At 37.5% G+C, this 288,358-nt stretch overlaps 2 protein-coding genes across 2 annotated transcripts; one reads left to right on the top strand and one right to left on the bottom strand.

Annotated features, from left to right (window-relative positions):
- Positions 1–61,078: 61,078 nt before the first annotated feature.
- DDX1 (DEAD-box helicase 1) lies at positions 61,079–81,393 on the bottom strand. Its single transcript, XM_056343377.1, has 26 exons — positions 81,273–81,393; positions 79,235–79,286; positions 78,195–78,258; positions 77,453–77,482; positions 77,093–77,189; positions 75,262–75,309; positions 75,060–75,143; positions 74,061–74,144; positions 73,559–73,635; positions 72,247–72,319; positions 72,058–72,134; positions 71,159–71,273; positions 70,511–70,649; positions 69,479–69,539; positions 68,209–68,307; positions 67,432–67,521; positions 66,645–66,833; positions 65,569–65,620; positions 64,967–65,113; positions 64,153–64,244; positions 63,540–63,612; positions 63,028–63,100; positions 62,867–62,909; positions 62,549–62,644; positions 61,711–61,831; positions 61,079–61,401 (listed from the first exon to the last, which is right to left on the bottom strand). Exons 1-26 carry the CDS (start codon positions 81,286–81,288, stop codon positions 61,271–61,273), a joined length of 2,223 nt encoding a protein of 740 aa, XP_056199352.1. The 5' UTR covers positions 81,289–81,393; the 3' UTR covers positions 61,079–61,270.
- A 3,207-nt stretch (positions 81,394–84,600) lies between these two features.
- NBAS (NBAS subunit of NRZ tethering complex) lies at positions 84,601–268,253 on the top strand. Its single transcript, XM_056342886.1, has 52 exons — positions 84,601–84,939; positions 89,992–90,046; positions 90,625–90,661; positions 92,379–92,456; positions 93,478–93,525; positions 94,664–94,707; positions 95,051–95,184; positions 95,949–96,082; positions 96,200–96,298; positions 104,042–104,180; positions 104,973–105,038; positions 108,477–108,605; positions 111,973–112,036; positions 113,473–113,666; positions 114,753–115,010; positions 115,791–115,916; positions 117,074–117,225; positions 118,061–118,195; positions 118,461–118,539; positions 119,253–119,357; positions 119,660–119,796; positions 133,614–133,697; positions 134,342–134,495; positions 135,899–136,084; positions 137,076–137,249; positions 138,247–138,380; positions 139,121–139,183; positions 139,738–139,860; positions 141,322–141,424; positions 143,966–144,189; positions 149,004–149,116; positions 152,736–152,849; positions 161,619–161,732; positions 162,630–162,787; positions 164,874–164,972; positions 172,130–172,297; positions 172,895–173,008; positions 173,253–173,376; positions 177,800–177,876; positions 178,433–178,570; positions 194,278–194,507; positions 200,768–200,878; positions 204,273–204,523; positions 206,325–206,659; positions 216,662–216,880; positions 217,130–217,332; positions 226,166–226,255; positions 228,598–228,793; positions 246,388–246,527; positions 253,019–253,163; positions 259,693–259,821; positions 267,446–268,253. Exons 1-52 carry the CDS (start codon positions 84,796–84,798, stop codon positions 267,719–267,721), a joined length of 7,146 nt encoding a protein of 2,381 aa, XP_056198861.1. The 5' UTR covers positions 84,601–84,795; the 3' UTR covers positions 267,722–268,253.
- Positions 268,254–288,358: the final 20,105 nt, after the last annotated feature.

The raw sequence follows: 288,358 nt of genomic DNA, 5'->3' as shown, positions 1-288,358 counted from the left end.
GACCTCTTTTGTTGCACATGTCAGAACAGGACTATTCCCACCAGTGAATATTTAATTCTCTGTCAGTCAATGAAGGAAAATGCGTGGGCCTGAATCCTTTTATTTAGTTTGAATAAAAGTGGTGGCATGCATTTTAAGCAAAAGTGGAGGCAGGCACAGATCTAGATAGGAGTGACATAGAGGAGAGAGAAGAGGGAGCAACTGCCCATCTGCAGTGGCCACTACCATGTCACTTGGACCTGAGGACAAACAACAAACCAACTGCTCTAGGAGGAGGTGCTGCAAGCTCCCAAGTTCCTCATCATCTCACTCTTTATTCAGTTCAATCTAACTAGACTCCTTTTTCCTCATCTGACAGTTTTTAAGAGTTAGATGTGTTCTAGTGGTTGATAGCTGTTGACTTTGCCCCTGCAGCTGACCGGTTTTAATCATAATCAGTCGACTCTAGCCTTTTGGACTTTTATTAGAAGAAATGAGGGATCATTGCTTTGCATACAGGAAATTCTGTTCTTTTTTTTTTTTTTTTTTTTTAATGTTTGTGCAAGCAACTCTTGCCCTTGTGCAAAAGGCTGCAATAAAGCCTATATACCGTTTACTCATAATTATATCCTGTTTGGAGGATATACATTGGATGGCCCACTTCATCATAACAAGAAAATATTTAAGTTCTGACTCCTCAAATAAATCTTTGTATCTGCTCCACTACATGGAATGTCATGCAGCAGTTCTTAGGGGCAGCTGTAACATGTGCTGACATATCAGCTACATTTTAAAAAATCTTTACACAATAGCAGATGTTATTTTGTTCCTGAATTGTTGAAATTACTTATGGAGAGTCACAGCTCTCACCACAGAGAAAGTTTCTTTCTCACCCCTGTTGAAAGTCTGAAAATCTCAAAATGAAATCTCTGTTAGATTTGAAAGTTGTCCTCGCAAGTATCTTTTAGCTACATTTCCCCACTAAGCAGTGTCAGAGCATAGGCACAGGCACTGGGACTCAGTCATCTGTACTATCTTTATTGCTAGAATAGTCCCTCACATAGTTTTGGTCAGCTGGAACTCTTCCAAATGATTCCCAGACACAGTTTGGGGTTACCACATGGTAAGGATCACTCCTGATAAGTGTTTTCGATGAAGCTTCCCTACTCTAAAAGCAGAGAGAGTTCAACACTATGCACACGACCAGAATATGCCAGCTGGCCTCAGCCCAGAGAATGGTCCTTAGAGCTCTTTAGTTGACCGCTTTTAGTAGATGTAGTTTCTGGGTCTCATATCTATGGATATACGTATATATCAAATAAAGGGCCATTGTTGTAAAATGGCTGCAAGACCTGGTGAAAAGACTATAACTTTTCAATGAAGAAAGTGCTAAAGCATTACAATGAAGTACTTAATGCAGACTACCAAAAGTGTATTTTGGACTAGCTTTCAGTTATCAACATGTCCTATTCGGCGTTGCTGTTCTCTGTTCTGTTTAATTGAATAGCCTAATTTAAAAAGTGACAAAAATAAAATTAAATCCAGAATGGCCACTTTGTTGGCAAACTGAATTTATTTTAATATATCACCTTTGTTAAAGTAGAGTTTAACTTTCATTTTGAAAAACAGGGTCAAATATGTCTTCCTGGAGAAAAAGACCATTCCACCAGGTCTAATAAATGACACTACATACTGCAGGAAGAGGTTAGATCCTATATTCATTGTTAGCCTACTGTGACTATACAAAACACTTTATAAGATGTAAAAGTGTAACTTCCTTAGTCCAAGGCTGCACAGAAGTGTCTTTAAAAAGTACAACCATAATATGAGTCTCTTAATGTGGCATCCTTTATACATTTTAGATACTTCATAATGTGGAATGAAATATAAGGCATATCTACATATGATGTTGAATTTTGGCCTTATGAAACAATACCGCTTGAGAATGTGACAAATGCATGATGCAGAAAAGAAAAAAAAAAAAAAAAGATCAAACTCTCAATGTAGTATAGTTCTACTCTATAGAAGAAGAAACAGGGCATATGCAGCCCACAGTCTTTTTCCCCTCTGAGTTAAACTGAGCCTGAATTTTCTATCAGGGTTGAACAAATGTTGGTGTTTCTGGTATGTTTCCTGAGCAAACTCTTGTGAAGCAGTAAATGCTAAGGAAGCCCAGGGTTCATTGTATCTCTGACGATGTTTAAGTTTTCCATGCTCACTCTGAGGTAGCTATCAAGATCTATTTTCAAGTTAAATTATTTAATTTTCTTCTCTAAATTTGTTTTCCAGGCAAAATACACTAGCTGCTTTGAAAGGGGGGGCAGGGGTGGGGCGTGGGGGGTGGGCCTTATTTTTTCTTGCCAGAGACCTTTCACTTCAATAGATTAGCCACTGACATCTCCGGTTAACCTATCTCAGCATAGTTCCTGATACTACGGGATTTGCAGGAAGCGAAATGAGCATTGTGACGGTTTCAGGTCAAATACTAATCTACCTGACAGTAGCATGTCTGGAGAGTTTCATCTTCAACATTCCAGTGATGCCTAAATCCTTCTTCCCACCAGCTGGGATGGCACTGATTCCCAAATTAGAAGAGAGTATAGAATTTAAAATTTGCATTTAAAAGTCTGTTTGAAGAAGGGGTTTTATTTGCTTCTTGTAACTTTGTATACTTATTAGTGAGCAAGGGCTGGAAACTGTTATTTTCTTTTTAAATGTTTCTTAGGTTTTGGTTTTTTTTTTTTCCTGCTTCAAAGCAAAAGCCGGGTCGCAGATGCAAAATTCTAAAGTCAGGAAAAGATCATCTCTCTGTTCAGTGGCCGGGAATGGGTAACACTCATTTAATCTATGTACATGGCATTTTTCTATACTGGTATAAAAGAAAGCAACAGTAGTTATACTGTTCCAAAAAGCAGTTCCTCTTTAACAAAAAATGAGGCAGAATATTATGCTGTTTCATAACAGGTGCACAGTGTCAAACAGGTAATATATTTCTGCCATTAAAAGCTTCCCATGCAAAGACCACTTTAAGACCTTTACCCACTTTACTTCTGGAAAATTCAAGGGAAGAGAAATAAAAATTATAATAAAAAATTTATTCATCGCTTCAGCACAAAAAGATAGGTATGATTAGCTCACAAAGCTGAAAAATGTTATGAGAAGTGGAAAAGACCATTTTCCTAGAACACAGAAATCCAGAACAGATGGACCACTAGTGAATACAGTATCAGCCATTTCAATAATGGTTGAAAAATGGATCAGCTACCAACTAGTTCCTGCAAGTATCATGGAACATATTGTATACGACTCCCATGCTCCATACACACAGGTATATGTGCAGTCTTGTCTATATCTCTTTCAGTCTGTTTTCTGTATTGTCTTGTCATCCTGTAAGAACATTGCAAAAATTTATCTCCAGAACGTCAGCCAGATCAAGTTCTAAAAACTGTGAAATCAGTATCTAAGAAGGTCTTAGCTTAATTTGATATATTTTTAAAATCCAATTTGCAATTATTTATTATCAAATTCATTCTACAACCTTTGAAAAACCACAGCTTTATTGTATACAAATCCTTAATTGTTATTCATAATTCCCAAAGTTCCTCTCATTTACTTGTAACTACATGGTACAACCTGATAATAAATTACTTGATAATTATCACGTAACATGCTATTATCAACAGAATAGCTAATCTGATCTGCTGCACCCATTTTATGTTAATGTAAATCTGTCAGTTTCAGGAGATTTACAAAATTCATTTATGAGTGAGGGTCTGTCTTCATCTCTTTCATCTTCATTGATTTGTAAATATCAGCTAATACTCTTGTTTTATATACTTACAGATATAAAACTATATATTATTAATATGTTAGTTGAATATATTCAACTAACTCAGTTGAGTTGTGTGCAAGGTCAGGCTATTCTACCTTTAAACCAAGGATAGAATTAATTGTGGAAATAACTATGTAGTCCATGATGACCTTGAATTTCTCCAGGATTTTTTTTGTAATCTTTGTCTCCAATAGCACCATTAACCAGTATTATAAAACTATATTTAAAGAATTGTTCTGGATTAATTTAGGAGACCATTCAGATTAGATGACTGAGATATCCTAGACATGTACAGTAAGAGTTATTTCCACTAGCTTTAAACATAAAACAGAGACATCTACACCTGATCTAGTTATTATCTTTGAGCTTGTAATTGGAGGGATGTAAGTGTATGACTCATCTGGTCTATTTTAAAGTCTCATTTACACTGAGATTAAACACAGTGAGTGTGCCAATTTCATCCCAGTGACTATGAAGGGAGTAAAGATGACTAGCTGAGACATAAATGTCTACATCCCAGATAACTAAAACTAGCTGCTACATCTCCCACACCAGATCTCAAACAATTACCCTTGTACTCAGGCAACAAAACCCCCCAAGTTTTCAGAATCTGTCTAAAATGAGGAAACAAACCTTTTGTACTGTGTAATACTTGAAATTATAATGGGTGAACGGAACACAGACATTGTTAGAAGAATTGAAGGTGAATAAAGCTGGACTGGCCAGAAAAGAAAGAAGTACTGGATAAAACTTTTGGGATGAAATGATTTGAAACATAGTTTCTCAGGGTTCCATTCTGTGGCTAATTTTATTTATTCTATATAGAAATAGTTTCTGTGAAACCCACAGATTTTTGTATGATGTGGTTCTTTAAGACACAACAAGGAGAAAATCTGTGTCACATGGGTCAGCTCAGTTACCAAAAGAACCTCCAACACTGAGGGCATGTTGATTGCTTGGATTACCTCAGGCATATGAGCAAGGGCCATCACTTCATGTCCATCCATCACCTCTGAAATTTCTGTCAGTCACCTCGGAAGGCCCAGAGAAGAACAAGAGGTGGGATATAATTTTATCATCAAAAGCTATGTTTTAAAAAGGCTTCTTCTATAAAATAAGTTTTCAATAACTTTAAATAGCAGAAGGCAAAAAAGACCTGAATATCCTTATTCAATCAAGTAGTGTCATGTGACTATAAGCAGGCAAAAATAATCCTAGTGCGCTTCAGGCGAAGTGATAGAAATAGAGATGTGTTGATGCCATTATATAAGGTGCTAGAAAATTCTCCTGTGAAATACTGGATCCAGTCCATGTTCAAGAACTGTGAATTTAAACTAGATCAAACTCAGAAAATAACCTTTATACAGATCTGTAAAATAAAATTGGAGACAATATATACAAAAAATAATAAATATCTGTAAGCACATATGGTGAAAACCATCAAGGGAAAAAAAAAAGAGTTATTAAGCTAAAGGATACTATTGGCACAGTAATAAAAAGGTGCAAAATGGTCATTAATATTTTTAAACTGGAAGCTAGAAGATTTCGAATATCAGGAACAGCTTTCAAGTAGAACCGTGAGTGAGGAATCTTAGCCCATTTGATAATGAGTCTTGCAGCATTTATAAACAGGTTTCAGTTGCCTATAACAACAGGGAACAGGGCTTTATGACCCACTAACTTTTCCCAGCCTTATGCCCAAAGACACAGAAGGCATGGGTAAAAGGCATGCTGCCCGTTCATGTTCATTTCAGAACAATGCTTGTTCATTTCAGAAAACTGTTATAAGTATGAACACTGGTAATATGTTTACTTTCATTATATTAAATGCATGTGCTCATTGGTCACTGTTATTCCGAAAGTCTGTTAATATACTTTAACATAATTTTTCATTTGTAACATTCCATTGTAACAGTAAAAGTACATTTATAGTTGGGCTATAGTGGGCTTGGATGTTGAGTGCAGCTTCTTCATATTTACATTTCAGCATAATAAAAAAGAGAAGGGAGAGATGCTTAGGTTGGTTTTGTTTGCTTTTTGTCTTGGCCCATATTTCTATTTATTGAAACAGTTTTATTCACTGGATGACAGTGTTCCATCTTTGTTTCTGAGAAAAGTAGTACTCAATCTCTTTAAAGTTGAATATGCTATGTTTCAAGTTTTAAACATCTGCAGTATGTCATGTAATTGATTTTATGTGTTTTGTTTAAGATAATTTTTGTCAACATTGTTTTGCTTATTTAAGTTTAATGAAGATCAAAGTTACTTTTTATAAAAATTAATGAACTCAGGAAACCCATGTCAGTCATTTATTACCGTAGAAACCATTTTAAGAGTGTCTTTTAACAAACAGTCACTTTAATAAAACATAAGTAAAGGTTCTTTCATTGCTACTGTCAGATAGTATGCTTTGCAGGTCTGGTCACAGGTGTTAAGAGTAATAGCCATGAAGTGCTATTAACAACTTCAATAGCAATGAAGATAATATAATAGTATCGATAAAAATAGTAATTAGTCATATGTATTAGAACAGCCTCATTGGTATCACTGCCTCCTACACCGATTTTCTCTTTTTTTTCTTTTCTTTTGTTATGCTTTGTTTCTCCAAGTAAGATTCTCCATTTCAGTCTATACATACAGTTGGCTTTAGGTCACAGAACCTAAATGGTGAACAAGCTGAAATCAGTGAAAGGGATACGAATTTCACTTATATTCATCTCACTGAGGACAAGGTGCTGAAAAAATGACATTGTTTCAGTAGTAATCTAGAAGACTGGGCTAGCAGTGGAGGTGGTGGATGGCACTAAAATTAGGATTTTAGTAAGCAGTGGTGCTTACTGCTGCATTTGAGCAGGAAAGCAGCACATATGACATCTGCTTTCTCAGATAACTCCTATCGTTCTTTCTCTGAAAGAATAAAGTGCACTGGAGACTTAAAAGCTGTGGAAAAGGCAAAAAGATATTATGTCACTTGGCACAAATCCCAGATTAAGTCAACCACTGCCCCTAGAAGAGAACTCTGAATTCCCAGCTTTCAAAGTGCCATGCCACTGGGAAGCATCATGTCTTCAAAGTTTGTTTAAAGCAAAGTAAGCAAGACAAAGAATCCAGGATTCCAGATTCCAGAAAGAAAAGCTTTACTTTGTCTTGTTAACCTGAGAAAGTGTGCTGCATTTTTTGTGTATTTCAGATATAATTCTAGTTCTTATGCATTGAATGTTACAATACTTTACTGATGATTGATTTTTACTGAAGCAAAAAGTGCTCACTTTTGGAAAAGGGTGAGTACTTTCTCATTACAGGATATCAAATTACTTTTACCAGTGTGTTGAAGTGTACATAAAAGCTGCAAGCAATCATGAAGAGCGTGTACAGGTGTGTACTACTCAAACAGGTATGCCCATAAGAAAGGTTGCCATATACTAGCCGACATCCAGCTGGTGATTACTGCATCTTTTGCAGAAGTTCTTACCCTCACATTAATTTGCTTGCAGGGTTGTTCACACAAGCACTTTGTATCTTCTAAAGTAAGGGGTGGTGAGCTGAAATATTTCGGATTATCCACCCATCCACATATGAGCAGCAACTGTATCCAGATCAGAAAGAAATAACTTGGTTGTCGTCTCCAAGGGATACATCTAAACAATGCAGTGTCACAGAGTATAATTCTTCACCAAATATGAATTAAAAATTTAGAAATTACAGATAGGAGAAGGCCTGCAGGAGACTTTAACAGGCCATCTCTTCCCTTCCTATGCACAAAGATAAGATAAAATATTTCTGTGTCATTCCTGAAAGGTTCTTGTCCAACTTGTTTTTTAATAACCTCCAGTGACGGAAACTTCACAACCTGTCCAGGCAATACATTCCAGCTTTATACTAACCTTTCCATTAGGAGGTTTTCCCTGTCACCTGATCTAATCTCCCTTGTGCAAATTAGAAATCCTTGTTGTAATCACAATACATTATTCAGTTGGTCCACACCCCTCTTGGACTGTACACAAAATCAGACATTAATACTCCAGCTGACACCTTACTAGTGCCAAATACAGCAAATATTTCAGCCAAATTAGAGATAACACTCTTATTTAATTTTTTCAGAAAATCTTAAAATTCTTGACCAGCTTGAGAGCCACAGTAACTCTCAGATCTTTTTGTTTAGCCAGACATTTTTCAGTTTGTATTTGCAGAGAAGAATTTTGTGTGTCCTTGTAGAACTGCATCTTTTTTCTCTATATAGATTTTAAAAGGCCCTGAGCTGCTTAATCGAGTGTTATAGTTAGCTCTGCAATAAGCCAGAGGCTGGACAGTCACCTTCTTAAACTCTTTTCAACTTGAATAATTTTATGATTCCCCTATTTTCTGAGATAATTTTAAACTTAAATTTTCTTCTACAGTGTACTTAAAGCTTTCTCAGTTTGTGTCATTTACAACTTTAATAAAATTACATTATTCTTTCCTTCTAATTATCACCAAAAGTTCACATGGTTTCTAATCCAGGACAGACCCTTTAGTCCCAAACTGAATACATTCTTCTCTTCCAGACTGGATATGACCACTGCTAAAATACTCAAGTATGGTAACTGCCATGTAATAGTAGCTTCATCACTTTCCCCATTCATCACGAGTCAGACATAAGACTGAAACCCTCCCAATGACACTATACATTCAGCAGTGGCTTCATCTTCAGGATACATCTGTGCTTTCCCCAGACTTTTACCCTCTCCCAGAAGGTCTAACCAAAATATCATTTGAGTTCAGCGCTTTCACCCTCCTTCCCAGAAGCAGATGATGACAACTCATCTATTCAGTATTATTTCTGGCACTATCATAAGTTCCTAATGGATGAGTAGCAGCATGAAGGAGTAGCCACTGGGCAGATGAGTCTCAGCAAGCTTTCCATACCATCTTAGACTTAGAGTACTGGCAGGGTATATACCGCATGGGATGTCAAATCCAGTAATCACATAGATCACTTCAGCTCTTTCAGGACCCAATTATAAATCATTCCATCTTTCGTTTCCTCTTTGGACTTCTGCACTGCATCTCATGGCCTCTTGCTCCTTTGCTGCTGGAATTATTATTCACTCCCTCTCAAGACAGCATGCTGGTATCAGATTGCAAGAGGACACTGCGTGGAGGTAGACCCTCTGCCTTAAATAGACACCATCAGGCTCTAAAGAGCAACCAGCTGTAGTCAGCTTCAAAAACTCCTTTCCTTTTTTCTTTTCCATCCCCTATAGCTTCCCAGGGAACCATGTTTCTTCTAATTAGATCTGGCAGCCAGTGATTGTATTATATCCATCCAGACTGGTATACTGCACATCCTGGTCCCTAAATCTCATTACAGAATCAATGAATGGAGTTTTACAAACAGTGGCCTGTTTTTTGTTTTTATTTTTCACGACTCAGCTGCTATGCATTCATGCAAGATCACCAGTTTCTAGGTTTCATGCCAAAATGATGGCACTGGTCCTCAAGGTGGATCAGTTCTTTGCTCCATGTATCCCGGCAGCAGAATTATAGAAAGTGATTTCAGAGAAAAAAGAAATCTCTGGTTTGGCTGGGAGATGAAGAGTTGAGAATTTGTCACAAAACATTACTTCTTAACAGATTTTACTTGACACTTGAAAAAATTCCTCATTAATGAATTTTCCCTCACCCAAAAGTCCATTTCTCCAGTTTGAACATGGTGTCTAAAATCTTTAGTAATTATTACACTATTTATATTTGTTTAAGTGCCAAAGTAATGGAAAACAACTCAGCTATATGGATGCATAGATATACAGTTGGTATAAAACAAAAATAAATATCATGTGAGGAAAATAGATGGAGAGGAAAAAAACTTTAAAGCTTTGTTACTGTGAGTAAGTCCAGTCCAAAGCTCTCTCAGACAAAATGAGAGAAGGAACAATAGTTTTTAACTGTGCCAGTGTCGCTTTGTAGCTACTGCTCAGGTGATGTACTAGGTATGTGTAATACTGGACTGAGAGGAGATGTACTAAAGGCATCTCACAGAATCCAACAGCTGAATGGGCACCTACTTGTACATGTAATTTCTTTTCTAGAGGAACTGATGGCTGGTTCAGGAAGCATGTAGCATTCAGGGAATGCTGATAATTTCTGTTTCTGCCATCAAAAAAAGACAAAACATCTCTGTGACAGATGTCTAAGATACTAAAAAGGAAAACCTACTTCCACTCTTATAGCACTCTCGTTAGCTATCTTGATATGAAAAAAGCCACATGATGGTACGGCTAGTGTTATCTTCTTTCCATCATCTGAAATGACTTTACATATGACATGAGATTGTCTCCATTGAAATTTGCTTAAGAAGTCAAAAGCAGGAAGAATTATTCAAAGATTATATTCTTCAAAATGTGAAGATCAATATCTTTTTGGACCCACATAATTACCTGTTATTTCCTCACAGTATGATTTGGGACATTTTGAGCCAAGTGTCCTCAAGAAAATTTGCAAAAGCTACTGTAAAACTTGATAATATTCAACTATGTGGGCATGGAGAACAATGTGTTTATTTGTTATGAGAAAATAAAATTTAAAAAATAATATTTTTTTAAAAAAGAATACTGTTGGCATTAGAAGGTCTTTAATTCCTGTTTTTCCTCTCTCCCTTCCTAAATCCTGGGATTAGCCAAACTTGTGTGTGTTTTTATCTAAACTGAGTGACCACATTGTAAACCTAACCTCGTCAACATGCTGTAAATGGTTTGAATTAATTAATTTCCTCTGGAAATCTGTTGTATCCTGTATCCTGCTTTAACCCCCTATGAAGAAGGCCCAACGTGGAAGTATCAGTTAGCACCATAAGCACAGCTCAGTGACAACTTTGTTGTTCATGAAAAATGGTTACTGTTCCATGCGGAAGCCTATTGATGTTAATATGTCCAATGTTCTTGTGGGCTAACATCTGGTCTGTGTTAGATGTTAATTGTAATTCTCAGTCAGTATTTTTGGACACAGCTACTGTTTGCAATTTCTTGATATTACCTGGGTGTTCTGCAAAGCTTTGTTTTGATGTATATAAAGTACATTTATTTTGCAATAATTCATTAGTATCACTTCCACTTATTTCATCATGTTGGTAGGGTTTGTAAAGGCACACATAATTAATACCTACTTTCTTGCTTAAGCCCCGTTTGATTCTCTTAAGCGTTCCCAGTTGAAGCCCACCATCACTATTTATATGTATGTTCAATGCCAATATCTGCCAAGATGTGGTAAAAGGAGTACATAAAAAGAAGACTTCCCCAGTCCCCCCAAAATTCTGAAAGTAAGCCTTAGTGGTCCACATCAGAGGAGCGCGGGGATTGGAAAGAGCAGAAATATCCACATTGTTGAAGTTTATAAATACTTGCCTGTAACGCCTGTATTTGGAAGGTAGTTCTGCTGACGGCTGATTGTTGCTAATTCTCCTGTCTTCTTCCTGCCCTGATAGATTTTGAATGTAAAATAAATAAGTTTTCTATTTATTAGATAGTAAGGAAGGAGCTGCCATCTACCAGACATTTGTAGATAAAACCATACTGGAATCCATGCTGGTGATATTATAAATGATAAAAATTTAATAAGAAAGTTCCAATATTTCAAGCAATAGTGAATTTAATTTATAAACCAGAACTGAACTGCTTAAGTGAAAAGAGGCCAGAGTGGAGAGTCTGTTAGAGCAAATGGGACAATTTGATAAATAGAGCAATGGGGGAAGACAGAACCCAGGTTAGGAGCAATTAGGCTAGAATAATTTTCCATCTGGACAATTGGAATTGAGTGGACAAAGAAGACATAGGAAGGCAAAAGACCTTATGAAGCCAGACAAAAGAAGGCAGAAAATGGGAGCAAGATTCAAGGAGTGGTGGGTGAGACAGAGAAAATTAAGACCAAACAAGGAGCTATAAAAGCAGTTAGATGAAGGGTAACATCTCAGTTAGACTTGGAGTGGAGAGGAGAAAGGAATAGGACCTGGCTTGAATCCCAGGCAGGGCTGGGAACTAGGTGAGAGATGGCTTGCAGCTGAGTTGAGCTTAGGTGGAGAGTTCATTAACAGAAAGCAAGAATGGGTGTATGCTGACCCTATGAGAAAGGCTGGACTGAAGGGATTCAAGAAAGGTACACTAAGGAGAGGGAATTCATGCTGATAGTTCAGATATAAAGATGGGACTGGTACTAAGAACATGGTGCCACTGAGGAGAGAGTAAAGGTGGGGAGAAAAAAAATTGAATGCCTCACTAAAAAGCCTTAATTACATACTTACTAATTTTAGAGGGCATTACTTTGCTTCTTTAGCATTTTAATGTGGGGGTGAAGTGTGCACTGTAAATGTAGTTCATTAGAATGAGGACTGTGGTTTGCAATACAATGTTAAGCAATGAGGAGATCTTAAACATCCTCTTTTATAAAGAATCCTTGGTTGCTATGGAGGCAGTTTCAAAAGACCTTTGTTAGAATATGTATTTTCTGCTAATAAAAAAAAGAGGTCACACATTTTTGGCTCAAAGATGATAACCCAGTAAGAAAAAAAAAAAAAATCACTGAAGGGGTGGAGAATTAGAAAGTCAGGCAAAAGCATGCTGCCCATAGGGAAAAGACAGTCTGTAACTAAGGAAAGAGGAGACAGGTAGGAAACAAAGAGTCTACATTTTATGAATAGTTTCCACTTTTTGCTGGTTATCTATTTGCAGAATTAGAACAAACTACATGGGGAAGGGAAGTGCACACCTGCTCTTGCAGCTAGAAAACCTGACTTATACAAGCAAACACAAACTGAAAGCTTCAGAATAATCCACCTATCTGTTCCAGTAGGCATCTTTCTTACACTGCTCAGAAAGATGTCTGAACAGTTTTCAAGCAAAGAGAAACAGGTGGTTCACTCAAGGTCTTTCTCTTTCCTCACCCCCCAGTAGCAAGGGACTCTGTTTAACATTAGTCTGATTCAAGGACTTGTGGCTTAAAGGAAAGGAGAGAGGAAAGTGTGGGATTGCTTTTTAAATTTTTCCTTAATGTGTTAGAAACCCCTAGTCATGGGATCACCAGTGAAAAATCTGCCTCAGCAGTTTTACACTGGATAAACTCCATTGCTTCTGAGGAGCGCTGCTATCACAGAAGGCCCTGCATAGTTGGCAGGAGCTGGAGAATCTATTGCTGAAGACCAGCTACGCTGGAACAGGGACAGTCTAGGCATATTCTCCAAGCCAGCTAAGGCCAACTTAAACCCACCGTACTTCTGTTAGTGCTACAGCCCCATTGTGTGTTTGCATCTGAGGCTCGGGAGGAGGGGCACGTACTGCTGCGAATGGGGCCCATGTGGGTGGACTGGGACTGGAGAGCATATGTGAAAAGCAGATGTGGTGTGTGTTCCTGAGCAGAGCTGAGTGTGACAGCAGGGGCTTGGGAAAGAAGTCTCTGTAATGACTGTGTTAAGATATTTTAATGAAGAAGTTACCTAGTGTAAATAAATCCATATGTTTTGTAATCCATAGTCCCATTCTGCTTCAGCATCTGGCAGTGTGGGGATTTAGCAGTGATAGAATTAATGGTATAGCTTCCTATTATATTTAATGGGGGGTGGAAAACAATTAATGACTTATTTTAAATGACAGTTTCAAGAATAGTCTTGATTAAGGAAGGCTCACAATTAAAGGAGATTATGCCTGCTGAAAGCCAGAAAGAATTACGCTAACCAACAAGAACAACACAGGCACAAGCAGTTTGTCATTATGTATGTGTTACAACTAGGAAGGCTCAAAACTTGTTATAGAAATGATTTGGGGGGAAAGGGAAATATTTTGACAAGATCTTGTTTTCTATGTAAAAGCTACCCATTTTATCTAACTTTTATTTAACTTTTGCCAGTCTTCTCCTGACCCCTTAATTCCCTTTTGCACAACCAAAAAGTGACATTGTAAAAAAAAGTAAGGGATGAATGTGGAACAGGTGGTGTTTCTTTACTAGAAAATACTGATGAAAAGGGTTTCTAATTTGCTTGCTTTAGGAGTGAATTTTTTCAGGAGAAATAAACAACCCTCTATATCTTCAGCCGTTATGAATGTACTGAGTCAAGTAGCTTGTATACAGACTTCTTGTCTACCTCTAGTTCTCACCCCATAAAATAGTGAACTTTTATTTCAAGAAAACAAGGCACAGTTTCTAGGTGAGCACTGTCAATCTATTGCTTCGTTTTTTAAAGTATATCATTCTTTAAAACACAGACTGAAGAGACCACAGGGGAGAAACTGGCTATTACTCTGTTTTCATCATTAGGAGTCTGACCATTAATATTCAGATACACTCTTTCCCCCCGACTTTTTTCTCACTTTGGAATTGCATTCACTAGTATTTATCATTTTCTTAATGTTGACTATGTCTTAGATTATGTGGAATGCCACTGAGAATGTTTGAAAGCATGCAAGTTCATAACAGTAATGGTAGTTGCAGTAGTATTTTAGTGTACTCAAGAAATCTTGCGACCTTTCTTCAGAAGGGATGGTACACTGCCGAAGGGATTTAAATAATGTTGTCCACAAAGCTGTTTATCATTTCTGTAGCTGTCTGAATGTTCTTGCTGATAAAAGCATTCTGTAATTTTCAGTCAGTTTGTTCCCAATCTCACAGATCTCTCACTTTCCTAAAGGGGAAAAACTACCTACAAATTTAATAAAAAATAAAAATGTGAAATGTGAATATTTGTAGGTTGGTAATCATCACTATAACAACAGTGTGTTCTGGGGAATTACAGTCACCAGAGGGACACAAAGCTGTTCAGCTATTTCCTACTGGTTTTGTCCCTTCAGGAAAAGGAGTGTCAGGACTTTCCTCTCCCCACTGGCTGGTTTGTAGGAGGGTGGGGTTAGGGAAATGATAAAAGGGAGTGAAAAGTTACCTTGTTTTTACAGTTTTGCTGCCAGTAGGTAGCCCTGGGGGAGACAGGCGTATTAGTAGTTAGAGCTTTCGCCTTGTAAGAGATCCCCGGATTTAAAGAAAAGCACTTATGCCTCACTCAGCCGGGTACCCCAGAGGCTTTGGTGGATACAAAACAAATGTGCTGCATGCTGCTACGAATCTTTGCATTCATGCCAGTTTGAATTTCCCCAGCAAAAAAAAAATGCAGTCCTGTGAGATTCCTAAAAAAAATAATGATTCCTGCTCCGCTGTACAAGATGAGGGATGGAGGACTGGGCTCTCCTCCTCTCCCTGCCCGAGGGCGGCCAGTGGAGGCAGTGGGATGGTGGTGCCAGCTTGGGGCAGCTCTCCCACGCTCGGTGTGAACTGGAGGGCCCAAGGGCGCTCAGGAGCAGCTGCCAGATGGATCAGAGCTGTGTAGGCTCCTTAATGGCCACCACCCCACTGGGAGATAAGTGTGGCAGAACACCACCATATGCCTCCCTGCCCCGACAAATCCCCTTCACTCCCCTGACACATGTACAACCCCTTTTCCCAAGCAACCCACGGGGCAAGAAAGCATCTGCCTTTGGGTTGGCTCCCCTAATGAGACCTGGGCTATCTGGTTTTTGCTGTATGCACAGGAGTCTGAAAACAGATTGGCTTGCTGTCACTTTATTTATACTCTCCTATTTCCATACTTCTGGCCTCTGCTGATCACCTGATTTGGCTTCAGAGATAGTGATGAGGGGTGTAAGGACATATTCACTGTCTCCCAAGATGCAGAAGATCAGACAGAGCTAGGCAGGTTGCTCTGGTGTCCCTGGAGCATTGCATTCTCTCCAGTGGTTAAGTTGTACAGGAAAATTTGTGTAACTTGCTTACATACTCAGATCACCAGATTTGGCCGGGTATTTGATTCCTTGGGTGATAATTAGAAAGGACAGCTGTGTGCTTGTTTATCCCTTCTCTGCAGGTCATGATTTCCTACCTAGGATCATCTAAAGGGTTTAATGAGTCCCAGCACCTTCTCAGTAAGTGGCAGTTTCCACTCAGTCTCCGCTTTCTGTGCCATTTTGTCATTGCAGCTTTTGCTCTCATACTGCAGATTTTTGGCATCTACAATAGGGTGCTGGCAAGGGGTTTGCAGAGGCATACAGAATAAGCCATCTCATGCATGGTTTCTTGTAGTTGTTAAGGTCTGGACTTGCTGACATAGATGATCTCTCCAGTCCTAGTGCAATAAAAGTAGAAAAACAGGGCCAAAACCTGAAATATTAGTGTTACTATTTAAGTTGTGGTACAGTAGCAGAATTATGCTATACAGAGAAACAACAAACTATACATTTGTTAATAGCTTTTAAGACACCTGCCCCTCAAACAGGATTCATCTCACCTGTGACCTCAGTTGCCCTGAAGTCATGATTGTCTTGTTCATCACTGATGACAAACAAAGCAAAAAGTGGCCATGATCTTAGTTTAGTTGTTTCAGTAAGGTGCTTGCATCCACATCTTTCTGCGTGCTAGTCCTGCCAGGCTTCTAATGAAGAGCCTTTCCCTCCAAGGAAGGTAACAAATGCACCGATGCCACGTCTATCCCTCCTAGGCAGAACTAAGCTATGTTCATCAAACACAGTTGCTGGAGTAATACTAAAATTTCAGTTTCTTTTTATGTGAACAGATTTGTCTAAAAAGAACAAAAAGACGCTTTCTACTGCTTCTTTATCTCGCTGCTGTAGGAAAAAGGAGACATGTCAAATTTGCTCTTTCTGTGCTGCTGATGCTTCTGCACAAATATATTTTCCTATAACGTTTTTACTGTTATGCCCCAGGGGAGGAGCATTAGCGGAATCCAAATATTTAGATGTTTATTAACCCCTGCACATGTATTTTCCATTAGCATTGATGGAATTCAAATGTGTGTGTAGGGAAAGGAAAGCAAACAGTTAATGAACTAAGTGAGAGAAAGGGAAACACAGGGCCTCCAGAAAACAAATTAGCTGCAGAGGGGAGGAAAATTATTTTCCTGAATTAATTATACATAATAGCAATGGAAAAGACCTGATGAACTTGGATCATCTCTCTGCCCTCTGCAGGAAAGGGTTTGTATCCATGTTTGCCTCTCATTCTTTGTACATCTACTCTTGGAGACCTTTAGTGACAGTGAATCAAATGCCTTCAGAGCCTTATCATTGCCCACTAATTACCATGACTGTCAAGAAATGTTTTCCTGGTGTGCAGCTTTACCAGAAAGAGATCTGCTTCCTCAGAATACGAAGAAAAACTTCTTTCCTTTGAGGGTGACAGAGCGCCAGCACAGGCTGCCCAGAGGGGCTGTGGAGTCTCCTGCTCTGGAGACATTCAAAACCCGCCTGGATGTGACTGTGCAATCTGCTGTAGCTGAGCCTGCTTTAGCAGGAGTGTGGATAAGATGATCTCCAGAGGTCATTTCCAACCTTGACCGTTCTGTGATTCTGTGAATTAATTAATCTGTCTGGTGACAGGGCTTTCCACAAAAGTGGAGGTGGAGAAGGTACGCATATCACTACATCCACCTTTGGGAAAGGTTGTTTCTTCTAGACAGACTTCTTTCTTTGCTTTGGAAGTGGTTGGTCAGGAACATAATCTGAGATGTGGTAAAAGCCAAGACAAGTTTCTCATACTGTAAATTTAGCTGAGCTCATACTACCTTGGAATTTTACTGCAGTGCCCAAGCAGACTGTTTCTCTCTTTTCGTTCAACTAACAGTAAAAATGTTAGGGGAACTTCCATGAAATAGCTAACTGACTGACTTCTGGAATAGTTGCTGACGTATATACTCAGAGGAGTAACAGCTTTGATGTCAGGTTAGGAATAGAACAGTGTGTTTATCTGTCTAAGCTCAGAAGGACAGGGAAAGCTGAGGGAGAGCCTTGGTGGATTAATACCATTAGGAATATTCATGGTGTGATAGCGACACTTTCATTAAAGGGTGAAAAGTGATGCTTTACTTTGGAAATCTAATTTTCCCAGATATTTTAACAGCTATATCTCTGGGATGATCATTATCCTTTATTCACTTTGTAAATTCATTATTATTTTTCCACAACGGAACCTACTGAGGTTTCCATATTAAATATCTAAATTGTTCTTGGAGGAATGAAGTCCAATACAGTCATTCAGAACAAATAAGAACTGATAATTAAAAATAAATACTTCAGTAATTACAGGGTAGTTCAATTAAAGTAACAAAGAGAACCAATTGTGATCGATCCATTCAAAGTCATAGTTTATTGTTACAAATTGGATTTGAATTCTGTCTAGTCGGGAACAGGCAAATGATCTCAAGGTTGCAAGCACCAGATAAAGAATCTGAATGATGAATTACTTGCATTCAACCTTTGCTTATTTTCAAGGGAGAATTGATGTTAGTGGACCAACTTTGCACCAGTGATTCCACTAAGATTTCAACAGCTTTTTTCTGGGATGTTTTTTTTTTTATTATTGTTGTTATTTGCAGTAGGTAATTTTATTGCCGAACAGTTAGACTCTATGCATAAATAAATGCAGTGAAGCAAGCAAAAATCTTACAAAGATGGAAACATGAGAAGGGAAAGAAATAAAAAGCCCCTGCTATTTCTATAGTTAGAAAACAGTTACAAGGAAGACTGATGGACATACACTGCTGTCAGAATTACAAAGCCTGGAGTACGGCAAAGCCCAGAGTACTGATTATCTCATTAATGATCCAACAGCTTCATAGAGCTTTTGTTCATAGATGATTTAATGTACTTCTTTCTACAGCTAAAATGTAATTCAAATAAAAGAAACTTAGAATGATATAAAGTAGATATTGCCTCATCTAATTTGTTATATTAAGGACACAGGACTAGATCCCTTCTTTGTATGATGACTGAGAGGAGTCACACACCTCATAAACCTCACACACTGAGAAAGAAGCTACTTAGAAATCTCAGTATCTGAAATTCCAACCTGCTTTGAGCTTTTTAGGCCAACTCCTAGAGACCTCTTGATGTATCTGAAACCAAAGACCAGGATTCTCTCTGGAGAAATACCAGATACCATCTAAGTAGCGGATCAGAGCTATAGCTTACCCTTTAAAACAGGACCAGAAGAGGTGTTGCTACTCAGTTTTTCTGTAACAAAAAGGTGATTATAGTATTCAGACAAGAGGAAGCACAAGGGCCAGATTCTGTTCTTCTTAGTCTGAGACGTTTTGAATTTACTGTTTCCACCTCAGTAGGCAGTTTGCTCCTGCAAAGGAACATTATTCTAACTCTTTACTTGGTAGAAACAATATTCTGCAATTTTCTCAGTGAAGATAGGGCATTGTCTAGGAAAGAAGGTAAGTTTAGCAGGTTTTTTTCCCCTTAGCAAAGTAAAAAAAGATCTGGAAATGAACATATGCAACAACATTGCTATGACATGATGTCAGAAAAAAAGAAAATATGTTAAAAAAATCCCAGTGTGAGGTATCACTTTCTCTCCCGCAAAGAACTTTCATTGTCTTCTGCTTATTAGGAGTAACTAACTGCCCTGTATAGTAATGCAGGAGGATAAAGTTCAATATGTTTGCCTGCTTCCTCATCTTTGTGAGATCATTACTACTAGCCTTTCAAAAATAATTACTGAAAATCAATTGTCCATAACTGAATTGGGAGAATGTACATGTAAAGGTATTTTGGGAAATGTAATAATTTGTGAGTTTAGCGTTATCGTAGCGTTCATGTTTGTCCAGTCAATAAAAGTTGAGGGTTTTTATACTACATCTTTACCTGCTAGTCTTTCTTTTTTAAGTCCATTTCTTCTTTCCTCAGAAAGGAAGCATGAGATAAAGTGATCAAACACAATTTTCAGATGCAGTTTTTGCAGGATGATTTGTCAGGTGCAATGAATGGAATATTTCATTTCATTAAGTGAATGGAATCTTAGTTGATACTTGAGAACAATTCCTTTGACAAGAAGAGGCTTTCACAAATTTCTCCTACCCTTGTCCTGAGCATTATTCAGTTTAGTGATACTAAATACCAGAATATAAACTAAGCTGTGTTTTCAGCTAGGTCTGAGGGAGTAATAATTTCTGTAAGAGTTACGTACTTTGTTAGATGTGTTTCAAAACAGAAACACAAAGGAAGCAACAGCTAATAGGGGAAAGTGTAGAAAATGTTAGACTGCTGATTTCTCTGCCTCCACCCTCCCACCACGCTTCAGAGTCCATCTGAATGATTTCAAATATACTATCGTCTTGTCTTCACTGTATACAACATGATAACCCACATATTTCATATCGTCTTTGTTTTTCAGATTTTTTCCCCCTTAATGGAGTTGTTTTATAGGTCTATATCTCTAGTAGTGTGAAGGAAAATTCTCATTATTTTAAAATTAATTTTCTTCTCACAATACAGCTGACATTGCCAAGTTATTTTAAACGAAAGAAATTAAAAATGCAAGACTTCAGAAGATGCCAAGAGATCATGTAGTCCATTCTGTTTTCTAGGAAGCATAAGAATATGTACACAATGATTAAAATGATTTAAAAACGTTGCTGATCATCCCAAAATCTTCCCCATAGCAGAAGTCAACTTTATGGGCATGTTGCTTCTACTAATTTCTTAGTGTCAGGAACCGAGTTAGCCATCTGTCCCTTTCTCTGGGGTCACTGCCATCCTTGGCAGGATTTCAAAACTCTTGCCAAGGTTTTTCTTATTCCTTCCCTCACTGCTTCCTCTTCAGACTTGAGGATGTAATTTGTGTAGGCCCGGAGGAGCTCTGTCCACTTAAAACAGCTATAATTGCCTTTCAATATTTTGCTCCTTTTGCCCTCAGGAAATGTCCTGTGGTTGTCTTTAGAACAGGAAAGGTCTCGCAGCAAGGTGACCTGCTGATGACAGTTCTCATTTTCAGTCTTGCCCTCTCATCCTTTGTTCGCACACACTCCATCCTATTTTAAGCAGGATTTCCGCAAAGCTCTCTTCCTAGCTTTCTTCCTTACCTGTCTCCCTCTTTCATCTGTCTCTGTGTTCCATAAAGGAAGTTTCAGGTGTTTAGTGGGAATACTTCTCTTTGTTGACAGCTTGTTTTGTCCTTTTTCACTGTGTCATCACAGTAACAGGACAGGTGGATGGGGGTGGCAGTAGCATTGCTCAGCTTGCTAAGCACTGCTTTCCTTATGTCATTAAGACTATTATCTACATTAGTTCTTTACTGGTAGAGAAAACAGGAAAAATATTTTCAAAAATATGAATGTGTACTTGTATACCTAAATCCTGTTGACTATCCTTTTTTGCCCTCCATTGTCTTTTGTTTCTGTTTTTAACATTAGATTGATCTAGACAGAACTGATTTTAATAATCTTAATTTTTATGTAAATGGAAATCTGTAACATTTTTTTTAATTAAAACAAGTAAACATCTGGCTAAAACAAGCTGCTATGATATATGAAATTAATGCTACTGCTCTATAGTATGAGACACCTTAAAGACCACTGACGTTAGGTCCTCAAGCCTATAGTATTATTTCCATTTCTCATTAACAGCTGCAGTGTAGAAATACCTGGTGAATCAATACAAAAAGCCAGCATAGTCTCCTCTTTACTATCTGTTTCTTCTTCAGGCACTTCTCACATACAATAATCCTGCCAAAATGCAGTGGGATGTAGAACTCCAAAAGCCTCAAGTTATCAAAAGGTCTTTTTCACCTGAGAATCTAGTTCAGTAGGAAGAAGTTCATCTGCCACCGCAACACCATCACCACCTGCAGTACTGTGCTGCAGCTACTCAGACTTACATATTGTTATAGGGCAGAGTGAGAAGAACTTTTTAACCAACTGCACTTAGAGACATTTTAGAGAGCTAGGACATATTTGCCTCATCTCAAACTTTACATGTTCATTACCAATAAAATGCTCAGGGTTAATTAATGATGAGACTCAGAGTTTTCATCATGTTGGTTGCACCATCAGCTGTCAATTAGCCCTATATGAATTATTTTTTGCTCAGTAAATTCTGTTATTCTTACATTGGGTGAAGATGCAAAGAACATACCCATTTCTGGTGCTCTCTGCATATCTATACAATCCTAGATACCTTCATGTTCAAATGTTTCATACACGGTATATAATTATCCCAATTTTACTGAGGAAGAAGAGATATTCAGAGATACACTCAAGCCGCACAGAATGTCAGTCAAAACCTAAAAGCTTAACTAAACTTTCCACAGTCCATAATCTGCCTTATCATAACATCTGTTGTAGCTACAGATACAAAAGTACAGAGAAGCTGCTATTATCACATACCTCTGTGTAGGTAGGAAGCGAGTTTTTTATTGGTAAGTTAAACCAATGAAGCACTTCATGGACTATTCATGCTATTCAAGTTCGCTCACCCTGCCCCAGAAATCTCAGGTTTTAATCAACTAGCTCACATAGCTCAATTTTTCTGACTGTGTAGTCTGTGTAGTCCTACGTGTATTAATACTGGATCCAAGTCCTTCCAAATCACCTGCAGTACAAATTCAGCTTGAATCGTGCGTCATCACAGAATCACCTCCCTGCTGAATTAGCCAGCATATATGATACGATGTTTATATTGATTTTATGTTAGGTATATGAAAACAGGTGATAGCTATCATGGCTGAAGTAAGGGGCAAGTGTAGATTGTACTTGACATGGGATTGATTCTACTGGAACAGTATACACACACACACAAAATTGTTCGGTTCAACACTTGTAGAGATTCTATTTCAAGTATTTCATATAGCTACAGCAGTCGCAAATCATGTCCCTTTTTCTCTTCCTCCTCTTCTCTTCTGAATTATGTCACAAATTTGGGCCCACTGAAGTTTGGCTGCCTACACAAACATTTAAGAGATGCTTGGCTCTATCCAATGTCCTTTTATGCTTCATATCACTACCTACTGCCATTGCAGTTGAACCTCTTTTACTTAAAAATCAGTAGAGTCCTTATCAGACCCATGTCATTCCCTGGCACTCTGCTTTTTGGAACTGATCTCATACTTGGGGTCATTTGGGGCACTTTCTCCCTTGGTTTCAAGGCTTCCTGACAGTGTACACAAAATGGACATTTTGACTGCAGAAATGAGGACAAGGTGCTTTGGAGGGGAAGGAGCTGGGCCAGGCCAGAAAGCTGGGAAGAACCCAGGCAATTTAAGCTTCCTACTCCCACAGCTTCTCTCTTGTTGCTGCAAAAACATGATCCCTTGCTTGGTGAGAGCACGGAAAGAGCAGAAGGCTGTGCAGGTAGGAGGCAGACTGGCTATTCAAGCAATACACTGCCTGTCCTCATCTGCCATCTCAGGCAGTCTGTCACTGTAGGCTACTGTTTACTTTGCCTGTGACTAAATAAGCTGTCGGTTGGGCTCAAACTATTATTCTTTCCAAATGGAAAGGCTCTGTGAAAATTACCACCTCCCTCACAAAGTTGCAGGTTTCACTGCTGAATGTTTCCTGTAAGTACTTCTAAACCGCTCTTAGGCATTTTAAAGACCTGTGGCATCGTATGAATACCTGAACAGGGTGGGTACAGCCCCGTGGCTGAGGATTGTTGAATCTAAAATAGGGAGAGCTTTTTAACGCAAATAATGGTAAAGTCTTACAAAATGCTTATGCAACCTTATTTTATTTGACTTTTACTGTCTTTTCACACAAATACCCTGGTTTGAATGGTTGGTTAATCATTACTGCTATAGTTCAGGAAAACTGCCACTTCAGGATAAAAAATATATTTGCAGCTCTTCTCTCTGAACACAGTGATATTCCACAGCATGCTAATACATGTACAAGAATTACACTGAAGCTATAAGCCCTGTTGCCAGGATACTTTTGCAAGACAGTTTTCTTTGACTGTCAGTTGAAAATGGTGTGAAATAGCTGTTATTTGAAGTATTTCAAACTACTGCTCACCCATAATGCTTTAAGTAGCACAATAGCTAGAAAGCATAAAGTGGAACATCAAAATCTATATGAACAATGCTTACTATTAATATTATACCCACAGGATGATTTCAAAACTCTCAGTGAGCTGAGAGCGGTATGACCCCCTGAAGTACAGTCCCTTTCAAAATCCCCATGCACTACTTCTGTCTCCCACCATCTGCTTTATAGGACTGCACTTTCATATAAAACAGAGTTTGAGACTTGTAAGATTACAAAGAAGAAATAGGACTCAGCTACAAGATCCATTATGTACCCATTATGTAAGGCAGGACTAGATTTTGCAAACCAGCTTTCCTCAAAAATCCATTTTTGAACAGAATTTCAAAATTTCTCAAGCATGCTTTGCACTAAGCTCTTCGGTGTGCTGACTGGAGTCACAGTGTTCAAGATCTCAAAAACTGTTTTATCATCATGAACCTCTGCTGCTATCTGATATTGTAAGTGTACTGGGTCTGACTGAGCCTCGCAGCCACCCTCACAGTGCTGTGCTTGCTCTGGCAGCTAGAAAGGTGGGGATAACACACTGGTGTTCGGCTGTTGCTGAGCAGCGCTCGCACAGCATCAAGGCTGTCTCTCCAACCTTCCCCCCACCTCACCAGTGGGCTGGGGGTGGGCAAGGTCTTGGTAGCGAACAGAGCCAGGGCAGCTGACCCAAAGTGACCAGTGGGATACTCCGTACCATATGGTGTCTGCTCAGATATAAAAGCTGGGGGAGTGTGGAGGGTTGGGAGGGTTGGTAGCATTCATTCCTTACAATGTTTGTCTTCTGGAGCAACTGCTGTGCGTACTGAAGCCCTGCTTCCCGGGATGTGACCAAACATCACCTGCTGATGGAAGGAGAGAATAACATCTTTTGTTTTCCTTCATTTCCATGACTTTTGCTATTGCTTCATTAAACTGCCTTTATCTTGACCCAAAAGAGGTCTTTTCTATCTTATTTCCTCCCCCACCCTGTTCTGCTGAGGAGGGGAGTGATAGGGTGGCTTGGTAGGCACCTGGCATCCAGCCAAGGTCAACCCACCAGACTTTTTTGGCACCCAACGTGGGCCTAAAGTACCAAGACAGAAATTAGACTTATATCACATAGAGCACAAAGTGCTCTGTGGAAGGGAGATCTATGGGGAAAGGCAGGAGATGGGCTGAATGCCTGATACTGAACATTGCTCTCCGGTGAATTGAGATACACAAATCCCACGGTAACTTGGCTGACAACAGTTGCAAGGTCTGAGATTTAGACAACAACAAAACCCAAGAGGATATAATTTCTCTGGCTAATTTATCTTCAGCACATAAGAGAGCAGTCCCTGCTGCATCGATCCCTCCCTAGTCACAGTCCTTTCTACCCTTACTGCAAGAACCTGAAAGGCTTGGATTATGACAGGAGAAACTGTTGGTTAAGGAGAGCATTTGGTGTTGTGTAACAGCTCAAACTGCTTTACACAGCTCTTAAACATAGCTACAAATGTGCTGTGTGAGCTACTACTGTCATTATCTGCAAAATCACATTTTAGGAGTCTAGCTCACCAAAAAGGTGTGTGGAATCTTTTTCATCCTCCTTGGTGGCCCCAAAAGTAAAGAGGATCAAAATTATGCACCTTTACCTTTTGTCTGGTAATTAAATTCCCATTCTGCTGGCATAAGCCAAGAGATCACAATTCAGTCTGCTGACATGGTGTAAAAGTGAATTGGAAAACTCTGTGTAAACAAGTTATCCTTGTGTATAATAGAAAATCTGGGGAGCTTGTGCACACAAGACAACTGTGTGAGCATTAATCCTCAAAATGATGACAAAAGGAAAAAAATTAAAGCAAAAGGTAAACACTGGATTAAATGGATTTTTTTAGTATTTATAACAGGATACAGAGTATAAGGATATGAATTATTGAAGTAACCCCAACACTGCCGACATTGCAATGATAGTTTTTCATGTGGATTCTCATCCCCAAGGGCCCTAAGGACTGGTGGATATTCAGTAGCTCTCAGTAGTTTTTCCTTAGTTGAAAAACACACTATGAAAGATAGGTCCTGCCTGCCTCTGTGCTGTTTCAGTTTTGAGCGTATAGGCTGAACCTCTTTTTCCTCTGAGACCTTGGTGACTTTCTGCCAGCAGTGAATGACCCTTACTTGTGCCAAAACATAGAGAATGTCAGGACTGGAGGAGGCAAAATCCAGCGAGATTATGTAAAGTATATCTGATTAACTGGAAAGATGATGCCATCCCTCTGTTCTGGATAGGGGTGGCCCTTGACATTGCAAGCAATTGGCAAAATTACCAAAGACACTGAGTTAAATTCCAGTTCATGAGCCCTTTTCTGTACAATATTCACTCCGCCTCTACTGGGATTTTGTATAAGGTAATGTAAAGAGATGAGTGCACATTGGTTTTGGAAGACACCAGACATTCATTGTTGCACTGATTTTCCTTTATTTCTTTCCAGATGAACCAATCCTAGGGATATAACTGCAACAAATTGATAAGACCAAGGAACTTCTTGGTAAAATGAAGCTTTGGCAGTGGGTTGGACTAGATGATCTCCAGAGGTCCCTTCCAACCCCAACCCTTCTGTGATTCTGTGATAAGGGAATGTGCATGTTTACACTTCATTTAGTGAGGACTTCATTCTATCAGTCAGTCTGTACAACACAGTGACAGTGAAAAATCTCCACTGCAAGTCAGCATACAGTTGCCATTTTTATTTAAGATGACATCATAATCTTGGTTGCAAACTTATTTGTAGAAAAATAGAGCATTCCTGAATCCTTGAATACAACAGGAACAATTAGCATTATAAAATTTAATCATTCAAAAAACCACAATTGCTTTCTTGATAGTCATGCTCCCTTCTGCCTGCTTTTCCCCAAGAAAAAACCTATTTAATGCTTGGATCCCTCATAGTCCTAGGTTCACTGTCATCTTCTCCTGCGGCACATGGCTCTGGTCACATCCTCTGTCACATGTGGTCATGCACAACTCCACCAATGCATGTCCAGGCCAGTGAAGCAATCAAGGTCAGCTCTTCTGTCCTCAGTTTTTTCCCAATCACAACTTCCCTTACAGTCTAATGCATATTTAATTGTTCTACGATTTATTCCCACCTAATGTGGTAAGCACACCCATTAACTCCAAAGATTTCTGTGATTGCCTATAGATCGTGAACACACTTTTAGGATGCTGTCAAAATATTTCAGCATCAGACTGTCATTGCAGACAGGATGGCTGGCATTTTGAAGTCATCTTTCATCTTTTTTTTTTTCTCTATGCCCATTGTACTTCCTTTCAAACTTGGTCTTTACAGTGTGTGTTTCTAATATTGTTTAAGGTTGTGATCTGTAGTGCAATGCTGAACTGGGGGCCAGTCACCAGTGGTGAGCCCCAAGGGACAATGCTGGGGTCAATATTGTTTAGTATCCTCGTTATTGACTTGGAGTTTTGGGACAGAGTTTTCAGATTATACAGAACTGGGACAAGTGGCTGATAACACCATGTGTATCCCAGCAGGCTGGAGAAATGGGCAAACAGGAATATAATGAAGGTCAACAAAGGGAAGTCCTGAGTCCTCTACCTGGGGAAGGATAATCGCATTCACCAAACTGGGGGCTGACTGGATGGAAAGCAAGTTTGCAGAGAAGGACCTGCGGCTCCTGGTGGACAGTAAGTTGGACATGAGCCAGCAATGTGCCCTTGCAGCAAAGAAGCCCAAGAGCATCCTGGGCTGCATGAGGAAAAGCATCAGCAGCAGGTTGAAGGAAGTAATCCTTCCCCTCTGCTCCACACTGGTGAGACGCATCTGGAACGCTGAGTCCAGTTCAGAGCTTCCCAATGCAAAAGAGACATGAACATAATGGAGAGACTCCAGTGAAGGGCCACTAAGATGATTAAGGGACTGGAGCATCTCTCCTATGAGTAAAGTCTGAGAGAGCTAGGACTGTTGAGCCTGGAGAAGAGAAAGCTCAGGGGGGATCTCATTGAGGTGTATGAATACTTGATGGGGGTAGTAAGAAGAAGGAGCCAAACTCTTCTGAGAGGTGCTCAGTGAAAGGACAAGCAACAGTGGGCACAAACTGTGTTATTTATGTTTAAACATGAGAAAAAACATTTTTACTATGCCGGTGGTCAAACACTGGAACAGCTTGTTGAAAGAGGTTATGAAATCTCAGTTCTTGGAGCTATTCAGGAGCCAACTGGACAGGGCTCTCAGCAAACTGCTCTAATTGACCTTGTTTTGAGCAGAGAGCTTGACCTTGATCTCCAGAAGTCTCTCCTAATTTCAATTCTTTTCAATGTCCTCCTACACTACCTATTGTGATGTTTACTACCAGAGGCTTCAGCTGATTTCCAGTTTTTCACTTTACCATTTTCAGTCACAGTTACCATTCAGTGCACCACAGATGCACTCCATACATAGTATGGTGCAGTTCAGGATTACACTTATAAAGCAGTGTACCAATGCAGAACATAAAGTCGCATCATTTTTAATGTCTTGTTTTAATAGAACCATGGAAGGAGAATTTATAAGTAAAAAAATTTACAGAGAAAAGAAAATTGTTTTATTGAAACAAGTAACTAACTATGGAAGCTGAAATCCAGAAGATTATTTAATATCCAAGCTCCTTCTTACCTTTTCTCCATCTTTTCAGCCTGACAGTCCTTATAAAAGGACAGTGATCTCTAACAAAAAAAAAAAAAAAAAAGGCTGCTGGTAATTGTTCACTAGTGTCCAAAGTTTCCATCCATTTAGCAGCAACATGCTTTCCAGGCAATTTATTTATTATATCATGGTTCTTCAATGAAACAGCTTCAACATGTTCAGAGCAACATAGCTTCAAGGCCTTAATCATGAACTGAGAGCTGCAGCAAGCTGTGGAGTTAGAGCCACTCCTACAAACACCGGTAAGCCAAAATATCAGAGGATCTAGATTTTGTTAAAGTGTTCTTAACCCATAAATTCACAAGTCTGCTTGGCTGGAGGATAATATCCATGTAAGCTATTAGATAGTAACTAAATACTTTTTTTTTCCCCCCCCTCACAGAAATAGTAATTGGCTGACCACTTTAAAGAATTCTTCCCATGCATATCCAGCCACTTATCCCCACATGCCTACAGCTCAAATAAACTGTCTGGTTGCACTTCAGTGGAGGTTTCTGTTTGCTTAGGTGGAAGGAAGAATAGCAGCTATTTCTCCATTTGTTTTTCTTGCAAAGCAAGACCAGCAGTTTCTGACTGCAACACTGTGCCTTGTAAAGCAAGATCAACAATCCTATTATTTAACTGAAGTTCATAAAAATCACAGGATTCTGGAAAATCCCAGAATTCCTCAGCCAGTAAGAAAATATCTTTATTTTAAGTATATAATAAATTGAATGACATGAAATTCTGATTCAAAAAGATCATGTGATTACATGGAAATCTCTAATCCTTTCTCCATAAAGATATTAGCAAAACAAATCATGTTTGACTAATCTTTAACACATGCCAGTGCTTGAAGAGTTAATTAGCAAACATAGTGCAAGGAAGAATGTTACATGGATTTAATACCACTTGGGGGGACTAACAGAGAAAATAAAACTATTCTGTCTGTTTAAGCAGACTGCATGCAACACAGGCAGAGCTCATATGGATTATTCAAACCCCATCAAAAATCACATTTAATACGCATACGCAAGTAATTTTTTAGGAAATAACAGTGCTGTGTTCTCTAACATATATATATTTCTGTCTTCTAAGGGTTTCTGCTTCTAATAACATCAAGTTGTTTGGTTTCAGCATAACTCTTTTCTGTAATTATCCAAAATGTCCAGGTGTTTATAATAACTATAAGAAGTTCGATGCAGGGTGAAGACAAATTGGTCAGGGAAACTGTTTATTTTATACTTTTAAAGTCCTTTCCCATCTGAGTCTCACACTTCTTGTTTTTTTATCTTTACCCCTCCACCTCTCCCTCCAACCTGTATGTGCTTCTTTCATGCCTCTACCATCATCTTAACTTTCACATCTACTGTCATTATCCATTGATCAGAGAATCTACACTTTAAGTCTCAAGGTATCACATAGCAGGGTTTTTTGATATTTTAAAGCTGTTGTTTTTTTCCTTTTCTTTCAAAATATGAAATAAACCACAGCTTTACTGAAAAACTGACCCTTTTTCTTAAATGTGTGCCTTTTTCATAATTTTTTCTTCTTAAAAGGAAGCAAAATGTTTGATTGACCAGGGTATAAAACCATAACCACAGGATTTTCATTGAAAAGGCATAGAATCATAGAATTGTTTAGGTTGGAAAAGACCCTTAAGATCATCGAGTCCAACCATTAACCCAGCACTGCCAAGTTCACCACTAAACCATGTCCCTGAGCAGCACATCTACACAACTTTTAAATACCTCCAGGGATGGTGGCTCAACCACTTCCCTGGGCAGCTGTTCCAATGCTTGACCACCCTTTCAGGGAAAAAACGTTTTCTAAGATCCAGTCTAAACCTCCCCTGGCACAACTTGAGGGCATTTCCTCTTGTCCTTAAATCTTTCAGAAGTCATTCTATAAATACCTTCAAAACTTGCTATTTCTTCTCAAATTAAGAAATTGAAACCACTAAATGTATGTTTTTGAAGAAAAAAAATCTTAACCTATCTCAACCAGTTCTAGTCTGTCATTCATATTGTGAAGTGGTCAAAATTGCTCATAATTAGTAGCAATATTTAAAAGAAGAAATTAAACCTAAATTTGGAAATTTTCTCCTTTAGAAGGCTATTCTAGAAGAAGAGGGAGAGAATTAGATAGACAAAAGCTAAAAAAAAAAATGACAGTGAGTGGTTAACATGCAGTAACAAAATGGAAAATAAAAAGATACAAATGCCATTTTGTAATTTTTTGTTTTTCACTTTACTTTGATTCAACTGTGTTACTGCAGTCACGACACCTGGTAATTTCCAAAATTGAGTACCACTTCTCCTTCCACTGTGTCAGAAGCCGGCATCTGGAAAATACTTTCCTTCCTGACTTTGAAGAGGTTGGAATGGAAGGAAGCCTCATTTTTAATAACCTTTACTTTTGAAAGATTTAGTTCAGTCTTTACTTGAAGGAGGCAATTCATGTTCAGTTTTAGTAATTCTATCAGTGATCCTGTCCTGTTAGATTGAAAATTCATAAACTACTCTCACAGAAGATCCTGATTGAATGTTCTAGGCAACCCCACAGCTTCCCAGATTTTTTTTCATTACTTTTTTACACTTAGGTTGGTATTTTCAGAAGCTATGACATGGTCTGGTTTTGCTCCTGTTAAGACTTCACCTATGCAAAATATCACTTCAGATTCTTTGTGTTCAAATCTAAAGGAAGTGGCAAATTGCTTGGCATGCACAATGGATGTAGAAAGCATGGCAGAAATTAAAAGGAATTTCAGTTTCCACTTCCACCAGATTGTGAGCTGTCTCATGAAAATTTTCCAAGCTTTTCATATTCATGTCAAAAGAATATCTTTTGTTCTGACTTTTGGGGTGCATATAGTAAACTTATTGTTGGCCCCTTACTATTCATTTTCTCATGCTGTCTTCATCCATTTCACCCTTGAATATACTCTTTGTGAATGACCTTTCATGTCTTGTTTCAGGAATATTAGACACTCTTCCTTCACAAAATTCTTAAATGATGGAATATTAAAACATTTAGATAAAAGTTCCTGTATGTTCTGAGTATGCAATCAAGGAAATAGCAGGCAAAAAATTAAGTCAATCAACTCTATAAAGCTCAAGAAAATTAACATTTCTATAAATAATCTTCATGGAAAGCTTAGGATTCATTTTCAACATCATAGTCAATTTATTCAAGGAAAGAGTAATGTCAGGTAAGTGCCTCCAAAATATCTTCAGAACATCACCTGTGTTATAAATGCTATTATAGAAATCAAATAGGTGTTTCAATGGAGCATGCATCTGGCCATAACATGAAATTTAAACAAATTCCAGTAGTACTGCTACCAAATAATTCACTCCAATGATGGGAGGAAATGACTCATAATCAAAGAGGGATCTGCCGGTAAAAATTCTTCAGATCCTGTTTCTGATACTGATATTCTGTGTCATCTTCTGGAAAGTCACTGAACTAGTTTTATTAATGATAAAGCAGAGATTATGATAGTTGCTTCACAGGGGAGTTGTGAGGGTGCTTATGAAGTGCCTTGTACCTGCAGGAAGAAAGTCTCTGCACAAGTAGAAAGTATCAAAAACTTCTTACTGTTTCTATTCTAAATAACCCATCTACTTGCTTATTTCTATAGGACAGATAATTACCCATTGCTCCTTTATGGGATATAGAGTAGTTGCTCTCTTAAACGACAGTAAAATGTAAATCTTAAAGTTATTTTGAAGTGTATCAATATGAAAACGGGGGGTGGGGGGGGGGGTGGGGGGTGGGGAGTAGCCTGCCCCCACCATCAAAGTATATCCTTTGCACATTCCTGGCACTACATCAAGGTTAAGTTAAAAGCAGCACTTGAAGGCAGTTGCATGTGGTAGATTGTACAACAAGGCTCATTAGCCAATGGTGAGTCTTACGTAAAGGCCTTTAATGTGGTACAATGGCATTTTTCAGCCTCTTTTAAAAGGGAAAAAGTTAATAATGTGAAAGTTTTATTACTTTTCTTCTTTTAAAGAAGTGCCTTTTTGTAGTGAAACATTGTAGCTAGTTATAGCAAAAGCTCAGGGAATTTCCTTCACTCTGGGAATGACTGTAATTATACAAGGGGAAGGGACCACAGCAGTAAACTGGCAACATACCAAGGTCTTAACCCCTGAGACAGGAGGTGAAGAAATAGGTGTTAGCAGTCTTACACAAGTCCTTAAAGCATAAACATATGGTAAATCCATTACCTAAACTACAAAGAATGGAACCTTGCTAATAAACCTATTTACTAGGTTAAATAAATACTGAAAGTGTTTAAAAAAGGCGAGCTGTGCGACTTTTTAAAATCAAACATTTTTCACTTGTCAGAATTTGTTGTTGGGAATCTGTGAAACATGATGGCCCTTCCAACCCCGTGAACACACACAGTCATGTTCTCCCCCCTCACCCCCAGCTCAGTGCTCACCACCACCACACAAAACCAACGGCATTTATTTGTGAACTGCCTGTGCCACTGTCTGCACCGACACTGCCCTCCACCACCCGACTCGGCTGCTGGCACTCACCATGAAAAATAAAATGTAGGTGGGATTCCAGCACATTTATCACCTTGTTGTCCAGCCCTGCACTCTGTGGCATGCTTCATTTTATCCAGCATAAATAAGGTCTAATTTCAGAAGCAATAATATTCAGTAGGAAAAAAATACAAATCTTCTAGTGTCTTTAGAAGTGGCATACTGCCAGTAGCCTTAGCAGCAGTTCCAGTGAATATTTTTGCACCACCCTTATTACAAAAATGTTATAAAACAGATAATAAAGGGCACCAAAGCTTAGGAGAACTGTGTTTCACAGAAGTAATACTAAACTGACAATTGCTTTGTCAAATAATTGCCCTTCTGCAAGATGCAGAATGGGATATCTGGCAATACATTTTAAAGCTGCTCATAGCGGTTTCATGGATTTGTAGCAAAGAGGTGGCACAGATCTAAAGCCAGCTGAAGTCAGCGGGCTGATTCCCTGCTTAAATCCCTGCCCTTTGAAACAAAGTGGTGTGGATATATATTTGAGATGGCAGTGTGGCAGTTTTATAATCAGGTGTCTCCTCGCTGGGGTGGCTGCTCAGTGCCCTCCCTCTCGCCTGCAGAATTCCCATGAATTTGCCTCTAATTTACCAGCCTGTGGAAGATACTCCTTTCCTGCTGCCAGCGAGTGGCATGCTTGTGATCCAATTTGTGTTGCATCAGGTTTAAATAAAGTATTATGCAGGAAAAAAAAAAAAAAAAAAGAAAAACATTTTTAACTGTCACGTGCTTATGGAAATTCAGTGATATGTGGTCATTAGCTTGACTGAAATCTCTCTAAATGTATACCCAAACACATGCCACTTGTTCTCAAGCAGTGTTTATGGTTAAGGAAGCAAGGTGGGAGATCTATTACTTTTGCCCATACTCCACATCAAACTGCCGTCTGTAAATACACAGTCAAACATTAATGATGACCCTCATCTGCTTCAGGTTCATTAGTGGAGATTCTTGTGCCTACGCGGAATGCCACTGACATCTAGTATGGAGCCCTGTTGCTAGCAGAGTGGAGAACATCAGATTTAAAAGCACTAATGTATTATAATTTAAAAACATGTTATTGCAGAAGATAGGTAACAAGCTGCAATTTAAAGAAAGTGCTTCAAATTATGTAATTATGATGGTTTTGTCTGAAAAAAAGAAAAAGGTCAGTATAAAGTTGCAGTTGTAATCATTAGTTACGTGGTTTTAAAGACTGACAATATATAAATAGTTGCCCTGTGGTAATTTTACATTAGGATTAATCTATTGTTTAACAAATGCCAAGGGAAAATTATTTGGTTTTGCAATAAAAAATATATCAAGGCACACAATCTATGTAGATTATAAGGGTCATTTTTTAAACAGTGCCATTACTTGTGATGAATTCTTATCCAGCTGCTGATGTGCCTTTCTGTATTAACTGACGGCATCAGTATTGCACTGCACCCAAACAGAAACAGGTAAATAGAGAAATCAAGTGAATGTTTTAACTAATGACACTCCAGAACCATTTAAATATTTTACACATATGCGTACACCAGGAGCATGACAGACACCAGATGATAGTGGACAAGATATTCATTTGCATTTTACAGTTATTTCAATACTACAGAACAGAATAACACATTTAGAGAAAACTTCGGAGCCATTCAAAGAAGATGTCTCAGAAAGCTCTTCATTGATTTTGCCTCCAATTTTATTTTTTGGCAACATTTGCCACCTTTCTAGCCATCATGATTCTTGATGCACACAAAAAGACCCTGGAACTGGATACAGAACAAGCCAGAGCTGTGAAGGGTGATCAGTGAGTATCAGGAGTTTAAAAGATACAGATGGCATCAAAGCTTCTAAACTAAAAATGTATTCTGCATATTTTTCATATAGTTTTCATAATAGTTGCAAATGTAATGATGTGGATCGTGCTAATACCTGGCTGGGAGCACAACACAGCCTTTACTGTTTTCAAATGATCCTGAGCATACATGTAGCATCTGAGGGTGTTGATGGAGAGAAAAGGGCATACAATGCCTTCTTTTTATCACCTCTCCCTCCAAATGCGCACGGGGTGATAGCAGTCATTTGCTCAGTCATCCTTTGCTCAGTAGTCATTTGAAGTTGTCACTTCAACTAGGCACAAAAGGGTGGGAACCCACTGGCCAAACATAGACATTTTCACCTGAGCTAGTCAGGTAATAAAATAGGGTGTGATTCACCCAGAGATTAGAAAGTGATGCTGGCTGGAAATGCCTGTGTCTGTGGACCATAAAAAGAGTCATTGTGGGTAGCGCAGAGGTAACCATCTGTATCATGAACTTCTAAAGGTGTCATGAATCTTGCCTGGAGCGTGGAACAGCAGACTGTGTTTCCATGAAGTCTCATGAGAGCCTGGCGGGTAAGAGTAATGAATCTCCGCTCTTCTCCCTCCCTCCCTCTCCCACAGACAATGCTTACAGCAAGCTGATGCAGCAGAATCCCCTGATTATCTCAAGCCATGGAAACAACCAGCAGAAGTAGCCCTGCTGCCTTCACACAGGGCTAGGGCTAGCAGCCCAGGAAAGCCCTGCTGGGACAAACAGCTGAGCAAAACATGGACATGCTAGTGCATTTAGTTTGGGAGTTGTCTGTAGATTATTACAACCATGCCTGAAACCACTGGTAGTATCTCTACAAGCTAAATATCCCATACAGAACTGTTAGGAAGGTCTTGTGATTAGGCACAGAAGCTGGAGCCAGATGTACCCTACAGCCACTCTCTTTCAGGTGCAGACTGTGAAACCTGAAAACAGCAGTTTAGATGAGTGATCCACAAAATCCCCACATAACCACTTAATTCCACAGGAACTTGCAAGGTACCTTAGCTGTCTATATTTTCCACATTAAGCAAGCATTGGACAAAAGCAGGAATACTAAGGGAATGACTGGAACCCCAAAACTTTCTTAATCTTTCTTCCCTCAGCAAAGTAACATAATCATTTGCTTGCAGCGCTAACCCACCTCTTGCATCTCCGCAGTTCCTTAAGATGTAAAGAGCCAGTCATCTTAGATACTCAGCAAGCTCTGTAGTCACTAAGCTCTTGTGTGGAAGCCATGCAGCTATGCTTCCCCTGGCTGTGCCCTAAAATATGTATAGAATATCTGCCTGCACTCTAAGAGATGTCTTATCTTAAGACTTACTTTGTTTTTTTCCAAATTTAACCTTCGGAGACATCCAAGTCACGGCTGCAGGTACTACCTAAGCCCAAGATGAAACACCAAACTTCACAGGCATCCCTCTTTTTTACATTTCTTGGATGCCTTCAGTTGTCAATAATTCCACTGCCAGCAGAACAGCTATTTCACAAGACTCTGTCCAGTTTGATGTGCTGGATGTTCAAACTGATCTTTTTCCTCCTGTTCACTGTACTTCGAACTATGATGTCTAAGTCAGGTTAGCAAATTGTACCCCTGCAGCGAGCACCAAGACATGAGGAGGGGCAGCAACAGGCAGTGGCATGCCTATGGGGTTTTGAAGGAATATTCTTAGGTTGATTACTCACTATCTCTTTTCTTTCTCAAAAGCAAAGGTTATTTTCCTTCACGAGACAACTGTGAGGCAAACTAACAGCAATAAACCTAATGCTCCCACAGACAGGGCTTTGGGGAACCCAAGTGGGTTGAGCAAATTCCTTTTCTTTTCACAGGGCCTGGCTGTGATGTGTCCCAGCCAACGCTCCAGTCTGCAGCAGGTTTGCACACTCATTCCACTGGGATGGGGGCTCCCAGCAGCACAGGGGGCTGCAGGAAAACCTCTTTCTTGATAGATATTATGCACAGCACTTCTGAGGTACTAAGCTACTCGAGTGTCCAGATGTAGATACTCAACTATTCTTGGTGTCTTGACAAAAGAGTGACTGGAGGCAAACATCACGTGCAACAGTCTAAATGAGTTTGAGGTTAACCTTAAACTATGCCTTGCAGTAGGTATTTGTTTATTTTCTTTTCAGATTGTTTTCACAAGCACTTTCTAGTTGGGTACCAGAGCCTCTTTTTTTTCCAGTTTCTCTACAAAAGCTCAAAGCTCTCATTTCTTGGAATGTCATGGTTCACAAATCGCTAGTGTCATCAGCCATTGCTGTGTGTAATTTTCTGGGAAAAAAAATATGGTTTTCTAGAATAAACACTTATGAAAGGATTATTTGTTTAAACAGTTCACATTTTTCAGAAGGAATTATGATACTCATAAATTCAAATATAGTTGTTTGTATGTTCTGAACAGTATATTGGCCTTTTCTCAAGGCACCTGTGCTGCTATATGTAATCATTTGCAGCGATACACAGCAGGTGCTAGTGAAGGAGAAATGTTACTTTACTGTGAACTGAAGCAAAATAGCATAAGCAGAAGATCAAATTGTATGTTAGATATTTCTGGTAGGTTTTAGGTTTTTAGGATTGCTTTTGTTTTCTGCAGTTACATCAGTTGATGTCTGATTACAAAGTAAATCCACACTCAATTTTCTTCCTTGTTTAACTCTCTTAACTCTGTTAGGGACAGTGAAGTTAATGCAGAGAATGTATTTATCTGAGCATTCTTATTATTCTGGTACAGATGCCTTAGGTGAAAAAAAATAATACATATAAACCACGAAGTCAGCTGAGGGAAAAGCAACCCTATTAGTACACATTTTAAACATTTAAAAAAAAAAAAAAAGAAGAAGAGCAGCAACTACGAGGTCTTTCTTGCTGCATTCCTTGCAAATACAAAACTCTTGCTGTTTTTGCTGGGTGTTTCAGATGTGTGAGGAATGTCCGACTGGATTCTTAAAATCAAAATTATAATCATGTCTTCAAATGCCATTTTAAAACAAGAAACCACACTGCATCAGTTGCAGGCGGTTAGAGGCACAGTCAATCTAAGGACATACAAGTTTTCCAGTGTAGGTGTTGGTTTTTAATGGGCAAACTTTACTGTTCAATTACATTATTACACAAGAGTGGCAAGCAGATTTAGCTGTTACTTTTCAAAACAAATGTACGTCTGCATTTTACACCTTAGTCTGTTCACGTGCTTGATTAGGCATGTTCAAAAATAGTTCCCTTCACCTTCCTTACCAGTGCTTTGAGTTCAGAGACAGCATCTGGCTCCTAGCACAGGTTGCTGAAATGAAACTGAGATGCAAAATTCAAGCAAAGATTCTGTAACACAGAAAATTCAGAGGAGCTGAGATCAGGAGTTTGGCTTTTAGGGTCATGGTTCCATTTTCTTACTCAAACACTGTACCAGACTGCTTAGTAATTCAGGCAGAAGAGTCTCTTGAGAATTATTTTGATTTTCTTTTATTTTACAGCCTTTCTGAGTATTTGCTGAAAACCACATTATGCTTCTAGGAGGAAATGAGTAGATGCTGTAGCAGGAACCAGTCTTAAGCTTTTAATTGGTATGAAAGAGCCACTAATAATGTGCACCACTCAACATAGTTTTCTAAGAAGAATGAAAGCCATCGCATCTTTGTTACCTTTTTACAAATTATCATCAATTAAAATAGCACTGATCAGACTTCCAGAGAAATTGCTGACTCCCAGATGAGAAGTTTATGTTGCAACTCTACCCGTTTCAGCTCTCCATTTATGGACACAGCATAAATTGCTCCTAAACATCCAGACTGATGGATTTGGCAACCAATTCTTTGGTGCCTCCATACTTCATTCAAACTAGAGATTTGGAAGAATCCACTTTCAGAGGTGCTGAACAGCTGCTGTCCCTACTCATACTAGTTTATTCAAGAAAGCCTTTTTGGATTCAATCAACAATGAGTGGTTTGTTCCCTTTCCTCAGGTGCAGCTCATGAGTGTGTCCACCTTCTACTTATGACCTGAAGAGCAGCGTATCATCCCTGCCTAACAGCCATGATTCTCCTTGACTTTTAGCATGAATGCTTCTCTTGCTGTTTCAGCGTGCTAAAACCAAGTTCAAGAACTGAATGTAATAAGATTAAGGCTGTAAAATAAATAGTACACTGCAGTTTTGTGACACAAAGCATTATTGCAAATATAATTTCCAGCAAGACATGGAATTTGATATTGCAAATGAATGTACAGTAAGATCTTTGTGCAAATTAGGACCTGTGTGCATTCTTTATAAAATGCCAGCAATTAAAATGAAAAGGCCACATGTATAGCAGCTTGATGGGTTTTTTTTCCTAGCAAGCCAGATTAAAAGGAGTAGAATATATTTGGCAAAGAAAATCTAACCAGCTTTAGGAGATTGTATAATCCAATTTCCAACAGATGATTTGTGATTGTTTTCTTGGCATTCCGTAAAATACATAAATGCCTTCCAGTGTAGGCTGAGTAAAGAGGGAAAGTAACATATATTACAGCAATACATGAAAAGCTACAAGATACTTTACAAAGCGACAAACCTCAGAACTACTCTATTATTACTGCGGCTAAACTTCCACACACTCCAGGATGAAGCTTTGACTCAGGATCACAGGATTTGACTCTAGAAAGAGATGGTAGGATTAGGATTTGCTATTGCACTGCTGTTAATTCAGTGGAAGGTTTCTCTTCCATCTGAAAGGTGTGCTGTAAAGTTCACATTTCTAAGTCCTTTTCCAATAAAAGCCCTGTAGAACTTCTGCCCTTGTAACAAGGAATGTTAAATCTGCTGGCGAGAAAAACCTACCACCTACTGTTACAGAAGAAAAGTGTGAGGGAGGGAATCTGGGGTGGCTGATGAAGAGAAGATAGGTGGACAGAGTTGATGTTCAGTGTCCTATTGCCACTGTCAGAAGCAGAGTATGAGGTCATGTTGGCCATTAGTCTGAACAGCATGAGATTTCTTAAATTCCTATGGAATATTTCAGATGTGATTGGTACATAGCAAGAGGGCTTAGCACAGGGACCATGTCAAGGATGAATGTGCAAAATTTAATATGCTATAGTACAAAGACAATTTGTTATTTCAAGCTTTGTATGGATCAATCTGTGCCTACAAAAACATACAGACTTTACAAAACAAGAATGCTGTATTTGAGATATGGAAGATTACTCTGCTGGACCACCTTCAATTTAAAACAGAGGTGAATTTTTGCTATTTCAGTCAGCTGAATGGATTATTTCATCACTCTTCTACCACAAGTCCCTGACTTCAGAAAATCCCAAGAATCCAGGAAAAACCAACGGCAAGAGCTCCTTTAGCCCTACATGCAGCAATTGCAAAGGAAACCAGAACTTTCCTCACCAGTCCCAGTTCCTTGACTATACCCTGACATTTCAACAAGCTCATAGTTGACTCACAGGCCCAACATGTCATCTCAGACTTAAGCCACAGCTCCTGGAAAGAACTGACGTTTCCCCTCAGCCAAGAAAAATTAACAAAATTGAAAAACTTTATCCTAAGGAGTAATTCAGAGCCACTAGATTATGATTTCAGTGGTTCCCTCACAGAGCTTGAAGCCATTATTTGAACAGAAGTCACAGAAGTCTTGAAAGCTCCTAAGCACTCTGATACAAGCCCTGACTGTGTCTGGTAGCAAACCAACCAGCCCCACAGTTTCTGAGGTCCCACTGTCTTCTCAAATTAATGCATTATCTGACTCAGAAGACACCTACACGTGTCTGAGCCAACAGACAAAAGCAGTTTATGTCCTTGTTTCCACTACCCCCTATTTTGACATGGTCATTAAGAAGACAGCAGCATTCATGTTCCTTCTCTGATGAACAGCCTTCTGCTGCCTGGGGTCGTGGGTGAGCCGTAGGGACCTTTCTCACAGGCTCAGTACTACATTTCAACATCGTCACATATTTTGTTCTGATAGTGCAGAAATAAATGAAGTCCTACTGCATCGGATGCGATGAAATCCTAAGAAATCACGGAGACACAGAGTTCTGGGGCAGCAGGGCTATTATTGTTCACTAGCAGTGCCTGAGATGATACAAAGTACCGGGACAGAAGCACCTTACACCTACATGCAACGTAGATTCCTTTATCATTTCTTGATAGCCTGTCTTAATTTTCTCATTGCAGATATCCCTATATCTGAAATTAATTGTTAGCAGCAACTGACATTTGCCTTAGTTTTTTTCTCCATTTGATCTCTGCTACTGGCATAGGGTAAAAAGTAGACAAAAGGAGGGCATTATAGGAACACCATTATGTGCAAAGGGTGAGATATTCTATATTTTATAGGTGATATGCATTCCAAGTATTAGATTTACATGGGACAGGACAGAATATAGATGTATATCTCTTACACTGACATGTGTTGGAGCCATCCACATACAGCCATATTCACAACAAAGTACATATCCTAATTGTACAATTACTTGTTCTTTCCATATCTATAAATTCCAAGAAATACATTGGAATTATATATTTAATATATTATATATATTCTGTATTTCAGAAATCTTTCCTACTAAAGTGAGTACACTACTAATCTGTAAAAGTAGTAGAAAAATTGAACATTTCTAAACAAGTATAAAAATTAATCAGTAACAGAGGTTAATGTCTGAGCATTTACATTCAGCTAAGCTAACATAATAAAATGTTCCTATTCTGGTATCTAGACCCAACCATGAATAATAGGTTTTAGCCAGTCCTTACCAGTTTTAGTCAGTGCTTAAAGTTTTAGTCTGTCTTTTTTGTAATAAATAGCTATCAAATATTTCTCTGTGATGCCTCGTTTTAGTTGTATTTATTAATTGTTTAGATAATTGCAATTGTAAATGGAATGCTTCACTGATTCTGTAATTAGGGAGTCTGAATTTGAAATAATTTATTAGGTCTTAATTTATGTGCTGTGAAATCTGTTAGATCATTTGCTAGGCAGTATGTTGTCTAGAATAAAGGCATTTCTACAAAGGGATTTTAGGGTGAGGGTCACCAGCATAATCAGAAACATACTCAGTCTGGCCTCCAGCTAAAGATTATATGCTTTTAAGTGTATTTCTGTTTTGCAAAATAGCCTTTTGAAGACAGCCATTTCAACAAAATTCCTTTTTTCTATATAAAAAGAGAAAAAGCAATTATTTTGCACTGTTGTTTGACTTACCACCATCACCCCCCTTTCCCCTGGATACAGATGACCCAGCTGATCAAGTGTGAGAAGTACATGGCCCTCCAGACTGATTTGTCTGAACCTCTGGAATGAAATCTTCAAAGTTAGATGCAGAAGTTGGCATTAAGACTAAGCAGGGATTTGATTAAAGATTTAGATTTACCCACAGAATAAATTGAGCCAAACCAATTCTTGTCTCATACAAAGGCACAATTATGTTTTCCATGGCATAGGGAAGGAAGTGACATTGGTTGGATTTCAGTTGTAATTTATTATATTCATCCATATGCTTATTATAACACAGAGGATTTGTCAGTGTGTCCATTATAAAAACAGAACTGGGGCTTTTTTGTTGCTAAGCTCAGCTGTTACAAGTAATATTTTGTTGAAGTCTCAAAACTTGTCTGCTTGTACATACCGCTCTGAAATCTTATACTTCAAATGTCTTTAGAAATTTGCAAGGGGTGGTGGGGTGGTGGGTGGTGGGTGTGTTAGGGAAAAAAGGTGGGTCTGCTGAATATATTGCTTTGGGTAGGGTTTGTCTGACCAAATATATAAACCTCTATATTAATATGGACGTCTGTAGATGTCTATATTGTACTTATATAGATGTCAGTTTTTTAGTTAATCACATGCTCTACACAACCAAAGGAAAAAAAAGAGTTGTGATTCATTTTAATCCAAAGACATCAGCTAAAGAGTGTGATAAATCATGCCATAGGCACATGTAAGATTATCTGTAAAAAGCAAATTAAAGGTGGCCAAGTTGTAGTCATCTATAGTGAAGTGAAATTAATTTCACCTCCACCAGTATAGTAGGCTGGCATGACCTAAGTTTAATGCTTTGAAAATACTTATTTTATCCTAATAATTACCTATTTGGGATTTTTTTCCCCATTGTTAATGCCTTTTATTTTACTAGTCAAGGAACTTTCTCTCTATTAACCTCATATACAAACATTCTCTCTCTGGACAAAGATGGAATTTAACATATTTGGATCTATGACCATGGTCTTGAAATGTGCATATTCAGCTTTATCGTCTTCAGTATAAATAATAAACTTAAAATACAGAGCAGGGGCAATAGTCTGAGCCTTTCACATTTTTTTTTCCTTTCTAAAACTAGCCCTTCACGTACTTACACTCATGACCCACTCAACCTTCCTTTACTCTATTAACATGTATTCAGGGGAAACTCCTAATGGACAACTATCCATGAATATCAATGCTTCAATAAGAAGCAGCGATCAGCAGATTGTTCTCTGTAAGGAGCCTTTTCCCTGAGCATGGAGAAAGCTAAAAATAATTGGAGTGGAACATTACAAAAAGAAAGAAAACGTGTGTAATAGTAACACAGTAGGGTAAAAAAGCAGAGGGAAAGACACAAATAATAAACATGTGAAGAATAATTTTAAGTGGGAAACAAAGAATATATAAAAACATTTAATTGAATTTTATTTGTGCAGTCATTTAAAATTTCCCTTGAATGCAATTGGTTATATTAATAGGTCCTACTGAAGCCAGCAAGATAATAATGAAGAGCAGAATTTCTCTCTCAAATCATATGAGACTGTTTTGGTCTTAGTGCAATCTGCAAGCAGTGAACTTTTCTTCTGTAGGAGCTCTAAGATTAGTTCCTTAAAGGATATCTGAGAAGGTAAGAACATGAGAGACATTAGTAACTGTTCTTCATGTCACCCAAAAGTCTACCTTATTAGAAGAAAAAAAAAAAAAAAAAAAAGAAAACCAGAAAAAACATGAATTGTGGGTAGCAGTTGCCAGAAGTGTCCCTGTGGAGCTTGAGGTTCACAGGTGAATTTTATTGCATAATTGCGTAAGCCATTCCTTAAAGAATCATGACTTATTCTTCTTTTGCCATTAGGTCACTTTTAACATTATCTTCCTTAAGAACATCTAAGCAAAGCTACCAGCACAACACTAAAAGTTGAAGCAACAGTATGAATTCCCTCAGGGCCAACAAGATGTTCACCAGAAGTCAGAAATCGTGATTATTTCTTTTACATGCTTTCTTTTATTCCCTACCAGACTTGCTGCTTTCTACCCTGTTACTATATTACCTGGATTCCCAGGAGTTTTCTAACTCTCAGCCAGTAATCCTTGCTGAGGAGGAGGAGGAGGGAGTGTTACAAGCCTGTGAGAATCTTTGCAGTTTGTTGCCACTGAGTGAATTGGAACAATTTAGCTTTGAGGAAGTGATTTATACACACACATCCATCACACAGAACCTGCTCTGCTCTGTTAACTCTCTGTTTGATCTCTGGAGGGTTGAGTAGATTAGGGAGGGTCTTCACACGGAGGTTTCATTAACAGCCGATCCGTTAACCTGGCATGACTCCTGCTTGTGCATTTGGATACTTTAAAGTGGAAAGAAAAGGAAAAAAACCCCTGTTAATTGGTATCATTATTTCCCAGTTCAGGAAACACCAATCATGCTGTTAGAGAGAATTTGCTTCTTATTTCCTTGATCTTTTTTTTTTTTTTTTTTTTTTTTAGCCAGTGTAGAAAACAGTATTGAGTGTTACAATTGAAGCCATTCAAAAATGCTGATCACAGTATGTGAATTCTGGCAGCATAAAGTACATCAGTAATCAAAACGAACATTAAATATCCAACCGTAAGCCATGAAAACTTGGATATTAACATCCAGTTTAATGAGATAAGGAATGCAGGCCAAGCAGTTGTACTTTTCAAATATAACAGATCAATGGGCCTCTGCTTAGTATTACCTGCTCAGAGGCAGGGGGAGGAATCTGATCACGTCCAATGCTTGATACTATTATAAAACAAAGTCAGAATCATAGAACAATATGACTATTATTGTTACCAACTTGAAATTTTGAGACTAGCAGCATACAGTTTTGGAAATGAATAATCAGAATTGCAGTGGTGGGTCCATGCGAGCACAGCACACTGTGTCTCTGTGGTCTACAGAACAGGGATATACTACTAAGGAAAGGATTAAGTTCAGTATTTCATGATATCCTTAGAAACTAAATGGCTGGTTTCAAACCAGAGAAGTGCTCACCATAGTTCCATGGTTAATAAAATGACGAAAGCACATGAAAATTGCTAGTTTCTCACTGGACTCAAGAACTTGGGAAAAAAAATAGATAAGTATTGGGGGAAATACATGGAAATAGTTAACAGAGGAACTGTGTGGGTTTATTAGTAGTAACTATGACAACAAGATGGAAAAATTAGGTAATGGTTATTAATATTTATTTAGATAACAGAACACAAAGGTCCTGATGCTACCTTCTATACAAGCTGTCAATCTTTGAATGTTTAAATATTTATCTGTTATTACTGAATAGCAATAGCCTACTGTATCTCAAACTCTGTCCAATCCATACCCCATACCCCACCCCCAGGTATCTAGAAAAACAGACATGCTCTGTAACATGCCCTGATACTTAAATGATAGCACACTATTCAGTACAAAGGTTTGGAAGTTTACTCTCTTTCATATTAAGGTTACAATTCAAGCCTTACTGGCATTTGCAAATGTGGTGATACACAAGAGAGACAGACTGCTGGAGGGGAAGACTAGATGTAGAGCTTCATGCACAAAAAGTAGCAACCTTAACTGTATACAGAATTTTACTGGTAGTCAGATGCTTTTCCTGCTGAATCGTTCCCTGTATTTCCTTTACCTTTTGTTACCTTTCTCTTTTAAGCCTTTGCAAGAAACATACAACAGTCCTATCATTAGCTTCCCAAAATGAGTACTCTCCTTTCCATGATAGCAAGAATATGAGCACAGCTACTGCCTTGTATGATGAAACTAGAGAATCATGTACTTCAATAGAAAACAAAAGTTTGTATCCATCACAATGCCTTCGTTATTGTTAACCATCAAATCCCTGTGTGCATGTTTATTACCCATATACAGACATCCTATACATCCATATACTCTTTATGATACTTTGAATTTTCCTTTTATTTTCCATGGTGATAAATTCCACAATGTCAGCAGCAACAGCTAGAATGCCCGGCTGCCATTAACACTGCTAATGTGCCACCACTGATCCTCTGATTTTTATCTGTCTTACATATTACCTGTTTTCTTCTAGTTACATCAAAACTCTTTGTACTTGGGGCTGACTCTGTTCTAGACGAGCACATTATCCAGGACAAGAAGCTTTGTCTGTTGGTAGGACACAGAATGACAAGATGTAAGTTCTTTTAATTTTCAGTGAAAATAATTTTATTCCTGTGTTAGAAGACATGGAAAGAAAAAGGTTGCAATCTCCGATTTCTATATTTAACTTACACACCTTTTGCAGATTTGTGTAGATTAAAAGGCATGCAAGCACTGGGAGTTTAAAATCTTAAAAAGTGATCGTAACAGTTTCATAAAAGGAGTGTATTTTCTCTCATAGGGTCTTTCTCTGACTTCATGAAAAACACTGTCTAAGCAATATTTGTTTGTTTGTTTCCTGTATTAAAATTGTGCTTTCTATAATGACTATCATGAAAAGAAGCTATGTAAGTATCACGTCTTTGGAGATTTTATTGCTAGAGTAACAAATGCCTCGTCTGAACTCTCCTAGCTTTAGCAGACTTTGGTTCTAGCCCCTTAGAAAACAGAAAGTATGTTGTCATGACATAATGGGGATTGTTTTCATTATGAAGTTACCAAAGTCAGATACCCTATGGTATGTATTTCTGGTAAAACCTGAACCTTGCGTTACCTTGTTAAAACCTCACATTTTATAGTGGTTTATACAAGATTACTATTAGATGTTGAGCAATAGGATGTTGGCTTCTTAGGTTTACCTTTAACTGAATGTGACTCCACAGTCTCAACAAAGAGAGACAGGGAAAAGACTGAAAAAAGCTGTTAATCCAGCTGGGCAGATGTAGCCAAAGAGAAAATTACCGCAACAAACAGAAAAAGGATGCGCATAATCTTCTGTCTGAAGCTAGGTGCACTCAGCACAGGCTTTTCCTTTTGAACTCAAAATAGATAGCATCCATTTTGTATAAAAGATAATCTAGGACTTTGCTTTTCTTATTTTGTTTGCTTTCACCTTCATCCACAGCCACCTCACACTGTGTTGAAGCAGGGATTGATGCAGAGATGGAAATGATCAAGTGAAGCAGCAAACACTGCAGCCAATTTCAAAAGCATTCCTTTTCCAGGCCATCAGCCACAGCGGCAGCACGAGAAGCCTTCCCTGATTTTACCACTACTGAGCAGCAGCTTGATAGTGTTTATGCATTGCAGGACCCCACTGGCAAGGAGACCTGCAGCTCTGGTGCACCAGAAATGACATGAAGAGAAATGGCTACGGTTGACAATGGAGCTGTTCAGAGCACTGAGGCCGCGAGCCCATGCGGCATCCCCTCTGTCACGTTTATTGCTCATTACTCAGTTTTAAAGAGGTTCTTTTATCCTGGAGAATTTGACTGAAATATTTGCTTTTCTGATATTTTATTTCTCTTAGTCAACAAATGAACATCAAGTTTGACAGACGTCAACAGGCCTAAGAGTTCCAGGGTTACATTTATCTTAAAACAGTGCTACAAGGCTTCTACAATGCTTCAGTGCAGGCTGTCAAACGTGTTTGTGTGTCGTGTCCCACCCCCCACCCCACCCCAAGTACACTGACTAAACCTCTTGTGTCATTGGGCTCTTTGTGCCCCCTTTTCAGCTCTGTTAGGGATCCCTTATCTTACACTTTGCATGTTATCTGATGCTGAAACCATGCAGAGACTTAAGCCTTATTTGTGGCATCCAGGTGAGCCTATAACACTGTAAATACAATGTTTACATCAAAACTTCATCCTTTTTCACTCTTGCCCTCTGACACTGCGGCTCTAGAGCTCAGCCTGGGATGTTACAGTGATTTCCATGACAAATGGTTGTCAAACACAGGAGCAGGGTTTTGCTTGATCCTGTAAGGAAACAAGACTGGGAATCAGAAAACCCTTACCAAAAGATTAAGAAAGATCCCCAACAGAAAAAAAGTTAGTAACAGTGGTGAAAAGGCAGAAACATTTCCCAGCTATTTCCAAAATACATTAATGAAAAAAATTCTCCTAGCATGTTCAGTTGATGATGAAAAAATACTATTTTAACAGTAGCTCAGAAAAATATAACAATAGCGCCTAAAAGCAGACATTTAAGTATAAATAACTTATATTTAAAGGTTTCAGAGACCGCTTGTAAAGGAACTGTTTGGGCCATCACATTTTCAATACAGTTTTCAGTTGTGGAACCCTAGAGACATTACAGAGAGCTGAATGTTGTGCCAATATTTTAAAAGGGCAAATAAGAGGACCCAGGTAATTATAGGCCTGTCACACTGACATTGATCCTAAGCAAAATAGCTGTCTGATACAGAACTCGATTAATAAATTAAAGGAGGGCAATATAATTAATGCCAATCAACAAGGATTTGCTTCAAGCTAAACTAGTATCTTTTATGATGAAATTACCAGTTTGGATAAAAAGGCAATAATGGAGAATTCATATATTTATACCTCTTTAAGGCAGCGATTTGGCACTCCGACTGATTTATTTATGAACTAAGAAACTCTGGTGACACAAATACAGCATAGCATATATCAGTGAAACTATGCGACTGTTTGGTCTCTGAACATAACTGCAAATGGACATGCATCACTGAGAACATAGGGTATTTTTTGGGTCCCTACAAGTAATTTTTATCAAAAATCTGAAAAAACTACTTTCTCTTTAAATATATACCTGATTCACATATGTATATAAACCCATCAGTCACTAACTCATGAAGAGAATGACGAAGTGGTAGAAACCACCTCATAACCTAACCGTAAACAAGTACTTTGATCCTACACATAGTCACATACATGTTAGTACCTCTAAGAATAATCACTACTTCTAGGCTACAATCTAAAACAGTCTCTGGAAGAAAAAAGGAGGGGGGAGACAGGGGAGAGCAAGAGAGAAGTGTCAGTGACTTCTCAGCTGAGCTCCAGTTTCCATCATGATTCCCTACTTCAAAGGGCAAATACAATCACTGGGTAAAGAAAGAGTATGTTCAAATAGGAAGGGAGGTTGCATTAACTCTGTGCTTGGAAATAGTGCTGCTCAATTTGGGGTACTGCCCAGTGCTGGTACCCAGAGATAGAGAACCATCCTGGGAAATTAGCTTGAGTAGAAGTCACAAGAATGATGTGAGGAATAGAAAATTTAGATCTTTTTGAGGTAGTTGAGAGCTCAGTTAAATAATTTATGGCAAAGACAGACAATCATACCATATTCTTTCCTTCTTGAAGTCCCTTATTAAAGGAACTTATTTTTTTATCAATTATTACTCCCTCATTTTTTAAGGAACAAAACTGAACAACAGAGGGCTTTCTAGTCCAGATGAAGATTTAACAGGCTCCCATTTCTATGACCTTAAGCTGGAAATGTTAGACTAGAATTACCTAAACTCCCCAAAAATAGAGTAATGTTGTTTGCAGTGTTCTTCCTTTCCTCTCTGGCCTCTCCCCCAGATCAACGAATCTTGAACTCTGTTCTGCACTGTTGTGCTGGAAGGTGAACATGTTCTCATGCAAAACTAGCCTAAAGCTGATTAGGTGGTGTCGTCTTTTGGGATAGAGTTAAGGATTTTAAGCCTTCTATATGGAAGGGAGGATGCGCTTTTCATTCGCCTGTACCTCGGCTAACGCTCTAAACACTCATCTGCAGGGCAAAAGCCATCACTGGTGATGCCACTTTTTGAAGAGAAAGCAAAGTATATTACTACATGTGATGTGGAACATAGTTCTCAGAGAAGAGCTGATAAGGATATTCTTGAAGAGCATCTACAAGCAATTTAGACAGAGAAAGGAGAAATATTTTGTTTCTGGCTCTTGAATATGCACTGGATAGTCTCCAGCTTATCCACTGGTCCTATAGATCCACTTTCAGTTGTTTTCTGGAAGACGACTTCAAGCTTCTTAGAGACCTTGCAATTTGGTAAGGAAAGTATTTGCAGAGATGAGACAACCTTGGACTTTACATCTGAAAAATATTTTTCAGGACATCAGGAACTTAAAAAGTAAATGGCACTTCACTGCTGTCCTGGATCTAGCCCAGAATCTCGTATGCTCTGTCATGGGTGTAATTCTTACCTTGTAGTTAATTCAGAACTGTACTTGGAAGCAAAGAAAATAAATAAAATTAACCCATGTCTTTTTAACAGAGGTTTGAACATTGTCTTCTCCAATAGGCATACAATTAAAAAAAAATATGCAGCACATAGTAAAATAAATGCACATTAACACCAAGTTCTATACTTTTGCCTTATTTTATAAATATACTTATATCCCATAGGCAGCTTCCTGTAACTATCAAAATGAAAATTTTAAATATCTATTTTCACTTTTCTGTTAAGAAGAAATCAAACTTCACAAATGGAACTTATATAGGGTTCTTCCTAGGTCAACACAAGCTTAGAAAAGGCAGCAGAGCCAGTAGCACTCAACAGTGGTCTTGAAAATCTTGAAGAATACCACAAAGACCTGAATTTCCTACCTGAGCTTTAAGTTTCTTTGCTTTCACATTTTAGTCCAACCCTTAACTTTATTTAGATGTGGTTTTTTATTTCATATATAAAATATTTAAGTTTTAATATATACAGCATCATTATCCTACATTGTGAGAAGCATAAGAGCATATGAAAGTAATAGCTTCTTTGACATACAAAAGGAATAACACCTATAAATTGAATTTTTCTGTATTCTATGAACTCACATTTCATATAGAGACCAAATATAGATAGGGAAAATCCCTCATTGAGTTTGAACTTTGTAGGAGCTTAACATAGAAACATGATGGATGTATGGTCCTAGTATCACCTTTGCAAATTAAATTTCAGGATGGAGATCATTGAAGAGTATTGCTTGCAGGAGTGATTTTCCTTTTTTTAATGCTAGAATTTAGTTTTTTAATTCTGAGTTTGGCCTTTTCTGTTTCAAAAAGCTGCAGTGTATGTTACAAAATAAAGCTTTCTAGATAGCCGTTTAGCAACACAGAAAACATTTTAAGTTAAATAATGTCCACATTTTGTTATCAGTATATTAGTATCTTCTAGACTTCTGCAACTTAAGCCTTCCACTAAAACGCACTCCTAAAGGCAAAAACATTTAAAATTAATTGTCATTACCATCTTTAAAAGCATCACCTGTATTGGTAGAAAAAAGAACACCACAAACCACCTGTACTACACAGTCCTTTTGGGGTACCTCCATGAAACTAGTACCACCTATCTACAAGGGGCAAAGGTACACAAAGACTTTTTAAAAGTGGTCACCCAGACCACGTCCCACTCTTTGAAATAGATTTTTGAATACTTATTTCAGAGTTTTTCTCCAGTGCTTACGTAGAAATGCAGCTGCATGCCGACAGTCATGTTGCTTTACTGCTCTCTTTCAGCAAGTCAGCAGGAGTAGGGTTTTGTTTGGCTACAGTTCCTTAAATAAGGAATCATTTAGCTCAAATAAAATGGCAGCAAGGTAATAAGGCCAACCAAACTGTTCAAAGACAATTTTTGAAATTTGCCATTTTGAAAACATTTGCAAATACATATTGGTATAATTAAAAGTCAAATCCAGTGCAACAGCAGAAAATGGTGCCTAGAGAAGAGCGGTGGCTATAATTCTTCATAGGGCTCCCTCTCATGAATAAGCTGCAGTGCCATTCCCAGCTGACAGATGGCCGCAGCCAAGCACATAATCTATCTGGGAGTCAGTGACAATAAAAACATGCTACATCCTCCTACTCCTTATGAGGACATAACAATGAGCACTTAGTTAATAAAAAAATCACCATTCCTTCAACTTCACCCCACCTGCCTAGGAAATTTTTTTTGTCCAGCATGAAGCACGATGAATCTGGTTTGGATCCATCCAGGCTGATCTCCTGTTCCTAATCTGTCAGTTTGGATACACCACAAAACACCACTTGCTCACTCTGCCCTCAGATATTTCTTTTGAACCAGAGATCAAGGAAAAAGGGAAAGCTGCAGGACTTTTTACAAAGGGCAGGTACTGATAGGACAAGGGGGAATGGCTCTAAACTGAAAGAGGGTAGATACAAGGAAGAAATTCTTCACTGCAAGGGTGGTGCGGCACTGGCACAGTTTGCCCAGAGCAGCTGTGGATGCCCCATCCCTGGCAGTGTTCAAGGCCAGGCTGGATGGGGCTTTGAGCAACCTGGTCAAGTGGAAGGTGTCCCTGCCCATGGCAGAGGGGGTAGAACTAGGTGATCTTCAACGTCCTTTCCAACCCAAACCGTTCTATGAATCTATGATTCTGTGAAAGTATGGAAAACAGTAAGTGTCAGTAATAATATTTACTAGAACAGTAGTACCATCAAAAACATGAGTCTAAAGCAATCAGGTTCTGAATGCAGTTGCCTGCAGCTTCTTGTTTTGATCTCTGCTTCAGCACTTGACCTGTTAATGAACTTCAGTTCACGGCTAAAGCACCTTATGAATCAAAAGTTGTTCTCAAAAATTTTATTTGGAGTTTGACCTTGAAAATATTCTTTTCCGTGGTACTTACACATGCACCTCATGACACCTGCATGTTATAATTAAGCCCTGGTCAAAGAAGAAAGGAACAGGGGGTAAAAAAAAAAAATCTAAAAATTTACCAACAGCAGTCATCCATTAAAAAAAAAAATCATAAGATTTCAAAAAAAAATTAAGGTGTGAAAATCTTTCAAAATAACATCTCATACTACTTGTGTTTACTACCAAACTTAGGAACACAAGTGATTTGGAGAAGAAAATAATAAATGAATAAATAAGTAGATCAACCTCACAACCTTTCTCTAGACCTTTACAATGTACAGATTGTGCAAATCTGACCTTTGCCAGAAGAGAAAACATACATCACAATACAGTCCTTGGCTGCGTGGCAGACCACTCCTCAGCACAAGAGAGAATTTAGCAAGTCTTCCAAACACAGTGCAACTTCCACTGGCTGCAGCCACACACAGCCAGCTAACCCCGCAATTTAGCTATTCCCATAAGTTCTTGTCAGTGTGCACAAGTAGTGTTATCAACTGTAATTGACTACAGGACTAAAATTATGCTGGTAAATTTAGCAATGATTATACATCTTTGCCACCATTCAAGGAATTACCTCTCAGGGCACAAAAATCTCTTTACACTCACTTCCAACAAATTCAAAGTTCAGTGTGTTTGCTCAGCTACACAGTTCATTTGACCATAACGATCTCATTTGTTAGGTGAAGCACTCCATGAAAAGCTATCTTGATCTACTCCTTGGTTTCTCAAAGAAACCAGTGTAGCTAAAGGACAGTTTGTTTGGCACTAAAACTTCTCTCTCCTTTGGACAGAACAGAAATTTCTCTCACACAATATAATTTCTACTAGCATAGGAAACTGATTTTGTGGTGGATAGAGTGGCTGCTCAGAGAAACCCAGGATCACCTTAAATTCCTTCCTTTCTTCATTATGCTCACTACTTGTCTACCTCAACCACCCTGCTTGTTCCTTTAAAATAATGTTTTTGAGCCTAAAAGCTCATATAATTCCCTCCTGGGAGAGACAGCAAGGAAAATGAGCCATTTCTGACCAGTGTCAGAAGGTATTACTTTGCTGTAGTAAAGCGCTACCACAGTGACAATACAAAAGTTTTAGAATAAAGTAAATAGACTGTCCATGTGATTCCCCAATTTCTCTGCTCCCATCAAATCCAGAATTATTTGCATCTGCTGCTCTTAAATCCCCCCCTCATTATTAGGTCTCACATTAGCAAGTTTCCTTGGAGGAATGCTGTCCTTAGTGCCCAGGCATCTTCCCTCCTCTGCATACACCCCTTGCGCCACAGGAAGGGGAGAGCAAAGCACAGCACCTGCCACGCACGGGTGAGCCAACAGCACGGCCCGTTATCCAAAGGGAATGTTGAAATAGCAGAACTCCATAGGCTAACATTAGAGGAAAAGGGAGTGCTTACATATACCACAGGGACTGCATAAACAGCACTCCAGGGAAAAAAACTATTTCACATCATGGCACTAGACTGAGCTGTAGCTGGGCTACCCTGGCCCACTGTTGTCCTGTCCTCCCCCCACCCCAGGATTTTTTCTCCCCTTAAAGGAGCAGACTAATTACTAAAACTGAAGCAAATTTGTGATACTGGTTCCACAAAATAATACACAAATAATACCTTTTGCTACAAAAACTTTGCAGAATAAATCCTTTTAAAGTCTACCTGGCAAACAAAACACGAGTGCTTGCTGCCGATAGAACAAGAAGCTTCTCACTACACAGGTAAGATAAGCAAGGAGCACGTGTAATACTGGAAATTGCTTTTCGTAGCAGCAGCACCTTTGGAAATAAACTCTTTCTTTTAGTTTCTTGTTCTGCATCAAACACTAGTTGGGAGTGCTGCAGCTGCTGTCTTAGGAAACAACCACCTCTGCAAGACCTAATTTCTCAGTGAAGGTTAATTAGTTTAATGCAGGAAATAGTCCAGAAGTTGGGGATTTCTTCTTCTTTAAATAAATGAGTTAGACACTTGAGTTTGGTAAATATGGCCTGAGAAAGCATGGCTTTTGGATGTAATGCTCTGAACAACCGAGCATCACTATATAAAAGGAGAGAGAATAACATCCCACAAGTTCTACCTGAGTTTGCAATTCATTAAGCTTCTTACTAAGTACTTACAAGAATTGGAATGGCCTCAGTTGGGGGGTGGAATTGCTTCCTGCTTGCTTTTGTTACACCGTATTTTGTTCAGTACAAACTTAATCTGAACCAGAACATAGCTGAGGTTGGGATTTGTGAATGAGCTGCACAGACTGACATCTTACTGAGATACAGATGCTTCAGTGAGAGGATTTTTCCTTATGGCATATCAAACCACATTAGTTTGCTCTAGACAATAGCAGAGTGCAGGACAGAGAATTTGCACTTGTTGCATACTGATTTGCATAGTCAAGATTACTAGATACATTTAAGATTGTAAGGCACTGATCTCTGAAGCTCATAACCTTAAAACCACATCTCGTTTGGGCATCACAAATTTAATTACCCCAAATCATGTCACTTATGGAAACATTCAGGAGATTATTTCCAAACTAGCAGTTTAGGTCTCAGACAGGATTTGATTTGCATTCCTTCTTTAATTTTAGGGAGCTCACATTTTTTTTCTCCATCTTACCCCAACACATTTTCTCCCCAGCCCCTGGTTCATTTCCAAGAGCTGCAAACTGACAATCACAATGCAAACAGTTCTGTTGGTAGAGAAGTTAACTCATTTTTCATCAGTAGGGTAACAGGAGAGGCAACTGGATACATGCATGGTCTGACAAGTAGAAAGGTCACTTTATTGGATGTCTTCTCAGACAAAAAAAACCCACAAAAACCACCAACCAACAACTTTTAAGGGAGTATTATGTAGGTTTGATGAAAACATTTCATATACAGACCTGTATTTCTGCTTGTTTCAGTAGCCTGTGTAGTGTTTACTTGGACAGTTTCCCAGGGATTTCCTGCTTTATTAAGGAGACTGCATCCTGGAGCATAGCATTTACATAAGTTACCTACACAATTAAATGAGGTAAATAAAATACATGGAGGAAGCCTCTGATACCACTGGCATTATACTGGAAAGAGACAAGTTCAATATGGAAAGGTTAACAACAAAACTTTTTCTTCATTTTGCTATAAAGACTGTTTTTAAGCCATCAGAATAAGTTGTTTGTATGTACGGACATACCAGAAAAGTTAAAGCTTAGTAAGAAAATACAGAAAGATTAGGTGTATTTACCATGTACTAAGAATTAACTGTGTTTTAAAAACTTGGACTAAATGAAGTCACTTAGTATAAAAGCACCATCTGGCAACAATGGCTGCTGGCAAAACTGCTAACCAGAGTTTGGGCTGCTGACAAAACTTCAGATGACTTCAGACCATTAATTTTTTTTTACTGAATTTAAAGTTCTGTTCTCATTGGTTTAGGACATTAAAAATACCACCAAAGATTAGTGCTTCCAGGTAAATAGACTTTTTTGCAAAGCTTACTACTTTTTAACCATTTCGGCCAAACCCTGTTTAAAATTCTCATTATAAAGAGTGAAGAGCAATTGAAGAATTTCTTCAAAAAAGGTTAAACCTCAATAAAAAAAGAACCAAACCATGCTCAAACCCATTATGGCATTTGGTACAGAGCTGCTTAAAGCGTAGTTGAATACTACTGTATGCTAATAAATTCTCTGCTTCCTATTTTGAAGCACTTAATTTAAAAATACCACTATTGTTCAGAGAAACTAAATTCTGTAACCAAAAAAGTATCAAAATTACAATAGAACATGTTGCTTAAAGCCTAAATAACAGATAGCCATACATAATACTGATAATACACCAGATATATTCAAATTGCTTTTGTTATTGTGACTAATTTCTATGTTTTGTTATCATTTCTGTTATTTTTCATAACTCATACAAGTCAATTGAACTAATTCCAACACAGTCATAGCTCTGGTTAAAAGGATGCTAGTTCTCAAAAACAGATCTATAGAAGGATGGCATAATTGATACACAAAACTCAATGGTTGATTTGGGTGGTATCACGGCAATTGGCAAATTGAAGAAAATCACCGCTGGACAATTCTGCAACATTTCAGTGCTTTCAAAAGACAGCAAAGAAAGCAAGACTGCAGCAGCAACAGTTTATTAAATAGGAGTACTATGACATTTCCATATGTGTTACAATTTTTAAATTAACCTTATATACATAGGATGGTTCAAGTCATCTAAACACAAGCTCTTGATTCTGCAGGCTACCTGAATTTTCTGTACAGCACTGGCAAGCGCAATGTGGCACCTACAGGCAGGAGACCTGCGTCTTTTTCGAGTGGCAGCATGCCCTGTCACCCATGATGCTATTCAGCTCAGCGTTAACTAGAAACAACTGAATTCCAGCAACCTGTTCTCCATGTACCAGTTAGCTGTTTGTCCTTTTAATTTTTCTGCCAAATCAGAAAATCCCTTTGGGACAAGAGGAATATTCTTCTCCACGCCTTAGACACTCCAGTAAGCAGCAGTGCTCAACTGACAGACACAGGATATGCTTCATGAATGTACTTTTTATGTTCTCCAATAGTAACAAACATGAAAGGCTATGTGTGGAGTATCATGAAAAAGCCTTTAATATATCATCGCTGCAAAGAAGTTATTGAAGTTCTTGACAGTTTCAGCTGACATTCAGCAGATTACTGCATCCCTTTACCTCAGTTTATCTGTGGATCCACCCACATTAGTAAGAAACTAAGAACCAGCACTGCAGGATGCAAAGTGTTTTTTGAAAATATCTTAAGTGATTAAGAGCTTGCTCATCATTCACAGAATGGGTTAGTATCTGCAACTATTAGCAGCTCTGCAAAGTAGCAGCTTTGCTTTCAAGCAATTTGTCAAAGAACTATTCTTAAGAAGATTCCTCACACAAGCCATAGGTTTCCCCTCCCTCACCCTTTGCATATCTTCATTTTCTCTCTTGGCAAGCATTGCTGTAATTGCTATTATAAAGGGTTTAAGTGTCCCTAGCTTTTATACTTTTCCTTATCTCCGAAAGGTGCAAGGCAGAAGGGTACACACTCCTTGGGAAAGATCACCCTTTGAACTCACCATCCCATTTTTCCCCTTTCTTACATTTATCTAATCTACTTGAGATGCAGTTATTTTGCTAACTAGCTTAAGCAGGAGCCCAGCTTATTGCATTACACGGATATTCACATATGGTAGTGACCACAGGCCAATTACCTCTTCAAATAGACCAGGCACATTTATTTGTATGTGTGATTCCATAAACATGAGAAGACTGGAGCGTAAGTTTGTCTTGCCAGCAGCAATTTTGCCTGCTTTCACAGTAGCAAAACAGAACCATACTTAAACCGTAAGAGACCAGTGAACTCCTGCCTTTGGAGTATACTAAAAGGGGGCCCCAGCTCAGCAGTTTGGACACTGAGTGGCAAACACCATCTGTATCCTTTTCCCTTCCATAAAAGGAACCTTTATAGAAGTGTAAAGGAAAACAAAGACAGATTACTACCAGTAGTTATAAATACTCAAATGAATAGTTAATCATCCAATAAGTATGCGAATTCTCTCAAGACATTGTACTAAAGCAACTTAGTTGAAAATACAAAACTATTGAACAAGGGTGCTCCAATAAGCAAACTCAAGCAGCTGAACAAAAATCTTCCCCTGCCCTAGCTATGCTGCTATTATTAAAATATAACTTAGGGAAAAGAGTTTAAAACAGGAGTTCTTATTTTCTTAATATTCCTTAAGATCTTCTTGAACTTCCCATATTTCCCCTTTTGGTCAAAGTGCAGCAAGCATGCCATGCCTATATGACATTTGCTTACAGAGATCTGTAGCCAGCGAATTGCAACAAACACTGCTGAGGGCACTTATTTATGAATGCTTTCCCCCACCCCCCCCACTGTTTTCAGTTAGCCAGCCCTAGAAATCAACACCGAGAAGAAAAATAAACACAGTTTTGACATGTACAGTAGCAAGAATTAGCGCTGTATCCAGACAAGGAACAAGCCATTTAAAACAGAAGTTAGTGGATTAACCATCCTAACAGCTTAAACTGCGTGTTTATTCAAGCTTCGGCAAGAAGTCAGCCAGTGAAGCAAGGGCCCTTCATTGTGAGTTTGTACTCCACACAAACAGTTCTAACAGCGCTAAGTTCTTTTTTGTTTAGGAGTTTGTTTGTTTCTAAGGAGAGGAAAAAAATTAGGGAAAATATAATTGACCCAGTTGGAAGCCGTAAGGCTGCTACCCCAACGGCCTTTCCAGCCACATGTGAAACATCAGCACCACCACGAGGCAGGCAATGGTTAGTCAGCTAACAGAGAATAGCAAAACGCAACATCCACCACCCCAGTCACATCCATGTCGTATACGTATATATAAATGCAGGCTGTTCTGTGTATGTATGTATAGAGACACAACTGCATACTTCATTTCAACGAGAAATTTTGTTTTGCATATCATTTGGAACATTCCCAATGACAAGATCACAACACCCGATCCTCAGAAATTCTACTCTTATGCATCTGTTGACTTTAAATTCCAGTGTGAAATCTTGACTGTGGATGTGAAAGCAAATCAGTGTTTGGTTCAAGAAAGGCAGATAAAACTTAATTGGAATCATGCCTATCTAGTTACATACAGCTTACCACTAGCTATTACTAGCTGTAAAGGCATGTGTGTTCTGAAATGAAAATAGTAGGAGACAGTGAACATCCAGGGACAATTTTCAGGGCTTAATTTGGTATAATTCCTTTTACTTTAAGGGGTTTCCTTTGTGTTTTTTTTTTTTTCCCCAAATAACCTTACTGGCTTTCTGAAGAAATGTGATGCTTTCCAGAAAGCTGCTCTCTCTAGCAGTAACTGACAGTAATATATAAAGACCCCAGACCAAATCCCTAAAACCAGTCACAAGCAGTTTATGTGCCATCTCACCTAAATATTTTCCTTAGATTACTCATTAGGGCTGATGGGATTTTCTGTTGTTTAGCACAAGACAGTTAAGCTCTTGACATCTGAGTCAACTCGGAGTTTCTCAGCCATAAACTTTCCCCCTGTACCTCCCTCATGTTGCAGCATTTGAAGGCACATCAGCCAAACCCTCCTCAAAACAAGTATACATCAGGCTGTTTTAGTAATTTCAGCTCCTACAACACCAAGGAAATACAAATTTTAAGTAGCAGCATGCTTAAGCTTATATCCCTAAAGCAACTTTTGTCTGCAGGAGTAAAGCCCTGATAAATAGTCTTTATTTGCTATCACTCACTGAAGTTTGGATGCCCAATAGCTAATCTTGAAAGGCATCATGACTTTGAACATGTGGCAGATTTAGAATCAAACTGTTACCAGCATTTATCTTTTTGTTAGTGTAACATTTATTCTATCTACCCACCATTGTCCCCCAGATTTAAAAATGATTCCCACTTAAATGTATAATATTTCCACTTTAAACTGATGAAACTGTTTTTACTCTCAGCTTCAATTTACAAACATGCATGATCTGTTTTCCCTGTACCCAAACCAATTTTAAGGCACTGAAATAAGTTATTGCCAAAAAAGAAGGACTTACCATCAATAGATTTCATTACTCATCTTGACAAGAGGAGACCAATAAAACAAATAGTAGAACTTCTCTTTCCAAGTTCTAATGAAAGGCATCCCACATGGCCTACCCTCCACACCATTTTAAAAGTATACAAAAGGTGTTAAAAGGAAGGATTCTATCATTACCAGTTCAAGATCAGGTAACACTGCACAGTCACAGTAAGTTTAATATTCACATTTGTTTAACTCTGAGAAATCCATGTATTTTATTATAATAGCTAGGAATCTCAGTCTATCCTCTCCAGGTAACTACAAAAAAGGTTTTTTTGCTCAGTTTGAGTTTAATCTGGTTTTCAGTGTCCTCTGCAAGCCTGGTGACTGGAAGTCTTCATGAGCAATGCAAAAGGTTACTTTCTGGGTTGTCACGCATTCCCAGTGATCTTTGATATTTTTAGGTGACAATCTGCAGGCAAAGTCATTGAAATAGATCTAAGTATCATTAGAGGAGTCACTCAAGGAAAAAAAAAAAGGAAGCTAAAAAAAATTCCGATCAGACTAAAGTAGATTCATCTGAACAAATTCAACCTGCCTGAAAGGTGCACAAGAGGCATACTTCAACCTATACTGCATGAAAAAGCTTTTCCCAAAGATTTATGAACTGCTTCAATACTAGCATGTTACTTTCCTATAAACTCAGAGTATTGTAGAATTCTTGCCACAAGAGCAATTTTAGAAATTTAAGACATCAACTTTGAAGAGTCTAGTATTATGGAATCAAAACAGTTATCAACTTGATTTAAGTTTTTAGGACAACCAAAAGCAGATACTTCAGGAAGTTTTTTTCTTCTTCAGTATCTTAAATATAAATAGCTGTCTGAATATGGATGCATCTTTAGAAAGCCCAGCATCAAAAGTTTCAGTACACAGCTAATTAAATCATTTTAACATATATTCTACAAAGAATCACACTCTCCTTCCAGATTTGCTTAACTTATATTTTCAATGACTCAAAAAGCTATGCAAAGAACAATTCCGCAAATTAATCCTCAAAGCAAGGCAAAAGAAAAGCAAAAGAAACCATTTCATCTTTGACTTGTTGTATTTTATCAATTCAACAGCTACCAGTTAATCTTCAACACACTCTTCATCATGCAAGAAGTACATTTAGTTTTAATCCTTTTTTAACTACTGCTACTCAGAGGCAGTATGGGATTTTTGTATTTGCAGGGCAGAGCATTTATTAACTCAAGCCTTGTCTCAATTGTGGCACAATCAGAATGTTCTGAACAGCTGGTTAGGAAGATAGCCAAGATGCAAGAAAGATGTCTGCGCTTCCTTTTCAAGGGCAGCCAACTCTTGTACTGTAGGAGCCAGAATATCCACATGGCCCTTATACAGTCCACCTGCCAAAAGAGACCCAATCTAAATGATGTATTCAAAGCCATTTTTCAGCAGAAATAATAATGCTCAACCAGTCATTCAGAAAGTTAAAGTAACTTCATTAACCTGTTAAACACAAAGCACAAACAAAAAAAACCCACAGGCATACATGCCCTTTGGTTGCTTGCAACCCATGGACTTCATGTAACATAGGCAGAAGACAGCAAAGAACTATCAGGTTTTTTTAATCTATCATTCTGTAGTTACACAGCAGACAACCAAGAAACTGAGTGTTGCATAACAAGGTAACTCAAGGGTAGTTCAATACTTACCACCCAGAGCTCTCTTCTGCCCATATGTAACCTTCCCATCAAAATCATCTACCGGTACTTTTATGTCTGGCTCAACTTGGGCAATAGTGCAGTTTAAGTGTTCTTCAATCTCTCCCAGCAACTTAAGAAAAACACCAAAAAACAAAGTCACAAAGTACTCCTATGGTCCAAGACTTCAGTCAGACTAGTGTTCCGAATAGTCACATTCAAGTAGTTTCAACAGGAGTTGTACACACAACAACTCTGTCACAGACACCATAGACTAACATTTTTTTCCTCAAATGGACTATACAAGTTCATTTCCAATTTCAGTATGTTTTTACCCTACCTAGAAACCTTTATTTTACATACTATCCTACTTATGTAAGTGGGGCTACTTTATTTTGAAGAGCTCACAGTCCAAGCTTATTTTGCCATGGATGACCTATCATTCGCCCCTCTTTAACGTAGAAAGAAGGGAAGCACTGTGAATTTAACAAGCATTCATACCTGACATACAAATCCCAATAAAAATGTGCTTGTGACACACTATTTCCAGGTTAGAGGAACAACAGTTTTAAGTTATAGTTTTGCAACAAACCACCTAAACAAAAATGTGTAACTTACATCCTGTAACTCTTAAAAGCATTTGATTATAATATTATAGAGAAGCTGACAGTGATAGAATTGACTGGAAGTATTAAAATAAGCTTTCATAATCAAAGATATAAGTATCACTTTCTAATTTCTTCTTCAAATGGAATCAGGAGGTTTTGTATTTCAATTACGCTGCTAAAACAAGAACTATATCCCAGTCTTCTAGAGGAATTGGAATATTCTGGTTAAGCAAAACATTTACCTGCATCTCATTGTACCATATGGTACAACCTCCTTCTTCCTTCAGTCTAGTATTGTAACACCCTTTTCCACGACTACTGCATACATGATACCAAACCTAAAAATAAAGGAAAACAACTAAGCTTTGTGAAATAGTTGAGTACATTCATTTTGATTAACTATAGATGTCTGAATTCTTTTTCATGCTATTTAAGTTCCCTTCCAATTAAACAAGAACGAACAAGCAGTTTTCCAATGAAGGATATTAAAAGGCTGACATCAGCTGTGGATAGAAGAGTAAAAAAAAATTCTGTTCAATTTTGCTTTGGAGTGTAATTACCTTTTCTTTTTCTTTTGCTACAAGAGAGATTGCCAAACCCATCCTGAAGTATTAGGGGAGAAGGGAGAGAGAAAAATGTATTTCAGTAACTATTGCCAAGTTACAAAACAACAACAACAAAAATTCAGAAAACATGGTGATTAGTCTGAACACATACATACCTCTCAGCTCTGCCTACTCTCCCAATTCGATGAACATAGTTCTGTTTTTCATCAGGAAGTGTGACGTTGATAACTAAGATACACACAATCCACAGAGAATACAAGATACATGAGCTAAGGTCACAGACTAGACACCTAAAATAAGCGATTTTGATTGCTGCAATGCTTCTCCTTAGCCCATGTACATACTTATATATTCTACTACAGCAGGTTACAGGTGTCATTAACTGCAATACCTACACTGAAGGCCTGCACTATAAAATTGCTTTCTCTATGATTACTTTTTGACAAGAGTGGAAAAAACGAAGAATCCCCAACAATGCAGAACACCATCGAGAATCTGAGAAGGTATGTTGAACAATCAAATTAAAAGTTGCCTAGTTCAAGCCTTTAACATATGCAACTCTTTAAAATGAAGCTTTAAGTCATATACCCGTCTTAACTAGTTGACAGAACTGCAAATACATTGAAGCCGTATGCAATTCAATAGCTTAGCTTAAGGTAAGTCTTACCATATGGAACACCATGAATATCAATTCCTCTAGCAGCAACATCCGTGCAGATCAAGAAACGGACATCTCCTCTCTACAAAAAACATAGTTGTAAAGAACTGTTGTGCTAAATAAGCCAAGCTAAATCCCAGGCAATGAAACAGTAGTCATTTGCATTTACTTCACCTTGGAAATGTTTCTGTACATTTTAAAACTCTTCCACAGTGCAACAGTGCTTTTTGAACATTAACAGCTTGATCGATTTACATCCTTATTTCTTTCCCCAACAGCCTAAGGCAAGTATACATCAATGAATGGCTTAAAATCAAACTGTCTAATATTTAAATAACTTTTTCTAATATTCAAAAACCAAAGACTAAAAAACAATGTAATCTGATATGGAGCTTAAATACAGGTTTTACTTAAAAGTAAGCTCAACAATCCTGTCAGTGACAGCTCAAAGGTCATATTGACCGACAGTACAGATTTCCACTTGTGCCTCCCAATTTTAGGAAGGGGGTCATAGGTCAATTGAACACAGTTTTCTTTAAATGGAGAACTAGCAACACAAATTAACATATGATTTCAGGTACCAGGAAGTGAGGAAAAAAGCTTCAAGAATCTGCTGCATCACCTTAAATCTTTCCAGGTTTTGCTTCCTTTCTTGAGGCTTTCTGTCACCATGCAGACAGACACATGAGAACTGATGTCCCTTCCTATCAGGGCCTGAAAGGGTTGTTATGCATTAATAACTTCATGTATAAGTTATGACACAACACCATACAGAACTGGAAAAAAGTACATTTTGTGAGCAGAAGTCTTGAGTACGGGTAATTTCACCTAATTTATTACCAATTAATACAGATTTCTAATTACTGACAGAAGCATTGGAGAAAAACAAAACAATTTAAAAAATACCTTCCCCGCCCCCCCCCCCCCCCCCAGGAGGTCTATGCAGGCATGTCTCCTTACTCCTTCCCTAATCTAAGCTTCCCTTGTTTCTCCAGACCTGTGTCTTCACCTTTCTCCCCACACATCCCCTTTCAGTGCCCCTGTGTTTTCTCTCACATTTCCCCTTATGTACTTACTTTTGTATGTACACGCACTTCTTCCCATGTCTCCTGCCCATAGCAACTACTACTTTCATATAAACAGTTAAGCAGAAACATATACTGCTCTCATTGGTTCAAATTTTGGTGCATGATGGATTTTTTCCAGTCATTTCAAAGCTGGCTGGAACAGGTACAATGCAGTTCATTGCCTCCTCCCACACGGGGCATCCCTGCAGCTGCCTGTTACCCAACCCTGAATTTTACACCCAGTCAGTATGTCAAAAACCTTAAGCACAATTTTATTTGTGTGAAGTCCAAATACCAGTGCCCTCTACCATAACATCTTGGCTTTGAAATAACATTGTGCTCACTTTCCTATTTTGTGAAAAATATTACCTCCGCCCTGTTGGATGAAGTACTGCTCCATATTATCACAGTCTATTTTAGTCCTACAGAAAATAATGGCTTGGTCCATCTTGTGTTCTTTGATTGCCCGAACGGTGTATTCTCCTTTTAGAATTTTAATAGCTTCAGACCACATTTCTAAGTAAAAGTAAAAAAGTTACTTCAGTCAAATTGTTTATGAGTATGAAGAGCCTTTGAATGGCATACATTTGAAGTTTTCTCTAGCCTTTCAGTAGACTAATAAAATTTTATTAGCAAAGAAAGTGAGCTAGACTTGCAATTTCCCCACACACACACTCCCATGTTCCCCTGCTCCAAGGTAGTATAATACAGAAAGGACAAAACTCCTCAGGAGTTTCAGGTTTATTTATGCACACCAAACGCCTGTTGTTTACATACCCACAAAAATGAATGTTCAAGTACTTTTCTCTCCTCCCTTATTACAGAAACACATTTCACAACTACGAAAGTGTAGAAATAAAAGTTTGGAGGAACAAGACTCAAGGCTGATATCTAGTATAATTTAGCTTTACTTTGTAACATTTACAAAGGATTACTTCACAAGCTATTATTTAACTAGTGTTGCTGATTACCTGGAGTGTTAGCGCCAGGTCGTGTATTGTCTTTTGCATGTACTTCATCAGTCTAGGAAAAAACACAAACAAATAACCGCCCCCGAAGTCAGTCCATACTTCAAAGGAAACACTGAACTCCATTAAGTTATAATTAGCAAGAAATTAAATTTAAAAGTCATCTCAGCATTCTGTTCTCCCACCAGATAAGCTAATCTACCTTTAGCTGAAGAAGTCTTGAGTTTAAGCACACAAAATTTTCATAAACAAAGGACAATAAAATTATTTATGTAGACACTGAATAGAAACCACCTTTGAACAAAGTGATGAATTAAAAGCCATACCACCAAACATGAAAAAAATGTACTATAAGCATGGCTAAATCATATACAGTGTTGCTCCTTATCTTTTCTCCCTATGCGAGGCTGAATCAGATACAAAACCCAAGAAAAATAAATTAATGCTAAGATTTAGGGAAAAGGCCCTAACAGACCTGACAAAGGGAGGTTCCAGAGAAAACAAGGTTAAGAAAAACCTATCAATTGTAACTGTGTAAGAGTTGCTGAGAAAGAAATAGTCCCAGGTTATTCAGAACTCAAAAACTAAGGACTTCAGTAACAACCACCACTTTCTCACATGAATAGATGTCAGGTTAATGTAGAAATTAAACTAGTCTCAAATATAGTCTAAGATTAAGTCCATTCCTCTAAAAATAGCTCATCTCTGAGACAAAAACCACTCAACAGAATGATCTATATCGGAAGGTTTACTTCTTCCTGATCAATTGGAAAACACAGGTGCTAGCTGCAGTTAGGCCACAGATTCATTAGCTGTGAAATGAGTGAAAAAGCAGTGCAGTGTCATTGTTCTCCAGTACAGACTGGAATGTTATTTTATCAAGATTTTCCTTAATCATGTCTGTAAGAATGTGCTGTTCAGAAACTATGTTACAACATCACCAATATCATAATGCTGACTACAATGGAACAAGCCATTTCGGATACTAAGTTATGCCAACAGCTGACAAAGGTCCTACAACATTTACTCTTCAGAACTGGAGCCTAATAAGTACACATGGGCAAACAGTTTTCACTTACTCTGATATGATTCTTGCCAAGCCTTTCCCAGAGTTTGTCAGCTTTTGGATTTACAAGCACAACTACATGGTGTACAGTTTCAGGGACAGAATCTTCTCCTTTCAAATCAACCCAGGTGGGAAAATGCATGATCTTTTCAGATAGTTTTTTCACATCAAAAGAATGTAGTGTTGCAGAGCACACGATCACCTAAGAAGAAAAAAGCCATGTAGATACCACTGAAGATCAGATTCTCCCAGCATGAAAGGTCAGACAAGAGCTGGAAGCAAGTTATGTAGTTGAATACCATAATGTAGCACAACAGAAAGTGTCCCTGACCAGCTTTCCTCATCACAGGAATGACCCAGCTGACAAGAGTCAAGACACAGAGTAACTTTAATTCTTCTCTTACAACACCCCAATCATTTAGGAGGAAGAAAGCAAAATTACTAAGAGCACATGAATCAAAACTACTAGAGCATTAGAAATCATAATGTATGTAGTCACTCATTTTTCAGATACATTTACATCTAAGTAACTCAAATACTGCTAAACACTTGGCTTCAAGATCTACGATGCTAATACATATTCACAAGCCATTACTGAACCTAATGAACAAGCATTAGTTTTGAACATGAGGTATAACAAACTACTTCAAAGCAGCAAGCTCCATGCCATGTAACGGTCAACAATTGAAAGCAGTGCACACCACAAAAAAACCCCAACAACATACACCCACCCCAAACAAAAAAACCCAAAACCTAAACCCATCACAAAAAAAACCCAAAACCACGAACAAATTTTATACCTGAAGTCTCTTCCCATCTGAAGTTATTTGAGGAATTTGACTGTGGATCCTATTTATGAAATCTGAGTAACCCTGGAGGAGAAGGCCATCCTACATGGGAATAAAAGAAATAAAGCTGCAATTTTTAGTTGTCATTTCTCTGTCTATACACTTAAGTTAAATAGGCAATACACTTGTAGGCTCAGAAGTTCTCTTTTGATTAGCTGGACAGGTCAATGTCAGGCTGAGATATTACTACTAAGGAGAAAAAAGTAAACATCTGGAATATTCCAAAGTACATCTGCTGTGCTTCACAAGAAACTGAACATCTGTCTCAGCAGCTTCTCCTAGCTAATAACCCAAGGCATTCCATCTTTGTGATTATTCAGTTGTACTATAACTGATTAGAGGCACTCATTTCACAGCATATTGACTACAACAGTCATTGCCTTCAAGACAACGCAGCAGGATAATAAAACACACTTATCTTGGTTTTGTCCTTTCAAGTTCCCTGTACAGTGACAGAAGCAGACTTTACGACCTTGTGACTACAGCCTGAAATACATTTCTGAATCAGAAATAACTCAAACAGCTTTACAAGTGAGGCTATAAGGGGAAAAATATGTAGATTGCTATGATTACAAAACAAGATAAACCCGGAATAGCCCACAGGTAGCTAGTTGCTGTTCCACTGAAGTACCAAATGCTATAGAACAATGATGCTTCACTTGACTCTTTTAGTGAATGACATACTGCATTTAAGAACAGAACTTAAGTATCACTTAGTTCTCTACGTACAGCTTCATCCAGAACCAGGAATCTGACTTGAGACAAATTAAGCTTTCCTGTTGAGACCAGGTCATCCAGTCTTCCAGGAGTTCCAACGACAATATCCACCTGTGAAACACAAAGAGTATGAACTGGTCCCATAACTAGAGGCATTACCAGCTTTATCTAAATTAAAGATTATGATACAATTATCAGTATGATGCCCTATCTTTTATTTATTACAACTTCATAGAATCCTAGAGCAATTTTGGTTGGAAGAATCTCTTAAGAGTCATGTGGCCTCCACTCCCACCATCACATGCAAATGAAGAACAGTTCCCAAGTTACTTTGGGTAGTTGCCCAATAAAATTTTCAGTATCTTCAAGGACAGACAAATCAACACCTCTCTGGGCAACCTGCATTTCTATTCTGGGGCTTTTTCATTAGAAGAATCTGCCCCATGTAAAAAACCTTCCCTTATTTTGAGAAGTGCTGTGCCTTCTCCCCTCCCCCACTTCCCAAGCTGTGTTAAACCTTGTTATCTGAAGCCAACAAACAGATCTGTTTTTAAATGGGTATAAAATAAATTCAACTTTTCTTACTGTGAAAGTATACATATCAAGTCTATCAGCTATAGAAATAACTTAAGATTTTGCCAGATGGAAGGGTTCACTGTCATGAATTTAGCATTCACATGAAAGTTTAGCAATCTTCCAGTTCAAGCCTGCTCAGGAGAAAAACATCTGCATTTTTTGCGGCTAGAGCCACTGGAAAATTTATCAGTTGTGATGGGGTCTCATTTCCAAAAGCAACTCTTAAATAAAATCATAATAATTAAAAAAGACTATGCTATCCCTACAGCATGAATGATTTGATTATACATCCCATGCTGCTGAAGCTAGACTGGCTCCTTCTATGTAAGACTGGTTCGTGGTGTAGGTCGACCCTGATAATAGCAGGCCAGTTTTGTTCACACAGACATGGAGCAGAAGTTAAGAGGAAAACTATCTCAGTCTTGTTGGTTAAGCACAAATGGCAAAAATCACGACTTTATTTTAAAATTTTCAGATCTACTCAGGCTTCAATAGAATTTGACCAAGTACTATAAGCATTTGTGTTGACAATTGCCATGGAAATAAAGCAACAAGTGCTAGCTCAGTGCAACATGAGCTTGCCATCAACTGCACAATTTCTTTTCATCAGGTTTACAGGAATTACAAGAAGCACCATTACTATTCTCTGGCAACATTATGAGTTACTCAGAATCCAAACTATTAAGTCACATTAACACAAACTTACTCCTTGTTCCAGTACAGAGAGTTGATCTCTTGCAGCAACCCCACCAATAATCAACAGTTCCCTGAAATTACATCAACGTATTTTGATACTTGCTTATTTATCATATTAAGATAGATTAAACATCTGGCTGAAAACTGATTCTTTTATTAGTAATTGACTATTACCAGATCTGAACAGTATTTTTAAGAACAAAAGAGCAGGATATTTTTTTTTAAGTTTGTCCATTCATATTAGTGTATTATATTTTAACTTAAGACATGAAAGTTGTGTTACCAAATTGTATTTGAATTTGACTAGTTTATCAGAGTTGTATTAAACACCTTAACTCCTTGACTTCATTTTAAAAAACAATCTGTTCCTTGAAAGCTAGAAATGTAAAGAGCAGATAACCAAACGAATCTTACATGATAGCTTGCCTCTCCCCATTGCTACTCCCTTGCAATTTTGGCAAAATACTCTTGTAAATTGACTACAGTTTAGAATATGGAGACGTTCATTTAAGTTTTATAATCACAGTCAGAAGAAAAACAACTTTAGACCAAAGCAGCTTGTAGAGGATGCATTTCAGAATTGCACCTCCATGCTAATCACCACAACAGCTGTCTTGCAAGCACACTAATATAAACTGAACACACCTTGTATGTAACTATTTGTTGGAGATGAAAAATAAATAAAACAAGGGCAGGGGGAGGTGGGGGGGCATAGGAAGATGGCTCAGAAGAGAAGGGCAATAAGCAGAACACGTGCTTTTCTTGATTAAAAACATTAAGTTACATACACCTTTGATAAAGTGCAGAAAAAACCAAATAATTTGTCATACCAGAAAGATGCACTACATAGACAAAACACATCTTGGTCTGATTATAGCTGAAAAGCCAGAAGGTTGGTTGGTAGCAGGTATTACTGAGGCTATTATCAGTAGCACTGCAGAGTAATGTCCACTTTGCTACAGAGTGGAACACCCCACATCCCCCCACAAATTCATGTCCATGGACAATACCATAAATACAATTATAATCGATCCACTGTTACCTTAATTTGGGATTATCAACATATTTTTTGAACTGCTTCACATTGTTCAAAGTTTGTTCTGCCAGCTCTCTTGATGGTTCTACAATCAATGCTTTTGGAGCATTTGGAAGGTTCTGTGTTTGAACCACTTGTGCATTTCCTAAGTGAGAAACACATGACATTTAAGACAAATTTAGTCCTATCCCAGAATTTTTTTACTAGAAACAAACCTGGATTTTCTACTAATAGTCTAAACCCTAATGATTCTAAATGCTCCATTAAATGATCATGTTACTGCTCACTCAATTATGAATACCTTCAGATTTATATTCAGAGATTACAAGTGAATCTTGCAATGATAGTGGGTATACTGGCCATGCAGCATGATTAGTTCTATTGCAGAGCTTAAACATACAGTTACTTGCAAGATGACACTTCAGTAACTTTGCTAACTTCTCTTTATCTGATGCATTTCTAAATTCAAAGTGTTAGATTATTTGTGGTTTAAGATGAAGATCTGGAATACTTTTTAAAAGCACTAATATTTCTACCAGTAACATAATTGTAAGACCTTGAATGCAGCAGTAATCAAGCAATTAAAGTGATCAAAAGATACTCTGTAACACAATCTGAATATAGAACTGAGAAAAGTGTAAATATATAACCTACCTGAGTGTTGTGATTTTACAATACTGCCATCAGGAGCCTTGCAAAGACCAATATAGCCATCTTTTGGTGGAAACTTGAAGTCTTCTTCACCAAAATTGAATTTCAGTTCAGCATTCTAGATTTCAAAAAAAGTTGTGTCATACAGATTCAAGAGATCCCATGAAGTGAGAAACACTTCCATGATTAATTTCCCCATGAGAAAGCATCTAGACCAGGAAGGGAAGGCAGCATTTTCTCCCATCTTACACATTTCCCTTCCTAACTTACCTAAAACCTGCCAGACATTTTATAAATGGTTCTAGCTCTTGAAACTCTTTTCTTCTACATCAGAAATATCCCCAGGTTTACATAATCAAGGAAACATTTTTTGAACTTCTATGCTCCATTCATTTTCAATGACAAAACAATTTAGTAAAAAAACCACTTTTGACTTGTACATTTCTCTGACCAAGAGAACATTCTGCTAAAACCTTTACTTGGTAAGAGATCATCCCAGATATACTAACTCCAGAAAGACATACTGCTACCCAACTGTAATGTTAGAGTTGAAAATAAAGGAAAACAGGAATTTTGGCACTTTCAATTTATTTGCTTGTATCTGTTTAATCACAGTATATCAGAGTTTAATACAGGCGAGGTAGCACTGGTATTACCAATTAGTTATAAATGTAAGGTTAGAATAGCATATAAGTATTTCAATTTGAATTTAAACATTAACAGTACTCAAAGCTAACACACTGGTGACCTCTCCAGGAGTGAAATAATAGTGGATCAAAAGCAGATAGTGTACAAGCACAACTACAGCAATTGTAGGTGGCTCTGAAATTTTATACATAAGTAGCTACCAAAACTAGACCAATTTTTGTGACCTTACACCATCTGTGATATTCCTAACTTACCTTCAGTACACAAGCTGCAAAAAGTGCTTGGTTCCTTACGTGTGGTGGGATTTCAAATGCAAGGCCAAGGTCCTTCCCTGAAAGCAGGGTTAGTTCAGTCAGACTTTGCAGGTGCGTTGCATTCCCCTCCCTGCCCCTCCTCCAATACAAGCAGCCCAATAAAATTCAAAAGTAGTGAATAAAACTTACCATTTTTGGAAAATTTTATTTGTCCTTTGTCTAGGTCTAGATAACATCCAATCGTATCATGCATAGTGAATTCCTATAAGAAAAAGTAGTTTGTGAAGCTAAGAAATGTTAGCTTCAGTGTATTAAGAAACTTGGTGCTTATATTCTGTCAACTTTTACAGTTTTCCCACTTCTCCCTACTAAATGCTGATTTTTTAGGAAGCAAGTTCAATTTATTCCAGTAATACCACTGTAAATAACATGTATATTTTTATTTTACTACAAATCTTCTGTAAGCTGCCCAATTTATCTTAGATATTTAAGCATTTATTGCTGCTTTAAATTTACTTTAAAACCACACACTTTGACAATGATAAATTTAAGTAATTTACCTGGAAGTATTATGCATTATGGAAAAGGGCATTAATCATGCATGTATTAGCCAATGCATATCTAAGCTTGAAGCACCAAGCACAGCAACAGAAACCTGTATTCTGACTATATAAAAAGACTAAGTCTTGGAGAAAGTATACATAACATGCATGCAGTACCTATGTAAGTCATTAAGTATCTTGAAATCTGTTCATTATGAAGGTATTCAAAACATTCTGCTTCTAATTCAACAGCTTAGAAGTCACTACTATAGAAAAAGCTACAAAACAGTCATAGAAGTTGCAGGTTTTAAGGCATTGAAAGTTCATTAATACCACAAAGATGCCAGAGTTTCTGCTATATTATTCATATTTTATATAAAATATGCTTAAACATCTAAACTTTTGACTGGCATGCTACACAAAACCCACCACAGATATTCCTGAAAGACAGTTTCAGAAGCACACATTAATGTAACAGTCTAATAGCAAACACAACTCAATAGCCAGCAAAAGAGCGTGAATAACTACATCTTATTACTATGTCAAAACACAGACTTAAATGCTAGAAAGTTTTGAGATTACTTCAGCTTTAACTACTAATAAACAGGATATGACATCCTCACTTAGACGCCAAATCCAAGCTAAGACTGACATAAGTCAAGAAATAAATCCAAGTGATCAGTCAGCCTCTAACCATAATACACAAAAAAGGTTTATCTTCTAAGTAAGAGTCAACATATTTGCACTCAAGCCACAATCATAAGCCTCAAGTTGATAACTGCTTTTGTTAAATCTGTTAAAAACGCTTTTATCAAAAAATGCTTCAATGTTTCATGGTGCTTTTGCCCAGTGATCTTCCCTTAAAAGTTAGTACTACTATGAAAGACAGTTGATTGTTACAGCACAGAATCAACATGCAAAACTTCTAATGTTTCTACCAATAAGCAATTCAAGCTTACCTCACCGTAGCTGTCAAATTGCTTGTTGTGAGATTTCTTACCAGTGCCACCAAAGCCAAAGCCAAATTTATCAGTGCCTAAAGACAAAAAGTATAGCTTTTCACCTTTTTGTTGACAGGTTATGTTTTTTCCTCTTTGTATCTGCAATTGAAGCCTAACTCTACCATGTAAAATAGTAATACACAGTGCTGAAGATTTCTAGCTTTGATGTATGTTAAAACAATAAATGTACTGCTATAAAAATATTGATTTTACTAGTCTCCAGTTATCTTCATTAAAAAAATTAAAATGTCAATTAAAAAACTGAAATAAAAGGGGAAAGTCAGAAAAGACAAACATTGCCCCCACCTAAACTTATTTCCTGTTACAGGAAACTTTTAAGCTCCCCAATATTGCTATCCTTCACCAAGAGCCCATTCTCTGCCAGAGTAGGGCACAACTCCAGCCATTCCATGCAAATATGAAAATTCTTTAGGGGATTCTTCTTTTGAAGTAAACTCACCCAAATCTAGTGAAGCCTGCATAGTTGACCAACCGACTCTGCACAAGCCTTGGTCATGACAGGAAACTTCATAGTAGTATTTACCTTTAAGAGAGAAAGAAAGGGTCTAAGCAACACCTAAGTTTCAGTTTCATCAAGGTGGTTCAGTTTGGCTACTTCCAGGGCCATGAAGTCTAACACCTACACCCCTGCTGAAAGTGTCAAAATCCCCTATTGTGTTAGTGTGAAAAGGTTCTATAGGTACCTATGTATGTAAAAAACATTAACAGAGAACAGCAGGCAAAAGACAGAAGTAGTACATGCTGAGAGAGAGTGTGTAAAAGGCTCCAAAAGAAGCTAGAGAAGCCCTGGTTCTATTGAATCCACAAGAACTGATAAACTCACAGCACCGGGGGTCTGCCAAATAAACTTACATACAAGACCACCAGTATGCACTAACATCAACAACTGGTTATGGAACTTGAACCACATCCAACTAGCTGCTAAGTACACACAGACTACAGGATTATTTGTGCACCTGACCAAATGAGACTGAGGGTCTCTCTGAACACCCACCTAGAACCACTGGAGTATCTCAATATGACTCTGCTTCCAAGTGAAAACTTGGGGTTTGGCCTCTCAGCTGTTGCTCCAACCACATAACCATGAAATCTGTGCATGCATGTATCTGTGTCAAGTGTGCAAGTAAACAACCTGAAGTACTATGTGAGTAGCTATTTCCTATTGATAACACCTTGATAAAATAAGTTCTAGTGAATACTAGTTACGATTCTGTCTCCTCTATCTCAATCCCCTATCAAGTAAAAGGTAATTTACAACACAAGAACAAACCAGAGGTATTTGCCATTCCAAAGCCTTCAGCCAGCAAAGTGAGTAACTGCACATTTGCTCAGATGGATAAGAAGTTTCAAATGCAACCATCTACAACAATGGGTGACAAGCAGACATTTCAGTTGAAACTTTTCTAGAAGTCTCCAAAATACAGAATTTTGTATCTACCTTTAGTCACACCTCTAGTTGCTCTGCATCCATGCCATTCTTTTACCTCTCTGCTTTGACAACACAAACCATCTGATCCAATTGCTGAAAATGACAAGATAGTTTTAGTTAAAGAAATTGCTTAACTGCTTTTAAAATAAATTTTAAAGGATACTTTCTTCTATTTTTTTTTTTTCACCAAGCAAACATTAAGACAACTCACCAAAAGCTGATCCTCTATCATAGGGGTTCATTTGCCATTTATTGAGCACTAAGTTTGAAACACAGCAAAAGAAACAAGCATTAAACCAAGAAGGTAAGACTGGAAAACTCAAATTAGAAGTTCACACTGGCTCTACAGTGTTTGGCTTCGCTGCCTGGTGAGACAGCTTTGTTCCAATACAATTCATACAAGGTCAAAACGACAGCATCCAACTTGGAGGGACACAGATGCATAATACAAAGGTATTCTATGAAAGGTTTAGATTATTTCATTACAGAGCACACAGATGAAGTTACTTAAAAATACAACAATGAAGACATTAACAAAATAAGCTAGAGTTCCACATAATCACAATTAAAATCAGCTAGAAAATATCCAAAACTACATCAAGAGCAATACATTTGAAATGTATTTGCTATTTCTGTTCCAAGTTTACATTAAAATATTTTTCAGATTATCTAATTACTGAAGAGCTAAGATACATGCACATACAGCACATAAAATCTCTGACTTATTTTCATATGCCCTATAACATATTGCAGTAAGTCAAGATGTTTCACAATATAAGGATTTTTTTTGTTAAACTAGACACCATTTCTATTAGGATTAACTGAGCGTATTTACATTACATTCTTTCAAAGAGGTTGGGTTTTTTTTTCCTTTTAAAGTTTACTGTTCACCACTACTGTAGCAGTAGTTACAACAAAGCTGAAAGATGAGAACTTCTGCAACATCTTCAGAGTGTTGTTTCTGCAGCTACTGTCACTTACATAAATCTGTAAGTACCATGGACTGGACATTGTTAGTAGCTTTCAAGTTGCAAGCTTATTTAAACAAATGTACAACAGATCCTCAAATACTGTGAGGATATTGTCACCATTATAATCCATTTTTCATCAGTGGGTTCTGGCCCTGTGCATTTCCTGCTGAGTTCAATGTTTACTAGTTCAAATCTGCAGCAACTCAAGATGTCATTCAGCCTCTGCATCTAGCCAAGTGCCAAAAGGAACAGCAACAGCTTTATGCAGCACAGAATTGAAAGACATACTGCAGTGCTACTCCAGCCACACAAAAGTTTGAGTCTAGAAGAGCTTTTTGCTCAAGCTTACTTAAGAGGCCTAAATCAACTGTGGGGTGTCACTGCTGATGTCTCATTCATCCCTACAACTGAAGATTTTTTTTTTAATTCCTTTAAGCGGGACACTACTACCATTTCACATCTTGCAAAGCACTAAACCAGTATGGCTTTCAGAATAACACTGAAGCGTTGTGTGGATCAGTGTCACAGCACTCTCCAAACTATCAAGCTGCAACGAGGTCTTTTACCATCTCATACCAACACACTCTTCATGCCAGTCCCTCTGCTGCTTTCTCCTAAGCTCTCCTCATCCTGGGTGCACTCTCTCCCTCTTCTCTCTGCTTTTTCCTCCTCTCTCTTCCTTGGCTGCTCTCTTCATTGGCTGCCCAACCTCTTAACAGAACCAGCCACAGCTGCACCCTATCTACATCAACCAACACACCACTGTATATTATCAATGATAATTAACCCAGCTTCATTCTTCTACAGATCAGCTAGCTTTAACATGAAGATAACAAGCATTACTGAGAGACTGCAGTATCAAAACATGCCCCAGTTCTTTCGATGACTCCACCAGTAAGTTTACATTCACTGGTTTATAAGATCTGGTGTGATGACATTCCATATACATTATTCCAAATAAAGGAAAAAACACTTATCTAATTGCAAGTTAGGTTAACTTCACTTTGGGAGTTGACTGAATCTGTATGATTTAAGTTCGAAACTTGAGGAGTGTGACACTTATTAACTTACCTGCCCCACCAGTTTTAATAGTTGCTTTCCCTTTCTTGCCTTCCATCTGGTCCTTCAGCGTTTCATAAACGATCTGGATAACTGGAATGCTAAAAGCCTAAAAGGGAAAGTTATTTTCATTCCACAGCTTGTATTATACAGATACTTCCAGATATACAGTCAGCCTTGTTTTCAGGTACAATATCCAGGGCCAGAAACACTTTCCAATGTGCCTACACATATGCTTGTAAAGGCGATTAATAATATTGCTTAAACACATATACAAACATACACACATTCTCCCTGTATGTATGCATACACACAAGCCACCTCTCACCACTTAAAGACTTATTTCCTGTTAATTTGAATTTGATTACTTACACCAGTTTTTCCACTCCCTGTTTCAGCAGCCTATAGGAAGAAAAATTTAAGAGTTTAACCAGAGCTGCAACTTCCACTGTAAGGAATGTTCTACTGTTCTATTTTAATAAATTAATTTTAATTTTACTTCTGTATAATACAGAAAAACATTATAGAGTAATGCCATTACTTCACACAAATTAAATGCAAACACAAACAGGGAAAACCTTTACAACAGACTTAACAAGAAAAACAAAAAACAAAACCCCAGAAACTTCCAAGGCCCACTAGAAAAACTGTTTGTCTGATCTCTAGAGGCACTACACAAGATTATAGGAAGCGTTACTTTGGTTACAGAATCAAGAACACACCGAGCTGCAAAAGGCACGATGAACAAGCCATACTAATTTGGTATCTTCAAGGTTATCAATACCAAAGCATTTGCTTAGGCAGCATCAGTCATGTTCTATGCAGATCTGTGTCAGGTATTTACAACAAAAAGAAAAGTAGATTAAATCAGATAGCTGTCATTCATAAGGCAGTGCCTGTCAAGTAGTCAGAAAATAAAGCCTGATGAGAATTAATCCCATCTGCAACAACAGCTGGACAAAACAGGTTTTTAGCTGAAGATTATACCTTCTACTGAAGAAGGGCTGGAGACCTAGTCTAACTATGGATCCTTCTGGAAAGAAGGAAATCTATTACACAAACAACAATTAAAAGACATAGGCTTTCTAGGAATCGGGCTATCCTGCATACCTACCATAAGTACATCACCACCTCCCAGGATCAGTGGAATGGATTCTGCCTGGATATCTGTAGGAAGACTACAGCAAAGAACACATTACACAAGCCAGCGTTATCAGTAGAAAAAACTGGTTTTGCTTACATGGGAACTCACAAAAACCATGGTCACCTGCAATATGGGAAATAACAGGTAAATGGCTTTATGCATTAATGCAGGCCACTTTCTGGCTTGCAGCTAAGGAAAAGGACTCCCTTTACAAGGAAAGCTTGGAACAGGAGACACCTTGACAGGACGCGACTAGGGGATGCAGTGGATTCAGTTGTACACTGACAAGAGGGCTACATCTCATCACTATGCTAAAGTATAAAAAAAACCAGATTAATTATATATTCTGTTTTCCTTTCATGTGAGTTTCACTTTTAAAGCCATTTACACAGCCATCATTTGGAAGATTGCTATTCAATACTGGAAAAGAAAGTAAAGATAGCTAAATGCAACCAGTGTTTTCAGACAATCACAGCTAATTAATACCATGCATATGAGAAAAGAACTACATGCAATAAGATTGTCTATACTGATAACATTCTGAGTAACAATTCAAAACAAGCTCTGAAGAGAAATATTTTAGCCAAACAAGTAATTACACCAAGAACAGCTTTTGTAGAACACTGATACACAAGCATCAACTCTGAAGAATATAAATTCAGATCACAGTCTGAAAAACATTTACTAAACTAGCATAAGCTACGTGACAGTATTTTACATCCAGTAATCCCACAATACATTAATAAACAAATCAGAAGCACGGAGGCTTTTGTCAGAAAAATAACATTGAAGTATTAGCAGTCATGCTTTGCTTGTCCAAGATTTTATGTTATACAATAAGTGTTCTTCAGTCATTCACGCTAAAAAGTGGTGCATGGAGTTGCAATGACAGTTAAAGGAAAACTCAACTGCTTTGTTTTAATGTGACAGCAAAGGTATTTTAAGAAGCGTGTCATGTATTGCTTAAAGGCAAATCAGATTTTGCAAGGCTCAAATGCCTTCCTACTCACAGCCAGTCCATCTCCTCCACTGCTTGAGCTATCTCAGGCATAACACCCATTTCTGTAAAACAAGAAAAAAGGAACAAGCAGCGTTATTTACTTCAATATAGCCTAAATGATTCCCAAGTGTCAAGACTTCCAACTACAGAGAAAAATAAAAAAAGCACTTTTTTTGGCAACAGGACATGCAACCTTCTCTATGGAACTCGTGATAAAAACACATTCTCCCTTCCCCACATACAGTTTCAACAGTTGTCCCCACTTACAGCCCACTAAGTCAGGCATATACTAGGCATAAGGGCAGGTGCTGACATAGCAGCAAAACAAAACAACTGGGAATGGAGTAACATTTCAAGGACAAGGCACTTATCTTTGCATATTTAAGGAAACTGGTTTTGCACATTGAAGTAAACACGTTTGCTCATGCAAACAACAAAGAAAGCTTTGTTAAATCACAAATATCCTGACTCTCTCTACAGTTGTGATGGGAACAGTTTTCAAAAAAAGAAAAAACCTGTACCCTATAAAGACTCAAATTTGTAACACTTAGATTTCTTTTCACTAAATCTTGCCTTGCACACTTCGAGCATGTACATTAACTAGACAATGCTTTGATTTTCAAACAGTTACTAACCACATCTAACTTTGAAAGGTTTTTTCCTTGGATACCCCTTCCGGCAAACTCCTATCAAGGTCTGATAGTCATGCCTCAGACAAGTTAAACATGAACCCATGTAATAACATTAGTATGTTGATCAACAAATTCTACTTAAAAAAAAAGCAGGGGAGGGGAAGAGGCCTGCAGTTACTCAATAAGGGCAAGAGGAAAGGGGGAAGAAAGCAGACTTAACCAACCCAAAAAATGGTATTATACCATCAAAATAGCAGTTTAGCTGCTGATTATCTTCTCAAGTGCATAGGGTTACTCTAGAACAATTTAAGTACAAATACATACCTTTCTAAAGGGATCTTTCACCTGCTAGCCTTTACACTGTCACATGCTGAGTTTCACATATCCTACACACACAGAGCCAGGCTGACATATATGGATCTATATCTATGTAGCCAGAAATTATTCTTCCATTTACTATAGTACAAATGTTGTAAGAAACATGATTAACATGATTTCAGAAAGCTTTAGTATTTTCAAGGGTCAGCCTATGAACCTATATACAAAATCAGACAATCCACATAAGCAAAAAGCTTTTTTCATAATAATAAAAATAGCTACTATTTGCAAATTATATACAAATCCCTAGATTTCTAATATCCTTCCAGTTCACATAGTTTTAGTCAATATACAGTAGAAGGGTTTAATCAAACAATGTAACTACAACATTTTCCTCAACTACAACCAAATTTATGCTACTGTCTAGCAAATAAACTCATCTCTAAATCTACAGAGGATGCTTCAGTTAAAAGAAACAAATTAAAACCCTCATATACTTTGAAACTTTACAGTACCCTAATCCCCAACACTGACTGGTCACCTGCGTGTACATGTATGTACGGGGGGGGGGGGTGGGACGACAGCAATGCTGTCTCCTTCACCGTAGATTACAGTTTACACATATAGTTCAGACCATATCACAGAACAGAGCTACTCGAAGTTATCATCCACTGCAATACACAGAATATTCATGAGCCTCCTGTTACAGCAACCAGTCAGCCCGAAGAACGAGTCTTGACTTTCAAGCAGCCCCGTTTGCCGGATACCTGCATACCACATATGCACCAAAACCAGCAAATCCATTTTGATAACCCCTTTCGAAGGCCTGCAAAAGCCCAAGGAACGCGTAGAGCACCTACACCCCCACAGGCCTCTCGACCTTAAGCCTGCTACGCGATACACACGTTAGAGGATGCCGCACGGGGGGCAAGCCCGAGGGGCTGCGTACGGCGCTAGTAGGGCTCGTCCACCGCAGGAAGACCGGGAGCCGCCATCCCCACAAGACGCCGGCAAAGGCCTGAGGCGAGAAACCTCCCTCCCAGTGCTCTGCTGCCGGCGACACAGCCGACGGCCCCCACCCGATCCAAGACCACGTACCCGAAAACGCCGCCATCTTGGCACCCGGAACCGCCAACCACCACGGCCCCGCGAGCGCAAGCGCAAGGCGCGTCCGCGGCTTTATGGCGCCGGGTGGGAGGCGGGCGGCGGGGGTGCCGTGCGGCGGGTTCCGGCTGCGGCCGGTCCGTGCTTCCGCCGGGCGCAGCCACAGGCACGGGCACGGCTCGGCAGCGGCTGCACCAAGGACAGCGTCGAAGGAGGAATTATTTTTCGTCTGTTTGCGGGTTTTTAGGGTGCGCGCAGGCTCACGATTTTATCACTTTTCTGAATGCATGGTGTGGCTTCCCCCCCGCAAATCAAAGCTCGAGTCTGTCGTGCGGAGCCCTGTGACCACGGCTTCACGCAGGCAGCAAAGGCAGGAGAACATATAGATAATATAGCTTACACCCACTGTAACTTATGTTTTAAACACGAAGTGTGTGTCTGCAATGAGAACCTGCATTATATTTGCATACAACACTGTCACCTTTGCATTTCATGGGTGTAATTCATGTTTGCATAGTTTTCTACAATAAGCACGTTTGGCAGAAAGTATTCAGAGTTTCATAGGAACTGAAGTACCTTTGCACATAGGTAACACACACCAATTTATGTTTTCTAGACATAAGTTAATGGTGATACATTCTTCTCCAGTTTCTACAGAAGTTTCCCCAAATTCTGCACAATCTTTCTAGGATAATTTCTAGTAAATTAAAAGGCAAGAATTTCTGGGGTGTTATTATAAAAATAAAATCAGATTGCAAAAGAAAAATTGCAGCTTTACATTTTTCTAAATCTACACCATGAATCAACGGTGCATTTGTTTGCTAAATGGAGGGCACAGCATAAAATACTATCTACTCTTTTCCATTGAGAAACACAACTAAGGCAGGCTTCACATACAGACACATCTGGTTCAAAGGACAAATAAACAACAACATATCTGACAATGTCATTCTCTTGACCAGTGTGTACAATTCGAGTACTGGTTTTGCCCTGGAAGTTTATTTGAAAACCTTTTTTAAAACACTCACTGAGCCCTACTGACTGTTGACTTACACTGTAGAAACCAGGTGTTATGCAGAGAGAAATACAGCAGGTATTTTATAACTTTAGTACCAGGCCGTTTGCATCACAGTGTCTTCTTGTACATTAATAATTTCTTTGGGAGTACCTGAATTTTATGTGCTTACTTTCACTATTATTCGCTATATCTGTCAATCATTATTTTGCTTGCTTTTGGGTAAGTGACAAATCTGATAATTTTTAAAAACAGAGATATGAATAATCTACAGATTAGACCATGAATCTGAGAAAATCACAGTAGGCAGACCATGATATCAATACATCGTACTGCTTGTTGGCGTGGCACCCAGAGTGTAATTTACTACAAATCTCCCACAAGCATTTGGAATTTACAGACAGGAGGTGATACTTAGCCATTGCTTTACAAGTTACATCGTCAAATACAGTTAAAGAAAAATTAAGCAAAGAGACAGCCAGAAAACGTTTTTTCCCTTGGTAATTGTTTCTTCCTGAAGTGTTTCCCAAGTACCCAACACAGCTTTCACATTGTCCTGAATCCCTAGTTTCAGAATTTAATTTTTAGTTTAACCTAATTCTAGGCTGCACAGCTGCCTACAGGACTAAAAGGCTACTAAACACAAGCTAAATTTAGAGCACAGAAGCAGAAGTGATAGGGTGTGAGATAATTTTCTTTCAATATTACAAACGCTTTATAAAGTCGCAGGAAAGAGACTTAAACCTCAGTACTTTCATAGTAACTTATAAACAGGCTTATTTTTACCTGTGTGAGAGACCTCAGCTCTATGAGCGCAAATATTTGTAGGACTGAAATATTTAGCTCTACATAGTGTCATTAAGCTTGGAAGAAAAATTTGTGAGAAAAATGTCACTTTTGCTTTTTTTCCTGTGGGAGAGGGGGATAGAGAATGTCTGAAGAGAGATGTGTGAGAGGAGTGCAGAGAATGTCTGACCATTACTGATGGAAGATAAGAGAGAGGGGGATAGAGAATGTCTGAAGAGAGATGTATGAGAGGAGGATGGAGAATGTCTGATCTGGCAGGAGATGAGAGAACAGCTGGGTGTTGTGAAGGAGAGTTAAGAAAGATAAACATGGTTATCTAGTAGCAAATAGGTGTCCGTAGGACAAGGCCTCAAGGACAAGAGTCCAAGTACTGTTAGCCTGATGAATAGAGACATGTTAGAACTTGTGGGGCACAAGCCCTGGGAACAAAGGAGCAAGCTAACCGCAGACTCTTGAGCCCTTGCAGTTGAGATGGCAACCAGATGGACAAAGAGGAACAAGTAGCCAGACAAGGGAACGGATAGTGCTGATAAGGAACTCTGTTAATCACGAAAGTCAGGTAGGAAGAAAACCCCTAATCTTAGAATAGAAATTGTTGCTATGACAAGGTAAACTAATCAGTTTTTATTGTTTTAACAGTGTGCCTTAAATGTCAACCAATCAGTGTTTTTTACGCTTAAGATTTAACCAATCAGTGTGTAAGATGTAGAAGGTAGAAATGTATATAATTGTAAGAAAATCACTAATAAACTGACATCTTGCTTGCATCAAGCTGCGTCCCGTCTCATCATTCACCGCAGGTGTCTGCATGCTTATAGTGATATATAGCTATATAACTGCATGAATGGTTTCTGCTGTGAGCTTGGTAGTACTTACAGCTGGAATTTGTATCTGGGCTCAGAGATATAAATATGAGCTTCTCTGTACAGTAAGGTGACCCTGGTTACACCCACAACTGGAGTCCGTGCCTTCATAGGCCATGTTCGCCCCCATTAGTTTTTCCCTATTCGGTCAGGGTTTAATTAGCACACTCCGGCCTTGCCCACATCAGGAGTTCCTTGCCCTAAGTTTTCTCAGTATCAGCCTTCTGGACAGCTGGCACAGGGCTGCAGTGGCAGGTGTGTCCCCGGCCAGGCCCGCTGAGGGGGCTGCGCCAGCCAGCGGGGCCGCCATGCCGGCAGGGTGGCCCCGGTGGCTCCTTACCACCGGGCACTGGTGGGTGCTGGATAGAAGGCCTCCGGGGCCCCCTGGGGCAGCAGGCAAGCTGTGGATCTCCAGGGTTGTTTGTATATGCTCTCTATAGGTGTACACCATATGTCGTATGCGGTAGCTGCCTCTTTTTGTTTCTTGCCCCTAAAGTGCGTGCCACCCCTTGAGGCTTAGAGGGGAGGTTGAGGTCTGCCGAGCTGCCGGCCCTCAGGGCGGCGGCTGAGGCGGGGAGGGCTTCCTTGGCCTCGCTGCCCGGCCCTCCGCTTCGAGCTTCCCCCGCAGCAGCTGCCATCTCAGCGCTCCGCACCCGCTCGGGCGGGGAAGGCACCGGTCTCTGGCCCCGACGCGAGGCGAGAAGCGGGGCGCGGCGCCGCCGCCGAAAGAGTTAACGGCCGCCGGGCCCAGGCAGCTGCCGGGCGTTACTAGTTTGGCCTCCGCCGGGCGCCGTCGCTGCTGCGGCGCTGGGAGGGCGGGGAGCAGGCCAGCATGGCCGCTGCCGGCGGGGAGCGGGGCGAAGCGGTGCCGAGAGAGGAGGGGATGTTCGGTGCCGTCGAGGAGGAGGACGGGAAGGGCAATATCCTGTACGACCTGCTGGTTAACACCGAGTGGCCTCCGGAGACGGAGGTGCAGGTGTGTGTCGCCGCGGCGTGGCCGGGCTGCGGGTGAGGTGACCGGCCACGTAGGCGCGGGCGGGGGTGGCGGCTGTGGCGGGGGGAGGCCGCCCGCCCTGGGGGCCGCGGGGCCGGGCCGTAGCCCCGGGGAGGCTCGCCGGGCTGCCCGCTCCGTTCCTGATGGGCACAGGAGCGGGGAGGGCAGCAGAGGCAAGCACTGAAGGGGCTCCGTGCGGTCATCCTGCCCCTGACGTGGTCTCGTCGCTTGGTTCCCGCGTTGTCACCCTCGCCTCTGCCGCCCGAGATGCCTCTGAGCTTTTCCTGCTCGTGGCCCGTGAGCAGTGTGTGTCAGGTTTTGCTGTTCAGCTGACGGGAGGGAAGCCGTGAGGGGTCTCATCTCCAGCAAAGAGCTGTGCTGAGAGCAGTGGAAGCTGTCCTGGTGCAAGCGAGGTCTGTACTGAGCTTAGTTTGCATGAGGAGAACCACATCCCTCTCTAGACCTGTGCATCGCAGTGGTTTCACCTGTGTTTTCACAAGTGGGTTAAAAAGGAGAACTGTATCACAGTGTATCCACAAGGCACACAGACTGATGCCAAAGCTGAAAAGATGAGAAAATGTCATTCTTGTATTAAAATTTTTGTTTGCTTCTGTCTGCTCTTCTTTATGGGTCAGTGGAAAAGCTAAAAAGCTCTTTCATCTTTGCTTTTTGGTCTTTTATCCTGTGATACGCTGAACTAGCTGCCTCTATGTCTGCTCTTGTCTGATTTGGACATGGAATATGCAAGCAATATGGTTTTCTTTCTTGTAGGAACTTTCAAGTCCGCTGCTGCTGTTAATGCATTTCCCACTAAAAGTACTTTATGAATGTATTTTAACAAAGTTTTATGCTTTATGAGAACATCTGAACAGAGAAGATGTAAAAAATTACAGGTGGAAGAATGTACCTATTATAATTACTAAAGCCATTCTCATAAAAATATGTTTTTGTTTATCAGAAAGTGATTTTGTTTGTTTCTCTTGATCTGTAAGTCCTCAGTTGCAGTAACAGGTATGGGTGTTTGGAAAATATTACTGTGGTGTAACCAATTGCTAACTTTATAGATTATTCAGATAGGTGAGTAGACAGATACACCTATTTTTATTTAACTGGCTTCTGAGAGATGGTAAATTGTGTTTGTTTCTAGCAACATATGAAAGCAATTTATATGTCTGTAAACTGTGAGGAGGACTTCGGTGTGCTGGCATGAGACTGGTTCTACCAACTATGTAAAGGGGGCACACTTCTGACAAGTATCCCTTCTCTTCAGCTGCCATTAGTATGGAAGTTGTATGGTTAGTTGATTAAAAACCAATTAGTCTGAGAAACAATCATGTTGTTTCATTTCCTTTTCTTGAGTGGTCATCCTAGTGCTCATGTACCAAGTGGGGTGAATAATGTTTCAGTCAAAGCTGAGTGAAGTGTGAGACCTCCCTTCAGTGGCAGCGTGTGGGTATGCTGATATAAAGTAATTGTGGAACCACAGTCTTGGGATCCTCATCTGCTCTGATAGAATTTCTATGCATTGTAGAATTCTGCTTGTGAACTTCAGCAAATGGTACAGGGTATTTTAAACTTTGTATTTCTTGCCCGTTTACTTTATTTTCAAGATAATTCCCATCTTCAATGGCAGAAATAGGAAGGCTGAAAATGTTATGTTATGTAATTTGTTTGGATTTACATTCCTGAGAACTGTCAGTAGCCAAGGTCACTTCTGATACTCTTTTTACAATTTTAGTGGGAAATTGATTTTACACAGACATAATAGGCAAACAAATTATTTTCTCAGTATGATTCTGGTTTTACCTTAAGGTTGCTTTAGCAATGATATTATTTAGGTGATTGTGACTTTCCTTTTGGAACATGTCTCTTTAAATCCTGGTTTAGTCACACTTTTCAGAAGAAGTCACAGAACACTCCCTGCATTACTTCTGTAGAACTGAATGGTTTGGAATGGTTGAGGTGAGGAACAGCAGGAAGGGAAAAAGGAAGTTGACTGCTGCAATGGGAAATGAATTAAGTGTCTTCCTACGCAGTCACCTAGGATACAAAACAAGGCCTTAGAACAGACTTTTCACAGGGCTCTATTGACTTTGTTTTAATTTTCTATTATCTCATTTGGGATGATGCATTTTTAATTGCACAGTGCTGAGCACTTAACGACTGTAATTATGTCTGTTGGAGGATGAGCCCTGTGATGAACATGTAAAGTCAGGTTAAATTCAAGACACTGATAAAATTGGCATGGATTTCTTAAGTTGGAACCCTAAATTAGCTTTACTTTTAGTTCTTGTTAGTATTCGTATTCACCTGTATTGTGTTTCCCAATAAGGTTTTATGGGTTTTGTTTGTTTGATTGGGTGTTGTTTTTTGTTTTTTGGTTTTTTTTTTAGGTGGTGGGGTGGGTGGAAATAACAGTTATTTGTAAAGGACACATGCAAGGAACTAACAAGGCCAGACAAGAGTGGTGTGGAAATCAAGCAGTCTGTGTTCAACGTAGTGATGTGATTGTATCTAATGTACTGTTTGGGAACCCTGAAACATATAATGAGAATAAAAGGAATCAAGACAGTAGTTGATCAATGAAAATAGTGAACGAGGCAGTGGTTGCAGGGGAGGACTTAAGGAATCATTTGTGGAAATACAGGCAGGCTGAACTTTTCTCCAGTAGACAAGTACTGTCTGTCTTCTGAAATGTATCAAATGTATCACTTGACTCTGTGAGCATTTTTCATTGCCATCTCATATTCTGAGATTTCCGCAACACCCCCTGCCCCCTATAACCTTGCTGTGTGTGCAACAAAATACAAAACTAAGTGGGTGTCTTGTCAGTGAGGAAGTTAGTTAGGTTTTATTACTGGTATGCTCTAGTGAAGGAGACTTTGAAGTTGTTTTCCCTAATGGGAATGAATTAAAAAAGAAATACAGCAGATCTAGTAGCTACTGCTGTTGCTGAGGTGCTAGGAATAAATGATGAAAAATAAAATTCAGGTCTTCAGAGTGTAATAGTAAATCAGCTTTGTGAAGGGTTTAACTTGTAGAATAGGAGCCTGTAGTTTAGGCTCAGGGGTGGACCCTAACAATATTTAAAAAAAAAAAATTAAGTAGGTATAAGTCATTTTTGGAAATATTTTTGCTGAGAACTTTTGTTAAAGGTTTTGGATTAAGAGGCTCTGCTGTTAACCTCCCTAAGAAACTGCAGCTTTCCCTGGGGTATTATGATAGCTGTAAGAAATAATTTATACTCTCACTTATTTTGCTGTAATGCCTGGTTATTGCCTGGTTGATCAACCTGAATTGGAACACTACCTATTAGTACAGCTGTGTTGGCTTCTTACATGTTCTGAGGTGACAGCCTGATTACTTGAAAGGCTGTTTCTGTACTGCAAACTTTGCATATAGAACTTCTAATCTTTACTTCAGTAACTTAAATTTGGGAGCTGTTGCGGTTTAACCCTAGCTGGCAACTAAGTATCAGATGGCTGCTTGTTCACTCTCCCCTTCCCCCTCCGGGATAGGGAGGAGGATCAGAAAAAGGTAAAAAGTGTGGGTTGAGATAAGAACAGTTTATTAATTGAAATAATAATAATAGCAACAATAGCAATAATAATTGTAATGAAGAGGAGAGGGAGAGAGAGCAACAAAACCCAGAAGAAAAAGAGATGCACAACACAACTGCTCACCACTCACTGACCAATGCCCAGCCAGTCCCTGAGCAGTGACTGGCAGCTCCCGGCCAACTCCCCTCAGTTTATATACTGAGCATAATGTTCTACGGTATGGAATATCCCTTTGGCTAGTTTGGGTCAGCTGTTCTGGCCCTGCTGCCTCTTGGCTTCTTGTTTGCCTGCTCACTGGCAGCACATGGGAAACTGAAAAGTCCTTGACTGAGAGTAAGTACTGCTTAACACATGGGTGTTTTTGTTATTGCTGTCAACACTATTCTCAGACTAAATCCAAAACACAGCACTGTACCAGCTACTAAGAAGAAAATTAATTCTGTTCCAGCCAAAACAAGGAGTCCACATTTTTTTTTTTTTTTTAATATAGACATACTCTGGAATGTTGCTGTTCTATAAATTGGATTCAGAGGTCTGAATATTTCAGTTAACAAGTAATGATCTGCTGTATGTATTCTATACTGAAGGGAGGAGGAAATTCATTCATTATGTACTCTAATGCTCAGTTTATGGTGCTCTAATATTTTCACTAGAAAAGTATAAGCATGACTGCTTATTTTGAAGATTTGTGTGTGATGCCTTCCTTACTGCTCATCTTTATTGTCTTCTCAGTTTAATCCCTTTTTCTTACTTTTTTTATTGGCAAATAATTTTGCCCTTTCATATAGGTAAGAATATACATGCTATGTTTTCTATTTCTTTTTTTCTGTTGTTGGAGAGTGCTTTCATTTATATAGAGTGTAGTTGTTCACCTCTGTCTTAAGTAAGCAGGAGTGCTGGAAGGGCTATGTGAGATGATACAGAGCAGAGGTGCTGATTTGAGTGGCTGTGTTACCTAGTACAGATTGACATAAAATGAATTTTTCTTCAGAAGTTCTTTGCTTTTCTTAATATTTCTGAAACTTTAATGGACAGTCTTTATTATGTAGCTTAGCAGTTACATATTAGTGTAATACATTGAACACCAATTGCTTTGACTTCTGGACATTACAGATCAATCTGGTATTTGTTTGGCATGGAAAGAATGATTTTATAATACCTCACAGGAGAACATCATCAGAAATCATTATCTATTGGTACTTCCCAAAGGTCAAGGCAAAGCTGAATCAATAGACAGTATGTAGTATGTTTGGTTTATTGCATTTTGGCACTTAAAAGATCTGGTTCTATAGCGTGTTCTAGCTTCTTATGCAGTTAAATTACTCACTATATGAAGTTGTGAGTAATAGAAAATACGTAAGGAACTTGCAGGCTAGCAAACAACTTTAAATTTAGTCAGTGAATATGCGTAGGAATGTTGTATTTAAGTTAAAATGTGTAACATAGTGTTTGACCATTATTGTTGTAATTGCAGCCAAGAGGCAACAGAAAACATGGTGCATCATTTATCATCAGTAGAGCAATTACAGGTAAATATGACTTGTTCTTATGTTTGTGACTGGTAAGAATGGTGTGTGGATTGCTTGCAAAATTTACAATTTCTGTACTTTAGGGTGGCTGGTGTAATGGAAATAGAGTGCAGGGTGTGCTTTCAGGAAGACGTTTTCTGATTATTGATACTGTTATTTTGGTGAGCTTTCTTGTCTCTGTTAGCTTGGGAAAAACTTCTAAACCTTACATCTAAGAAGTTTAGAAGCTGTGTTGTTTTTTGCAAAATGTCGAGCTTTTTTTCTCTACCAGCTCTTGCATTGGGCTATTTGTTAAGGAAGCTTTAAATTCAGATTATATTCAACACTTGGTTTATGCAGTAACTGAATTGCATTTTCACACAGTAGGAATTTCTCTTAGAATTTCCAGAAAAGTGTAGCAATATTCTTTTAATCTGCCATTTATATTTACTCTAATGTAAGAATTCATTGGTCAAAGATAGAGGGTTTTTCTGTTAATACCTTTTTCTTTTGTGAGATTTCTGAGATTCTGTGTACAGTGAACTGGAAAGTGTTGTAAAACTGCTAGAAATGAAATTTTTGCCTTATTTCCATTGTAGGTCCTGCATTGTTTCTGCTTCGGTATGTCTGGTACAGGTAGGTTTGAAAATAGTGCTGAATCTTTTTATTTGGTAATATTTTTATAGCTTTTTGATTTGATGAAAAGTTATTTTAAATACAGTAAACTTGAACACTTGTTTAGAGTATTGTCCAAGCAATGCTTAGAATATTCTCTTTTCATAAGTTTAAGTTGGCTTTTTACTTTTATCAGAAGCCTAAGTAAACTTGCAGTTGGAACAGCATCTTTCTCAAAACATGTATTTGGCCTTCCCACTCCCAGGTGACATATTGCAAGTGAAGCTAGTTTGGTTTTTTTTCTCTTTTTTTCCTCCTTAGGCCTCAGTGATAGGTATGATGGCATGGCAGAATTTGCTTCCTTTGAGTAATAATTCAGATATTTTTTTTTTTTCCCCACGACAATGTCAACTGTCATACAAAAAGCTGGATAACTAGTTGAGCAACACTCATGCCATTTATAAATTTAACTTCTGATTCAAAAGGCACTTAAATGGTCTCAAACATATTGGGGTAAATACGGTGCTCCTGGAGAATTTTCAGCTCTATGGTTATACTACTCTGTTGGTACACTTGGCAGGTTTGAAGATACCAGTTCTCCCTTTCTAGGGGTATTCTGTTGGCTTTGGGATGTATAGAGAAAGGGACACTTAATGTGATCCTTGTGAAGCAGTACTATACTTGATTTCAACAGACAGTGCTGTTTTCTGTGTTGTTGGTGTCATACTTTATTTTGTGCCTCCTCCCTCTCCTTTTTTCTTGGGGATGGGGTGGGGTGTTTATGGGCTGTATAACATCATACCAACCTAGCTGTAAGGATTCAGTTGCAGAAATTAACTTATTTTTCTTCCCACCCCCCCTCCCCCCAGTAGTCATATTTAAAGTCTGATTTTTAACTTTTAAGATTTATTCTATTTGCTATTTTAATGTATTTAATAAGTGTTGTGAGGGAGCTCAGGAGGCCTCTAGTTTAAAGTCCTGCTAAAAGCAGGGAGAACATTGAATTCAGACTAGGTTTCTTAGGGCTCTGTCCAGCTAGGTCTTGAAAACCTTAGAGGACAGAGATCCCAAAGACTCTCTCTGCAGCCTGTTGCAGTGCCTGGCTAGTCTTCATGGTGAAGAATTCTCTTCCTTATGTCAGCTTGGAACATCCTCTGTTTTAGGGTCATAGAATTATTTAGGTTGGAAAGGACCTCTAAGATCATCAAGTTCAACCATTGATCTAACACTGCTAAGCCCACCAGAGGGTTAATCACGGCTTCTTGTGCTCCCATCACACACTTCAGTGGCTTCCATCTTCATGATAACCTCCTAGATATCAGAGAGCTGCTGTTTAGTCCCCCGAAGCTTTCTCTTCGCCATTGTAAACAAGTACAATTCCCTCAGTATATCCTTGTAGGGAGAGTGCTCGGGTCCCCCTGAGCATGTTGTTGGCCCTCCAGTTTATTGGTGTTCTTCTTGTAATGGACACATACACACACAGCTGGCTGCTGACCAGAGTATAGTGTGGTGAGTAAATAGTCAATTCCCTTAATATCTGCCTTTGTACTGTTAATATAAACAAGAGTGTTGTTAGCCTTTTTCGTTGGTAGGGTGCAGTGTTGATTCATGATCAGTTACTAAAACCTTCCAGGTGATTGATGGTTGCCTTAAAGCTAAGTCATCTGGCATGTGTATCTCAGGTACTGCTTTTGTTAGGGGTATGTTCTGATTTAGTCTAATGTTTTTGTTATTTCAGCCCTGCAAAGTTTTCTCTGCCCACTGGACTGGTTCGTCTAGTTAATAAGCAGATCAACTGGCACCTAGTACTTGCAAGGTAACCAGCCTACATGCTTTTTCATTTTTGGCAGGAGTGAAGACATTAATGTTTCCTCTCCTCCCCCCACCATCCCCATTGGTAGCAATGCTGAGTTAATACTGTGCTAAGATAGTGTTATTCTTTTTGGTCAGGAGAAATACTGGAGGCTTTCACAGGTAGCCTTGGGAAAGAAAAGTCAGTCTGCTCTGTGGGGACTTCCATGCTGCTTTCCTTCATTTAATGCATCTCTCACTCAGGTCTGAATGTCCCTCTAACTTCTGAGCCAAAGTGGCTTGCAGTGCAGTAGTTGACAAACTCAAGTGATCAGTTTAAGACCTCTAAATCAGCAGGATACATAATATAAATTGTTTATCTTAAATTGCCCTCAAGACTTACCTGCTATTTTATGTATAGAGAAGTGAGTTCCAAGGCTAGAACCAGCTGTTCTGCAGTAACTTGATCAGCATCAGTGAGATCACTGGCTTTTAAAAATAAGCATAAATATATACAGAAAAATAGTTAAATGACATGAAGACATGTTTTAGTTTATTATATATTATTACTGAATATGATCATTGGTTCAGCAAGAGCTCTGTGCTGTTGAGATGGTGATTCTTTGAGGGGAGTGATGAGCTCTTTTGATGCACAGCATGCCAGTTGCAATGTGGCATGTCAGGTACAAAGACTGGAGGTCTGCTCCTAAGGAGGCAATGTAACTTACTGAAGTGTGGTAGTTGTTTATTCCAGAAAACGCAATACATAGGTTTAAATATTTCTGTTATAAAATTATCCATAAGCAACATCTGATTCTGAAATTCCCTGTGGCAAGCTTTTAGACATTTTTTCTGTTTTCTTAGTGCCACTAAAAAAGAGTGGCAGATACATTTCGGTGATATGAGAGGAACCTTATTATAGTGCTGATTTTTTTTTTTTTTTATATCTAACCTTACAGAAAGGTTAAAAAGAGCTCTGATGCACATTTTGTAAGGACTGGACTGGACTTCAAATGAACTTTCACACCTGTGTTTTTCTCTTTCAGCAATGGTAAATTGTTGGCAGTTGTTCAAGACCAATGTGTAGAAATCAGGTAACTTAGTATTACCTACAACTTCATGACTACAGTTGTGGAGTTCTAAGACACTGTTTCTATTCATGTACTAATCATACTTTAAAAGATTTTCCTGGTGTGTGGTTTTTTTTTTAATGCTATATATTGTGAACGTAGTCTATGGAATAATCATAAAACATATTATCACTTAGAAAGCAGAAACCTTCTGTTTCTTCTTAGTCCTTGGCTGTTTTCTATTTAAAAAAACCACCACAACAAAACCTCTCTCAACCCCCCCCCCCCCCCCATAATTATAAATGTTACATAGCTTTATATAAACGTCTACCTGTGTATCTCTTTTTGCAAAATTAATGAAGATGCTTCAAAATACTAACCCCAAGTCAACTAACCCCAAATCATGGTCGTTCTAACCTTTGCTTTTCTGTTCCCCCTAGAAATTATCTCCTAATAAATGGGGCAAGGAGCTAGTATTCTGCTTCTCTGTAGAGAAGCTGGCATGTATAATACTTCACCTTATTTTACAAGTTATGTGGATTGCTGTAAAGGCTGATGCTTTCCCTTTTTCTTCTGCTCTCTAACAACAAGCTCTCCTTTGCCCACTCAAGAACACATTTAGCTGTAGAATGGATCTTGATTGAGTGTGTTTACTTGTTTCACAAAAATCCATTTGCTAGAAGGTCAGACCTTCTATTTATATGTAAAAGAAGCAAGTGTATGAAAATTGTTCAATCAGAAGTGGTGTGAACACCATAAATGTCAGCTTATAGACTGTAAAATAAATCTTGTGTTTCAAGTGTATTAAGTATATTCTTGCATTGTTTCTAAAATTGTAGCATAGAGAATACAGACTAGGTTTTTTTTTCTGAAGTTACATACTGAAGTTCTGAAATGCTGCTGTCCTATTTTGAACAGCATTACTACTAAATGAAGGATATTACTATTTATGTGTTGGGAGGATGTTTTCTAAAATGCTATTGTTATTTACTGCAGCTGCCTAAGGGTGAAGGCTACTGTGCCTCTTTGAACAAGTACTTAAATGCATGCAGGCCTTTGAATTTTGCACTTGGAGTATTTTTATAGTGTTCTGTTTATTCTGGAATATTGAATAGTGGTTTTATTTTTTCTTATTTAAATCCATCGGAGTCTTTTTCTGCAGGTCTGCAAAAGATGACTTTGGATCCATAGTTGGAAAATGTCAAGGTGGTGTTGGTTTACGTTAAAGAAAATGTTGTAACTTCTTAAAAGCACTGGCAAGAATCTCTTGATTTTGCTTTGTGACTAGCTCCATTACCCTCCCTCCCCCTCTTCTTCTCATAATGATTAACATATAAAAGCTGAATCTGAAATGAAATGGTAGTTAAAATTAATGGGTTTGGGAGATGCAGCAGGTGTTGGCGGTGGTGTGGGGTTTTTCTTTTTTCTTCTCTGAAATAAGCTTGTAATGATGGTAAGCGCCCTGCATTTTTTGATGCAGTTGACTTTGTTCTGTTTAAAGGACTATATTTATATTCAGCTTTTTAATAACTTTCTTCCTTTTTCATAGTGCCAAAGGATCCTAACCCTCAGTGGAGGAGGGTGGCATGGAGTCATGATTGTACGTTGCTTGCTTATGCTGAAAGCACTGGAACAGTGAGAGTGTTTGACCTAATGGGTAGCGAGCTTTTGGTCATTTCACCGGTAGGTGCTCTCTTATATTAAATATGAATGTAGCAGAACTTTTTGTAAGGATAAAGGGTAGTTTCCACTCTTAAGCCTTTTTTAATCATGGCTTATTTTGGTACAAAGGCTTACAGTATGAGTACCTTGCACAAATGTACTACAGTGAAGTGTTTATCATATGATGGCTATATTATAGTTAAACTGAAGTCTTGTAGCACTCACAAAGTGTATTCTTTGCGCTGTTGTATCTAGGCAGAATCTTCATCTTTCTTTTTGTTAGAATTGTGGCAGATCTGCAGGTACATCAGATTGTGGAAGTATAGAATGACCTAATTACCATGTGTGCATATATCATTAAAATTTGTAGTACTATTACAAATCTGCAGTTTATATGCAGAGTCACTTATATGTCAAGAAATATTGCTGATGGAGCAATATGAGGATTTTGTTTTCTTGGTATGAGAATAGTTAGTTGCTATTGGCTTGTTCCACATAATATATTTTATTTTGCATATTCAAAGATTGTATTAATTTGTAATTAATTTGGGAAGGTAGCTCAAGTGTATTTCCTTAATATATTGTCTTTGCAGACTTTATAATAATAATATTTATTTAAATTGAAGGTAAAAGGAAGTGTATTTTGTTAGTAATACAAACTGAAATTTTATTTTTTAATATGTTTTTATACAATAAATTCCTAGTTCTTTTGGCATTTAATATTTTTTTTTCTTTTTCCCTAAATCCCTTTCTCTCTCAATGTGTCTCTGCATTTTTGGGTAAAGACAGCAAGTTTTCCAGGAGATTTGAGTTATGCCATTGCTGGACTGATTTTTCTAGAATATAAAGCAAGTGCCCAATGGTCAGCTGAACTGCTTGTTGTTAATTATCGTGGAGAACTGAGAAGTTACCTTGTAAGGTAAGCATGCATTTTGACTTCCTTTGAGGAGGCACAGTGAATTTCAAAGAAATTCTTTCCACACATTATAAAGAAAATAAATCTGAAATAGTATGTTATTTTTCTTCCCATACTTAGTGTTGGAACAAATCAAGGCTTTCAAGAAAGTCATAGTTTCAGCTTTAGCAGCCATTATGCCCATGGAATAACTGCTGTCATTTATCATCCTGGTCACAGGTAAGTGTTCTGTTCGCTACCTGCCAACAAAATGGAAATGATGAACAGAAGTGGCAAAATAAATATTGAAGTGTGTTGGATAAGGAGGGAGAGAAAAAAATAATCTATTTTACAATTGGTATTTAGTGAATTAGTAATAACAAGTCATGTATCTTACCTATGGAGGAAGCCCTGGTTGGTGATCTCACTCAACTTGATTTTCATTATTGCATTAGTAATGTCCTTTTCTGTTCAAGTACCTTGCATAAGCAGCATTTTTTAGGATGTCAGGAGTAGCTTCAGAAGATGGTTTTGAATTTGATGGGGGGTAAAGGCTGGTGTATAGGTTGGTTGGTTTTTTTTTCCCTGTCTGGATTTGACTGCTGGATTTGTTGGGCAGCCCATTTTCCCTAGTGTTCTGGCTGGAACTGCCAGGATTTGGTATTTGGAGTTGTCTTGTGATGCATTTTTTTTTTTCTATTAGTAATGTATTGCGTACAGATAACATACTTGAAAGGTGGACTAGTTGACTGCCTGCTCTTGAACCAGATGTAGGTGGAATAGGTTCTGGTTGGCCAATTATGTTAAATATGTGCCTGCCTTTTTAATATCTACTTGTTCTATTGCAAGATAAACTCGGCAAATTATTTTTCTACTTCTCTTCAGTTGTAGGGACTAAACTTCCTTCTAGATATGTCTTCTATTAGATCTTATAGAACTGAACTAGTCGTGCACTATGTTGTATCACTTCATTGTTTTAAACAGAAATTAGGCTTGGCTATAGAATACCAGAAAAAAATCGCTGTTTAAAAACTTTATCTCATTCTTCAATGCTAAGTGAGCTGTCCTGTTTATCTTAGAAAAAAAATAATTCGTGAGAAGCAGTGTTCTTCTAGCTTGTTACTTTGAGAGATTAATTTTGAGTGGTTTTTTTTCTTTCTACCTAGTTCATATCTCTTAATTCCACATAATTAATATTCAGTATACAAAATATAGAGTTTTGAGGTAATAGGTGTGGGTTATGGAGCTTTGGTAGTGCTATCTGACCAGACAACAGAACCTACTCATCCTTTTATTTGAGCAGACCAGGGTTAATGGTTCTTGAGACTTGTTTCCAAAGTTATCTTTTCTGCTTGTAATATTAGGAAGTAGATTGATTTTAACAGTGAGTGTTGCAAAGAATATCGATTAATATTCAAAGTATGGTCAAATAATTATTCTGACAATTATAATAGATGGATGGGCTTGCCTTTCATTTTTGGTGCATTTCTGAGTAAATGATGTCAGAACTGTTAATAGGTTCATCCATTATAAGAGTTTAACAAGAAAATATACAGAAAATCAGCTGCTGTAGTTGTCAGCCAGATAATATGGATATTGCTTTGTGTATGCTTCTTGCCTTAGAGTTTTAAAAGAGGAGAGAGGAAAGAGGAAAAAGTTTCTTGTTTTCCTGATTTCCTCTCACCTCCAAGAGAAGTAATAGCTTTGGTTTTCCTACTACTCTTAAAAGATATTAGGTTAATGTTTTTAGAACTTGATATTAGTGTGAAGTAAAAGCAGGAGAAAATGCTGGCTTTGTGCTTAGAATAGCTTATTCAGAATGTTAGTAATTAAAGTTATATTTTTATGGAAGCTTATGGTTGGCGTGGTGTTGTTGTTGTTTTCTATATTCCATATTTGTTAGGGACAGAAATGCCCTTTCCTTACATGAAAACGTGATTATATCTGCTGCTGAAATAGTAAGTTTGCATGATGTGTCGCATACACATTCAGGAATTACTTGTTTTTACCAGGAAATACCATGATGCATTCCATGAAAACAGAAAGTTGGGTAGAGTCCCCTGTGATTGTAGTATCTCCTCCTAAGTGCAGCCACTTTAGTGCAGCTTAGTAAAGTTGAAAAATTGGTACTTGAAAGAATGTACAAGTGGATGGAAAGTAGAAAGAACTGATGTTTTGCCCTTCATGTAGGCAGGTTTATTCTGTTTTGAACTTACTCTGTGGTAGAGGACTTCTATCTGACAGTAAAGAACTCTAAATTCATGAGCAGAGTCTTTTGCTGAAATTGTCATTATCCAGCAAAATCCCAGGAGTTGAAGGGAGGCAGTTTCCTTATATTGTATATTCAAGGAAATTGTAAATACATATGAACTCTTCCAAGTTTTCACTTTCAGTAATTTGAACTTTGATCACTTAGCACAAAGTGACAAAGGTGAACTTACATTGTCTTGCATTTCATTTAGTTTCAAATCGTGAAGTTATACTGGTCTATCTCCACTGTGAGCCTTGACTTACTGCTCTCTATATTGCCATATATTTGCTCGTTACCTATTACAGTGCAATAAAATAGCACTAAAGAACTTAATATGCTTAATTTTGTCAACTAGATGTATGATAATTGCAAAGAGAATATGTCAGTAGGGCATGTATCAGAGTCTGTAGGAAAACTTGAAACAATAGCGTTGGGAAAAAGTCTAATAATGAGTTTCACTGCTCTTGAAAAGTGTTATATACCTTAATTTAGATGCCTAAATTAATGTTGGTGTTTTCATCTAATCTGGACTTCACCTATGATGGAATTTATGGTGCACTGTAGTTAACAAAACTTAGAATTTTGTCTGCCTCTGTGAGCTCTTTGTAGGCACTAACAGAAGGTTCAACACCAGCTTATTTTGAGTATCTTAATCTGGAGCTGAATGTCTTACTTCAGGGTTATCTGCCATTGTTACAAAAAATGTTTGTTACTAGAGCCTGAAATTTGTGATGACTATAGGAGATAAAAGGTTTTAGAATCAGTTGGAATTTGCTTGTTGTAACAAAGCTGATGAATGAAGAAATGTGTAGAAGTCTCAAGTTTTTCTTGGGTGTCTCCATTGAACTTGCTGTTATTGAGGCCAGCATTAATTATACTAGCTATTTTCAGCTCAACTTACAACCTTTGAAATGAAGTACACTTGAGGTATTGCAAGGGCAGCCATTTTTATGAGACTGAAGAACTTATGGAGATAATCTAATCCATTCCCCTTCATAGCAGGGACCACTAGAACAGGTTGCTTGCAGCCATATACCTGCAGTCCAAGCACTTGCACATCTGTATCCTCTCCTAGGAGGATGGTCTGATGTGTGGGGGTAGCTGCTCCAGTTGGGTGCTGGGACTGAGCCTGGCGGTGCTTCACCACAATTGCAGAGAACATGTTCAGAGTTTCTAGCCATGATTTTCTGCAAATCGCTGCACAAAATACTTGGCTGTGCTCTAGGTCTGGCACTTACATAAGTCTTTTTCTAGGACTTGTTGAAAGGGTTCCTAACCCTTACTGATCAGGAGTCAGCTGGAACAAAAGCTCAAAGCACCCTTTGATCAGAAACAGTTGGCAGACCTTGTTAAAACCTAGAGCTTGTTAGGTAGCTCTTCCTGGCAATGGCAGGCGTTGTGAAGTTCCTCAAAGGCTTCCCAGGAGTCCTGTGATGATTCCAGGAGTATGTAGAAGACTAAGCAGATCTAGAAATGGAGCCCAGAAATTGCTGCACAAACTGCTGCTTGCTAGCTGTGGCATGTGTAGAGAATACATGCAAGAATAAATATTATTTGGGTTTTTAACACTTTAAGTACTAAAGGATGTTGCGTTGACCTTGATTTCCATAGCAGCATGATAGAAAGGAAAGTTTTATTTACAGAGTTACTATTAAGTGTCATATATTAAAGTGGCTTTGTGACCTATCTGGAGTGGCATAAAACTACAGCTGATACAATGGGATTTAAGAACCCAAGTATTTGGCCAGGAAAAGTAGTTTTTTAAATTACTGAGACAAAAAAAAAAAGTTGTTGGCATGGTATCTGTTTCTTCAGACTGAGACTAACTTAAAAAAAAAAAAAAAGTAAATGGGGGAAAATAAACCCCTCTCCTGTTGCTGTTTCCAGTCTACCTGTCACCTTGTTATTTTGGAGTCATCTCCTGTCTAGTCCTGAAAAAATAATTGGTAAACAAGGCCAGATCTTTGCTGAGGCTCTCAGGAGTACCTTTCATTTTCTTTTGATGTCAGTGTTGTTATTCATCTTAATAGTTTCTGTCCCTGCTGTTGTATTTTGCTCTCTGAAAAGCTTTTTAAATTTTTAAGTACGTGCTGCCCTGATGAATTTCTCTGCAGTCCTGAGAGAAGGCTTTTTGTCTTGAGGTTGTGTGTTTTGTGCGTATCTAAACTGATATGACATCTTCATTCCAGCTGTCATTGGGTTTCATTTATCCTAAAAAATATTTCTGAATTATAAATACATTGCACTGCATGTGACAATTTTTCTGAAATTTCTTTGAAAAGATTTATCTTGATGGAGTTTTTGAGAGCTAGTTTAGGCAGTTTTGGAGCTCTTGCTGTCACTATTATTGACAGTTCTTCTCTTTGTCTTTGTGCTACTATTTGTCTCACAGTCACCCCTGGCACAGTTCGGTCAATTGTAATTGAGTTTGTCACTGCTGCTGTTGCAACATGCCAGTGAATTAAAAATTTCAATGGAAGTTGAAGCTTATGGGAGAATTCATGTGCCTATGGATGGACAGGACTATAGAGAAATTAATATTCCAAAGGATTGTGCCAGCTGTGTTGTGGCAAATTCATGCAGTTCTTGTTTACTGATTTTTGGTTTTTATTTTTTTTTTAAAGCTTTCCCCAAGAAAGCCTGCAAAAGAGACACATCAAACTCATTTTCTATGCTAAAAAAAAGTTAGGACATTGATCACTTAGTGTCACACAGATCATTATGCATAGATCTTGCCAATATCTTCCCATGTTTTAAGATATGTTTTCATGATATTGGACTGTGCGCTCAGATGTTTGGGTACCCAAACGTTTTTATTCTGGGCTAGCTAAAATGGACGTAAACTGCATTGTTTGCAATTGGACATAAACTGGATCATACCCCTACAACAGGGTAGATAAAGTATTTTGCCCTGAACCCTATTGGTGCTATTACAAGGAATTTCATGTGGTGCGCTATGTCTGTGCTGAAAACTTGGGTTTTTTTGGGTTGGTTTGGTTTTTTTATATGTGGTATGTGCTGCAAGATACTTGAAAACTTACTACTTTTTTTTTGTTTTTAACTGAAGTTCCTCAGAAGAATGATAGCACATCTAAACAATGGCTTTTGTACAAGTTGGGGGCAGCTCTTTTCTTCTTTGGTTAGTGGCAGCATGTCAAGCTTCTCTGATAGAACAATTGTAGGCAGAGGAAAGTTGCAGGAAAAGGTCAGGGAGAAAGAAAATAAAAAGATATGCAGAAGGGATATTTAATTGGATTGTTAGCAGCGTGGATTATTAATTGGATGACACTTAATATGTGAAATTTTTCTCTTCCCAAATGTGTTTTTCCCCCAGTAAGCAGCAGAAAATTTGGTATTAAAATATTTTGTGTAGTTCTGAGAACTACGTTGTTTATTGGTGGCTGTACCTTGTGTTTTTCCATGTTCCTGAAGGACTGATGTTCTTTCCAAGCCTTCCTTGGTGAAAGTCACTTTCTTCATGAAAGAATAGCAAACTGTTCAAGTAGTTTATAGGATTTGCTGTCGTCCCAAAGTTGAATGAAATTAAACTTGCTTTGTTGTCCTGCTTATTGTTTCTGATTTAATTTCCTCAGTTGCTTGAATATGGAATTACTTAAATACTCTGGTTTTCAATGTCTGCCTTTTCATTATTGTTACTTTTAACCAACCCCAGTACTTTCTTTTTGAGTCCTGGTACCAGAGATATCCTCAGATCAAGCTTGTGCTTGGTATGACTTCCAGAACAAAGTGCTATTACTAGTATTTTGTGTTAAAGTGGTGTCTTTGTATGTTCCTCTGAGTTCCTGTCCAGATACTTAGTTGAATTGCCCAACTAGTTGACCAGAATAAGCCACCAGATGAAAACCAAACAGTTGTGTTGATTGGAAACTGTTAAAATGTAGAGCAACTTGGGTTCATTTAAGATCTGAAGTTTGTCACGTAAGAGGCTTAATGCAGTCATATTACTAGCTCGTTCAGGAAAGATGTGTTCACTGTAGGAATTCTTTGGTATTTTAACAATGGGACTGCTGTGCTTACTGAGCGACAGTAGTATTCTCTGTTTAACAAGTAGCTTTTATGATGAAGCTGCTTCTGCAATCTCCATAATGCTGAAGTACAGTTCTCCCTTGCTGCTGTGTCTAATGCCATGTTCTGCTAATTGTTCTTATCTGCATAACCCAGTTGCTTTGTTAAGTATCTACAGGAAAGCTATGATAGGTGAGTTTTGTCTGCTTTTCTCCTGTGTTACTACTACAAAAAATGTATGCTAATTACTCAAGAAGCACGTTTGCTGGTCAGGTTACCAGTTTTAAGGGGTCTGAAATATGATCTGCGCTACTCATGGTAGATTTCCTTGACTTTCATAGGAATCCATTTGTTCCTTAAATAATATGATAGTTTTTTCTTGGAAGAAGGAAGAAGAAACCACTGTGTCATGGATGCACAGCCAGAGCAATTTACATGCTCTAAAGTTAAAGAACACCACCTTAAGAAAGAAATAATGACTCTTAGCTGTGCTATGCTTTACTTTCTGATCATAAGAACAATGTAAAATTACCTATTCTTCTGTTAATTATGGTATACTGAGAGTCTCCTATTGCTGTTTTTGAGAAAAATAGTGAAAGTGATTCCTGTTTTGCTGGCTTAGGCAACTCTTTACATTACAAAACAACTAAAACTCTTTAAGAACCTGAACAGACTGTGAGCATCCGTGGTATAAATCATCTTGCTGTATATTTCTGAATAGCTTGAAACCTGGGAATGTTAAATATGTTCTGCTGACCTGTTAAAGGGGATTAAATGGGGAAGGATTTATTTTTTCCCTTTTTTCTTCTTTTTTTCTTTCAGTTGACTTTTGCAGATAATGCTTTGGAATACACTCAGATCGCAGCTGAGAGCTATATGACTGTCAGCCACTAGGTGGCAGAGCATCTCAAGAGTAATGCAGAGATTGAAAATTGATAAAGGAGTGTTCTCAGGGCTGAACTCCTGGCTCTTCCAATCTGTGCCTTTTTTGCAGATACTTTACTTTTTGATGGGTTGTTCACTGAAATGATGCTTCCAAACAGACCTGTTAGTTTTTGTCAGAGCAGTTATCAGTTAAATATAAAACTCCTTGCTAATAAAGTGAGTTTCAAGGGAAAATATTTTGATACATTTTAGTGGTAATTAGCAATGATTGTAAGGCTTCCCTCAAAGTTCTTAAAATGTCATCTACTGCATGTAACAAAACTATTGCATGCACATTTATAATCAGTAGGGTGGCTTTAGAAAAGAAAATTGGAAAACCTTGATGCGTTAAATTCTTCAATAAAAGAGAAATAGCTTTAGTACCACATCTGAATAAGTGGAAACCTAATAGTTAAACAGAATGACCACAGCTTTTCATAAGCTTAAGCTGTAATTGTTAGCATTCCTTGTGGGTAAGGAGAAGCTCAAATTTGTAGCCAGACGTATTTTGTTTTAAATGTTGGGAATTGGGCCCTATTTGGAAAGCAAATAACAAAATAACAAAAAAAAACCCCACCAAGTGTTACTCAGGTAATATTTAAGTCTTTTTAAACTTCAGGGTGTTTATTCACAGACAAAGCTTATTGGGGCTGTTGGGTATCAGTCTTTTTGTTACTGCAAGCAAACTGCTCTAGTTTTGTCTTAAGACAATTACCCCCCCCCCCCCCCCCCCCGTTTATGTGGCAGTATATAAAACCATAATATGTCTTTGTATTTTACAGACTTCTCCTTGTAGGAGGCTGTGAAATGGATGAAGATGGAGTATCTAAAGCAACTGGTTGTGGGATATCTGCTTGGAGAGTTCTGTCAGGCTCTCCCCATTATAAACAGGTCACTAGTTATGAAGATGATGTTAGAACAGTAAGTATGTTTCCTTGTTTTACTGGATGAATATTGCCACCAATAGAATTATCTAATTGGAAGTTCAATATTAATCTCTTTTTGAAAGAAGAATTTAAGGCAATATTTTATTGTTTTGTAAGCTACGATGTAAGTTATATCTTCCCTCTCAGCATCAGTCTATCTTTGCTTTTTCTGTAGTATGTTTTGAACTTTTAAGTTCTTGATTATCACTTGTGGTTTAAAAAACAAACAAACAAACTAAAGACACAACAAAAATGGTAGTGTGGAAATAAACAATCTCCTTTGTTGTTTACTGGGATATGTTACATGTCTTTGCTGGAAAAAACTCCAGTTATTTTTGTCTTTTTGTTACTTCATAACAAAAGGCAGCGCGCCTGAAATAAATGTTTCCGTTTAAGTCTGACTCTTGACATCTTTTGCTTCTAGTATAAGTAAATGTTTTATTTGGTAACAGCTGCTGTGTGGATAAAGTGCAATCAATCTACAGTATACTGAGATAAATTCCAATATTTGCTCTTATATAGGAATTGCTTAGTATTAAAAGTGAGCTGTTAATTTCACTGCACATGGGTAGTGCTTTTCTGTGGCATGATACATACCTGATGAAATGGGCAAAGTTATACAAACTGGGGTTTACTATCCTTGCATTATTTTGAAGTAGGCTGTATTAAGGAAGTTTAAAGAAACCTGCATAGTTGTTTTAGTACTTTAGATATGACTTTGGTTTTGGTACATAAAAAAATGTATGAGATTGTCTCTCATTGTGTGATGTGTTTCTGTTGTTTACAGGCACAGAGAAGAGGATTATTAAGGATTATGAATTTAAAATTTTACAGCAGGCGGGGAACAGAACAGGTATTAAAGTCTAGGTCTACCTCAGAAATGTTTTTTACTAACACAATTGACTATTAATGACTGCCTGAGAGACCGATTGAAACTAGTTTTTAATTTATGCAACTTAAGAATTAAGATTTCTATAATACGTATCAAAAATAATAAGCTTTTAGCAGTAAATGGAGTAGCTTGCCATTTATTTGGCTTTTAAAAAAAATCCAGTTAATTCATCTGCTGAAGCTTGAATCTTTTATTTTCAGCATACTGACAGGAACAGGTCTAGAGATGTAGAGTTCAATATTAAATGTAAATTTTTTTCAGAAAGGAAGGTATAAAAAGCCTCCTAGTTATTTGTTCATGAATGTAATGATAATAGCATGTTAGATGTGTTGCATGTTCTACAAGAGGAGAGTGAATTGTGATGATGTTTCTCAAATACGTGCCCAAGAGAGAAATAAGAGGAACAAACCTCAGCCTTTTTCACTACCCCACTTCAACTAGAAGGCAAAATAAAAATCCCTTACCTTACAACCCAAAATTCTCATACAGTGTTGGGAAGAAAAAATGAGTGGATTCAAACTAATGATTGATGGCTTAAATAGGGCAGACACAAAGACTGGAATTTTACAGTCTGTTATGAGATACTATTGAAATATTTTGCTAAGTAGCTTCAGAGGTTTGTTGTGGGTCACATTTCTGCTACCAAGATGCACGCGAACCTAATGAAATTGCTGATCAGAATCTATTTGTTCTTAACAAAGCCTGGGTATGGGTCTTGTATTCTCCTTTCCTCTGAATGAGTGAGTGTGAAATATTGTCATCCTGAGGTGCAGGTGTGTGCTTTTTATATTTCTAAGGCTTTGCACACAGTGCTGTGGCTTTCTTCTGTATGACTGAGGAGCTACCTGTGCGGTACTGCACCCACCTTCTCCTATCTCTTGTCTACTAGGTGTGTGCAGCTTTGGTTTGATGCCTTGTTTTGTCCCCCTTTCCCTGCTTGTAAAAAAAAAAAAAATGTTTTGCCTTCTTTTGTTTTGCAAGGAAAGAACAGTAAAGATTCTGTGTACCACCCTCCTGTGTCCTCCAGAGAGGAAAAATGGCTGGTCTGAAGTTACATGGACTTTGAAATGACCTTAATTGATTTTTAGGATGTTTAGGTGACTAGTTAAAAGAAGAAATTACATGCTTGATTGGAAGGGGAAAACAAATCTTTCCGAATCTCTCTTGAGGGTGGAATGGGTAGAGATTTTATTTCCTTCACTGGAAATACAAGAGAAGGCTGAAGTAAACTTTCTTACTGGAAGACTAGTACTGAGTGTAGCTGTACTAAACTTCATTGCACTTGCTGGTACTAAATTTACAAAGAGAAGCAGAGATTGGTATTCATCCTTGAATGTTTTACTCTGATTTCAGAGAAAATGATACAAACATGTGAGGTAGTTTATATTCTTAGTGGGAAATAGGCAAGTGTTGACATATGACAGGAACAGCAGCTGGAGGACTTGTATATTAGAACTAGCTATATCGGGATTTGATTCTTAGTGTTGCTAACTTAAATGACACTTATAAAATGTGAAGTGCCAACCTGCTGAGGTTTACAGTATCTTGTTCTGCAGTTCCATAAAGTTGACAAGCTGTTTACTAAGGCAGCATTGCCTGCTTTGCCAAAGAACTGATTAATTTCTAGATAACAGTGCTCAAGTGGTGAATCTGGATGTGTTAATGGCCACCCAACATCTGAATTTAACAGCAAGAGAATTATTACCAACTACTGAGTAAACTCTTTAAGATCAGTGATATATACCACTGATCATTTATCTGAATGGGTTATATATTTTAATTATATGTTTCTAAGCTCTTTAACAGTCTTGTTCTTTGTATTCTGTGCATGCAAATTGATTTGTAAAGAGAGAATTGCCATTAGCTGGCAGGTACAATTCCTTGGCAAACTACAGTAGAGATTGCAGTACTCTAGCTGCTTAAGAATATAATCAAAGAATACTTACGAAATTTTTCTAATATAATAATTCTTAATTGTCTTTAAAAAACTTAATAATACTCTCCTTTTCAATTAAGAACATACTTTAAGCTTGGATTTAAGCAGTGTTCTCAATAGCTGCAAACCAGTGAACAACAGTGAGCAGATTACTTGATAGTCACTTGCTCTGTGGCATAGTTAGATCTTTAAATAGCCTAAGAAATAAAATAAAAATAACAAAAAAACCAACCCCATACCCAAACAAACAAACATCCCCTAAAAGAATATTGTTATCTTCAGCTGATAACCGTCACTGATGTCCTGTAGAAATGCCATTAAAACTTCTTAATTGTATGGACATCTAGTAACTTTCCTGTACTTTGTTTAGGGGGTGTTTTCCAAGAGGGGAAGTGCTGGCTTAATTGATTAGCTGCAGACTTGAACAGTTCTAACATTACTGTAGGATGAGTCCTTATTAGGAACTGACAAAATGGGATTTTATAAACACACTGAGTTTTGGAATCTACATCCTATTGTCTTTCAGCAAAGACTAGACTCTCTGAGAATGTAACGATCTTTCTAAATACTCAGAATTCAGTTTGGACTGGGGGGAACAAATAGGAATTGTTTTTTCAGAAATTGTTATGCATTGCCAGTGGCACTAGGTTTGACTTCATGATTTGAATGTATACTTAGAAGCTAGTCTTGTGGAAATAGTGTATAGATCCAGTTGTCATTATGTGGGAGCTAGTGAATCCTTGAGGAAATACTTTGTTAGAAGTATGTTTTGCATCTTAAAATATCCAAAAGTGAAGGAAAACGTAATCCAGGAGAATTTTGGTATCCTTGATGAAGTGTATTTAGAGATGTTGAATTACTTCATCTGTATGGCCTTAATCTGAAGTTTCCTATATTGCTGCTTAGTCTATTGTTACCCAAGAGTTACCCAAGAGATTCTTAAATTCCAAATCAGTGTCATGAAATGAAATGTGTTCCTCCAAGATCTCTTAGTGTGTGTATCTCTTTAATTTCTTTTTTGTGGTAATAATGCTCATGCAAAAGCTTGTTCCCAGGGAGGAAAAAGCTGTTGTACTAACTGGTTTTTGGTAACAAACTGAGGCTGCTGAATGTTTTCTTTGAACGGAGGACAACCTGTGGTTTTTCCTCCAAGTAGCTCTGCATTGCTGTCTGTGCAACTAGAAATGACATGCTTTCAGTTTTTATTTGCTGTATAACAATGAGATAGAAAAGTTCACATTGCTAAAGTTTTTTGTGTTACGGTAGTGTTCTTCCTTTATACAGGTTGTTAAATAGTTTGGGGAAATTTTTTTTGGTTTTTTTTGGGGGGGAGGGAGGTATTCCTTCATGCATGTGGAGAGGGTTTTTTTGTTTGGGTTTTTTTTTTGTTATTTGCTTGTTTGTTTGTTGATTTTTTCTTTTTTTTTTTTTTTTTTTTTTTACTTTGACATAATATTTGGCAGGATGGAGTTTTCAAGATGAATCTTTCTCCTGATGGAGCTCTTCTGGCAGCTATTCATTTCTCAGGAAAACTGACAATCTGGTCAGTTCCGTCTCTCAGACAACAAGGAGAATGGGACCAAACTGATCAGGTAAGAAGGATGTAGATACTTAGAAACATGCATTATATGGCATAATCCTCTGGAGATGTGTTTTCCTAGAATGTGAAAGTAGTTCAGATAACTGTGCTTTAGCTGCTGGCTATCTTTCCCGTCAACTCCATATTTTTCAAGAGCCCTACATTTTCTTTTAAAATAATCTTTCTATATTTTAACCATAAGGCTTAAACTTGAAAAATTAAGAAAAAGAACCAGTTTTTCACGAGGCATTTTGGTGCCAAGTGGGTAACAGTTATACTGAAATGCTGTTTTAAAATATAAGTGGAGGCCAACACAGGTAACTTTGCTTGAATGGTTCAAACCAAATTCTGCTGGATATCTAATGTGTTCATCTATTCCTCCATTAAAATTTACCTTGCCTTCTGCCAGATAATGCTCCAGAACAGTTTGTTCATCAGATTGGTATTAGTAACTCACATGCTTTCTACAGAAATTATTTGCAAAACTAAGTAGGGGAACTTAAGATAGGAATTGCCCAGACACTGGCAAACTTTTACATGACTAGTGTGAATTTAAACATTGGGAATTGAAAACTAACTAGTTTTCAAAGAAATTTCCAGATAACTAATACACTCTCTGGGTAAAAATAACTTTATATTCTAATAAGGAAAATATATCTGCATTTTTGAAAAGTGACAAAGCTGAAATGATGTACAAAGGTATGTGAAGTATTCTGGGTTTACTCCTATTAATTCATTGGCTAATAGATTTAGAAAGGCTTTTCACTTGAAGCACTGTGTGTTATGTTCTAAACCTACAAGACATGAACCGACATCAAGTCCAAACAGGGTAACCTGTCAAACAGGATCTTTGTTCACTAGACATATATGGCAGAAATTACTACTAATATTTACTATACAGTATTGATCTCAAGATGGTTTTGTTGTACAGAAGTGTGCTTCTTCTTAGAAAATGATAATAGAATGAAACATTTGCTACTTAATGTAAACAGGTGTGCTTTAGTGCATATACTGATCAATAAATCCACATTATATTAGCATTAAACATTTGCAGTTCCTGAACTACTTAATAATTTCCATCTGCAGGGTAAAGCTTTGGACAGTGTACTTACTCCTTTAGAAATTCCAATACAAAAATATTTCTTCTATTTTTGTAGATGTTTTAAATTCTTAAGATTTATGCAATCATATGAAACAATGGACAGCTTTTTCCCATGCTATTGGATTTCTCTGCTCTCTGCACATGGTGCAGTGGGTACTATAAGGTCTGCAACAAAACACTTTCTTGACATTGCGTATAGGCACAGGCTCCTATAATGAGGAAGAGGACAAAATGAAGGAAGATGTCCTTTGGTATCATGATGACTATGAGGTTAAATGAACATTTTCAAGAAAAATGGCAAAAAAGATAGGCTAAAAACTTTGACTATAGGGAATTTCAAGTCAATGAATACTTCTAGAGATCATGTGGTGTGTTGCCATCCTAAACACTACTGGTGTGCTGTTATCTTTTGAATCTGACTGCAAGAGCGGGACTACTGACTTGGAAACATGGCTGTGGTGTTGTGTAGCTTAAGTTTTGGTTCTTAGAGGTAAGCAGTCAGATCTGGTTAGACTGTATTGACTGTGAAACTATTCTGGGTCTTGCTGGGTTGGAGTTAATTTTCTTCATTGCAGCCTGTATGGTGCTGGGTTTTGGATTTATGACCAAAACAGTTTTGATAACGTATCAGTGTTTTAGCTATTGCTCAACAGTGCTTGCACAGCTTCAAGGCCTTCTCTTTTGTCACTGTTGTCCCCCAGTGAGTACTCTGGGGGTGTGCAACAACCTGGGAAGGTACACAGCCTGAACAGCTGACCTTGACTGACGGAAGGGATATTCCATGCCATATAATGTCATGATCAGAAATAAAAACAGAGCAGAGGGAGGTTTTGGTGGGTACATATGGCTCTGAGACTGGGTGGGCATTGGACTGCTTTTGGTGTCACTTGTTTTTATTTTAATTTTTTTCTGGCTTGCTTTTGCTAATGAAACTGTCTTGACCCATGACTGTTTTTGCTTTTGCTCTCCCTATGTTGTCCCACTGGGCAGAAGAGTGAGTGAGCGGCTGTGCAGTGCTTAGCTGGCATCAGTCCACCACAGAAATGTAATTCTAAGCTTATTTAGGGAAAGTGCTTTTAAAAAAACAAAACCTAACCAACCAAAGATTCTGCTCCGGTGCTGGCAAAAGTGCTGTACTGTGTGTATGTATGCATATCTGTCTATCTGTATGTATTCTTAACGTACACTTCAGATTGTTGTGAGAATACAGGTTTTGCCTAAGGGTGCTTACAGTGCTTTTTTTTTGTTTGTTTGTTTATTTTAATGATAATATGTATTCTGAAGCAGTTTTCAGGACACTATCATTTAGTGAGGGTGACATAAAACAGTACTTAACTATTTGACTGTTTGTAGAATGATTTTTATAGGTGAGACTGGTGTCCAAGTATAACGGATATTTTCATGATGTGCGTGTTTCCTATTGTCACCCACACATATTTGATAGAATAACTTAAAAGTGGCTTCATGTTTAGTTTTAATTAGTAGACCTTTCTCTTTCTACTAAAAAATTAAATCGGCAAATGACCTTCCGCTTGACCCAAGCCTGCTTCAGTTGTCAGCTGTATAATGTACCTGTATTTCCATTGCATTGCACTTAGGGGCAGGATTACTGTCTTTGTGTAGTTCCCGTGTTTCTGATATTACTAAAAGTTGTAAAAAGGCAACACAGCAACAGCTTGCTAATTCTAAATGTTGCAGCGCATCATTAAGTAATGTTGCTTCTTTTCCTGCACTAGTCAAAGGGGCTTTATAGTTACGAAGATAACCAGAGTGAACACTTACAGCACTGTACTAGGCTGGTACTCAGGAATGTTTACACAGCCCAAACAGAAGGACTTGGAGATACTTCTATATGCTTGTAGTCTTATGTATAGACATGAAAAATAAATGCTTGGTAGGCTTCTGATTGCTGGAGAGCCTTTATTTCAGAAATCTTTAGGGTGTGATTGCTGTTTAATGCTGACTAGGCCAGGTCTGATGGTACTCTTGTTTTATAATATGGAGTTTTAGGAATGTGGAAGTCTGTTTTGCTATGACTTTTTTTAATTTAACTGTCTGGAGAAAAGTACAATGTCACTATAGCAGCTGTACATTTTATGTTGAAGAAAAGTTTGAATTTATGGGGAGCATTTTCATTGAAAAGTTAGTTGGTCAGCAATACAGTAAGTAAACTTCGTAACACACATGGTCTCTTTTACTTGCATGTAATTCTTTTTTGTCTGTGTTGTGGGTTTTTTTGGTGGTGGTTTTTTGTTTGTTTGTTTGTTTTTTTGTATAGCCAGGTTATGACGAGCTCAACCCAGACTGGAAACTCTCTACTGAAAAAAGAAAGAAAATAAAAGGTATGTGGTACCGTTAGGTCATTATTTTATACCATTGTGTAATTAAAAATATTTACACAAATATACAAAGGCCTGAAATGACTTAATTAAATCTCAATTAGAATAGCTGCCAAAATTGTATGTATAATTTGAATTTGTAGCATGGCATAGATAAATGAGTGTCACAATAGGTATTATTTAAAATCCTCTCCTAGGAATACTTTTGCAGCCATAACCATAAATAAAGATGATATTCCAGTTAGTACAGGACTTCATTTATTATTAATCATGCGATTATGACTCTCTAGAATGCTGAAATTTCAGCAGATGTCTCTGCTTGTATCAGAAGCCACTACATCATAATATTGTAGGTAATGCATTATTAGAGTCAACAGTCTAAAACCTAAACTGTCCTTTACCTTTCTTCCTATGAATGTCTAATAAATCTTGAACGCTAATGTAATGTAAAGGTATACATTTAAAATTCTAAAGGAAAAGGCCTTTGTGTCCTCCAGCTGCATTTGCCTCATGTCAGTCTCTGTTCTTTTCCCAAAATTCAGGCCACCACATGCAGGCATTAATCACCTGGTTATTGCATGGCTCTTGGAAGAGTGCAGAGATCAATAGCTATTCCATGATCCATTCATTACTGCTTGTATGCATCTATATTATTAAAAGATCTCTGTTTCTTTGTGCTGTTTTTCTTGGTGATTCTGTCTTTGGGTTAATTCAGTTGACCTTTGTGGGTAGGCTGCTGACTAAGCACTGAAGTGGCAGAAAGGTGCTAAGCTGATCTGTTTCTCAGTGCTGTTTGGGGAAAGATCTGTTTTCATCAGAGATGTGGGAAATGACACTGTAGTGAACAAATTGAGTTAACTTTCTGGTGAATGTTTTCTCCCAACATCCAGTTACCATAATCAAGACAGTCTTAGAAATGACACAGCTTCCATCATCAGTCGTGGCAATTTTTATTTGTTTTGTTGGTTTAGTCTTCTTAACCTCATCTTGTAGGTTGTTTCAGAGGTCTTGTTGATAGTTGTCACTTGTCCTCAAAAGCAGCGTAACTTTTTCTGATTTTCATCAATACTATATCTTTATTGCCAGGGGGACTTGGTCAAGGATGGCCTGGGAAGTATTGAAGTAGATCTTTATCAAATACCTAAAATTTATTGTATTTTGTGCAAGTAAATCTGTTTACTGTGAATTCTTTCTCCAAATAATATTAAAAAATAATTGCATCCACAATGAAGTGATTTTTTTCCCCTCCTCAACAGGTTTCTTTAATGCAAAACTGATTTAGTAAAACATAATTCATCTAAAATGCAAACTTGGTGAACCAAGGATGCATAAACAATAATCAATGTCTGTTAAATTAGGCCATCAGGTGAAATCTCTTAGTAATTGAAGTCACTTCTGTTCTTATCTGATGTTTAAAGTGATTTGTTTATTTGTTTTAGACAAAGAATCCTATTACCCACTGATAGATATAAATTGGTGGGCAGATAATTCTGTCATCCTGGCTCGCTGCTCTGGTGCGTTGACTGTGTCATCGGTCAAGACATTGAGAAACTTGCTGGGAAAGTCATGTGAATGGTTTGAGAGTTCTCCTCAGGTCACTTCAGCTCATGATGGAGGATTTCTAAGCCTGGAGGTGGGGAATGTGCACAAGCAGATTCCTTTTTTTGGAATGCAGTAGAACGATCTGCTTTTGTGTATGTAGTTCTAAGGGTGTTGTGTGTGTGGTGTGGTTAAAAAATGAAGTTGTTATTACTAACAGAATAAACGATTCTGTTTCCTTATCTCCAGATAGGTATTGCAGTGAAATTCTGAACTTGGTGCAACTTAACTGTCTTAATAAAGATTTGATTGTCAAATAACTTCTGGAGGGTAGAAGTAAAACTCGTAGAAAGCTGAGTCTGAGAGGAATCTTGTTGCAGGAAACAGTGTTGACAGTTTTCACTGCTTTGTATGCTAGTGTTTTTGAAGAATACTGCAAGCCTCCCTCTCCCATTTTGAAACAAATGCCTCTTACAAAGGGAGTATATTTAAAAGAAATGAGGAACACATTTAAATTAAGGCAAAGCTGCCACATAAGAGGTATTTTTTGTTCATCTTTAGTAGGATTCCAGGAAGGGGTAGAACATAATGAAGCTAACCAGGAATTTTCTTTGAAACTAAGAAAATCACTCTATCTGAAGGCTTACACTGAAATAGGCCTTAAACGTCTTAAAAGTTTAGTATTTATCAGAGTATCTCAATATGTATCAAAGCTTGCATGTATGTTTTTGGAAAGGTTTATACTGGAAATAGGAGACAGCCAGTACAGCCTAAGGATGTGGTCTGAGATTATATTTGCATTCAACAGAAAACCTTGCATTGAATAGCTACAAGTTGTATAGCTATGAGTACGCTGCAGTAAGCTATGTAACAGTGTATGAAGAAGTCCCCATGGTTCTGCCTGTCTGGGGTGGTGCAGGACACTTAGCATAATAGCAGGTTACTATTAAGAAGCCTTCAACTCTTGCTTCAGAAGGTAAGAGATGAAGCCTCAGATCCAGGAGACGCACAGAGTTTGTGGAGTGTGTTAAGCAAGCTGAGAAATAAAGGGTTAAAAGGAGAAGAGGAGGGAGGATGTTGATTCTGAAATTTGGAGGACTGGGTGTGAAGATATACTCAATTCTCACCAAATAGTTGAGGTTTACTAGGTGGACATTTCATATTCGTATTTTCTGTGCAGTGTGAGATAAAACTTGTTCCAAAAAGATTACGCTTGGAGAGCAGGCCTGGTGATGAAGATGAGGGAGAAGATGAATCTGACTCAGATGACGAAACTTCTGCTAAGGACAGATACTTCAGTTACCTAAAGCAAGGCCTGTACTTTGTGACAGAAATGGAACGATTTGCTCCTCCACGGAAACGTCCACGTACTATTACAAAGAATTTCCGCCTTGTCAGTTTGAGATCCACGACTCCAGAGGAACTGTACCAGCGAAAAGTAAGAGTAGAAGGAAGGGTCCTATCTCTTAATCAGCTTTATTTAGAAAGATTTCCACCCCACCCACCCCTTTCAATTCTTGCTATGTTAACAGGAGTATTTTGGACGCATATTGCTAAGTCTCTTGCATATTGACGGTATAATGTGTTACCTAATTGAAGGGATCATTGTTTAAAACCAGCAATACAGTAATTCAAATGAGATGATGTTTGCAGGTCACTGAGGAGACACTGTATCATCTTGGCCAGACTTGGAAGTGTACTCGTGTGAATGTTTACAAATAATGACAGACCTGGCAAATAGATTGAATGAAATTAGTTCAGCTTGTTACTGGCTGAGGAATGGGTTAACTGGTACTGTGATGTGAATGTAGTTTGCTTGCATGTTTTTTCAGGCATACATACAAATCAGGCCTGTGACTCTTGTACTGAATAGATACTTAATTTTTAGGACTACTCTAGAGAGCACTTTGTCTAGGCCATTTCAATTGTTCTGATGGTAGACCAGCTCACTTCATAGCTGTTAGTTTCCACAGAGTGTTGATGTCATACTAGTTACCTAAATAACTTCTTTCTTTTTCTTGAGGCAAAATCTCTGATTTTCTAGAGCTGTCCATCAGATCTGAGTGTTACTCGTCTGTATCTTGAGCCATTCTCTTTCCTACCTGCTTAAGCATACTCACAGTAATTATTCCTCTACCTGTTTCAGCACACAGAATTAATATTTGATTGCTTAATATGGAAATTGGATGACTTTCATTTGCATGTGTTTGCTTTTTAGATTGATAATGAGGAATACGGGGAAGCTTTGTCTTTGGCTCAAGCATATGGCCTTGATTCTGATCTTGTGTATCAAAGACAGTGGAGGAAGTCAGCTGTTAACGTTGCTTCGATTCAGGACTATCTGGTGGGTTTGTTTTTTGTGACTTCTAGGCTTTCTTACTGGAATGTCTGCATTATCTTTACAGAAATTGAATTCTCAAGTGTGTTCTAATTTATGCAACATAAATTGGTGGCAATGTGGAGAGCTGTCTTGCAAATTTAATTTCATGTTATGTGGAAGAGAGTGGTCTTGTTAATTTAACTGAAGGCCTGATCTAGAGACTTTGGACATAACTGGAAATCTTTCCTTTGGAGTATCTTCTAATTTTCATTAACAGCAGCATGCTTTTTCTAGTATAATCTCTCCCCTACATGCAGCAGTAGATTGTTGCCTGGCAAATGAATAGTAATAAATATAAACATAAAACACCTAAATGACTTCTAAATATTTTAGAAAATGAAATGGAAAGGTGAGGTAGGTATCAGTAGCTATATAGCAAAATCTGAATAAGAAAATTTACAGTGAACTGCTACCTGTAACTGAAGCTTTCAGTAGAATCGAATGTGGGTTTTTTTGGCTTGAAAGAAAGACTTTAAACTCAGTGAAGTGTTGTCAAAACTGTACAACCTAATGGTGCTTCTAATGGTGCTATAAGGTAAAGTCTTCAAGAGCAATATAATCTAATTTTTGTTTTTTCAAGTCAAGCGTTGATTTAATGTCAAAATAAGATTTTTACAAATAGCCGTTCTCCATGTGCAATGTAATCTCAATTGAAGATAAGCTGAGAAGACCAATAATACTCCGTGACTGTGGTGGGTTTTTTTTCTGTCACAGAATCCTATCGACATGTGAAGAGGTTGGAATTAAAAATGACTGTAGTGCTATTGGGGAATACACTTGGTTTGTAAAAACTGAATTTTAGCCCCAAAACATCAGTTTTTATTTGGTTTAAGGGGAAGGGATACTATTGAAGGAATAAAAATAATAACTTCTATTCCAGTTGTTGTGAAAGTTCTGCTAAATCATTTGGCATTTCTGTGCCCTTTTCTGCCACATATACTCTGAGGGAATTATGTTTCCTGCGTTCTCACCTCTTTTGCTCGTTTGCATTGTCAGTCATCAGATTAACTTGGCATTCTCTTAAGTGGAAGAAACGCTCTAGAAGATTTTAACATTTCCAATGTCATTGCTTTGGAGGATTGAAACATATAATATTGTGTCTATGCTCTTTTCTTGGACAGAGCAAAATCAAGAAGCGCACGTGGGTTCTTCATGAGTGTTTGGAAAGAGTTCCAGAGAATGTGGATGCTGCTAAGAAGCTGCTTCAGTATGGCTTGAAAGGCACAGACTTGGAGGCTCTTGTGGCCATAGGAAAAGGAGAAGATGGTGGCAGGTTTGGGAAGAGTATTTTTGTTTTGTTTTATTTTTTCTTTTTAAAGAATGGTGTGTGAAGTCTTTTCTGATAATTTGGTAATTTTTTTTTTTATATCAACCACTAATGAAAATGTTAAGATGCTTTTGCAGGACCTTAAGAAAAGTAATGTTTTGAATGAAACTAGTTTAAAGATGTCCGTAAGGTACCTGTTCTCATTTTATGTTTGTAAAAGGTTTTGTACTGCATTTTCCCTCTTCTCTGGATGGCCTTTGACATATGAAGTTCTCTATGATGAAGAAAACACACAATCTGTTTGTGTTGCCTCTTCTGGGAGCTGCAGCTATCCCTATAAATGCATTTTGTTGTATGTCTTAATTGTAATGATCTTCTGTTGTTCAAGTGGGGAGGGGAACAAAGCAAAACACGGTGGGTCAGTGGGGAAACACATGCAGAGACAATTCTCTTCAGTATTCATTTGTTGGTGGTAGAAAGAGATGAGGCTGTTCTTTGTGCAGTCAGCTATTAATATTGCATGCTGTAGAGCTGCTGTCAATCCCAGTGCTAGTGGTGGAATTTAGAAATTTATCAACCATCATAGCTGTGTGGTTTGTGGTTTGGTATTTTGGTTTGTTTTAGGGAGGGGATGGAAATAAGAGATGATGGCCTCTTGACTTGTGATGAGTGCCTGCTGCTTTACAACAGCAAAAGTCAGAATTATCTTTTTCTGTAAAAGGTTTGGATTTTGGTTAAGAAATAAATGGAAAGCTGTGTTAATAAGTTTTATAAAAAATTAGTTTATTGTATGTTGTTTTTTTTTATCAACATTGATGATGATGTTGTTTTTGTCTTGCAGATTTATCTTACCAGGGGAGGTGGACATTGACATTCCCTATGAAGACTTTTTGTCACCAGATGAAGAAATGGATGCAAGAAAAGAAAAAGAGGCCAAGAAGCGTCAAGAACTGCTATTATCAGTAAACTTCTCAAGGTAAATGAAACATTAGGCCATGCTTTATTCAGAATTAGAGGTTTATTATAACTACACAGTTGCAAGAATGTAATTACTCTTATGTATGTTATTCCTAATAGGAAAGTGGTTTCAAATTTAATTGGCACTATTATTGTGTCAAAGTTCTTGGTTTACTTAATTTCTTGATATATTCCAGTGCACAAAGTCATTAATTGTTTAATCCTTGCCTTCATATGATGTACAATATCAATTGCAAGCATGAAAATTCCTCTTCTGAACACAGGCTGACATTGGAACAAAAAGAACTCTGCCGTAGCAGGCTGAAGCTGTTAACTTACCTTGATCGCCTTGAAACCTATGAGGTGAGGAAACTTGGCAACTGGCTACAGTTCTTTTGAGTTCTCGTTCCATAGGTATTCCTGTTACTTTTCTATCATATATTGTAGTATTTATGTTTATATTTGTCTTGAAATGCAACAATCTCACTTGGCAGAAGTAAGCTGTTTTCTGTTCAAGCTTACTGAGATTCTTTTGCTTTACTGTTGCAAATGGCCAGCTTCTAGGGTTGAGAGGTATAGCTGGGCCGAAGCGTGCTTTGAACATGCTGTGTCTGCAGGGAATTAAGTTATGCAAAATGCCATATGGAGTTGTTGCAGGATCACTGTCAGTCTAATCAGTAAGTTCTGTTTGGATTCTGTGATAAATCTTCTTCTTCCATGACCTTACCAAAGTGAAAGTTTTTGCAATGTCAGACTGTATTTTGCTTATTTTGTTAATTTTAATTTTGAAGTTGGCACTAGTCATATAATGACTTTTACCACATCTCTTTGTAACTAATGTTGTCTAAACTCCTGTTAAGATAAAGTGGAGAATTGTCTTAGCTTGTCAATCAAAAATGCATCTGTTTTTTTCATACTGAAACAAATAAAAACCAGCATGCCTTTCCACATATATCTCATACTTACTCATCCTAAGATTAAGTAATGTGTAAGTTTTTTTGATGCTTTTGTAAATCTTGCATAAAACCCATTTTTTTTTAAAGTTGCATGTTTTTTGTGTGTGTTTTTTTTTAAAGGAAATCCTTGGAGGGCCGCATGCAGCTGAACAGCACTATGATAGCGAATTCTTCAAGAAGTTCAGAAATCAGAATATTGTACTTTCAGCAAGAACTTATGCTCGGGTATTAATATTTATTTTGTTAGAACGTAATTATGTTTTGGTATTGCTGTTTGCATTTAAGTGTATTCCCCGCCCCCCACCCCGCTTTGAACTTGGTTAAATCTCAGTGGGAATTTAAGAGGTGGGGGGTATTTTTCTGATAGTAAGTAATAAATGTGATGAGCCTGAGCTAATAATTTTCTTTATTGCTACAGAAAATTTTAAAATTAAATGTTTTTTGCATGACGTAAGTTTACATTTTTTTTGCTCATTTTCAGTTTAAACCAGTCTTAAGCTAGTTCTTCAACATGTTTTATTCTTTAGGAAAGCAATGTCAGAGCCCTGGAAATTCTGTTCACTTTCCATGGATCAGCTTTACTTCCACACAGACAGGCAATTCTGTCCAATTTTCCAGAGACTACTTCACCACATGAATATGCTTTCTTGTTGCCTGAAGCTTGGTAAGGATGCCTCAATGGATATTAACTAAAAAAAAGGAGACTTTTAGGTTAATACATAAATTAGTTTTTATATATGGCAACCGGCTGTTGGTTATTACATGGAATCAAGAGAGCAGCTTTGTCTTTGTGTACTTGACTAGTCTTCATTTTCTGCTTTACTTTATGCCATTCTTGGAAGCTTTTTGGTCTCTTTTGGGTTAATATCAGGAAAGTAAGGACTTTAAATGTTCTTGTCTCCATTATGCTAAAGAGGAAGCATGGCCTCTTCTGACCTACAATGGCCCGGATTTTCAGAGGTCTAAGTACAAATCTGTGATTGATTTGTAATAACAGCCAATGTTAGGAAATTAATAATACAAGTGTTTAGCTCCCTGGAAGCAATTACATTTTCCTGGATTTGTTTTGGTGTGTAATTTAATACTTAAGCAGTCAGTAACTTCAGAATCATTAATCTTCTTGTTACTGATTCTTATGCAGCTTGCTAAGGTCGAATTATGAAAAGCTTTAAATCCAGACTTTCCTATTCATTCATTTCAGCATAAGATTTTAGCTTACCGTCAATTTCATATAAATTTTTGGAAGAGTCTTCCTTGAACATCATACTTATGTTCTGTGTATTAATTAAAATATTTTTTTTCCTTCTAGAATATTTCTTTTAAACACTTTCATTATGAAATTAGTTTTGAAGCATTTTGTTCAGTGCCCATGAAGAACTGGGCACTATTTTACAATAGGACTTTGAAGCCTTACTGCAGGGGGATAGTTTTTGGAATAGATAATAGATAATTTTTTTGTAGTCTTCCAGCATTATAGTTAAGTTTTTCACTTGAAAGTTTTAACAGTCCCATATAGATAATTCTCCATGTAGCAGAGGGGTTTTTCATTCATCAGGTTATTCCCCCGACATTTTTTCTAGCTTATAATGCTTACCACCTTTGTTCTTTCTGAGCAGAAATTAGTCTTTATTTTACAATATCCAGTACTTACCAGTGCCCTTTTTATTGTGTGGATAGTATTAGGAACACATGTAGTTATTTAGTTAGGATGTGAAAACACTTGTTTGAACATTTTATTTAAGGTAACAGTTAGGACCATGAAAAGAAATTATTGCAGTGTTTAGAAAATTAGTAAAACTTATTCACAACTTTCTCTTTTGTTTTGAGAAGATCTATAATGTGAGAGGGTGGGAAGAAGGGTCATCTTAAATGTGGTTATAATTTTGTTGATGTTCATAAACATGGTCGCTTTCTTTCTGAAGGGGATGAGAGCAAATCCTATATACACAAATCCTGCATACTGAATACTGATCTAACCTTTTTCTAAAACTGGTTTCCTGTTACAGGGATTATTCACACAGTATTGCTAAATACACTCCCTAAAACTATTTTACTAATGTAATGATTAAATATGTTTTGATGAAAGTATTAATGAGACTTAATACTTAATAGACTTAAGTTCTTACTTTGTACATTTTCTTAATGATTTTAATTTTTTTTTTTTTAATTGCATGAGCCTTTCCCCCAGTCCAAACAGCTTCAGTTTCTGGCAGTTGTTTTATGTGAATCAAAGAGAATTGAAGGTCTTGGTCTTTTTAAAGTGAGTTTATTGGGCCTTTTAGTGCTAGCGTGTTTTTTTTAAAGTGGGTTATTAGTATGAATAGAATTACTGGCATTCTGTAGATACATAGTTTTTGTGACATCCAGTTTAAATGTGTGCTATCTAGTTTACTTCTCTATAGAACACAGTATGTAGACATAATTTGCATTACATTAACTGATGGACCAAGGTTATGATACAACTTATGAAACTGGTTAATTCCCACATAATATTAAAAAAAGTGCGAGTGCTAACTGTAATTGATAAACTTCTGAACAAAAGGAAGACATTACAAAAATATAAATCCCAATTGGTTAAAAAAAATGTCGGCAACACTACACGTCACTGTTCAGTTTATGCAGCTTGTCATTACAGTGGTCTTGGGATAAGGGGTGAGAATGATCCAGTCTATCCTCATGAACTCTGACTCTAGAAAAATCTTGTAAAGGGTTCTGAGGAAATGACTTAGTCTCGTATTCCTCCTTAAATGTCACACTGTTGCAGTTATGAAATACGGTGTGGATATCAGGAGGATTTCCTATTTTCAGCTGCAAAAAAAGAGCAATCTCTCTTGTGATTTCTTTTAGATCATTGTTTTTCTGAAAATTCAAGGCCGTAATTCTCTGTATGAAGATATTCCAATAGGGTAATTGGTTGCTGTGGTGCATGTGATGAGACCACTAACGTGGACCAACTGCATGATAATGCCCACGTTGAGTGCAGCCTGCCCTGGTAGCCATGCTTAAAGAACACCTTGTTTGTGCCTTGCTGATGCTTTTGCTGCTCAGCCTTCTGCAGGGCAGACATCTTGCTGAGTAGTGTGCAGCTCTGGAGGCAGAAAAGATTTTGGTGGAGGGAAAAAAAACCCAGTAGTGCATCTTCTAGGTTTTCTTATATGGCCCTGTGTATGTGTAGGATGAATACTGTTGGGAACTAACCATCTTGTGTCTGTGTATATGGAGCACTTTAAACACTGACAGGGTTGGTTCCCAGCTGGAGCTCTCTGAGGTGACACCTGTCTTTATGGAAATTCACCACACTGCTCTGTGCTTTCATAGTTTCCCCCATCTGCAGGGGAATCTGGCTGAAGAAGAACTTGAGGCTGTATAGCAGGTGCTGCCTTGTTTGTGCATGGAACAGGCGAGGTGGGACAAATAGCCACCTCTAGCTATTGCCAAGGCAAAAGCATTGAGACACAGTTGCTTGTTGTGCAGCACTACCAATGTGAATGCGCACAGAAGTGCTGTATCTGAAGAATTTCATTCCCCTATAATAAAGAGGTTTTGTAAAAGTTGCATTATAAATGCTATTTCCTTTCATCTGGAGCCTTGACTTCAGCTGCAGCTAGTAAATTGTAAGTACCTAGTGAAAGAAAGGCTTATTTTGCTACTGCATTCCATAGGCATAAAGCAGTTGTTTTCTTGTTACCGGCACATGTAATTTACATTAGGATGGCACTTAGAGGCCAGTGTCACAAAAGTTTTAAGGTCTTACCCATCAAGGAAGAGTTGGCATAATAAATGAGGGGAAAAAAAGGTAGAAGAATTTCTCCCTCCCCTCCGCCCGCCATGTTCTGGGCCAAGTTGTTTGGAAATACATATTTTTCCCCCAATAACAGCTTACAGAAAGTCTGAAGCTGTAGATAGCCTTTCATTGCTCATTTTTGGCACAGGTTTTGTAGCTTAGCATCTTTAGGGGTTGCTCTCAGAACTGTTCAGGAGGAGTTAAGTAATATCTGGGCAGACGATTTATGTATACATAAGACTCTTGGAAAGGACTGCAGGTTATATAAGCTCAACTGCTCCTGGAATTGAGAAGAAATACTAAGACGCATTGGTGGCTCTACATGCCTGTCAGCTTCAAATTGGTATTGTGATGGACTGTCAGTAATGTGTTTCTGCAGAATTGCAATTGTAATGTTTTCTTCTCATACTACTACTTGGCTACTTTTATAATGATGGCTTCTAAGTCTCTGCTGTCTTAGTCATTGGGATTCATGCTCCTTCTCAGATCTCCATCAGATGTCTTAACAGATGAAGTCTGTACAACTAGAGTGAAGGTGGTAAAAGTGTAGGTATTAGGAGATGACAGCTCTTTCTTATCTCTATTTCAATAGCTACAGCTAGCATTCATAGTCTATAGGTAAGACTGGTGCCCTGAGTTTTTTTTAAAGGTGATCTCAGAGGAAAATAACGCTGAACCACCATTATAAATATAACTAGTGCTTTTTTTTTTTCCCTTTTAATTTTCTTATCCTTTTTACTACATTTAACAGCTATATTGCAACATTACCGCTCACATTTTAAACTCACAGAAGTTGGGAAATTCATATGTATGGTTCCCTCAACAGCCATAGGTCTGCTATATTGCACATTACTCTAGTAGTAAAAGTCTTTCCTCTTACAATAGCAACTTCTTATATGTTTCTACTTTTTCACTCCCTAACTTTCTCAAATACTGATTTTCAGTTGTAGCTTAAAGTGAATTTTCACTGGAGAGTTGTGGATGAACTCCATTTGCCTAATGAACTAGGGTGGGAGTAGAAGTATCTTCTAAAAACTTAGTGAAGTTTGTAAAACCTGAAAATTTCCACATAATTGGCTCTCACCTATGAATAGGTAAATACTACACAATTAAACTAAGAGATTCATAAGCAGTTAACTTTGCCTTTCCATAATGATATCTTCTCCTGAACTAGGTTTTTAGTTATTGCCTGTGGCACTGCAGTTTCACTAAAGCTCTTAGCGTTCATCTCTTCTTAGTATATATGTATGTGAATTGGTTTGATGACTGAATGTCTGCAGAACTAATATATGGTCCTCACTTTTTCATATTAGTTTTCTCTTCTGAAGCTGAACTGCTTTTGTAGTTCATGTTAAAAGAATTAATCCCGTGGTCAGGGGTTGGTTGTTTTATTTTTTTTTTTTTTGAGTTAGTGTGTGTAGTGCTACAGTGAAACAAGTAAGAAGGGCATAAGTTTTACCTTCACTTCTTTTCTGTTGAGAATTTGAAGCTGTAAGGGAGCCAGGGAGAGCATGAGCTGTAACCAAGGAAGGAGGGAACTTTCACTGGAGCTGCAATCCTGGAGTTGAGCTGTCATTCAGAGGGACCTAGACAGGCTGGATGCATGGGCCAGCAAAAGCCTTGGGGAGTTCAAGGATAAATGCAAAGTCCTGTTCCTGCAACTGAAGAAACTCTTGCAACAATAAAGGATGGAGACCGACTGACTGGGAAGCATTCTGCTGAAAAGGACCTGGATGTCCTGGAGGGCAGAAGCAGGACATCAGCCAACAGGGAAGGGCAGCAGCATGTTGTGCTGCATGAACAGAAGCATAGCCAGGAGACAGAGCAATTGGAGTACCGCACTCATTCAGCTGTAGCTAGAATACTGGACCTCAGTTCAGGAAGGACGTTGGTATACTGGAGCCACGTCACCAGAGGGCCACGAAAGTGATTGGGGACTGGAGCACTTGAAGGCTGAGAGCTCTGTGTGTGTTCAACATGGAGGTTTCAGGCAGGCCAGTAGCAGCCTTCACATAACTTTCTATAGCATATGAGCTAAACTGTGCCTGTACTGTTTATCCACAGAGCATGAACGGGATTTTCTTTTTTTGAGTTGTTCATGCTGACTTGTCCTGTCTTCATCTACCATGTGTGTCTCGCCTGCATAGTCCTGAACTGTACCTTGGCTTGCTGTCCCTAGTCTTCTCATGAAAGTGTATCGCTCCCATTGTCGTATTTGTTTGTCACCTTTTTACAGGGTTTAGAACAAATTTTCTTCTATGAACATCATTATCCTTTATAAATGAACAGTTGTGAAGGAGTATTTTCAGTATGTGTTGGCAGACAGCTTTGATCTTACTCAGAGTTTAACTGTGTCTTTGAAATAGCCCATTTTGATTTTGTGAAAGCTCTTGCTGCCTCACAACTTTAATTGTATCATCAAGAAAAAATCCACAGCAAGCTTCTAAATGGCAGTTATGTAGTGTTGGTTGATTTTTCTGATGTTTAGATTATTCAGTCTAGGGTTTTTTTAGGGGAAAAATGTTCCTCTTTCCCCAAATTCTGTTAAAGGTTTACTACATCATTAAAACATAGCTTGATTTGTTTATGTAAGATCAGATGTAACTTTTTTCCTCTGGTGGCAGAGTTGCTTCAAAAGACCTGTCATTAAGTGCACAGCAGTTGTGAAGGGTGATTAGCTGTGGTAGCCACAAGCAGGATGCCTTTTCTGTGTAACAGTTTTCTCAAAGTGTGTGGTGTTTTTGTCAGACTGGTTTAGGCACCAGCTGTACTTCTGTCTTGATGAATTTGTCACGTGACCTGTGGATATTACTAGAAAATTAAGAGCTTCTCTTTCTGCCTACCACTACTGTATTGTGTAGTATATTGGATAATTGGAAACATAAAAAATATATGTAATCAGTTATATAGTTGCATTTACTAATTCATTGCTAAACTACATGTTTTCATGCAATACAAAAAATGCAGTACATGTCATAGCTTTGCAAGAGTACATATCCGGGATGCATTTCTTACTCTGTAACTGAAGATGAAATACAGTAATTGTGATGTAATAAAACTGTTTCAGAGCCATAAGAATTCCAAAGCAACAGAAACTGGCTTTGGTTTCCTAGTTGCTGTCTGAGAAGATACAGACTGTGGACAAAAGAGTTTCTGGACTAAATTAAAAAACATTTTTAAAAACTTCCCTTACATATCCTGCATTTATACAACTATATATATTAAATATAGCCTACTTTTAATACCTCCATAACTATTTGTAGTGGGATTATGAAAGTGCTAATCTGAATGTGAAGTCTAAAATAACTTACAATGTACCTACAGTAAAATAGGGAAATCATAAATTCTGTTAAGTGGACAAGAGTCAGCAGTAGGAAAAGAATATTTGATGGTTCAGGATTTTATATCCCTCTTATCGCAAAACATAAATTTGAGATAATTTAAAAAAATGTAATAAAATTGGAGTCAAGCACATTCTTCAAAAACATTTTGAGTGAAAACCATTTGATGGAACTCTACCTTATTTTTATCCTACAATATCTTTCATATATAGCTTTCTAGCCTCTAACAGATCAATACTAATTGTCTTAACTTAAATGTTATGTTCAGAACTATTCCAATATGTAACACAAGCTTTCAAATGCAGAATTAGTGTTTATAATATTATTTTTCAGACAGTAAGACATGATTTAAAAAAAAAGTAAAGATTCATCAACTCCCAAAATATTTTTAGAGAAAAACCCAAACCTACTCTAAAAAATGTGCATGTCTTTTAGCAAAAATACATTGTTTCATAAATGTGTTGGAGAATTGCATTTTGCTTGGAGCCCGGATTTGATGTGCACAAGTTTAGCAAGGGAAAAGATTTTAAAAAAATAAAATTCTAATCCTCAACCGGATGAGTCTTGGAGAGACAGGCCTGCTGTATGAAATGCTTGAAGGAAAAAACCTGCACAGTTGCTGTTGGTAATAGAATTGGACTCTGACCTTAAAACTGAATTAGACCTTCCTGTTTTGAACGCCTCTCCTTGGAGAGAAAAATAATTTGCAGGTTTGAATTAATGCAGTTGGTAGGATACAGAAACTACCAAAGAAATGGACCTCTTTTGTCAAAGAAAAGAATGGGAAGAATTGCCAAGCCAATGTAAACAATAGTGAAAAGAGCAATACTGGAAAAGTCAGCTCCTTTGAAGGAACAGAGCTGAATACCTCTGTAATCTGTCAATTTACTGGGCTCCAACCATATTTATTCTACTGTTGAAAAGAAAAGGTAAGGGCAAAGGGTGGGGGAAAAGCAGTGGCTCGGGAAAAAAAGTGTAGACTTACAGTGCGGCATAGCTGATGGCCGCCTTTTCCAATTAGAAGAAACGATCTGCCTTAGTGCCACAATGATCTATCCCCATATCTGGAATCTAGGGTGGGCGACCGCTGCGTAGTAATGCAGACTTAACCTGCACATGTCTCTGACCTCTGTGGAATTTCAGTTTCTAGAACAAAGCAGCAAAGTTGCATAGCACAAGCAGAGGGACTAATGAATTCTGGATGCAGTAGCATAAAGTGTACATTGCACATATGGCAAGCTACCTGTGCATGCTAAATTCACTACTTTCAGCCCAGTTAGGCTTACGTATTGTGTGTAGGGCATACATGGTAGTTCTGATGTGCCCCAGTTCAGCTGGATTTGCTGCATGTGTGTTGTGAACAAAAGCATGGTAGAGAAATGGAAGCCCTACCTCTTTCATATATGTCTTCATGTCTGTATATCTTTCTTCTCAGTCTCATCTGCATTTATGTTTTTGAGTTTGCAGACTGCAATGGTGCTTTGATGCCTGAATTTTTTTCTCAACTGACTTGCTTCCATTTTAATAGTCCTCCAAAGTTTTGTTGTTCTCCTGTTTCTGCACAAGTCACTGGAGTTACTGATAACAGAAATTTGATGAAAAAAACCCCCATACCTGTGCTAAAGCATGTATCAGTTAAGATAAAAGCTATTTTATGCACTTTAAGATCAATACAACATTTTAATAATTTTTTTGCTTTTATAAAGGACTTGGGTACAGGGATCTCCCATCCTTTCTTTGCTGATATCGAGACCGGTTTATTCCAGCTCTTGCATTTGAATTCAAATACAGAGCTTTTCTAAACCCTTCAGAATGAGTAGAGAAACTAAGGACAGTTGGATGCAGTCACTTAGGGGGCAGAAGGCAGTAAATATTTTAGCATTGTTGAGAATGTGAATGAAGTTAGCAGTCAGCTCTGAGTGGTATGGTTTCTCCTTTTTTTTGTGTGAATGTAGCAAGAAATGTATCTGTTAAGACTGGCTTTCCATAATTGCTGACTTCTACTAGGAAGAAAGATTTTTTGCAGTTATCTTTTAATTGTGTTGTTTTCTTTAAGCATTTAGAGAAGGTTGTTACTGAGTGCTGCTTGACTCTTGGTGAGAGCTTAAAATCTAAAATTCCTCTCAACTTTTTCCTGTGGTGAACCTCAATACTTTTAAAATGTCAAATCAAACCAAACCAGAGCAGAAGATACTTTTAAAAGATTTTTTTTTGCTTATCCATACACCTGAGTTAAAGTATTTAACTCTGACCTTTTCTGCTGTGAGAAGGGGAAAAAAGATGGAGTAGACATTCTCCAGTCAAGATTGCACTGCATGACAGTTCTTTCCCATGAACTGTAAAGTCTTCTCTTCAGTATTTTGTGGTGGTCTGTTAATAAGCTTTTATGAAAAACTTGTGAAGTATGCTTATAGTACTTCTTGAATTGATGTGTTGGGACAACTGTAGGTTTCATTCCAGCAAAATCCTGTGCTGAAACATGAGATTGGCCTTGGTAGATTTGGCCGTAAGGCAAATGGCCAGCAGCAGCTGCTAAGGGAAGAAACAGGTACAGACAGGCACATCGCAGTATTTACCTGAAGTTTCACAAATGTCTATAATACGTGGTACAAATATTCCTGAACTAGGTATTTTCTAGACATAGTAGACTTTCATGACACTTATTCCAAGAATTCTTTCTATTTTTGAACCCAAATACACAGTGTTTTATGTTTTATATCGTGCATCAACATGTTAATGACAAGTTAACAGCTTAGCTGCATATGGTGTAAAACGCTTATCTGCTGTTGTTTATTTTAAATGAGGTCCTGCTAGTCTCATCAGTGCTTACAGTGTTGTAGGAAGTAAAAACAGTGAAATGTCATTTCCTATTTGAGTGGAATGAAAAAATGAACAACTTTGGTATCAATCTTAGCATATTTGTTGTTTTCTTCCTTCTAGGATTCTTAAGTCTGCTCTGGCTTTCACAGAAGGGATGTTCACACACTTCTTGCCTTTGGTCATTCACATTTTTTCTCAACTTTCCAACTTTTTTTCTGCCGTGCCTCGTTGAGTAACATAGGCAGCGGGAGGCAGTTGGGCATTGCTTCCTTACTTGATAGATTTTGGAGGTGAGGGGCAAGTGGGAAGCAAAGTCAAACAGAGCAAGGCCTGGGAACTCAAATTGAGTGAAATCTTTATCAGCAAGCATTTTTTTAAGCAATACACTTCCAATTTTAGTCAAGGGTATAAGCCATAGTGTGGTTTTGGAGAAGTTATTTTGAATGGAGTTTGTTCTTAATCCATGACATGTTTAAATGGAAAGGATTCTATTTAAAAATGTATTTAAAAAAATATTAAAGCAGTTAAGTTTAAAGACAAGCTCAGGTGTTTTTTCTGTTACAGGAATAGGGAAGAGAATACCTGCTTTTAGATGGGGAGAAGGAAATACATATTGTTTTCTGAAATGAGCTGGGGAGAAGGGCCAGATAGGTGACTGCATCAGTTTGCAAAAAGAAGAGTTAATAACACAATAACTACATAACTTTTGATTTTAGGGTGGGTGGATAATTCTTGCTTGCATAGAAGATAAATTGTTCAGTCTCTAATAATTGTTTATCAGAGTCAGGAAATTGAGTTAATGATGTTAAGAATAACTGGAGGGAAGAAACATTCATCCTGATTTTCAGGTCAGTTAAGAAAATTTGCAAGTTTTGCCAACCTTAATTATGAGCCTTTTGTGCTACTGAACGTGTTCAGAAACAATTTCTGAACTGGATCTGTAATTCCACAATGTAACTTTGCCACGTTTATGGCAAGTATGTAGGATGTGGCTGCTTAATTAAGAACATATTCAATGTAGTATTTGGCAGTACAGTACAGATTTAGATCAGTAGACGTTTTTATTTTTTTCTTTTGGTGGTGGTGGTGTTTTGTTTGTTTGTTTGTTTGTTTTCCCCTTCAGGTCTCATACTGAGCGATACTAGCATTAGGAGAGTGTGTGTGAATTCTGGAATGTCTTGTCATTCAGATCCTATATTCATGCATGGGTGGCTTTAAATTTGTGCTGTGAACTTCAGCTGTCTTGGCTTATTTCTAGTGATTTTCTGTTTTAATACTTTGTTAGCCAAAAGAGGAAAATTTTGAAGGGTAAATATCCATTAAATATCTGTACCTCTTTCCTTACTCTTTTGCATGACTTCTTTCTCTCAATAACAACAAAAACAACCAGTGAAGGAGCATCTAAACCAAAGCAGCTTTCCCAAAAGTTTCTCCTCAGGCTCTGAGATTATATGAGAAGACTTACTCAAATGGGATGCTCTTACTTTACAGAGCTGTGAACAGTCTGTAACTGACTACTTGGAACAGGAATTTGCTTTCAGAGTAAATACAATAAATGGTACTTGCGATTTTGTAATGGATCTTGATATAATTATTAACTTGTCACGTGTCTCTCCCCTATTGCTTCTCCATCAGTTAGGTGTTTCAGAGACTTATGCAAAAGCCAATGTTTGGAAGAGGGGTAGGGGCACAGTCTGTGTTCTCTTTAATAGAATCATAGAATCATTTAGGTTGGAAAAGACCCTTAAGATCATGGAGTCCAACTGTTAATGTAGCAATGCCAAGTCTACCACTGAACCATGTCGCTAAGGTCCACATCTACACATCTTTAACATACCTCCATGGATGTGACTCAACCAATGTGTTGTCTTATGAGATGCATGAGAGAGACTGACAGAGAGGGGTTAACTTTTGTTTTACAGGTTACCCAGGTTATTCATGCTGTTTTTAGTGGAGCTATGGGAAGGAGACTAAGGGCAGGGCAAGATGTGGTGTGAGTGCTCCTCTCACCATGCCTTTGTGATTCTTCAGCTTCTGAAACTGCTCAAGCCCTTGGGCTCCTCTGAGAGCTTCCACTGTCAACTGGTCCTTGCCAGTGACTGAATCTCTTTTTACCCCAATGTTTATGAATAAAAGGTTGTTGAAATTATTTGATGTAGTTAAGTTCTTACAGGCCTATACTGTAGTAGAGATTTTTTCTTTTTATTTTAAACATTTACTCTTCTTGTTACTGTATATTAAATAATTTTTTTTAAAAAAACCTCTAAACCATAAAATAACAAAATCTTAAATGTTACAGTTCTTGGAAGCAGAACACTAGTTAAGGCATTAGTATGTGTAGCTAACATTTGGGGGAAAAAGCTATCTGTAACAGGAAATTGGAGTTGTTACCTGAAAATCTCCTGTCTTACTGTTACTCTCTCATAGTAGTTCTGCTACAATTTTGTAGATGTTATTTGAAACAGCTTCTAAATGAAACCCTTGACTGTCCTTGCTGTGTAAAAGGTCTTGTGTGTCTGCTCCACCCCAGTAAAGAAGGTGTGTTAAGATTAAGAAAATAAAACAAAAAGGCCTTCCCCAAATAAAGTAACCAACCAGCCAATCCCCTCTTGAAATACCTTGTTAAGCCTACTGGGAAGTGAATAGAGTAATTTTGCTATGAAAAGAAATTGTATTGGGCAATAAAATTTTGTCCAGTTTTCTTTTATGTTTAATAGAACATAGGAAAGGAGAGTGTTATTGATTATATAAAGACCTGGTTTTGCTGTCTTGATTTTATATTTTGGAAGGGAGTGTTAATCACACTTTGCCTTTTCTGTTATTTGACATTTCAACTGATAGAGAGGACTTTTTCACTGCAGACTAGGTCTTCAATAACAACATTCTTATGTTTGACATGTGAAATGTGACCTTTTTTACTTAGTTATTGAGCCCAGTTTTAAATAATAATATTTAAAATTAATTGATAAATGATGTTATTTAAGACTTACAGAATAGCCCCCCTCCCCCCATCCCCAGAATACATGGGCTGATGATGAATCTTTCCAGAATCTGGAAGTAACTTTATTCCTGGTGCTTATATCATAAATTTTAATTTGTAGTTTTATTTATTAATTATTTTCAGTGATGTTAATACGTGGTGCCTAATTATAAAGATAATTGTGGAACATTCTGTCCAACTGAATTGGAATTGAACACAGATGTTACTATAGCTGAAACTCGGGAATTAGCAGTCTTCCATCTTCTCCCCTCCTTTCTTTTGAGTCTTATAGCCTGCAGATCTGTCTCTGCCAATTTATTGCTGGATTTCTACTGTGTGTTTCATTTGGAGAGTAGGAATTAATGTGATAAAACACAGGGTATTTGTTAGTGCATTTAAGGGGGAAAGAAAGGGTGGCTGACCTCCAGGCAGAAACGTGTATGTGTACAGTGCAGGGCAGTTATCATGGATATGTCTGTTTTTGTTAAATGTGTTTAATGGCTGTTGCTAAATGAAATGTAGTAACTAATTCTTAGTTTGTTGTTTTGACTCTTACTACATTGTGCAATTGATTTGTTTGTTGGAGTTTTGTTTCTTGTTAAGCTGTTGAGTTACAGTGCTGCCCTTCAAGAGATGTGGAGATCATGTCAGTTGCTAACTTATAAATAGGAATTGTCCATGTACTATTGGTGTTTATTAATCAGGGTTAGGAGAAAATGAATGAGACTTAAAATAGCTTATTGCTACAGTATGCTGGAACGTTAATGTCTTTACTTTGTACGTGGTTTGTTTCTTATTTCTACAAATGCCATAACCTATATGACTTTTCCTCCTTAGTTTGTATAGCTTGACATGGTTTTCTTGGGTTTTATGCTGCTTAAACAACTAGGCTACAGCAGCAAGTCATAACTAATCATTGTATTAGTAGCCCATAGCGTTCTAATCTGTATCTTAAATGGATTTCCCCCCCACCCCCTTCAACATCGATATTTAGAGAGTGTTTCACCGTCGAAGTTTGTAGTCAGAAAACCACATAAAACTTAATTGAGAAGATTAGTACAGCAGGGCATATCTTGTTTTGTTTCAGTACAAGGATTTGTGCTAAAATGTGAAGAATTGTATTTTTTTATGCTGTGAAGATCACAAGTTTTTACTTATTTCATTCTTCCATGACAGCATATGAATTCAGATTACTTACTGTGAAGTTGTAAATGTTCTTAAAGCATATAGTGGAGATTTTCCTTTTTTAATTTTTTTTTTTTAAGGTATGGCCAGTAAGAAAATTAATTTTTTTAGTGGATCTTTAATGATACAGGTAGAATATGTGTTTTTACAGGTAATATACAGGTAAAATCACACTTGTAAAGCTGCATTAAAAAGTGATAAATCTTTTAAAGAATTGATATTGTAGTTGAATGATACAAGTATTTCAGTGAATTCATAATGAGCATGTGTGCTTTGTATTCCATTAATTGAATGCCATCACAGTTAAAAAAAAAACAACAAAAAACCTACAATCCCAAAAATTGTGTAAAGCTTTTTTTCTGTTATACCAGTTACAAACAGGGGACATTGAAAATTCTTCCTTGGAATGAGCAGAAACATCGTGAAGGAGATTGGTGTGAAAAAGCAGAATGCAGGTAAGTATGTAGAAATAGCAAAAAGTTTTTTCTATATTTATGTGTGTTTCAAATAAGGAATTTACTTATTAATTTTAAAATGTGGGAAATGCCCAGTAGGACTCACTTCTTAATTTTGTACATGCTGACTTGTGTTTTAAGCTTTCTTAGTGAGACTGACTGAGCAAATACTCTTTAATATTAAAGCATTATGTTTGGATTGATTGTGTGATGCATGCCTCTTGTAAATGCATGGTAGCCGGGGGAGGGAGGTTACTCTTGGAATTCCTGAATTATTTATTTATTTTCTCCTGCCCCCTTATTTGTCAGCTGTAATGTTGTCATAGCAGCATTAATGGATCACAAAACTGCCTCTTGCTGTGTGAGGAACAGATGGGAAGCAGAGGTTTGTCTTTAGTAGAGAGGATTCTTTCTTTCGTGATCTGCATCATGTTTTGAAACTCTTACTTGTCACTTTGCTGACAAAAATGAATATTTGCTGTGATTGGCATTTGAATCTCATGAAATAATTGGTGTAGTGGTAGGTTGATTGTATCATTTTCTTTCAGAACGACCAGAAAAATATAGGAAAAGACTGATGTGAAAAAAATACAAACAAATCTACACTTAAACATATGCTGACTCTTTTTTTTTTTTTTTTTAAGGGTAATTGTTGAACCAACTTTACAAGATGAAGGCGAATTTCTGTATGAAATGCAACATGAGTTACTGAAGTACAGGACTACTGACCTTTCAGTTAATCTTGTTACCGATTGGTATTTGAGCAGAGCACAGGAAATTGAAAAATATGCAATGCAGGTGAGAATAGCAGTGAAAAAATAGTGATGGCTGACTCAGGCTGACCAGCCTTCTTCAGCAGAATCGTGTGTTAATGGGCTGCTTTTTGCTTGGTGACATACACTGTCTCAATCTTTGTTATGGCTTTTGAAGTACTTGGTTTGTTGTTGGTTTTTTTTTTTTTTTTAATGTTTGCCCCAAAGTTTACTTAGCCAAATAATTGATCTGTAGGAATGACCAAGAAGCTAGTAGATTGCCTTTCACTTGGCTTACCACAGCAGATCGTAGCACTTCTGTAGTCCATGGAAAATATTCACCGTTACATTTTATGTTTGTAACCAAGGGAGGGAATTTGGTGCACAGGGTATTGAGAAACATGGTTTTATCTGTTGCATGATACAGTGTCATATGTATCGATAAGTGACAGTCACATGTGTCACTGTCGTATGCCAATATGTAGTACTGTCATCATTGCTTTCTGGTAGGTTATTTGTGTGTCTGTGGGACTACCATGCAGCTTATTTTTGCTTTTATTTTCTTCATATTTTTCAAAATGTTTGAAGATCTGTGTGGTAAAGACAAGCATTGCAAGTAAGAAGAGAGCTCACCACTGACGTGCTCTGGTATTTTATTGCTTCACAAGCTAATTTACCTGCATGGAAAGGAGGTTGGCTGGAACTATGAGTTAGTTCTGATGGAGGAGTTCTTTTATTCTTGAAGTTTATAGTCCTCCAAGTCTCTTTCATCATAGTTTGCTGTGATCTTAACAGCCTATCAGTAGGTATGGAAATAAAAGTAACTTCCAAGGATCAGTTATTTTACTAACATATAAATGAAATTGTGTTCTTCTCTTCCAGACCTATGTCTGCCTCACTGAATACTTACAGCCAATCTTGCATTCTCTGAAATTGAAATAGAATCTTCCATATAGAGGCATTTTTGGTCACCAGGGAAAAAACTGTCACTGTTCTCTGTGAAGTGAAATGCAATAATTAAAATTATTAATTCATGGTCAGCTAGAAAAGTCATGTTACATGCAGAGGTTTTCATAACTTCAGTCAGTTAACTGATTATCTTAGTTTAAAGCATTCCTTTATATTCTGTGCAGTGAGATGAGTTGATGTATCTGTGTGTGTGGTCTCCAGAAGGAATAGTATTCTCCTAATTTACATGCATTAGTGAGATGCATCTGGGTCAAAAGCCTATAATGGTGTCATCCACTAAGATTAAAAACTATATTTGGACTTTATAAAGCTGAGAAGAGCAATCCATGTAGGAATATAGTCTACAAAAACTTCTAGGAACTTAGAATTGCCTATTAAACAAAAACGGAAAGAAAATAGACACAGAAACAGGACACAGATCAGACTTGAAGTTGATTTTTAGCAAACAGTTGTACAGCAGAGTTTTTAATTATTTTTCAGGTGGACTGTGCTCTGTCCCTTGTTCGTCTTGGCATGGAGAGGAATATTCCTGGTCTGCAGGTGCTTTGTGACAATCTGATCACTCTTGAGACAATAGTTTATGAGACTGATGGTGATCGAACCTTAACTTTGAAGGAACTTCTGGAGATGAAAGACATTGAAAAGCTGAGACTGTTGATGAGGAATGTAAGTGTTGTGAATAAAGCAGTAAGTATACCTTGATTTCCAGTAATTCAGGTTATCCTAGATCCTATGTAAAGATACTGTTTGTGGCTGACATTTTTCTGGTGAAACTTCATTTTGAATTCAACACTTCTGTTGTTGCTTTTTTGTTGTAGTGGAGGGGTTTTTATCTGTTTTTAACAAAAGTTAAAATGTCTTGGTTTTCTTAAAGACCTGTTCTTTATCCTAGGCACAGGACTAAACAGTAATGAATCTAGTCTTTTGAAAGCTGTGAATTGCTTCTTCATTGACCCTTTCTAAAGGATCTTTAGTGTCACTGTCAATGGTGCTGCAGATGCAACAACACTGAATTTTTTCCTTGGATATTTTTTGGTGTCTTTAAATATTAGCAAAAAATCTTAATATTTGCCTCTGCAGCATATATGTGGTTTTTGTCTTCCCTGCGTTCAGCCTGCGCATGGCATTTCAACCTCTTGGAAAGTTTGAAAAACACCTAGAGATTGAACAGGGCTCTGAAATTCAGTCAAATAATAAATATTTAAGTATGAGAAGATAATGCTCAGAACTTTCAAATTTTTGCTAGGATTTATGTAACCACTCGTCATTTGTTTTTCTGTCTTGCATTCTTGCATGCTGAAAGTAATGCTACTCTGACATGAACGCAAGCCGAGCTTTCACTCGTTATGAAATTGTAGGAGGAAGACAACTAGGCTTTCCTCATGCAGTGGGCTTTACTTCTGTACTGCTTGCTTTCCCCAAGCCATTGGGCAGCAGAAAGATGATGGATTATTTCAGTGTTTTATGATGCGGTGATCTGTGCAGCAGTGGTGAATGTCATGCTTCAGCTGTTGTTTGTGATAGGTGAAGATGCTGTTGCAGTTGTAATGATCAAAATACTTTGGGTTTGGTTTTTTTTTTTTTTGTTTTCTTGTTTGTTTTGGACAATGAAACTGAATTTGTTCTTTTTTGTTTTCTAATTCATTGTGCTTTCCAGTCCTCTGATGAAAAATATGTGAATAATGTTTACCAGTGGATGATCCCTTTTCTCCACCGCTGTGAAAATCAGTCCCCCGGTCTTGCAAATTCACTTTTAAAAGAATATTTAGTAACCTTGGCAAAGGAAGACCTGAGGCTACCTCTGAAGATATTTCAGAATTCAAAACCTGCTGTAAGTGTAGAGCCTTGATGATTCTACTGGTTTATTAAGAAATTTCTGTATTGAACAGGTGAATTCATAAATAGGGTTAGTTAATCTTCTAAATCTGATTGTTTCTCTGATATTTCCCTTCTTTTTGGACCAAGTATTTGTTACGTTTTCCAAAACATTTAATTAAAAAATATTGCAGCGTAAGTTATAATGCATCAACTGTCCTTGATAAGATTGTCAAACTAATGTAAATATCATCTTGACCTAGTAGAACAAAAATTATTGTAAAGATTCTTCTTGAAGTAATTTTCTGGTGATGTGTTTAAAGTAAATCCCTGGTATTTTGACTTTTTAAAAAATGGATAAGGAAGAGTTTCCAATTTTATCTGATTTCGCCTGAGGAAAAAAAAGTTACTAGCAGTGCACTTAAAGTTATTCCACTCCCCTGCTGCCCCTGCCCCTGTCTTTCCATAACAAATGTAAAGAATAAAATGGGGGCCATTAGGATGGACCCAAGAGTTCAATGAATAAGTGTTGAAGTTAATTTCCATGTGAGTATTTCATGCTGCTTCTACATTTTGAATAATTATTCCAGGTCACATAAGCACATTTTTGCATACTACTGAACATTCTAAGTGTATAGACAGAAAATAGTCAGTGAAGCAAAACTACAGCTATTTTATGTGTATTGTTATTGTTGTACATATTAAATAAATGTGACAAATGTTTGCAGCAGTTGCCTTCCTCCGCCCTGCACCCTCTCCATCTCTCAAATTCAAGAAGGGTATAATGGCGTACTACTGTTCTTTCAAGCATGTGCAGTGTAGGAAACCAGCCAAATTATGTTTCATGTTGTAACTTCAACAGGTACTTCACTCAGTTGTTAGCAGGAGATGTTATACTTACAACTAAAGACAATTCATTTACTTGGAATACGTATCTTTATATATCCAGAAGAAACTTGACTGTTGAATTAGAAACAGAAAACTAAAAATAATGTGCTTTCTTTTCTTGTTAGTGTCAGCCAAAAATTATTTCTGATCAAGACCAGCTTATGATTACAGCATTGGAATGTATTTATAGTTGTGAACGAGATGACCAGCTCGCGCTCTGTTATGATATTTTGGAATGCCTTCCACAAAGAGGATATGGGTAAACATTTTCAGCTAGCTATTTGTAAATATTTTAGGTATGTTAAATACAGTTGTGAAGTAATGCTTCAGAAGTAGTTGTTAAGTCACAAAAGGAGAGATGATGTTACTGGAATTTTCTGTCCTGGTGTGAGTTGCCGTGTGTGTGTGCATCTGTGTGTGTGTGCGTCTGTGTGTGCTTGTGCTGTATATGTACTCTACCAGATAACGCAACAAAACAGGATTTAAAGTAGCAGCCTAGACCAAGGCTTCTGTATTAGAATCTTAGGCTTTTATAGCCTAGTGAGTTGGACTGGCTGTTAGTGCTGTCTTGTTGGACGACTTACTGTTAGTGGTGTCTCACACTTAGCTATAATCAGCAATATGGCCCTATGAGAGAGGTCTCAGTATGGAAGATCTATATGAAGGATAAGTAATTCTTGAGAAAGTGAAAGCATGAGGAAGGGATGTAAGCTATTCTCCCCAGTATCTTTTACATGTAGGAAGGAGAGAGCCTGAGAAAAGTCTAGGAAGAAGGAAAAGTTCTGTTCTTTGGAGACCGAGGGACCCCTCAATTTTAGCTATCCTTCCAGCAGGAAGCCAACAGTTTTATTCTTTCAAGTGAACATATATTTGATTTTCATCAAGGAATGTTTCAAACTGCTTATCTGTACGTCTATGTAATAGGGATTACATGAAGAAATTACAAGTAGTGTGTGTGTGTATATATATATATAATGTTTATTGTATATTTTTTTGCAGGCCTGAGACAGATAAAACGAACACTCTTCATGATAAAGTAGATGAACTGGAACAAATCCTTAGGTATTTAATTTTGTGAAAATAATGTATTCTTACAGAAGTCATTAGGCATAGCCAAGAATATTTTTATGACAAGAAAGTAGCAAGAATATTTTCCTTGGTTTTAATGCTGTCAACAAGATAATATGTAAGTTTTTTGTGGTCATAAATTATGAAATTTTGAATGGTTTTATTTTTTTGAATATTGTAAAACTGCATGGGTATTTTCCTTGGAATACAAGTAATTTTGGTTGTGTTTGTGGTTTTTTTGGTTGGTTGGTTTTTGTTTTATAAAGGGAGAGGAAGGTTACCCTGGAGATTTGTTTTGGTCATGATACTCCGTAATGCTTTGAATAAGGGAAAACTTGTTGGTGATATGCATTTACCCTACAGCTTTTTAAAATTTTTTAAAAAATGTATTTAATAAATACTGTTACTCTGGCTAATCCATACTTTTATAGACTTTATAGAGACTGTTTGCATTTGCAGTACATTGTCTGAGACAGCTTTAAAACCGCTAAGGTAGAGGTAGTTGTACAACTGTGCAGGATTCAAAAATGTTGACTATTTATTTACAGTGTGTCAGAGCTGTTGGAGAAACATGAACTTCAGAAACCTGTTTCCTTCGTGAAAGACACAAAAGACAATGCAGAGGAGGCACGGAAGCTGATGGTTAGGCTGACAAGGCACACAGGTCGCAAGTTAGTATTCAAAGGGGGATGGGAGATAAGGGGGAAAGGACGGTAAGGTAACAGTACTTATTGTCAGGGAGCGTCCCTGCCTGTTTTGCAGCAGGGAGCTGTAGTGTACAAACTAAACACGGTGCACATAAAACTCATTTCTTAAACTGATGATTAACATGGTTAGTGTTCTGGCTGCAATCTCCACATTCAAAGAACTGTCTTGCTTTAAACCTATCTCAATATGTTTGTGTATTGCCTAAAAGGTGTACTGGCTGCAAAATACTGTAAGATCATGAATAGTAGAAGTTAACGTATTGTAAATGAAGTTCTTTAAGACCTATGAAATTTTATTGTAAGTGTAGGATTTGTAAAATAATAGTTTCTGGTTTTTGATGTGTTTTCTTAGGAGCTCTTGTAATAGGGCAATTTATTGATTGTATGTATTGATTCTACTTCTTATATTTCCAGTATAATTTTTCAAATTTTCTATTTAAGAAAAACTACATTTAATTTGTCTTCCAACTGTAGACGAATTATTATACAGCTCACTGTGGTTTGTTGTTTTTTTCTTTTTCTTTCTCTTAGTTATGTATTTCTCGTATTTAAAGTAAATGTGCACAACAGTGTATTGGTGATGGTAGAGTAGCATTTCGCTTGGACGTACTGAAAGCTTTAAGACTTGTAAAAACATTGCTTTAGAAAGATCAAGTTAATGCCTCTGTAGGAAAAATGTTGATTTATTTTCTAAATTATTTTGTGGAGACCCTTTGCTTTGCCAAAACAAAAGCTAATGCCACATGAGAAAATCGCTATTAGCTGGACTAGTCTGTGTACCTTCAAGTCTTTTAATTGGAAAGGCTCAAGATAATGTCAAAAAACCTTAGTAGTAAAAACTCTATGAAAGGTTTTGATAGAGCACATGAGGTTGTAAAGGAAGCTTTGTGAGTAAACAGATGTGTGGAATCAGAGGGTCAAGAATCTGAATAACATTCCAGTTTAAGGAACAAAATAAACTTGCAGCTGTATTCTTCTGTGCTTGCATGCAATTGATTAGTTCTTTAAGATTGCTTATAACGAACAGCACTTTAATGATTCTCAGTTGCTGTTAAAAACTTTTTACCCAGCTGTTCTTGGATCAGTATGAAGTTAGCACTTCCAGCTTTTTGATGTACTGCTGGAAATTAGCAAAACCTACTTGAGGGATTTTGATAAAGATTGCTTAAATCTCTGTGTTATTCCACAGAAAAAACACTTTGGGTACTACACTGTTATCATCAATTTTATCCCACAGACACTGTTTAAATGTTAATTAATATTAAAAGCATTCTGTCTTTAAATCACTTCTCGTTAAAAGTCCAATTAAAGATTTAAATACTGTTTGTGAAAATTCATATTTTTGGTGATAGAACTGTAGTGCATCTACATCTTTTCTTTAAGTCTGTTGAGGAAGAGAATATTTAATTTTAAAAATGTTTGTAGGCAACCATCTGTCAGTGAGACACACTGGAAGGAATTGCTCCAGGATATGTTAGACATGCAGCAGAAAGTATATACATGCTTACATTCAGATACTTGCTATGAGGTGAGTTTTATTTTTTCTTCCTGATTTATGTCCCAAGTAAGCTACAAATCCTCATTTCATATTGTTGCTCACAAATCTAAATACATTTTCATGTGTTGTGTTACTTGGTTGTCTGCTGGCTTTTTTACAGTATTTTCATTCAAGTCAGAAACTTCCTGTGTTAATTCATTTCATCAAAAGCTCCTCTAATAAATATACAGGAAATTTTTTCTAGATTTAAACTTTCTTTAGATGAAGTCAACTTCCTGAGACTTTATAATTGTATGTACAAATGTGTTTAGTATTAAACTCTTAAAACTAATGAAAATAAACAATCTTTTAGCTAAGTGTTATCTTTAGCCAAGCATGTTTTTTAAACATGAAGTTCTGGTTTGATAACATTATCCAAGATTATTATAGGATTATGGACTTCCTACTGCTTGTAATTGAGGTAAAATAATGTGAGGTAAAAAAAATCTAATTTCATTGAAGGAAAAAACCTACCAAACTTGCATGTACGTAAATCCAAAACGTATGTGATTAATATTTCAAAGGGCTTTTATTAGACTAATGTAGAATTTGCTGTGACGTGTCATTTATCTGCATTTTCACTTCAACAGCCTGCAGTTTTTTATAGGATGTGCCGTATCCACTATAATTGGTATTTAAATAGTCACATCTTTTAAAAGTTTAAGGTGTTTTACTGCAGTTGGCAGATTTAATTGCTTATGGCTAACAGTCTGATTAGCTCTTGGGAGAAGTTTTGAAAGCAAATTAGAAAAAAAACCCTGAACTGAAAAAGCAATGCTATTCAACCTGTATGGAAAAAAAAGTCATGATTTTTCTGTAGTTCTACAGTTTAGTGTTGCTCAAAGAGAACTGCATTGTATTTAATGGTCATGCTTTTGTGATAGGCTGTGGCTTATGGTACTTGGATTTTTTTTTTAAGTGCATTTAAAAAAATTACAGTACTAGAGAATTCTGAAAATAATAGCATTTGATTTTTTCTGTTTTTAATATTTTGATTAATATTAAATTATTTTTTAACCTCTATACTATATGATTAAAAAACCCCACCACAACAAAGAGTTTTGAAAAAATTCATGTAGGAATGCTGCAAATCCTTTAAAATGTAGTGCCGTTGTATCCAATTATGCTTTGATAATTAGAAAATTGATAAATTGAGGCATTAAGGATTTGCAATCATATGTGAGGTTTTATGGGGATATTTTTTTTTTTAGCGTGATGCTTACTCTATTCTGCTTGCATGCAAAGTGAATCCTGTCCTCCTCAAGGACTTAATGTCCATACATTTTGAGAGGGGTAAGATGTATGTATGTGATCTTTAAGGAAAAAAGTGTCAGCTATCATACTTTGCATCTTTCACTGTTCCTTGAGGATTAATGTATTGTGAAATGGAATATGATCCAATTGTATGATGCTTTTTAAGAAGCACTAACTATGTTCCTTTCCCAGAGTATAAGATGATTTGCAGAGGTTCTTTCTAGTGAATAAATGCTTTAATTTCAGACGCAGTTGGACAGGGTGCTAGATAATTTCATTTATGCCCCCTTTCCCATGAAAGTTCTGACCAGATTACCTTTTGAGGTCCCTTCAACTGGGGCTTGACTATGACTCATTGACTCTATTTAATTTGTTAAGAAATTTAAAACTTTTTATAAAGGCCATATTGTTGCAGCTGTGATATTTTCTGAAATGATTAAATGCATATATTGCTCTTCATTAGGACAATACCGGCTGTGTTTTAAAAAAAAGTAAATTTGTTTTTGTAAGAAATTGAGATTATTTTGAGCATCTTGAAGTGGGCAAAACTTTGACCTGAAAGTAATAGTTAGGTGTTTTGTGGCAGGTGCTGGTATGCATATTGGTATGCATGCTTTGAAGATAGTCTTGATTCAAACTTAAAAACCATCTTATTTGCTGAGTTCTAAATATTTTACTTTCTTCAGGGACACAGCATTTTTTCACGTATATTCTTGGTTTTAAGGTCTTAATACCGAACTGCCTTTTCAGATTTGTACATCCTATTAACACCTCAGAATGCAGGTATAAATAATTTCCTCGAAGTCACACTGTAAAAAAGGCAGTCAATAAGTTGGTGTTGGTTGTTCCTTGCCACATCCTCCCCCCCCCTCCCATCCTGTTCCCCCCAGAAGTAGAAATAATTAGCTATTAGTTAATTTTAGCTTTACTTTCATTTTTTTACCTTCATAGTGTACTGCATATTCGTTTTCATTCACGTACAGGATTGGTTACAAGTTTCTCAGTTCTAATGGAAACTAGTGCACATCCTCAGATAGCACCACTGATGTTTTTTGCTACCTACGCGTGCTCCTCAAGTGGGGTTTTGCCCTCATTCAGTGGGGCTATTTGAATCAGAGGCCACAATCTCCCCCTGCCACAACTACCTTTGGAAATCCTCTTCTTGATAAAAGTTCTATTTTCTGCTTGTTTTAATCAAAAGGGGTTGTTCCATAGAACACAGATAAGCTTATCTGAAGCTGCTCCTGCAGACTGTTGAATTATTGTTCTTTCTTTTAGATATTCACAGAAAGTCTTTTATGCTCAAGCAGTATAGACAATATCCACTTGGCTGGGCAAATGATGCATTGCAGTGTTTGGTCAGTGGATCTACCAAGTGCATCAAAAGGGAAGCCACAGTACCGAGTCAACTATGCAAAAAGTATTGAACTAGTTTTGGCTGCTGGCAGAGAATATTTCAATTCTTCAACGAGCTTGACAGATAGCTGTATGGATTTGGCCAGGTATATTTACAATTACGATATACATAAATACATATTGCTCTTTTAATTGAAACGTGAATTTTGTTTCCCTGTAAGAGGGGGTGAATTTTAGGTGAGTTTATTTCTTTTCTTGTAAAATTATATGGTAAGTCAAAACAATACTTTCGCCTTCTGCAAAACTCTTCTGGTGTGTTGTTTTTTTGGGGTTTTTTGGGTTTTTTTTTTGTGGTTCCCCCACCCCTTGCTTTGTGTGTGTGTTCACCATTGCAGTTCCTGGTTGATGGAGTGATCTATTACAGAATTCAGGTTGAAGAACAAGAAGAAATGTGCAAGCCTTTCTCTGTGGATAAGAAGGTTTTCACTCATGTTACTTGGACCCTTTCCGCGTTATGACATTGAACACAATTGTGGCCCCCGGTTACTACCACAACAGAAAATAGCAATTTACTGATTCTTTCATTACTTTTATTGTTTTGGTCTTTTCCAATTCTGAGAGTTCATTTGAGGCTATCTGTCTCTCTTTGTTGCATGAAGAAGTAAGACAATTCTTCACAATGCAGTTCAGCCATAGAGCAGCCTTGAAGGTTGCAGTGTGAATGTTCATTCTTGTATAAATTTAGACATGGAAGTATTTTCTTTTACAGATTAGATGCAGATAGGTAAAACAGTTTGGTATTACCTATGTAGAAGATTGATTCCTTGGCTTACCGTAAATATTTAAAATAGAAGCATGTCTTAGTATTTCCAGCCTTTCCCTTTTATTCTAAGAATTTGCTTTTCCATGGGTATTGTTATGTGTTAATCCAAATAAATTTTCCTTAAGGCACTTATTAAAAACAGAAACAAACAAACCAAAAAAACCCCCCCAAATCCCCACAAACACAAAAAAAAAGAACAAAAATAAAAAAACCCCACCCAACCAAACAAACCAAAGAAACGCAAAACCACAACTCAAACACCAAAAAACCAAAAGAAAATCCCATAACCAAACAAAAATATTTGTTTCAATTACAATGGAAGACATGTCAACTTTATAAAGTACTACTTTCACTTAATGTGAGTATACTGACCTACTAATTACAAGAAAAAAGTTTACTTATTTTTCTTCCCTTCAAGATACAAATTCATCTTGACACATAATGGTATGTACTACACGTTACCAGTTTGTGGGGGTATTTTTGAGTACTGACTACAGCAATACAGTCAACCTATTTGTAAGTAATTATTGTTTTTCAAATTAAGTTTTCCTCAATAAAATATTGTAAGTTTTATGGATTGACAAATCATATATTTTTTGTTAGAGATTAAGGGAAGAATACTTTTGCATTTTGCCTTGAGTAACAGTTATATTCTCCATAACTTAATTGGACAATGACTGAAAAAGCATTGGGTTTTTTCCTCCCTAATCACTCACAGCTTGTTTTTCTCATAAATACATGTGATGAGGATGAAGGTTTCTTTCTTTATTTGTGTGGGATTTTGTTGTTTGCTTTTTTAGTAAAGGCATTATTACCTCAGGTCAGTGTTGAAGGGTGGTCACTTTTACAGGAGTAAAAATGCTAGCTCTCTTTCTACCTTTTTATTGAAAGCGCAATTTATTGACTATCATTATTGCTTATAAGTGTTTGTTCTAGGTATATGCTTGCTTTGGAGGCTGAAAAGGCCCAAGAGTCACTGGCTTTTACTTTATTTTAAAATATATGAATATTTATATAAATATATAGATGTTTAAATTAGTTGAGGCTTTCTAACATTTTGGATACCAGGACAACTAGATAGTCTGTAAAAAAAGTTGTGATCACAATGAAACATGCATAGACTGTTACAGTATCCAAATTACAACTGAATTTTATCTGTGTGCATATAATGGCCATCGTTAAAGTTTATGTGTTAGCTGCTTGTATGGGGAGAGGATACTGTAGTTGTGGGATTTCCTTGATGTGTAGGAGAGAAGCCACCTCTAGGCTAAGTTAGGACACAGAGAGGTTGGTTGGTTTTTTGTTTCATTTTGGAGCAGCAGGAACAAAATGCATGGTTATTTGGAACAGACCTTTTGGGTCAGCAGTCTAGTCCTTTGCTGTTGCATGTGGCACTGTAATGCAATGTAACCTCACCTTTGTGCCTGGGAAGGTTGTGGGGCAGATCCTCCTAGAAGCTATGCTAAGGCACATTGAGGACAGGGAGGTGATTTGAGATAGGAAGCATGACTTCACCAAGGGCAAGTCCTGCCTGACCAACCTAGTAGCCTTCTGCGATGGAGTGACTACATCAGTGGTCAAGGGAAGAGCCACAGATGTAGTCTGTGTGGACTTCTGTAAAGCCTTTGACATGGTTCCCCCCCTCTCCCAACATCCTTCTCTCTAAATTGGAGAGATATGGATTAAATGGGTGGACTGTTTGGTGGATGGCCTCATCCAGATGGTAGCATTCAACGGCTCAATGTCCAGATGGAGATCTGTGACAAGTGGTGTTCCTCAGGGATCCGTAGTGGGACCAGTACTGTTTAATATCTTCATCAATGACATAGACGCTGGGATTGAGTGCCCCCTCAGCAGGTTTGCCAATGACACTGGACTGAGTGGTACAGTTGACAGGCCTGAGGGGTGGGATGCCATCCAGAGGGACCTGGACAAGCTCAAGAAGTAGGCCCCTGTGAACCTCATGAGTTTCAACAAGGACAAGCGTAAAGTCCAGCACCTGGGTCTGGGCAACCCCTAGTAACCCCTAGTATCAATACAGACTGGTGGTTAATGGATTGAGAGCAGTCCTGCAGAGGACGTGGGGGTACTGGTGGATGAAAAGCTGGATGTGAGCCAGCGATGTGTGCTTGCAGCCCAGAAAGCCGGTTGTATCCTGGGCTACACCAAAAGAACTGTGACAGCAGGTCAAGGGACGTGGTTCTCCCTCTCTGCTCTTGTGAGACCCCACTGGGAGCACTGCATTCAGCTCTGAGGCCCCCAACACAAGAAGGACACGGACCTGTAGGGGCAAGTCCAGAGGAGGGCCACAAAAATAATCAGAGGGCTGGAGCACCTCTCCTGTGAAGACAGACTGAGAGAGCTGAGGTTGCTCAGCCTGGAGAAGGCATCAGGAGACCTTATAGCAGCCTTCCAGTAGCTAAATGGATCTTATAAGAAGATGGACACAAGCTTTTTACAAGAGTGTATAGTGGCAGGACAAGGGGTAATGGTTTTAAACTAAAAGAACGTAGATTTAAACTAGATACGAGGAAGAAATTTTTTACAGTGAGGGTAGTGAGGGCACTGCAACAGGTTTCCCAGAGAGGTGGTAGATGCCTCATCCATGGAAGCATTCAAGTTGTCAGATTGGGTGGGCCTCTGAGCAACCTGGTCTAGTGGAAGTTGTCTCTGCTCATTGCAGGGAGTATTGGACTGGGTGATCTTTAAAGGGTCCTTTCAACCCATTCTATAATTGCTATGAAAAAGTGATTTAATGTCATTATAAAATTAAGGTTTATTTTCTAATTCTGCCCCGCCCCCCCCCTTCCCCCACCAGTCTTTGACTGAGAGTCTTTTCCATTAGAAGACTCTGGAAATACAAAGTATCACTGTTTTTAGTATCTTAGAAGTTTGCTGTCATTAACTTTTATCTCTGTTTTTATGGTCAGATTTCAAAATAATAGCTCAAATACTTGCTATGAATGTATGACCATGTGTTTACTTCTGTTTAGTAAGCTGTTTTGGTCCTTCTCTGACTTTTTTCCAACCAGTTGTTTCATGGTAACTTAACTTACCTCCCTGAGTGTTCATCACAGAGTTTAGGTCTCCTAGTAGTCTTGCTGTAGGGGTTGTTTCAGGCAGAACATATTTTTCTTCTCTTTAGCAAGTTCTTTTTCCTTCTGCTCCTGTTTTAATTTCCGCTTTACCTGAAAATGTTTGTCAGTGCTCCTGAAAAATGTGATGGGTTCAGATGGGAATGTAGTTACCATACAACTTTATTTTTTATGCAAACATAGCTATTTCTTATTTAACATGTAGAGATAAAAAACATACAACAAATTGCACAAACAAAATATGTTTAATGTGTATGATGAATTAAGCCATTTTAAAACACTGAGGCTATTTTGCATGTGGAAATATTTTGCATATTTTGAAAATATCTATTAATAAAACTACTTATGAATATGCTGTACCAGAATACAAGTTTTATTTAAAAATATGTAAAATCTGATTATGTTAATGTAATATTTATAAAACATAAATTTTTAAAAAGTTTACTTAAAGTAAAATTTTATTAATAGTTGCATATATACATCTTCAGAGCAATTTTGATAGTTTTCTTTTTTAATCAGCTTTGTTTTCATTTGCTGAACCTAGTTAAGGAAACTGAATTTTTGACAGTAGCTCTAACATCTCACTTCCAATCAAGTTTTTGCAGAATTTCGTTTTTATCTTAGTGGATTCAAATCAGTCTTTATCTACTATGTAGCAACACCAAAACACAGTAGTGATACAAGAAATACTTCCCTAAATAATTACATATTCATTTATATTACAATGTCTTTTGTTAAATTCATTGCAGGTCTAATTTCAGTAGGGTTTAGGTGATGTTCTTACCATAACTAGGTGAAGAAGATTGTGGCAATCCAAGAATAGAATTTCATAAAAATGTTTAGCCAGCCATGACAGAGGTACAATGCCAGACACTTACAGTGTGTGTTACAGGACTAGTGAGTATTTTGATGTTCCATAAGCACAGTAAATTACTGTTGGGTTTTGGTGGGTTTTTTCATACTCACAGTTGAACTTTTCCCACAAATTTAACTTCAAATTTATTTAACAATTTTTAGAAAAAATTGTTTCCTTCCTTTTTAGGTGCTGTCTACAGCTTATTGTAGACTGTCCAAGTGCTATTCAGGAGGAGCTAGATCTCATTCGTGCTCTTGGCTACCTTGAAGAATTTGGTGTGAAAGTACTACCATTACAAGGTACTGCATATTTTCATTCTTTATGTGATTACTTGAATCACGGGCATAAATATGCATGAAATATAGTTTACTATTGCATGAGTGTTACATGGTTAAACTCATGTTACATGGTTAAAAAAAAGGTCCCTTTTCTGCTTCCAAACAGCTTACAGACACATACCAAAAAATTGGGTTTTTCTTAAAAAAACATTCTTCTGTTGACGTGAGATGAGAAAGATGTCTGCATTTGGAGTCTGTGTTTTGGGACTTTTTTAGCAGAACTTCTTAATAGACTACCGAGTATCTGAAGTTCCTGGTAACTTCATCAGAAATAGTTTGAACTCACCTTTTATTTGCAAAATAATCTGTCCTTGCTCATTTGCTGATGAGCTTTAAAGTAATGGGTGGGAGAGAGGTACTTCACATGTAGGCAGTTCTCATGTCTGCACTGGGCTGTTTCATTCTGAGGTATGTAAAACCCAATGACAAGAGAAATGAGCTTTCACAAGGTGTTTCTTCTGATGACTTGTTTAAAACTTTAAATAATGTTTTGGAGCTCTGACTCCAGTGGTATGGGAAGTTGTTGGACAAAAGTTGGAAAGAAAGGATAATACGGACAATGAGATAAAGGGGAAAATAGACTGTATTGTAGTGTATTTTATTGCTTATAGATTGTGCCAAACAAAGTTAGTTCACTGCTTTATGTGGAGGTTGACCCTGGCTGGATGCCAGGTGCCCACCAAAGCTGCTCTGTCACTGCCCTCCTCAGCTGGGCAGGGGAGAGAAAATGCGGTGAGAGGCTCGTGGGTCGGGATAAGGGCAGGGGGATCACCACCAGTTACCATCATGGACAAAACAGACTTGACTTGGGGAAACTGGTTTATTACCAATCAAAAATCAGAGTAGGGTAATAAGAAATAAACCAAATCTTAAAACACTTTCCCCCTACCCATCCCTTCTTCCCAACCTCAGCTTCACCCCTGATTTCATTTCCCTTCTACGGTCCACAGCGCAGGGGGCTGCGGTCAGCCCCTCGGGCCCGGCCGGCCCCGGCGCGGGTCCCCGCGGGGGCACCGGCCCTGCCCGCAGCCCGGCCCCGGCCCGGGCTCCTCTCCCCGCGGGGCCACGGGCCCTGCCCGGAGCTGCTCCAGCGCGGGCTGCCCGCGGGTCACAGCCTCCCTCGGGCACCCCCTGCCCCGGCGTGGGGCCCTGCCGGGCTGCGGGGGGGGAGCTGCCCCCCGGGGGCTCCGTGGGCTGGGGGCACAGCCTGCCCCGCCGGGGGCTGCGCCGCGGGCTGGGGGGAGCCTCTGCCGCGGCGCCGGGAGCCCCCCGGCCTCCTCCTGCCCTGGCCTGGGGGCTGCAGGGCTGCGGCTCTCACGTGTTCTTACTCCTCTGCCCTGGCTGCAGTTGCTGTTGTGCACCGACTTTCTCCTCTTCTGAAATATGTTATCCCACACGGGCTACCAGCATCTCTGATGGGCTCAGTGGTAACTGGCATTGGCTCTGTTGGACAAAGGGGAAGCTTCTGGCAGCTTCTCGCGGAAGCCACACCTGTAGTCTCCCCACTGCCAAAACCTTGCCACACAAACCCAATACAGTTAACAAAACCCTCCACTTTTCTAAGTGAAAGAAGTACAAGAGAGCTCAACTACTTGGCCTTCCGTAAAGCTTTAATGTATCGTGTGTGGGCAACTATGTGAAACTGCATTAACATGGGTATTGGGAGCACTCTAAAAAACTGGCTGAGAAGAGCACAGAGTACCAATGAAACATGCTGATGTTTTACTTGTGGCATTGTGCAGAGGAATACTGGGATTTATGGGGAGCACTTGTGGGTCTGTGGAAATGAAGTGAATGTTCTAAATGGTTGTTGTTACTTAACAAAAAGAAAACAACAAACTACTCTTTTGTTTCCCTAGTATTCCTTCAAAGTAAGCTGATGCTCCATATGTTATATTCGGAAATATTACCGTTTCTGGGCTGAGAATTAAGTCTGGTTTCTGTATCTTGCAATATTGATATCTAGAGGAGAATTATTTTTTAGTCAGTTTGTTCAGCCTGTAGAAAAGTAAACATATTTTTTTCATCTTTTGCAGTGTGCACATTATTTTTATTGTAAATAATGTAATGTTAATGAGATATTATGTTGCCATGTGTAGTACAACTGATCTAGATTAATTAGAATATGTGAAATCATGCCTGTAATTTCATTAATGATCCTGACTTATCCGTTCCTCAGTATCTTTCATGTAAATCTAATTAATAAGATTAAAATTATGTTTTAAAGTTTTAATGAAAGCCTTTAAATGGTCAGTTACTTTGATAGAATGTAATTAAAATAACATTAAGGATCAGTTATTCCCACAATAAGAATTAGCAATAGTCTTTTATGTTTAGTATTCTGTAGAGCTAGCAATTCGGAAGTTAAGGTTGTGAACTATAATTATGATGTATTTTAATAAAATCTGGTTTGGACACTCCTTATTAACATGAAAGGTGAAGAGAACTCCTTCTTTAATGAGCGTATTTAACCCATGGTATTATATCAGATTACTTTCAATTATGTTAAATAATACAAAAAAATCTTACTTAATCAGTGAATGAAAACATTTTACTGCTGTATACTAATATATGTGTGATAAAATATTAAAAGTGAAACCAAAAGTGTAACCCTTTCCTGCGCCCCATTCTTAATTTGTTTTAGTCTTAATTTCTAGAACTTACTAATAGAGTTTTCATTATGCAAGTGCTGCTTAGCACTTATTGAGGCCTAATAAGATATGTTTTAAACTGTGCAATAGCACATGGAGCTTATCCCTCATGCAATCATTAATGTCTTACTAAGTGTTAAGTGGAAGATCTGCGTGCTGTTCTTCTGTGTTTTGAAACTTGAATGGTATGAAAATGCTACCTTTTTAAAGCAGCAGCCTGAAGTTAGTCACCCACTATCTAAAAAGAGCACTGCAATTGGTTCATGGTATTACATTATATAATTAAGGTAATTGTTTAATTCTTGATAAAATCTTTTTTGAAACACAGTACTAATTATAAGCTTCTCAGGATATGGTTGACAGGATATGGTGATTTGCAGGCTTTCCCTCTACTCGCTCAGGAATATTGATGTAAATTAAAACAGCTGAAGATTTTGCCTGTGACAGTTCCTTCAGTCTGTATGATATATCCTGTCCACCCTACAATAAAATGTAGCATGAAATATTAGTTATTTACAACGTTCTGAATGAAAGTTAATGTCTGTTTTAGCAGCCTTTCTGATAATGTTGCAAAAATTATATTTTAAAAAGATAATTGTATAAAGGCATGTGGTTAGTCATATGAACTTTAAAGCATTGAGTCTGAAAACCTGAAACAAAAATAAATTTTCATTTGGGTCCCTTTTATTCCTCCCTTTCTAGCCTGATGACTTGCTAGTGATTGGGGCTGGGTATATTATAGTGTTGTTTTAACTTTCTGTTTATCGGTATAATTGAGGATCTGTATGTAAGTAACTTTCAGCTAGTTTTCAGATTGTGTTTGCATTTTTATATTCCCTAGTACTCTTTCTGTGCCTGCATTGTTTAACCAGTAATACAGCAGTAAGGTTCATTTATAAAGTCTCTAACACCAGCTCTTCTTTCAACAGTGCGTTTATGTTCAGATCGACTCAGTCTCATCAAGGACTGTCTTGCTCAGATGTCAACAAACTATAAACAATCTGCTAAGCTCTTGGGACTTGCAAATTTGCTAAGGGTTGCAGGTAAGCTGTGCTAATAAGACACTGAATTGCAATGCAACATGCATTTGTGTTATACTTCGGGACATTTGAGTTTATCGTTAGAATGTGTGCTTGAGGATGTCACCAAAAAATTATGTGGTAGACCAGTCATTGGGGAGGAATGAAATAATTTTAGATGAATGAAATATTTTATCTGTAAAACAGCTGATACTGTCAGCTGTTCTGATGTTCCACAGATACGTAAAATAAAAAAACCCAGCCTTGTCTAATCTGGATTTTTAGTAAAAGCGTATTTCAGGTTGGAGGACTTGTGACTGAGAATAGTTTGTCTTACAGTTAACTGATAATACTAAAATTCCAGTAAATCTTATTGTCTCTGTCAAGTAATGTAGTTTGGTTTAATAATAGTCCCATTTAAGTTAGAGGCAAGAAAGTCATCTAGAATGCATAAACTTCAGCTTTGTGTGTCTCCTTTGTACACTACAAATAATGTGTTAGCTTGACTATTCATTTGAGAAGCTGAACGTCTTCAAGGATCAAATCCTAAGTATGTTAGATGATTTTTTTCTTTTATCTTCATTTTCTAGATGGCCTACCTAAAGTGTCTGACAGCCCTTTCGATTTTTGAAAAATACTTCATCGGTGTAACTGCAAATACAATACTGCTATTTTTATTGATGTAGCAATAGAATACAGAAATATAAAATACAGATTTGTATTTCGTGCACCGTGGTATATAAAAATCAATGCATTCCAGCTTTGTCACTGATGCATGGCTGACTAATTCCTTTCTCTCTGTATTTGTTAAGAAGAAAATTGTTAAATGATTTATGTTTTCAGGAAGCTTAGTATTGGCAATTTTTTTTCATAGTATTAAATATATATAGGAGGGGGCTATCCAAAGGGATTGGATGAGGTTATGAATAGAGGTATAAAAATTAGGTTGTTGACCTTCCAAAATACCCATGTCCTAAGGAAAGACAGCACTGGAAATGGCATTGTGACTGTGATAAGCTCAGTGTTCCTGTTACATAGCACTGCTACATGAAAGATGACAGAGGGGAGGGGATGGTACGGTACCATGTTAGTTAGCTGGATCCAATCTATATATTTGTTCATTTCACATGTAATCTTCTGTTCTATAGAAAAACTAGAGTGACAGGCATTAACTTTATTTTTCCTTGTTTGCAAGACTTTTTGGGAAAAAAAAAGTTTCTTCGGATCAGTTCATAAGACAAGATTGCTGTACAGCTGCTTCCCTCTCCTCTCTGCTTCTACCCGCATTAAGTTAAAATCTGTCAGTTTTTCATCTAAATAATCTGGGTTCTTTAGGCTAATGCTGCTGATTTTTGTTTTACTTTCTTTTGAAACTGTGTGATTCTTTTTGTATGAGAGAAGGAAGAGCAAATCCACAGTGATTCTGTGAAGCTTAACAATACAAACTATTTTGTCCAGTAGTGTTATCCTAGTGCGTTAGTTATAGATCAGCATCTACAGTGCCTTGGTGTGTACCTTTGAACAGGGAACAAACTCGTGGCTCCCATCTACGGAGACTGAAAGATGAGTGGCCTGCACTCTGCAGCCAAAGGGATTGAGAAAAATGCGTTTATAATTATCAGTGGTGGCATGCCACCTAGCTACCTTTTGATTCCAGTTCATATTGAAGTTCTAGCATGTCTGGTACGGCACCACTCAGCGACAGCATGACTTCATTCAGGCCATGATAGTCCACTGTTAATCTCCATTCTCCGTTAAGCTTTCATGCGGGCCATATGGGGCTATTAAAGGGTGAATGGGTCTTGCTGATGACTCCTTGGTTCTCTGGTTGGTGAATCAGCTTGTGGGTGGGAATCAGGGAGTCTCGGTTGGTGTGGTGTTGCTGCTGGTGCATTGTTGTAGTAGCAGTTGACACCTGTTGTTCTTTGACTTTCAGTAACCCCACCACAGATGGGTCTTCTGAAAGACCAGGCAAAGCAGAAAGCTGCTTAATTTCCTCTGTTTCCAAGGCAGCTATACCAAAAGCCCACCGATATCCTTTCAGATCCTTGAAATACCCTCTCCTAAGACAGTCTATGCAGAGGATACATGGAGCTTCTGGACCAATCACAATGGGATGTTTTTGCCACTCATTCCCAGTTAAGCTTATTTCAGCCTCCAATACAGTTAGCTGTGGCGATCCCCCTGTCACTCCAGAAATACTAATGGGTTCTGCCCCTTCATAGCTTGATGGCATTAGAGTACGCTGTGTACCTGGATCTACTAGAGCTTTATATTCCTCTGGGTTCAATGTGTCAGGCTATTGGATCTACACAGTCCCGTAAACCCAGTTATCCCTGTCATCTTCCTGGCTGGAGGCAGGGCCCCCCCCAATCCTGGTCATAGGATCCCTCACCAGGACGACAAGTGGTGCAAAGTGGATGTAGCATGCAGTGGTTCCGCTCACTTGTGTCTTGCCAGAAGGGATTAGAATTCCTTTTCACAGGATAGAGAATAAAGGCGGCCCTATCACTTTGTCTGGGAAACTGTCCTCTGGAGACTGGAGCAGCAACCTTCCTGGAAGTCTCCCCATTTGTGACTGTTTTTCATTGTAATTATGCATCTGTGTCTACTGGGTTGAGTTAGGCTTTCCATCCCACCTCTTCATGTCCTTGTTGTGGTCCTGCAGGTGTAACTGCAGGGTACCCTGTGGTGTGTATCTCCTATATTCTCCCCTTCAAACAGAAAGGCACCTACTGGCTGAGATGCGGGTCTGTACAGGTGGAGAGTGGATGATGGACATTATAGAGGTAGATGATGGAGGAGTGGGTGGTGGAGATGATGGAAGCAGAGGTACTGTTTTCGTAGTTCTGCAGATGGCGAAATCACTTCATCCATCATTGGTGTTGTCTTTACAACCCATTGTTGCCAATGAATTGGCATATGATGATGGTGTGCTCTGTATCAATTTCTGCCACATACGTCAGAGACATAGAACTTCATTGGGATGCGTGGGTGACCGTGGATTGTCCTGGTAATAATAAATCATCTCTTTCACAGCTAATGCCCTGAAGTACCGGCTACCTTTCTCTATTGCAGCTCACTTGTCTGGGTGACAGCTCTATCACAGCCAAAACCAGGACAGCTACAAATGACATATTTATTCTAAGAGTATTGAGTGCTCTGACTTTAATGGTTAACCTCAGGAATAATGCTAATGGTTATTGCTGTGGTAAATATGGTATTTTAGTAGTAAAGGTCTATTCCAAGAGGGAATCTTGGTAAAGAATATACTGCTTTGACACTTGCTTTCTTGTCTTGTATACTAAATAAATACCTAACTCTGTCACTTTCACAGTTATCTTTTGGTTACTGAAAAACATTTATTTGAAAGGAAAAGATGGCAATAAAACATTTCTTGTAGTGACTTTGTCTGGTGGTAGATGTGGTGGGTTTTTTTTGTGGGTGAGTTGTTTGTTTTTTGGTTTTTTTTTTTAAGTAAGTATTTTTAAGCTTTTGTGATTATAAACCGTTTCACTGTCACTGACGGCTGACTAGTCATATTGCTTATAGAGAAATATTTTCTTTACAGGATATTCATATGTGAGCAACATACGGATTAATTGAGAGAATGCCATAGTTGTGAATTTTATCTAAACTTATTTGTTGTAGGGGATGAGCTATGGAAAACAGGTTTCTTTATTTTTAAGAAACTATTGCTTTAGTATTTTTTAGCTTTTCTGGACTTGAAAGCTATAAACAGCCTACCACTATTACTGCAGATATTTTTGTGCCTGACATTCCATTCCATTGATGAGTATCCAGAAGAGTTTCCAAAAGCATACAAAGGAAGCCTAATTACCTTTGCTCTTTTAAGTCATGTATGCAGATGCTTTTCCCAACAAATTAAAGTCTGTAGAGCTTTACGCTTTAGTCCTCAATTACTGCTGTATATACTTCCAGTGAGTGGTGGAATAGGCAACCGTACACTGCATTTAAAGTTGTGTATGATATTATATCCAGGTTAATAATACCTGTAAAAAAGTGGAATGCTGGCATAGCCTTAATCATAGTCTGTAAATGAAGAGTCTTGTAAAATTTGATAGTAGGTATAAAAAGATACTGAAACAAGACATTTAGAAATGGCATTTCTTTACGTGTTGGCTCAGTAAGTTGAGTTGGTTAATTACAATTATTAATATGATGAAGAGTTATTTTAGAACTTGGTAGCCATAAGAATGTTAAGAAACACTAATATTATTCCACAAATCAGTTTGTAGCTGAAAAGGCATCTCACACATGCAGATTAAAAGATTTGTGAATATGTATATGTTATTTTAAACTGAATATTAGAAAAGGAAAATCTTCTTTGCAGTTATAGCACAGATGGTCTTTGTTAGGAGGTTTAAAACTACTGAGAAAGGGTAAGTTGATTTCTAACAGCTTATGATGAAAGGGAATGGTTTTACGGAGATATATTGGGATGAGTCTGGATATTGAAAAAGAATCTAGGGATTGAACTTCATGGACTTGCTTAATGAAGAATTAGATAAAACACAACTGGAAGAAAGAATTGGTTTTTGTCCCTAATTGGTTTTCACTACTTGTACAATTATCCTGATTTATGAGCCACCTTTGCTGTGAAAGAAGTTCTAATTTTGTTTTGTGGAACATACTTGCCAGTATTGGTTATGCAAGCTCAAACTTGCAGTCCCTTCCATTCCTGAACCACTGTGTGTATCTACCAGTAGAGTGCTTTCTTCTGCTTTATCTGCTGACTGATGGAATTTGTTGTAGCTCTTCCCCCTCTTTGCTTTCCCTGCCACCCCAGCCCATACAGTTACTGATTGTGAAAGACCTGCTTGCTACATCTATCCATACCTATATAAACTCTATACATATGTGTATGTATATAGTATATGCGATGTTATACTGTATATAATATATAGCCTATAAAATACTATGAGCGTATATATTTTAATTCCAATTCTGAAAGAATGCATTTGCTGTGCATACAAGGGTAGACTGCACATGGTCATCCCTAAGGAGCTTTAGGAGCTGTGTTCTCTGAATATAGTTTGTTTACAGAGCAAGGTTGAAAGTGAGTAATAGAATTTATATTCATACTTATCAAAGCTAAAATGTTGCTTAGGTAATGATATATCACCTAGCTTATTAATTGCTTTAAAGTATTTGATTAATGAGAGTGAACTCTACTTAAGCCTCAAGTCTCTGTAAACCTCTGTGAAGTAAGCACACAAGTGTTTTCCTAATTTCATAGATTGGCAAAGTGAGTGAGGGGGAATGTGCTCAGCATGACAGCTGGAAAATCTGCATCTGCTCAGGGAGCTGGAGCTGTTCTATGTCTCGTGATCATCACTTAATTCACACTCTGTTACGAAAGGGTGTGAAACAATTCACTTAATGCAATTGCTTGCTTACAAAATAGGAGGAGCAAAAAAAGTAAAAAAATGATTATGTATCAGAAACTAAGAGCATTTTCTCTACTGTTACTGTGCATATCTAGTGAGTTTCACTGTATTTCTTGAGTCAGGCTCTCTAGAAATGTTTTCTGTTCATTGTTTTCTTTTTTTACAACTTTTTGTGGTAATTCACTTAATTTTAATATCCGTAAGTTAATTCTAGTAACTTTAAGCTTTACTCATATTCCTCACAGTAAGTCAAAGCTTATTGTTGAAATCTACCTTCCTCAACGCTGACTTTATTGCTTAATGCATGTGGAAGTAACCATGCAGATGGTTTCTAACATCCTAACTGCAGGTGACATGGAATTTCTGAATTATACATCCAAGTTTGATACTATGTGACTTTTTAAGTTTTTATGACCTGGTTTCACTCAAGAGAATGTTGTTTCATCCACTCAGAAGTAGTATGCATCTTATTGAAAGTGTTTCAGTGTTTCAGCTTTTGAATATCCTTTATTTCTGAAGAAAAACTATTTCCTGTTATTTCTGAGCGTCTGTATTATTCTTCAGGGAAAAAAAGTAATTCCTAATGTCCAATCTAAACCTTCCCTTGCGCAGCTTGAGGCCATTTCCTTTCTTCTTATCATTTATTACTTGGGAAAAGGGACAGACCCCCACCTTGCTACAACTTCCTTTTAGGTGTGATGTCATTCATATCTGCTTGTATCAATTCCTATCTGAATGTTAAACATCATAAGTCTCTGAAGTTGTTTCCATATCTTATTGTTAATCTTACTGGGTGGAGTAACCCTTACAATGTAAATCTTATGATGTAAAGAGGCAATCATCCAAAGGCGCTGAACACATGCAAACTTTCACAGATAATAAAAGGGGAATAAAATAACTAAGATATCCTTTCCGGTTTCTGAACTTGATTTGTTTAAGTCTGGTTGTCAGACATTGACATTAAGGCTTAATGCAGAATTACTATGTAATATAATAAGGTCACCATTTTAGTAGTTTTTGTTATTGAACCTTTCTTGGTTTTATATCTTGGATGTCTGTCAGAATGGCAAGGGGAACAATTCAGAATTCAAAACTTTGACTTTTAGAAGACTTTATTATTAAAAATACTTTCAAATGAGTCATTGCAAAGCTGTAGCAGTGAATTTTTTCATGTTTCAATAGAATATGACCAAGACTAAACTACAGCAGGTAGTATTTTAAGTGACTGTACTGCTGAGGCAACAAAAGCTGCGTAAAAAAGACGGGCTGTGCATTGAAGGGGATTCACTCGTCATGTCAGAGCTGATGGTTTTTCTGTGGCATAACAGCATGTGTCAAGATAATGGAAATTTAAATGAGTGAACAGTGGAGATAAAATGAGCAAGTACAGCCATGGATGGAAAGGGAAATGATCCTTATATTTTATGTTTGTGCTTTTGTAAAACATGTGGAGATGTATCCTACTGCATCAAAAATAATTTGCTAAAACATTGGGGTTGGGGGACCTGTTAGCATGCAACTGCTCAAGCATAGTTAAGAAGAAAACCATTCCTTGCTCCAAGTGTTCCTCTTCCCTCCAATTCCACTGATTTTTAAGTAGTGATAAATAGCAGTAATTATTTTGTTTAGCTAAAATCTGAGCAACAAAAGTACTTCTCTTGCTTTTTATTTGTGTCTGCTACTTAGTCAAATCTCTGTCTAAAGTAGTAAAGCTGTCAGGACAAAGTGGGCATCAGAAGGTGAGTGGCAAGTACAGATCTCTTGCTTATCGAAATGACAGTTCACATTTAAGTTGTGTAGTTGGAAGTGACTCTTTGTCATCTGTAATTGCTTTTGCCCGAATGAGAAGTTCCCAGGTTCCAGAGGGCAAATTTTTGCAACAGAAGAGCCTTGGATGTGATTAATTTGCAACATCATGTGTTGGCAGTACATTGTACAAGAAGCCGAAAGATAAAATGATGGGAAGCCAACCTGTTCTCCCAGCTGAGTTAGTCATGACATGCAAGGATTAGGGGAATTTAGACTGAGTTGAGTAATTAGGGTAACTTCACTTCCCCGAATGTCATTCTAGTGCAACTGCTACATCTTTTCTTTTGAAAAAGCTTTAAAAAGAAATTTACTTTGCCTGCGCTGATGGACCTGCAAAGTAGAGTTAAAAATAACAGCTATGTGATTTAAGAACATGTACTCTTTAAATGGTTTTCTGAACTGGATCTGTTTAACCTTCTGAAATATTTGATTTCCCAAGTTACAGTAATACGGTTTCATAAACCAGTGTCCTTTTCAAATGACTGTAACACCGGTGACTGTGTAAAATCACTTTTAATAATAGGGGAGAAACATGAGCAAGAAGCTTGCATTGAAAAAATCCACTCTTTTTTATTAGCTTTTTGTCATCCTTCTTTCCTCAATTAAAATTAATAGCATGAGATGATTTTTTCCTGTGTTTAGTCACCTTGTCATACAGTGCATAGACATATATGCTATTTTGAGCACAAGACTGGACCAGCTGGTGTCAGTAAATAACTTTGTCTCATGTGTTCACTGTAAATTGGAAAAAGTTTTAATAAAATAGATGTCTGGTAAAGGGTTGCAGGTGTAAATGTTATTTGTATTAACTACAGCTAGCTTTGAAAAAGGGGTGAGTTGTCTGATTAATTTTTCATCTGTGAATGCTTATGTATTAAAATTAAGGTCAGGACATTTTCCTACAAAGATTCTTGATGAAACTCTAGTCAGAAGAGATAAATGATATCTGAAGTGTAACTTTTAACTCATAACTGAGGGAAGAGGTGTTGTCCAGAAGATCTGGTGACCAAGATGCATGTATGGCGTGAAAAAATAGTTTGATGTACTTGCTCAATTTATGAGAGTAGGGTTTTTAAAATACCTGTGTCTTCCATATCTCATGATTTGGATCACATTTGGCTGTGAAGTGGGAATTTAACCCAGGGCTTTGTATGCTGTACGAAAACAATTAAAAATTTCCAATTTTTTCGTTTCTTATGGTTCACAGAAGTTTTTTTCCTATGTCAGTGTTTTGATTTATGTCACTTACCTTAAATGCCGATTTTTGATATGGGGTTTTTTTTGTTTTGTTTTTGTGAGGTGGTTTGTTTTGTTGTTTGTTTTTTTTTTTTTTTTTTTACCTAGACATAACATGCTGTGTAATTTTCTTTTTTTTTTAAGCCAGTTATGATGCCAGTGTTTTTTACTGTTTTTATTGTTTCTTTCAGGAAAAAGCAGATAATTTTATTTCTGCTTCAATTTCAAGATGTACTTTTCATGTTGTGGCATATAGTTTTCCTAAGACATAAAACATCAAGTTTAAGTTGACCATTAATTCCAATTAGCTAATAAAAATGTTGAATTTTTCTTACAGGAGATGATCAGATTGAGAGAAAAGGCCAAGTTCTAATCCTTTTAGTGGAACAAGCTCTCAGTTTCCAGGATTACAAAGCAGCTAGTATGCATTGCCAGGAGCTCATGGCCACAGGTGAAGTGAATAAATGGGGGTTGCATGGGATGATGGCGGTGGTAATCAGAGTTCTGACTCTTTGCTTACTGTGAAGTATTGCACTTCAGATTGGTCCATTTCATTCAAAAATTAGATATGCTTTGTTTGTGGAAGTCAACTGGCATCTCCGTGGAATGGATGCTGTATACAGCAAATACTGTATGTGAGAAGATGGTTACGTGTCTAATAGTTCAGTAACTTTAGGAAGCTTTTCTATATTCCTCTGGGAACCACAATTTTTATTCTTTTTACACTGTACCCATCTCAAGCAGATAAAAATATGTGACTGCAGCTAGCAGGAATGTACAACTTTTTAGATGTCTACTATTCTTTCAGAACTCTTAAAATACTTGTGCTATTTATGTAATTTGTATTTGTCTGGGGATGAGTGGAGATAAATGAAATATATGTGTCAGGGTACTAAAGAAGATGGGATTTGTTTCTTTGGCTCTTTTTTCTGCCTTGAGATTGAGGGGGGAAATTTGCGATGAATTGAGATTCTTTTAATATAGCAAGTGATACATTGTACTTTTTTTTTGTTGTTTTTTTTGTTGTTTTTTTTTTTAATTTACAGCCACTCCAGTAAGGTGTTCAATATCATGCTGTTTTTCTTACTGCGGTGTGTAGGCTTACAGATGCCTGTTGTACTGATATCTACAATATGATAATAATTAATCTTCTATGTATTTGGTCAGTCTAACATTGAGTTACATCTCTGATTTATGGAGCCTTTATGGTTCTTTCCTTAGGGGATGTTAAGTGTCAGGACGAATGCCACACGCCCTCCTTTATCTCATCCAGTAAGAGTTATGCAGCATCTTCCTATCACTTGTGAAGCTTACCAACCTCAGAAGTATGTTTTGTATTCCCTTGTAGGTTATTCTAAGAGCTGGGAAGTATGCAGTCAGCTTGGGCAATCAGAAGGCTACCATGATTTAGGTATGCGTCAGGAGCTCATGGCTTTTGCTCTGACACACTGTCCCCCAAGTTCCATAGAGGTGTTGTTGGGAGTGAGCAGTTCATTGCAGACCCAGGTGGGTGTTCCTGAAACTATTTTCATGCAAGGTCAGTGCTTACCAAAGTAAAGGAGACTTGTGCTCGTTTTGAAGTTTGTTCCCTTAAATTCCACCCCCCTACAAGTTTATAATTGTTCTACTTGGTTTTTCTTCTTTCAGTATTACATTTCAACAAATGAAGTCTCTTTATGAGCATTTTTATATGTTCAGTTGGCTTCTCCAGTAGAAGTGCAATTGTATTCTCTGCCTTTAGTACTTTTATTTTCTTTATTTATTGCCTCATTTAAATGTTTTATTTCCAAATGCGGTTAAATAATTTTTTCCGTGTTTACACTTTCTGATGCAACTTCATTAAATGCCCATGTAAATGTCTGTTAAATGTTTATTCAAACGTTTTCATGATCTCTACCCAATATACAATGAAATTCTTTTCCCACTCATTTCAGCCATGTAATGGTTTCAACAACTACAACAGGCTTTGTTTGAGCCATATTAACTCTGCAATGACTGATGACTTAATAGAATCACATCTTAGGTGTTCAGCTGATCATAGTATGTATGTGAGAATGCATAATTGTGGCATTTAAATACAACTTATGCCAAGTGACATAGCAAACCTTCTGAAAAGTTTTATTTGAAACTGCAGTGCGGTAATTTACGTTGTCAAAACGTTCAATTTCTGTTCAGTGTAATTACAGCTTGGCCTACATACTATTGCTTGTTTAAGATTTCATAATTGTCTTAGTAGTCTAAGAATTCACAATGTTCATGTTTGTATTACACTAAGATAGGTCTATTTTAGAGGGCTTGAATTCTGTGTTTGAACAACGGGGGAGGAGGGAGCAATGAGTACAGTACTTACATAGTCTAAGGCACCTGCAAATGCATACCCTTTTTCTTTACAAAATTGCCTTTGTAATAATGTGTATGAGAAATACAGGCAACATATGAAGGCAGTCTGTACTGCTTCAGGGACAGGGTAACATCAGAATAAAATGCTACAAAGAATTTGAAATAAAAGTCTGTCTCCTGCAACCTATTTAATGTTTTATTTTTATCATGAAAGCACTCAAATTTGAGAGGTAAGTGTAATTATGAGCTTAAACACAAGTGGAATTATTGCAGAACTGATATCTGTACAATATAGAAATAAAAACTTGTTTCCCCCCTTATGTGCCTATACCTAGCATTAGAATTTGAAGTCAGACAAACTTTTGACAATGTATAAATGAAAATTAGTTATACTTTCTGTCAATTCACTGCTTCTGTGTTGCTGTCTCATTCCTTCTAAAGGCTTCATGTCCTGGTAGTTGTAATGAAGTGCAGCTGCTCAGCCACTAGTTATTACTCTCTTGCATCCCACTTCTCCAACGGAAAAGATCCTCTGTCTTCTCCATTCACAAAACTTGAGGCTGAATCTTGCTCAGGTTTCTTTGTTAGTGCAGTATCATTTGTAGCAAAAGTGCAGTGATGATTAATGTAATATTTGCCCCAAGAAGCCAAACCTAAGTAATGATTTCTGTCAAAGCATGTTTACTCAGTTTCTTCTGCAATTACTTTGTCCATAAAATAAGCATAAGCTTTTCAGGTCTGTCCATTAATTGTCCTACATGTTCTGTCCAAGCACTCTGTCTTTGTATGTAGGTAGATAGATATATGCTGAAAAACCTTATCAGAAAGTCATGCTAACTATATGATACTAAACGACTGTGTCTTTCGCCCACAAAACTACAATCTTGTGTAACACTTGCTTGGCAGCTCCACAGAGGCACCTCAGAGGCACAGTTCAGATAATGGCTGTTTTTCATGTAAGTTCTTTAGTTAACATAGTATAGCAGGGTGCATATAATTTTTTTAAAAATATCTTACATTATGTGAAAAATATTGCACAAAAATCACAGAGAAGGGAAGGTGGTTTTGTCTGGGGCTACAACAGTGAGGGGATGCCAAAGATACCTATGTGTTCTTCTCCCTGTCTTCTCCCACACCCTTGTTTTTCTGTCATGGAAGCTTTTACATCAGAATTTCTTGCATTTCCTACGACATCAGTCATAATTCTTACATTTTGTTATTTGACTGGTAAGAGATTATTTTGTGTTTATAGATTCTTTATCAGGCTGTGAATTACCAGTTCCTTCCTTCAGAAGGAGGTGAGAATGTATATGTCTCAGGACCGTCTTCACTGATCAGTAAGGATACAGAGGTAAGCTTTAAAGAGAGTTTTTGGAGTAATAATTATTTTTTTCTGCATTATGAAGAGCTGGATTTGATTTTTTTAGCAATATCTACTGTTTACTAGATAAAATGCACAACATAAAAGAAATTACTATTTTCTGTTCTTAGATTGTTGTAAGTTCAAGGTTTTGTTTATGTCTTTATAGTTAGTCTGGTGCAATTTTTTTATTGCCTCTTCCTACGCAGTCTTAACACCACAGGAAAAAAACCCACCACAAACCCAGAGGCAGAAGAGGAAAGTGCCAAAAAAATTAACATGATAATATACATTAATGTTGATTTGATTTTTGACCTGTCCCAATTGCGAAGCAAAACACTTGAAAATAAACCTAAGCTACAAATTTAATAAAAAAATGCCTTGAATTAAACTTACTTTTCCCTTTTGTTCTGTGTATCATGAAGTTTGTGTCTTCTTTGCCATTTTATAACTTCCATATATTGCATCTGAAACTATTTCTATGTGTAAGATCAGGAGAAACATCGAGTGTTTTGTGGGAAATAGAGGCAAGGCAGCAGGAAAATAGGCTGCTATTATTCTTTCTACTTTTCATGTTTATTGTTTTAAGTTTGTACATGTACAATTGCAAGTATATTTCTCTCTTTAAAGAAGATGTAATTACCTATTTATGAAATTCTAAGTTTAATTTTATTCTTTTCTGTTTAATTAAGGTTGTCTGTAGATAATGAACAGATCTTGGGTGGGGAGAAGGGTAGTAAAAGCCTTAAAGACATACAGGAAAGAACAGAGAGAGAGAAAGAAAGAAAGAAAGAAGGTGGTTCATGTTGCATAGTCTGGCGTTTTTAGAAGAGTGTCTTGAACTGCAGTCACCTTAATGTCACTATACCCTTGGGTAATTTTTACCAATGACAGTGTAGATGAAACACACTAGTCTTTGCCTTTTAGTGTACTTAACATCATGTGGCTTAAAAACCCACACCTCTCCTTCACGTTGTTGGAGTGGGAAGAGAACTTCTATGCCTCTATTTTGTGTATGTTTTATATATGTATAGGCATACATACATTGTATACATATATGTGTATGTAAACATACATATACATGTTTGCATATATAAAAAATAAATAGGCAAGAAAGCAAAATACCGCTGAAAACAGTATTCAGGGGAAAAGAGCTAAACACCTTAACTGCTAGAGTCTGCTATGAAGAACAGGTCTGTTTCGCTGGCAGGAGTGCTTAAAATTTTCTGGAAATTGGTAAATGAATCTTTCTGAGGGGAAGATTATTAAGTAGATGTTAAAATTGTTCAACTTTCTGATGTGGATGCATGTGTTTACAGAATTTTAATGTATATAACAAACTGTCATGCATCACCTTTCATATGCTGTAGTGCTATTTACTATGTTGTGACAGAACAATTAGACTTGCATAAAAATGATTCAGAAACTTATTCAGAGATTTATCAGAGTTGAGTAAACTCAATAATTAAATTTATTATCCATTCAGTTTGGATATCTGAAGCAATTTTCATTATGCTAAAGAATTCACATTCGGAAATTTGTTCGATATTTTTTTTCCCCGCCCTTAGTTGTGGTTGGTTGACTGTTTAGAATTGGAATTAGGTAAGCAGTTGACCTGACAAGTTTGTATGTTGCTGCATTGAGTTTTTTATTTCTTTCTGTGTTAATACAGCTTCTTGGCATGTCATATTTCAGACTGTTACACTATGAAATGAGTTCTGTATGTTTGCTAATTCTGTCTTTTTGTTCTCTCCCAGTTAACTTAATAGGGATTTATAGCTTCTTTCATTTCTTGCAATGACACAGGGGGAAAGGGCCCAGAATTTAGTCAGTGTATAACCCTTCCTTTGTTACAGACATCTGAAATGTTAGAAAAGCAATATATTTAATAACTCAGTTTCTCTGACTTAACCGAATCCCATGTCTGCAATCCCCATAGTTCCACTTCAGCTAATTCCTCGTGCTTCACTTTCATTGTCTTGTACAGAATTTCAGTTCCTTCAAAGAAAAAACTGTAAGACTTTTTCCCTTTCTTTTTCTCCTTTCTTTTTCACTTACGTCCTGATTAACTTAGAGCATCATTTTTTCGAGGATTTGACAAATGTTTTTCTTTCGTAGTTGTTGATACCTTTTCAAATTGGTGCTCTAATTTTTCTTATCTTGACTAAGCGTCTTCTATCATACATGTGTTTGGGCATCCCTTTCTCTGTTGCATTAAAAATACCTATCTGTAAGTATATCAGTTTTCCCTTCCGAAGCTTTAGTGACTTTTTTTCTACTCTTCTTACCTTCATCTAGTATTGAATCATTAGTTGCTGCTACCTTTTTTTTTCATTATAGTAACTTACATCACCAGCTCACCATACTTGTCAATCATTCTTCTCTTGAACTCCTCTCTAGAAATGTCTAAACTAATTTCATTTTTTTTGTTTTAAGTTTTTCCTCTAAAAACTTTTTTCCCATTAAACTTCCAGAAATCTTGATAGCAGCTGGCTTTATAACTCCACAGATTGCATAGAAATGTGTCATTTAATACTGCTGTCATATTGCCGTCAGTATAATTTTTCTCCAAGTTTTTGGTGGTTCTACTTCGAAGGAAATTCCTGATTGCTATGATAAAGATGCACTTAATTATTCTGTAGGAGCTAACCTATTTGCACAAGAATGTACTTCATTACCTTAGTGCCAGCTTGTCACCGTTGATTGAACTTGTGGGATCCATTGGAGGAATTATCTTTTGGAAGCTACAATGATTCTCACATAGCAGACTATTTTTAAGCAAAATGCTAAGTTTCCCCAGTCTGCACCCTTTTTTCTTTTTGTTGTATGTGACAAATGCATTGACAACTAATCTATGCTTCTCAAACAAAATATCTCAGTAAGAAAATTAAGGTCTTGATAATGAAAAGCATTTCAGCATATTATAGCTAACATCTGATTAAAATCTAATGCTTAACCATGAAATGCTGTGTTGTGTCTAAACAATGGAAACAATAACCTTCGATTGCCTTGTGATCTCTGACTTTGTTAAATGTGCAGAATAGTTAAAACATGCATTACATCTAAGAAAAATATCTATCTTTTACATATCTGAACGTGAAAACTTAATTACTGTAACATGGCACATCAGCAGAAGAGAAATCTAGGGTCTCACATTCCCTTGAAAACAAACTCTTTTGATATGAGAGCAGACATAATTTCTAGAGGAGAGTATCTTAAAGTTATAGGAATGATTTTCTTAAATGTTGCTTAAAGAAAAGAAAATTCCCAATTAACAGAGTATTAGCATCTTCTTTGCTTTTGCATTTTTTCCCAAGCACTAGGTCTGGGGAAAGACAGGATCTTTTAAACATCTGTATACATTAAATTGGTATGTCATGCATTTTTATCATTGCTGGTTAGAAATGCTTAGGGAATGTTGTGTTTGCGGCACGCACTGGGAACTCTTCAACCTGGAGTCTTTGGAGCCTCAGGGCAAAAATAACGCTCCAGCTGCTGTTTGAAATAGTTATGCTTTGGGTTTGTTTGGTGGGTTTTGGTTTGGTTTGTTTTTTGTTTTTTTAATTTTATTTATTTTGAAATTAACTGGAACTGTGTTTTGTGGTTTAGTAAATGTACTGGTTTTAATTCTGTAATAAGTAACTTAAAATTCTTCTCATGGGAAGAGGTAGCTGCAATTCCTGAAGAAATAGTGTTCATTAACAGTGTCACAGAACTCTTGTGCAGAGGAGAAAAATCTAAACGTGGAACTCTATACATGCACTATTTAAGCTCCTGTTGTAGTCAGTGGAGGTCCAGTATATGATGCATAGAGAATAATGCAGCTAATCAGCCATTAGGTGCTTGTTGCAGTTACTTAATCATAGATATCAGCAATTTGAGATAGCCCAAGTTATCCTCCTCCTTTAGCTACTGATCCAAAAAGTCTACGTCCTCTGTCAGATCTACAAGTGTGTTAAGCAGGTATCTTTATTACTGCCATATATCTCAGTCATCAAAGCCTGCGTTTAAGCAGCTGAATCAAATGCATTGTGTATGCTTAAGGCTGGGTTACTTTTTTGGTTCTAGTGACATTAAAGTCATAATAAGAGCTTAGACATCCAGTGTCACCTGAATTTTAGTGTTGTCATCTTGAGCTGAATCTTTTCGATAGCCTCTCATCTAGGGTCTGGTTTATCTTTGCAGGAGTGGAGTTTTCAATTAGACCGGTTCATTAGCTGTAACATACCTTACAAAAAGAAAAAAACACACACACCCCCAAAAACCCCCAAACCAAACCCCTCCCAGGCATAAAACATAAATGTAGGTTAAACATTAATATGTATGTAAAAGAAACTATTTCAAAATCCTATTTTCCAATGGAAGTATCAAAAAGGGAAAAAGAAAAAGGAAAACTAATACTTGATGTTCTGTCTTATGAACAGAATCTGTTCCAATTCGCTTTGTTTCCTTTATAGTCTTAGGCGTTAAGAGACATTATGCAATAAGGTGTATACAGTATATGGTTTTTGCATGCTTTAATCCTTGCACCTTCAGTAATTGTTGTTTTGTAATTGTAAAAGAAAAAAAAATAATCCATATTACAGGCGTTCTGATTTGTTACTCTGTCTTCCATGTTTATTTAAAATGTAGGTGGCTTTGTTATTTGTCGTTGCATTGGACTGGTTGGAATTATATATATGTGTATGCATGAGAATACGTATAGATATAAAAATATTTTACCTGTTATTTTAGAGTATCTTGATAATTCAGAATTTGTTGACTGACTTTTTTTTACACTGATTTAGATTCATTCAAAAATTTAAGCTGCTATTATTATTTTGTTTTTAACCTGATGTGCTTAGTTTTATAAAAGATATCAGGAAGAAATGATAATTTCCCCGAAACAGCTCTCAAGACGTCCAAACTAACTTCCTCCTGACAATACAATTAAAGGATGCAAGTTGTCTTAAGATAGGATCTCAAACAATCTTTAGGAAATAATTTATTTTATGAGAGATTGATTCAGGATAGCAAAAAGTTATAGCCTTTAAATGTTGCTGTTCCAGGTACACAGAGGAATGGCTTTTTAGAAAACAGAATTCTTATTTGTGCAGAGAAGACTGTAATTACTTGTTAAAGTTGAAATTGTTTTTAGAGAAGATCAGTAGAGTTTATCTGATAGCAGCAGAGCTATAGAAACATACACACTAGCATACAAATTAGCCCATTAGTTTTCACACTACTGAAGGAGGTTTATTTTAAGAAAATTTATTTTTATAGAATCGTTTGGGTTGGAAGGGACCTTAAAGTTCATCTGTTTCCACCGCCCCTGCCATGGGCAGGGATACCTTCCACTAGACCAGGTTGTTCAAAGACCCATCCAGCCTGGCCTTGAATGCTTCAAGTTTTGCTCGAATGCAGTTGAGAACTTGAGCGGGACTTTTTTTTTCTCCTGGTTCTGTTTGGTTTAGTTTTGGTTTATTTTTTTCCCCATGAAAAATTTTCAGTGTCCTGCAGCATCTACTTGAAAAGGGAGGCAGAGAGAAAACTTAGTATTCTGTATACAACATTTAAAATAAATGACAAAAATCTTTTGTACGAAGTAAGAAGAGTGGTTTACTTAACATACAAACAGGAAATTCTCTCCCACACCCCAAGCCACCAGACCTATGATTTTCAGTTGCTTTTAACTTTTCAGAGGAGTAAAAATACTGGCATGTTGTAATTGGCATTAATTTTCTTTATTTGGTCAAGTAAAAGCTGAAATTTCCAGTTTAGCCAGTCAGTTCATTAGTGGTACATCGTGAAATGCAGAATGTAGTTTCAGAAAGGACTGAAAAAATGCTGAAGCCTTAATGGAAAGAAGGATTTAAGATGAACCTGCTACTTCAGTGGTCAGCTTGAGGCTGTGATTTACTGCATACTACAGTAAAAGGTACTAAATATAAGTTTGTCTGCAGTGAAATTCTGCCTTACTGAAGCTAACGTGTTTTGTCGCTGAGCTTATGGTAGGGGACGTAATTCACTGAAGTGTAACGACATCTTTTTGGGCTGGAGTCTGGAATTTTGTCATGAATTAGTATGTTGTAAACTAATACCTCATATTTAGTTATACATGTAGAAATTTTCTATTTGGATACACTTCAGTGTGTGGGGAGATGAATAATAGGGTTGTTAGTGAGAACCATTGGATATAAAGCTCTTGAACTTTGCTGTATGGAGGAAAATACTTATTTTTTTCTACTGCTGAAGACAGTGTGTTTACATTAGCATACTAATTATATATTCATGTGTAATGTGCAAGCCTTGTAAAGCATGCAATTAATGCTAAACCTTTCAGGACAGAAATAACACAGATCAACCAACATGAGTGTTCTGGGTATTATTTAAATGCTTTACATGAGGTAAAGCTGATAGCCAAAGCTCCATTTTTGGAATGTGTTCTGCTTTTAAGAATTTACTTACATGTGAGTTTACTGAGTGAAAACGTTTTGCAGGATCATGTGTAGACATGTATGTGCATGTATTACAGAAGCAGTTTGCAACTGGGGGTAGGCTGGGGTCTCTGGTTTTTTTTGCAGTCTTTTAGGTTTGCTATATCTGGTATCTTCTAAATGCTGACTACAGAATTTCAAATCTTGATGATTCTTTTTCACTTGGTCTGGAGATGAATGTTTACATCACTTCTCATTTTCCCTACTGAGAATTCAACTTAATTAATGCTGCCTCTGTACAAATACAAGATTGTGTCTACTATCAGCTTTCTTGAATTACTGAAAATTAATTTTAGCATGCTCAATCTGCTCATTTGTAGAGACATCATTATTTTAACAGAAGCATTCAACAATTATGTAAAACATTACCATTATAAACTTCGGAATTAAAACCAGCTGTTGTCTGTGGAAACAGGAGATTATAACTGAATAAGGGGCAAAATGTTCTGTTGGTCATGCTGGTAACTTCAGATTGAAACTCCTAAACCGCTTTTAACTTGTTTTTTGTTTGTCTTTGACAGCTGCTGCTTAAATTAATGATCATTAAAAGTATGTTACTAACATAGTATCTTAGCATTATGCATAGAACTCTAATGCATTTGGCTTTAGGTCATTAGCCTAATTAAAGCATGAGTCTTAACACTTGCCATTGTGTGTTGGATATGCTCACAGGATGAAACCAACACTGCCTCTAGCCAGTCTGCTGATTTGTTGTACTGGACGACATCAAAAACCATGAAGGTGTTGTCTAACACAACTATGACTACAAAAGCCATGCTGCATGCTGTCAGTGATGGACAGTGGTGGAAGAGATCGTTAACTTATCTTCGACCGTTACATGTAAGGGATTGCTGATGTGTCTCTGAACGTTTACACATTCAATGATACATTAGTATAAAAGCTAGGCTGTTTTGTAGTATCTGCTAACTGAAGACCTCAAATCAATAAATGAACTAGAGACATCATGGGATTGTTTGCAAGCAAATCCCAATTAAAGAAGGGGTCTAAAGCTGTTTCTTTTTCTTGTTTTCTAATCTGTTTCATCCTGCTTTCTTAGCATAGTGTGGGAAGGCATAGTTGAAATTTGGCAGAACTTCGAAACTTTGAGGAAGGAAGCACAGCAAAGCCCGATCTTTAAATGCTCTTTTTTTTATATTGAAAGCCATTCCTTTTCAGTTTCTCTTTTCTACCTTCTCTATCTCAGTGGATTTTCTGTAGCGTTCATGATACTAGTTTTTCTGATGGTACTTCTAAACATGATTCTCTTTAAGGATACTGGACCTCGTTCAGCATTGGTTTATGTAAGATGATACCTATCTTACTCCCCAGTGAATTAAATTATATTTTCATTTACAGCTGTTTCCCTTCTGAGCAGCAGTTACAGACTCTTTAATGAGCTTTTTTACAACTAGGTTCAACTATACTTATTTTTCCCAGGGCCAAGAATTTGGAGATGTGTTAAAAAGTGGGCCTGAAGAAAATGCCATTGTGGAAAAACAAGGCTGTCATCCATTTTACGAGTCTCTGATTGCTGATCCATATGTTGCAGAAGTAAGTTTCTGTTAGAGTTCTGAAGTGTTAGTTTTTGTTGAGATGTTATAATTAAGTAAAAATACGGATTTTGGATTATTTGTGTGACTTGAAATTTTGTGCAATAGTAGGAAAAAATCGAAAAATAAACAGAAAGGAAAGCAAATGCAGGAACTAAGGCAGATAATTGCATCCAATTCAGGTGAGCCAAATAGAACTTCAGGGTATAGTGCATGTGTGTCAGTTACCTTTATTTTACTTCTAGTCTGAAATCAGCTATGGCACATACCAGAACAATTCTTCGGAAAGCTTTGCGGAAGTATTGCTGAGAACAGAGAAACTGACAGAAACAAAGAGTGAAGGGAAAGACCTGCTTCCAACTACAGAAGGTATGGGTACATGTATATTCATTCCTGTATTTACTATATATAGTAAACACATGAGAATCTGTGGATGGCTTTAAATATGGAGAGTTGCACACAATGATCTGAAGTATTGTCTAGGCGTTTTGTATGAATTGGGATCCAGTTCAACATCTCAAGTTCCTAAGTAGTCTTGATAGAAGTATCTGCAGAGTTTTCAAGAGAAGTGGTATGTTTAAAGAGTTGCTCAGTAAAGACTACAATCTGAAATTTGAAAGTTGGCTTTAAATGAGCAGAAACTGGTGTTTGGGGGCTGACAAAAATACAGATGTTGTGGGGGGGGGGAAGTTTTTGTAAGTTTCCTGAATACTACCATGTGTAGATATTTAAATGAAAATTGGCAACCCAGTGTTAATGTTATTTGTATGTATGCCTGTGTATTCACTTGTTGAAATTGTGTGCCATTGTGTATACAGCTTTCAGTATTGCAGGGTTGTTACAGTATTTTATTTCCTAATTAATGCATAACTGCAGCTTCTGGAATCATCAGAACTTCTTCTGAAATTTCTACATTTTTATAGGTTATACTTAACGGTTTGTTAACTGAAACAGTTTCACTTTTTAAAAAACAACAAACCACACAAAAACTACCTATGATTGTTTGTCTTTCATTTTGGCTATCTCCTGCTGGTTTAAGGAATGAACTGTTTAAATATTTACATGCTGTTAGTGTCTCTTGAAGGAAGAAAACTGTATTATTTTACTCTGTGGTAAGTTCTGCCATGAAAAATGAATATATTAAATCACTTGCAATATGAGAAAAGTTTCAAGTGAGACTTTCTTCATTAGCCACAGTTTTATTTGAGTTGTTTAGTGAAAACCAACATATTTGTCTTACAAGTATACGATTCAGTAGTTTGAGATATATGGTATTTCTACAGATAACCTGTACAGTTGTAATAGAATAACATGAATTAGAAAAGGTCAGCAACAGCTTGCATAAATGGGGATGTGTTCACATTTTGTTCCTTTCATACTCTCTTAATGCAAAAGTAGTTTCAAATCAGTACTTACGATCTCTTTTCTTGCATGTAGAAAGCCCATAGGCTTCTAGCTGTGATTGCTGTGTCTTAAAGGAGGGGGAGGCAAGGATTGAAAAGCATTCGTTGCTTGCTTAGGACAACTGATGTTAGTTGGCAGATCTTTGGTAATACTTCCTGCTCCAACTTGAGTAATTGGAACTGGTTTACAATTCAGTGGCTGCCTTTGAGGTGTAAATCTCAGTTCTGGGGACTTGTGCTTGAAGAAGAAATTGTAGATTCCAGCTTTAGTCTTCAAGCCTCTATCTTCCTCCTCCTAAGTGTGCAGACAACTGCTTTTGCAATGTTAATACTTCTGTTCTCTTCTAACGCTCTTATTCTATAGTCAGTCTGAATTTCGCTTACAAGTCCCTCCAACTGTGTTAGGGAATTGAGATTTCTGTGTTTTCCTCTGGAAAACTGAGGTGTATTTATTCTGTACTCTGCAGTCCCGTATGACACTTCTGGGTAGTCAGTAGGCAGCATTCTTACACATACAGTCTTAGTGTGACCGAGGCAGTGTTGTGCATCCCTGTTTTGTTGTGGTTCTCTTTCTCTGTAGGGCTTAGGGATTTGACGGGGAGGTTGTAGATGAAATTTGAATAGGAAGTTACTACAAACACTGCATTTCATTGTAACAGGAGTAGGTACTAAACTCAAAGTAAACCCAGGACACTTGGTCATAACCTATCAGTCCTCAGGAGTTTAAGAACAAAGAATAGCTTAATGTTTTCCATGATTTTGTAATTGCTTACAGATATGACTGTTTCACTGAAATACATACTTTTTAAGTTTAGTGAGATTTTATCACATGCTAAATGAAGAATTGAAAGCTTGAAGCAGTTTTTGTGGGTTTTTTTAGAGAGAGAAAAAAAAGGAAAGAGCTGAAACTTTCTAAGGATTGATAAATTCCAGTTATCAGAAATTATAATTTTCTTTCCTACTTTGCCTTCCAAACAGTCTTGTGGCATAAAGTAGAGACCTGCACAGGAAATAAAAATTACTTTTAAAATTAAACTTTTTTTTAGTGTTTTCCTAAGGAAATATTGCTTGTGAGACAGCAGCACTGGCTCTTTGTTTGTCAGTGCTTTTCCTTCCTGGTTTACCAACCCTGTAATGTTTAATCCCTTGGGCAAATTTCAAATTTTGCAGTGGTCTGAAATGATACTAAGTTCCTGTAAATTTTGTGAAGATGTATGAAAGGACAGAATGGCATCCTGCTAGTGACCATAGCCTGTGATTCGAACTCAGCCCTGTTAGACATCAGAGAATTCCCATAGGGCTTCACTGAGAAACAGAAAACTGAAGTTGATCTTTGTGTATACACGTGTGTTTGTGTGTACGTAAAGTAGGCATCTGTGTATGGATATATTAACACATCTGCACACAAACACACAGAAAAATTATATTTTTTGAATTAGTACAGGGGATTTTTTTTTTTTTTTAATCTCAGAAGGGATGACAGTGGAGGCAGGTCTTAACAGCATTCTGGCAACAGGGGTGTCTTTGTGTTGAGCTTAATGCAAGAGTATGAATAACATTGTTTTCTGGCTTGTACTGGTGCTATGTTCTCTGTCAGGATTGCTATCTGAAAAGTGAAGTTAAAGTTTTGCTACTGTGGCTGTTACCATGTTGAGGATGTTAAGCTGGAAGAGAGCCCACAGTTGATCATTCCCAAGGCTTTGCAATTGCTAATTTTGCAGAGAAATGGAGAAGGAGTTGGAGCCCAGATTCTTCTTTCCCTTTTCCCATTTTTTTTCTGTTCAACTAGAGGTGGTTATAGGAATATATAAAGTAACTTCACTTGTGCTCAGAGTAGGAAATACCAATTTTGCAAACTAATTCATCAAGATTTTAATATTAGGTATTTCTAGAGTCCTGTTACCTTTTTTAGGACGGTATACAGGTTATTTTGAATGTAGCAGAAACAAGCTATCAGGAGCAAGAAACTCTTAGTAAAAGTTTGAAGCGTGAGCATAGGTGCTGTTGGACAGGCTTGTATTTGCAGTAACTGTGACATATTGCCATGTAGACAGCCTCTGTGATGACCTGTCATATAGAAATTTGGGGTTTGTTTCTGGCTGAGGGCCAGCATGTAAATCCACTTCAGGCTGATGGCAAATTAATGATAATCTGAAAATTATAATTGGCCATTCAGGCCTTTTATAAATCATTCTTTGGAACAAAGAATTCACTGGGGTCTCTGTATATAAAGTAATCGGATCTCTTGCCAGCATTCCCTCAAGAGTAGTTTGTGTAGTGTGGGAATATAGGTATTTGAGACGTCCTTAAACAAAAAGCTAAATTGCTGGAAGGTAGCTTGTACAGATTAGAATAATCATAAAAGATACAATCTATAAAAAAATGAAACCATAATATTATTCTTGCAATATACTTAAATTCCTTATTCAATTTCTGGTCCAGGGTTCATAAGATTTTTTTGAAGTTGTCTCTGGAACTAATAATTTAGACTTTTTTTACCCCAAAACCTGAATATTAAGTGTGTCATGAGAATCATTATTCTGTAATTGTTTGTTGGAACCCTGGTAGCAACAGGGTGATGCTTGACTTCAGTACAGAAGGAGGTAACTGCATGAGAGAGAGATCCTGTTACTAATTAACAAATTCTGGGGGTTTACATTGTGTCTGTGTATCACTTCTATTTGTGGAATGTAAATTATAGTGGGTTTTTTTGTTTAAAAAGCCCCACAAGTTTGGCATCTGTAATGTAGGAAAAGCAGGTACTTTTTCTGCCAGTTTTACCAGAAATACATATTTTTATAATCAGAATAATTATTCTTCCATGCATTAATTTCTGCTATGTCATTGTGCTCATGCTTATGTTTGCAGTAAATGGCAGGACCTGGTTTTGGTGTTCCACTGATCTTATTTAAAATTCATATGACACTTGCAGGTTTGGTTCTGTGGTTTGGGGTTTTTTTCATTTTATTTTTTTTAAGACGAGTTTTTAATGTGGTTTGTTTTGTGAATTAGAGCTCAGGTTTGAAGAGAGGACTTTTTGTACTGTTCCTCTGGTTATTCTCTTTGAACATTTAAAACATAACTGCATTGATTTTACAAACAAAATATTTACCTATCATAAATTGGTACAGGTGATAACTTTACTGGCTTTGCTTAGCATCTGTTACTGCACAATCTCATTGTTTGGTTAATGCATCAAATGCTTTGCCTGGAAGTCAAGGTAAAGCTGTGCTTCAGTTTAATTACATATTACCTGTTCCTGGATTGCACTATAAGTGTTTAATTAAGTATGTAGAGCTTTTCAAGCTAGTATCTAATAAAATATGGTTACACTGAAAAAATTTCATTTGATGAATCAAAGCTTTTTTTGTGCTCCTTATATGTTGCAGTTTTGCTACAACTGGCAAGCGATGCTTTACCAAATGATATGGCCTTGTCTCTTGCCTATTTGCTTGCACTGCCACAGGTATGTTGATAGTGATTTTGTTTCTGTTTTTTTGCCAGGAAAGACTATTCATAGCATTTCAAAATTCCATTAAAAAAAAAAAAAGAAGTAATTTCCGTAGGGTTTTAAAATCTTGATTCTTTGAATTCATTTAAATACACTTTTTAATAGATTGGGCTGGTGCATTTAGAGGGAACTCTGAACAAATGCTGTTGGACTGGCTTGTGAACATGGCACTGGCAAAAAGACACATTTTCTTACTTAAAGTAGTTGTCTGGCCACCTGACTGACAGTTCTAACGTAGCTCAGAAAGGTGGATAATTAGTTTGTGGTATAGAAGCAGCAAAACTGTAATTGGAAAAGCATTTTGGTTAGGTGTTTGTGCAAGAGTGTGAGAAACATTGTAATATAAAATTATCTTTGTGTGTTTGTGTATGTTACTGATTTACTTCTGTGCCAGAAAAACGTAGTTACAGCTATTTCTAAGTCACAGCAAGTAGCTTTTTAGAAAGTTTGTGCACTTAATGTTGTATGCTTATTAAATCTTTCATCTAAATTAATGCTCTTTTTCTCCTAGGTGGTAGATGCCAACAAATGCTTTGAAAAGCAATTACATTCTGCGTTATCTCTCCAGCTGGCAAGTTATTACTATAGCCTGCAGATCTATGCTCGTTTGGTACCATGTTTCAAGGACAAATGCCACCCTCTCTACAGGGTTAGTACTCTTTCTTTTTAAAACCATATTCATTAATGTACAGCATTAAAGCTATTCTGAAAAACCAGTACATGAGTTAAGCCTGTTAAGGAGCTGATCTGACTTACACTGTGAGAAGTCTTTTAAGTTACACGTAATTATTCTTCTACAGTGCTGTAAACAGACAAGTACTTCACAATTTGTGGAGGAGTTTTTGAAGCACAGTGTCAAGTGTCATTTGTAGGTAATAGCACTGTCAGTCTTCAAAGTAGCGTATAAAAACTGAGCAATAATGAGCATAACCTGTGCTGCTATCTTGCAATACTGATACAATATAGTACTTCCTAGAAGAGTCAAGCGTCCATTTCAGCAAGAATGGTGGTATGCAAAAAGTTTCTGTAGCCTTCCCTGAGGTGTGCTATTTTGTATTTCAGTTTACATATGGTGTTTTGAGAATTCATCCTCATTCATTGATGAATTGGTTGATTTCCTTTGACAAGTGTCTCTTTTTGAAAAGGCACAGCTTTCCCTCTTATTCATTGCCTGTCATTAAAGCAGTTACATGGTAAACTTGGAACTAAATTGAAGAGGTGACATACAAAGATTTAACATGGCAGCATTTGCCATTTCTGCCAAGATACTAGAGTAAAAACTCTTCTTTGCCACTCCAAGAGCCTTTCTGAATTTACACCGATTCTTTTTTTCTGCACACAAGCTCGCCGGACTGCTTGGTTTTCAGCAAAGATGAATCACTAATCACCACTGTGGCATGAGAGCAGATTTTGTTTTTTTTCCCCGTGTTCAGAATGACTGCTGATTTACAGAGGAAAGCCTGTTTTGGTATTTGCCCAGTTCTGCAATTAGGCTGCCTTTCATGTTCCTGCTGAGATTTGCATTCTTTCCATCTTCTGTTTAGACGCTAAGGGAAAACTTAGCTCACAACTGAAATTTGGGGGGCTTGCAAAATATGTTGGTTGTGAGGAATTAATTCATGTTTGTTAAGTAGCTTTCCCTGAGCTGAGGTCCACCTGCTGCAAGACACCTTTGATGGGGAAAAAAAAATATTTTTTTTTTTAGTTTAGCATTTTGAAACAGTCTTATTTTATAGAAGGAGCTGTGAATCCTTTTGAAAGAGGAAGTCATAAGAGCAAGGATGGTAAAGATGAATTGTTTCTGCTCCAACTGCTGTTTAATAACCAAGGTCTTATCAGTAGCACCATGTAGTTTATCTCTTACTGGTACAGTCTTTGGCTAAATCTTTTGCTCCATCTTGGTAAAATACTGTATGCAACTGTGATAAGCAGTGGATTCTAAGTTTGCTAAAAAGAATGTGCTATGTTTAAGTACTATTCTTAAAACAGTAGCTTTTGAAAACAACTGTATGAGAAGATCCTGAATGAAGAGCACACCAAGAAAGGGGTGGGGGGGAGGGGGGAAAACCTGAATGCCCAGTAAGACTCTCCCCCCACCCCCCCAAAAAACCCCAACAAAACCCAAAACCAAAAACCAAAACCCAATCAACCAAACAAAAAAACCACAAAACATCCCCCCCCCAACCCCACAACCCCCCCCCCCCCCAACCAACCCAGACTTAAATGCTTAGTTTATACTGCAAAACAGCCATTTGAGTAAATGTACACTTAAATGCTGGTAATAAAGAATGGCTCCACTTACAAGTTGCTGTCCTCAATGCCATACCAGATGCTGTTCATGGAAATAGATCTAGCCATGGTTTTTGGTTTTGTGTTTCCAAAGAGCTCTGTGGGGGTTAAAAAACCATTGCTTTTAATCTTTTATGGTACATACTTTTATGAATATGATAAACTCAATTGTATACGTCATTACATAGTAGATTGTCTTCCAGCTCTTGCCACTAGTGTCTTGCATCACCTTTATCTTAAAACTGTTCCGTAAAGCAGAAATGTGTACCTAGGCCATTTTAAATGTATCATTCAAAGCTGTGCATTGTTCTTAGAAGAAATTGAGTGTGGTTTTTGGGTGAGAGTGTGTAACCAATCCTTCTCCACACCCCCACCCCAAACCTTTACATATTCAGTAAAGATTTAAATCTGGCCCTTCAGCCACATGCTTAGATTGTGGATCCTTGAGATAATAGAACATTTATTTCTGTTTAGCAGCATCTGAGTCACAGTGTGATTTCTCCAATCGGCTGAATCAAGTACCCTGCCTGAAAACTCTAGCTGAATTTATAAGAAGCTGTAAAGAGGCATGGAAAAGTCTACATTTCCTTCGTTTTCTTTAAAATAATACTGTGTAAATCTTTCAAAACAGTAAATGAGTACATCTGGCATAATAAGAGATATGTTCTCAGAATGAAAATGACAGTTGTGTTATAAGGATAATGGGGAGTAGTGGGGGAGAGTTCCCTTTCAGCTGGCTAAGATAGACCTTTAGGACTTGGTCATCAGTCAAGAAAGACATTTTGAAGGAATGATTGGGTCTGCTGCGTGAAGGCTTGATTATGTTTTTTTTTTTTTTTAAACTGCAATGTGAAATACCTACAGCTAATATCTGCACATCAAAAAAGAATCATAAATTGCCAAAAATTCTGGTTAACTTTTTTGTACTGTTGATGTCCAAAAGGAAATCAGCTCGATAATCAAGTTATTACTTTGCTTTAAGGAGAAAAAAAAGGATTTAGGTGTAAAGCGCTGCTTCAGTTTTGTACTCGAGACAATTTTGAATTTTAGTTGTTATAATAATATGAACATAATAGTTATAGTTTAGGGCATCTGACCTATATCAGTTTCTTCTCCTGAGTAAGATGTTAGATCTCTACAACCAAATGAAACCATAGGTAAAGGTCTAAGAATAATGCCAGACAGAACAGAACAAAATTTCCAGAAACGGACTGGCTGTGGAAAGCATTGGTGTAAGGAGGCACATGACCTTTAGAGAAGCTATATTTATTTTTGGTTTAGGTCTGTACTGCCTCTGGCAGAGGTGGGGTTAACTTTCTTCATAGCAGCCCCTATGGCACTGTGCAGCGTTGATAACACACTGGTGTTTTGGCTGGTGCTGAACTTTGCTTGCACAGCATCAAGGCTGTCTTCCCACTACCACTGATTCACTGCTCACTACTTCCAAGTCTTGATGAAGAAGAAGAAAAGTCATACAGATGAGCAAGAAATTTGCTGGATAATTTTTGCTGTTAAAGCTTTTCTCATTTGTCCTATTCCAGTGATCTGATAAGTGAGCAGGATAAATATATCTGGAGGATTTCACTCTAGAAAGGAGTGAAAAACTTTAATTACCCTAAGGCTAATTAGTACTTTATGTTCCTGTCCCCATGCTAATAATCTAATGCTGAGGTGTTTCTGTGGTTTTGGAGAGGATTATTTTACTGACTTTAGCTGGGGGATGAGCTTTTTCTTGGAGCATCAAGCAACAGTTCTAACAGATACTGTTAAGTTGCAGAGGGGAATGGGAATTTTGCAGTTAATAGCAGAGGAGGAATGTTGCCATTAGCGGAAAATTCTTAGGTTTATATTTTATTCCCTTACCTGTTATTTTCATCCAAGAAAATGATTACTGCCCTTTTGTGCATTGCAACTGGCAATATATGCAGCTAGAAGTTAATTCTATACACGAAGTAATCACACATTGGAAATCAAATGCTTATTAAATGGTTGCATATTGGTTTGTGTTTAATAATAATATCCTGTCATATTCCTAACTTATAAACTTAACTCACTAGAAACAGTATATACATTTTTATTCTGAAATTGGGTGTGTGTTCATGAAGTTTACTGGAGTATTAACACTGATGCAGAAAACTAACAAACTATGTCAGTCAGTCTTGTTTCATTCTGTCTGAACATTCAGCTCTTCATCCGCAAGTGCAATGGCTAGCACAGTCTGTTGTAGATGGTAAAATGGTAGAGTGCTCTTTTAGGTTGGCTTATGATGGACTTAAAACATGACCTTCTTTAATTGTATTACTATTTTAATTCATGATTCAAGCCCTTGCCTCCTCTTTGACCCCTCTTTCTCTTTGGTTAGTGATGCTGAGAACTCGCAAATTTCCTTTGGCAGTGTAATTTCTCCCCTTTGCTTCCCTGTTTGAATTTTATGTTGTATGTTCTGCTTCAAGTTGAAGTTTCTTTGCTGGTCTTTAGGTTGCTCCACTTCCTTGTCACATTGCTCTTTATGCCTGGCACTTCCTATTTTTTTATATACGAGGCTGCTTGCTTGTACGTGTTCAGATACAATTACTCATTAATATTTGAGGGGGCGGAAATAATGTCTTATCTCATTTGGTATATGCATCTAAATCCAGTGCATGTCTGCCCCAAAACTTGAAAAGATGAGAGTGTAACTCCTTGAATCTACACTGCACTACTCTCTCTCCCATTGACCTTCCCGCATATGCATGGAGTCTGTGGTGGAGAGGAGAACCAGGGAGATAGAGGGCAGTAGGGGAAGGCACCGTGAATGAGACATGAACTGGCAGACTAAGAACTTGGGAGAAGTTTTCTTTGGTGGTGTTTTGTGGGGTTGTTTTGTTTGGGGTTTTTTTTTGGGGGGAGAGGGTGGGTGGGGTGGGGTTCTTTATTAAAAACGCTAAGGTAGACCAAACACTGTAGTATTGATATGACATTTTAATAATTTGAAGAGCTTAGTATCATCAGAAAACTTAAATATTTATTGCTTATCCCTTCTCCAAGTCATTGACGAGTAAAAGTGGTCTCAAAACTTGCCCCTAGAGGACTTGCTGCTGACTCTCCCCTACCTGGAAAGTGATCACTAAGCTTTTACCTCTCCTTTTACCAGGTTTCAGTTCATAAAAATACCTTTGTTCTATCCCCAGGCAACCTAAGTTTCCTGAGTGGACTTTGGTGAGGAAACTTGTCAAATAGTTTTGGAAGATCTGTATATATTTTGCCACAGGATTCCCTTCATCCATGTGCCCCTTGACACTCTCATAGTCCTCCAGCAACCTAACAAAGTTAAGTTCTCTTTACACAGGCCATGCTGACTCTTTCCCACCAAGCTCTGTTAATGCATGTGCTCAGTGGTCTTATTCTTTGTTACAGTCTGCCATCTTGCCAGGGATGGAAATCTGACTTGCTGATCTGTGATCCTCTTGAGTTCCATTTTTCAGATGGGACTTTTGCACTCTGGCACAGTGGTTTTTTAGAACATTCGTTGATGCACCTTAGCCTGCCATTTAACATAATTTCTCATTGGTGTTCCTTGGGAACAGAGGGATGAATGCCATCTGGTCCTGGTGGTGTGCAAGTACATCACTTAATTGGCCTGACACTTCAGATACATTTTCTTCTAACTTGTCTCTAACTCTTATATCTTTTGAGCTCTGTCCCTCACATCTTCAGCAGTGAGGGCTGACACAAAGTGCTTATTGATTTCATCTGCTATGGACTTATCCATGAGGGCCCCTTTGACACCTTTTCACCAGGTGATCCTGCCACTTCTTTAGCTGCTTCCTGATTTTGAGTAACTTTTCAGAACTTTTTGCTGTCAGCTTTCCTGTTCTTTGTAAGACATTTTCCAGGTACTTTTTAGGCCCTTTGAATTTCCTCTTTGGCCTGTCACATTTTGTATCTTTTCCTCATTTATTTGTTTACTCCTTAGTGATGTCTCAACAAATAAACACACTTTTTTTTTTTTTAATGAATGACTATCTGATCTAACAAAAATTGTGAGCTCACTAAACACTATTGTGTTTGAAATCTTGAAGTTCAGGTAAGCTCATTGTGGACCTTTGAACGTCTTTCAGTATGATCTCTGAAATAGTAATCCAGCAGTTAGTGACATTGCAGTCAGGTTGTGACAGCTGTGTTTGAGGCTTGTCTGATACAGATAAGCCAGTGCTTCACAGATCCTCATATTTCTTTTAAGTACACAACACTAAGAGGCATTGCCACTCTTACTTGGGACCAAATGATATTTAGGTGACTCAGAAAAGAGCTATTTTTAAATAGTTGGGATATTCCCCCTTCTCTCCCCCCCCCCCCTTTTTTTTTAATTTCTTCAAAATGAATTGTGCTTAAGAAAAAGAGATGTTTACAGTGTTGCTTACTTTTTTCTCAAGGGTTATATAAGCTATTCTGTTAAATCCTACTTCTGAAAGCAGAGTGAGTGTTGTTCTTGAGCCAGCTATTCAGAAATACTCTTTTAGAAAAGAGAATCTTCAAACCAGGCTTCCATTTCAGCAGAGGTTTGAGGTCTAGCTTGGCTGTGTTCCTCTGGAGACATATTTGTGGCTGATCATGCAAGGGTGGTAGCTGGGGTAAGTACTAATGCTTTCATTTTTGCAAAGGGTTTAGTTCCTCTCTGGGAAACAATATAAAGGTGATCAACAGCTTTTTTAAGCAGTCTTGCCCTAGTCAATTGGCTTTATCTTTTATTTATTTGCCTTTTCTGTGCTTTTGCAACTGTTTTCTCCAGTCAGTGAGCATCATTAATTATAAGGAGCCCAACCGAAATTTTCTATTAATAATAAAACAGAAAAAAAATTAAACGAAATTTGGCAATGTAGGTAACTTTTCAGACAAAGCCAAATTCCCATCAAGTGAGAGAGCTGGCTCCTCTGTCTCTTCGAGTTTCAGTAGTTTGGCTGTTTGGTGGTGGCAATTTTTTTGGTGGTTTGTGTGTGTGGGTTTTGTTTTGTTTGTTTTTATCTTGCAAAATTGAGGATAAATGCTAGATTGGCCTTTATAAATTTAGCCTAAAAAGCTATCCATGTAAATGTACACCACCATTAGAGAAGCTGGTCACTGAGAAAATCATGCTTCTGATCACAAGTGCTAGCAGTGCTTGTGGATTACGATGAAAAAGTATTTGACTTCTGGTATTTTAATAACTGTTAGGGAAGGGAAAATTATGTCTTACAGCTCATGGAATATTTAGTTTTCAGGCTTTAAAACAGTAAAGTATAGAAATATTTGCATATATCCAGCCAACTAACGGTACAAACTAAAAGGATACAGTATCGTACTTCAGCTAAAACTGTATCATATCGTACTGAAGTTTTATAGTAGGAGCGTGTACTTGTCCCAGAGTCTGTATATGACTACAGCTGCTGTTATATAGATCAAATTAAAAGGCATATTCTGAAAGAGTATACAATAACATAATTTATTCAAAAAGAAAGCACAATTATTAGTTTTTTAGAGAAGAAGGAGGTAGAAGGTTAAGATAATTACCTAAATGGGGACATTATTTATTGAGACTAATGCTGAATGCAAATGGGAAATTAATTATGTACTATGGATTTAGTAGCCAATTCACTCAAAACCATGTAGTAATTTTGTATTTTTAGAGGTGGTCTTTCAGTTGACATTTAAACTTTTATGTATCATCTGTTAGTTCCACTAAAACAGCTGTCAGGTGAAATAATGAGAAGAGATTTTTTTACCTAAACCTGAGTTGACGATATCTTACTCAATAACAGAGAGTCTGTAAGAGAACACAAGGTAGAAAAGAAACAGTGAAAACATTTTATCTTTGGACAAACTATTTCTCACTCTTGCTGGACTAGCTGATTAAAAACAAAGCAAAAAAGCATTTAAAACAGAGCACTAGGGCAATTTCTTCAACTCTTTAGGGACAAGTCATTTAACATAACTGTAGAAACAACTGCTTGGACAACACTTCAAATTATTTTTGTTTTATTACTTAACAGCAGCCTCTTGCTTCCCACCCTCCCCTGCAGGAATACTGGTTTCTGTATTGGAAATTATATTGATTTAACTTATACCTGGTGGTTTTATTTGGGCTTAAAGTAATTCTGTTATTTTTTCTTATGATGCTGGCTATTAAAAGATCATGTGTTATTTCTGTAACCAAGTTTCATCTGTTAGTTCTACCTTAAAATATCTTTTGTAAGAATACAAGGCAATTTTTAGATTAACATGCAGATATTAACATTCAGTAGTCTATAAATACTGCAGATATCCTGGCTGACTATATGATTTAATTTTATGATGGGTGGCTGTTTGTCATTAAAGCAAGATATATAGATGAAACTAAATTTGACTACATTTTATCCTTGGTTTTGAGTATTCTGATAATTCTAGGCAATGATTGTGCTACAGTTTGTGGGGCAAATAGTTAAAAACCCATGGGTTTGTGTAATAGATGCTGTACACTGCTTAGCCCAATTCTAATACCATCTTCAGTGTAATTTTTGAAGCAGAAATAAAACCAGCAGGAAATATTATTTTAAGGTTGTGTGCTGGCAACATCTGATTCATAATTCAAAACTAACAGCTTAATTCTCAGTTGTTTCTTATTCAATCTCATCTGGAGCCTTTGTTGGCAGAAAATGCTCCTGGGTTTCTACTTGGGTCGTATCTTTAATCATGCCAGCATCTTGGACAACCTTTTGCCCTTATAAGATTCAATTAATTTCCAATGTAATGATCTTGAAATGGCAGTGGTGTATGCTATCTTCCTATTCCAAGTGTTTCACTTTTCAACCATTACATTGCAGCATTGCTTATTCAAAACATACAGCATTCCTTTTATTAAAAAAAAGAAACAAACAAAATAGCCAAAGAGATGGTTTGTTCTTTGTAGACTCCAGTTTTGCAATATTATAATTTTTCAGCCTTTTATAGATTTTGCATTCTCAGTGTACTTCTGTTCATAAAGCAACAAAGCACATTTGCATGTAATGTCATTTATGATCATATGTTTGCAGTTTGAATTGTTATGGCAGGTCCCTATTGCCTGATAGTGGAAGAAAGCAGGACCTTGGAAATTAATTAGTTTCAATTTCACTGAAATTGCGAATGCTTATTTACAAACTGTTTATCTGTATTTTTGTGTTCCCCTCATAATTAACCAATTCTTTTGGTTTTGGCTGGGTTTTTTTGAGGTGAATTAGTTTATTTTAATTTCACTACAAATGTACATACTGGCTTTCCACTAATTTCCCCAGAAATTCAACTAATCCCTTAAAGTTAGTACTAGCTTTAAACTGCTAAGAGGGCTAGGACTGTGAAGCCCTCAGCCACCTGTGTAATCTGCATTTTGTATAACATTTTAAATTGTGTTTGTGTAATATATATGTTTGAGAGTGTTTTAAACTTGGTCACTTCAAGTGAGAGGTAATTGTACTGGAATTTAAACTGTGGTCCAGGAGCATTTTTTTTGTGCAGCCACTCATCTAGAATGAAGTTTTAAAACAACCAATTTCAGCTCTTGGAATAAAGAGAAATCTGGATGAAATCTGTGGTGAAGATGAGAAGGGAGAATAGGGAGCTAGAGTCCACGGCTGCATTCCTGGATCTACAAAATCCAGATCTACCTTTTTGAGTACAGTATGAATTTGCTTGTTTGCATCAGCCATGTACAGTACTGCGGTGACAAACAATTTTAGAGAGTACGAACAGACTTTAAAATAATCATACTTAAATATATCTTTGACATTAGAGTATGTTACAAAAACTTCTGATGGATCATTTAAGTTTATGAATCTGAAATAGAGAATTGTTTTAATATTGTCTGAATATGTAAGACCTTCCTTTAGGTTTGATAATTGAGGATTTATTGCACAGCTCATCTCTACTTCATTTTTTTGGGTTAGTTTGTACAACTTCATTGTGATGCATCTTGCAGCTTATAAAAGGTATTCTAGTAGGTATCTTCCTGTGCTGACTTGATGTGGTTTCACTGGTAGGTGATGGGATTTTCTGCTTCCTGTACCCATTTAAAAAACGGTTGTGAAGGCTGATCCTGAAGAAATCGGTGTTGTCACCCAACAATATGTGTAGCTGCAGCAGTGGAAGAACAAAAACATTGAAGTATCCTTGCACTTGAGTGATGTGACAGTACAGGTTTTATTTCTGAGATGTTCTGGTAATCCATCTCAACCATACAGTTTATCTTTTGCTTTGAGCAGATCAGACATGAGGCAGCTGTGATCTGAAAGGTAGGCCACGCCAGATTCATATGGTGCTGTGTCTATGTTAATGTACTCTTGACACAGTGTGACAAGAAGACTCGGTTGAGGACAAGTGTCACTGATTTAATTAATCCTATGGAGGAATGGGGTTTACTTCTTGAGTGAACAGGCATGTTCGGATTTCATTTCTTGAGTGAACTGTTAAGATTTAGCAAATCTCTCTCCTGTAAATCTTTTTTCCTGCTTTGGTGTGTTTGGAAAAGTGTCCCCTCTGTGTTTTTCTTCATTCCTTGTTTTCTTGCCTCTCTCTCCATCAAATTTATAGCACATTGAATCTCTTGCTACAGGCACCACTGTGGCAGTTGCTACAAGGATTAGGGAGAGCTGTCCTTTTCTCCCTGAAATGTTAGTGCTTTCCAGAGGTGTAATTTGGTTCCCTTGGAAGCGCTGGATGTGGCAGGGTAGTGATCAAAGTGCAGCTGTCTGCAGCAGGATTTTACGTGCTGCTCCCTGGTATCTCTTGCTTTGTCCATGTGCTGTCATCTCCTAGTTTTGCTAATCATTAGGGTTTTGCTTGGTGTACATGTCTTCCTCTGTAGCACGATCTCTTTCTTAGGATCACTTAAAATGGTTTAGAACAAATCTGGTGTTACAGGGTCTGGACACAACATGTCTTCTGCCTTCCCATTCATATTCCAATGGCTCACTGTGGCTGCAGCTTTTAACCATTACCAAAAGATTACTGTTGCAGCTTCAATCCAGAAAGGTCCACCACATCAGTTAGGTATTTGTGTGATTGTAAGTGGATTAGCCTCGATCTAAGCAGTTTTTCACATCAGTGTTCCTAGTCAATTCTGTATTACAGTCTGAAAATGTCCATTAAAAACAAACCAAAATATTATTATTCTTATATTCCTTTTTAGAGCAATTGGGAAGATTCTTGGTCTTAAAAGAAGTAAACAAGCTAAATAAATAGCCTTTCAATGTTCTAATGTTATCTCAATGACATGTTTAGAGTAGAGCTTTTTATTATTTATCTGTCTTACCATAGCTGTAAAATGGTTGCCACTTTCTGAGCAGGAGAGGAACAGGAGAAAAAACTGACTCAGATTCCTTCGCCCCCCCGCCCTCCATGTGTATGGCTGAATTAAGTCTTTTAAAGAGATTTGAAAGAAAAAAGAAATAGCATATTAGGCGGGGCGTGGGGTGGGGGATAATAAAATTGAAATTATTTTAGAGATCAGGGTGAAGAAATTCCAAGATGAAAACATTTTCTCTCTCTTTAAAACCAGTGTTGCTTTTGTAATATCACAGTGACATACAGATTCTGAAGTGCTTTACAGGTGTGACTCCCAGAGGATGGTCAAAGAGAAATACAGCTTTAACACATCTAGTCAGGTAGACCCTGATCCCCAGCAGAGGCTTACTGCTTACTGGTAATACCTGGTGGTACAATATTGACACTAACTTGTGCTAGGTAAATGACATCTAATAGCATGAAATTAAACTAACTTTATGTTGAAGCAATGGATGTTTATTTCTTTTCTCTCTCCCCCCCCCAATTCCCGAAGACAACACAACACTGTTGTTATGTTACAGCACAAAACACAGTGCTAGTTGAGTAGATGAGTAAAATGCTTTGGCAGGTAGTTCATGAGGGATTTCCCTGGCAATGCCAGGGAGGCTCACAAGGGTGTAATACATTCGGGTCAGCTCTTGTGGCTCCTCTGGACACTTGTGCAATGTTTGTTGCTGTGTTCATATGTACAGTACCCTTCCTGAATGATCAAGGAGGGGAAGCCATGTTTAGATGTCTGCCCAAAAGCACTAGAGGAGATGTGTCTGGCAAAGCCGGGGGGTTGGACACCTAGGCATGATTTCTAGCTATCTGAAGGATTCTGAAAAGCCAACAGAGATAATGGTGTAGTAGCAGTTTGGGGTATTTTTGGTGGGTTTATTTGGTAGATAACATTAGAAAGAATACAAGTTGAACATGAGGTTTTATTGGTCTTGTCAAAGTTCATTTGTGTTTACAGAGACTGCTGTAGAAATTTATTTTTTTCTAAGTACCTGTTACAATTTTAAGAAAGTCAAAGAATTTGTAAACCCTGTGAATGCTGCACTAAGAATCAACCTTTACTGATTTTGCTGATTTTCTTTATGGCCAGCTACTATTACTAACTATTTATTATGGTCTTTTAAGTTAAAAACTATTATGACTTTTTTGAATACTGGCAATAGAGCTATAACCAACTTTATTAGTGTTTGTTAGAACAAGCATCATGTCTAATTGAACTAGGTGTCTAATGGGTGTAGAAATATTTGTGTTTATCTTTTAAAAAACATTATTATTAAAAATGTGAAGATGTTAAAGAATGAATACTGAAAGTTATAAAATACAAGTTCTACACAGCTTGATACCAAACTCTTTAGCTTTTAATATTTTTTCCCTTGAGCTTGGGTTGAATGCTTGATTCTGCGCAAGTTATATCTGCACAAACAGCACTGTTATTTTAAGAAAACATTTTAAATCTATAGAAGGATTACAAATCTGAGGGAAGGAAAACTGTGTGTCATTCCAGTAAATGAGTTTTGCAAACAACTGCAACTTGAGAAAAATTGTTTTCTATAAATTAAAAAAAACCCTAGAATGTCTCATGTCAGACATAAGTATAGGCTCTTGCATGAAGCAGGCTGTGGAATTTTTCTAAACTAATTATTGATTTCACATACTCTGATAGTTTGGAGCATAAGTAAGGGATAAAAGAGGATAGCTTTTGACTGAAAGATTTTTGGTAGTGAAGAGTTCAATGCAATCCCTGGCAACTGCTTGCAATAAAAATAAAAAAACCCAACACCAAGAAATTGTGTTTTCTTAATTCTGAATGTATATCTGATAACATATATAGCTATTATATCTCATATTTTTAATCTCCAACATTGAAGAGTTTTTGCTTTTTTACCTTACATATGTATGTATATACATACATGGGTGTTCATACAGGTTATGATTCTATTGTTCTCTGTTAATAAGCTCAATAGACCCTAAAACATTATTTCTGAAGATATTGTATATTGCTGTGTTTCTTAAATCTTTCAGATATTTTTTGTGATGCTTTTCAGAGCTGTTCCTTTTATAACATATTTCAGAACTTCAGCACTCATAGAAGAACCTAGTAGTGGGAATTGGTTCTCTTCATGACAGTCATCAGTGTAATGTTTTTGTTTGTTGTTCCTCATAGGTACAGCCAAGGATCACATTCATCCTTCAAACAGCATATACATCAGATTATCTTCCACTTCCTTCTCTTTTCCTCCCTGTAACAGTTTGTCGTCATTATTATTTGTCATGGTACTACTGTATCACACAGTGGTCCTTGATCCAGGTTTTTTATTTTTATTATAACCTGGTAGTGAAACAAGAGGTAGAAGAGATTAGAATAACAGAAACCATGAAACAATACTGACCAATTTGATAGAGAGAAGTTCTGGAGGAACTGCACACTTACTACTGCATCTTTGTAGGTATTATTTGGCAAAAGTATTAACAGGAAAATGGTTAAGCTGATTAGAGGACCTTAAATTATTCCGTTGAAGCATAAGCAGGCAGCATGCAACATTGCACACAGGGAATGTAACAAATGGGGAATAAAGATTGACAACAGTGAGAGATGTCATTTGAGAGGGCTGACAACATGATTGGAAGTACAGTGGGATTTTTTTTAAAAAGGTATTTCACATTTAAAGGTGAAGATTGCCCAGTATATTGAAGACAACAGTGGACCAAAACCAAAATGGTTTTAATCTGTCTTAGTAATTAGTATTACTTTAAGTTGTTGTTATAAATACTCAAGTTTAATGCTGCCTCATGGTGAAAAATTACGTGCTGTTTAGGAATCTTATTGAAAATGTTATCATTTCATCTTCAGAAACCATTTGTCAATGAAGAGTTTTGGTCTATTTTTTTGAAAATACTTTCAAAATTATGTACTTTATGAACAATCGGGTGGGCTGTGCACTGGAAGAAGAGTGCTAATGCTGAATTCTACTCTTCTTAATGGAGAGAGGGGAAAACTTAGCAAAAGGGCAAATTTACCCTTACAGGTTGTCAGAGGAACCTGCCTTTCTCAGTGGACTGTACAGAGGATTTAGGCAATTATGTTAAACAGTTTTCCTCATCTTGCTCTGAGTTTCCCTGCCTCCATGCGGTTTTCTAATGTATCACCTAAAATGAGATACCAAGATACATAATAAGCAGTGGATTGGTTTCCGGCTGATATAATTGTATTGTAGAGGCACTGCTATGCTTGCCTATCTCTTTTTTGAGGTTTTATTATACTGTTACCAATCTTCTAAGCAACCTTGAAAGAACTGCTGATGATGTTTATAAAATCGATGAGTTTGTGATGTTTAGAGGGCTTCAGAAAAATATCATGTGGAGAGGAAAAAGGATGCCCTGTAGCATTTAATATGACTTGGTGAGCAGCCTGTCAGCTAAGGCCTGAAAAGAAAAAAAGAAAAAAAATCAATTTAGAATGACCAGCAAGTCGCAGAAAAATTCAAGCATGCCTTAGGGTTCAAACATTTGGTGCGTGTTTTATCCTGCTGTGTACTCTAGTTAACATTCATAAGATTAGCTTCTAATTTAGCAGAATTATTCTGTAATAAAAACAAAAGTATGTTTGTCCAGTACACTCAGCATTTTTGAGATCGGTTGAATCGGCTCTTTTAGAAAGTAGTTCAACTACAGTTGGCATCCCCAGGTATTTTTCTGTGACTTTTTTGGTGGCACTCCTCCTTCAGTGGATGTTATGTAGAAATCACGGTGCTTCCTTATGTCATTGTGCTGCTGGTGGCCTCGTTTTTCATGGAAGAGAGAAATCAATGTGCTGAGTGATGGCGTATCACACACAACTGCGTTCAAGTGGAAGCACCTAGACATAGTCACAGTCCAGATCTTAAGATAATTGAGAACTCTCTACAATACATGTGTTCTTTTTTCATTTCTAACATGCAGACTGTATTTGTTTCGTGTTCTGAACTGTTGCTTTGCTACATGTGTTTCTGGTTGCAGAACATAGTGGTTGATTAAATATGCACTTGATGTATAACTTCTAATCCAGCAAAGTAAGTTTTATTTGTGATGAAGGTATTTTGAAAACAAAGGTTGTCCTAATTCATGGATGGTCAATATTTAATTATTTGAAGGTTTCAGAGTGTAGACAATGCCTCGTGTAATGCAGATCCTGCAGCGCTTCTCATTCTTTGCAAGTATCGGTGCTTGACACTTCAAATACTAAACTATTCCTTTTTTCAAATATGTATGATAGAAGTATATCAGAAATTCAGTAACAAGAAAACCAAGTTTGCAATATTGCTTCTATTCTTATTTTTGAAATAGAGGCTCTGTTTTAGAGTAAACTTAATTTTAATGTTTGGATTGAAGATAGATTTGATGAGTTTTCTTTGATTTCTTGAAGCATTTTACCAATCAGTTTTTTACCAGTGAACTTTGCCTAGTTCAAAGTTAATAAAAATGAGGGGTTTAAAAACAAATTAATTCAGTCATAGTGAAGAACTTGTTACTATTAATTTGGTTAGGTGGGTTTAAATTTTTGTAGCATATGGAACAAGCTAAAACATTCCAAAAGGATAAATTCTGATGCTACAGTGAATAGCCCTTACAGAAAAATTGGGAGTTCTCTTGTACTTAAAAATTCTCGGAAATGGAAACAATATTTCAATTCTGAACACAGGGATCAGTTATAAAATGATACATTTTTTGCAGAAATTTACAGGGCTTTTTTTAGTTTTTTGTCAATTATTTTCACAGGCTGATCCAAAAGAGTTGATTCAGATGGTCACAAAGCATGTTACTCAGTGTGGCTATACAGACTGGCATGAAGAAATCATAACTTTAATAAATCAGCTGCATTACTACAATGAACGACTGCTGGATTTCACTCAGGCTCAGATTCTGCAAGAACTTGGCAAAGGAGTAGATGTGCAGAGATTTACAGCAGATGGACAGTACAAGAGAGAAACAATACTGGGATTGGCAGAGTAAGTAATATCTATTATGTTTATTTTCTTTTTTTAAAAATGGAAATACTTTAAGCTTTAAATCAGGAAAATAAATTGAAAGTATTGCTGACCTTTAGAAGGGATAAGTTACCAGTTGCTTTAGATATTTACACTGTAACGCTGCTAGAAGTGGAGTGTTTTCTATTCAACTACTCCACTTAAATGAAATGTTGCTCAAAGAAGTGAATCGATAATTTTAAATGGAAGCTATAACTCTTTGTTTATTAACTACTAATATTAAAGTTAATCAGGAATAAATGAAATCAGAGCATAGGTGGAGGTCTGATCTCGTATTCTATCTCCTGTAAACCTGCCCTAAAAATCCATTAGGGTATGTCCTAAGCATCACATTTTGTACTGAACTATAGTTTTAAAAAAAAAAAAAAGTGAAGAAACTGTATTTTATTTTTAAGAATTTATTTAAATATTTATTACAATATTTTCCCCCTGTATTCATTTGGAAGTACTGAAGCCTTCACTGCATGTGTTGTGATATTTAGAATGCTTTTATCTCACCTTTTAGTTATCCAGAATAGAAAAAAAAGCAAGATATAGGGTAATACTGTCTTTTCATTTTAAAAATATCTTTAACGTCTGTATGCAGGTGCTTTAAGCTGTGAACAAGTCATGAATAACCTTGAACTCTGTATGTTTTTAAGACAGTTCAGTTTAATAGCTGCTGTACTGTCAAAGAAAGAGTTTTGTGCAACAAGAAGCTTTTAATATAAAATTTAATCTAATTATAAATTACTCTGTACATAAAGCTTTTGAAGGGAATATTTAGATGTTTACAATCTTCTACCTATCTAGCTTCTCATGGCTATAATCCCAGTGGAAATCTGTTAGTAAAAAAACATTGATATGAAATGCTGAATAAAAACAATAGTATAACCTCAGGTTTTGAACATTAAGCTTCTGATTTGCATCTATAGAAGCTATACCTGCGTAATTTTGGCACTTATTCATAAAAATAGCTTGAAGCATCTTTTAAAGTTTCCATTGGAGTTACCTGTTTTATATATATTGTTCACTGAGCACATAACATATCAGTACTATGTCACTAGGTAAATGTTACATCTTGATGATTACCTACATCAGTATATGTAGGTAACACCTACATGTATTACTTCAATACAAAAATCTTTCTATTATTACAGATATTTTTTTTTTGATGCAGCATGCTTACTAACATTCTCATCCAAGAGTCCTTTACATACTGTCTTTCATAAAAATAAATTAAACGTGAAAAGGAAATTCCTTATAGTAAGTAGAGATCGAAACACAATATGAAAGAGTGAGTAGAAATAAGGCTTGACGAGATGTGGATGAGAGTGGTAGTTCCGTATAAGGCAGCTGCAAAGATCCAGTAAATTACTTGTTCAGCTTGCAGCTTCCTTGTTTTCATCTTCTCAGTTGATTCTTAATCTGCATTTTTTAATGAAAACAATGTGCAAATTGAATATAATTGTGTAGCATACTTTTTTCTTATTTTTGAACTATCATTGAGTGGCTCATGTTTTAATCTTTTATGAAGTGCTGTTTGTAGAAACAGCACCTGGAAGAGATGGTATCTTATTTACAAAACAGCTTTGTACTAGAGCGAACAATTTGCTAAAACTACTTAACAAACAGTCATCAATCTTATCTTCCATATTTGATGTATTATCATTAAGAGTTTATTATGCATTATTTATCAAATATTTAAATATCTGGGTGCCTCACAGGCTTAATCAACATTAGATCTCAAGCAGTTAACAATTTATTTGGGCAAAATAGAGCCAGAACATATCTGGAAAGGAATTAAACTAGAGCAAGATTGAATGGGAATTCTTGAGTAGTCAGCTGAAGTCCCATGTATCTTCAGGCCAGCTATGGTGTAACAAGGTTTCTAAATTATTCTTTTACTTGCAGCCAGCTTTTGGGCAGTTTTGTTTGTTTGTTTTTATTCACCTGCTCTGAGGTCTTCAGCCCTTCATCACTTCTCTTAAAATGCTGAAATCAGAAGTTGATTTTAATGATTTAATACAAATGTCTTCCTTGTCTTATGTCACTGATCTGAAATACTTCTATATTTTTAGAAAAACTGTGCAGTTACCAAGCTATCTCAATTTCGTAACAGCTTGTGTTTCTTGGGTTCTCAGAATGGTTCTGGTACATATGAACGAAGTCCGCTTCCAGAAGACTAAACTAGAAGGTCCTGTATAAAGCAAATTTAAATGTACTTCAGCTCTTATCAGCAACATTAGCTTCTGAACCATTGTTTATGCTTTTGTTCTGCTCTGCTGTCAGTGCAGACAGTGCCTTTTCTCTTGCTGCTGCAGGACTTAACAAACAGCTGTAGTGTTTTCCACCATCTCATTTTCCTGCTGCAAATAGTAGAGGAAACTAAAAGCCCTTGGCTCAAATCTTCATTTCACTTCTCTAAGTTGCATTTTTTTCTTAAACGTTTTTGAGGACAGGCAACTGGAAAAGTGGATCTTATTTTCCCCTTGTTATGATGGAATCCAGTGGTGGTTATAATGCTTTGTAGCTGATTGATGTCAACAGAAAATGTTGAAGACAGCAATTGTGAGAAAGCCCATGCACATGTATAATACAAAAGAAATGTTAGAGAACAAGATAGGAAAAAAAAAAATTGCTCTGAGCTGCCAAATGCTTATTTCTATGAGCTTGAAGGTAGCCAGCAAAATCCCAGCTGAATGCTACTGCACAGGCGTATTTTTTGATGCTTCAGAAATTCATGCTACCACACACACAGGGTGGCTAAGAGCCATCCACAAGAACTGCTTCTGACTTAGTTTTCATACCAGTCTTGGTACAACACCACACAGTAAGTACATCCAAACGGTGCCTGCACCGGAGCCCTCAGTGGGGATTTCTCTGGCAGGCCTCAGGCTCACAGAGACAGGCAGTTAGGGCTGGGCATGGAAAGGGGTGTGTGTGGGGAGAGTGTAGTTAAAAGGTCTTTTACAGGTAATGGCCATTTTTTCAGCTTTTCCTTGTGTAACAAGTGCTTGTTTTTGTCTTGTCAGTGTTATCTTAACAATGAATACCTTTTACTGTTCTTCATTTGTACAGTGTTGTTTCCTTAATCTTTTACTGCTTTGTGCTGCCACTGCATGCCACTCCTAAGACAGAAAGACAGGATTTTAATCGTGTTTATAAGGTGTTAGGGGGGAATGGATCCCACTAGCTCCAAGAGCTACTCCTGGTTTGTATGATTGACTGAGTTGTTGTGCAACTAAGCATTCATATAATCTTCCTCTTTCGCTGAATCGGTCACAGGATGGTTACGATTGGAAGGGACCTCTAGAGATCATCTTGCTCAGCCCCCCCGCTCAAGCAGGGACACCTAAGACCTAGAGCTGCCAAGGACCACGTCTGGGTCGTTTATTAGTATCTCCAAGCATGGAGACTCCATAGTCTCCCTGGGCAATTTGTTCCAGTGTTCAGTCACCCTCATGGTGAAAAGTATTCCCTGATCACATGGAAGCTCCCGTGCTTCAGTTTGTGCCCATTGCCTCTGGGTACCACTAAGAAGAGCCTGGCCCCTCCCCCCTGCACTGTCCCAGAAGGTATTTGCATACATTGACGAGACCCCCTTGAGATTTCTCTTCTCTAGGCTGAACAGTCCCAGCTGTCTCACCCTTTCCTCACAGAAGAGATGTTCCAGTACCTTCGTTGTCTTCATGGCCCTTCACTAGATTCTCTCCAGTAGCTCCACTGTTCATTTTAGAACTGCTTGTTTTAATTTCAGAAGTTGTAGCATTTACTTTTTAAGCAGAGGATTATTAGATCATTCCTAGAGATCATCTTTTATTTCTGTCAAGATATTCTGTATATATTGTACTTTTTCATTATTTTTTTTTTAATTAGTGGAAGTACTGAGGTCACTGTTGTGGACTAGCCTGCAGAATACTGCTGTTAACCTCATCACCTCCAGCGTACCATTCTTCCAAATATCCTGTTATCTTCTCCTTAGTGGCATACTTGCTGTGCTGTTCTTGCATCAATCTTCACCTTCATTATAACTAGTAATCCCCTTGTTGACCCGTGTTTGATGTACATCAAATGATTTCTGGAAAATGCAAAGGAATTTAAGTTTACATGTTATGATTTGACAACAGATGTTGTGTATCCCTGGTTAAAAAAAGATCTGCTTTTATGTACTGAATGGCACAAACTGTGGCTACTACTCTCGAGTTTACAGTGTAGTGTTGTCATGGTACTTACTAATATAAAAAAACAGAATAGAGCATCTGCCTCTAAAATATTAGGTGACTTATTGAGTATTTTTTTTTAAAAAAATAGATCATCATCATCCTCTTATACATACATCATTGCTTGATGGGTTAAAAAGTGTTCTGTTTGCATTGAAGTATTGATTCTAATTTTAAGAGGTTGGGTACAGGAAGGCATGCTGTGTTGGAAAGTGAGAGGGATGGTGCTATGGCCATCGGAACAGAAGAGACAGGACAGTGTGTGGGATTTCTTTCTTTTTCTTCTCTTTTTTTTTTTTTTTTGTTTTTCTTCTGAAATGTATTTCAATGAAGACTTTTATTTGTCCTCAAATATATTTCTTTCTTTCAATTTTGATGCTTGTGTTCTGTCTCCTTTACTTTGCATACGTGTTATGCAGTGTATGGTGCTGAATATTTTTTTAGGGGTTGTTGTAACTAAGTTATTACAAGAGGGTTGTGGATTTTTTGCTTTTTTGGGTGGTTTGGGTTTTTTTTTTGTTTGGGGGGAAAGTTTAACTATCAAAGCAATAGTTGTAATACAAAGACTTCTGATAGCTGGTTGTAAAGATTTTTCAGCATTATATTATCTCCTGACATTTTGCTTTTCTACTCGGCATCATTTATCCTATTTTAATTTTATAATATCTGTAGTAACCATCATAGTGGAATATAATGATATGTTGGATTGAGCATCTAAAAATCAGAATTAAGGTGTATGGATGTGTCTGCTGTTTACCTAGGGTTGTGAGAAAGTCATTGACTCCACCTGTAAGCCTTGTTTAGCATAGATCAAGATATAGCGTACATCTGTGCTGGTAAATGACAAAAAAACCCTGGGAGGATATGGTCTCTAATCTGTAATTTTTTTCTACTTTTACCTTTATTATTATACACGGATCATGATGATTGTGTAGAAAAATTTACTAAAACATTAGTACAAAGTCTCTCGCCCCTGGATTGTTGAAAACAATGTAAAGAATCTAAGAAAGTTGTTAAACAAAATATGGTAAGGTTGTTCAAGTTTATGGAGTTAACATGGGTCTTGTATTAATATAATCTTGTAAACTAATTTACAGACTGTTGCAACAGTATTTTGTAGTAGTTTGTGTTGTGTAAAGGCTTTTTACCTTAGTTACGCATGGCTTTTTAATTAAAGAATCTAAACCAGCAGTATTCACATTAAATATTTTTTTTTTAAAATTGCCTATGTCAGGTATTTTAGGATCTAATTCCAGATAGTATTGTTCTTGGAATTATCCGGAAGAAGAAAAATAAAAACAAAACCTCCAAACCCCAGCATCAGCCTTAGCAGCATTGCTCCTATATCAGCCTAAAACCAAAACCCACATGTCTGTTTGAGCTATACTAACTTATAATAAAAATTAATATGAAGTTCATTTCAGGATTTGATCACTTAACAGATTCTCCATCTATTGCTTTGTTAAATGGTTATACAATGACAGAAAATCAGACATGTACAGAGTAGAGCTGGACATCTTCACACCTTCTTTTAGTCTGCAAATACTGAGTGTTTCTGTGATCTTAGGGAGAGCTTTGAGAATCTACATACCAGTTGTGCTAAAACACTGTAGGTGTTGCAACTAAATCAAATGGTAACTGTGATACATAACAACTAGTGTTGCTTTGTAATTGAAAACTGAGGCTTTAGGTTTAGCACAAAGGTCAGGCAAGACACTGTTATAGAGATCCAAAGTGTTATGTAGAGTATGTACCTGTCTTTGGAGGATCTCTGTAGTTTCCAGTTTTGTTTTTTCTTCTTTTCTTTTAATCCCCCCAATGTACTAATGAGTGTAAAAAAAATGCAAGAAGGCACAGTTTGTGTATTTTTATTTAACAGTGATTCCAGTTTCTTGGTTTATGAAAAAAAAATATTAAAAAGAAGCCATTACTTTTCTAATGTAAATATTTATTTTCATGTCGTGTGTAGGGTCTTAGTGTAACTTTTTCTTCTTTTCTTTCACATCTCTCCTCTGTAAGAACACTTGAAGAAAATGTCTACAAGATTGCTATTTCTTTGGCTCAGCGATACAATGTTCCACTTTGGGAAGTTTATATGACCCATCTGGAATTTTTATTCACTGACAGTGGGTAAGTTGTCTCCCCTGCAAATACACATGCAATTCTCTTACACAGAAATATGTGCTAACCTGTGAAAGAATTGAAGTATATTGAGGGTAGAATTTGGTTTATGTTTTCATATTTCTTGTGTTGTGACAGTTGGGAATTTTTGTCTTTTACATGTGATGCTTTTGTGACCAGCCATGAAAATAGGTGTTAAAAGCAAGGATGAAAGTCCAGATGTCTTACTGTACTTGTGACTTCTGTTTCAGTGTTTAGGTTTCCATGGCTTTGAATGCTTAGTGCTCTCTTCTGATAGTAACTTATGTTGTAGTTATTTTTACAGTCCCTTGGAATATGTCCTGAAGCTTGATAGTTTCTATATAATTATTCATTTTTGGGCAATAATACAAAAAAAGTGTTCCTATTTATTGACATCCCTTCTGCATAATAGCAAAGGGAAATAAATGTGTTGGAGCTTACCATTCCCATCATTCATCTATTCTCAGTTTCAGTTTTTTTGTAGAAGCAATTTTTTTACGGTATTTCTTTGGAACTGTTCTAGCCTACAAGATTATGGCAGACCAGACCTGGCATGTTGGGGGCATGATGGGGAGGGATGTTTTTTGTTTCTATTCCAGAGTTGGTTCCAGGATCTTGTCTTACTGTTCGTTCTTTTTTTTTTTTTTTTTTTTTTTTTTTACCTTTGACATCTTGTCAGTCAGACAAGTACTTTTTGCCCACTGAAAGATGAATAAACCCATTCAGTGGAAGACTAAGCTACTTGCTTGAATAGTGCATTCAGATGACAGTGATGTAGAGCCCCCTGTGTAATACAGCAGCTTTTATCTACTGTTCCAACAGCCATGATCAAATTAGCCTAGTTTGTTTCAGATTTTGAATTGTGAAAGTAGCTTTAGCTGGCAGCAGTAGTTGTACCTCTCTTAACATTAACTATTAATTAAAAAGCATTAGAACATTTTATAAAACATAAGGCATAAAACCTAAAGCCTGATAGATGTTGGTGCAAGGTCTGGGAAGATGAAGTAGCATTCTGAGATTTTCTTTGCTTCCTCCAGAAAACAGAGAAGTCATACCCTCTAAATTTTGATGCTGCTAAATTATTTAAACAAAATACATAGTCAGGATATAAACATGACAACACTGGCATAAATGTGAAAGAGCCAGCTGACTTGTCTGGGTCTGAAATGTTACCTAAGGTATTTTGTAACAGTTTTCTGTCATCTTCTTTGTTCTTATCCTCCATGAGTTAGTATTCATAGAATTCTGAAATCGCTGAAGTACAAAGTGGCAACCTTTTCCCTTATGAAATTAAAAAAAAAATCTTAAAAATTGATGTATAATAGCATAATATGCTGCTGAACATGTTTTTGTTTTATCATAATTTCATTTTAAAGTTGATTGACAGCATATGGCCATTACAGTATGTTTTAATCTTGGGATTGTGGCATTAATAATGCATTCCTTGTTATTCATTCATTCTAAACTAGAAAGAAGTTTATTATAAGACTTAATCTGTTTAACAAAATATGCAGTCTTTCTGTATGCCACTTTGAATAGGGAGAAGCTCAAAAGAAGCACTTACATAGTTTGTATTAACTATTTATTAGATTGCTTGATGACAAACACACATCACATGTTTTTGTTATGTTTAGAATTTTTTTAATTCTATGGGAATTTAATTGGTTCTTTTGAAGAATCTTAGCACATTTAATTCCCCAAAATCTATAAAAGGCATTTTATGATTTAAGCAACAGAAAATTTTATATGCCTGTCACACAATCTGTTATTCTAGAATCTTTCTGAACAGCATAATGAAGGCTTCTATCTATCATCACTTCTGCCCCAAAAACAAATGGGAAACCTCTGTAGATCCTGTTGGTGTAATTTAATGTCCATCTAGCCTTTAGCTTGAACTTTGGGTGTGGACAGAAGAATATATTCAGATCACACTCTTGAAATACATCAGGCCCAAGTGTCTGTTCTGTCTGATACTAGGAGTGAATGATACTTTATCTCCATTAATATCGTATTTATTGCCATTAATATGGTAGAACACTTAAAAAAATAACAAGAATTTAGAGAATGAAAATAATGCTTCTAAGGTTGACAACCTAACTGAGTAGGTTCTAGATGTAAAAATAACTCAGAAATAACTTAGTCTCTCTCAGAAATCAATGAGTAATTTTTAAACTGATAGAAAGTTGTGTTTGTAGTATTTGCTGTAGGAAAATAATCTTTAGGAATGAAAAAGGTATCAGAGAAACACTAACTTATATGTGGCATTTATACTCAGGAAAAATTGATGTAAAAATTCTAATTTAATCAGTTTTAAAGTAGAAGAAAATCAAATGGGATTAGAAGACATCAGATTTCCAAATGAAATGTACTACCTAATGTGGCATATTATTGGACTCTGGGGAGTGTCGAGGTGATGGTCATTTGTAGGTTCCTTCTTTCCTCACATTTTAGGTAAAACTTTCGGTTGAGAAAGGTGTAAACTTTAAGATGAGACTTTTTTGATATGCACATATTTTTCTTGCAGCTGGGGAAAAAAAGGAGTGATTGCATTCAGCTATCTTTTATGTAGTCAGCTGGAGGTGTCTGAATTCATGCTGTGAAAGAGCTAATGTATTCTTTTCAAAAGGGTCAGGAAAAAAATTTCCTGAAGCAGTGAGCTTGGCTGAGGTCAACTCAAGACTTGCTGATATTTTCATAAGCTTTCATGGATAACAGTTTGAGAAGCAACTTGATAAAACTGTCAAATGATATATGCTAAGCATGCGTAATAGTGTCACATAGATTAACTAGTGGGCAAGAGCCAATTTTCAGTGATAATGTATCTATCAAGGCATACAGCGTTGCTTATCAACTACAGAAAACAGAATGTAATAGTTTGGGAGAACTAACTGAGCAGTTGGATTTTCTGTCATCATTCAGCTGCAGATTGTTGGGTTTTGGGTTTTTTGGGGTTTTTTTGGTGGGTGTTGTTTTTAGGGGGTTTTGGGGGGTGGGTGAGTGTGTGGGTTGGATGTTGTGTAACTTTTTTTTTTAAAAAAAAAAAAAAGGCTTCCTGTACAAATACTGTGGGCATATGTCTACTTTTACATATAGCTACACTTCTCTAAGCTAAATGCTGCTTTGAATTCTACTTCAGTGTTCACGACCCTTAATTTGTATGTCCAAGTTAACAGATATCAATATCAGGAAATACAAGAACTCCTTAGATTTTGTTTGTGGACAGCTGTCTAAGTAGTTATGAATGAATACTTACTCTTTCAAAATGTCTTACAAAGTTGAACCTTAAACAAAGGAAAGTATTGTCCTATCTCCCAAGTGCGCAGCTGAAGAGTCTTTCATGGCACATCCAAGCCTTTAAGGCCAAAATTATTTCTAAACACAGGTTATCAACACTGGAAATAGAAGAAAGAGCACAAAGTCTTGGTCTATTTGAAACTTTGAGAAACAGTCCTGAAGCCTTATGTGAACACATGGTTAAATATGTTTACCCAAGTATTGAAGGCAGAGATCACCAGCGGTTGCTTTATTATTTTACACTCCTTGAAAATTGTGGTTGCGCAGAAGTGGTGAAGCATGCTGTTAAACCTGAAACTCATATCCGACTCCTGAAAAAATTCAAAGCAGTTGCACCAGGTAGGAGAATTCCTGTTTCTTTTCCTTGTAGCTATATTTATTGTTCCATTATGTGAGTGTTGACATGATTATGTTTATTTAATTTATACCTTCCAGATTTAAAAAAAAAATAAATAAATAAAGTGAACATATCAGATGAATACAAGTAATTTAGTAGGTTAGTCATACCTTTATAGGAGTAAATTCCTTCTCTTTGTATTACTGGAAATTTAATTTACTCAGTCACAACAAGCAAAAAATATGTGAAACCAGATTTCTGTTGGTGCAGATCAATATTATTGGTAGTGGTTCACAATGAATTTTTAAAGAAAAAAAATACAGACCGCATAGAGCGTAATTTTTAACACTGCAATTTTAACATGGATTTCACAAGAACTTAACAGTTTACCTTTCAAAAGTCTGATTTGCATAATGTATTAGGAACTGTAAGCATTTGTTTGCTTTAAAGAGGGTAATTTTACTTTGCATGTTATCCTTGATATTAACATCTGCTTTTGGAGATCTACATTATTTGTCTTCCTACATTATCAGACTGTGCCTATAAAAGTGAGCAGCTAGAAAGCACTCTGAAATTGTGAATACTAATTTCAGTTTGTTTGTTAGTCACGTATTAGCAGTATCTTGAATATCAGTTGAATAACTCCAAATCCAGTTTCAGAACGTAAAATACGCACTATATGGGATTATTTGCTCTGTGGATGAATTAATTGTTCAATACTGGAATCTCATCTGTATCAGACACTAGCGTTACTGCAGAATTTGGAGAGATTATGCCTAAATTCATGTATTGCAGAAAAAAAAGGCAATAACGTTTTTGTGAGAAGAAGGGTTACCTTCAGTTCTTATTGATACGTTTAAACACTCAAGTAATATGATACTTGTCAAAGACAAAATTGTCAAGAAGTTACTGTTTGCCTTGAAACCTATTTTTAAATGTTGCTTAAAAAAAAAAAAGTCCTTGAACTATATACCAGACACAAATTAGTCACTTTTAAATCTATTAAATAGTTAAATCGATTCTATTATACCCTTAATTAAACTTCTCAGTGTTCAAGATAGTTTACAGGTAGTCATCAAGGAGCAACATTAAAGTGTTTGTAGAGGTTGCAAGCCCTAAATATATGAAAGAAAAGATGGCAGCAGAAGTCAGTTCTCTTAGGAATTATAGATATAGAGAATAAAATAGTATTGTTGCTAGGATAACTTGCAAGAGGTTTGTTCCTGTAGAAACCAAAGTAGTAACAGATTCTTCTGTTATAGAGATACTAATGTAAATGGCAACTAGAGAGAGGACACTTAGATCCCTTACTTAATTTACTTGTGGTCAGTGCCTTGCATTTTTGTTAAGATAGATAATAAGTACCAATTGTTACGTGATCAGAATACATCTTTTTTTAATTAATGAAGACTTATGTCATTAGGTGCATAAGGCTTTCCAGGCTTTATATTAAAAAAAAAATAAATAGTACTGTGATTCTATATACTATATATGTATTCTTATTTCTTTGAGAATCTGCTCTTTTAGTTTGTGTTGATATGCAGTTAAAATGTGTTCCAGGGATTGAGAGTTTTCACACACCATCAGGACATCATAAAATCCCAGTGCTATATGTATGCAGTGTATACAGATCTGTCTTCCTTCCCAGTCTGTCAGTATGTGTGATTGTAAAAGGAAATGGAGTAGTCTTTCTAGTTCTGCAGCTATTGGTTTAGTACTGATTGTTTTACAGATAAATGTAGAGTTTGAGTAGATTTAATGATGAATAACTTGTACTTTGCCTCTTTCTTGTCCTGTCAATAGGTCTTAATTACAAAAAACTAACAGATGAAAATGAAAACCCACTGGAAACACTGGAGTCTGTCCTTACAAGTCAAAATGTCTTGTCTATTTCCAAACTGGCTCCCAAAATTCCTAAAAAAGATGGCAGCATGCTGTCACCAAGCTCTATTTATGCTGTCTGGTTACAAAAACTTTTTTGGAATGGCGATCACAATCTCATTAAAAAAACACCAGAAACCATGGATGAGTGGCTACATGCATATGATATGTGTTCAAAGTACTTCGATAGACTTGATCCAGATGATATTGTCACTCTTATTGATGAAGTCACATTTTCTTCAAAAGCTGTCACAAAGGTAAGCAGGCGTATTTGAAGAATTGCAGGCCTCAGCTGAGGTACAGTTCAATGTAGTATAAAGAAGAAAGTCTCAGGAGATTTTTCATTTTACAGTTTTAAAAAATAAATTCATAAATCTACCGTTATCTGCCTACCTCTTCTTTTTATGATTGCCAGTATAAAACCACATTTTTGTTCAGTTAGAGGAGTTAGCTCTGTGGATAAGAGAGTTCTTGATGTAACCACAAAGTCCCTGTATTCTGGTTCAGCAGAGAGTAAGGAATTCTTCCTGTGTATTTGAAAGAATCACAGAATGGTTTGGTTTGGAAGGGACCTTACACCTTGTTCCAACCGCCTTCTGTGGGCAAGGACGCCTTCCACTGGACCAGGTCGCTCAGAGCCCCATCCAGCCTGGCCTTGAACACTGCCGGGGATGGGGCATCCACAGCTTCTCTGGGCAACTTGTTCCAGTGCCTCACCACCCTCATGGTAAAGAATTTCTTCCCAATATCTAAACTAAATCTACCTTCTTTCAGTTTAAAAGTTTAAATTCCCCCTTGTCCTATCAATACCTGCCCTTGTAAGAAGTCCCTTTCCAGTTTTCTTGCAGGCCCCCTTTAAGTATTGAAAGGCCGCTATAAGGTCTCCCTGGAGCCTTTTCTTCTCCAGACTGAAAAACCCCAACTCTCTCAGCCTGTCTTCATAGAAGAGGTGCTCCAGCCCTCTGATCATCTTCTCTGGCCCTCCTCTGGACTCGCTCCAACAGGCCCATGTCCTTCTCATGTTGGGGACCCCAGAGCTGAATGTGGTACTCCAGGTGGGGTCTCATGGGAGTGGAGATGAGGGGAAGAATCACTTCCCTTGACCTGCTGGTCATGCTTCTTTTGATATGGCCCGGGATGTGGCTGGCTTTCTGGGCTGCAGGTGCACTTTGCTGGGTCATATTGAGCTTCTTGTCCACCAGCACCCCCAAGTCCTTCTCCTTAGGGCTGCTCGCAAGCCATTCTCCACCCAGACTCTATTTGTGCTTGGAATTGCCCCAACCCATGTGCCACACCTTGCACTTGGCCTCGTTGGACTTCATGGGGTTTCCATGGGCCCACCTCAATCCTGTCAGTGTCCCTCTGGATGGTATCCCTTCGCTCCAGTGTATGGACTGCACCACAGACTTGCTGAGGGTGCCCTTGATCCCACTGTCCATGTTGCTGACAAAGATGTCAAACAGCACCAGTCCCAGTACTGACCCGTGAGGAATGCTACCCATCATCACTCTCCACTTGGTTATCAAGCCTTCTGCAACTTGGGCAGTGTGGCTGGAGCACTCACCAGTGAGGACCAAGGCAAAAATGTCATTGTGTACCTCAGCCTTATCCAGGTCTCCTGTTTCCTTCCAGAGAGGGCCCACAGTTTCCCTAGTCTTCCTTTTATCACTGAGGTACCTATAGAAGCTTTTCTTGTTGCCCTTGACATCCCTGGCCAGATTTAATTCTATCAGGGCTTTAGCTTTCCTAACGTGGCCCCTGGCTGCTCAGATAATGTCTCTGTATTCCTCCCAGGCTACCTGTCTTTGTTTCCACTCTCTATAGGCTTCCTTTTTGTGTTTCAGTTTGTGCAGGAGTTCCTTCTTCATCCATGCAGGCCTCTTGGTATTTTCACCCAACCTTCTCTTTGTTAGGATGCACACACCTGAGCTTGGAGCAGGTGAGCCTTGAATACCAACCAGCTTTCCTGGGCCCCTCTTCCCTCCATGGCTCTATCCCGTGGTACTCTACCAAGCAGATCCCTGAAGAGGCCAAAGCCTGCTCTCCTGAAGGACAGGGTAGTGAGCCTGCTGCGTGCCCTCCTTGCTGCCCTAAGGATCTTGAACTCTACCATGGTCACTGCAACCAAGGCTGCCCTTGAGCTTCACATTTCCCCCCAGCCTTTCCATGTCGACGAGAACAAGGTCCAGCATAGCACCTCTCCTTGTTGGCTCCTCTATCACTTGGAAAAGGAAGCTATCATCAGCACATTCCAAGAATCTTCTGGATTACCTATGCCCTACTGTGTTGCCTGTCCAACAGATATCAGGGTGGTTATATTTACTTACTTCATTTGTGCTCACCCTAAAATTCACGGTGCCACATGCCTGTGTTTAGTACCAGGTTTCTGCATTCTGAATAGGATGCTCCACAGAGAAGCATTCTGGGCCAGTGCATATGATTTCTAGGCATTATAATAATAGAAATTATAAACTCTGTCATAATCTCCATCTGGCTGAAGGCCCATTATTGTAAGAATGTGCTTATGTGTCTGTAACTTATATTACCAGATCTGCCTGCAGGTTTTTTGCCCAGTGAAACCTACTTATAAGGATATTTCTAACATAAAGTTTTACCCATGAGTTCTTATGTATCTGTACTGCCAAGCACAAAAAAAAGAGATAAGATTTCTTAGATATTTCCGTATTGAAAGATCCTGAGATGTATTTACTAACTTCATCTGAAATGAAAAGATGGTAAAGAGGATGTTTTGTGGGGGTTTTTGTGTCTTTATCTTCTCTATTCGAGATTGTGCTCATTTTCTAGAGATCTTTATTCACCATGTTTAATAAAGTGAATTTCAATTTATTCCCTCTTTGGATATTGTTTTAGTGTTCTCGTTACATTTGTATAAATTTATTAGAACCCGTCTAACCTGTATATATCAAAATTTGGTTGAAAAAAATGTACAATTTATTGAAATCCTGGGAAAACGAAAAGCTTTGTCAGCACAAAATTTATGCTTTGATCTGTCTGTCATGCTAGACACCTTTTATCACTAGTTCCATCAGCTGTCTCTCTCTAAAGCCTGTTCAGCGGAACTACTGTCTTGTTTAGGTGTTTTTATATTTTTTATCATATGTTAGGACTAAGTGTTTCATGCTTATCAGGAAAGACTTGACACTTACCCTGATATACCACTTGCCAGACCTGACCATGGACTGAGATAGCCAAGGGATCACTTTTGTCTAATGAGAAGAAAATACTGTGTTTGCTTGTGATTGCTGCTAGTGAGTACTTGAAACTCTTGCTGTTAATGTATCTTTAGTACTTCAAGGTTCCAGATGAATGGTGCAGGGAGAGGGTGGATAGCCTCCACTGGGTTCTGTTTTGAAAAACATTGTTTATTTTTCCTTTGTTTATTTCTGTTCAGGATTCTAATACAGTTTCTCTTGTCTCTTAAGATGAGTAGGAGTAGCAGGAAGGAAACATTGATGGCAGGATTATAGTGGCTGGTGCCCAAGCAGAACTTTGTAGCAGGAATCTGTTAGCTTTTTGGGCATGAAAGATGCTCAAGAAGTATTTGAAACAGTTGGTCAGTTGATTTAGTGTGTCCCTTGCACTGAGTTTGGGAAAGAAACAGCTGTTTAACTAGCTTGCAACAAGTTTTGTCTCAGGATCCCATCCAATTTTCAAGTGGAAGCGTACAATGAAAAATTGTTATAGAACCTGAAAACTTGTTTTTCAGACATCTCTTTCCTCTAACTTTGATCTGAAAAATTCTTCATATGTAAAAGCTGCCTTTTGGCTTGTACCTTTTACTTAGTTTTATCCTGTTTTGAGGCTGCACTGGTGATGTGATTGTTCTTAATCTCTAATTCAGCAGTTTTTTCCCAGCCTAGTTCTGTGGCCAAGCACTTTATTATATCAGTTTCCCTTTCCCATTCCCATAACAGGTGCACATTCCTGTATTTCATGGAAGTTCTGATAGTTAATATATGTAAAAGACTGCAGAAAGCCCATGGTCAACATCATGAAATAATCTGTGCTGTCTTTGAGACAGCAGAGTTTTCTTGTACACAGAAAATTTCCAGAGTTCTTCAGTGGACCTTGACAGGGAGCTTAAGGTGAAGTAGTGTTAAGTAGGATTTTTAGTAGTGGTGAAAGATGAATTAGCTCCTTCCCCCTTTGCAGCAAAAAACCTCAAAACAAAACCACACACACACAAAAAGAAACTGCTGCACACACACCACCCAGCCTCTCCTACCTCCTCAAAATTTCAAAAGGGGAAGGGGGAAAGGAGAGAAAGAGAGAGTGTAGTCTAGGGAGGTGATGAGATAGCACTCCATCGTTACCCTTGTGGAACAGCACCTGCATCTAAAAGCTCCTCCTTGTCAGAAACAATCAGTACAAGTCTTGAGTGATAAGGGGTAATGGGAGGTAGGCTGTGTAGCAGTGTAGGCTAGATGAGTTGAACTTCAAGGGTACCATTGCTGCTGGTACCATGTGGCAGTTTAGGAAGCAGACATCAGAATATCGCCCACTCTTTGAATATATCAACAGTAGTAAGTAGAGGTAGGTGATAGGCCAGCAAAGTAATAAGACGCTGCTTCTACTTGTGTGAGTCCCTTGATATGGCAGAGAACCTGGGAGCAGAATGTGTAATTGTGCAAAAGGGAATGAAAACACAGGTGCTAAGTGCTGACTCCTGCAACTTCTTGTTCTTACTGAGAAAGACAGGAACATACTGGGCTTACACTTGGACCCTCTTGCAAGAATGTCTGAATTGGAGAAATGGATGAGGAGTTTGCACTTGTGAAAGGGCAACTAATATTGTTATGCTGACTTGTAGCTTAGGGTGTGACGAGGTTTTAGGTGCTCTTAGCTCTAAGAGCTCAAAGATTCTTTTCTCCCATGTTTCTTGCAATCAGTAGAAATGAGTTACTACCTGGAAGATGAGATTCAGTTTCCCAGCCTTAAGTGCTGAGAGAAGTGGTGAAAGTGGGTGGTGGGAACTGTGTGAGCAGAGATGCTAACCTGTATTTATCCAGTTTTGAAATTCCACCTATAGATCTTTTGTCTGCTATACTAAAGAGGTAGTCATCAAAGTTTGCTTTCACGGTCAGATATTCAGCAGAGGCCACTTGACTTTGATAAACTGAATGCACTGACCGTGGAAATTTTTCTGCCTTTTTTTTTTTTTTTTTAATTTCCCCCTCTTGTTGTGTGTGTGTTTGGTTTTTGTGAGGTGCGGGTTGTTCCCTTTTCTTTTTTCCCTAGTTCTTCCATTATTATGACAACTCTTCCTTGGATCCAGTATATCAGCATCCGTCTCTAGTTAAAGAAGGTAGAGATTGATGCAGTATTCTTGTTGTATTTGCAGTGAATGAAACAGGTGAAGTCCTTTGCTCTTCATCAGTACCCTCTTCACACATTGAAGGACTGAAATATTGATCTTTTGACCACAGCAGCTCACTGCTGCAACCAGTGAAGAGAGTTCCTGACTGTGGCACCTCTACTCAGAAATGCTTTTAATTCTCAATAACTGTTTCAGTTTTTCTGACTAAGTAATAATTCAGTCTACCTCCATAGTGGTAAGCTTAAACTATTTGCATGTATGGAGCAGATTTCTCCCTAAAAGGGATATATTCCAAATATTCAGTGTAACTACTGCTTGTATTCTGAGTCTGTCTTCTTTCCTTTCAGCAGCTCTGTTTGCTTTTAACTAGTGCTGACTTCATAGATTCTTAATTATAGTAATGATCATACCAGCTTCTTTATCTTGGTTATTTCCTGTTTATTCCCCTTTGTGTGATCTGAGTAAAGCATTATAGGTAATTTGTTTTTTTTTTCTTTTCTATTCCTTTGTTGCCAGCATTCTGTTTATTGTTCTAGATAGCTATGTCTTCAAAGAACCATCTGCTTCAGAGCTCGTAGGTCATTGTCCTGATGTTTGTTGACTAACAGTTCTCTGAAAAAAAGCAGCCCAACACAACAAAACCAAAAAACAAAACCACAACTGAATACAATTATTTTTTTCAATCACTGTGTTTTTATTATTGAACACCCACTACAAATGGGGATGGGCACAATATGTTGGTTGAGAAGAAAAGGCTACAGCTTTAGGCAGCAAAAGTAAATAAAAATCAGTGGTGTCATCTATAGAGAGAAGTGGAATTTTTCCTTACACAGGTTCTTCCTTGCAGTCTTCTGTAGACTCCGCCCTATTCATTCAAACTATAGCTAATGACATTGTAAGTTTACTATTCCATCCTTTATAACTTCAAGTTCTGATGCAAAGGAGGAACTCTGCTTGCAACTCAGTGTTTATAATTTAAAGGTTGACTCTTATTTTCTCTGAGTCAGCAATGCTTTTTTGACCACTTTCTTCATGCTTAAGCAGGAATACAATGTCTGTGTTTTGACCACACACTAAGTGGCTGTGGAATGGGAACCTCTTACAACTGGATATTAACCTACATTTTTTTTTCTATGTTAATGACTTTGAATGCTATTTTAAATAATTGTATAGAAAGCTCAATTTGGAAAAAAAAAAAAGCTCAAAGTAATATTCAGTATGTTTTGTCTGGCTGACTGCTTAACTCTGTGTAAAATGCTAAGGAAAAAGACAGGACATGACATTGCCTGAAGATGTACAAGAAATGCGTTAATAGTGTTCTTGCATAGTATGACTGCATTCAGACATTACCTTTAGATTTACTTGGCTTCTTTCTGTCACTTTTTATCTCTGTGCTCCAGTTCAGTCAGTTTGTCTTGTCTGTCCTTGTTTTCTTCAGGGGTATTGACAGTACCTCTTTTTCTAATATCAATACATTTTAAGATACTTTATTGTGCCTTGCCATTAATATAGTTATTTTAATTAAATCTACTTCAAGACTGCGAAACAGGAGACTTCATGAATAATGTCTTTAACTGATTCCTTACAGGTGTTAGAGCTTTCACAGTGATTCTCCAGATGAACTGTGCTGGGTCTGGCAGGGATGGAGTTAGCTTTCTTCATAGCAGCCTGTAATGGGGCTGTGCTTTGGATTTGTGGCTGAAAGCATTGATAACACACCAGTGTTTTGGCTACTGATGAGCACTGCTTGCACAGTGTCAAGGCTTTATCTTTTTCTCAACACCCCAGCCCTGAGTAGGCTGCAGGTAGGCAAAAAGTGGGGAGGGGACATAAGCAGAACAGCTGACCTGGGCTGGCCAAAGCTGTGTTCTGTGTTACATAATGTCACGCTCAGCAGTAATGAACGGAGTTGGACAATGTCTTCTAAGATGGTTACTGCTTGTATATTGGCTAGGCATTGGTCTCATTGTGAGAGGTGGTGAGTGATTGATTGCCTTTGCATCGCTTAGATTTAGTTTGTTCATTCTCTCTGCCACCCTCTCCGTGTATTAAACTATTTTTATCTTGATCCACAAGTTTTCTTGGTTTTGCTCTTCTTTTTCTCACCCCCTGTAGGAATTGAGAACCAGATTTTGTTACTTCGTAACTGTGTAACCTGCTTCTGAATTAACATAATTTGCTTTCCGTTCTATTGTATCTGATTGGCTTGTGGATAGGTGACATTTGGTTGGTGCAATATGTAGAACTGGGTTTTAGTGGCAGAGATAGGAACTGAACCAAAGTGTTTGATCTGAACATCAGGAATAATTTTTCATTATGAGAGGAACCGATCACAGGCACAGGTTGTGCAGAGAGGTCGTAGAGTCTCCCATGTTGGAGACACTCAGAAGCCACCTGGATATGGTACTAGGCAGCTGGCTGTAGGTGGCCCTGTTTGAGCAGGGGGGTTGGGCCAAATGCTCTCCAGAAGTCCCTTCCAACCTCAACGATTCAGTGTTTCAGTGTTGCTGGGATCCAGGTTCCTGCGGCATTAAAAAGGAGAGTATTCAAAGTTGCATGCTGATCACTAGCAATAAGAGTGGCAGGGTCAATATCTTCATGTGCAAGTGAATGTTACTTGTACAGTACTTTATTAAGAAATACATATTCAGAAGGAAATGGGTTTGAGATGAGTTTTTACCCTGAGGAGTGAAATCTGTTGAGCTGAAATAGTATGTGATGTTCATTGATTTGAAAATGAAAGAAAACTGGTTTTTAGGATTTTTCATTACACATTACAGCCTATAGATTTAAAAAGCTTTTTAAACTCTAAAAGCTTTTTAAAAATAAATCTTCTCTTCACATGCAAGCAAAGATTGAACTAGCCCCTAAGCTACATTTTTTTTTTTTTTAAATCACTGGGTATGCTACCAGATCTCATTACTAAAACTGACTAGAAGTATGCAGGATAACCATTCATGTTTTAGAATACAATAACCAGAGAAATAGCATGTTTGTAGTGCTGCATTTTGGCACTGTGCAAATATGAATGCAAAGTTAAAAGTGTCTTGGAAAAAGCCTGTTTTTTGTTTATTAATGCTTTATTCTGTATGATGCCATAAGCACATGACTTCTAAACTGGCAGTATATTCACACTGTTCTCTAGGATACAACAGTTAGATGGAATACTTAAATTGTTTGCCTTTTGCATCTCTCTTAATTGCATTTTGAACATTACAATGTGCAGTAGAAGGAGAAAAACGAAATATGTAGCAGTTTTCATCTTTTATCATGTTTACAAAATGGATATATAGATCCATCTGTGGTCATTAAATTTTAATGTGATGTGAGGAATATCCCCTTTGCTTAGTGTAAAACCTGATATTGAGACCTTGTTCAAAGTAACAAAATCGTACTTAATTACTTTTGGTGGGAATGGAACTGAGTTGCGTTTGCAACCCAATGGTAAAGTACCCTTTGTATTTACCTTGCTACACTGGCAAGTTTTCTGAGCTCTTACAATAATGTCCACCCATTTTGCTTTCATCATTAAAAATGTCCAGTAGACCATTATTGTGGTTTACAGCAGCAGTACATAAAAACAGGAGTAAACCATACTTCTTTCACTGTGTGTTTTTAGGGAGGAGGGAGTGGGAAAGTCTATAAGCTATAAAACTTTCCGCTAACTAATCCTTTTTCTGCCGTTTTCTGCGGCTTTACAAGTAGATTGTTTAATTCACGATATAAACATCAATTTGATTTTTTTATGAACAATGCTATAACGGTTTAATTTTCCTCTTTCTTTAGTAATTCAGCCTCTTTCCTATTCAGTGGTCATACAGGTTTAAGCTTTGTTTACTATTTGTTGTGTGTTTCAAGTTGAGGATTGAAATTGCATGTCTTTGTCCAGTATTCCAGTAACTAAACACCTGATGGTAAAAGTACCTAATGCTGTGGGTTTAGGCAGAGGAGACCCTCACCCATTAGAAAGTATATTGCAAGCATCCTTCAAAATGTACTTGGAAGTTATAAACTAGTAAATTATACATTGTTTTTTAAAATAGCGTTTTAGACTTGGACTTAAGCTGAAGCTGTGTCTTTCCTGACTTAAAAGCATAACAGTTTGCTGCAAGTACTGTCTATATAAAGAGTATTTCCATCTATATCTTTTTCCAACATACTCTTGGTTTCTGGAAGCTTGGGAGTCTGTGATCATTGCCCAGGCTCTGTTCTGAAGTCCTAAATTCCATTCTGACGCACTGGAATAACACTTTCATGCTAGATGGAAGGGTAGGGGAAAATGGCATTCAGTGAATGTATGATGACTCCATGTAAAAATTCAAACTCTTTGAGAAATACAATGTTAAACCCTAATCTTCCTTGTTTAAGTTTAGTGGCTAGATACATCAAGTTGTATGGGTCTTTCAAAATAGTAACTTGCTGTTTTGTATAGCATGTAATATAAATAGGTTGATTTAAAACTTGTGTACCATCTATTGGGTTTTTGCTTACAATTGTGATCTTAGGGATATGTTTTAAACAGTGACCTAAACCTGATAAAATGAAGTTAATTTTCGCCATTTGATATTTTCAGTTAATCTTGTAAAATGATCCTCAGATATCTCTCAATGCAGAATTAAAAACCAAAGATTGTAAGGCTGTCTACAAAAATCCTAAACATTATTAGGGAAAAGAAGTTTCAAATGGCTTAAAATGAGCCAGATTCAACATCAATAAAAAGGACAACAGAAGAATGTAATGGAATACTGATATTTTTTAAATAAATGACTAATAAGAAATAAAGTTGTTTCTCATAAAATACTTTATTTAGTTGTATGCCGTGCTGTAGAGTAGTGGAACCACCTAACCTCTAGGTCGTGCTGTAATACAAATAGTAGTTTACAGATGATGAATGATTAAATATTTGAGTAATCTCTTTCAGCTGCCAGTTGAAGCCAGGATAGAAGTGACTAAGAAGGCTATTAAGGCAGTCAAACATCTTTATGAGAAATCAAGAAAAAAAACTGCTGAGAACAACATGGAAGATGCTGAAAATCCATCAGTTGCTTATGAAGAAACTCTTGATCACTTGCAACAATCTCTTGCTCATCTGGAAACCCTCACTCATAGTTTTATTGCTTACTTGAAAAACAGCGAACAGGTAATGTTTACTGATCAAATGCTTGTTTGGAGTGTTCCCATGACTAGCAGTGACGGACATAAATAGTCTATCGTATTTTATTAATGATTTGTATCTTTGTTTTTGTTGACTTGGTTTTTGAAAATTAACTTCCATCAGTCTTGACTTTTTCATAGCGTATGTTCAGCCTTGGTAGAAAGAAAGACTGAATGATACAGCCCTGTAAATAAAGAGTACGCTGATTTGTGTTTAAAAATTATCTGTTCACAGGATACACTACAGAAGTATGGTTATTTATATGATTTGTCAAGGTCAAAGAAAGAAAAAATCCATGACCAAGCAGTAGCTATGTGTATAGATGGTCAGCCCCTGGACATGATACAACAGTTGTTACAAGTGGCTGTTGGAGATGTAGGTCTTTCTCCCAAAGATATTGTCCAATGTGCTATTAAAAAAATTGTATGTATATTGAGGTAAGTACATTGCCTTAATCAAGGTAAAAAAGCTTTCTTTTAGGCTTTGTTTTGTGTTTTTGTTTTGTTTTGTTGGGGTTTTGTTAATTGGTTTGGATATTGTTGGTTGGTTGATTTATTTTTTTTTTTTTTTTGTACTTTGTTTGCTTTGAATGTCTGGATTTTGCAGAAAATTGGGTGGTAACAGGAAATGAGTTCTTGGATCATTTATGCTCCTGTTTACCTATAACTTCATATTCAGATAAGACAGTTCTATTTTTCTGAGTTTGGGAAGCCTGGGCAATCTGAACAAAGCAAGCTACAGAACTCATCCTACTCACTGGAGGGTGTTTTTTAGTTAAAAATTTTGGCTTAATAATAATGTTCCATTACATGTGTGTGCACTTGTTAATTTTTGACAGATTTAGAATTGCACATAATTCTTTGCTCTTAAACAGAGTCAAAAGGAATGTTTGTTGGAAATGGTGCGTACCTAATGCAGGTATTTGGGCAGTAGAGGGCTAGCAATGGCAGTTAGAACACAGCTAGTCCTACAGGAAGAAGTACAGTTTCCATCTTTGGAATAACTTTTTGGGGTATTTTTGGGGCTGCATTGGTTGGTTGGTTTTTATTTGCAATTTTTTCAAAAACATGTTTATCTGTCATTAAAATATAGGCTATACATCGTCCTTCGTTGTTCTCATAAAGAATGCTTCATAGAGTTTTTACTCTTCCTCTTCCATCTCCCTTTGTGTCATACCATATCTCCAAATTAAAAAGCAAGCATGAGTGCTTTGTTCCCTACAGCACTTAAAAGCAACAATGATACCCTTAAAAACCCCTGACCTGCAAAGTTCTTGGAGAGAAATAGGTTTCTAATGTGAGGAAGGGGATTGTTTTGTTCAACTGTTTCACTGTTGCCATTGTTGCTGTTTCTTGCTATTATTAATGCCACGCTATTATGAGCAATCCCACATGCTATTATGAGCAATCCCACATGCTGTACAAGAAACAAGGCTTTATCTCCATCTTTTGCTGGGATTCACAGTCCCAAACCTCAGCAATTGTCTTTTTCATGGCATGACACAAACCAAATAACCAGCCTGTTCATGCAGCCCCAGCAAACTGCGTCACCTTATATTTTAAAATTATGGAGAGACACCCTAGGAGAACAGAAGATGCAGAATAACTAGCTTCCGCACAGTTTATATGTACACATCCCTGAATAACTCTGTTGAGATCCAGGTGAGACCTGGGTGATACAAAGGGACATGAAATGCAGTTGATGCTGACCAACTCAATCTTGTTAACAGCGAGCTTAAAGTCTTAATTAACTTGAATATGATGATCTTCTAGTTGTATATATTCTTTATTGTCTTGCTTCCAAATCGTAGTTGTAATGCTTGTGAGAAAGTAGTCAGTGAGTTTCTCCAGTACTAGTCATGTCTTGGGCAAGGGAGGAGTCCTGCGTTGAAGTCCTGCCTGTTTGGTTAGCTGAAGCCTCTGCACTTCCATGTCTTACAGCCCAGATGAGACATGGCTTATTCTTCATAAGTTTAAGGCTGAAACTGTTTAGTTTGTCTGGCATTTGGGAGAATGTAGTCATCTCTGGGAATACTGAATGCATCCATACAGAAGTATTTTTAACAGTTCTCAGACACGGTGAGGATATGGACACAGGTGAGGGAAAGCTAAGCACACTGAAAAGCCTCTCAGTGAAATAAGGTGCTTTTCCTTGATTTTGTTTGTTGTCAGTTCTAGCTCAGCTTGTCATTTGTAGCACCCTCTGTTAAGATTTGGTAAGAGATTTACTGCTTTTGTAGTCATAGGGATTGTAAAATTCCTTTGGCATGTGAGACTGTCCTTTAAGTTTCGACCTTTTTCCTGCCACAGCAAAACTGAAGATATTTATTAGGGCGGTGAAGTGACAGGGGATGTGGTCTGGGGGCTCAAATGACAATCCAGCTGTACACTGAAAGGCAACTGTACATTGAAGATGATTTGTTCAGGTTGAATGAGTCTGTGAAGGTGCCATTGTTCTTTAACAAGATTTAGGGTATGTGGAAGTCCACAAAATTTGGTAGTCGGGTAAGTGCAATGTGTCCTCTTTCCTACCAAGGAAGTAGCATTCTGACCCATACTTAGCGCAGTGGAATCTGTGCATCTGGCTTGTTGTTCTCTGTTGGAACAGCTTAACTGAAGAGCACACTTGGTTGCCATTGCTGTTGGACTAGAGCTGAGATGTGAAATGCTCAAGACGGCAAGCAGAGAATGAAGTTCTGGGCTTTTACATCTATATCCCTGTCAGTATTTGTGTTCCCAGGATGAAGGGAACCCAAGATTTTTCTTTCTTTTCTCCCTCCCCCACCCTTGTTGACAGAGTATCAATGAGCTCTTAAGAGTCTTTCTGTCCTTGATGCTCTTTCTCCTTCAGAACAGCACAGAAGTATTTATTTTGGCTTTTTTCTTCTGCAGTCAGATGAAATGAATTCATCGGGGATTTTTTTTTCTTCTCATTTGAGGAAGCTCTAATGGATTTAGTGTTGCTGACTGCCACCTGTTGCCTCTTCTGGGCTGGGTCTTTGATGTACTGAATATTCCAAATGAAATGGCACTGTATTTGTAGCCTAGTAGTTTCAGTAGAGATATTTTCTTCCCCCTCTTCTTCCCCACCCCCCACCCCCTCCTTTGGGTGGGAGGGGAAGAGATGATTTTGTGTCATTCATGATAAATGAACAGATAGTTCTCATTTAACTATTCATACAAAACTCTCTTCTGAAGTATTTCTGATCCAAAGAGGCATGCAACAAGTGTGAAAGAGTATTCTGTTGTTAGATGGCTGCTAGACACTTTATCACTTCTAAGACCAGTTTAGATAGATAAAACTTTGGGAATTTATCTTGCTCTTATGCATGCAGAAAAATTATGTGGGCCAGGTGACCGGAATGCACATACCAGAAATAGAGAAACAAGTCTAGCATGGAAAATAATCTATGGCTCTACCTTTTCTTCAGCATCTATGTATATATTACAGCAGACTGAAGTGCCACAAATGAAAAGAAGGCAGCCTGTCAAAGCGTCTGCAGTCTTATTTGGCAGAAAATGGATTTATCCTGTCACTCGGTTGCTTATTCGTAGTATCCTCAATGATTGTAGAGCTTTTGTAAAGAACCATAAGTAATACTGTCTTTCTTGTCTGGGTTTGTGCATCTGATGAAAAATAATTTGCCTTTAGATAATCACTGTTGTGCTGTTTCTGCCTGAAATATAACAGTGTGATGCATCTGGATATAAAGCTCACAGAGTCGAGTTATTTCAACTATAATGAGTCTCATTAACATGCAGAGTATGATAAACCTATGAAAATTCTCCTTTCTACTCTGCTGCTTAACAACATTTTCCTGTGAACTGAAATATTTGTTCTTTATATGCATTGCAAGCCTGGAATGTTGGCAAGTTGATTTAAAGTTCTGGGGTTAAAATGATGACCAATTACTCCTATGCAGCACTCTCCACTAAAGAAGGGAATGTCTGTCTCCCTGGTAGAGAAAACTGTAATGGCAAAGATGGGAGAAGTAGTTGAAGGCTTCAGATAAAATCATTTGGTGTGTGATGTGACCTAATGTGGTTGTGTGTTTTTGTTGTTTGGTTGGGGTTTTTTGTTTGTTGTTTGATTTTGTTTTTCCTTTGTGGGGAAGGGGAAGATCCTTTCATGTCATCTATGCTAAATGAACAGATACTAACCTGTGGAAAGTTTTCTACTACAATGATAGAGCATGAAGTAAAAAAAAAATACTTGAAATAATATCCTCTCTATTATGAATTTCAGTAAGAGGATAATATTATAAAGTTGCAACACTCTAAACACAGGGGGCTATTAAAAGAAAGGTTGTTGCTTGGCATCTCTTAAGCCTGCTGGTATTAATGTGGTTGCTGTGAATAAAGCTGGATGCATGTCTATTGTATGCTCAGATGTTAGTTTTCAGGCTAGAACATAATACAAATGAAAACTTATTAACTACATTTTGCCCAGTACTTGCATGTCAAGGTTAATAGGCAAAAACGGTAATTAAAGAAGTAGTCTTGTACGCGTACCTGGAATTACAAAATACTGTTCAATAAATGAAACATTTCAAGGGAAAACTCTTCAGGTTTGTTTATTGGAGCTTTGATATGTTATACAATGTGGCTGTTTTATACAATAGTTTTGAAAGAAATAGAGTTGGAAAATTCCTTCTTTGACAATTAACCTTCACAGTAGCAGTTGTAAGGTTATAACACTGAACTTGGATTTTCCGTAGCTATGGTGACAGGGAATGTGACTTAAGGTATTGTATCTATAAGTGAAACAGTCCTGTATGGATGTGAAAAATCATGGTAGCGTCAGTGCTTCACCTGAAAGTCAAGCGTCAATCCACCGCTTCTGTGATTGAAAATATGCATCTTTTCTTTCAGTTTCATAACTATAACCCCCCTTCAAACACAGGAAAAGATCTTCTGTTACTAGTATATTTACTGACTATTGCAGAAGAACCTTCTAGGAAGTATTGCTTTTATGAAAGATTAGAAAAGTTAGTTTTTGGCTTCATTTTTCAACAGCATACAGTATCACAGGCTTAGATTCTGACACCTTCTCAGAACCAGACTTCTTGTTAAATAAAAAATACAATTATTTGCCTAATATTATGTACTTATATTGTGATTTCAGGAGCAGTATTGTCTAGTTCTGTTAACTAATTTCATCTCCTTGACTCTCTAATTCTGGCATATGAAATTCAAAGTAGAAGCTCTTGCAGTGGTATGTATAAAATCTCTCCAGCAGAGCACATCTGCATACTTATACATATATTGTATGGGGCACTTCCTTGTTTGTCTATGGAAACGGCTACTATAAATAAAAATCAGTTGCCTCTTCAGTAGAAATCATGCACTTGTGAAAAAAACGCAAAAAATTTTGGTAACGATGGTAGTCTGATTAGACTTATTTAAGATTCAATTTAATCCATTACCCGAGATTACTCACATGACACACTAGAGACTTTCCATGATCCATGACCTAGTTCATGGTTTGTTAGTCAGGGAAGACAGATCATCTGTTGAAATTATGACCTCCTTCATTTGCAGCTCCTAAATGCCTTATCTTAGGTGTTCACCTGGATGTAGCATTTCTTGGAATTTTGGAAGTATTCACCAGGCAGTGAGCAAGAATGGTTTGGTGAAATATTGAGTTCTTGTTTAATGGCCAGTGTTTCATGAAGGTGGTAAAACCAGCTTTTATTAGACTGCGTAGCTAACTTCGAAGGAAAAAGGCCATTTTTTTTTTACTATCTCATCTCACTTGAGCAGGGGTCATACAGATTAATTTTGTATCTTGGATATCATAATTGCATAATATTTCTGATTGAAATGATCGTTTGGCATTATGAGTTTTTTCCCCAGCTTTGAACATTCATACCAATGATACTTTATTTTCTTATTTTCCTGAGATTTACAGGAAACACGGAAAGAGGAAAATAAGGCTGGAGAAATAAGATTATATCAAGTATTTTCAATGATACTGTAATTAGGTTAAAAGATTTAGTTGAAGTTAATTTATTCTCCTTTCAAGCATTCTTTGTACTTTATTGTGTTTGAGGAACTTGATTAAATATGCATCACTTTTTCTGAAGCTGTACTGAAATCAAAATAAGCCTTTATCAGTGTAATTACACCAGACTCATACCTAGGAGTTTTGAAGTGAACACTGAACCCTGTTCTGTTGCTTAGAACATGCATAAAATAGCATATAATCTGTGTGGAAGACTAATCCTTCCTTAATTATATTTGTTTCTGTTAGTAGCTGCTTATTTCTAATCATTAATTATTAAGAAAAGAACAAGGCAACAATCTGTAGAAACTTGACATGATTATTTGTCTCGTGAGCTGTAATTTCGTTTTGGTTTCTCTAACCATTAGGCAGTAAAGGCAATATTAAGCTTAAAAAAGAGTGTTAGCTTTCAATCTTTGCAAATTTCTTTCAAAAATAATTTCTTGTTCTAGAGAACTGTAACTTCCTGCTTAGTGTTCACCTTTTTTATGCTTTCCCCCTGCTTAGTAGAATAGTACCTGCCTGTGTATAACAAAATCGAAGCTTTCTGTAAATGTTCATATATGTATTGTACTTGAAAACTGGTTTCACAGATGTATTGTCTGAAACAGTGGTTTTCTGTTTTCAGAAATGCCCATTAATTTTACGTATGTTTCTTTTGACTTGAGTGTTTTTGAGATGTTCAGAGCCTGATTGTGATAGGAGCTAATGGCTTTCATTTCTAATGAGAGATATGAAGGCGTTTTGAAGAGCAGGTCCAAAACTGTCAATATCCAAAATAAAAGTATTGCTGGGCAGTCTCTTTGATATGGAAGTTGCTTAATGTATACTAAAGATAATTTAGGGTAAGAAGAGCTGTAAGATCTCCACTTCTGTAGTCCATAGAATCATAGAATAGTTTGGGTTGAAAGAGACCTTTGAAGGTCACCTAGTCCAGCCCCCCTGCAGCAAGCAGGGACATCTTCAGCTAGCTCAGGTTACTCAGAGCCCTGTCCAACTCGACTTCGATCTACCCCTTGTCCTGCTAAAATGTTTGTCCCCATCTTTCTACAAGCCCCCTTTAAGTACTAGAAGGCAGCAAGTGTCCTATTCTTTTCTGTTTCAATCATGATTCTCTTCTTAGTATGCAAGCTTTGTACGTATTCCAGTTTTCTTTGAAGATGTCGTTATTGCCCTTTATAGATGTCTTTTTATTACAAACTTAATTGAAAAAAAACCACAAAAAGCATAATAATACAGGAAAATTTAAATCTGTCCTGTAAATAGAATGTTGATGAAGAAGCTTATATCTGTCTTCAGTCTGGGAACATATTTTAAACTTTCTTAGTTCGTTTTATTTTAAAACATGTTTGAAACCATCTCCTAATGCATGTAGCTGCTTGTGTACTGCTTGTGTAAAATGATTACTTTAATACTGCTGTTCTTTCTACCATTTTCACACTACTGCAGCATTGGTAATCTTAATGAAAAATGTAATTCATTCCCCACCCCCCCACCCCCCCAGTGCATTCAGTTCTGTCGAGTTTCCTTTTCTGTGAAAAATACACTTTTTTTTTCTTTCTTTTTTTTATGTGCTTGGTGAAAATAGATTTTTATCTTTTGGACACACATGGCTTTTCAGGAGTCTAAAATACTGGATATTTCTGTACTATAAATTATAATTCGCTTGTTTCCAAATATTCTGAAGATGTTGAGGAAAACACTTAGATTTAAACTTCAGTCCTTTAAAATTTATTTAGCTGCCATATGATAGTATTGGTATTAAGAATGGCAATTCTATCATATTCATATATAACAGTATTTTTTGAGAAAAAGGAGGTGTTATGAACTTTCTACTCCTACTTCAAACTTATGAGTGCAGTATAAATGTACAATGAATATACTAAGGTTTCGTCATGCAACAGATCTTTCATCTGTTCTGAGTGGAGTCACACGGTCTTAAATCTAGTGTTGTTCACAGAAGTGCTGGTTTCCTATCTAAGATAAAAATAAACCCAGAAAAGTTAGAAGTTCTGAATGCAGGAAGATGTTAAAGTTTAGAAAAATTCAGGTCTCTATGCCATAGAGTATAATAATCTTTTAGGCAATCTATTTATCTTACTGAAGTAATAAATGACAGAATTATAAATACTCTCATAACTTGACAAAAAAGTTGTGTAATTGCAGTTGGTTTTACACATTCCTGTCAGCTGTGCAGTGTATTTTTGGCTTTAGACAGAGCGGTCAGGGTAGTCTGGGCATGTATTCATTCTTATTAAGAGATCATATAGGAAGAGGCTGACATTTTTAGTAGCAGGAGAGTTTTGATATACTGATGAACTGTAGAGAAAATACGCTTCATCCCTGGGTTTTTGAGTCACCTTTAGTAAACTAACTTTGGAACTTTTTCTTTCTTTCTTTCTTTTCTTTCTTTTTTTTTTTTTTTTTTTTTTTTGCCTTTCTTTCTCTTTCTTTAATGCAGCATTGACAAACTCTAGAGGGGCAAACCTGTTGTTTTTGTAGTTTTGTAGGGTTTTTTTGCTGAAAATCTTAGCAGAAAATGTTACTTCATTGCATTATGAGTGAAACTATTTTTCCTACCAGAATGTTTCTTTTCCAGTATTTACTACCTTTTGACCTGCAAAACACTTTATTGTAACTGGAATGTGTGACAGGCAGCATAATTCACATTTTTTCCATTCCTACACATGCATAGTGGATGCCATTTCATGGGTGATTTGACCCTTTCCTTTCCCACATGCTGTTCCAGACCACGTACTCCATGCTTCTTAATTTTGTTGTTCTGGTAATCATGAACCTGGTTGATCCAACTAAAAATAAAACCTGAGGATGGGGGGGAAGACATCTGATGAATCAGCAGATAGGATTCTGTTGACTCAGGTTACAGTCAAGTTGGTTTAAACCAATAGTGATACTTGAAAAGAAAAGCCAGTGACATTTATGTGTAACCTTTAATCTGTTTAGTCAATATTGATGAGATCTTTAAGTTAACAAGCCTACATGTGTATATTTTGCTGACCTCATCTGTGTTAGAAGTGCTCCATTTTAGTTATTCTTTTTTCTTTCAAGTTTCACTTAAGTATTTTTAGTAATTCTCTTTCCCGCTCTTGGTGCTCCTCACATTACTTTGACATAAAAATAAAGGTACCACTTAAGTAGGGAAAGTGCTGTAATTATTGAACAAATCATGTAAATCCTAGAAGTGGGTAGAATTGGATACGATATCAAGGACCATTTTAATGGTAATTTTATGTCTTCCCATAACAGTGGAAACAGTGACTCATCTACATCAGTGACAGATCCACTTGGAACCCTGGAAGGCATCATTTCTGCAGTGCATGCAAGTGTGGAGAAAGGGTAAGAACTTCCTGTATGGATTCTTTGGTTAAGACTTTGAAAGATGCTTCTCATGAAAGCAGTGAAGGTACAATACTGAATATGGATGATTTTTCTTCATGGTTATATATAATGGGATTGCACTTAATTTTCTGAGGCTTTATTCTGGAACAGTCTGTCGTCAGGTTCAAAATATGAGCCCTGACAGAAGCCTTTATTTGATCATTAAGTCAACGAACATAAAATTTAGATAAGACAGAAGCCTTTATTTGATCATTAAGTCAACGAACATAAAATTTAGATAAGCATGTATTACGGTGATTTGAGAAAATGTTTCTTCTGCTGTGACTATTGCAGACTGTGTATCTACCAGGAGTACTTTACTGCTTCTGTTTTAGTTTAGAAGGTAAAATTACAAATAATAATTACTCACTTTCAGATATCTGAATTTAGATAGGTAAATTTGTCAGTATTTGTAAGGTATAGTGCAGAAACAATTCCACAAATGCTGTATGATGCTTCACTGCATATTCCCCCCCCCCCCCCCCCCCCCCTCATGTTTTGGCCGTGTTCTGATTTCGAGTCACATAATGGTCTGTATGTCTCACTGACATTTTCCATTGCATTTCTACTAAAGACAAGAAAGAATAAAAAACACAACAAAACAACACAGTTTTCTTTCCAGACATATAAACTCATGTATGATGATAATAATAATAAAACCCTATACTCTCTGCTAGCCACAAAAAACAATTACGCTATTGTGTGGAGGCTTCTCCACTGACATTAAATTAGTTAAATATTAGGTACTGAAGTAGACTGAATTGATGTCAAAATCTACAGTAAATCTCATTTGCAATATTTAAGGTAGAACCAGAGAGTCAGTACTATTTTATTCTGAGGTGAATTTTCTGGAGTTTATTTGTGTACTTCATCAACATTTAACTGCTGAAACAATAAGCTGGAGTGAAAGTCATTGTGATTACAAGGGATAGCTTACATTCATTTAAATACTTGTTCTTATTTGTTGACTTAAATCTCAGCTATTACATTTAAAAAATATAAATCTTTCCCTCAGGAAAACATATATAAACATCAAATGTGAGCTCTACAAAACTGAAATATTCCAGCAGGTCCTCTTAATTCCCAAGCTTTTAATTTACAGTTTGAATGCCACCTGTTCAGCAGAGGCATGTCTAATTTAGCTGAAGTTCTGAGCTAACAGCATCAAGCAGACAATATAAAGCCTAAGTAAAATTGAAATCCATGTAATATGAAAACCTAAGCTGTCAATGTTTATTATTTCAGGGCTGTAAGACAGGTTAAATTGGTGTTTTCTGTCTGATACTACTTTCCCATCTGTCTTGTTAAGACAAATAAGGGAACATTAGTTATAAATCACACTCCACCTGGAACCACTTTCTTGAAATGTTTTTTTAAGAAAAAAAATTAGCTTTAGTTTAAAATAATACTGAAAGATAGCAGAATGGCATTTACTGATTTGTTACATGCTAGTTTATAGACTCTAAGGTCAGAACAGATGATTCTGTCTGCAGCTGCTCGCTGGTTGGTGAGTTCATGGTAATCTGAACTGTAAATGCTTTCACACAGTTAGAATGTATTCAATATAATATACTTTTTGAATCAGATTATTTAATTAAGAGTTTTTCTAATTTTTCTAATTAGCCAAGTCAGAAAACCTCAAAACCTTATTTTAACAGCGCTTTTTTTTTTTTCTCCCCTTTCTAGGGATTATGGGCATTTTTAATCATCATACTATAACATATAAAAAGCAAGCTGGCTAGAGATGGCCCAGAAAAAGAATAAGAAATTACTAGAGTTACAATCAGGAGAAACTAATTTGTGTATGTGGTGTTTAAAGAAGGGACTTGTAAGGCAAGAAAGAAAATATATGGCAATATGAATAAGCATCACATATTAAAATGTCATACTTAAAATGCAGGCAGTCAAGGTGGTTTTCCATAAAGTCATATGGCATGGAAGTACAGGCGTTGATCAGGATCAGACACTATAGAAAGGCTTGCATTTTCAGGTGCAGAAATCCAGCACAACGATACAGTTGGCAGGCAAGGTAGATATGGGAGAATATGTAACTGTATAGATGGATTTCTATGGTATTACATGGTTATTTGAAGTTCAAAAAAAGTTCTTACACAACTGAGCTTTAGGCACCTGATTTACAAAGGCTAGTTTCTCTGCAGTCTCACAGAAGTGAGCTCTTTCATTTCTAGTGTTAAGTATTTGTTATGCATTGAATGTACCTGTTAACAGCTTTGAAAATACATGCAGTGCTCTCATTAGGATTACCAAGGACTGTTTAACACAGTATTGTTTAATTACAGGGAGAAAGTAGTTTCTTCAGATGACCTCCTGGAGTGGTTGAGACCGTTCTGTGGTGATGACTCTTTAGCAGTGAAGCCTCGCATCAGAGTATTGCAAATTTTGGAGCAAGCCTTCCATCTCAGTGATGAGGATAGCAAGCTACTTGTGTACTTCAGGACACAAGCTGTTCTCAGAGCTTGCTGGCCTGAAACAAAGGTATTAATATTGATTGCTATAAATGTTAGCTTAAGACTGTTTTTATGCAAGGATTATATGATGAAATGGTGGTTTGCAATTTATGATTGTGATACATGATGTTGGTATGGGAACTAATCCTGCCTTCCTTTTGAGTCAGGTTTCTAATACATTATGATTCTTTGAAGTTCTGTAAAGTTAATGGACATCTCAGCTTTTCTTTGGGATCAGAAGTACATAATACCAAACTTGATTAAACACTAATGATTTTCTTGCATTGGAAGGTCCAAGCATTGACTTTGCAGTTTTTGTATGATCTTTCTTTTCTGACCATTTATTCTGTCTGTTTTACCTTCCTTCTTTATGTGACACTATAGTCAGAATGATAGTTACTGACCACTGTCTCTTTTTTCTGTGGTCTTTAAGTATTATTCCATTAACGTGTAGTAGGAACCTTAAGGACTTTCTCAATGGAAAGGCTTGATTGATAGGGAATGCATTCATAGTCTGCTGTTGTCACCCAAGAGACAGCACGTAACTGAAAGATAGTTGCTTAAAACCAGCTCATACCTTTAACTGCCCAAGTGATAGTTTTAAGTCTTTTTTTGGTGTAAAGTCAAGAAAAAAACAAGGTCAAATTGTTCATGAAAGAAGTTACTCTTAGCTGTTTGTTTCCAGCTAAGAAAGACAGAGTGCTTCTAGTTCATGTTTTAAAGACTATAACAGGTTAACTTTCTTTCTGAATCAAAGGGTGACAAAATGTCTTTCATTTTTTTAAGTACGTGTAGAAGTTGATCTAAGACTAATAAGGATCATCTAGTGAATGTTCTCAGGAGCGAAAATGCTTGAATTTGTCAAGTAGTATATTAAAAATTCCATATGTGCAAAAAAGGCTCTGGTTATTCATTAATATTTTAACTGCTTGATTTTATGACTCATTTTGGTGAAGTGCTTAATATCAACATACATATTTTTAGATGTTCTACATTTCTAAGTACTATGAAAATATACTAAAGGCTTAACAGGAAGACAGGAAGGTATAGTCTTGTCTTTGAAGCTTGTGCCATTTTGAAATCATTTAAGTATCACTTGCTGCTTGTAGAAGTGTTCAGAAGCAGAGTTACTTTTCATCCATTTCCTATAGGCCTCCTCTCCCCCAATGCCAACCTTATAGAACTAAAATATAATATTTCTAATACTTCCTCAAAAAGCTATGCATAAAACCGTTTTATATTCATATAAAACAAAAGCAGTATTTCAGTCGTGACTCACTGTGCTAAGATCATCCAAGGGAATAATCCTAATAAAAATCTTCAAAGTAAAATAAAATGCTTATCTCTGGCTTGCTTTAGAAATTACTTTTTCTCTTGCATTCACGGTAATACCAGCAGTTAACTCTTCAACTGCTCTTCAGGTGTCTGTCTATGATTGGATTCTTCGTCTTCAGTTCAATCCTTTGTCAGTATTTGTGTTGCTTGTGACCTGCTTTCCAATCCAAAAGCATTTCAGGTCTAAAAGAAAAAAGTTACAAGTAGATAATAGCTTTCAGCCATGTCTGTAGAAGACAGAAAAAGAACCTGTATTTGACAGAAAGCTTGTGAGACTCCTTATAGTTGTTTGAAAAATACGTAAGATAAGATTACTTTTATTTTCTCCTGTAATTTGGTAAGTCAAAATGCGTGTAACTTTTCAACATGAAACTCACATCCATTTGCTTTTGTCTCATGATGTTTTAGGAATTACTTGAATGCATGACATATGCTTCTGGCTGATGCGTTGCTTACTGCCCTCCAGGACCCTCAGGGTCCTCTCAGCAGAGCTGCTCCCCAGCCTGGCTGTCCCCACCTGTGCTGTCCCAGGTGCAGCATGGTTGCTAAATCTGGTGTGATTCTTGTTGGTGCAATCTTCCAGCTTGTTTTGGTCCCTTCATATAGTCAGCTAATAATTTCTCTCTCTTGAAGTGGTGGATTTTTAGAATACTCCTAGTTTCAGGCAGGAAAACATACCTGTTTCTTGTGAGGGAAGAAGTTTGTACTGACTATAAGCAGAAGTCCATTTGCTCATAACACAGAGTTGCCGATTGCTTCAATGCTTTACTTTTTTTCTGATGAGTAAGCAAGTAGTGCAAGAAGCCATGTAGTAAAAAGCTTAAGTACTATGCTAGATAAGCTCAAACCTTTCAGACCTGATTGTATTTAAATGTCTATACTATATTGTAATATAAAATTATCTGTGTATAGTATTTATTATTTAGCTAAGTTCAGAAGTAGTTTTCATGCTTAGCAATAGTGAAAGCTGTACTTATAGTACATTCATAAAAATCATTGATTTTTCACCCCAATTCCTGCTACAGAATGCAGTGTCCTGTTGGAACACATTTAAAAATTATTCTGTTTTAAATGTCAGTTCAAGCTAAATGTGTTAGATCAGAACCCTTTATTTTCATTGAATATTTTGTGCTAGGTAACTTATGTGTGATTTAGTCAGGAGAGTCATATTGGTTTGTCCATTAGGTACCAGTCATTGAAATTCAGAGTTCTTCATGAATGTCCAAGAAAACAAATGAGTGACCCACTACTAAGACTATTCTTTTTTTCTTTTTCTCTTTGAAAGTCAGCTGATGTCAAATGCTGGTGTACAAGTTGGTATTAGAAAAAGCAAGTGATGACCTTATTTGATGATTAGTTTTGCTTATTTTGTGAATTAACAAACAGGGAAAATAGCATATTGAAAACTACATTTCACAATCCTTCATGGTATGTTAGTAAAACAAGAACCCTGCAGAATTCAGTGGCTGCATGACTGTTGAAAAGTGAAAAGAGAGATTTGTATATGAGCTTTTGGCAAAGCATTAATTAAGCAAGTTTTTCATGCAAGTTAATGCTTCAGGTGCTTCAAAAGCAGCCCTGTTCTACAGAAGGGGATGTTGAAGCACAATTTAAAAGTCCGATCAGCTTGCTCTGTAATCCTGTGTGAAGCAGGGTCAGAAGGTAAACATAAGGCATTACATCTTTCAAACACGTGCTCAGACTGCTGTGTCAGTCTGCCTTGTCTGTAGGTATCAATTTCTCTAGTGTCACTACACCTTTATTAATTTGGTCATTTTTTCTCCTCCAGCAAAGTAGTAAAAAAAAAACCAACAAAAAACCAACCACATTTAAAAAGAAAAAAAAAAAAGAGGGGGGGTGGATTGAATGCTGGTTTTAGATTGTAGAGGAATGTATTTAAAGGTTGTTGGGTTTGGGTGTTGGTTGGGTTTTTTTTCATGAACTTTAAATTGCAAGTATTTCAAAAATTTATCCCTTATCTTACTTCCAGATTGTTTTATCCTTACTTGCTTGGGATTTTTTACATGGTTTGAGGGTTTCCCTCTTTTCCTTTACCATTCCTTGGCATAGAAAGCGAGAACAGATATTATAAAGGATGAATGTGGATTTTTTTTGAGTAAAGATAAGTTTAATGATATTGCAGTGTTCAATTACCAGAAAATGTGTGAAAGCCACCCTCAGTGTGTCTAGTAATCCTCTTAGTCAGACTTTGCATACATCAAGGAGGGACTTAATATTTAATTATGCTGTAGGTGCTGTAAGTAGTGGTCCCACAAATCAATGTACTACTGGGAAACAGGCCAGCTCTTACAAAATTAAAAATGTACTTTATAGAAGCAGCTACCTATCAAACAGTCAGAAACACAGCAATTTCCAGTTCTCTAATGATTAGTTAACAAAATTAAAAATTCAGGGATCCTCATTTTTCAAAGGCTTGAGAGTCTTTAATTCACATTCCAGTAGCATCCCACGCTACTGGAGGAAGGAGGCATGTGTTGTTTTAATCCCTTTGATGAGTTTTATCTGAGCTCTTCAGGTTCTGTAATTTTCTAGTTAATTGGTGCATGAAAAATATGGGTCAAAATACTGACTTATTTATATATTACAAAAATGTTGGGGAGGGAGAAAAACATGCTATAGAATGTTCATCTCAAATTTTAGCTTTATTCATCTAAGATAGGAAATCCATTTGTTTTCACATAATATATAAAAATATCTTCTGTAATGTCTCACAGCACTGGTGTAAGTAAGGTATCAACTAACAGGTTATGTGTGTGTATGTAGTAGTTCAGTTCAGTGACCACTTGCAGATATAAGTTACAGTAATAAGAGTTAGAGTTTTGCCCAAGGAAGTTACAGCGGCACTGGTAAAGATTTTGTAGGTAAACCAGGGGTTAGTTAAAGGTAAAAAGTTAGTATTTCTGAAGCTTCTCATCTTAAAAGGATTGTTTATTATATGCAAATGCAAAATGTAATTGCTAGTTGCATGCTACTTACATGCAAATAGCTTTGTCATTTAGAGAAGCTAATCTCATTTAGCCTTTCCCCTCATGTTGTTATGTTACGTTTTTTTCATTATCTTGGGGTATACAGAGCTGCTGAGGGCTAAGTGTTTTTGAAAACTGGAAGGGATATCTAATACAAATTTAAGACTGTAACTTTAAGCACCTTTCTTATTGTATCTGTGGGTTTTTTTCTTTGTAAAGTTTAGCTTTGAAAATTTGCCAGATTAATTTGTATGTGTTGTGTATGTCATATGTACATTTACCCTTCCTTCATATAGGCAATTTATGTATGCCATATGCGAGTTTTATGTGTCTTAGCAACCTTAGTAATGTCTACATTTAACATAATGAGTTTCTGACAACTTGGGTATGGCTGTCAAGCCTCCATTGCTCTTTTGGTCCTCTTCCCCCAGTATATGAAAAATGTGTATCTTCATATGACTTCATAAAGAAAGGTTTCAACAGGAATAAGTCAATGTCCAGTGATTTTCAACTTTTTCCCATTGCCTCTGCTTGTGTCAGAGAGATTTAAACCTAAGGGCTTGGAAAGCGCAGTGAAATTTAACAATTCCCAAGTCAATTTTGCTGAAGTCATTTACTGAGTAACAATGACCTGTATTTAGCTTGATCTGGTAAAATACATGTGAAGGAGCTGTATCTGTTTAATCCTCAGCCATCTTTAATTTGTGAAAAATGCTTAATTAGAAGAAAGATTTATGGTTCTATCAACTTTGAGTAAATTTGTTACGATGTTGTTTATAATTCTAGAGACATTGTGTCTCTGCTAGTAATGCATAAAAATTAAGTTTAAGAAATTTAATTTCAGTTTTAATTAATATTTTAAAACACTAATTTCCGTTCCTTGAAGATGCAATTTATCCGTATGAGAACACGTGAATTGTATTTTTTCTGGGAACATAAATTGTAGCATGTATGATTAATTAAATACTTTAAGATGCAAATGAAATATTTTTCATTAACTACACAAGTAAAATAGATAAGACAAAGTGGAGAGGAAAGCAGCAGAGCCTGAATGAACATGATGGTTTTGAATGTGAGCCCTGGGTACTGTGGTATTCTGTGACTAGCAGTAGTGGCTTCAGAGGAAGATAGTGCTCTGGAGTGGATTCATGGAGGATAAGTCACTTTCTGTATTAGGCCTTTTGTACTAAAGGTATAAGTGGACCATGGTTTAGACTTTGCATATTCTGCTTTTATTTCAGTTTCAGAGAAATTAAGAGCTCATTAGAGATGTATTCCAAGTTCTATTATTATGTTGCAAAGAAACTATATGAACTGTGATTCAGCCTTGAGTGTGTCTTGCTACATTTGTGGCATTGGTGCGCCATACAGCATTGAATGCCAAACGTGCCAAAACTTTATAGAAGGATTTATATTTTTAACCTCTTTATGTGATTTGGTATGTGGTGGCGTTCTATGTTTTATAGGATAGTAAAAGCCAGAAAATCAAAGTCCCTGCTCTGTTCTGTGTACTTCATCAGTTTTTTCCTTATTCTGTGGTTTAGTCAGTTTAAGCAAACAATTCTAGTCACGTTACCTCATCCACAGTGTTTTCTGCCTCTGTAACTATTCTCCCCTCTATCTTGGAGCCCACTGTGATATGCAGTATACCTCCTGAAAGGAGGTAATGAGAGAAAGGAATGTGATGTTTGTGTGGAAATGAACAGTCTATGCTTGTGCATTCCCAACACCTTGATTGCTCTCTTGACTTCAGCTGTATTTTAACCAGAGGTCTCTGACTTTCATTCAGTGAGGCTCAGGATCTTGTTTTGACTTGGTGAGACTAATTTAGCATAGCTTAAAATGTGAAGACTTTACCATTGTTACATTTTATTTGCCATCATATTTACTAATCCTAGAATTTTCTTTTTTTTTAGGTCGATCAGAGGTTTCTTTTTACAGTGTCCTTGACAAACATAATGTAGCTTATTTGTGTGCAGTATTATCTGTTCTATGCTTGCAGTGCTCCAAAACCATCATTTAATTTATATAAGCAAAGAAGCAGTCATAAAATGCTGATAAATTCTACTTTTTACCTTTATCATTTGATTATAACCAGGGTTTTTTGTTTGTGCTTTTTGGTTTTGTTCCTGTTAGCGGATAAAGGTCTTAAGAGTTTTCTAGTCAGGAATGTTGTTAAAAGCCTTTAAAAAAATAAATAAATTGTAAAACTGGGGAGGGGGTTTAGGCATTATTTTGTTAATATCTCAATATTTTGTATTAATAACTGTGACATTCAGTTGATATCCTTTTTTTTAAAAAAAAGTCTTACCTTGTTCCATCAACCATCTTGCTAGCTGATGCTTCCTATTCAGAGGTCTGTAAACTGTGCATATCTGAGGAGCCCCTCTCAGTATTCTTAAAGTAGTTCTTCATAGTAATTTCTGATAGGTCATGTTGATTGAGAGTGTGAGGGGGTTTTCCATATTTTTGCTATTATTACATAAGGACTCATCTATGATGGCTGTGGCTGGGATTCTCACTACATCAAATTAAGAAGAAAACCACCAATTGCAGTGCTTACGTAATGCCATTGCATGATGCTGCCTACCTTTGATTATTTTTATGGCTGCAATAGAGCTTCTCGTTTATTTCATTTTTTACAGCTTAAATTATTCTGTGGGATCCATCTACCTGGTACTTTAAGTGCTCCTGGCATAGGTCATAAATATGGATAGACACTGGAGGAACTTTTCATAAAAATTTCTCTTTTCTTTTTTTTTTTTTCCCTGAAAATAGTAGTACTGAAATAATATTTAAAACTGGAGTCCACATCAACAACTCATTGTTCCTAAAAGAGTATATTAGTATATTCCGAGTTGTTCTTTCTAAAAATTTATCTTTTACCTTGTCAGTTTTGTCGTATCTGCAGGATGTCATTTTGGAAAGATTGTTTTTTGACAAATTTTCATTTACATGAAAAACAGCTTTTAAAATCATTTTCCCTCAGTTAGCAAAATTGCAGACTTTTATTACCAAGACAATTATACATTCACCTCAATACTGGGAGCTTGTGTATGCACTGCTGCTTGATGGTAGTGATGATCAGAAAAGGTAAAATGAAGAGCCACTTGCATAAGGTATAGAGGGAAATGGCTGACACTAATTTCACAGCTTAAAGTTAGAAGTAATATTTAAGGATTAAAATATTGTCATTTCCAATCTGCATCTTCCAACAGTCTTTTCTGTCCTAAGTGTGAAGTATCTATATTATACATAGATAAGAAATATGAAACAGTGAATAGTAGCTGGCGCATACAAGTAAAATGACTTACATGGTTTTAAGTCCCCATTGTTGCACAGATGTTAGTTTTAGGCATGATTTACATAGATCCAAATTGTTACCTATTAACTGACACCTCATCAATATCCTTTGTAAATTACATGTATGTTAATCCTGTCTCTTTCAGTTCTAGCTGGCTAGATACATAAATCTTTCAAAAGCATAATTTTTTCATTTGCCCTTATCTCTCTATCAATATCTATATACAGTCTTCAGAGGTTTTTTTCTGTACTAAAATGTGTTTGCAGATTAGGACATAGTCTCCTGCAGAATACAAATGAATGGATTTTACTTTCCACGCGAGTTACGCATTTTTGTGCGTTAGGCAACGTGTTTGTGTTTATTGAATCTACATGCATTTCTTAGTGTTACTGAGCTACCTATCAAGCAGATAAGGAGTTAAACAATACATAAATCGGTTCCGAAGAAAAAAGTTATTGGGTATTTCTGCAAGACAGGCAACTCAAGATGTGGCTGAACCTTTGTTTAATTCATCACCAGTAGGCTTCTGGTTGATTTGTTTCTAAACTTGAATCCCTTAACTTGCTTATCCTGTTCACTGGCTTCAGTTTGAGTAGGATTTGACCTGTGAGATTATGCACATCCCTTTAGTATCTGTGTGCAGCAGGCATTCATATATGGTCGGCACTCATATTCACAGTAATTTTTAATTTGTGAAGTCCAGCTTTGGGGAAAGTGCAAGAAAGCCTGGCATCAGTGTGATCTCTCCTTTTGGGTAGAAGCTGTGGGTTGTGAACACTGAATTTGTAAGGCAAAACCCTTGACTTCAGTTTTAATTTTGTATTGGTTGCTCTAAGATTGTTGTTTTGATAGCAGACTCTTCCTTCTGGTCTGCCAGGCAGTGGCTGTTTTTTCCGAAGTCTAGATCATATCAACCCGTGTTCTCTTTGTGAGTTGAGAACTTGGACTATGTTCCACCATGAACTGCTGTCTTCTTGTTGGTCTTAAACTCAGATGAAGGGGTGATGTGAGACAGCCTTTACATCACTGTCTCAGCTTATATCCCCCCTAGTAATGTAAATCAACAGTACTTTGAATGTGGTGGGGTTTTGTTGGTTTTGGTGTGTTGTTGGTGTTTTTTTAAAAGTGAATATTCCTTAACAAAGGTGTTGCTTTTTATTAACTGGGATAAATCCATAAGCATAGCTTCATAAAGGCATCTTTCAAGCAAAGGAGTTTAATCTGCAGCATTGGTAGGCTGCAAACCAGATTGTGTTTTTTCCTACGGTGTCTTTTCATATAATAGAACTAACGGCCATCATTGTATGGGAGCATTTGTGAGACCAGTAGAACAGTTTTTTAAAAGTTGCCATGTCTCAGCTGTGACTTACTACCATTTAAGTTTCCGTTTACCAAGTTCTAAAATGGTTTGAGAGTAGGATTATCCACATGTAAATTCGGGCAGATGGAGAAAGTAAGATGAAAAAGTCTCATTTAGAACTGACAGGTTCCTCTGCCATGGGGGGGAGGGGGGTGGGTGGGTGAATATATTTGGAATACATTTCTGAGAAAGTAAAAGTCATCTGTGCTAAAGGAAAGATGGACATCTCGAATGACACATTGGCATACATTTTTTCTCTTTTGTTATGGAATTTAGTGCACAAGAAATCTTTGAACTTGAAGGTTTACAATTTACTTGTATGTATGCAGTCTTCAAATTGCACTTTTCTTATCCAGCAGTGGTGTGAATAAACTAACACTTTTAATCTAAACCACAGCTTTCTGTGATTTTTCTTAAAAGTAAAATTTCTTATCAGCTTTACAAAAAAGGCTTTCCAAAAATAGGAAGCGCGGTACTGAGATTTAATGATCAGTAAAGCAGCAGTTTGTCAGTGTCTCATCATAGTCATTTGGCAGTGTTCCTTTTTCTAGGAAATCTTTTGAATTTAATTCTAAAACATTGTGAATATTTAAAGTATATAAAACCTAGTGCTGCATGAATGTGTTCTTTAAACTATTCTTAATTGCTTTTAACTCTGTTCATGGCAATATAGTGCTAGGACACAGAGTGAAAGGTACTACATCACGTTATTGTTTAAACTTCCAATTTTCTATAAAAACTGGGGAAAGAACTTCAAGGAGATACTAAGTTTGAGATGAAGTCTTTAAAATATGTCTTTGAGAAGCAAGTTTAGCTTGACCCCTTGACTCCTATTCAGCTACCTTGTGAGAGTACATGTTTCACATATGGAAAATTTTAAGCTTACTTGAGTCCCTCTAGTCCCCCAATTCCACTTGGAAACTGCATATAATGAAATATTGTGGTCCCAGTATGTTTTCATAATGTAAATTTTAAGTAGTGTTTGAGTATATAAAAATGTCAATGCTAATTCAGATCAAGGTCCAATCCAGCTTGGTATTCTGTGTTCAACAGTAGCCAAAAAATCAGATGTGGAAGAAGAGTAGGAAAAGGAAAAGTACATATGAAACTTCGATATTGCCCTCATCTGTGGGTGGTCAGAGGAGGTTAAATTAGGAATAAGAATTGGAAACAATTCTGTGTAGACAAGCTGTAAATTCAGGTGTTACTGTGACAAGATCAAGTAAGTGAAATCTTAATAAAATCAAATAAGGAAGATTTACTTTTTGATTGATAGGTAGGAATAATTTGCCAGAAAGGTACTGAACTTGGTGACACCTTAAACTTGTTTACTTAAGTCAAAAGACTACGTCTATTAGGAAGCATTCTAGCTCTAAACAGAAGTTACAATTTTAATGAAAAAGTATTGGGTAAAATTATGCACAGAGATATGTAGATTATCAGAACAGATTGTAATAATGTCTTCTTCCAGCACTAAAATCTCTTATTAAACTTTGGAGAATGAGACTATAAATATAGCGAGGGAGAAAAAGTGAGGAGAAAGAGTAGTAATTCCCCACTTTTCTTTTTTCTCGGGATCTCCAGTTTCCAGTGTAAGCCTGACAAAACAGATTAGTTCACTGGTTTTTAACCTCTTCTGTCTGCCTGTATGCATGGTCTCCTCCTGACCTGCCTTTAACCAGGTATCTCAAACTGTCCATACCTAACCTTGCAGCTGTGCTCTCGTGGTTACTCTTGACTTTTCTTTCTATGTGCACTTGCCCATATACTGGTAGATAGGTGGCTGAATGACACGGTGGTTTGTTTTTCCAGGCCTTTCACTACTCTCCCCTGCCTGACCCTGTTGTGTGTCTTTGCAGATTTTCCTCTCAATTACAACTTAAAAGTTTTCTTTTTAAAGAAACCCTGCTTTAGAAGTAATGGGGTGCTGACAGTGTATTGGGGAGTACAGCACTTATGGTTTTGCCTTAAAAAAGGGTTTACTGTTGCTCTGGGATGTAAAGGTCTTGAATAAGATGTCTCAATATGTACTTACAGTTTTGCTTTGTTTCACAAGTATATAATGGGTCTAACATCAAAGTTGATAGGAAGTCGAGCATCTTGAAGCAGTTTGAAGAGAATGAAATAAATAATAGCCTTTAAAAACTCCTAATCTTATCTTTGCAGGGTCAGTAGCTACTTGGGTTTACTGGTGATTTTTCACATTTATGTTCATATTGGGAGTAAATAACTTCTAAATATCTATTTGTTAGTCTGTAATTTTGTATGTCTTTTGTAACAAGCTTTTAACTTTGCAGCCTTGTACTTGAAGTAGGCTTCAGTAACTTATGCTCATGCAGACGTTTCAGTAGCTGCACAGATACCAGCAGAATAGGGAACAACAGACTACAGGTTGACCACAAAATTGTGAGGAACAGTTTCTTCAGTGACTGACCCTGACTGGCCTGTTCGTGTAGGAAGGGCAGTATTGTCTTTGCTGATTTACCTAATTAGATTGTAGATTCCTTAAGGCAAGACTCTTGTATTTTTTTTTACCATGAACGGCACACCAAGATGTCAATTAGAGAGATTCAATCAAATTGTTATAAGTCTTTCAGTCATCATTTATAACCCATGTTAAGCCCTGTATAATGTGTGGAAGCAAGTTTTAGCATCAGCATTCCCTATCTTGAAGCTGAATAAAATCTTTCATGTCAGATCTGCCTATTATTTTAAAATGCAGCATAGATGAATTCTCTACCACGAGAACTTGGGTGGGAGGGAGATAAATAACAATGTAGTGCATTTTACAAGGGAGTCCTGACAAACTGAAAATGTATCGTAGCAATAAGGGACTACTCAAATGCCTGCTTAGTGTTTCTATTTTCAATGCGATATTAATTCAAATTTATGCTGCAGTGATGAACATGAACATATTTTGAAATATTTACATTTACAATCTGGTGGATGTAATAAAATGAATTTTATAATCATGTAAATCAGTAGGTTTTTGGTTGCAGCTCTTGAAAACAACTGTCTCTGCCTTTAATATAGAGAGCTGCTTTTAAGCACGGATATAGCTTTTCTCAATAACGAAACAATTACAATGAAGGAAAAGATTTCTCTGATTTCTACATCTCAATTCTTTGGTTACAAACACCCTTATCAATTACTTCCATAAAACATTAGTAGTGAACAAAATCTGTTGATGAAAACAACGGCTTTGCCATGTCACAGGCAGTAAAGACATAATTTGCGAAACAGATTTCATTGTGCAGGCGGAGGTAGAGGTCTGTCTTTGTTAGTTTTCCTGCTCACCATTCTCATATGTAAATAGGTAATCTTTTGTATTTTAAATCAGAGGAAGGACAGGATTGGATTGGCTGAATCTTTTTACTGGCATTTCCATTTTTTAAACAAAACTCTTGAAGTTATCAGCCAAGTTGGTCAGCACCAGATTCTCAAATTATGTAGCTTTAGCAATAAAGCATTTACAGCTCTTATCAGATGTCTCCATCCTTTAGGATCAGGAGAAAATTATATAGTGGCTATCTATGCCTCAGGGACACAATTTAGATACAGCAGTATTCCATGGTTGCTGTAAATACTGATTTTAAACTAACTTCAATTTCAAGGGTGAGATAACGTACGGAACTAAACAACTGATCTTGCATACTGCCATACCAAAGGTTTTCGTTATCAGTCCTGTATGATGTCCAGGGCTTTATTTAACCTTATCATTCTTCAAGTGTATCATGTTATATTTTTTATAAAATTCTAGATTTTTAAAAGGTGCAGAACAAACTTTTGAGGGACTTTGTTTGGACTCTTTTGTGTGTCATATGCAATGAGTATCTATAAAGCAATAACAGAACTACAGAACAAGATGATGAGTCAGATCTTTGTGCGTTGGAAGTGGATAAAGCATGTTGGTTTCAACATCTTGGGCATATAATAGGATTTAATCTGTGATAGAAGAGAACTGTGTAAGTGTTCTAAAGTTTCTATCATCAGGCAGAACAGCTTGGGGTTTTACATGGATACAGAGAAAATGCCTTTCAAGTTCGCTCAGGATGGCCAGTCAGATGAAGGGTATGTTAGTGCTCAGACAATGTACTCTTGAAGAGGCTACAAGTATCTCAACCAACTGCCAGATCCCTCTTTTTATTTATACTTTAGCAGTAATAGCACCCTTGCAATATAATTCACGTTTTGTATATACAACCAAATGTTTTAAAAAAACTTGTGGGAATCTTGTGTGAAGTAACTTCTTACTAGCAAAATGATGTCAGAACTGAGATATTTTGGCCAATTTTTTGATAAATAACTGAACTCCAGCAATAATTTTTTCAACACAGTAGTTCAAGACTGTCCCTGTAAAAATGATTGATTGAACATACACCATGTCAAGTCTCTGCAACTGGTAAGCAGGCCATAACTACTTGATGAAAAATAGCTGGTTTGATGTCTAAAATCATGTAATTCAATGAAGTATATTGTGTGGCCATGCTCAAAGACACTCAAAATAATATATCTTAGATAAAAATAAAATCTGACTTCTGACATACCATAGCTGCCACAGCCTGTAGCTGCAGTCTGCATTCCCATTCAGAACTGTGGTTAATTTTCTGTCTTGATCAATATTTGAGAAAGGTGGACTAATTTTTGTCATTATTAAGCAGAGATAATATGGGATGAGTCAGAACTCTTTTAAGAGCCATGCTAACCACTGGTACCTAGTAACAGAAGAAACTAGTAAAAGATGTAAAAGCCAAGTGCTGATGAGGAGAACATATTAAGTGGAGTTTGTATGGGTTCAGACAGCTAGTAGTATGAAATGTAGTTTTAAGGAACACTCAGTGCTGTTTGTGTAGCCTGTATGTTGCTTTGTGAATTTTCTGAATATTTTTTTAAGGAACATGAGCATATGCAGATGTTGCATATTCTTGATTTTAAACATATGTAGTCCCTCGATAATGAAATCATGTATTTTAACAGTCTAACATAAGGTTTGATTTTAGTTAATTTGTATTTTGTTTTATAATCTATCATAAGTATAATTTCTGAAATTAATTTGCCTAATTGGCTTTCCCATTGTGGTAAATATTTATGCAGCCTTTTATTTTAATGAAAAGCATGAAGGCAGCTGTGTTCCGCTGCCAAAGAGAAGTCATGAAACTAGGGAAAATCAAGACAGAATGGAGAAAATCTGTTGTTAAGACTGAAAGTCCTTGCTTTCTTTTTCCTTGTTTCTTTTCTTTTTTCTTTTTTTTTTTCATATTCCTTTGGGATCATCTGAAGTTCAAGCGTACTCCTCGCTGCCTGGATATGGGCCTTATTATTCTGTTTAGTGACAGATTCTTCTTTACAGGCACTTGTGCTATCAGGGCTCCGAGCAGTTCATGGCAAGTTTTCTTTGCATGATTAATCTTTGAGTGGTTTAGAGGGATGTTTTCGGGTTTTGTTTTTTTTAAAAAAAAGGGGGGGGAGGGGGAAGCTGAAGTAGTATTATCCCATTACCATGGGTTTAGATATGATCATACTTGTAATGCATGCAACAAGGCACAGCATTTCTACAACATTCAGTCATCTGAATCGATCATTCAGAGTCACTACAAAGAACGTTCAATTAAAAGTAGAATTTTTAATCTTTTTGCTGTGTTGTTACAGCTAACAGTAGGCTTGACTAGCCTTGGCAACTTCATCTCAGCTAGCTTTTACCTCTGTTAAGATGAAATTTCTACCTTTTAACACAGTGTGATCTGTTTCTGCTGTGAGAGGTGGCTGCTTCCTCACCATGCTCTCCCTCAGCCTCAGAAAGAGACAATACAGAGGAAAACATGTTCTCTGTGTATGCATGTGTGTATATATACACACACACATACATACCCACACACACATATATAAGTGTAGTAAATATAAATTTTAAGAAACTTATTCCTATGTGTATTGTTTTGTTGTAGCTTATTACTCTGAGGTAATAAGTGATAAGACAAGAGGAAACAGCTTGAAGTTTTTCCATGGGAGGTTTAGATTGGATATTGGGACACATTTCTTCCTGGAAAGGGTTGTCAAGCACATGAACAGGCTGCCCAGGGAAGTGGTTGAGTTACCCACCCCTGGAGGTATTTAAAAGACGTAGATGTGGCACTTAAGGACATGGTTTAGTGGTGGAATTGGCAGTACTAGGCCTACAGCTGGACCCACTGATCTTAAAGGTCTTTTCCACCCTAAAGGATTTTGTGATTCTATGAAGTCATTAAACTTCCGTTTCCTCTATCTTTAGAGCTGCAATTTTAGATCACCGCATGCGCTCTTAAAAGCATGCATACTTACACACTATGTTGCAGCTTTATAATCTCAACTATTTCACAGTAGGTGGAAGTGAAGTCTATTTAAAAAAACATAAAACCCCCTGAGTTTTCAATAGTTTACTTTAAAAACTGTAAGTAATTAATATTGTAGAAAGTTCACTTTATTACTTTTAGTGGGAAATGTAGGTGACTTGAAAAAAGGCCATTATAGAAAGAAATATTGCAGAAATGCACCCCATGTTTGAGAATAAAAGGTTAATTCTTCCAATTTACTTCAAACATATTAATGTGTTTTGTTATGAGCAATCATGTTGCAAGGATCCAGCTGTCCAAAATGCAAGATTATAATGTTAGATTAATTAACCTCATTAAAAAAAAAAGTGAACCCAAGTCTGTATAGATGCATTATTAGGCAGAATTACTGGAATTCAGTTATGTTGAATAGGATGTCTGATCTACCTCTACTCTCATCTACCTTCTGCTACTAATAGCTTAATTTCTGTGACAGCTTTTCTCATCTATTAATATTGTCTGCGCCATTTCTTGCCATTTTTATGATTATCATTAGATCTGCTTTAGTCTGTGTTTTGAAGTAACGTGCTGTTTATGCAGATATACTAAAATATACTCAATGGACTATCCAGAATGCTAGTTACTTGGTTTAAATATTTAAAGAGCTAGTTGCCTGAAAAAGGAGTTTGGGGACAGATGAAGTAATCAGAGGGCTTCTCTCATCTATATAGTACATCATTTACTAAATTGCAAAATGTTTTTGATCCTTAGAGGTTAACATATCTTATGTCCCTTTTACCCTTTCTTGTTCTCCCTTCTCTGTTCAGCCTTGTGATTTAAATATTGAGGATTGCAATGTTTTGTATTAACAAGTATAGATGGAATGTAGGGTTATTGCAAGTGGGTAACAGATATGTGCTGTGTGACATTTGCAGAACAGGGAAGTATTTTAAATGGACAGATCTCAGAAACATTTCTTCACTCTCTAAAATGTTTTAGTATACAGTCCTTTCAGATGTACTCTGGAGACAGAAGCAAACAGTTTTTCAACGCTAAATATTTTGAAGTCACAAATTATGTAGGCAACTCAATAAATGCATCAGTAATCTTTGTTTTCCAACCTCTTTTCAAAAATTTGGCCTTGATGTATCAGAGTTACTTTCAAAAGATGGGAATGTGATCTGTAATCTTTCAGAGTAGCCGCAGAAGTAAGGAAAACTTTGTCCATGTTTGATGTCTTAGAACTTCTTGGACTGAAACAGAAAAGTTAACAGTTAATGCTGTGTATCTTCAGCAGAATTATAAGATGAAACTGAAGTGTATGATATTCTGGAACTTTTTAAACTTTGAAAGAACATTTCAGCGTTAGAATGTGTTAATAACACAGAGTAAGCTACCTTGTTATTGTAACAGATTATTTTTAAACTCCCAAGCACTTTTGTATGTCAAATAAACAGTGATTACCTATTCCATTTGTGAAAGCCCTCCTAGTGTGATAGCCAAACTGTTAAGCAGAAGCTGCTTCTCATTTAGTAGCAAGTTGGTTCTCATTTATAGCAACCTTCCTTCAACAGTCAGACCTTTTACCTTGCACTTTTTTACCATGCAGACTGCAAGCAATAATTATCTGTAAAAGAACCTGTCATCAACTGAATTGATTTCAAGTTCTGGCAGAAGCTGCAGCTTTTAAACTTAGATGGACACTTTTTCTGAGATAAGTTGTCTGGTGGCTGGCTGATGGGGTATGGGTTTTTGTTTTTCTTAGGTTCAAACACCTATACAGAGAAATATTACAGTGCTTGTCAGCAAGTGTTCTTTGCTGAGTAAATTAATTTAGAATCCTCTTTCAGGGCTCTTCCCTATGGGAGAAAAGATTAGGTGCTGTAAATTCAGATAAAACTTGAATTTTCTCAGGTGAGAAAGGGAAGCACTAGACATACTCATTCTTTAAAAATATGTGTGTGTATATGTCTGTATGTTTAGAAGAGGAAACTTAAAAGGAATTTTTGGTTGTTTGAAGAATCACAGACATAAGATCCTCAGAACTAATCAATGAATGTACTTGTGTGGGGTATATTGTTTTAGGAACGTACACCTAAGTCATTCCCCATCATTTGTGTACTCTTCTGCTTTATTTGTATGTAATTGAAAAAGCAAGGCAAGAAACTGTTTCTGGGGAAATTACGTTCACTGTGTTCCTACATTGTTTTAAAACAGTGATGTCCTTACAGATAGTTTGCTAATTGCTTTTAAATAATTGATATCTTAAAAAAACCACCACCAACAAAAAAATCATTTGAGTGTTTTGTTGTTTTGCGTTTTTTTTTCCAGGTAGAGATAAAAGATATTGAAAATGAAGAAAAGAGGTATGATCTCTTCCTGGAACTTCTGGAGTCTAGTCACAGTCCATCCGAGTTTCAGCACTTGGTTTTACTGCTTCAAGCTTGGCCGCCGATGGATATGAGCAATGGGTGAGCATTTCTTCAAAACATATAATAAGAGTTTGAAGGTTTTGAGTTGAGGTTAGTAAATGTGATGCCTATTTACAAGAAGGGCTTAGAAGGAGGATCTGGGGAACTACAGACCTGTCAGCCTGCCCTCAGTGCTAGCTAATGTTATGAAGCAGACAATCTTGAGTGCCACCACGTGGCACATACAGAACAAGTGAGGGATCAGGCCCAGTCAGCATGGGGTTAGGAATGGCAGGTCCTGCTTGACAAACCTGATCTCCTTCTATGACAAGCTGACGCACTCAGTGGATGAGGGAAAGGCTGTGGATGTTGTCTACCTGGACCTTAGTAAAGTCTTTGACACCATTTCCCACTGCATTTTCCTGGAGAAACTTGGCTGGTCATGGCCTGGATGGGTGTACTCTGCACTAGGTGAAAAACTGTCTGGGTGGTTGAGCCCAAAGAGTGGTGGAGAATGGAGTTAAATACAGTTGGCAGCCAGTCACAAGTGGTGTTCCCCAGGGCTCAGTATTGGGGCCAGTTCTGTTTAATATCTTTATCAGTGATGTGGAGAAGGGGATTGAGTGCACCCTCAGTATGTTTGCAGATGACACCAAGCTGGGTGGAAGTGTTGATCTGCTTGAGAGTAGGAAGGCTCTGCAGAGGGATCTGGACAGGCTGGACTGATGGGCTGAGGCCAATGGTATGAGATTCAACCGGGCTCAGTGCCAGGTCTGGCACTTAGGTCACAACAACCCCATGCAGTGCTACAGGCTGGGGAAGAGTGGCTGGAAAGCTGCCTGGAGGAAAAGTACCTGGGGGTGCTGGTTGACGGCCAGCTCAACATGAGCTGTCAGTGTGCCCAGGTGGCCCAGAAGGCCAACAGCATCCTGGCTCATGTCAGAAACAGTGTGGCCAGCAGGACTAGGCAAGTGACTGTCCCCCTGTACTTGGCACTGGTGAGGCTGCACCTCGCACACTGTGTTCAGCTTTGGGCTTCTCACTGCAAGAGGGATGTAGAGGTGCTCTGGAGCAAGTCCAGAGACGGGCAATGAAGCTGGTGAAGGGTCTGGAGCACAAGTCTCATGAGGAGCAACTCAGGGAACTGGGGTTTTTAGCCTGGAGAAAAGGAGGCTTGGGGAGGACCTTACTGCTTTCTACAACTACCTGAAAGGAGGTTGCAGTGAGGTGGGTGTCAGACTCATGTCCCAAGGAGCAAGTGGCAGGACAAGAGGAGATGGCCTCAAGTTGCGCCAGGGGAGGTTTAGATTGGACATTAGGAAACATTTCTTCCCAGAAAGAGTGGTCAAGCATTGCAACAGGCTGCCCAGGGAAGTGGTTGAGTCACTGTCCTGGAGGTATTCAAAAGATGTGTAGATGTGGCACTTAAGATGGACATGGCATTTGGGTTAAGATGGACATGGCATTTGGGTTAACACTTGGGGTCATTATCCTAAAGGTCTTTTCCAATCTAAATGATTTCTGTGGAGTCTTCTTTCTTGATAATATCATCTAGTTTTCAGTCAATTAATTCAAGTATGATGAAGAGGAATATGAGCTTTGGAAAGGGTCACACTAGGAAGAATAAATGGTTTCGTTAAAGCAGAATTGAATCGGAACAGTTTCTTGTAAAAACTATGTATACGTATGTAGTATGTTTCATGGAAGAGACAGAAAACGATTTTTTTGCCTGAACTGTTGCACAGGATAGTTTTACTACTAAATCTGTTTTAGTTTAAAGTATTTATTTTGCTCTTATTTTTGTCAGTATGTACAAAATCCATAAAAAGGAATAGAAATTTCTGACTGTTTTTTCCATTCCAAGTTACATTTGGAGAATGCAGAAAAACATTTGGAAATTAGTGTTCGGATAGCTGTGCCAGTCAGTCTGCAAGAGGTCTGTGAGGGTAACGGTACCAAGCAGTGGTGCTTCTCTTTTCTGGATCCACTATCTGTTCTTTCTGTCTGTAAGTGGAGTATTCAGAAGTAAAGAATAAAGACCATCTCAAGAATTTTAAATTAAAATAATTACTTAGAACTTCAGCATTGTACCCATTAGAATGGGTATTTGTTGGAGATGTTAATTTGGAACATCTTAACTACATTATTATTTACCAGTTCTTTGGGTTTTTTTCTGTGACTTTGAACAAGTTTAGAAGTAAAAAAATGTTAGTTGTTATATTCTATAACATAATCACTTCTAAGATAAAAGCATTCATTTAATCTTATGAGGTAAAAGTCACATATCTTTCAAGGAGAGCAATAATAATTTTTTTGCTATCTAGTACAATGTGCCATGTTATATCTGATGATCATTATGTTAGAGACATTAAATTATGCTTATATCAATACTCCAAAGTAATTGAATTATAGACTCTTTTTACCTGAGGACTACGCTCCCCAAAGTTATGTGCATTGATATGTCAGGAAAATTAAGTCTTAAGTAACTCTTTTGTGTAGTGTAGAGAACTGCTCCATATAGAAGGTGATCTGTAAGGGTTTTTCACCTTCAAGCCTGTAGTTTGTTTGTAGTTTCTGGATAAGCATAAATCTTAAATTCTTTGTGATGCTTTTAAGAGCTAAAGATTTTTTTTCTGTACATTAAGTAGTATGAGGACTGCTGTTTGATCTGTCAGAAATTCATATTCCAACTTTTCTTTCTAGTTTTGTTTTAATTGTAATGAAAAATTGGATGCCTCACAGTGTGTGGGAACTGTCAAACTTTAAGGTAGTGTTTGAGGTTAAAAAAATAATGAAGCGTTAAACTTATGGAACAGATTGTCAAGTGAAATATTACTGCAATTAGCAAAATTCTTTTTCCTTATGTCGAACAGAAAGACTAAAGATTTTGTGAAAGGAGAACACTTCTTATATATAGGTAGTTCTTGTCTACTGCTACAGAGGAAATTAAAAAATATTTAATTTTATCTCCCACTTGGTGTTCTGTTCCTTCATGCTGACTTCCTCAATTGAAGAAGAGAAAACAAATTAATGATTAAATGTGATTTGTTTTCACAACTAACAACGGATTAAATTTCAGGGGTGGGATACCTCTTAGTTCCAAGATCTGTGCAGTCTGAAAATTTGTGCAAAATATTTACATCACCTGTATCATAACTCCTTTAGGGTATAAGGTCTGCTCTGGGCTCTTCTCTTCTTGCATTGGTCATTCTTCCTTCTTCTGCTTCTGTTGTGTATTTCCATGTTAACAGCATTCAATTATGCTTACCAGCCTAGGGTTTTTTACAGCTATGTTCCTGAAGTTGTGTTCCTGAAAAACCTACCTTGCTGGCTGGCTTGGAGAGAGGAGCAGGAAGTACTTTTCCACAGTCTCATTTTAAAAGATGTCATATTAAGAAATCCTTGAGCAAAGGGGAAAACTATGAGCAGATAAGCCAGTTGTTTAGTCATACGTATTAAGATTTTTGTTTAATCTTTACTTACTTTTTCCTTCTCTGCTTCAGTCAGTTATCAACAATGGCATGATATGTGCAAGAACTGGGGACTTTAAGTCTGAGTCATCTGAATACTTAGAATTTTGGGTTTCAACCTAACTGTAAATATCTAATACATATACTGGAATGTAAAGCTAGAAAATTTACAATTTACATTCTGTGAAGGCTCAAAAGGAAGAAGGAGTAAAAGAACTTAAGTTTGGGATTTTTTCTTTTTTAGTAGATTTTTATTTCTTAAAGAACTCTTATGACCTCTGTGCTTTTTAATGTTTCAGAGGGTTTTTGAGTTCATGTGTTTTAAAACACTCCAGCTATAATAAAACTCATTATTCACCTGCAAATTTGTTTCTCTTCATAGCATAATATGCCATGATGACTGTGAGGAAACAAAGAGGTAGCTTGGATGTTTCAGTCAGCACTCAAACCAATTTACTTTTAAAATTTTATTTTCACACTCTTGTTATGCATCGATGCTTTTCTGCCTAGGTGTCTCATAGTCAGATGTCATTTTAAGCATTTCATGAAGATATTTTTTTAAAAAATTATTGACACTACCTGAAGCTCTGCAGTTCTTTGGAACTTGCTGCCTACCTACATTCAAAAGGCATTTTTTAATATTAATTTTAATTAAGTATTGATAAGGTGTTTTGGAATTAAAAAAGGCTAGCTTTTTTTGGAATTAAAAAAGACCTGCTTTTAGGGACTCAATAGCTTAGTTCACTTTTCTTTTTTAAACTTAATTAAAAATTCCCCTGTTTTGGTTCTGGGCAAAAAAAAATAATGTGTTCATGCTGAGTTTTTTAAATAATTACTTTTTTTCATGTTGAAAAAAAGCCTTTTTTTTTTAACCATAGTTGAACTAAGGTAAAATTCAGGAGAGAAGAAAACTAAATTTTACCTGTAGGTGTCAAATCTTTGGTAACTGAATATTGTTTTTATTTAGATACAGAAGATAATGGGTATTTGTTAATAGATCACACAAGTATTTGAAATAGTTGTAAGGAATTGTGTGGAGAAAAGCTTTATTGATGTAATGTATATATCTGATCCTTTACTGAAATAAACCTGCATGTGGCAAGCCTTGATTGCCTTCCATCTTTCTGGTTATTTCTGACTTCTGTGTTTAGTAGTGTGATTTTGTTGTTGTTTTCTTTTCTTTTTCTAATGGGAAATTCTTACAGGTTTTCTTAATGTACTCTGGAGGCAGCAGCTATAAAAATGGAAATTCATTATGACTGTTTATGCCTTTAAGCAAGAGATGGATCACATAGCAGGAACTATCAATTTAGCCAGTGCCAACGAAGGAGTTGCAGGCATTTTTTTCTTCTGAAGTTTCTAGGGGTTCACAGATTAAGTGTATCATGTTCTGCTTGTTGAATAAGCTGGCATCTTTGGGTTTGACCCATCAGGTTGGAGGGAAAGGAGAGGAAGAGCTCTGCTGTTCCCAGCCTGATTTGTGGCAGCTCTGTGCTCAGTGACTGTGACTGATGGAAAGGCTCAATTAAGTTGTCAGAATGAATACAGACAATGACTTATATTTAATTTGCATTCAAAGTTACCCACTCCTAGCATCTCTGTATGGTTTTCACAATAGGATATAACATCAGCTTCATGTGGAGCTGGTTTTATTCCTTTACGTACATTTTGAAGTGGAAGATGAGGAGGAGATAGCTTTTATACATGAAATAGTAGATACTGGTGGTTGTCCTCTCCAGAGCTGTCAGACCTATTCCTTAGTATATGTCAATCCAACAGACTCTATTTATGGACTCAATTTACAGTGATATTAATGTGTTACTTTCAATGATTGCTGCTAAATAATATCTTTGAAAAGCAGTGCTTTGACAGCATTTTACTGCTCCTTCCTGTATGTGCTAGCTGAGTATCGTAATTTACTCTAAATTGTAAGACCAACCTGCCAGATTTGGTCTTGCTGTGATTATTTTTTTTTCTTTTTCCTTCAAGCTAAAATGAAAAGTTTTCCATATCTTTGGGATGCTGATTAATGGCCAAAGAGATTGGTGGAGTGATTTTTAAACTACCTTTTGTGCCGCCTTAAGTTTATGCACAGATGAACATAGTGTTTGTGTTACTGTGGCTTAATATAATCACAGTCTAAGATGGGATTGTGCATGATTTTAGCTCATTGTAGAAAGGAATTCAAATGCATTACCTTAATTCACATTAGGAAAATGGCAGTGTGGATGTATTCCAGTGTTAAATTTCACGTTGTCATTTAAAAGCCCTGGTCTGCTACCCAGTTCTGTCAGTGCATCCAGTCCTACCAAGTACACCTATCCCTATCAAAAGTAGGCAAGCAGCTCCATGATCTAGCAACCAGGGGCTGTAGGCCAAGAAACATTGCCTTTGCCATCATGCGTGATAAAATGTACTTGTATCTACTGTCTGCTGTCTGTTTAAGTCTGACTGTGTAACAGTGACATGGCATAAAGTTCTGTGTGGAATGAAAAGAACGTTTTAAATATGTGAAATAAATGTATCTGTGTCCATACCTAGTAGCGGACAAGAACAACAGACGCATGTACTTCCACTCTCCTACCCTGTTTGGATGGGCTATATAAAAAGTTTATTTTTGTTTGTACTTGTCGAACCTGAAAATTAGAATTTGAATCTCGGAAATATTTTCTCCACTGAGAAGCAAGAGACAGATACTTGAGAAACAGATGCTGTTGGAATGTGATCAAAGCAAACAAAATTAGGAATTCTGGATTCCTGTCACCCCTCCCTTGATACCATTCTGCTTGGGAAATCAGCTGGTGTGAAGCCAGGAGGAGCTGTTCCTATGTTATTCCAGTCTGATCAATATTTATCTGGTGTGTGATTCCTCAGGGATTGTAACAGCATGTCATAACTCAAAAACACTTAAAGCTTCTTTGCTGCATTGAAAGAATGATGGCATCATGATGGTAACTTGTCTCAAAACTTTTTCCTCTCTCTAACTCACACATGCTAAAAAAAGAAAAAAAACCTACAGAAAACAGTGGAGGAGTGTATGTATATTTATATTCTATTTACACCTCTGTTTTTTCTGGGCAGATTGTGCACAAATGATAATCCCTGGGTGAAGCTGGGGACTGTTATGCTACAGAGATGCCCACCTGAGGAAAAGGAGAACACAGGAAACGAAATTTTGAAAATCTGCCGTTCTTTGTATGAAACAAAGCACATGCTCCCTGTCAAGGTAAGTTTTAACTCTGGGTGTCATGGATACGAGTCCTGTTTTGGGGTCCCAGCTACAAGAAGGATGTTGCCATACTGGATCAAGTTTGGTAGAGAGCTAGCAAGATGATTACGGGGCTGGAGCGCAAAAGATGCAAAGAGGCTGAGAATGATGGGTTCATTCTGTTTTAAAAAGAGATGGCTGAGGGAGATCATATTGCTGTCTTTAAATATGCAGATGAGGAAACATGCAGAGGAGATGGAGCTAGCCTCTTCTCAGAGATGTTCAGTGCTAGGACAAGAGGCAATAGAGATAAGTTACATCACCAGAAACTCACATTACATATAAGGAAAATGTTTGTCATCATTAAAATTTTGAAACGTTAGAGCAGGTGGATGCCTAGAAGAGACCTGGAGTTTCCATCCTTGCATGTATTCAGAACTTGACTGGATTATGTCACAGGCAATTGGATCTTGTTGGACTTGCTTTGATTGAAGGCTGGTTGGATTGGCTGTCCTTTAGAGGTCTGTTCCAGTATAAATTATTCTTTGACATACTTGTAGAAAGTCTTTAGTAGTGTATTGTTATTGAAGTCAGTGTGGCAAAAGCTGTTAATTAAATTATCGGTAATTTTCTCTACTAATAAATGCGTAAAGGTTTAGTGAGGAATCCTTGCAAAATGTGTTGGAAATGGAAAAAACATAATAATAACAACAAGTAATTGCTTTGTAATAATCATGGTGTTCTATCTTCCTTAACTATGTATGCATACTTCAAGACAAGCATCTTTTAAGTATAAAATTATTGAAGCATTTTGTACATAAACATTGTATATTAATGAAGACAGATTGGAGAAATGCTTAATAAACTTTGCACAACTTCAGAGTAGTCGTGCATATTTTTAGAAGGCTGATTAATCCTTTATCTTAACGCAATCACACTCTGCTGGGAAAACAGCTGATGTTAAGACTAGAAGCAGAATAGAAACAACACATTCTGTTTAAAATACAGACAGGTGGGGATGTGGGTTTTTTAAGTAGTCCAACAGACTGATTTGAGTCAAGTTCAAAATCTATGTAAAATGTGATTCTGGAAAGTGTCAGTAAGCTGAAATGGTAAATACATAAATTAATTAGTTCATTCCACCAAAAGTTTTTGGTGGAAGGCAGGTCTCTATCCCTGGAAATGGTGTAATTATATGTAGCTTTTCTTTATAAGGTATTGAATGGTGCATCATAGCTTGTAAACTCATGGTCTTACTTGTGCCCAGGAGCAGTCAAACTTTGTGAAAGTAGGATTTTCTACCTCAGCTCAATGATCCAGGAAGACAGATCCCACTGAGAGTCACTGTCATACAGCAAGTCAGTTCACCAAGAGTTCTGCTCAAGAATAGGTCATGATTTGCTCACTTCATTGAGTAAACTTTTTCTTGAACTCCATAAGTCCCTGTTTGCAGACAGTTTTGGTATTGGTTGGCAGCTTTGTTTGGAGGTGCCTTCCTTTTTTAATGGTACAGGGTGTTGGAAGAGCCTTCCATGTAGGTGTGAATATACAGGTACAGTATGAGGGTGTTCTGGTCCTCAAGCATAAACTACCTTCACCAATGTAAAATATACCTTTTCTACGAACAGATTGCTATACAGCAACAGGAGGAGTTGCTCTAAAGTGTGTAATTGTACAGTTATCTACAAACAAGGTTGATTGCTTTCAATCTCTACTTGGGAAGAGGGGGAATGACATGGATAAATTTAAGTAACTTATTTGTATGCACGGCTGCATTACTTAAGTGCACAAATTGGAGAGCTGAAACCACGTGGCTGAATAAGATGAAAATCTGATTACTGACAATTAACCTGTTTAGATTACTTCACATTTCAATAAATACACTGATTAAGAAAGACGTAGAATGATGGTATTCTAAAAACAGAGATATCAATTTATCACCATGAATAACATATGCCATTCTGAAGTCCAAAGGTTGTGATGGAAAAAACATTTAACTTCAAGTCATGATGGTCTAGAAGTAAGGAAAACTGTTTCTTTGGATGTAACCAAAAAGGTTTCTCTCTTCCTTTATTCTACTTCCTGCTGGTCTTCCTAATTTTTTTATAGCCAAGTTCTTTTTTTTAATGTCTTTTGGAGAGCTGCGTAGCTTTAATCTTTGTATCTGTGTGTGTGGTTTGTTTTTTGTCTGCGTGTGGGGTTTTTGGTTTGTTTTTATTTTATTTACACTATTCAGTGGATAGTTTTTTCCATTCCTCTTAATTGAAATAAGCATTGTTTTATTTGCTTGGAAGGCACATGTGTTTGGACTGTCTGATTAATCTCTTTAGAAAGGGGCAAATCCTTCTCCCCCCAGCAACTGTTAAAGTGTGACTCCTGAATATCTCATGTTTTTCTATCAAACTATGCATCATATGCCAGTTAACATAAACACCTCAATGGGAGAATGCATCTAGTCTCTTATCTGTAGTCACCCTGTGGTCCTAGTAGCCATAAGATGCTTATCTCTGAGAATAACGTAGCAGCCAATTGGTCTCCTTGTTTCTATTTATGTATCTAGTTCCTGTTTTTATCTGTGAGTTTACATTATATGTTTTTCTTTGTTCACAGTTGTCCCTGTTCATTTTGTTCAGATAATTTTGAATTTAAATGCTGCCCTTCAGTCTGCTTTGAGCCTCTCCAGACACAATGCTGTTTGTACTACTCATTATCCAGCCCTTCAAGCCATCCATGAAAATACTGAATACTGGACCCAAAACAGATTTCTATGAAATCCACTTAATATGCCTCACTGGTGTCACAGTGAACCATTGGTAGCCACCTACCTAGACAGAAAAGTTATCTTAGAAAGGTTTCAGCTAAATCGTGCTATTCCAGATTTTGAATTAGGACTTTCCTGTCCCTCTCGCAGGTAAGATCATGGCCTCTCTTAGCACAGCCTCTCACTGCAGGCAGGCAGACACTCAAAGGCTTTTGAGTGCTTATTGCCAAAAGAAAGCCACTTGTGTTGCTCTGAGAAGTGCTGTGGGTGGTGGCTTGCTGCCTAGGGCTGGATTTCCAATTTCTGTCCAGAGCAGCAGTGCAGTCATTTCTGGCAGAGATACGAGGAGTTAGTTGTACTGTTCAGTATTCAGTGCTTGGCAAGCTGTCCACTCCCTTCCTGTGGAAAAAGAGATTGAGGCCACTCCAAGATTTTGCATGCTGGACCACATTATCCTACACCTTATTTCCCTGGTGCCTTATTTCCCTGGTGCAGAGCACAGTGAGTGTTTCATGTGACGTTTTCAAAGTCTTGCTAAAGTCAAAATGTGCCATAGTGATGGCCTTATTCCTAACTGTAGAACCTGTTGCAGGGCCCTGTGGGAACATACTTCCATACACTTTTTTTGGTTAGTTTTTCATTTTATGTTTTGATGGCTTTCATGAACGGGGAGTATCTGATAGGTCTACAATATCTTTTCCCCTTGTGTGCCTGCTTGAAAGACAGACTGTATTTCTCTTTTCCAGTCTTTTATAACCTGTCTGGAGGGTGATATCGCTTTACTTGATTTATTATTTCTTTAGGTGTTTGGGGGTGATTTTTTTTTTGTAGGCTGAATTTTCAGTGCTGTACTCTCACCCGTTACTATTATCGTCAACTGTTAGCTGTTCGTCTGCCTGACATTTTAATAAGAATTAAAGCAAAAAAGGTATTTAGCATTTTGCTTTTCTTGGCTTTTCGTTAATATTTTAAAAAATATATCAGTATGTCATTAATCACAAAGTAGTGTCATAAGCAAAACAGAGGAAGTGCAGCCTTACCTTACGAGATATCAAGTGAAGAAGAGTGGATAAGAAGTACCCTTCTCCATGCGAGACTGGCATTAAAGTAAAATACCCTGTTAGTATAGCTGCATTTCAAGAGGGCATAGAAAAATGAGGGGCAAAAGAGAGAACCTGCAAAAATTAGTGCACAGATGAAAATATCTTGAAGACTGAAGGAGTGCAGTGCATTATCTTACCAGAGATTGAGAGGTTATTGATTGTACTCTGCAGATATTTTTAGATAGAACACAAGCTACTAAAAATCTTGTTTTACAAAGAAAGGTGTAACAAGAACCAATTGAATTTAATTTATACCATTTGAAATTTTAGCATAAGACATGATATTTTGACAGTAAGTAAAAATAACTTTTGGAATGTGTTATTTCTCCTTCAAGAGAGATTATGGATTCTCTATACTGAAATATTTTTGTAGTTAAGACTGGATATGTTTGCTAGACATGTTATCATCAGGCACAAAGTTACTCAAGTCATCCGAGTGGTACCTACATGAAAGCTAATGACCTTTGGCTTCAAAATATAATTGTTCTAAGATAAACAGAAGTTAACTGGATAGCTAAGCATGTGTTTCCTTATGTGGAGGCCTTTTATGCCTCTGTGGTGAGCAAGGCAGATTGTTAGAACAACCCCATTAGAACATGTAACCAGTACTAGAGTATATTATGAAGCATCTAAGAAGCAAACAAAATGCAGGCATATCATGGGAGTTAAATGCTGTTGCTTTGAAAATAGCAATGTTAATGTCTGTATTATTGCATTTGCTTGCTGAGAGATCTAATTTTTCTTTTTTTTTTTAAAGCAGCTCATTGAGACAGCAAACTGATGCAACATCTGTTTCTTTTCTTTCCCTGCCTTCTTGCTTTAAAAATGTACAGTACCTAGTTACATTTTACAATTTGTGTGGTTTCCTTTTCTTCCTCCTACAATCCCAAAATATGATTTGGGGTTCTTTTAGAGAGCCTTTTTATAGTTATGACTTATTTCATATGTTACTGCTTCTCCAGTTAGTTTTGAAAGGCTTTCAGACAGAATAAGTTAGCAAGCATGGTAAAATTTCTGTTTTCTGAGGTTATATATCTTATGACTCTCAGAATTTATTTTTCTGAACATAAGTTGCATTTTTTGCTGTGGATACACATTTTCAAGAAAGAGAGACACAGAATGAATCTCTACCATTCAGTAAGTTTGCTGGAATGGTAGTGCACTGCTCAAATACAATGGAATATTAAATTATCAGAAGTTTTAATAAGCATGTGACTGATCAGTCAGAGCTTAATGCTAATTTAACCTTTTTGTTCCGTGATCCTGTATCGTATCTTTCACTAAAAACATCAGCAATTAGTAGTGGTACACAATACAAGTTTAAAGGAACAAGTTTGGGTAAGAGAACAAGCCTTGCCTCAGTGACTCAGAGCTCAGTGTGATAGGATATAGCCTTTTAGGCAGTGTTTCTTGAAGGTATAAATTTAGAAAAGACTGATCAACGTGAAGAGGGAGCTCCCTGTGCCAAGCAAGGCCAGGTATCTCTGCAGTACATTACAGTCAAAGCATTTAATGTCTCCTCATCTTCAAATAATTTTTAGGCTTTTAGGTGCACAGCTACTAAAACCATGCTGCTGAAGGTGTGGTTGCGTCTTGGTCATCAAATTGTTACTCTTGTCATTAAACTGCAAAAGGTATAAAAAAAATACATGACTTGCATACTCTCAGCTTAATATTTAGCGGATGACCTCCTTTGACAATTGCTCTCCAAATGTTGGAGTGAACCAGAGCGCACCTCTAAGAGTTGGAAACCATTTTCAAGGTGATCACCATACAATATCCAAAGCATTTAATGTAATTTGTCCTGGAACATGGGACATCTCTGATGAGCCTCATTGGAAAGCAGTTGTGACAAATGACCTAAAGTCTTGGAAATGGCAAAAAGGGAAATGGAAGTTATAATTTGATTTATAACGGGTTTTGTTAGTTGAAGTACTTTTTTATGTATAAATGAATAAATCACTGCAATGCTGAGGGAAAAAAAAAAACCAAAACCAACAAACCCCAGCCCACAAGTTACATGTAGGATGTTTCGTTTATTTGTTTTAACTGAAGGCCAGGTTAAAGATTTGGAAATGCACAGTAGGTTTGTTGTGGGACTTTGTTTGTTTGTTTTTTAAAAGACATTTCTCTGGTCAGTTTCTTTTTGTAGAAGATTTATGATGCTAAATTAGCGCTATATTACAAACCATGACAAATCAGATGAATAAAGAAAATTGAATTTGCTAACCTTTAATCATGTATAAAAACAGCATAAAATTTCGAAAGATTGAACTCTGGTATGTACTGTTATTTCCTTGCATAATTGAGTTACAGAAATATCGCAGGTGTCTGTTAAGTTTCTTCCTGAGCTTTGCAGTATTCCAGTAAGCATAAATATATTAGTCCCACAGAAAGCTGTGATTGCCGTGTTGTTCTTACAGTAAAACTCTGGGTTGTAATGGTGATTCAGTACCTGCCTTGTCTTAATATAACAAATGTTGCACTTATAACCCTGCATTCCACTTTGTTTTAGATTTGTCCTTTCAAGTTTCTGAAGAGTTATTTCCAACAGGGAGTTAATTTGTTGTAGAAGTTTGGTTCTCATTTTGCATTTGACATAGAATTTTCATAAATTTTAGTGTGAATGATGGTGTTAGTATCTCCAGAGGTACTCACCAAATGAGTTTATTTTTATTTTCAGTGTATAAAAGAATTATGTTCACTGCTGCTTAACCAGTCCCTTCTGCTGCCATCCCTGAAACTGCTGGTAGAAAGCAAAGATCAAGATCTTCACGCTGTGGCACTGGAGCAGATAACAGCTGTTGCTAAGGTATGAGCAGTTGAATTAACCACCTTTCAGAGTTCGAGGTAATAAATTGGCTCTTTTATCTTCATACAGTAAGCAGAGACTATTGAGACCCTTATCATTATAAAAAGTTTCCACAGCTATTGTCTCCACGGTGAGTAGTAACACAGGGCTACTAAGATCTTTTATATATATTTGAGGTGATTAAAACTCATAGTACTTCCTTTATCTAATACGGTATTTTGAGTCAGTGTGGTAGAGCAGAAATTATTCTGTTATATAAAGTAGATTGTTATCTCTGTTAATATTTTAGCACTTTGGGTTTTTTTAAAGTGATAATAGTACAGCAGATGAGTTTGTTTCTGGCAAACCTGGCAGTTTATATACACGTGGAGAGCTGTTACATCATGGGTTCTTGTTGTGGAAAAGTTGAAATGCAAGATGGTATGTTTGGGGACTTTCATGCAATTCTAAACAGGTTTTGTTTGATACTGTAGCAAAGTTTCTGGGGGAAAAAAACCACCTAAAGGCTATCTTGTTTTCTTTGGACAAGAACTAACAGACATGACTGTAGTTTTCGTGTTATATAAAGTTACATTACTCCCCTCCCATATTAACTTTTCAATTAAGAAGGAATAACTAAAAAGATGAAAGCTAGTCTCCTAGACAAAAGCATTATATTTTTATCTTATCTTTTGAAAACTGAGCTGTGTTTAAAACTTCTTGAAGCTCTTAATTGAACTTGTGCGTGTACAACTTTACTTCCTTAGAGTGTATGTTAGCTATGGCTTATGATCTGGCATTCTACCACAACAAAAGAGAAGGGAGGTATTGTCTGAGACCTTTATATGAAAGGGAATGGCTTTCTTGTCTGGCTAAATTAACTGCATTGAACATTTCCAGAATTATAATATCTAAGTAAAAAAAACCTCATCTCTAATATTTCCCAGCTGCACCATATCTTAAGGAGCTCTTGGTTGCGTATTTCAATATAAAATAACAATTTGTCATAAATTTCCCATCTGCTACTTCAAAATGAAACTGCCCATATGGGAACAAAAATGGAACTGTGTATATCTTTTAAAAATAAGCATCCCCAAACACAAAAGCTTTTAAATTGTGAATTGTAGGAATTCAGATTGAAATTGTAATTCTTTTCCAAGATGCACAAAAGTGGCAAACATGCCCCTATTTCTGCATAAGCCTTCTAGGGCAGGCCCTCTGCTCTAGTTATATGAATGATAAAAATTTTTCAGATTCCTTGGTTGCAACAAATGGTGCAATCCTATTCCCTACTTTCACACCATCTTCTGTTGCCTAGAAAAGATAATTCTACATCCTGCTCTTACCCTGGATTCTCCCTTAAGTCTGTCCTCCTCATTTATTCCTGCTTATGTGCTGTGTCTCCTTATTATGCCACACATTGTATTCCAGAATCTTTATCTTTTTGTAACCATTGAATACTTTGAGAAAGGATTTATCTCCTTTCTAGAACACAGCAGTGAGGACCAGCCAGAGAAGCAACAGATCTGGAAGCACAGGCTCCATCTCAGACACTGCTATTTTTCCTTCCAAAGGACTTGGTTACCAAAATAGATGAAGTACCAGCTTTTTTAACCTGTTCTCTATGAACATTTAAAATGGTAGCATGGAAGATGGCAGGGTGTATCATACATAATACGTATCTGCTTGTATGAAATTTCCAATGCCATAGTTGGCATCCAATATGAACTTGGAGTATTTCCTAGTTCAGTTTGGCATTTTCAGTAAAGAACCACAGGTTTTTATGAAGATGTGCCTGTTCCCTTTTCTTTATATAAATAAACCACAAATTTTATGCAGAACATAATTTTATAAATATTAATCACCAATATAATAATCTCTGAATTTTTTTGATAGTTTTCTTTTACCACCTGCAATTTCAGATTGTGTCTGCAAAACAAGGCTTTTTTTGTAACTGTTTTTAAACAAGAAGTTCTCACTGAAAAGCAAGCAGAGATCTGATGGATGTATGCACTTTCTCACTTACATGTTCTTGTTAACCTTTCAAAACTGACTTTTTTGTTATGGTGGAAGCTGCTGTGTGACTCGCTCTGAAGCTTGCCAGTGGGAATTTGTGTCCAAGTACATTATATTTAACTAATTTTAAAGCATAATTCTGCGTAGTAGCACTTTCTGAATGGTTACTGATTGTATTGCTCTCGTAACTGCCCTTTTTGTTCTAAAATGCTACAACTTTTGGTTTTGTACACCCTAGGTTGGTTACTTTATGTTGGAGTTTTGAGACCAGGAACCATATTATCTTTTTACTAATATAAAGCACTTTGTACACCTGTGCAGGCGTAAATAATTTTCTTTTTGGCTGCCTTATGCAGGAGACAGCTTGATAAGCTGTTCTAATTTTTCCTTTTAAGTTCATGACTAATTTGAGTGCATAGTTCTGTAAGACTGCTAAATAACTTAGAAGTTTCAGAACATTTAGCTTTGGTCTAATGCTTCATCCTAAGTCAATGAAAATTTACTTATTGACTTCATTACATTGGGCAAAGAGCTTAGCCAGTACCTTGAATGTAACATTCCACTGCCAGTGTTAGAAAAGCAACTAGTACAGAAGAGTGCCATGCTAAATTTAAAAGCTGTTCTTCCGTTGTTTGGAAAAGTATCTCTTACTCCTTGTTGTATATGCATCTCTTATGATTACATTAGTTGGTGTTGTACTAAAAGTGCATATATTGCTTAGCTGTGTCAATGTTGTTTCTCCAGTATAATTTTGTATGCATACTATTTGCGTTTTAAAAACAGTATTCGGCCTGTTAATGTTCTTTGTAGAATTCTTAATGAATTTTTCATAGGAAGCCCATTTCTGCTTACATTAAACAGGAAAAGGACAAATAACATCTGGCAAAGGGAAAACATAGCCATTGATTCCCTGACATAATGCAAACACGGCTCACAAACATGGCTGTGAGAAAAATACAGCACTGGCTTGCTGATACGATGTATTAGTTAGCCATTTGTTGTATGTTGCTGACAGCTTTATGGATGTTTACAGTTAAGGATGATGCTGAAGTGCTGATACTAAGAATTGTATAGCTTTTGCCTGTAATAAAACAACCAAGATTTTTGTGTAAGCTTTTTTGGAATTGCAGACCTCTCTTTTTATTGCGTATCTTTTTATAAACTGTCACTTGTCTTTTTTGGGTAACAGAAATAACTATACTTACTCTGTGGTGTGTGAATAATTTTAAAAATTGGTTTCCTTAAATAAGTTTATTACTGCCAATAGGGCTCAGTTTGCTCTTAAGAGTCAGATTGTTTTTGGGAAGGGTTTCAGTGTTGTCTGTTCACTGGGTTATCTTCAAAAGTGATTTTTATACTTCTGACAGAGCAAGTAAATATTCTGTTACCTGTTGGTAGTTGTACTGTTAAAACAGCTTACTAATGGGGCTTAATATAATCAGCGAAAATACTTCTTCAGTCAAGGCTTTAATAGAAATTAGAGCTAGATTTTTTTTTTTAGTTAATCTAAAACAATACCTTAGCTCCATTTGCATACTATACTTTAGATGATGAAGTACTGATACCACCTTTGCAACATGATTTATTGAAAAATTTAATATGAAAAATCATAAAGAATGTGAAATAATGGAATTTCCAGTGTTCTCCAGTGTCTTATGCCATTTGTGGCTACTCACTTGATGTGGCTTACCTTTTAAAAGAAATCTTGTTGCATTATGTGTATATAAGCTAATGTAAGCTAACAGTAATTATGGTGAAATATCTTTCTTTAGTTTGTTTTTTCTAGACTTTATTTATAATCTCTCTGTTTTCTTCTCTCCCCATATTTATTTGTCCTATAGCTGTAGACTCCAATAAGAAAATAAACAAAAAGCATTTTTATCTCCAGTAGTAGCAGAGAGCTAATATTTAGGGAAGTAGCAGGTTCAGTTCTTTTCTGCTGTTACATCAGCAGCAGCTCTTATCTTCCCATTAGTATCCATATTTCTTAATGAATGGATTTTATAATGCATAAGTTATGGATGAAATACTGTCTGTTTGCTAATAGCAGAATCTCTAGATCCCTGCACAAACAATGCTGATGGGGAATTGCCCAGACCCCGACTTGCCTCTTAGTTAAGCAAAAGATAACACCTGACCTGCTCTTGCTTATCTGAATTTCTCACTGTAGGAGGAGGGGTTCCCCCCCCGCCCCCGCAAGATATGCTGCATCATAGCAAGTATAAGTACGCTGGCCGTGTAGGCTGTATTAGCAAGCAGAAAGAACACTGGATGCTGATATGCATTCATGATCATGTGGATTTGTGGAGGCCTCAGTGATTTATAAGTGAAGCCTTTTACATGTCTTAAGTTCCTCTTCCGAGTGCGTCAGAAGAGGTGCCACCTGTAGCAAAACGGATCTTCACCGACCTATTTCACACACAGGCTTTCTTAAAACCTGCAGGCTCCCTGTCTCTGCACGCCCAGGGGACCTGCTGCCTTGGTAGAGCTGACGCCTCAAGCCTGAGCCTATTTGCAGTTCATAATATTAGTGTGCTGATGGCAAAGCCCCAGGCAGGCATGCTTAGCCCTTACTAATTATGCACTGACAGCACCAAGTTCAGTGTAAGACACAAACTGCCATTCTGATTCAGAAATACAGCAATCAGCGCAGGGGTCAGTACAGGCTGTGCAGGGGAACAGCTTGAATCCCCCACCCTCTCTAAAAGCAGCACTTAGCAGTCTGGGATGAGGCTTCTTCCCATCCTGCTGAAGATGTGCAGAAAGAGTTTAGGACTCGTGGAGAAAGAGCGTAAGTGGGTCCTCACTTCTGTTGACAGAAACCTTGCTCTGAGACGTGGTTTTCCATCTGTAGATGCAGATCCATTTATAAATTCTGCATGAAAGAGACATTTGATAAAATGCACAGGCCTTATTTGAAGCAGAGTGCCGTAGCGCTGCTTCAGTAGAAATGAGTACATCTGTTGCAATAATCTGTTTCTATACCATCTCACTTTCTAGATGAATATGTATGTCTCTAGCAGGGAAGGGTATTGATCATCACAGTCTAAAGGAGTGAGCTAGTCAACAGAGATACTGCATGAATGCTTACATCTTGAAAGTAGATTTCAGCCAAAACCCAAAGAGATATGTAAGTCAAAGGAGAAAAAGTTTGGAGTTCCTCTCCTCAGTGTAATTAACTCCATTAGTTCTTTTACTTGTACATGTGTGCATTGTGTGCGGGCATCATGCTAAATCTGCGCTGTCAAATCCTACTGAAGGAGAAATGGATATGAAGAACTAAAGCTGCTCCCATTTAAGCCTTCCAGAAGTAACACATTTTACACCAATGAAAAGTTTAGCACCCTTAGCATGGAAGTCTAGATGGGCATAATGATTTTTCTCCATCATATATACTCTGAGTTTGTCATTATTGTGGTTTATAGTTTATTCACATGTTCACACAATATGGAAAGTGCTTGTGTGTTCATTTGTGCGGAAGACACTTGCACCTCTGAGACTTGCTTAAACTGCAGTCAGCTGCATCCCATATTGCTGGAACAGTGTTTCTGGGATCAGCGATAAACTTTGGTGGAACCAGTGTTTTAAGGCTTAGTTAGGGTCTTGGGATAGCAAGGGCTTTTCATATGCAGGCAGATCAGTGACTCATTGATAAGATCCTACCTCTGCTGTCTGCCCAGAAGCAGCAGCTTTTTAACACAGGAATGGTAACGTTGCTTTTTAGTAGTTGTCTTAATTGGATGTTTCAACTAATGTTTATGTGCAAAAAAGATCCTTCTTCTAAAAGAATTTGTTGTTACTTCAGAGGAAGTTCTCTCCCCTGAAGCTAGCTGCAGATTTCTTACCCACTTCAGTGCAAGGAGCTACCTGGTATTTCCTCATGAACTCTGTGTTCTTCTACATGGAAATGTAATGGTGATTCCTCCAAATAAGATGCCAAACCTTGGGAGTCTTGGAATTCCATGCATTCAAGAGAAAATCACGTACTTTTGCTGATACATGCTTTGAACATCCTGTTTCTGGTTTGACTACCTGTATAGGAAAATGGGAGGGAGTAGTCTCCCGCAGTAGATGATCCATGTTAAATGGCGTGCTTGATATCTCACAGTGTTATGTGTCTTGAGTAGGTAAGAGTTGTTTTGGTTGGTTGGTTGGTTGGGTTTATTTGTTTTGTTTTGTTTTTTTTGTTGTTTGTTTGTTTTTACCAGGACATTTGGTTTTCTAGACTAATAGATTATTGTTCTGTTCGATCTTTCTGGAAAATAATTACAAAACCCACCCCACAAGTGCAAACTGACACTGTTACATGTTACTAAGAAATGGGTGTGGAAACTTTGTGGGACAGAGAATCGGGTTATAAGGAGTGCTTGTTGCAGCGTGCAGCAGCGCAAGGGGTCGATGGAGCACATTGCACATGATTATGGGAAAGCAAAGCTCTGCGCTGTTTCACTTTGAACTAAAACAGAGAGACAAGGAAACTTTAAATGCTGTCCTGAAACGCATCAGGGTTGAAAATTTTGTGATGCTAATTAGGTTAAAAATTGCTTAATTTCAACTGTCAAGTCTCAGTTCCAAATCTAGCCACATTCTGTAGTCCTGTGTAGCAGTTTAATTGGTCTTCAAGGGTACCAAATCACTGGATCAGAGAGTCTTCATTGCTTGCTGGTACCAACCATGTAAGATAATACATCAATTTTACAGAAAATAAAACCAGAAGCTAATCAGACAGATTTTTTTTTTTTTTTAACTGAGAGGTTGTTTTGTGAATGTAGCATAATTTGATTAATTTATTTCTAACTTGATAGGATATAGTCATTGAAAACTGACTATTATCTATCCCTCCTTTGGCCAGTATATTTTTTTATTGCACTTCTTGAAGTGGTAAGTCACCTAAGCTGATTAAAACAACACTGCATTTCAGGGAACCCAGGAAAGACATGTCAAGATCAACAGAAATAGAATTTGAAGTATTCTGTAGTGTTATTCGTAAGGCTATAGACAAGACTTTCAAGAGGATACTTGCTCTCAAGGAACCACATTTTTCTGAGGCATCCAGGGTGTCTCACAGAGGAAGCAGCTCTGTACTCTACATCTTTTAAGAATGTTTCCTTCTAAAAGTTGTATTCTTCTGAAAATCTCATTCTTTCTGTGAATGCTGAAACTCTGGGAAATCTCGCTGGGTCTGCAAATGTTGCCTATCATATTAATATGTGGTATGTAACATATTGTATTAATATAAGGTGACCAAAAATTAATACACTCTCTGCTCTGACCTTCCTCAGAGTGTCATTCTTGATATGGAGGTAAGTGGCGTAGTCTGTTCTGCACTGGGGCTAAGAACTTGTGAAAAGTCTATAAAGCTGTTCTTTAAATCCTAGCCAGGTTGCTAAGCATCCTTATTGCCTGATTTTATGCAGGTCAAATATTTACATTATTGTGACAGAAACTATTAAAGACATACCTTTACATTTTCCGACATATGCAAAGCATGTATCCCTGTTGTTAATCCGTGTGGAATACTCATCTCTCTTTCAAGGTCGTGCTGTGCAGTTAGAACAGTCATGACATGTTCTGGTTGATGGATGTATCTGGTAGTTTTTAATTACTTTAGATTTTTCTTTCTTCATAGGTTGATGATTTCAATTGCGATGCTGAAATACTTACCTTGCTCCTCAATGCCAAATTAGTGGTGAAGTGCATATCTACTGCTTTCTATCCTCACCTTATTGACCACTTACTGGCTAACCACGGAGAGGGAGGCTGGGATGTAGAGGAAATAGCAAAACAACTTAAAGAAGCAGGGTTCAATGCAGAGGCCGGGTCCCTCTTGATGTCTCATCGAGGGACTCATCCAGCACTCAGGACTTTCACTACTGCCCTCCAGGCTATTCAGCATTGGATCTAAAAATGCTGGATTTATGCATTTGTCTGCCTTTTTGCTGGAGATCTTACACAAAAGGGAGAAATTGTTGTTCTAGTGAAGTAACATAGTTATTACCTATGTTTTGTACAAAATAAGAACAGCACACTTGCAGTGTGTTCTGGTTTCTCTGTCGCAGCTGAAATAAGGACACAGTGAATTCCCATATACTTTTAATAGTTTAAAAAAATTATTGGTGTGGATCGTATCATTCTGTTATGACTAGCAAAGCGTTGAATCTGGTAATCCTTTCAGATCGAAGTGTTAAATGGTTACACGCTGACATATAAATGAAACATTAGTAAGCTGGCAGTTTATATAGACTTTGTCTTAATTTCTGTAATTTACTCTTGTCATAATGTAAAGCTAATGTAAAAATATAACTATAAAGATATATGGTGCAAAAAAGAAATCACAATGAAGAATAATTTCTGAGAATTTCAAAAGCTTAAAATTTGGTATTGTGCAATGTTGCTATCCAGCTTTTGTTTGCAATAAATAAAATATTTTACATTCATTGTGGACTCTTTTCTTTCCTCCTTTTAGACAGCTAAATGTTTTCTTTATATGGCCCCTTCTTCTGTAATTCCTGCCTCTCCTTAGCGATGCTTAGTCATAAGGACAAGCTGAATTTTTCTGTGCTTGAAGACAGTTCTAGTCTTTGAGGCTTTTCTCTCCACAATTTGGGAAGCGCCATCTCAAATCCTAAGCACTTGTTGATACCTTTTGTGAATACACTTTCAAAGTATTTTACTTACATTTTTCCTGAGTTCTGAAAAATTCCCTAAGTGTGTGTTTATTTCCAAATGTCTGTCTGTCTTAATAAGGCAACGTGTTTCTGATTGTTTTCAGAGTTGTTGGGGTTTTTTTAACAAAGGGACTGTCTGTTTATTACACTGCATTACCAGAAGGGTTTGATGTTACCATGTGTTTACAGGAATTTGTTATTAAAAATAGTCTGTAAATGTTTTGCCTAATCTAGTGTTCAGATCTGATGTTGATGTAATAATGTACAGAAACATTATATGTATTATCCATGAGATACTTGTTGGAAGCAATCTCTAGAGGTAATCTAACCTCCTCCTCAAGGTGGCATTCATTTATTGTTGGAGCAGATTGCTCAGAACTGTATTCAACTGGGACTTGAAAACCACCAAGGGTGAATGACCCACTGCTTGGCTGTCCCCATGTTGAAAAACTTTTTGACATTTATCCTCTTGTTTGAACCTGTCTTAATCTTCTGCCAGTTGTGTCTCATCCTCCCACCATGCACGCTGTGAAGAGCCTGGTTCCATCATTTTGATGATAATCTTGTAGGTATTGCGTCCCCCACAGCCTTCCCTCCTCAAAACAAACAGACACAAAACAATTGTAGTGCAGTTCATAGATGATTCAGCTGGCTGCGCCATGCCTACAATACGGAGGTCGGTGATGGATTCCATTAACACTGGTAACAGTCAAAATTTGGCAACAGAGGGATCCAGTTCAGGTGCAGTTGGTCTGTGCTTCAGTAACAACACTTCTCTGAGCTTTGTGCTGTTTGGAATAGCCAGCCCCTTCATTATGCAATATAGTAAAAAGCTGACTGTTATTGAGATAGTAGTGTCTAAAATCTTCCTTTTTTCCTAAATGTCAGCCTAAACCATAGAGATGGAAGAAGAAGAGGTTAAATGCTTGAAGTAGCTATTTCATTGCCCATTTGTATTACTGAATTCTTTCCTAGATGTCAGCATTTAGAAATGGGTGATGACATTTCTGGCACTAAAACTGACTCTTACTAGCATTGTCTTTGACTTGGGATCTGCTTTGTTTTACCAGCTTTTACTGACACTGAAAATTATTCAGATGTTAGTGTTACTTCCCACCTTACATAGGACTCTTAGCAAGATTTTTAAGAATGCTTTAATTCTTCAGGTTGTTAACTTATTTTTTTGTACTTGGTGGTCCCAGCTGTCCTTCAGTATTTTACAGAAGGTTATCTCATCCATGTATCTGACGAATTAAATCAAATTTATATCATTCAGCTATATTGCCTTAATTCTGTTCTCTTATGTTAGCAGTCCCAAGAGGCCCTGACTAGTAAAGCAAAATATATTGGAACTGCAGAGAAAAGAAAGGAAAAATTTAAAAAAGGCAATGTAACTGGAAATCGGTAGATGCAGGCAAACCACAAGGCATACCTCCAGTGAGAAAATGGATTACTCTGTAGAAGACATTTCTGTACTTCATAAATGGAGCATTTTGGTCTGTCTGCATGTTATGTTCTGAGGTTAGTAAGTTCAGTGCTAGATTTTCTTACCATTCTCATTCAGGATCATGAAAAGTTTGTGTTTAGTGTCACTTTAGAGCTGAGCTATAGATAAAGCTCTAATGAGTGTTATTGATCTTCTGTCCACTTTCTGTTTTGCTGGCATTACAAATCCATGATAAATGTTTTCCTTGCAGCCAGGACTACTACCGATTTATTCTGTATTCAAAACTTCCATCTGTAAGGAACACACTTAGTTTATACATCCAAAACAATCAGCCTGTATCAGTGTATGTTCCAAATAAGGGGGGGGGCGGGCAGTGAAGGAAGAGGCACGTAACAAGGATATCTGTATTTCGGTGCCAGCCTTTTCATATCTTTTGTGTTGCATAATAATATTTTCGGCTCTAGGAGTGATCAAGATATGCTAGCGAATGCTTTTTTGTTGGGTTTGGATTTTATTTTGGGAGGTGGTCTTCAGCAGGGGGCAGTTGAGGGGTTTTTGGTTTTGGGTTTTTTTTATAGTTAAGAATCTCACCTTGGTATTATTAATAGTACTTAATAAGATGCTGAGTTCACTTTTGTCTGCTCAATTTGCATTTGGGATCTGTTCAGAATACAGCTGACTTTTTTTTTTTATTACTTTTTTTATAAAAAATCTAAAACACATACATGCTCTGGAGATGCTTGTGCTTCCAAAAGCAGGTGAATAAAGAGTTTGGTTGTGTCTCAAAGAGCAAGGCTTCCTAGAGCAATTAATCCTCTTTTGCGTGAAGAACACTGATAGTGTTTGTATCTTTGAGGAGATTTTTGCTGTGTGGTATATACAGCAAAGCACCAAAATGTCACCTTTTTTTGGCTAAGTAGAACCAGAGCTCAGGGAAGAAAGATCATAACTCACAAGTTCTTCGCTGGAAGTTGTAAGTGGAGACAGTATGTCATTGCAACAGATGCAGAGTAGATGCATTTATAAACAAAACAGTGCAATTCAGTGGGTGGGGTGGCTACATATAATTTGGATATTTTCCTTGTGTAATGATTCTTCCTGTGATTTATTGTTTGTGACATTCTGCACTGTGAAAAGACTTTTTGAGAGGATGGCCATAGAATATGGATGCCTTCATCATAGGGGTAAGAATTTCTATGCTTGCAAAAACAAGCCATTTTTCAAGTTTGTTTTATTTACCTCTACTTTCCTTTCTGGGCAAGTATTCTGTGCAAGGTCAGATTTAATCAAACAGTATGCAGACAGTGCCTGTGCCTCTGTTACTCACAAATCAGGGGATGCTGGGTGAAACCTTGGGCTGTTTGCTCCTGACAACAATGGTGGGTTACCACCCAGGCAGTTCTCCAAAAGAGTGTGTTGCTTATGCAGAAGCACAGGATTACAGCAGACCACGTAGAAACTGAGGATTTAACCAGTGTTCGTCTGTCAGCAGGTGAGTACCAAACAAGAAGGCTCTCTAGCTGGAGAGCACTTCAAGGGCAGGGCAACACTGAAACGGCCACAGTAATTGAAGGAAGTGAAAAAGGGGGCCAAAGCAAGGATTTTGCTAGGGTTGTATTTCACTGCAAAACACACAGCAAGTAACATCTAACACCTTGGTGGTTTATTGTACTGATTGATGATAGACTGAGAGATTCTGAAGGAAGAGAATGAACACAGAACTAGAAGTGTTCCACCTCTGGAATGGATTTATTATTGTAGCATTGCCCACCATGCCTGCCACGTTTCCAACTTAAAGATTTTCAGGTTCCTAAATTCCAGTATGTTTTAAAAGAGTGCACGTTTTCAGTAAAGCCCTGAGACTCATCTCTCTTCCAAGATTGTTTAGTTTGATCTGAATGTCCACCTTGACATAAACTTGTCTATCAGTAGAGCCACCTTCATTATTTATGTTTTGGTTTTCGTTTGTTTCAAATTATGTCCCTACTTCTTATATCAGAAAAAAAATATGAAAAAAATAAATCACTGTCCACCCTCCCAGTTTTTGTGGACTTCTAATATACTCAGTGTTAGCTGTGTCTTTTCCAACCTGTTGAGTCCTAGTGTACTTAGTTATTTCTCCATAATCTTTGTTTTTTTGATTTATTTCCGTATCTTTTTCAGTATATTGTTTGAGTTATTAAAAGGTGAAGCAGAGCCATGCCTTGTATCAGGTGTTGTGGATACACCGAAAGGTTCACCTAGTGGCATAAAAATGTTTTTCAGTTTGATTGTTTAACTGTTACCAAGCGCTTGAGATAGTGTTTGCATAGGATTATTTGGTTTGACCCTGAGCTTTCTTTCCACGTTGGCAGCAGTCATTGGATGTTACATTACTTTATATGTTTTTTAACTTTTATTTTAAGATTATTTTTCTCATACATTACTGCTGTAGTTACAGACTGAAGTCCATTTACCTGTTGATCACCCAGACAGTACATTTCAGTACTTTAAACAGTTTTTCATCCAGTCCTCATTCTTACTCAAAAACTTGTCTTCATCAGCACTCTTGGACACCTTTACTATTGGTCCCCTTTTGTAGACACAGAAAATAGTAAACTTGAGTCTCTTTAGCAACTGCCTGCACTTGAAAACAGCTAGCTCGTTTTGCTGAAGATAAGGCACGTATCTATTCTTCTGCTTTTACATAAAGGTCCTACAGGTGGTCAGAAACAGGCCCTTTTTAGCTTGGTTGAATCATCTGCTGACATGGTTGCATTCTCCACAAGAGCTCAGTGCCTTAAGCTTTCGTATATTCATCCTCAGTGATGCTCTGTTGCACTAGGTGGAGATGGAGTACTGAGTTTCCGAACTGAATGAGCATCCCATCGTAGGGCAGAAGACTTGAGCCACACAAGGACAGTCTCACCCTTCCACAGTGCTTAGGAAAGGCGGTTTTTAACTACAAGCAGTATTTTCAGTAGGTAATTAAAGCAGACAAGACTTCACAGAGAGAAAAAACCCCACCCCCCTCTCCCAACCTCTCTGACTACCGTGACAATCAGAAATATGAAAATCTTATTTACTTTGATTTTTTTCTTATAGTAATACATTTCATCTGTCCTCTTTTTTTCACTTGCTTTGGGATTGGCTAACAAAGGGGATGGCTTGGTGCTCATGCTAATAACTATGCTATTTGAACAAAGCAGGGTATTTTATCATGTTGACTGAACCTTCATAGGGTAAACTAAGGTGTGCAAACAAGATAAAGTCTGAGGTTATGTCCAGCTCAGTCATTGCTAGATCTGACAAACTTGTCAGAGACTGTGCTTTCTGAAGCTGCCTGGGGGTGGATGGCAGACACCCCAACAGCTTCCCTGTTGCACAGCTGTGTCATTTCCAAACCCCAGCTTCCTGTATTGTTTATAAATACCAGATACACGACAGTGGAAATTTTTTATATATGTGGTGGGTTGACCCTGGATCGACAGCAGGTGCCCACCAAAGCTGTTCCATCACCCCCTCCTCAGCTGGATAGCAGAGAGAAAATAAGAGAGGCTCGTGGGCTGAGATAAGGACAGGGAAAGATTGCTCAGCAATCACTGTCACGGAAAAAGCAGGCTCGGCCTGGAGAAATTATTTTAATTATTACCATTCACATCTGAGGAGAGTAATGAAAAATAAAAACTAAATCTTAAAAACACCTTCCCCCTACCCCCTCCCTTCTTCCTGGGCTCAACTTCAGTCCTGATTTTCTCTCCCTCCTCTCCACCTGCAGCTCAAGGGGACGAGGAATGGGGCTGTGGTCAGTGCGCACTCTGCCCCTGCCCCAGCCTGGGGTCCCTCCCACGGGAGACAGTCCTTCATGGGCTTCTGCAACGTGAGTCCTGCCCACGGGCTGCAGTTCTCCACACGCTGCCCCAGCGTGGCTCCTTCCCACGGGGTCACAGCCTCCCTCGGGCACCCCCTGCCCCGGCGTGGGGCCCTGCCGGGCTGCGGGGGGGGAGCTGCCCCCCGGGGGCTCCGTGGGCTGGGGGCACAGCCTGCCCCGCCGGGGGCTGCGCCGCGGGCTGGGGGGAGCCTCTGCCGCGGCGCCTGGAGCCCCCCGGCCCTGTCCTGCCCTGCCCTGGGGGCTGCAGGGCTGCGGCTCTCACATGTTCTCACTCCTCTTTCTCGCTGCCGCTGCACAGGTTTTTCCCTTCTGAAATCTGCTGTCCCAGGGGCGCTGCCACCGTCACTGACGGGCTGGGCCTTGGCCAGCGGCGGGTCCCTCTCGGAGCCGGCTGGCGCTGGCTCCGTCGGACATGGGGGCAGCTCCTGCCAGCTTCTCACAGAAGCCACCCCTGCAGCCCCCACCACCCAACCTTGCTACGCAAACCCAATACAACGTATAATCAATTTATATGCGGTTGTTATTGAAAATAGCTGTAGAAGCTGAAATACGTGATTTAGTCACTGGCTAGCATCCCTAGCTCTGGCAAAGCTGAGTATTAAATGTGATTCATTCTTCTGAAGATATGAAATGCTGAAATGTTTCCTGATAGCAGTTGGTGCAAGTCAGTCTCTTTTCTCAAGGCACAGAGGTAATAAAATACTGGACCTGGTGCACTATTTATAAGGCAAAAGAAGGAAACAATTAATTAGTTGTACTCTCTGAAGGAAATAAGTGTTAATGGCAAAAACCAGTGTATATACACTTTAAAATAAAAAAAAAAATGTGATTACCATTAAAACTGAATTGTCTGCCTTAACGTGTGGTGTTCTCCCTCTGAAAGCAGCATCTTCTACCAAGCTGTGCTGACACCCTGTCACTGGATGTCCTCTTAGCCTACCTTCCTAGGCTTCCCTTTGCTTGCAGGTGACAGGGAAACAAGCGTCACACAGGGCTCTGATTTATAGTCCAATGTCCTTTGCAACCCAGATACATAAAACTGCATGACAGCCTTTTTCTGCTGAGAATCTTTATCTACATAATGTGCATGTAAAATATTTATTCTAACGAGCAAAGCAGATGTATTCTGTTTAAAAAGAAAAAGTAATGCTTGAAAACAAATAAGCAGAAGGAGTTTTCTCTAAATGGGAGAACAATACAGAACACAAACTGCGAATGGAACCGGGGGGTGATTTTAATTAATCTGGTAGTACCATCTGCACTGGTTCTGGCTATAGAAGAAAAAAGACACAACAGTATCTGAAAGCAAATTTCAGTAGTATGTATGTAAACTATATATATAGGCAGTATCCTGTATAATCTTGGAAAAGGAATGATAGTGCAATTTAAGACCCAGTCCTGGGGGTGTTTCTTTTGTCACCTCTTCAATTCATTTAAGCACTTAATGAGTGTTTGTCACAGTGCTGCTTTAAAAGTTATTTCTGTTAAAGACATTGCAGAGAAAAGTGGAGCAAAAACTAGCCTAGGCCATTTTGGACTTTGGCACTATAACTGCTACAGCTTTTCTGTAACAAATATGTTCCCAAGATGTGATATTTTTTTCCCAGTCTTTGGCACTTAAACTCTTTGCTGGACACAAGTGGATGAAAAACTAAAAGTGATTGTGAGATATAGCTTCCCATATAAAGTAAGGTCCAGGTTGAGATGGTTCAAGATTTAAAGTTTTAAATTTTGGGTTGATGTTGGCTTCATATCCAGGTATAATCTGTATCTCTGTAATGACTTGATAGTTCTCCAGATGAAGGAAAATCCTAGGTAAATATTTAAGTGGTGTGGTTAATTGTTTTTTGATGATTTTTTTTTTCTTGTTCATGATGATGGGAAAACAACTAGCATGATCACACCAAACAGCTCAGACTAATTGTGGGATTTTCTAAAATATTTAACACATACACTTCAGGAGAGGAATGAAAGTAGTGTATCTTGCTAGAAATGAGCAATGAGTAATGGTAAATGAATGAAGAGAACTACAAGCCACCATTTTTAATTAGACCTCTAGGGGGTTTAATTAGCTATTAATTCCTTATATACATAACAAAGTATGTGTAGCTGTGGCTCAGTCTGTTGAACTTCAGCCCTGAAAGGCAGGGAGCACTTTCTGAAGTGTTTCCTTGTTCGCTCAGCTGCTCACTGATCTCAGTGTATCCAACACCTATTGCAAAAGCCTCAAGGTCCTTAGAATTATTGACAGTGGAACAAAATGCGGAGCAGAATCACCTCTCTTTAAGTCCTCTGCTATTTCTGTGACTGAAGACACTGGCAATGTTCTGCATCTTTCTTCTTTGTTTTTCACAGCATATTGTAGCATTTGAGATTTTTAGCAAGGATTTAATGTTGGTCGGTGTTGTTGGGAGAGGCCTCGGACAGCATGGATTAAATATTCTTCCTTGCTTGCAGTACCAGGCTGATCTATTGTCTTATGGATGTAATCTGTCCCAAAAAGAAAACCAGCTGGTACCAACAACTAACTTCCTTGGGAAGATCTTTCATTACCATGTTACTTACTGCAGCTGCTAGTTTCAGCCTCTGGTTTTAATCACAGTTCAATAATTAAGGATTAAATTTGCAGAACAGAAATCAGCAAGCTGAATTTTGTAATACTAAACCACATCTACAATCCATCAAATTTCAAATCTACAAAGGTTAACCAGAGGAATATCCATAGACAAAGCAGCGTCGTAACTGTGGGGAAAGGCGTGGTGCAATTTTTGGCATCCCTAAGTCAAGTTTGAATAACACAGCCTCCAGTGTTTACCGAGCTGCTACTGAAGATTACTGAGAAGTGTCACACAACCATGTGTGGGACGTGGTGGTTGACAGCCAACATCTCAAAGCCCCAAAGCCCTACTTTCCTGATAAGACTGGCTTAACCCTAGGCCTGAAAGCTCTCCCCTCTATTAAAGACTAGTATTTAGCATTGCTGTGGAAAATAACATTTCAGGGTTGTTTGATGTCAAGAGTGTTAGCTTTCAGTTCTTGGAGCTGGCAGCTTTTCCAGCTTCTAAGAGCTGTAGATCAGTTTGCATTGCTTAATACATTTGTGAGTTTGAGCTTACAGGATTAAATTTCCCTTACTTGTTCTTTGCAGTTACTGGTTTGCATGGTGAACTATAAGAAGTGAACTTTGGGGCAGATGAAGGAGGACTTTGTGGTTGCTTGTTCTTTTGCAGCATGCCAAGATTCTTCTTTATTGGCCTGGAGAATTTTAGCAGTTGTTACTACTCCTGTAGCCCCACTGTTGTACAGTTGCAGCTTCTGACATTACCAAAAATTAAGCAATCTGAAATGAGCCACAGTCTTTGTGTCAAAACTGTAACTGTAAGTTTATTAACATATTTTTGTACTCAAAGAAACATCCTCTTAGGAGTGACTTAATCCTACAGTCAGAAGATACGTAGCTCTAAGATGGACTGAACCAACCAAGACCTGGATTGCGTTCTGTCTTTCCAGTGACTCTATAGGATACCTTATTGATGTTATTTTTACTTCATTTATGGGTGCCTATCCCAGTTCTTCTCCTTTGCTGTTTAACCATAGCATCTCATGGTTTCAAACATTATGGGCCTGAAAGAACAGAAGAAGGTTGCTCTTTTCAGAGCTATTCCAGCCATTTGTGATGGAAAAATGAGTGAATATTGCCTGATTTTCCTTTTGAGTTACTTGTAGACAGCCTGAGATTTTTGCTGATTTTTCTTATTTCACATATTCCAGCGGCAATTTTTATATATGAGTTTTAATTTCCAGATTACTTACGAAGACCTGTTACTTTTCTGTGCTTCTAGTATTTTTAATTAATCCATTAATTTGGCTAAGAGGATTTTAAAGCCCAATACATGCTATTGTTTTGCTCCTGGATTACTTTAGCTAAACCTCTTTTGATTTTTCTGCAAGAGGAAGACAAGCTGGTGATAGAAGTGCATCAGAATCTGTGATATGTTATTTCCATAGATGTCCCTGTGTATAGCAGCAAAAATCTCCTTTACAGATGTTTAGAATACAATGAAAAGAGCTTCAGACCCCAGTGTTATGAATTGATGGCTTGTATCCTAAAGCATGTTTGTGAATCGTTTATGACTTGGCCTGGGAGAATACTGTGAAATAATCTATCTGCCAATAATCAGATGATGTTACACAGATGTATTAGCTCTGTGCTTCGATTTGGCAATGATTTCCATCTGGCCTGGAACTAACTCCATACGGTGCTTTTTCTTAACCTGTTAGGAGTGATAGGGCTTGTCCAACCTTCTGTATATAGGCTACCAGTGAAAAGATGAGTTAAAGCTTGTTCTCATAAAAGGGTGGACATAGTATCTGCTGTTCCTGTGGATAGGTAGAGGTCGACAAAACACTGTCCTGACTTCTCCTTTTCCACCTAGATCTGGTGATTTGTGTAAAACTAAAGTCACAGGTCTAAATGGTCCTAGGCAGAGAGCTGAGCCTGAGCTAGAAGGAGAGAGGCTTGGTCCCAAAATACGTAGCCCAGCAGCGCAGCACTGAAAAGACCCATTTCCCTCACTTCTCTTGAGCCTGGAGTTGCACCTGGAGGGTAGCCAAGGAGAAGCTGCCTGGAGAAGAGGTAGGCAGCAGGCAGAGTTATTCCTGGAGAACCTCTTCGTTTGAATGACCTGAGGATGCATGGTCCTCAGCCAGGCCCTTGGGTATGATGGTGGTCAAGAGTGGGGTCTGGAGAGAGACACAGCCTAGAGCTCCCGTTATAGTGGAGCTCCAGGGATCTTTCAAAGGAACGTGTTGACTTCCTTGAGATTTCTCTCCTGAGATTTTTCAACTGGGCCAATGCTGGGGGTGAGTGGACTGAGGATCAGCCCATGCCTTAGGTTTAGATTTTTCCTTTGGGCTACTGATGTGGTTTATTGGTTAATGTCTTTTCAAGCTTAGCCCCACAATACTATGATTAGATGGCTTCCAAACTGGTTGGTTTCCCAAAATGCAGACAGAAAGGGCATCCAGTGTCAGCTTGTGCACCATTATAAAATATTATAAAGTCCTGTATACTATGGAAGTCAAAATAGACGTGCCTGATTTTTGTTTGCCAATTATCTTTTTGTAGACACAATATAAAATTTCATCCCTAACAGGGAATAAATTTGCATAGGGGACGTTTCTTAAAAACCCTTGATATTGAGCATACAAGTCCACATTATAGTCCTGTCACATTTCTGCAGTGCAGAATGTGAAGCCCCTTGTCCTGTGGGCAGGGATTCCCCTGGGGTTTTGCCTTGCTTGATGTACATTTCCATTTCTGTAATCCTGTTAGTTATCCTACCTTCCCACCCCATATTCATCATCAACAACATTCTAGAAACTCTGTAGCCCAATTTCCAGTGAAAAGCCTTGGTGGGTTTTTTTTTGACAAATGTGGGAAAAAGCTTTTCCTATTGAATACCTTTAAAAAATTCTAGCTCGGTCTAAGTTTTGTCAAGTATCGCTTTATCCTCATGCATCATGAGCTCCAAGATGCATCTGTCTCTGCTAAATGAGCCTTTTCCTCATAGCTACACCTAGACTTTAAGATACTATTTTCTCTGACTTCAAATTTTCATGGATATTCTGGTATCTTATTTGATGTAATTGTGCAAAATGCTTAGTTGAGGTAATGAAATCTGTTCTCTAGCACCCAAACCCTTGGAAAAACAATGCCCTTTTTAACTCTGGAGGAAGTGGCGCACTGTATCCACTACCACTCTGCTTCTGTGCTATTTTCAGAGTTAACATGGGAAGAACTCAAAGTCTGATGCATTTAGTAAGTACCCAATCCTTGCCCTTAACATTCATTATTTTTAAAATATCTCTTACAGTCTCTTGTAAATAAACAATTGCAAACATATAGTACAAATAAATTCCCTGCAGAAATCAATCCTTTTTCATCCCAGTTGTTACCCAGAGAAAACAGTTAAAAAATCTTCAACACTGAGAAAGTCAATCCAGTGACAACAGACGGAAACCAGGCTCTGCATTACTGTGTATTTACCCTGCCACTCTGCTTCAGGGAGTGATTTGACAATAATAGAGGCCAAATTAGAAGCCATGCTAGGTACTCTCCACAGATATTTAGTCCTAGTACCTAACTGTCATCAGGCTGAAAAGCTTTTTTTGTTTAATTTTCCTATAAGTGTAACAGAAAAATATCCCTTTCTCAAACTTGCTGTTAGCATCTTGGAGAATACCTCAGTGTGGCCTCCATTATTCTGACCTTTTATACCTTGGAAGGCTTTTAAAAAACCTTCTGTAATTCATACAAATATAATTCTTTGTTTTTTCTACACCCACACCCACTCCTTACTTTTTAGAACACCTCCTTTTGGTTTCTTCTTAATTTGTCATATTTTATTTGAAATATTGTACCATAATTACTGTCTTGTCAATACTTGGCAGAAAGGAATAGCTACTTTTCAAGGCCTTCCTGCAATGCTCCTCTACCTTTAATTCCAGAATTACTTTTCTCTGTACTCATGTTCTCAACTCATTTTGTTTGTGGTTTACTGTAACCCCAGCTACGTTTCTGTAGTGGTGCTGTCTAAACAGTTATTCTCATTTTTTGTGTTTACACCTTTAATTTGTCTTTCTCAGGCATACCATCTTATTGGTTAAATTTCATGTTATTTCTTTGATAAGAAGCTTTAACCATGTCCTTGAGAGTCTTTAAGGCATTTGCAGCATCTACAAATTGTTTCTGCTCTATCAACCATATTATTACTGGAAATTCAGAATATAATTCAAAACCCATGACAGATCCTCCATTTCATCTCCCACCTTTCCAGGCTAAAAGTGACTATTAATAACTGTTCTATGAACGTGTTGTTTTCTTATTATTTTCAATTGGTTGTGTAGGCATTAAATATTAACTTCACCTCAATGACATATCCTTAATTTTTCTATGTAAATGCCAGATACCAAAAGCTTTACTAAAGACAGAACATGTATGTTAAATTACTTCCCACTGCTCTGATAACCCCGTGTATTGTGTGGCAACCTTTTGATACCGGGGGCCACGGGGCTGCTTCTGTGAGAAGCTGCCAGAAGCTTCCCCCATGATGATGGAGCCAGCGCCAGCCGGCTGCAGGATGGCCCCGCCGCTGGCCAAGGCCCAGCCTGTCAGTGACGGTGGCAGCGCCCCTGGGACAGCAGATTTCAGAAGGTAAAAAACCTGTGCAGCGGCAGCGAGAAAGAGGAGTAAGAACATGAGAGAGCCGCAGCCCTGCAGCCCCCAGGCCAGGGCAGGAGGAGGCCGGGGGGCTCCCGGCGCCGCGGCAGAGGCTCCCCCCAGCCCGCGGCGCAGCCCCCGGCGGGGCAGGCTGTGCCCCCAGCCCACGGAGCCCCCGGGGGGCAGCTCCCCCCCCGCAGCCCGGCAGGGCCCCACGCCGGGGCAGGGGGTGCCCGAGGGAGGCTGTGACCCGCGGGCAGCCCGCGCTGGAGCAGCTCCGGGCAGGGCCCGTGGCCCCGCGGGGAGAGGAGCCCGGGCCGGGGCCGGGCTGCGGGCAGGGCCGGTGCCCCCGCGGGGACCCGCGCCGGGGCCGGCCGGGCCTGAGGGGCTGCGCCCCGCGGGGGGACCCACGGCGGGGCCGGGCGTGGGGAACTGCAGCCCGGCAGGGCCCCAGGCTGGGGCAGCCCGTGGAGGGCCCCCTGCCCTGGCAGGGCCCCGCGCTGGGGCAGGGCAGGGTGTGAGGAGTCTCCCCTTGAAAGGGGAAGCAGGGACCGAAGCCCCCTTTCGCCACTCCCCTGCACTGCTGGTGGGGAGGAGGGAGAGAAAATCAGGCGTGAAGTTGAGACCAGGAAGAAGGGAGGGGTAGGGGGAAGGTGTTTTTAAGATTGGGGCTTATTTCTCATTATCTGACTCTGATTTGATTGGTGATAGATTAACCAAATTTCCCCAAGTCGAGTCTGTTTTTCCCATGACGGTAATTGGCGAGTGATCACTCCCTGTCCTTATCTCAGCCTATGAGCCTCTTATTCTATTTTCTCTCCTCTGTCCAGCTGAGGAGGGGACTGATAATAGTGGCTTTGGTGGGCACATGGTGTCCATCCATGGTCAACCCACCACACCCTGTCAGGGAAGTAAATTTGATTGGTATGACACCATGTTTCTTAGACAATCAACTTTTACATTTCTTGTCATGTTAATATAATTACTATCTTACAAAACAATTGTCTCATATTTTCCATGCTTACTTTCAGGTGTCAGAGTGTGATTTTCAGTTCCCTAGTCAGTGATGTATTGACGTGCGGAATTAGACTCTATAACTCGAAAGTTATAAAGTAGGTATGTTTATTGCGCGCAGATGCACGGGGGATCACTCCTCCACAAGCGTGCATACCCGAAGTGACGAACCATCTCACATTTATACAATGAACAAATGAATATTCAATTAACGCCTATACATATTCGTTACCTAAACCCCGCTCGTATGTTAATTAGCTTATCAGTCCGTTTCCTGGAATGTGGTGGTCTTGCAGGTTTGTAGGTGATTCATGTTCTTGTGACCATCCGATCTTCTTCAGGTGATTCATGTCCTTGTGACCACCCGATCTTCTTCAGGTGATTGTGACCACCCAATCTTTTCCAGCAAGGAGACTTAGCACTCCCTCCCTCTAGATAGCATTTGAATGTCTCTCATCTTTTCTCATTCTCTTTTAAATAGCCCCTTTGTTAGAGGAAGAAGGGCAGGCGTCTCCCCTTTGTTAGAGGAAGAGGGGCAGGCGTCCCCTCAAAACTGTAGTTGTCACCGCACCCATGACCAGTCACCATACCCACTTTCCTTAAGCAGACACATACAATCACAATCCATGTCCATTATCCCCATTTCACATTATTTCTCCATATCAGTATTTGTACTTCTTTCTGTTTAAAGGTAGGTACTTTTTTTACTCTGGTACATCTCTTACCTCCCTTAAGCTCTTGAAGACATTCATTAATAATTTGGAGGTTGCTTTGGCTTGTTTCTTAAATCCATAGTGTTAATTTTTATGAGGTTTCTCTGTCTTGACTGTATCTCACTTACCTTTAACAAAGTCTTTTATTGTTTTGCTTGTTTTGTTGTTGCCAGTTACAAATGCTAATTGTGCTGAGTAATTTTCCTTAGGATAATTGGAGCAAAAAGCCAGTTGCGTGGTTTAACCCCAGACAGCAACTAAGTACCATGCAGCTGCTCACTCACTCCCCTCACTGCTGTGATGGGGAGGAAAATTGGAAATAAGGTAAAACCCATGGGTTGAGATAAGAATAGTTGAAATATAATATAACAATAATAATAAAAAAATTGTAAGGAAAAGGGAGACAACAAAAAGAGAGACAGAAACAACCCCCAAAAGACAAGTGATGCACAGCACAGTTGCTCAGCACCTGCTGACCTGTGCCCAGCCAGTCCCTGTACAGTAGTCAGCAGCTCCCAGCCAACTCCCCCGAGTTTATATACTGAGCATGATGTTCTATGGATGGAATATCCCTTTGGCTAGTTTGGGTCAGCTGTTCTGGCCCTGCTTCCTCCTGGTGTCTTGTGCACTGCTCACTGTCAGAGCATGGGAAACTGGAAAGTCCTTGACTGAAAGTAAGTACTGCTTAGCAACAACTAAAACCATCAGTGTGTTGTCAACACCATTTTCATACTAAATTTAAAAACATGGCACTGTACTAGCTACTAGAAGAAAATGAATTCTATTCCAGCCAAAACCCAGGACAGCACTGAATATTTCAGTTCTTCTCATCATCTGTTATTTACCTTCCTTTGCCAATGAGTGCTATATATATTGGGGGTTTTGTTTTATAAAAGTAATTGTATATTATGTCTCTTGCTTGGTTTTGCTCCCTTTTTCCTCTTCACTACCACACCAGTCTTCTTTTTGCTTCTGTTACACATAGAAATTTGCAGCTCTGCACTTGGATTATCTCTGATTTTCTTTTTTTTTTTGGTCAGTTTTGTTGAAGCAAATTGCCATTTCTTTGGCTCCCTAATGGGATCTTCTTCCTGATTAGTAATATCTAATTCACAGTCCACCATTGTGAGTGGAACCTTGGTTCATATTTCTCACAACTCAGTTTTACTTGCCATTATATCACCAGTTGCTCAGTAATACAAGATTCCCCTGCAGCTTTTCACATTCAGGATTTTGGTACTCTGAAAATTCTGCTGTGTTGTTATGATGTTGCCTAGATCACTCAGGGTGCACTAAAGATTCTAGCCTAAGTTCCTAGACTGAAAAGATCAACCCCTATATTGAGATAACTGACCACCTACTCATGACCTTTGTTTTCTAATTTTTATTATTTTTATTACCCTCCCTTTTTGCTAGATAATTGATGAGACAATTTCCTTTCTTATAACTTCCTTCCCCCTGCCCCCTGCCCCCCCCCCCCCCCCCCCCCCGGAATCTGAAATTTATTACATCAGCCAAATTTCTGTGTCCATATAAGTTTTGACTCTTGCAAAGAACTTTTAACAGATTTGTGAGGCATGACGTCTCTTCATGGAATATTTCTGGCACCCAACATTAGACACCTACTGTGTAGATATCTACGAGTGAAGAAATCATCCTGTCTTTCCACAGAGAAGAAGAAACAATCCAAGACTGTAATTCAGTTTAACAACGTAAGTGAAATTCTGGCATTTTTTCAAATACTGTAATCTTTCCCAATACTTGATATTTATCTGTATGTCTGTTAACTGCATTATTTTTAGCAGTTTCAGTTGTGCGATTTGTGTGCTACAAACACTAGCCTTACTGGTCTGTTGTTCCTTCAAACCTCTGTCTCCTCCCTGATTTCTTTCGTGATAAGCACAGTTACAAGGAGGTTCAAGGAACAGGTTTAGCTTTTCTGCTATGGCTGTGTCTTTTCTGAGTACTTCTTTTACACCTTGATCGTCTACTAGTCCTAGAGACACTCTGATCAGGCTTTCTACTGGCTTTCTACTTATTTGAAAAAGTAATTACTGTTTGTTTTTATGCCTTAAGCAACATATTTTTCTCAATGATTTTTGCTTACCTTAATTTTTTTTTCCCGGTTTGTTCTTTTCTACTTCGTCTTTTGAACACGACTCAAAACACCATCTTATTTCTAGCAGCTTCCCTAACCTTGTGCTTCATCACTGTCAGCCATCTGGTCTTAGTTTCTATTTGAGGAACAGCTGGTTATCTTTTCAGCCTTTGGGATGGTGCATTTAAACAATCTCTATTGTAGCTGCAAAATTCTAATTTTTTTGATTTCATTTGTAATCTGAAAATAACAATTTTTCTTATTTTTATGTGGTGTCCCTTTTGAGATGAATCACTTCATAATGGCTTTGAGGGAGGGCAGGTTGTATTTGTTGAATATGCTGATTAAGTGAATATATGTGTGGAAACCAAGCATGCTGGCTAATACTAGCTGTGGTTTTGGTGTAGATTTGTTGTTGTTGGTTTTTATTTGGGTTTTTTTGTTGCTGTTGTTGTGTTTTGGTTTGCTGTTTGAAGTTTTCTAATCTCTGTGTTGTCGTATGTATATACCTCATCCAGTTTCCCAATTTTCAGGTGCTGTTTAAAGGGTACTCTCTTTGTTCAAGCCTGACAAAAATATTTTCATGCGTGAGTTTTGCCATTCTCTGTTGTGTTTTTTACTTGAAGGTTCACAGGTTTTATAATCTCATCTAATTATTCAGCTGTGCATTATGATTTTGCCTTCTGTCTGAATTTCCACTAAGGGGTAAGATCAGGGGATGCTGTCACAGAGTTCATGGTCTTTAGCGCCCCATGTAGTAAATTGCATTTTGTCTTCAGAACCTCTCTTTTGCCATTCTCTGGGTCATGGGCTTGACTGTATACCATAAGTGTTGTCTTGTCCCTGGGTTTCCTCTTAAGGTGCTTTATGAAACTGCTTTCCCCAACCCACACCCACCCACCCACCCCAATCAGAAAAATCACAACAAGGCTTTCTAGTATCACAAATCTTGTCATCAGTGTTCTTGATCTTCCACTTCTATAATCTATCTCTCCTTGCTCTGTGAAGGTAAATGTATTGCAGATCAGTAAGTGGCCATTCTGTGGAGAAGCCATCACCGTGTGTGGGATTGCAAATGTCAGGATCTTCTGGAAATTCTCTTCTTTTGCATGAGTATCATGAGCCTGGAGTGAGATCACACTACAGCATCTCTGGAGAGCATTCTTCCTTTTACTTATGAACTCTACAAATAGGAAGCTGCATAGATAAATATAGTCTCAATAAAAATGCCATTGATAATGCATTCTATAGAGTCACTTCACAGAGAAAAAACAATTCAAATCTTGGTTGGTTCAATTCATCTTAGAGCTACACATCCCCCTCACTGGACCATAGAGAAAATTTAGGGTGCCAATAGTTCTCAGACAGACAAGGTGGGCATGAGGTACTTCAGTTCCACTGACATGAATGGGAATAAAGTGCTCAGCCTGCTCGAGAGCTGAGCAAATCCCACCAGTTACAGTTTCAGGACTCTAAATACCTTTGAAAATCAGATCCATCAGGCTTACATTGTGCTGTACATAGATGAACAAGCTCTTATTCTGGGAAAGGCTGGTCCATGTGTTATGTGAGTGGGAGACTTGATGTTCAAATGATTTTTGGCACAAGAGAATTCGAACTATGTTAGGCAATCCAAGAGGTCCTGATTCCCACATCAATTTCTGAACTGTTCTTTTTCTTCTGTTGTTTCTTCTGAACTCAGTGACCTGTAATAGATTTTATTTCTGTTTCAGTGCCCTCTGGTGTTTATATTTTTCTTTCGTTTAGTTCTGTTTTCTTCTTCCTTTTTCTGGCGTACTTATACACTGAGTTATCTTTCAGCTCAATCCCTTTGTCCCCTGCAATGTTCTTTCTGACAGATCACATCTAACAATACTATTCTGTCCTCCTTGCAAAAGTGTTTGCAATGCCCTTGGTTTGTGTTATTTATTTCACTCTGTCTTCTTTTCCTTTCTGTCTTGCTCTTTTTTTTTTTTTTTTTTAAACTCTAAAAATCTGGGGTTTATTATTCCTTGGTCCACACACCTGCAGTGGTTTCCATGGCAACATGATTCTGCAGCCCCCAGCTGTTTCATTCCCGATTCTTATTAGCGGTTTGCTGGATGCTCGTACAAATGCTGTGGGTTTGGAAAGGCAACCTCAGAGCTGATATCACAAACGTTTAATTACTCTGAAACTGCCTGTCTGGTTGCAAGTCCAGTCCCTTTGCCTGGGATGAGAACGTAAACCAGCTATGGCTGTTTAGTAATCTCATCTCATTAGCTGTGCTTTCTTGTTATCTTTGGAATTACATGCTTAAGTTGATAACTCATACTCAATCCAATTATTTCTTATGATCTAAGCACATTCAGATTTCTCTGGTTCTTCTTCTGTCTTTCAGGAAACCTGAAAAATAACTACATTCCTTTAAATAAAAGTTTTAAACAACTTACTGTTGACAAGTAGAAGCTGGGCTGTGAAATCTCTTAAGTACCTTCAGAAAAATACTTCCATCATGTCCCTGAAAGTAAAGTCCTTATTACTGAGATGGGGTCTTGAGCAGAGATTGTATCAAAATAATACACTGATCTCTCTGCCTGCAAATCTGTCTTGTTTTTATGCCCCTCAACACAACGGTATCTGAATGTCTGATGAAGAGAAATGACCAAGGAGAAAATCAATCTTCTCTTACTTAGGTCATACCTAGCTTCTACTGGTAAAAGTCGGGTGGATTAACACCTGTTGTGTTATTGCTCATAAAAGTATTATTGTAAGAGGAGTGGCTTCATATTTGTTTTATTATTCCCACAAAACAAAATGCAAAATAAATGGTGACACTATGAAAAATACAAATAACCTATTATGTTTATTTGTAACTAATTTGTAATATCTCAAAACGATATTTATAAAATTATGTTACTTAAACAAAGATATAATTGCACACTCAATTTGAAGTACCAGTAACGTGAAAGCTAGGTTTTAGCAAAAGAATATTTTTGCCAGTCAAGCAAAAAGGAAAAAAAACCCTCACACCATAAAACCCCTGGTGTCAGACTTTGAAGAATCAAGTTATAAGGGAAAGCAACAGAGGAGAACTGTCTGGGAAAATGGAAATTTTAAGAAGGCCTAGTATAAGGTTTTTGAACTCTAGACAGGTGCCAGATCAAGCTAGCTAGCTGAACCATGTTTTTAGCTCGTCATAAAATACTAATCCATTGAAATAATACCTTTTAATTGAAAATGGTTGTTTTGATGACTTTTTCAAATGATTTTTTAAAATAGTTTAAAAAGTAATCTAAGCTTTATTTCAAGATTACAGAAAAGATTATTTCAGTTCCTTTTCTATCAATAAGAATTATTCAAATTGATATAATCAATGATACAAACAGTTTTGTTACAATTTTGGTTTGGTTTTTTGTTTGGTTTTTTTGTGTTTAAAAGTTGTCTTCAATGTAGCTCCATGAAATTATTTTGGATAGGGCAGAAGTCCAGTTTCCTGATTTTGTATATATATATATATGAATTTGTAG

This window comes from Falco biarmicus, chromosome 6 (genome assembly GCF_023638135.1).
Source record: "Falco biarmicus isolate bFalBia1 chromosome 6, bFalBia1.pri, whole genome shotgun sequence".
Taxonomy (NCBI): domain Eukaryota; kingdom Metazoa; phylum Chordata; class Aves; order Falconiformes; family Falconidae; genus Falco; species Falco biarmicus.
Note: the sequence above shows the minus strand (reverse complement) of the source record. Positions and strands in the feature narration are given on the sequence as shown.

Excerpts from the sequence above, each read along its gene's own strand:
- DDX1 (XM_056343377.1), bottom strand. Across the intron at positions 66,834-67,431 it reads CAGATGGGAAGAGACTTCAG|GTGATCGTGTGCTCTGCAAC; the intron begins GTATAAAATTTG and ends TTTTCTTCTTAG. Across the intron at positions 64,245-64,966 it reads CTTCATCCAACAGGGCGGAG|GCCCTGATAGGAAGGGACAT; the intron begins GTAATATTTTTC and ends CAACCCTTTCAG.
- NBAS (XM_056342886.1), top strand. The coding sequence starts at position 84,796 with ATGGCCGCTGCCGGCGGGGAGCGGGGCGAAGCGGTGCCGAGAGAGGAG. Across the intron at positions 204,524-206,324 it reads ATTCAAAGCAGTTGCACCAG|GTCTTAATTACAAAAAACTA; the intron begins GTAGGAGAATTC and ends TCCTGTCAATAG. Across the intron at positions 226,256-228,597 it reads CATGCAAGTGTGGAGAAAGG|GGAGAAAGTAGTTTCTTCAG; the intron begins GTAAGAACTTCC and ends GTTTAATTACAG.